Below are 288,358 nucleotides of genomic sequence, written 5' to 3' on the forward strand. Positions count from 1 at the left end.
CACTGCGTTTTCCTTTGCTGTGCAGAAGCTTCCTAGTTTGATGTAATCCCATTTGTCAAGTTTTGTTTCCTGTGCTTTTGGGATTCTATGAAGAAAATCACCTGTACCCATGTCTTGATATGCTTCAACTATATTTTCTTCTAGTAGTTTGAATTTCAGTCCTATTTTTAGGTCTTTGATCCATTTTGAGTTGATTTTGAACAGGATGGTCAAGTTTCCATCTTACCTATGTGATTATCCAGCTTTCTCAAAACCATTTGTCAAAGAGGCTATCTTTTTCCAATATGACTTTGTGAGAAGCAGTTGGCTGTGGATGTATGGGACTATTTCTAGGCTATCTATTCTATTCCAGTTGTCTATGTGTTTGTTTCTATGCTAATATGCTGGTTTTGGTTATTGTGGCTCTGTAGTATGTCTTGAAATCAGGAATTATAATGCCTAGTGCTTTGTTCTTTTGGGTCAGGATTGCTTCGTGTATTCTGGGTCTTCTGTGTTTTCCATATGAATTTTAAGATTGTTTTTCCTAGTTCTGTGAAGAATGTCATTAGTAATATAATCTACAGATTATATTGATTATGTAGAACATTTTCAGAAGTATGAGCATTTTAATAATATTAATTCTTCCAATCTATGAACCTGGGAGGGCTTGCCATTTTTTTTTTTAGGTATATCTTCTTCAGTTTCTTTGTTCAATCAGTGTTTTGTAAATTTGTGTACATCTCTCACATGTTTATTACTTTATGCCTAGGTATTTTTTTTGTGTGTGTGTGTGTGTGGCTATTGTAAATGGGATTGCTTTCATGATTTATTTCTCAGAAAATTAATACTTAGTGTCTAGAAGAGCTGTTGGATATTATATGCCGATTTTTATATACTGCTACTTTGCTGAATTCATTTATCAGTCTAAGTCTTTTAGTGGAGTCTTTGGATTTTTATATGTACAGAATTATATCTTTCTCCTTTCCTATTTTTGTGCCTTATTTACTTCTTTCTCTTGCTTAATTGCTCTGGCTAATTTTCTAGTATTACATTGAATAAGAGCAATGAGAGTGGACAGTCTTGCCTTATTATCTTTCAGTTTTTTCCCTTTTACTATTATATTGGCTACAGTTTTGTCCCATATACCTTTATTATGTTGAGACATGAACCCTGTATACTAATTTATGAAGGACTTTAACCATGAAGGGATGGTGAATTTTTATCAGAGGATTTTTGTGCATCCGTTGAGATGATCATATGATTTTTAGCTTTCATTAAGCTGATGTGGTGTATTATGTTTATTGATTTGCATATGTTGAATCATCCTTACATCTCTAAAATGAAAGCAACTTGATCATTTTGAACATCTCTTTAATGTGATATTGAATTTAATTTGCTAGAATTTGGCTGAGAATTTTCTCATCTAGTGTCACCAGGGATATTGATCTATACTGTTTTGTTCTATTGTTTTTTTTTGTTTTGTTTTGTTTTGTCTGGTTTTGGTAATAATAGGATCATGCTAGCCTATTAGACTGGTTAAGAGGATTTCTTCCCTTTGAATTTTCTTTAAAAATAATTTGAGAAGGATTGGCATTAGTCCTTCTTTCAAACTTTGGTGAAACTTTGGTGAAACTCAATGTGAAGCAGTCTTGTACTTTTCTTTGTTGGGAGACTTTTATTACAAAGTCACTCTTATTACTCAGTATAGGTTCATTTAGATTTTTTTATGTTCTTGGTCATCAATTTTGGTAGGCCCTACATGTCCAGAAATGTGTCCATTTCTTTTAGGGTTTTTGATTGATTAGCATATAGCATTTTTATAATAATCCCTAAGGATCCTTTGTATTCTGCAGTATCAGTTGTAATGTCTCCTTTTCATCTCTAATTATATTTATTTAGATCTGTTCTCTTTTTTTCTTAGTTAATCTAGCTAAAGGATTGTTTACTTGAAATCACCCCACTTGTCTTTTATGTAGGTATTGTTTGCTATCAGCTTCCTTCTTATTACTCTTTTGCTTGTAAGGATTGGTATGTTGTGCTTACATTTTTTATTTTGTTACAAGAAATTTTTAATTTAACTTCTGCTTTCCTTAATGATCCACTGTTCATTCAAGTATTTTGTTCTGTCTTCAGATGCATTTGCATTATTTCAAAAGTGATTTTTTTGTTGACTTCTTCTTTTTTCCCATTGTGATCAGAAAATATACAGGGAGTGATTTCAATTTGTTTGAATTTTTAAAGCTTTGTTTTTGTAGTCTAATATACGGTGTATTCTAGAGTAAGTTCCATCTGCTGATGAACAGAATATGTATTCTATAGCTTCTGGGTGGAATGTTCTATAAAGTTCTGTAGTGAAGTTTAACTCTGTTTCTCTGATATTTTTGTCTAGATGATCTCTCCATTAATGTAAGTGAGGAACTGAAACTTCCCTCTATTATTGAGCATATCTTTCCCTTTAGGTCTAAGAGTGTCTGTTTTATATAACAAGGTGAATAAAGGTTTACAATCATTATATCTTCTTGTTGAATTGATCCTTTAATCATTATACAGTTACGTTCTTTGTGTCCTCTTACAGTTTTTCTTCTTACATTCTATTTTATCAGATGTAAGAACTGCTACTTCTGCTTGGTTTGGATTTATATTTGCTTAGAATATAATTTTCTATCCTTTTACTTTGCAGTCTGTGTCTTTACTGGTAAGATGAGCTTCTTGTAGGCAGCATATTGTTTTGTTGTTGTTGTTGTTTTGTTTTGTTTTTGTTTTATCCATTCAGCCAATCTGTATCCCACCACCACCTCTGTACAGGGAATTGAACCCAAGGGCAATGTACCACTAAGCTATATCTCCAGCCTCCCACCCCCACCATCCCACACTGCTTTTAATTTTTTTGAGACCAGATCTCATTAAGTTTCCCAGACTAGACTCAAACTTGCAATTCTCCATCCTCAGCCTTCCAAGTAGCTGGCTCAGTCTGTATATTTTAATTGGAGAATTTAGCTTGTTTAAAGTTGTTACTGATAGGTAAGGGCTTACTCATACTTTTAATGATACTTAGGGGCTAAGAGTATAGCTTGGTGATAAAGAATTTGGCTAGTACATATAAGGACCCATATTTAATCTCCAATACACACACCCATACATACATCACATTATAAATAGTTAATTTTGTTGACATTTTTCTAGCTAATATTCAATTTTCTTTGAATATTCTTTGTTCTCTCTTGTTTGTGACTTAATGATTTTCTGTAGTGATGATGTTTAACTCTTTTTCTGTTCATTTAAGTATCTATACTTTACCATGCTTGCATGATGGCAGTTACCTTTCACTGTTAGATGTAGGACTCCCTTGAGCATCTTTTATAAGGCTGGTCTGGTGGTCATGAATTCCCTGTTTTTGCTAATCTTGGAAGGACTGTATTTCTCCTTTATTTCTTAAGGACAGCCGTGCTGAATACAGTAACTATGGCTAGCAGTTGTTTTCTTTCAGAACTTGGAGTATATCATTTAATTTCCTCCTAGACTGTGAGGTTTCTTCTGAGTAACAGGATTTCTCTAATAAGACTCCCTTTAATGTAATATCATACATTACTCATGCATATCTTAAAATTCTTTGTCTTATCCTTTTTACAGTTTGACTATAATAAGTCTTGATAAAGATCTTTTCTGCTCATGTCTACTTGGGTCCTGTAAACAGCTTCCTATACATGGATGTCTGTTTCCCAGGATTTGGAAAATTGATGCTATTATTTCACTGGACAGGATTCTCTGCCCCTTAGCCTTGTTCTCATTGCTTTTGGGTATTCCAAAAATGTGTATATTTGTTTAGTCAGGGATATCCCTAAGGTCTTGAATACTCTCATCACTGTTTTTTTTTCTTTCCTTCCTCCTTTCCTCTCCCCCTCCCCACTCTTCCTTCTCCTCCCCTTCTTCTTCCTTCTCTTTCTTTTTTTTTTTTGTGGGTATTTCAAAAGACCAGATATTTGTTATTCCACTTGATTTACACTATTTTGGGGACTTTCAACTCTATTATCATTTGACCTATTGAGCTCTTCATTTTCAATATTTCAGTTCAGTTCTTTTTCAAAATCCTTTTGCTAAATTTCTCATTCATATCCTGACTTGTCTTCTGAATGTCTTTAAACTGTTTGTATTCTTAGAACCTACTAAAATTTTTTTATAATTATTAAGGTCTTTATCAAGAATTTCTTTCACTTTGTTGTCTTTGGAATCTGTGCTACAACATTATTATATTCTTTTGAAGGCATATATTACCTTGTGCATTTGTATTTTGCTCCTGTGTTGAGCTTTGGGCACCTAGTAGAGCAGATATCTCTACCACTTTTATGAGGTGGCCTTCTTAGTAAGTGGCTGAATCCCAAAGCTGTGCCTTGGGGGGTTGGTTGGTTATGCAATGTTGGCTTTGATTCTAGATGTGCACCAAAGTATAGTCTCCCTATAACTTCTATGGCTGTAATAAATGACTTTGGAGCCAGAATATACCATGGCAGAATTGAAGAGACCCACTGTCTCTGTAGTCTCCATGAGAATGGGGACTTTACCAAGTAGTTGTGGTATAGACAGAATGGATATGGAATTCTCACTGTGTGGCTACCTTTATCATAGGAGGCGTAGTCCCCAATTCAAGGATGATTGGCGTTTTCTCAGGCACTATGGATACTAGCCCTGGTACTAGCAAGGGACCCTGGTTCTGGAAGCCCCTGAAGTGGGGAGGGGCCTGAAGAATTTGACTTCTGTACAATCAGAGGGGTAGGCTCAGTTGTGCTACAGGGAGAGGCCATAGGGGAAACCTCTCTCTGTGTTGCTCCCACCTAATAGCAGTGTTGGCTAGGATGAGGTAATGGAGGGGGATAACTGCTTCTTTGGTGACAATTCCTGCCCAGGCTAGAGCTGGGAAATTTTTCTTTGGGGGCCTCCTTTGGCTGTGCACACCCATGGACAGGGATAATGGCTGGGATTTTATCCCTCCAACTCCTTCAGTTTTAGTGCCTGCCCGAGAGCAAGGAGGAGTGAGACATAGCTAGAGCCAAGTAAAGTTGCTTTTGGCCCACTTCTGCAGCGTACCAGGGTCAGGGTGACGGCTAGAGCCATGGAGTTGATCAAGACTCCCACACTATGGCCCATTGTAGAGGGCAGCCGTGAGAACTGTGGTGTTCCCTTCCCACCTTGTCAGTAATAGGAGCTTGAGAGTGGTACAGGGGCAGGGATAGCAGGAATTGGGTGTCTACCTTCAGTCCTAACACTGGCATGAGTCCACGTGTGGGTCTAGTACCTTCTGTTCCCCTCCATATCACAATAACCTGCCTACAGCGCAGGACACCCAGCAAGTTCGGGTCACAATCAATATCCCGGTCTGGTCCAAGTTGGGTTTGTGAAGCAGCTGCCCATCATGCCAATGTAGTGGAATGTCTGTGGAACCATGGAAATGGGAATGTGCAGGAATTTCTGACCCATAGAGCAATACAAATTCAGACAATAGCTCCCTTCTCTAGCTGACTCCTGGCTATAGCACACTGAGGGTTCGTTGCTAGGTGATGTGAGATTCTTTCCCAAAGCAATGCTATTGTGCAGATGATGATTACTTATCTAAATGGACTGAGAGCTTATAAGGATTGTGAAACTTTCCAGAAGCAAGGACTGACAGCACCTGCACTGACAAGAGTTTGCTTGAATTCTTTCATCCTTATTCCTGCAAAGGGGAGACTCCCTCTCCCAACGGTGCAGCCATGGTGCAGACAGCAGGGGATTTTGTTCCTTTTACTAAGCTATTGTCCAAGATCTCTGAGTCTTAAGTTTCAGCCTCTGATTTCCAGTGTTCTCCTATGGTCACTCCCCTCAAAATGTAGCTATAGATCTGCTACTTTGGTTCCTCCTTTTGGAGGAGGTAGTAAGTGTTGGACATTTCTTTTCAGCCACCTTGAATCTCAAAATTAAGCCTTTTTAATAAGGTGATATTTGCATCTTTATTGAGATTATCAGCTATACTTCTGAAGTTCTTATTTTTTTCCCCTTGGTACATTCTTTTCTTTGCTGAGTTTTGTGTTTGATTCATAATTGTGGCTTCCCACTAATGTTGGGTGATTCTTGATTGTATACAGATTTTTGTACTAAAATTTCCATATTAGCCTGTTATATTTATTCTATAATTTTCACATTGGAGAAGTGGGGCAGGCTGTTAGGCCTATTTAAAATATTTATTTAGTTGTAGTTGGACATATACCTTTATTTTTTTATGTGATGCTAAGGATCAAACCAGGGTCCCACCCATGGTATGCGAGCGCGCTACTGCTGAGCCACAACCTCAACTCCTGTTAGGCCTCTTTAAGTGTGAAGGAGATAGTGGGAGAAACTTCTAGGTGGCTGTGCTCATTGCTAATAATTTGAATATAGAGAATCCTTTTCTCCTTTCTCCAATTCAAATACCTCGCTCTCTGTTCCAGTCTGGAAGAAATCATCTCTATTGCTCTGTGTTACCCAATCACAGAGTGGTTGTATGCAGAAGTCAAAATGCCCAGCTAAACCAGGCATGGTGTTGCACTCCTGTAGTACCAGCAGCTTGGGAGGCTGAGGCAGGAGAATCACGAGTTCAAAGCCAGCCTTAGCAAAAGTGAGGCACTAAGCAACTCAGTAAGATCCTATTTCTAAATAAAATACAAAATAGGTCTGTGGATGGGGCTCGGTGGTAGAACGCCCCTGAGTTCAATCCCCAGGTCCCCCCCCCCAAAAAAAATGCCCAGCTATTGACAGTCACTTCAGGATCCCAGGACACATGGATCAAACTTCCTTGTTTGGAGCACCCTTGCAGCTGTCTTTTTCAACAGTACCTTCTTTCATGTATCTTGAACTATGGGTTTGTTCTTAACTCTGCTCCATTTGTCTATCTTTCAAGAATGCATTATAATCACTGGCCCAGGCATTACACTGTTTGTCATGGTCTAGTGTAATCATGGATTGATGAAAACATCTTTTAAGTCATTTTCAAGGCTTTGAGGCAAGAAGAGGGACGTTGTAGCAGGTACTCATTCTGCCATTTTGAAGTAAAAAAATCTAATGTTTCCCAGTGATGCGTAAAATACAGAATTAGCTAGTAGTGGAATTTTTTTTAAAAACATACTGCTTATATATGAGAATCAGGCCAATGTATATTTTTACTCCATCCGTAATGGGTCATAATTCAGCCTACCATGGGCCTTGTTATGTATAAAATCTTGATGATATGCAACTGTACAGCTAGAATGTTTATGTGGCAGTAGATCGTCCCTTCAACATTGATTTCTCTACACCCCTCCTTACCTACCCATTCTGAACAAATGGTATAAATTACCACCACCAAAGGGTCTTGACTCTTATGTTTTGGTGGACTTGCTATGATTCCTCAGGCACTGTTAACTCTGAAATTCAATGGTCTTAGTCTTAAGGAGGAACCTTACAACTCGGCAACGTAGATGTTACCTTCATTTGTCACATGAGGAAACTGGGGCTCAGTGAAGCCAATCAAATTCTGCTAGAGTCAAATGTTGAGCTTGCAGACATCTGCCTGTCTAAAGTCAAATATTATTGATTCAGCATAAGTCAGCATACTTTACTATGGCTCCATCTCAACGTGATGATTCTCTTCTATAATTTCTATTGTATTTTCTCAAATTCTCATGCCCAAAACAAAATCTCACCAGGTTGAACTGTGTTGGTTTTTGCAGTCAAAAGATGGTCAATAATGACTGTCTTTAAAGTCGGCAAAATTAGGTTGAAACAGAATGGAGAAGATTTTACTTTTTAGTAGCCAACATATGCATTCCTCAGAGGTGCCTTGAGCCTGCTAGGAATTCACCTTGACAAGGCAGAGTAAGGCAGGCTGCTCTTTCCAGGAATGGCTACAAAAGTTTCTCATGGAAAAAGAGTTTGTCCCCGAGGTAGAGGGAGGAGGAAGCTTATGGCAGAGTGCAAATTCTGGTAATTCGGGGAAATAATTAGGATTGCTTCAAACATTAGGTTTACTGCTTCCTCAGATCAAGAAAACTATCTGGATTTCAAGGAAGCTTTCACTAGATCTAAGATAGTATTCTTCATGTGTGTCTTGAGCAACAAGAACCATGAATTGGGGACCAAAGCTGTGTTTACACATATGGCAGTGGTATGCATTCATTAAGTGTTCATTGAACTAAGGAATAATCATCCCAATTAAACTGTCAGTATTTTACTGAGTGTCACATAAGATAATCTGCATTTTCTACAGTGCCTTAAGCATGTGCTAAAAATGTGAAAGGCATTCATTAAAAGCTAGATTCTGATTGTCAGTCTCTCAGCTTTCAGACTGGTAAAAATATTCTGCCATGATATGGAAATTAACCTTTGTCCCAGGGAAGATCAGATCATAAACTTGTAAAATGATCACATAAGAGTGCCACTCATTTTGATTGACATACTATGTCATTTAAAGTTGGGGCTAATAAGGGAGTCTTATTCCACCATGTTATTTCTGATTTCCAAGTAGTATATGTATTCTCCTATTTATGTATAGGTCATGTGTATATTTTTCCAATGGTGTGTAAGCTTCTTAAATAGTTTTACTATTTCTTTAGGCACTATACTAGAAGGGAATGACTAATGTTGTAATAATTTGGTAACTAAATTAAGTTTAATTTTAATCCTTCTGGATTAAAAGACGGCTTTATCACAAACTAATTTAAGAAAATCTCTAAAGATCATTCTAAAATTTTAACTACATTATAATAGTGAATGGTGCAAATTAAGAAATCTCTGAATATTAAATACCTCATTATAAGCACATTTTAAAAATGACTTTTGTTTTATATTTAAGATAATTATCTGTATTACCACCATCCCATGGGAGTGTTAAGGTAATTAACAGACATCTACTCAAATTAAGGAACAACATTTTGAGTAAGACAAAAAACACTGAGATTAAATAATTTATTACCATTGCTAAGATGAACACATACTTAATACTCAATTTTATGTGGTACTTTAAAAAAATAGTTTTAATACAGTATCAAAATTTACACAAGTATTTTGCAAAAGACCAGCGTCCCTTGTATTAGCTTCTGCAGATTCAGCTGCAGGCACAAAAACTTGTTTTAAACATTTTCGAGTGTAGGAATACAACAATTTAAGGATAAAAGCACTTCTATGAGACAAGGTATAAATATAGCAACCAATTTAATAAAGTAATACTTAATACATTTTAAAAGAAAGCAGCTTAAACTAACCCGATTGTGATAGAAATAATTCTATAATAAATTATTTTCTGAAACTAAAGAGCTGTTTTTCATCAGTTACCCTTTCTTAAAGTATAATGAAATCCCTCTACATTCTCTCACCATTGAGCATTAATACACTGTGTAATGGGCCCACTTTAAAACAATGAATATTTGCTATGAACCAAATCTGAATAATTTAGAAGATGCCTAAAAATTGTTGCATCCCTACTTTTGTAATCTTGAACTACAGTAAAAATGTAGCATTCTGTCACAGGCCTCTTGCACATTCATACAAGAAACTATCATTGCATTTAGATAAACACAAATACCTATCGTAGCATTTCCAATACACACATTCTAATATTATATGTATACCAAAAATAGGAAATAAACTAAGCAAAGCTAACACACCTCTGTTTCAAACCTCAAGCAATCTGAACAAGAGCTTTTAGCCTTAATAATGAAGGACATGCGTTAGTTTCAGAAAATGCTAGATAGCTGCGGTAGGCAAAGAAAGCTTTTTTCATAAATGCAGTGCAATCTTGTAAAGTTTACATAAAGTTTATTAAATATACAGCATGTCTAGAAACTAAATTGTAGAAATTGACATCTCACAGCTCGAAACACTTAGAAAAATTTATTTTTAGTTGAAATGGATATACTGAATGAATATAGAGGTTGGTCTGTCCCCAGAATGTTTTTATGAGCAACTCATCAAGATTAAAAGGTATTTTTTTATCAATCAAAATAAGTGGTACTATGATAGGTACTCTACAAACTCTTGCTACCCTTCTAGCTGGCTAAGAGAAATGATGTGGTCTTCGCAGCAACTCAAATCAAAACCCCAGAGACCAAATCTACTTGCATCCAAATAAAGGATGCATCAGGAACTTTTCTCAAGGGAAGTATAAGAAGGTGCCCAACTCTCAACTTTGGGTAGCTGGCAAACCTCTCCAATACAGCTTGGTAGAAAGTTCCCACCATTGTATGCTATGAGTCAATTCTTATCAAAACTCTTTCCAACCATGCAGTTTTCCCAATTACGTTCTCAGTTCTGGGGAGTTAAAAATGCTTTTGTTCTAATGAAAATATTGGTACCAAAATGGCGACTCTTTTTTCCCAAAGCTAACTTGTTTGTCATGAACACTAAAGTGAGACACAGAATATCAGCTTGATGGGGGAAGTGTGGTACTGAGGGTTTCAGAGGGGAGATATGTGCAATGTACAATCACTCCATATTATTCCATGAGTCCAGGTTTGTGGAAATCCACTCGTCTCTTCCTTTATCTCTGTCTGGCAGTGGTGATCTCAGGTTTGAAAAAAAGAGGGCTTCTCACATGGGTCCTTTGTACTGGTTTCCTGATAAATGTTGCCTAATTCCAGGACATGAACCTGCAGCATCTCCAAGTTTCCTCCACACAACCTTAAAAAAGAAAGGTAGAGAGTAAGTGTCTTCCTTGTCCTTTCACAGGGATTTGTAGGTCTTAAGGTGGGACTTTGAGGGGGGGGCAAAGATGGATGTGGAGACAAGAGACAACATATTCACACGAATGAGTTCACACACAAGATGTGATGAGCTTCTGAAGCACAAGGACTGTTCTACCTTGCTAGCAACCACAGTCAAAATTAAAGAACATGGTGCCCATTTACTCAAGAGCTTAGCATACAGCCAGAGTTAAGGACCACTTAGGGAACTCTTCAACAGTAACTCCCACCTTCAGAAATTCTCACCTCACTGGAGGTGAACACTGGCATCTGTTTTGTTTTTTAAAGCTCCCCAAGTGATTCTGATGCATAGCCAGAATTAAGAAACCTTTAGCAAGATCATCCTAAAGCATACATGAAATGTCTAATTCACTTAGGAAAATGAAGGAGCTTTTGTTCTTGAACTGGTCTTAGTAAATTTCGGTGGACCTCTCTACAAGCAGGAGCCTTGGTGGTCACAAATCTTAGCTACTAAATAATTCTTTCAGATTTCTAAAAACAAAACATCCAAACAGAGAAGAGATCTTTGAAAGTCATAGTTATAACCTGTTAAAAATTGGGACACGTTAGAGGGATGTTTGCAAAAGTGAGATCAAAAATAAATATAGCCAGACGCGGTGGAGCACGCTTGTAATTCCAGCATCTCGGGAGGCTGAGACCGGGGGGATCGTGAGTTCAAAGCCAGCCTCAGCAATGGTGAGGCACTAAGTGAGATCCTGTCTGAAGTGGCCCTGAGTTCAATGCCCAGTAGCCCCCCCCCCCAAAAAAAAAAAAGTAAAGGAAAAACCAATGCAATTCATCACTATTCTGTCATTATATTAATTGGAGTAATCCTGACCCACATGCATGCACACACAACAGCCAAAACCTTCCTAGAGTTTTTCACTATGAGGATTATGTCAGATTAATTCCACAAAAATTGACAATGTTCTCACAGGAACATAAAACTGGTTTCTTCATTAGTTACTGTTTGTTATTATGCTATTGCTTTATAAGTAGGTGAATGTTCCAGGGAAACACAATATCATTCACTTATTACTAAGAACAAAGGTCTATCTTCATTTCTAGGCCAATGGAACTATTAGTATGTGTTTCAGCAGATAACACTGTTGTCAGCAATGTCCTGTTGTACGCAAGGGGAATTACAGCTATGGTCCTTGAATATTAGGAAAGGAATTATAGCACAATGCGAAGCAAGCCAAAAGATACTATGAGGGGCTAAAAAGGCAAAGTTCAATGTAAGTCTACTTCCCACAATGTGTGGATTGGAACTTTGAGGCCTTACAAGGATCAGAGACACAAAGCATCAGCTGGCCATTCTCAAGTGCAACTCCTCATAAATTGTCCAAATTTGAAGCACAATGGGCCTTCACCCAAACAGGATGTAGAGAAAGGAAACAGTGGCAGAAGTCTGAATTAAACCAATGATCCTAAGGGGGACACAGGAGTAGTGACTGGGTAACTGAAAAAAATAAATTAGTTGGTGTGCATTTGAGAGCACGACTGAAATCCCTGGTCAAGTATTTCATCAGTGAGTTTACAAAAGCTAAACAGACAAATAAAATGAAAACATTACTACAAACATTATCTCTGGGAAGAGAATAACCAAGTAAATGCTTACTAACCCACATCATGGTTCCACTATACAGAAGGCAATGATTTATCTCTAGGAAGAATATCAGAAATAATGGCAAATCCCCTTATCCTAAGTTTTCCCGCAGTCTTACAACTGACCGTATGCAAAACTGGTTTTCATGCTATTATAAAAGCATATAGTTCCTCCAATAGGAGCCCAAGGCCTCATAATCCTTACTAGGTTGAGAAATTATCTACGAAACTTCCCTGTAATCTGCGTTTTTCTCATGGTATATTGGTATAATGGTGACAAATATTTTAAGTTAACACTTCTTATCTTTTAAATCATTTTCAAATATGGGTGCTTAAGAATCATGTAGGGTTAGGATTGTATTTTTTCCCCTCAAGTTCTAGGAATCAAGGAAGGTATCTTTTCTATGTTAAAAGTTCTTTAGTGTAAGTTTTTTATTTTTTTTGTTTGTTTGTTTGAAAGGACCTTACATAGTGAAAAACATCAGCACTGTATGATGCTATTTGAAGCATTTATGGAAATACAGGCAAACAAAAATATCAACACAAAGCTCTTTAAGACCAATGCAGTGGTTGCTTTCTTCTCAGACAAAAGATATTAATTTTCTCATGTCCAGAAATCCTTTATAAGGGAGTACAAGAAACAATCCTGGCACTGAGATATTAGTGCTTTTTGTTCTTTAGGAAATTCCATGATTTCTGAACTTGGGAAAGAACTAGTCCTTAGGGGAGATCTGGGCCTACTCCTGACTTCATTATTCAAGATCTCATGTATGGATCTTGGTTCATTCAAACATAAAATGTGAAAGTTGGAGTTCTTATCTGAATCATCTGTGGATAGAGCTGATTAGATGAAACTCCATCTTTATCCGATTACCCAGGAGCTCCATACTCTTTGGAGATCACAAGAGGATGACTGAGGTTCCTTCTAGTTCTATAATTCCTATTGTCTGAACTTTATTTCTCATTACATAGTCAATATATGAGAAGTAACAGGCACTCTTAGGCATGTAGCTCAATGTTTTATCTAAGGAAAATATTCAAGTTAAAGCTACAGAAGGTGAAAAATGGGTGTTCTAGGAAATTATGGCATCTATAACTAATTATATTTTAAAAACAGACAACAGATATGCAAGAAAAAAATACACACAACTTGGAAAAGGTTGCAAAATAAAAAGCAGCCACAACACCGGCAAGCAGGAGCTAAAAAAAATCTCACCACAGCACATATAAAATGCCCATGGGACCTGTGTTAACATTTACTGGATTCCAGAAACATCTCAAGGAGGTCAATAAAGGTTTGAGAATATCTGATTCTAACAGAAATACCCTTTAGCTTCAGGTCTAAGAAAGTTTGCTATCCTAATGGAGAAAAGAATAAAGATAAAAGTATACTATAAAGCCAATTACAACTAGTTGCTTAATATATGATCAGTGCTTAACCATGATTTCTTGAATTTAACAAATGGCTTCCTCTATCAGATTTCAATTAGCTCTTTAAAGTTTCACAAATGTTTTCTTAAAAATTTAGTCAGCCATTAAAATCCACGTTAATTACAATGGATATACTTTATGAAAAGAGCTTTCTGTGTGCTCCTCTCTTGACGCATGGATCACCTTCCCTATTCTTCTGTCTCGCCTTTCTATACCCTGAGTTCATGGCAACTAGTGAAAGGTAAAGACAATATTTTTCATGACATGAAGAACTAAGAAAACATTACCCAAAAGTTCATTATTTTCAAGAATAGATACAAATAAATCTGAAGGTTATGTCTTATCTATTTTTAAACACTGATCTTTAAAGAATGTCTTAAGTGACAATCCATTTAGGAAACAAATGTTTAGAAAATGTTCATAGATCATTCTGGAATACAGAATTGGCAGATCATTTCTTTTTTTTTTTTTTTTTTTTTTTTTTTTTGCAGTGCTGGGGATTGAACCCAGGGCTGTGCACATGCTAGGCAGAGCTCTATCACTGCGATACATCCCCAGCCCTCTGATTGGAATATTTTATAATAGGATTATTTTTAATAAACCTGCAATAAAACATTGAAGATAAAAACAAAGGCAATTGTATTATAAAAATGAAGACATTTGGTCAACACTTTTAAAGTAGTCATAAAGCAATAACTAAGCTATGATGAGGCTTTCAACACAGAATACACAATAAAGCACATTAAACTTACATTGCACATTTCTCTGACTATAGCTTTTTCTGTCTCACTAAGGTCATGTTCATACTCTTTACCCTGTTGACGATCTATAGTTTCCTGAACATCCAAGACCTGGATTTGTTGAAAAAGAAAAGCAAATTTCACATGGGAAATTGTTAGTTGTGATAAAACCATGAAAGACCTCCATTTTGTGTTTAAAAAAAAAAAAAAAAACCTTTAGTTTTCTGTTTGCATATCAGAGCGGAATACTATGTGGCAAAACCTATCTAGAATAAAATCAACTTGATTTTCAAATGGTCATTAAAAGTAACTCATTTTATCATTAATAGTCAACTGAATTCATTAAAGTCTAAATCAATTTGGTGCATTTAATTCGGTCATTAAGATAACCTAATAATGTGTACTATTTGGAGACAGTCAATACCTCTTAGTCCATTGTGGTTGTGAGTAATGTAATTATATGCCAAACAGTCCAAATGATATGTAGACATGGCATATAGAAAAGACAACTAAAAGAATATACATATAATAACTAGTGCTCTCAGTTCTTGCCTGAACATATTCCTTGTTACCAAAGAGCCATTTCCACTTTCTCTTTTGGGTACTAAGAAAAACACTAGCTTCTTAGGATGAAAATATTTGACATTAGAGTGAAATGTCTGGGGCTGAAGCGTTTTTAAACAACTTTACAGGCCTATCTTTCTACTCCTAAATTGGTTTAAAAACAATGTTCATTTAATAATATCTAAAATTTTCACATGGATATTTTCTATAATCCAAAAGGAGAGAACTTTGAGTGCTTCTGGTCGTTCTTCTCCCTATCAATCGACTTTTAAATCAGAGTTAATGACTTTCCCGAAGGCTCCTGCTAACCTAGCTGGCTCTATTGTCTTCATGGTCCATACTGATGGCCACATCTAAAACTGCCTACTGAGAATTTGCAACAATGAACAGTAGGGACCTTTATGTCAAGTTCATCCATATTGAGACTAATTAGAGAGTTTATGAATTGGATGTATTTACAGGATTAAACTGCCATCTTGTTAATTTAAAAATCCTAGCCATTACTATATAGATACCATTTCCATAAAGTCCTGACACTTGCTTCTTCTTAAATTACATTCTTTACATACCTAAGGGAAATTATTGACTTTGTTCAGTGAATATTCATAGAAAACTTTAAAATCACCTTGAACAAGCAGCTCATTTGCCTACAAATTTGATTTGTAATACACCTCACAAAGATGTACTTCAAATCAGTTAATTTCTACTAAATGAAGTGAAGTCCAATCATGAATTTGAAAGCCAAAGAAATATGGTCTTATTACAAATGGGCTAATTTCTCACGTAACACTCCCCCTACAAAACATGATCGTAATTTATTAAACCCAGAGTTTTCCTTAGAATCCATCAGAAAGGGAGCCATTGTTCTTATAATTCCTTATAATTCCTTTAGAACACAAACTTCATGATATAAATCAAATTTTTAATAGAGACCTTCTTAAGATGCATTTTCAAAAGAATGTCTGCACTGTTAACTGTATTGTTTTTCAATACAGTTAACTCAGAACCAAACATCTCGTATTCAAGGGCCTGTAGTTATACAATAAAGATGTTTCAGTTGCTCAGTATCACCCATCTGCCAACCAAGGACACTTAAATGCTCTGATTAATACATAATATCTTCTTCTCTTGAGTTAAAATTTGACATGAAAATTAGAGAATGAATTCAGAGAAAATTGAGAAGCCCTTCCTTGCCCTCCCTTTCCTTTGAGGCTACACTAACAGCTGCATTGAAAAGTCAGAAGATTTCAACGTGACCCACTATGCTGATCAAATAGATTCAAAGAGCCCTTGCCCTGTAACAAGGCAACAGATTGAGACAGTTGGATTAAGAGGGCGAGGTGCTGCTTTTGGAGTTTGTCTAGGCACTACAATGCTACAAATCTGACGACTCTCTGGCCCATTTTCCTTTTCTGAAATGCTCTTCAGATGGCTAGTGCCCGATTCATGTTAAAGTTCATCCAAATACTGCTACAGAGAGCAAGATGTTCAGTCAGTCAGCCAAAACCCCTCATTCTGGCTGTACTGTCCCTTGAATTCCTCTCAGTTGCTCACTTTGTAAATTATTCTAGCCAAGACAAATAATGCATTGCCAATGGCCACCAGCCTGATTCTCCTACCTTCCCTCATTAAAAATCAGTGTGTGTTTGGAAAAACGCACTCATATAAGCTAATGCAAAATATATGGAGAGCGCTAAGCCTTCTGCTACAATTAAATCACCACAAGAACTGAACATTTCTCATCTGCTTTACACAGGTTGTGAAAAGGGTGCCACACTCCAAAAGAGGGCATCTTCAATCTTAGGATTAATCATTCCAAAATTGAAACAATTTTCAGAATAATTATAAAACATATGTAACAAAACAGAACTAAAGCATTCTACCTACATTAAGGATACCTGTTAGGTAATGAAAATCTTAAAATTTCAAGGATTTGCTTCAATTTATCAGTCCCATAGTATGAAATCAAATGTATCTATAATTCCTATTAGTTTGTGTTAATCAACTTTACTTATTAGAAAATTCATTGTTGGTTAAAGATACATTTTACCCCAAATTTTGTGAAGTCATCACAGAATCTGAAGTAAAAGTCAAAAATAAATTAGCTTAACATAAGACCATACAACTGTTTTTTAATGTTCTTCAAATTCCAGTTAATGCTGTATTAAAGACCTAGTTTCTACACAGAAGAGTAGGCTGCTATTTCTGTACTATAAGTTGAACAATGTACTTCAATGCATAAAGTGAAATAGAGTACCTTCCTCATTTTGACCAACTATTCACTCCCTACTTCTGAAGACATCCATGCTACAAACATTGCACACATACCTATAACAATATTTCACACATATGGATATGCATGCATAGACTTCAACTTCAATGCATATAGGTATGAATCACATTACTCAAAACAAAATGATAAAAATAGAGATCCAACCACAAGTACTCAAACCCACTGTTAGATGAAGATTAAAAAGTCATAGCATAAGGGATCAAAAAAATAAAGTATCTACGGTTAAAGCAAGACTGTGAGGATAACCAGAATACAGCAAACAAGCCACGACACAACTGAGGTTCTGGATAAATGGTTGCACACAGTTCGTTACCTTAAGAGAATGTACCACAGGTTCAGGCTGCTGAGAAGGTGTGGTATGTCCACTGAAGCTAGCTGGAGAGTTGGGTGAACTGTTACTCCCATCAGCCCCTGATGACAACCTAAAAGAACCCTTAGTAGAAAATCAACAACTTTGTTATTAAAACAAAAGTCGTTTATAACTACATAGATGTCATTCAATATGCAATCTCACTGCCAAATGAGAATTAGCATCTTGGGATAGCATAGGAAAAAAATGGCTATCAACCTGCTAATTTGAGTTTACTTGCTGTTTGACCTGCAAGAAAACTAAGACATCCAACAGGTCCAGATGTCAACTCTGATTTATCAAAGAAAGCAATGTCCCCCAAGGAAAGGCCATTAACAAAATTTCAAGAATAACATTTGAATCTTAAAGATTCTCAAGAGCAGGGGAATTCATGAATTACTCCATGGCTAAGTTCAATGTGCTCATTCAGCAGGTTAAGTGCTACCTTCCATGTGTCTCAGTAGATATAGACACATCACATTCTTGGACTGAAGAAACTCTCTTATGAACTGTTCTTTGAGGGACGACCTGTAGCAGAGCATTTTTGAAAAAGACTGGAGCAATTCAGCATTTTCTTCAAGGGATTTCTCTCATTTTTATAGGCTTTTTAAAAAATGTAAACCAAAATAGATACAAATTAAATAGTTTACTCATTCAACTCAAATGGTGAGAAATCAGAAGTGAGCATGATTAATTAGACCTGTGTGAGCCACAGTCATCTATCTGTACATGAACTGGGAATCTCTCCCAGAGGTCAGTCCTTTTAATAAAGATTGCTTGCAGAAAGACTAATGGATTAGTAAAGGAACAGAGAGCAGCAGTTATCTATTCTCAAAATATATATATAGGAGCAGGAATGGAAATTTGGGGATTTTCCAAACGTGTTGTTAAACAAATGTATCCATTTTGCCATGTCTAACAGATTAATCACTGTTCCGTTTGATCTTACCAACCTAGTCCCCTCAATAGGAGTCCCTGAAGGTGTATCATATATGAATTCATGAAGGGAAAGAAAAGGTGATTTGGGATATTAAATTGCAACATCTCTAGGTAAGCTTTTGGGGTACATTTTAGGGATGGGAAATGTGTGCAAAGCAACCAGTACAAGTGTGTGCTGTATGCATCCAATGCTATTTACAGAAAAATGAGCAACCCCCAGTGATTTTTACAATGATCACTATTTGTGCAATTTGGAATATTTTCTCTCCTTGGTGCCGTCATGTCTTCCTATGTCCCTGAAGGATCCCTTTGCCTACTTGCAAGCCTTCTAGGGCCATGTTCATTTCCCTGAGAGTTGGGCAATCTAGTCAGGTCTTCCTCTACCCACACTAGCCAACAAGTAGAGGAAGCAGTGAAATATGACACTTCGGTCACTTCTCCAGCTTCTGCCTTCTATTGCTACTAACTTCAACTGAAAGCAGTTGATGAAACAGGTCAATTATAAAAGGCCAATGGAAAGTGAAATCATAAAATTTGTTTTCCTGTATTGTGTAACTCAGATCAAATAAGACATAATAATTCCTGATACACATCATAGAAGGGAAACTATTTGAAGTTTAAAAATGGTTGAGACATACCCTCCCGCTAGCTCCACCACAAAATTTTAGGACAACTTCTCTGTCAAGAGCAAATAATTCCAAAACTATGGAGTACAAAGGAAGCTCCTCTTCCCTGAATAACCCATGTCCTTGGGCGTTGTGTTTGCTTCCCCCTAGTGGTATGGCCCTTCAGAACTCTTCAGAAAAGACTCCTGGAAATTATACAGAGTTCACTTCACCTCACAGTGCCATTTTTTCCTCTGCTAATCTGGTTTTCTTGTGATGGGTAACCTGATTTTTATCTCTGGGCTATCCTTTTTTCTCCAATTCTTGCTTTCAAACACTCTCTGCCCAGTCTTTTTCAAAGGCTTTCTTCCCAGATTTGGCAAAAAAGGTAGGCATGTCAATTCTAGCATGATCTTGTTTGGGTATGGGCCTCTACCTTTCAAAATCAATGTTCATAGCATCCTAATAGCAAGTTACCGGGCCAGTTAGCTTTGTTTCAAAATAAAGGGAGTGCTGGTTTGATCATATCTGTTCAGAGACAACCAAATGAACATTTTTATTAAAGGGGGTAGGGCTATCAAAAGCTATAGTAGAATCCTTCAAAGATGTGAGGGTTATTTAGTAGGGGAAAACATCTTTCAAAATTTTACCTCAAATTAGCTTTGAGAGTCATGAACTAGTAATCAAGGTTTAAATTTTCTGTTATTCTTGTGATACCAGAAAGTAATAAAACATCTGGTAAAATTTAGTACCAATGGGTACTCAATAGTTTTCTAGGTTATAACATAGTCAAGCCCCTCATTCTATCTTTATTTTGTACTGTAAAATAAAAGGTTAGCTTTCTGTGTGCTTAACAGAGTAAAGCCAATCCTTGGAGAATTACTGAAGTTCAATCAGTATGTACACTCAGAAAAAATAATTTGAAAAAAAAAAATAGCTAAGTATGCTACTAAATGAAATGCCGGTACACTAAATAATGTTAAATATTCTCTGGGAGCTTATTTCAGTGAAATTACTTAGATTGTACATGCCTGGTTCAGGAGACGGGAGACTTAAAAAGTGGAAAATCTTAATCAAATTGGAAATGTGATTCCCAGCTTGAGTTGCTTGTTTTTCAAGCTCCACAGGAATACACACGGTGCATCCCTCTTAGCCGTAGTCAATGGCAAAGGACAAGGTATAATTTCCAGGGCAGATGAGACACGACTGGTGGTGTTCACTCATTCTCACAGCCCCGGATCTTTCGCATTTCTCTTCATAAAAGGTGCAGGGTAACTTTGTTGTTCTTGTTAGGGGTTGCTCAACTTTAGTCTCCAGGTCCAAGAAGAACACTGGTGACAACTCTTTTAGGAGGAGAAAGACTATTCCCATCCTCCCTCCCAGTTTTAGACACACAGCCACCTTCTCCCATGTGTTTGGACTCGTTCTCTATCCCCATGGATAACTTTTCTTCAAACAGCAGAGCCATCTGGTTACGCACAAGCAAATGCAGCCAGCTGACTCATCTTCACTCACCGGGAGAGTGGGCAGGCATCGTCCTATTCCTCGGCACCCTTGCCACCACTGCAAGACCCGCCGGGCTCTGGGCCCCCAGCCTTTCTCCATATTTGAGCTGTTTCTAGTTGGAGGTTGCCTTCTATTCTGGGTGGCCTTATATTTGGAACAATACGGTACAATCACTCAGAAAAATACTGTTTCCCAAGTCTCAAAAAAGCAGATAGAACAAGATGCTTAATGAAATGAACCACAATGACCACAATGGCAAGCTGTAACATGCACCTGCAGCTAGGGAAACACAAACATCGGCAGTCTGAAGTCTGTTGTATTACAGCTCAGACCGATTTCTTCTACGTGTTTGGCAAAAGTATAATTCCATTGTCAAGTTTTCAAAAAGAGTACATGGTAAAGGTAAAATGGCAGAAAAATCTTGAAGCCATTTAAACATTATTGCATGGGTTTTACCTGTGAGAATCAGAATTTCCATACGTCTTCCAGGTATCTAAACTGCAGAACTTCATAGAAGTTACCTTTTTTCCCCTCTTAATAATGGGAAGCTGAATGCCCTTTTGTTCAGAAACTCAAGGTGGGAATAATTTCAATATGCAGAAAAACTGACACTAATCAAAGTTTTGACAAAATTGCTGCACACTGAAGAGGATGTAATCAACTAAGAAGCCTCCACTGCATTAAAGTAATTATTTTACATAGAATTTTTAATAATCATGTAGATTCTCTATTAATCACTTAAGTCCCAAATGTCTATGTTTATTGGAACTAGAGATCACACAACTAAAAAAACAAAAAAAGCAAAAAAGCAACAAACACCGGTTTTCCTAAATTTCAGCTTTTTTTCTCCATGGTCAAATAGTATCATCCTATGAAAATAATCAGAAGCAAAATAAACTTATTTGAACATGGTTTCCTTGCAAAACCAATTTTTCATCAACTATTGACACAGAACACTGTCCCAAAGAACAAGGAAAAAATATTATGGAAAATTCACAGGCTATTCCAAAAATGCTAGTAGCTAAATGTTGAGGTTAATTTGGGGAAACTAAATAATATTTTCATTCATTTTCTTGGAAGTTAGTATGTGCTTCTAAATGGTGCTGGCCTAATTTTCACTTGTTTTGAATTTTTGGATGCTGAACAACAAAAATGAATAATGGTCTTAAATGAAGTTTTTTAAAAAGGGTATTAGTGTCTAGCAATTACTACTCACTCTTTTCTGAATATGAATTCAACCCTAGTTCCTACCAAATAAGTCATGCACATTCTATTCTTCACATAACAGGAATAATTATAAACTTACATTTGGGTAATAATGATGATTTCAACGCTGATATGAATATTGTTTTGATAGATTACACACTTATATATGAAATACTATTTCCATCATCAAAAGAATTATATCCAACAGTTTACAATATAATTCTTACACTGAACTTGTAAATATTTCTGTGATTAATGAGTACTGCAAACTGTATACTTTTACAAATAAGGAGATCTATCATCTGGATTTGGTTCTTTGCATGGCTTACGCATCTTAGATCTTATGTGTTCGATTCAACAACTAAGTAAAACATTCAGGAATTCTATTTTTCATCCTTAGTGTTTAGAAAGGCTAAATCCTAATGCCTGTCCACTGTGAGAGAACTTATTGCCAAACCTATGAAGTCTAAGGTTGCATCTATAACCATTCAGATTCTCTACAGAGAATGCACAATATTTACCCAGACAGTATATAAAATAACAGATACACAGGTAAATCTTATTTATAATATAACTAAAGTATAAAAAGAAACTTATATCTCAAAAAGGAAGGAAATATATATGGACCAGACTTTTGTGAAAGAATAAAATGTTTGATGCAATTCTTTTAAAGGAAAAAGTACTCTTTGGAACCAGGATTATTGATTTCTTATTCATATAAGCAACTTGTTTAAAAAACCTAGGCACAAAGAAAAATGTGTTCTGGGCCAACCATCATCTTTGACCTTCAAATAAACTGTATCTGAATGGCATTTCTATACTAATGAAGGCTTAGCTCTTGGCCAGGATTGGAATCAATCAGTCATGGTGTTTTCTTGAATACAGCTTTGTAAACCTCAGCAGGTCAGTTGTTGGAGTTATTTCTGTAAACTTTGGGGCTCAAAAGTGGGGAAGCTAATTCTGGTCATCAGTTGGAAAAACAATTCCAAATGATCTGAGGGGCTTCTTTGTTTTTCTTGGTCTTGTTTTCAGTGATTTTTCCAAAATTTAAAAGTTACAAAAGAAATACCTGAGTGACCCCCACCAATTTCATAAGTTTGTATATTGGTCAGCTACTTTATATACAGATACATGGCACAACTAACAAATTATTTTAGATACTGGGATGATAACACCCTAAATAATAAGAGAAAGTAATACTTTGACCAAGATTGTGTGGGATATAAATTACAGATTATTTACTATGTGGTAAGTGCCCATGATAGAAATCATGAATTCTAATGCTGTAAACAAGCACTCTTGTTCAAGAAATAAAAGTATCCCTTCACATCACAGAAAATATGAGTACTTCTATGGCTCTTACCAAGTATCTGAAAGACTTTCCATGAAAGTTGAAATTTTGTAAATCTTTAATTATTTTAAGGGCAATAATACATGTATCCTGCAGAGTCAATGAAGACTAAAGCCCAAATTTTAAAAGAGCATCTAAACAAACAGAATATATATTATTTATTATCTTGCTGAGTAAAATTATTGTAATTTGTAATATTACTTTCAACAGAAGTGGCAGAATTGAAACTGTTGTAATTAACTTGTCATTTTGCTATTTTGTTATTATGTTTTGGTTATAGGTATTTTTAGTAAGATTATTTTAATTAGCACTCTGAAAGTTTCCATTCTTTTGTCCTACAGAAGAACACATTAAAAGACTTAGCAAGAATATTCTCCTTTTTCCCCTATTATACAAGCAGTAAAATAAAAGCAAAGTAGGAGTCTGAAGTATTTTAAGATTATTGTTTTCAAAGCAAAAAGATGTATGCACTTTGAGTACAATAGCAAAATAGATCTTCCTCACAGCAAGACAACAGTCTTGAAAATTGCATCATTATTTTAAATTCTAATGAGATCCATATGATTTTCCTTTCAAATAAGAATGATACTAATTGCTAACATGATGCAATGGGCATAGATGTATCTCATCTTGTCTAGTCTATTTCCACTCAGCTATCTCCACCTTATAAGCAAGAATAACCAGTAGAACAGTTTTTAGAAAAGAGCAAAAATTATACAGGAAATGCAGAGATTTGAACCATCCACTTATATCTATTGTTTCATTAGTTAAGTAAATACCCAAATTAAAGGGTTACATAATTTTAAGAATAGCTGTGTACAACTCAGTCCTTTTTCATAAAATACAATGATATTCCAACAATCCTATTGCCAAATGTAAATAATTTTTGAAGTTTAAAAAATTATTCTAATTTTACACATACTCCTTTGCATAATTATAGACAGGAATTATATAATGTGACTCAATAAGAAAAAATAACTTGTAGATAAACAAGCAAATGGTGAAAGAATTAAAAATCAATTTTTTCTCAAAAGTTTCTATACAAGTGTGCCATAGTCTGTTTTATTCCTCTAAAATTCTAAAAACCTCTGTAAGGGGGATATTATGAGATCTTGTGGAAAAAGAAGAGCTTCTGAAATTTGTAATGAAAGAGAAGTGAAAATTAAATCCTAAAAGAAAAGGGAGCTATCCAGGTTGCATCCTTTAATCACCAGGCACCTCAGCAAACTGCAGAAATACACGGGGCGTGGGGGGGGGATGTCTCTAAGAACTAGCCATTGCAAGCCTCAGTAATAAAGAATTGTAAAGCAAAAAGTTATCTATTCCCATTACCTTAAAAAAATCAGAGTCAGTCTGACTTTAACTTTTACCTTGCTGACTTTGAAATAAGAGATGGGGAGATGAATTTTCACATGGACAAATGTGTGGCTTTTGCAAGAGTCAGAGCCTAGGGACTCAGGACATCCCAGGGTCAGATGTTGGATGGTTCTCCAAACTGCTCTGTACTGAAACATGAATTCAATATGGCATCTTTAACCACTATCCATAACATTATCCCTTCAAACTATGACCATTCTATTAGTTTTCATGTATTTATTTAAAGATGTACAAATTTCTTTAAGACATAGTAGTTTCTCTCTTCGTTCTTGCTCTCAGAGTTTTGGGTCCTATATGTAAATGAAGAAAACAACTTGCAAAATAGAAAACTTTTGCTTTTCTCAAATTTATGGGAATACATAAAATGTTATTCCGTGAAGAAATATAATAATGAACATTTTTAAAGCATATTAAAAATTACAAAAGATGTTCACCTGGAATTTAATTTGTGGTCTCTGCAATGAAGAAAATTACCTGAAAATTAAAATTTCCAGAAAAAGTTTATAGTCAAGGAATTTTTTTTTAAAATAAAAAACAAAGTGCTTCCTGAGAAGTTTTGTTTTCTACTGTAGTGTAATGAAAGATAAATTCACTGGGCTGCTTATTGAACGTGTGTGTGTATGTATATATGCATACACATGTATGATGTCTCTGTATCAGATGCTTCATATATATATTATATACACACACACTCCATTGATTAAAATCACAATAATACTATAGTGTCCTATAAAATGCAGGCTTTTCACTTGATATAAATCAGATGTAATGCACCTAAAGCAAATTTTTAGAGCCCAGACTTCTTATTTATTATAGGAAACCAACTATGAAAGCCTGAAGATTGATTGGCTTAAAGTGGTTTCCTGGCTGAGGCTGCTTCTTGGACCCTGCTACTATCAGAGCAAACACCAAGCACCAAGAAGCCGAATTCCGGCTCCCGGAACTGAGCCCGCGGGGGCTGCTTCTTGGAGCTTACACTTATAGGAGCTTACACCGAGCACGGAGCGGCCAAGTTCCAGCTCCCGGAACTTCCCTGGACCGGGGCTAGGAGCCCGCGGAAACTGCGTCTCGGTCCAGGTCCTGCTGAGGGCTGGTCAGGACTCACCCGTTGCTTGGGTTGCCCGGCAAGGGGAACGAAATGCTGCCATTCGCATAGGATACCAACATGGCAGAGATCTGATGTCAGCAGAAAGCGGTGGAGGAGAGATCTTCATCAATACCAGCGGTGACATAAGCAGTTGGTCTCCTGGTAAGGGGGGTGAGGCTCAGTCACCCGAGTCTCCTCAATTTGTCCTCGAGCCAGAGGGAAGGAGCCGGGCCGCCGCCAGCCCCCGGAGCAGGCCCAGCGGCTCGCCAGCGTGGTGACCGCGTGACCCCAATTGGAGAGGGGGCGGAGCGGAGCCGCCACCCACACGCGCCAGGTGGGCAGACCCACGACCCAGTAGTACATGGGCGTGGTAGGAGGGGCAGGGCAGGGCAGAGCAGCCCTTCGCGCTTGCAAGGTAAACAGACCTGTGACAGCCTGGTGGGTCAGGCCCAGTGGCCTGCCAGTGTGGTACTCACGTCACCCCAACTCGAGTAGGGGCAGAGCAGATCCTTCTCCCACGCCCGGATCAGGCCCTGCCGGTGTGGTGGTCACGTGACCCCAATTGGAGTGGGGGCGGAGCGGAACCGCAACCCGTGCCCGCAGGGTGAGCAGACCAGTGATCAACCTGCAGATCAGGCCCAGGGGTCCGCAGGCGTGGTAGGAGGGGCAGGGCAGATCCGCCGCCCGCGCCTTCAAGGTAGGCAGACCTACAACAGACCGGCGGATCAGGCCCAGGAGCCTGCCGGCGTGGTACAAACACCACCCTAATTGGAGTAGTGACAGAGCAGAGTCGCCTCCCTTGCCAGGAACAGACCCAGCGTCCTGCAGGCGGGGTAGTCACGACACCCCAATTGGAGTAGGGGCAGAGCAGAGCCTCCACCCGTGCCCGAAAGGTGGGCAGATCTGCGACCGACCAGCGGGACAGGCCCAGTGGCCTGCTGGTACGACAGACACGTCACCCCATTTGGAGTAGGGGCAGAGTAGAGCAGCCGCCCGCGCCTGCAGGGTAGGCAAACCTGCAACCGACCGGCGGATCAGGCCCGGTGGCCTGCCGGTGTGGTACACTCGTCACCCCAATTGGAGTAGGGGCAGAACAGAGCCGCCACCAGCTCCCAGAACAGGCCCAGTGACCTGCCAGCGTGGTAGCCACGACACCCCAATTGGAATAAGGAGAGAGCAGAGCCGCCGCCCACGCCTGCAGGAAAGATACGCAAGCAGTATGAAAAGACAAGGAAAGAAAGGACCACAAGCAATGCAGGTCAACTCAACTTTAGAAGAGGTAACAGCTGCAGCAGATGGAATGTCAGATAAAGAATTCAGGATATACATGCTTCAGATGATCTGGAGTATCAAGGAAGACATTAAACAGCAAAATCAGACAATGAAAGATCACTTCGACAACGAATTACGCAAACAAATCCAGGAAGCAAAGGATCAACTATACAGGGAGATAGAGGTTATAAAACACAAGCAATCAGAAATCCTAGAAATGCAGGAAGCAATAAACCAACTTAAAAACTCAATGGAGAATACTACCAGCAGAGTAGAACACTTAGAAGATAGAACATCAGACAATGAAGACAAAGTATTTCAACTGGAAAAGAACATAGACAGCTCAGCAAGACTGTTAAGAAACCATGAGCAGAACATCCAAGAAATATGGGATAACATTAAGAGACCAAACTTAAGAGTCATTGGGATACAGGAAGGTACAGAGCTCCAAACCAAAGGAATGAGCAGTCTATTCAATGAAATAATATGAGAAAACTTCCCAGACTTGAAGAATGAGACAGAATCCCAAATCCTAGAAGCCTACAGGACGCCGAATGTGCAAAATCATAAGAGATCCACACCTAGACACATTATAATGAAGATGCCCAACATACAGAATAAGGAGAGAATTTTAAAAGCTACAAGAGAAAGGAAGCAGATTACATTTAGGGGCAAGCCAATCAGGATAACAGCTGATCTTTCAACACAGACTCTGAAAGCTAGAAGATCCTGGAATAACATATTTCAAACACTGAAAGAAAATGGGTTCCAACCAAGAATTGTGTATCCAGCGAAATTAAGCTTCAGGATGGAAGATGAAATTAAAACCTTCCACGATAAACAAAAGTTTAAAGAATTCACAGCTAGAAAACCACCTCTTCTAAACATCCTCGCCAAAGTATTACAGGAAGAGGAAATGGAAAATAACAATGAAAACCAACAGTGGGAGGTAGGACAGTAAAGGGGGGGGGGGGAATAATCAAAGAGGAAAACAAACCATGTTTAGTAACAGAAATAAACAAATATGGCTGGAAGAACAACCCATATCTCAATAATAACCCTAAATGTTAATGGCTTAAACTCACCAATTAAGAGACACAGGCTAGTAGAATGGATCACAAAACAAGACCCAACAATATGCTGCCTACAGGAGACGCATTTGATAGGAAAAGACATACATAGGCTGAAGGTGAAAGGTTGGGAAAAATCATATCACTCATATGGACTTCGGAAACAAGCAGGCGTGTCCATACTCATATCAAATAAAATAGATTTCAAGCCAAAGTTAATCAAAAGAGATAAAGAGGGACACTACATACTGCTTAAGGGAACCATACACCAACAAGACATAACAATCATAAATATTTATGCCCCAAACAATGGTGCAGCTATGTTCGTCAAACAAACTCTTCTCAAGTTCAAGAGTCTAATAGACCACCACACCATAATCATGGGAGACTTCAACACACCTCTCTCGCCACTGGACAGATCTTCCAAACAAAAGTTGAATAAGGAAACTATAGAACTCAATAACACTATTAATAACCTAGACCTAATTGACATATATAGAGTATACCACCCAACATCAAGCAGTTACACTTTTTTCTCAGCAGCACATGGATCCTTCTCAAAAATAGATCATACATTATGTCAAGGGCAACTCTTAGACAATATAAAGGAGTAGAGATAATACCATGCGTCTTATCTGATCATAATGGAATGAAACTGAAAATCAACGATAAAAGAAGGAAGGAAAAAGCATACATCACTTGGAGAATGAACAATAGGTTACTGAATGATCAATGGGTTATAGAAGACATCAAGGAGGAAATTAAAAAATTCTTAGAGATAAATGAAAACACAGACACAACATATCGGAATCTATGGGACACATTGAAAGCAGTTCTAAGAGGAAAATTCATTGCTTGGAGTTCATTCCTTAAAAAAAGAAAAAACCAACAAATAAATGATCTCATACTTCATCTCAAAATCCTTGAAAAAGAAGAGCAAAACAACAGCAAAAGAAGTAGAAGGCAAGAAATAATTAAAATCAGAGCTGAAATTAATGAAATCGAAACAAAAGAAACAATTGAAAAAATTGACAAAACTAAAAGTTGGTTCTTTGAAAAAATAAACAAAATCGACAGACCCTTAGCGATGCTAGCGAAGAGAAGGAGAGAGAACTCAAATTATTAGCATACAGGATGAAAAAGGCAATATCACAACAGACACTTCAGAAATACAGAAGATAATCAAAAACTATTTTGAATCCTTATACTCCAATAAATTAGAAGATAAGAAATTTATCTATGCCTTCACTAAGTCATATGATCTGCCCAGATTGAGTCAGGAGGATATAGAAAACCTAAACAGACCAATATCAATTGAGGAAATAGAAGAAACCATCAAAAGACTACCAACTAAGAAAAGCCCAGGACCGGATGGGTATACAGCAGAATTTTACAAAACCTTTAAAGAAGAACTAATACCAATACTTTTCAAGCTACTTCAGGAAATAGAAAAGGAGGGAGAACTTCCAAATTCATTCTATGAGGCCAACATCACCCTGATACCTAAACCAGACAAAGACACTTCAAAGAAAGAAAACTACAGACCAATATCTCTAATGAACCTAGATGCAAAAATCCTCAATAAAATTCTGGCGAATCGGATACAAAAACATATCAAAAAAATTGTACACCATGATCAAGTAGGATTCATCCCTGGGATGCAAGGCTGGTTCAATATACGGAAATCAATAAATGTTATTCACCACATCAATAGACTTAAAAATAAGAACCATATGATCATCTCGATAGATGCGGAAAAAGCATTCGACAAAGTACAGCATCCCTTTATGTTCAAAACTCTAGAAAAACTAGGGATAACAGGAACATACCTCAATATTGTAAAAGCAATCTATGCTAAGCCTCAGGCTAGCATCATTCTGAATGGAGAAAAACTGAAGGCATTCCCTCTAAAATCTGGAACAAGACAGGGATGCCCTCTCTCACCACTTCTGTTCAACATAGTTCTCGAAACACTGGCCAGAGCAATTAGACAGACGAAAGAAATTAAAGGCATAAAAATAGGAAAAGAAGAACTTAAATTATCACTATTTGCAGATGATATGATTCTATATCTAGCAGACCCAAAAGGCTCTACAAAGAAACTATTAGAGCTAATAAATGAATTCAGCAAAGTGGCAGGATTTAAAATCAACACGCATAAATCAAAGGCATTCCTGTATATCAGCGACAAATCCTCTGAAATGGAAATGAGGACAACCACTCCATTCACAATATCTTCAAAAAAAATAAAATACTTGGGAATCAACCTAACAAAAGAGGTGAAAGACTTATACAATGAAAACTACAGAACCCTAAAGAGAGAAATAGAAGAAGATCTTAGAAGATGGAAAAATATACCCTGTTCCTGGATAGGCAGAACTAACATCATCAAAATGGCGATATTACCAAAAGTTCTCTATAGGTTTAATGCAATGCCAATCAAAATCCCAATGGCATTTCTTGTAGAAATAGAGAAAGCAATCATGAAATTCATATGGAAAAATAAAAGACCCAGAATAGCAAAAACAATGCTAAGCAAGTGTGAATCAGGCGGTATAGCGATACCAGACTTCAAACTATACTACAGAGCAATAGTAACAAAAACAGCATGGTACTGGTACCAAAACAGGCGGGTGGACCAATGGTACAGAATAGAGGACACAGAAACCAATCCACAAAACTACAACTATCTTATATTTGATAAAGGGGCTAAAAGCATGCAATGGAGGAAGGATAGCATCTTCAACAAATGGTGCTGGGAAAACTGGAAATCCATATGCAACAAAATGAAACTGAATCCCTTTCTCTCGCCATGCACAAAAGTGAATTCAAAATGGATCAAGGAGCTTGATATCAAATCAGAGACGCGCCGTCTGATAGAAGAAAAAGTTGGCTATGATCTACAGTCGGTGGGGTCGGGCTCCAAATTCCTCAATAGGACACCCATAGCACAAAAGTTAATAACTAGAATCAACAAATGGGACTTACTCAAACTAAAAAGTTTTTTCTCAGCAAAAGAAACAATAAGAGAGGTAAATAGGGAGCCTACATCCTGGGAACAAATCTTTACTCCTCACACTTCAGATAGAGCCCTAATATCCAGAGTATACAAAGAACTCAAAAAATTAGACAATAAGAGAACAAACAACCCAATCAACAAATGGGCCAAAGACCTGAACAGACACTTCTCAGAGGAGGACATACAGTCAATCAACAAGTACATGAAAAAATGCTCACCATCTCTAGCTGTCAGAGAAATGCAAATCAAAACCACCCTAAGATACCATCTCACTCCAGTAAGATTGGCAGCCATTAGGAAGTCAAACAACAACAAGTGCTGGCGAGGATGTGGGGAAAAGGGTACACTTGTACATTGCTGGTGGGACTGCAGATTGGTGCAGCCAATTTGGAAAGCAGTATGGAGATTTCTTGGAAAGCTGGGAATGGAGCCACCATTTGACCCAGCTATTCCCCTTCTTGGTCTATTCCCTAAAGACCTAAAAAGAGCATGCTACAGGGACACTGCTACATCGATGTTCATAGCAGCACAGTTCACAATAGCAAGAGTGTGGAACCAACCTAGATGCCCTTCAATAGACGAATGGATAAAAAAAATGTGGCATTTATACACAATGGAGTATTACTCTGCATTAAAAAATGACAAAATCATAGAATTTACAGGGAAATGGATGGCATTAGAGCAGATTATGCTAAGTGAAGCTAGCCAATCCCTAAAAAACAAATGCCAAATGTCTTCTTTGATATAAGGAAAGTAACTAAGAACAGAGTAGGGACGAAGAACAGGAGAAGAAGATTAACATTTAACAGGGATGAGAGGTGGGAGGGAAAGGGAGAGAGAAGGGAAATTGCATGGTAATGGAAGGAGACCCTCAGGGTTATACAGTGGAGGGGGTAGAGAAAGAGGAGGGGAGGGGAGAGGAGGGGAGGGGAGGGGGGAGGGGAGAGGATGGGAAAGGCAGCTGAGCACAACAGACACTAGTATGGCAATATGTAAATCAATGGATGTGTAACTGATGTGATTCTGCAATCTGTGTATGGGGTGAAGGTGGGAGTTCATAACCCACTTGAATCAAAGTGTGGAATATGAGATGTCAAGAAATTTGTAATGTTTTGAACAACCCACAATAAAAAATTAAAAAAAAATAAAATAAAATAAAGTGGTTTCCTGGTAGTTAAAGATGTTTAATTTTTTATAAGTCCTGAAACTTGGTCAAACAGTATCTCATACCTCCATCAGAATATGTGCCTAGTTTAGGATGGGAGACAAATTCTGTTTTTCCTTATTATAAGGCAAGGAGAGATGCTTTGCCTAATTGCAGGAGGAAAACAATGTTTCACTGAAGTTGGCCAGCTTTCCTCCTGATACACTATAAAACTGCATTAAATAAAGCTCAGATTAGATAAGAGATTTTAAAGGTCGCCTATGAATAGACTTGCAGATGCTGAGATCCTCAATTTTGTTCTCATAATATTTAGTTGTTTGAAGTCAAAGAAAAGCACATTTCATTTAACTAAAGAACCTATTCAATTCTGACTTAATATTTAAAGTTTTCCAAAATTTGTAGATATTCATTCACTTCATAACTATGAAGCATCTATCAGACAATATATTTCAATAATTTTTTTGTTGAAAGAGAAACAGTTCCAATTACAGCCTATAGAGTCATGTCGCCTCAATTTAAATTCTTTATCTGATACTTATGAGCTGTGTGACTCTGGACAAGCTATGTGACCTCTCTGTACCTCAGTTTCCTCCTCTATACAATATGGGGAATTGATATGTCACCATATGGTCTTAAATCATAAGAAAACAGTGCCTGGCTTGTGTAAGTGCTCTATAAGTACTTGCTGTCATTATCATGATTGTTTTGGCTTTGGTTGTCAACACATTTTATAATGTGTCAATTTACTTTCACATATTTATTATATATAGAAATAGTTCTCAACCAGGGGCAATTTGCTCCCCCAGAGGGTACATTTGATAAAAACGTGTACCAACATTTTTAGTTTTCAAAACTGGGTAGTTTCTACTAGCATTTAGTGCACAGACACCAAGGATGCTACTAAACACCATGCAATGTGTAGCATGGGACTCAAAGAATTGTCAATGATGTTGAGAAAGCCTGATTTAGAGAAAGACAACTATGTTGGAAACCTGCAATGCAAAATCTCTGGAGACAGCTCTGTGTAAGATGCTGCATGTCAGGAGAAGACGCCGGCAAGATTGCTGGGGCTCAGTGGTAGTGCACATGCCCGTGTGTGAGGCACTGGGTTTGATTCTCAGCACTGCATATAAATAAGTAAAATAAAGGTCTATCAACAACTTTAAAAAAAAATTTTGGAGCTCAAAACAACTAAAAAAGAAACTCCCTCAGTTTCAGTCTTGAAGTATTCTGCACACAAAGGCATACATATTCCCATCCCCAAATAGGAAATGACTTCATAACAAATGGAACAGAATTAAAAATGTCCCGAACTGTAACAACACGACAAAGGGGGGGGGGGGGCAGCACAGGGCAGTAGTCCAAAGACCAGAGTTCCAGAGTAAAGAGATACAGCAAGCTGCAGCACCTTGAAAATCAAGACAACATATGGAGAATGAAATTGGCGGAAGGAGCTTTGTGGAAATTAAAATAAAACTTCCTTAGTTATATTATTAATATTATTATTAATAATACTATTCCTCACTTAACTTTAAACAGTCACTGTAGGAAAGAATAAACAATGTTAACAATTAGAAGGGCCCTAACACTCCAAACAGTATCCTTTTGATAAGAGCATTATGCACGAAGAAAGGGGAGCAACCATTCCCTCCTTCCATGACTAAGGTGTTAAGTCTTCTACCTACTAAGGATACAAACATGTAGACAGACTAGAGAGGCCTTTGTCACAATGTTTCCCCATCACTAAGGCCCTACTACATGTTAGGACTATCCTAAGTGTTGACAATAAAAGGATTAAGACAGATCTATTACACCTTAGAGTAACTGAATAAAAAAAAGTTTTATATATAAAATATATATATGAATAATATATAGTATTCAAACGACTCCACAGCAGGAAAACAAGCCAATTTTTAAAACATGGGCAGAAACCCAAATTGACATTTTTCCAAAGAGACACAAATGGTCAAGAGGTAGATGATAAAACCCTCAGCATCACTAATCAGACAAATGCAAATTAAGAGTGTAATGAGATACAATCTCACCCAAGTTAGAATGACTGGTAATAAATAGAAAACATAACAAGTGCTTAGCAAGGGTATAGAGAAAGGGGAAATCTTATATGCTATCATTGATGATTTAAATTAATAGTCATTATGGAAATCAATAGAGGCTCTTCAGAAAAGAAGTAGTTCTACCTAAAAATAGTAGAACTACTGTGCAAACTAGCAATGTCACCTCTAGATATAGGTCCAAAGGAAATTAAACCAGTTATGTCAAAGAGACACCTGCATTCCTATGGTCACGGCAGCACTGTTCACCAGCCAGGATATTCTAACAACCAAAGTGTCCATCAATAGATGAATTCATGAAGAAAATGTTGGAGGCATACATACAAAATAGAAGACTACTCAGGCATAAAAGATGACTACTCAGGATAAAATTCTGTCGTTTGTGACATGGATGAACCTGAAAGGCATTAAGTAAAATAAACTACACATACAGATATTGTGAGATCTCAATCATACATAGAATCAAAGTTGCTATCCTACAAGTTCAGTGTAGAGCAGTGGTTAAAAAAGGTGGCTGGAGGTGGGAGAACTGGGGAGATGTTGGTCATAGGATACAAAATTTGTTAGGAATAAGTTCAAGAGATCTACTGTACAACATGTTAACAATAATTAACAATGTGTTCTTGAAAATGCCAAGAGTGGATTGGATATGAAGTGTTCTCACCACAAAAATGATAACCACGTGAGGGAATACTATGTATAGTCATCCCACCATGTATACGTATTTCAAAATATCATGTACTTGGTTAATATAATTTTATCTGCCAGTATTTTTTTTTAATTTTTAGAAGGTGCTGTTCTCAATAATTTATACTTCAATGATTTTTTGTTTGGAAACCTAGAGATCTCTTTCTAGTCTATGTATTAATGTTCTAGCTCTTGTGCTAGAGGAAGATCCTGGTTGGAATGACTTGGGGGCATGAGGATGGTTAGATTAAGAATAATCACACACTCCTAATGGTAAAGTAATGACTCATCCAAATGAACTAGTATACACAGCCTGGACATGAGCTCTGTGCCCATGTGACTTGCTCTACTCCAGACACAAAGCTGGAGCCACAATAATTGCAGAAAGTCTAGACCTAAAGTATTAATGAAATGGTTTTTCTGAAGTTACCTAAAGTATTTTTGAAAATTACTGACAACTGATTTTGAAGTGCTATGTAGGTCATGCTATAAATGAAATATAATAGGGTCCAGCTAAGTACAGTGATCTCATTAAGAGTCTAATCTCCTATTCCAACTTTGCTCTCTGAATTTGGATTCTAGTCACACTATTCTGAATCCCTCACTTTTTCTTGTCCCATATCAGTGTGATCAAGGATGTCACTTTTTTATTCTGGTTCCATATTTAGTATCTCTTTTCTCCCTTGTCCCACAGTCTAAAAATCTTGTTTCAGTCCCAGCTTTGCTAATGAGCAAGTCACATTCCTGTGAACTTTTCTTCCACTGCCTGACAGATGGGTATAATCACCACATGACCACCCCACCTTAAGGGGAACTGACAAGAGTTCTGTTCATGGGTTAATTTTAAGCCCACTCACATTTTATAGTAATACTTCATATATCTTGGAATACTGATGCTATTAAGTTTCAGAATGGACTAGCAAGATCTATGCATGAAACTATGGTATTTTTTATATCAAGAATAGTTATATATATGCTTTGTGCCTATGTACTTGGTAATTAAGAGATACTTAACTATTAAGTTACTGAAATACACTTTTGGAATGCTAAAATGGCCTGAAATAAGTGACATTTATATTACTTTTGATGGTCCATTTTGACAAATCTACAGTTTAAACATATTATAAATTCTCATTAGCCAGTTATTGGGGCAAAGTTAAGTTTATCCTCAAAATCTTGAATCAATTTCATTTTAGAGAAGCTAACCTGTTAAAATCGTAACTGAAAAAAATCACAAGGAATGAATAGCAGACCAAAAATCAAAGACTATCACTGCAACATCCTAAGTATATGTTCATCAAAATCTCTATGTAATCTCATAGTCAAGTAGAAATTTTTTAAAATCTGATGTGATATTGCTCTCAAATTCATTAAGTGTCGACCATTCTATGTCTCCAGGAGATCCTAGCTAAGAAAATAAATGAGTAAAAGTTACTTTCTAGTTATGTCAAACAATGGCTAAGACTGATGTCTGCAGAGTTGGTTAGGAACTCTGACTCAGAGAAATGAAAATCGTAGAATGAAGACACGGATGCAGGTGCGAGGCCCAGAGCAGGCAAAGCTGAGGTTGCCGTGCCATGAAGACCTCGATCAAGAAAAATATGGTAGGCTATAAGAAGAATCTGAAATTTATTCTTCATGGAGCCGCATATGGAACTGATTTGTGTATTAGACTGATGTGGTGATACTGTGAAGAACGATTTGGTTAAGGCAAGACTAGCTGGGATGAAGTTTCAATTACAAGATTAACAACGAAGTTCAAAGTAACAACAATTATTTATTGTCTACACTGGGCAACAGCAGAAGGAATGGAAAGCATGATGTTGACAGATTAAAAGGGCAGGACACTATGAGTCTTAATATTTGTTTGAATGTAGACAGGTTGAAAAGAATCCAGGATGACTTCTCGCTTTTCAACTAGGTGCCTTCTAAATGGTTGTATCATTAACCAGGCTAGGAAATACCAAGGGAAGTAGCATATCTAACTCCTTCCTCAGAATTTAAAAGTCAAGATCAAAGAGGTGATTAATGATATAAAGCCCTCAACCATTCTTTCTCCCAGGTAACCTCCAAATGGCTTTCTTCTGATATGGGAGATAAAAGATAGTGTGCAAAATATTGAAGTTCTACATGATTTTAACTACATGTAATGATCAACTAGTGAAAATATCTGGCTAAACACTGCAGTGTTCTTGGAAGGAAAAGAAAATAATTCTGAAGTATCTGATATTCCAGGTGAAATTTGCAGACATATAAATATTGTGCCCAAGAAAATAAATAAATGAAAGTCATTACAGAAGGTTAGCAGGATGCCTTTTTTCCCCCAAGAATTACAGAGGTCAAACCTGAGGAACAAAAGCATTAGTTTATTGAAAGGGCGAAGACAGCAAACACCCTCTATCTCTGGAGCCAGACTGAGAATAGACAAAGAATAACAATAAAGGTGTGATTTAAAAAAAAAAAAAAGCCACCGCCCGCGCCTGCAAGGTAGGCAGACCTGCGACAGACCGGTGGATCGGGCCCAGCGGCCTGCCGGCGTGGTACACACGTCACCCCAATTGGAGTAGGAGAACAACAGAGCCTTTGCCCGCGCCCGGAACAGGCCCAGTGACCTGCCGGCGTGGTAGTCACGACACCCCAATTGGAGTAAGGGCAGAGCAGAGCCGCTGCCCGCGCCTGCAAGGTAGGCAGACCTGCGACTGACCTGCAGAACAGGCCCAGGGGTCTGCGGGCGTGGTAGACACCTCACACCAATTGGAGGAGGGGCAGAGCAGAGCCGCCGCCCGCGCCTGCAAGGTACGCAGACCGCAGCCCGACCCTGCAAGGGAGACTTTTCAACTATACAAGAGCAATATAAATATATAGGGGAAAAAAAACATTTCAAAAACACAACAGTTTCACCAAGCAGAAAGAAACGCAAGCAGTATGAAAAGACAAGGAAAGAAAGGACCACAAGCAATGCAGGTCAACTCAACTTTAGAAGAGGTAACAGCTGCAGCAGATGGAATGTCAGATAAAGAATTCAGGATATACATGCTTCAGATGATCTGGAGTATCAAGGAAGACATTAAACAGCAAAATCAGACAATGAAAGATCACTTCGACAACGAATTACGCAAACAAATCCAGGAAGCAAAGGATCAACTATACAGGGAGATAGAGGTTATAAAACACAAGCAATCAGAAATCCTAGAAATGCAGGAAGCAATAAACCAACTTAAAAACTCAATGGAGAATACTACCAGCAGAGTAGAACACTTAGAAGATAGAACATCAGACAATGAAGACAAAGTATTTCAACTGGAAAAGAACATAGACAGCTCAGCAAGACTGTTAAGAAACCATGAGCAGAACATCCAAGAAATATGGGATAACATTAAGAGACCAAACTTAAGAGTCATTGGGATACAGGAAGGTACAGAGCTCCAAACCAAAGGAATGAGCAGTCTATTCAATGAAATAATACAAGAAAACTTCCCAGACTTGAAGAATGAGACAGAATCCCAAATCCTAGAAGCCTACAGCACGCCGAATGTGCAAAATCATAAGAGATCCACACCTAGACACATTATAATGAAGATGCCCAACATACAGAATAAGGAGAGAATTTTAAAAGCTACAAGAGAAAGGAAGCAGATTACATTTAGGGGCAAGCCAATCAGGATAACAGCTGATCTTTCAACACAGACTCTGAAAGCTAGAAGATCCTGGAATAATATATTTCAAACACTGAAAGATAATGGGTTCCAACCAAGAATTGTGTATCCAGTGAAATTAAGCTTCAGGATGGAGGATGAAATTAAAACCTTCCACAATAAACAAAAGTTAAAAGAATTTGCAGCTAGAAAACCATCTCTTCAAACCATCCTCGGCAAAACATTACAGGAAGAGGAAATGGAAAATAACAATGAAAACCAACAGTGGGAGGTAGGACAGTAAAGGGGGGGAAATAATCAAAGAGGAAAACAAACCATGTTTAGTAACATAAATAAACAAATATGGCTGGAAGAACAACCCATATCTCAATAATAACCCTAAATGTTAATGGCTTAAACTCACCAATCAAGAGACACAGGCTAGTAGAATGGATCACAAAACAAGACCCAACAATATGCTGCCTACAGGAGACACATTTGATAGGAAAAGACATACATAGGCTGAAGGTGAAAGGTTGGGAAAAATCATATCACTCATATGGACTTCGGAAACAAGCAGGAGTGTCCATACTCATAGCAAATAAAATAGATTTCAAGCCAAAGTTAATCAAAAGGGATAAAGAGGGACACTACATACTGCTTAAGGGAACCATACACCAACAAGACATAACAATCATAAATATATATGCCCCAAACAATGGTGCAGCTATGTTCAAACAAACTCTTCTCAAGTTCAAGAGTCTAATAGACCACCATACAATAATCATGGGAGACTTCAACACACCTCTCTCCCCACTGGACAGATCTTCCAAACAAAAGTTGAATAAGGAAACTATAGAACTCAATAACACAATTAATAACCTAGACTTAATTGACATATAGAATATACCACCCAACATCAAGCAGTTACACTTTTTTCTCAGCAGCACATGGATCCTTCTCAAAAATAGATCATACATTATGTCACAGGGCAACTCTTAGACAATATAAAGTAGAGATAATACCATGCATCTTATCTGATCATAATGGAATGAAACTGAAAATCAACGATAAAAGGAAGGAAGGAAAAAGCATACATCACTTGGAGAATGAACAATAGGTTACTGAATGATCAATGGGTTATAGAAGACATCAAGGAGGAAATTAAAAAATTCTTAGAGATTAATGAAAACATAGACACAACATATCGGAATCTATGGGACACATTGAAAGCAGTTCTAAGAGGAAAATTCATTGCTTGGAGTTCATTCCTTAAAAAAAGAAAAAACCAACAAATAAATGATCTCATACTTCATCTCAAAATCCTAGAAAAAGAAGAGCAAAAGAACAGCAAAAGAAGTAGAATGCAAGAAATAATTAAAATCAGAGCTGAAATTAATGAAATCGAAACAAAAGAAACGATTGAAAAAATTGACAAAACTAAAAGTTGGTTCTTTGAAAAAATAAACAAAATCGACAGACCCTTAGCGATGCTAGTGAAGAGAAGAAGAGAGAGAACTCAAATTACTAGCATACGGGATGAAAAAGGCAATATCACAACAGACACTTCAGAAATACAGAAGATAATCAAAAACTATTTTGAATCCTTATACTCCAATAAATTAGAAGATAGTGAAGGCATAGATAAATTTCTTAAGTCATATGATCTGCCCAGATTGAGTCAGGAGGATATAGACAACCTAAACAGACCAATATCAATTGAGGAAATAGAAGAAACCATCAAAAGACTACCAACTAAGAAAAGCCCAGGACCGGATGGGTATACAGCAGAGTTTTACAAAACCTTTAAAGAGGAACTAATACCAATACTTTTCAAGCTACTTCAGGAAATTGAATTTGGAAGTTCTCCCTCTTTTTCTTTCTACGAGGCCAACATCACCCTGATTCCTAAACCAGACAAAGACACTTCAAAGTAAGAAAACTACAGACCAATATCTCTAATGAACCTAGATGCAAAAATCCTCAATAAAATTCTGGCGAATCGGATACAAAAACATATCAAAAAAATTGTGCACCATGATCAAGTAGGATTCATCCCTGGGATGCAAGGCTGGTTCAATATACGGAAATCAATAAATGTTATTCACCACATCAATAGACTTAAAAATAAGAACCATATGATCATCTCGATAGATGCGGAAAAAGCATTCGACAAAGTACAGCATCCCTTTATGTTCAAAACTCTAGAAAAACTAGGGATAACAGGAACATACCTCAATATTGTAAAAGCAATCTATGCTAAGCATCAGGATAGGATCATTCTGAATGAATAAAAATTTTAGGCATTCCCTCTAAAACCTTGAACAAGACAGGGATGCCATCTCTCACCACTTCTGTTCAACATAGTTCTCGAAACACTGGCCAGAGCAATTAGACGAAAGAAATTAAAGGCATAAAAATAGGAAAAGAAGAACTTAAATTATCACTATTTGCAGGTGACATGATTCTATACCTAGCAGACCCAAAAGGGTCTACAAAGAAACTATTAGAGCTAATAAATGAATTCAGCAAAGTGGCAGGATATAAAATCAACACGCATAAATCAAAGACATTCCTGTATATCAGCGACAAATCCTCTGAAATGGAAATGAGGACAACTACTCCATTCACAATATCCTCAAAAAAAATAAAATACTTGGGAATCAACCTAACAAAAGAGGTGAAAGACTTATACAATGAAAACTACAGAACCCTAAAGAGAGAAATAGAAGAAGATCTTAGAAGATGGAAAAATATACCCTGTTCATGGGTAGACAGAACTAACATCATCAAAATGGCGATATTACCAAAAGTTCTCTATAGGTTTAATGCAATGCCAATCAAAATCCCAACGGCATTTCTTGTAGAAATAGAGAAAGCAATCATGAAATTCATATGGAAAAATAAAAGACCCAGAATAGCAAAAACAACACTAAGCAGGAAGTGTGAATCAGGCGGTATAGCGATACCAGACTTCAAACTATACTACAGAGCAATAGTAACAAAAACAGCATGGTACTGGTACCAAAAGAGGCGGGTGGACCAATGGTACAGAATAGAGGACACAGAAACCAATCCACAAAACTACAACTATCTTATATTTGATAAAGGGGCTAAAAGCATGCAATGGAGGAAGGATAGCATCTTCAACAAATGGTGCTGGGAAAACTGGAAATCCATATGCAACAAAATGAAACTGAATCCCTTTCTCTCGCCATGCACAAAAGTGAATTCAAAATGGATCAAGGAGCTTGATATCAAATCAGAGATGCGCCGTCTGATAGAAGAAAAAGTTGGCTACGATCTACATACTGTGGGGTCGGGCTCCAAATTCCTCAATAGGACACCCATAGCACAAAAGTTAATAACTAGAATCAACAAATGGGACTTACTCAAACTAAAAAGTTTTTTCTCAGCAAAAGAAACAATAAGAGAGGTAAATAGGGAGCCTACACCCTGGGAACAAATCTTTACTCCTCACACTTCAGATAGTGCCCTAATATCCAGAGTATCCAAAGAACTCAAAAAATTAGACAATAAGAGAACTAACAACCCAATCAACAAATGGGCCAAGGACCTGAACAGACACTTCTCAGAGGAGGACATACAGTCAATCAACAAGTACATGAAAAAATGCTCACCATATCTAGCTGTCAGAGAAATGCAAATCAAAACCACCCTAAGATACCATCTCACTCCAGTAAGATTGGCAGCCATTATGAAGTCAAACAACAACAAGTGCTGGCGAGGATGTGGGGAAAAGGGTACACTTGTACATTGCTGGTGGGACTGCAGATTGGTGCAGCCAATTTGGAAAGCAGTATGGAGATTTCTTGGAAAGCTGGGAATGGAGCCACCATTTGACCCAGCTATTCCCCTTCTCGGTCTATTCCCTAAAGACCTAAAAAGAGCATGCTACAGGGACACTGCTACATCGATGTTCATAGCAGCACAATTCACAATAGCAAGACTGTGGAACCAACCTAGATGCCCTTCAATAGACGAATGGATAAAAAAAAATGTGGCATTTATACACAATGGAGTATTACTCTGCATTAAAAAATGACAAAATCATAGAATCTGCAGGGAAATGGATGGCATTAGAGCAGATTATGCTAAGTGAAGCTAGCCAATCCCTAAAAAACAAATGCCAAATGTCTTTGATATAAGGAGAGTAACTAAGAACAGAGTAGGGACGAAGAGCATGAGAAGAAGATTAACATTAAACAGGGATGAGAGGTGGGAGGGAAAGGGAGAGAGAAGGGAAATTGCATGGAAATGGAAGGAGACCCTCAGGGTTATACAAAAGTACATACAAGAGGAAGTGAGGGGAAAGGGAAAAATAATACAAGGGGGAGAAATGAATGACAGTAGAGGGGGTAGAGAGAGGAGAGGGGAGGGGAGGGGAGGGGAGGGGGGATAGTAGAGGATAGGAAAGGCAGCAGAACACAACAGACACTAGTATGGCAATATGTAAATCAATGGATGTGTAACTGATGTGATTCTGCAATCTGTATATGGGGTCAAAATGGGAGTTCATAACCCACTTGAATCAAAGTGTGAAATATGATATATCAAGAAATATGTAATGTTTTGAACAACCAACAATAAAAAATTTTTAAAAAAAAGAAAAAACTGTTAAACAATAGGTAGGAAAAGTGGACAACTGCATTTGCGTGCATTCAGCTAAGATAATGAGCTTATGTGCTTAATTTTTTTTACTTATAGTAAAGACTTCTGGCATTGATGCTGAGAGGAACATATCTGATTATTTTTAGGCCTTGGACTTATGCCCTCCTGTTCCGTTTCCTTATGAGTGGGACACAGAGAGCAAGGGCATAGAACCGAATTGCCTGTGTGGAGGCAATAGCAAAAAATGCAATGCTAATTAATATTGTATTTGACTTGCAGAGCACAGCCCATTAAGAATAGTGTTAAGCATCTCAGCATGCCATCAGAGCCCCATGGAACACGTGTGCACAGCTACAGTTGCAGAAATTAAACAGCTATTGAAAATAAATGTTTGTTGAGTTGACTAAGAAATGTTACATTTTAAAGTGGAATTTGCTACACTGACTTTGGCAATAAGAAGAACTATTCAAGGAGTCTTCCAGAAGCTGCCACACAAAGTGGAAGGTCAAGAATGAGAGAGGCCTAGCAGAGAGGCAGAGTCAACTTCATACAAGCGCGCTACCATTGGAGGATATGGATCAATAATACAAACAAGGACTGTTGCTATTAGAATGCAGTCCATCTGTGTCGTCTGTTGAAACTTATCTCAGTTAAAGCATTAACAAGAATCCTATGCTTAAAGGTTTGCAAAAATAAAAGCCAACATGAATCTAGGCAGTGTAGCTTCTGCCTAATTGGTAGTAATAAAATTGCCAGCAGGGAGAAATGAAATCTGCCATTAGAAATATCATCATCACAGCACAAAAGCAGCTTCATGGAAGCAAGAACTCTGATTGTCACAAACAGTGCTTACTAGGAAGAAAAACAGTAATTTCAAAAATGTCTGCTTTCTGCCTCTTTACAAAAATAATTTATGATAGAAAATAAGGTTTTCTGATTTATAATATTTATTTACATAGAATAATATTCCATTTAGCTCCATGAAGTAAGTCCCCCATAATTCTGGGAGTCTGAAAGAACTAAGTAAGTTTCTCCATCCAGTGTGCACTGCCACTGGCTCCTCCCTTGTTTCCTACCTTTAAATCTTGGAGTGCCCCCAGGACACAGTCTACAAGCATCTTTTCTCACTCATGCACAAGTTTTCATTTGGTCCCATGGCTTTAAAATAAGTGTGTGGGGCATGTGTATACACACACATAAGAATGTATACTTCATTCTTCCATCTCCAGCTCTGACCTCTCACCCAGGTTCCAGGTATGTATCTCCAACTCCAAATACAGCATCTCCTCAGTGACGTTTTGATACAAAATACAAGTTGATTCCCCTGCATCTCCTAACCTGTTCCTCTCAGTCTCCCCCATCTCTGCTAACAGTCCATCATACTGCTGTTTGGTGGTAACAAATACTGATCTTATTCCTATTTCCTCAACCATGCCTCACTGATTCCTAGCCAAGGCTTCTGTTGTTGTTCCTGTTTTCTAGAATAGTCTTCTGCAAGCCATGCTCCTTCACTCAGATTTCTTCATTTGTCACTTCCTAGAGAGAGGCCCTCGAACTCCATGTTTCATCCCCTCTCACCCTAGTCACTAACTCTATGCCCTGCTTTGTTTCCTTCATAAGTGATCACTATTTCCATGTATTATATATTAATGGTTTTAAAAGTAATGACCCATCTATTAAACTTTAAGCTACATAAGGTCAGAAATTACCTTTCTTATTCAAGACTATATTCCTCATTGCCTAAATCAGTGTCTAAGAGTATCAAAACTATTCAAATCGGGTGGAAAATTGGAATGATGGGCTTCCATGATTTATAGAAATTATATTCTCTATTAAGGTTTTTTTGGTTATAATAAGAAATGCAGTGGAAGCCCAGTAAGCATCTATCACTGAATGAACAGTCCTGTACCAATCCAATCCTAAATGTCAACATTTTTTCATTTCAAATAGCAGGATCTACATGAAATTCTGGGGATAATATACATCCTAGATAGCTTGAATAAAAAATAGTGTCATCTCATCCTTCCACACAAGTTCTAAACATAGCTAATGCCACAAACCAAAGCTGCCTAGCTTACAGAAGAAAAAAATTTATTTTTCTAAAGTCTTTAGGTAAAGAAGGGAAAGGAACAAAAATGGCCAAAATTCTGAGGGAATTACCTAAATAAAGGTAATGCTTAACACAGGCACACCCACAAAATTCTCTCAAAATTAGCATCATGAAGCTTCAGGAAAGGAAAAATTTTTAAAGAAATGAAAAATTACAGTTTGGCAATTAAAATAAAACTTTCAATTACAAGTTAGAATTTTAGCCTAGCAAAGAGGTAAACCAGAAGTAAGTATTCAAAGTTTGGTCAAAAAAATTATAATAGAAAAATACTTCTTAGTTTTGTTTTTAACTCAAAAGAGAAATGACCCAGAGACTGATTAGCTCTATAAGCCACTCTCTGACATTTAGCAAATCACTTCTCCTTAGGGCCAAAAAATAAGCCTATTGCTAGGTGTGGTGGCACACACCTGTAATCCCAGCAGGGTTCTGGAGGCTGAGACAGGAGAAGTACAGGTTCAAAGCCAGCCTCAGAACTTCGAGGCACTAAGCAACTCGGTGAGACCTTGTCTCTAAATAAAATACAAAATAGGTCTGGGGATGTGGCTCAGTGGTTGAGTGCCCCCAGGTTCAATCCCCAGTATCCAAAATCAATAAATAAAAGGCCTATCAATGAGCTTCATGTGCTTGAAGACTACATCTTCCAAATGGTCACATGAAGAAAGTGGCTCATGTGGCATCATAGGAGTTGGTTTACATTGGAGAGGATTCTCTAGGTTAGGAAAAACAGTTGTGCTGAGCTTTCGACATTTATAGTTGAGATCAAAATAGTTATGAGAGCAGGTGAAGTCTGTTGCCCCCCAAATGATATTCACCTAAATGTGTGTTGCTCAGGATCTTGATATTGTCAAACTTCATCAGAGTCGGGCACAAAAATGTGATAAGTCATCTTTCAATTCTAGATAAAAAAAAATACTTCTGGTTGATTTCTCATGGCTATAGATGATGCCATAATTTGTGAAATCAAAAGTACTTTAATTGTAGAGAATGTTCAGTATTATCACATTGATTTTTAAATATGTTAAAAATTTTAAGCATCAATCCTAGTTGGATTTAAGCTTGGGTTCAATATCATAAGTCTTTAGGGCTCACTCCCACCTGCCTATGGTTAACCACCCAGTTAGTCTAATTAAACAAGGATGGATTGATTAGGCAACAGCTCTCAGAATTCTATCATTTTACTGCATCAACACAGGAGCTGTGGGGGGGGGGACCTCATATTAAAATCATAGCATTCACCAAATAAATTGTGTTGTCTCTTGTATCATTCTTTGTTAAGAGTTGGTTTCTATAGCATTATTTAAATTTTCATCTGTAAATAGACTTTATTATACACAAATGCTCTTCTTAGTGTTTGCTCTTTTTTTTTTAAGTCTGTTATCAGTATTGGAATTTGAAAAGTGCTGTGATTAAATCAGTAGTTTAGCAAGAGGCAAGTTATGCTTTCCTAAGAAACTATTAGTGTTAGGATAAAAATAAAATTAGAGGTCAGGATGCTTGCTTGCATTTGACTCGACAGGACGCCGCCTTTGGAAGAAACAGTTGTGGTGCTGTTGGCTAGAAAATTTTTCTGAAATAATTATCATGGTGACTGAGGCTACATTTGAGTTTTTATATTAATTTTGTGTCCTGGATATTCTTGCATGTCTTAGATTGCTAGGAAAATAACATGGAATGTTTGTCTTTAAATTAGATACTGCTATGTGGTAGCTTGGAAAGAACATTAATTTCTAAGTAGCCCTTTAGAGACAAGTGAAATTCTATCTGAATGAGAAACAATTTCTGGCTAAGGAAGAGGTCTGAAATCAATCTCCTATTTTCCTTAAGTGAGGGTGTTTCATGGGAAAATGAGCAATTGGCAGACCATTGATAGGCTCTGAATTTGTAGAATTTATTTCTTTTCATATCCATATATTCTCCTCCCATGATCTTCTTTGCATGTTTCTAATTCCGTGTTCTTGGAAAGGAAAGGAAAATGACATTGTCTGGCCATTTGTGTAGCATCTATTCATTGAGATTTGCAACATACTTTATAAAGAACCCAGGATCGTTTCTGTTTTCTGTGGGTCAGAAAGAGACTTGAACAGGAAAGTGAGAGGAATCTTCATTTCTTGTCTTTGTCACCAGGACTGATGGACATCAGAAGAGCCATGAGGTTGAAGGGAACTTACCAATGTGATATTCACCTTGTACCTCACAGATACGATTGTGATTTGTCAATTAAAAAATAAAGCTAAAAAAGATAAGCCAGATCCATTCACAGCACTAGTACGGTGATTGATGGCAACTTAGCAGTCATGAAACCTCTCTGTAAAGCATTCTGAAAGCAGTGAATGCTATAATCAGGTTTATTAGTCACACTTCCTAGCCAGCACATGAAGCTCATTGATAGGCCTTTTATTTATTGATTTTTTTTTTATCTAGAATTGAAAGATGACTTATCACATTTTTGTGCCCGACTCTGATGAAGTTTGACAATATCAAGATCCTGAGCAACACACATTTAGGTGAATATCATTTGGGGGGCAACAGACTTCACCTGCTCTCATAACTATTTTGATCTCAACTATAAATGTCGAAAGCTCAGCACAACTGTTTTTCCTAACCTAGAGAATCCTCTCCAATGTAAACCAACTCCTATGATGCCACATGAGCCACTTTCTTCATGTGACCATTTGGAAGATGTAGTCTTCAAGAGAATTCTTCAAAGTCCTTTCCAACTGCCAAAGAACCCAAGCTTCCATCAACAAATATATCTCAGCATTTGTAGAACTTACTGACAAAACGTGTGAGTTTTACTAGTTAAGGAATTGTATATTAAAATAGGATTGGGGTTAAAACAGGAGTAAAAAGTGAATGGACATCACCCCAAACAAAATACCTTTTCAAAATACAGAGACAAAGTTGCTAAAACTCCCCTTTATCTGAAACTTTGTCAGGTAGATGCCATCCAAATTCTACCTGAAACTTCTGTTAATTTCTGGCACTCAACACTTGGGAGGTGCAAACAGGATACAAAACCATCATTCCAACAATTTGTGAACAGATTTACCTGGTTATGTTTTATTTCTGAATAAGCATTTTATATTTTCCACTTATGAGATTTCTATAGTTGTAGATATGAAATTCCCTAGCAAATAAAATGTTTAAATAAAAAATTATCTCTTACATTAAAACACACCTGCCTTTGGTGTCAATGATTGTTGATGTATCTTGGCTATTTAAAAGCCTCCTTTATTAGAGCCAGTTTTAATATCAGGACCAGATGGGAGCCATTTTGGACTGAGTTTATTAGTTATCTGTCAAACATTAGAACTCCTGCCTTGCATGCTGTTCTGAAGTAAATGAGAGGCATTTTAGGTCATGAGAAGACAGTACCAAATTCCTCTATTTGTTATACTACATTTGAGTCTGAATTTTATTTCTTTTGTAATCTGCATATCTCTGTACAATCATTTTTAGATTAAAACTTCTAAGAATAATTAGATCAACAAAAAGAGTTCATGATGAGTTTTAAGTAGGGAGGTTAGCCGTTTCCTTATGTTTTATTTTTCTCCTTTTAAAACATGATTCAAACATTGCTTCTATACCACTAGCCTATATGATAGAAATTACAAAAGTCTTCGAGAATAAAAATTCTGAACATCTCAAGTAAGCACTCCTAAAATCCCACATACCTCTGAGTTAATTTTCATGAGGTACTATGAAGTTTAGGGACAGGAAATTCTTCCAGAGGGAAGAACTAGACCAGGTAGACACATGTGAGTCAAAAACAACGGAATGATTTCAAAGGGAGAAATAATTCTGAAAGCTGCCCCTTGACTGGTAATCATCATTCCCACCTCTGTTCCCTAGGATTGGCTCTAGAACCCTGGGGTAAGAAACTACTTTTTCAATGAGTTTGGGGCCTAGAATAGGGGATAGCCCAAGTGATAATGGAACTGTCTCAGCCCCAAGAATATTAGAACACTTGGGATCTCCACTTGTAGGAGCTGTGGGAAAGACCAGGGGGTCAACAGCCAAGGTCAGGGTCAGGGGGGTGAAGCTCAGAAACTCAGAGCTAGGCTTAAGCTAGTGGGTGAAACTTGTAAACCTCAGAGGCAAGCGGCTCACAGGGGCTGAGCCAACAGAGAACACTTACCATCTCTGTGACCCCAGTTTGGGATGATTTGATCTGAGTAAACTGTCTATCATGCAATAATGCCACATCTACAAATGCGGGTGGCCATTACTTATTGATGTAGAGATACTTTTAAGGATTTCTATAATAAACTCTAAATTAACCCCTCAATATTCTCCTACTAAGAATTATTTACCAAGCCACCAAAGAACCTCGAGTAGTAAAACTGTTAAGCTAAAACCCATCATTTATTTAATATGTTCCATTTCTTTATCTTTCTCCCTAAGCAAGCACACTTAAAACATGCTTTATTTAGTTCCATATGCTAACATGGTACCAGGTTGTACGGGCTTAATATTTGTCAATGTAAAAGATGTGGAAGAGTTCACTCTAAACTGTAAGCACTATACTGATCATTACCTCATAGCGTACTTTCCAATTTTTTCTTTCATTCTCTGTGTCAGCAAGAAAATCTAAAGGCCCCATCCACTTGTCTTTGGCTGTTACTATAGAATGAATTCAACAAATCAAATATCCTTTGAAAAGACATTTTCTTTCTTTTCACATTGTTCTTTATGTGGCTGACAAGTATGGCTCACTTTGATTTATACACTGGTTCTCTTCTGCTGTAGTCCACAGTCTAGCAATACTGCAAAAACTAATGCGTGCTATTTCGAATCTTTGTCATCTCTTTTTCATAGTAACTTATTTTGGAATCGAATTCCTGAAAAACATGCTATATTTTTAAATAAAGAATTTATATTGTTTGGGTATAAATTAGAGGTAGTTAACACATAATTCTTATATCTTCTATACTGGCATTTTTTCATCATAATTTTTAAAATTTCCTCTGGAATATCACATCCCCATTTATTATATGCAACCTTGGAATATTTTTAAGCGTGATCTTTTAAAAACATTAGTTTAGTTGCTCAAGAGAAAATATCGTAAGCTCTGGTGATTTCTGTCATTTGTGCCAACTTTTAAAGGGATGCCCCCCAACTAATGCTTAGTAAATAAAAACTAATAAGATTGTTCATATGTGTGGACTGTCTTTGAAATATTGCATTCACAAAATAGATGTAGAGCACATTTCAGGGATCCTCTTAGAACACCATAGTCACCATGGTGGTTCCTGGAGCTCTGCATTCACTGGGAAGACTATTCTGAAATTGGGTAACTTTGCAAGGGTATAAGACATCTTCCCAAGCTTTTATGTATACTTAGGCTCAGGATGTTTAGAATTAGAAGGAACCACACTTATATATGAAGAAAGCAAGGCTTGTACCGAACCAGAGGGGGATCCACTGACATTTATTTCAAAATATATATACTGTTAGGTAAAACTAGCATTTTCATATTCATTGTATGTGATTTTTATTTAAGAAAATCATCAAGGGGATTGCATATTATTCCTCAAAGTACATGTAAGCTAACACCACATGAAGCCACTTGATGTGTGTGTATGAGGTGTTATGTGCCTCAGATATACCTATCACTGTGTGAAACTTAATTAGGAGCTATCTGATGAATTTTTTTTTAACTTTAGAATCCAGTGAGGTCAAATAACCCACAGTGACAAACAGAATATTCAATATGGTAGAAAGTTTTCATTTTAAGAAATTTTAGCATCAATACAAAAGGGACACACCTTTTTATGTATACATTACAAATAAACACTAACTTTCTCTGGAAAAAGAGCTGCAAATTTTCAGAACTGAACAGTACCTCCATATCACCTATATAAGGCTCAAAGAGGTTAGAAGTGTCCTCCTGGTCAACCAGCTAACTAAGAACAGACATAAGCCAGGACCTATTCAGTGTTCTTTCTGGCACATCCACGGTACTTCTTTTGATCATTTGATTACTGATGATTATGTCTCCACTTTCTAATATGACCCAGTTATGTTTTGCTAATTTTTCATACAATGAATGATAACTATTCAGTGTAAATTAACAGTCTCCAATTGCTTTGGAATTTGTATAAACTATCTCATTTTGTTCAAGAATATAGACATTTCCCTATACTACATTGGTTATGTGTGTTATGGTTGTATTTAGGTGAGATGGATATTATCTGTTACATTTATATTTGTCAATTTTGCATAGAAAGAATTTATGAAATTATTTACAAATTATTAAGAGGCACCTACGTTAATTTTTAATGTGTTCTACTTATAAGTGTGATTGCTTTGTTCAGGCTATGGCAAGAAATACACTATAAGTACAAGACTTTTTGTTGAAAAAGGTCTAAATCCCATTGTGGGAAAGGTCAGAACCAGAAGGAGGAAGGCAGCTTGGCTTAGGCAAGTCTTTCCCATCAGTCAGAAATGGAGTGATGTGCAGCAGGAAATGGAGATCAAGGACACTGTGCTATCAGGAATCATGGCCTCACAGTGTCCATGAAGCTTCATAATTTAATTTTTAAATAGCAGTAATTAAATTCCAAAATCAAACACTGCCCAATACTTTCCATGTTCTAAGAACCTGTTACCTTGCCCTACTTAGAAATAGGAAGACTGCTACATCTTTCACTTTTTAATTTTGGCTTTACTTTAAAAAAAAAAAAAGGTAGAAAGTCATTTCTACTAGTACAATGCACTCTTTATTTCTCAAAAATCCGTCTTTAAATTCTGCCCAAATATTTTTGATATTTCTTCTCACTGAAATGATTCTTGTTGATATACCATAAAACCTGATGCTCAACAGAGTCCTATAATTTTTTGTCAAATTCATCCAGGACATGGTTCTAAAAATGCTGTTTTTATGGCTTTGACAAATCAAAAATTTTAAATGTGCCCTACTGAAAGAATTACAATGTGCTAGTGTAGACATGAAAAGACAACATTGTAAATGTGAATTGTTGATAACACAGCCCCTGCTAAATTCAATATATATTCTATAAATTTATGTTAAATAGCCTTAACCATATATTCTCTTTGTACTTCTGGCTCACCTATATTTTCTCATTAGAATAAGGATTTCTTATCATGTAAAACAATATTCTCAAATAAGGATCTTTAAGCATAAGAGATCTCAGAAGAATGTTATAAATCCCTTCACTTTGAAAGCCCTTATGTTGCTTTAGACATTTTTGCCTACAAATTTTACTCTTCAGTAGTTTTTCCAATACACATTAGCTTTTTTCTTAATCCAGTCTCCATTTACATTTTCTAGCATGAATTTCTCCCATAAATTTACTTCCTATACCTATTTATCTCTTCTACTCCAATACACCCATTACCACTTGCATAGCACCCATCTGTCCCCTAAAAGCTCTACTGAACTACACATAGACTTTTTAAAAATTATTTAAATTGTTCACAAGCACTAGTCATTTGATGGATTCCATTCCCCCCGCCGGAAAAAAAAAATATGAGGAGCAACCAATCTTCAATGGGTTTAATTAATTTTTCTTATCAGTAGCATCCAGATTATACCCAGATTGTACGACATAATTAGGGTTGCTATTCATGAGAAAAAATAATTCTGCACAAGTTACTCCTCAGTATGCCAGAATGGTAATTTCCACACAAATAACAGTTGAAGAATACCACCACTTGATTTCAGCATCCCAAAAACATTACTCTCTTTTGAGCAACAGTTACTGATGTTTCCCTTCCAGAGCCATTCCAACCCTGAAAGAATCATTTATGGCTTTATATTTTGCCAATATTTTTTGTGGTAATAAAGTAAGAAAATGTGAAAACGAAAAAGAGGAAAAAAAAAAAAAAACAGTAGATATCTCCTCTGTGGAAAGGGAAAGCACATAAGGAGACTGTGTGTCAGAGAAGAACCTGCCTTCACTGCCCGGCATGCTGGACCGAGACTGTGTTGCCATGGAAGTGAGAAGCTGAATTTCCTTAGCTCTTGTGTACCACTCTCAGCGCTTCTGGCAATGGGTGACAGGTTCTTTCCTTTGTTCAGAAACTGCTCTGGAAACAGCCTTGCCTCCCTCCCAAGGCACTGAAAGACTGCATTGTGAGGCCATGCTGCAACCAAATCATATGAGGAGGAGATTTTTCATTTCCATTCCTAAAATTAGATTCTTCTGTATGTGCTAGCACAACAGAAATAGCGACACTTGCTGAAAGGGGCTGACTCCGTGGAGATCCCAGTTCCCTGCCTTTCAAACAGGTCTGCTGAACCCCAGCACTCAGGCAGGGTTACAACACCAGGCAGCTTCAAGAAACTGGCTCTCAAATGTTCCAAAGAGGTGGTTGGTGTCAGGAAGGGTCTCTGAGGCACAGAGCACACATAGTACTTGCCAAGCAGATGTTGATGCCAGGGCATTTGATCAAAGGGAACAGATTTCCCACTAGGACTTTTAACAAATGTACTTAATTGACTTTGCAGTTGCAGCAAACTGCTTGGTTCATGTCTTGAACCATCTTCATGATGCCAAATCCAAAGTCAATATAGAGTAGGTAAGAATGGTTAAAAAACAATGTCTCAGGGTTATATCTGAAAAGTCACTGCTATCTTTGAAGGGAAGCCCTTTTTTTTTATAATAAAGACATCGGGTAAATAGTGTACACCATCCATTTAAAGACTTTCTAGTTGAATAGATTTCTTCCTTGCAAATGCAGAATATAAATATATTACTACATCAGGATGAATAAATCGATGATTGTTTTAAAAAAAAAAAAAAAAAAGGACCATGGAACGAGCAGAGAAACCTAAGCAGAGTTTTGAATTTGGGCTAAACAATCATTTAAATTTTCAAGTTTCAATTTTAAAAGCTCCACTGTCTGTTCCCTACTCGCCTCCAGCTCACTCTAGACAGATAGGCCTCTGACCACATCTTCTTCTGCATGAAATTTCCATGCAGATTTATATATGAGTGTATAATAAAACTTTGACTCTGGAGTATCTGGGAAATGTTTCAGGGAGAATACAACCCTGTAAAATGCAGTTTTGTTTTCATTTGTAATAGATTTTTTTTTTTTAAGAAAAATAGAACATTTCCCTTAAGACAGGAATAGAAAAATGCCTGACAAACCTTTGATGACTAAACAGGCCCAATGTTAGTCTTTAAGATCAATATTGGGAAAAAGTAAATTTGAAAATAAGATGGAAATAGTTTAGTATAATTAAACTACTGAATCTATCTTAATGCTATGAAATGATCAGAAAGGGTACTGTGCATATACTAGAAAAACCATGGAGTCAGTCTGCTGCCTTGGCCTGAGACCTTCCTTAATTAGCTGTTCACAATGATACCCTTGACCTCCAAGTATGATATGCCTTGACTCAAAAAAGGAGTTATCCTATGTAATATTTAAGGTTCTTCTCAAATCTGAAAATTATTACTATATCCAAAGCTAGTTTGTGTTTATAGGTAAATGTATACACAAAATGGTTGTATTTATTTTGTTTTTACCAAAAAAATGTTTAAAACTACAAACTTTACCCCCACAGTAGGTCTGTTATTAATAAATGCTACTTATGTTTTTGTGGATGACCCTACTTCATTGGATTCAGAAGTTATAACTGCTTTCTATGAAGTATTTCTATCTACTTAAGAGAGTCTTCATTTGGGGTTTATATCAAATTTGCATCATGTGGAACTGACTAGTCTGAACAGTTTTAGCATTATGTGTATAAAGAGATTTTATGCAATCCTCTGAAATATTTTTAAATGTGATCTTAAAATGATGTTCACATTAGTTTACATGCTTAAAGAAGAATACCCTAAGTTCAGGAAATCTTCCATTTTTTTTTTTCCAAATAATAATACTGCATTTTCTAAAAATAAAACTTTTCACTTTAGGATACTGTTGAAATGTGGTGTCCACAAATTGAATATAAAGTACAGTACAGCTTAATGAACCTCATAGGACACAATAGTAGTCCCCATGGTGGTGCCTGGAGCTCTGTGCTCCAGGTCTTTGCCCCTGACCAAAAAGAAGTCACAAGCACTATACTCATCTTGTTTACTCTAGCAATATATATATTTAAAAATAAAATTTTGACTTTCTATTCACTATACACAGTTTTACACAATGAGTAAAATAAGCATTAAAATGTTTCTTCTTCCAGGGCAATGCTTTAGATACTTTAAATAATTAGCCTAAACTCTAAACTATCAACGGACCTGACATAGCCAAAGATATCTGATATACTTGGGATTCTGATTGGGTAAATAGGAATAAGGATGCAACTGGCAAAGACAAATGGACGTATTTTTATAAACTTGGGGGTTAAAAGGAATACCTTTAATCAAGGCACAGTGGAAGCTCTTATAATTGAAAATCAAGTGTTCAAATATTGAGGCTAATTTATGCAGGAATGTCAGCATGTCGAATTGAATTGACCTTGCAAATCAGCTAGAATGCAGTCAGAAGTAGTTCCTACAGGGAAATCTCATCAGACCTTATTTGCAATAGTACCAATAACATCCAACAATAAGGTGCATATGCCTTAATGCTCCCCGGCCCAAGTCAGCCTTCCATAAGGACTCCCTTCACACAGTTCTCACTGCTCTAAGATCCATTTATGGTGTTGCATCCTAGTCTCACTAGCTGTGCTCATGTCAGTTTCTACCTATGGAAGTAGTCGAACCCGTGTTTCTCTCATATTTTAGCTGTAAATGAAAACAACAATCTACAATACAAATTTTTTTTTGAACTGAGAGATCCTTTGTTATTTGCATATGTCCAATAACATTTCAAACAATGGATTTTCTTTGCATTAAAGTACTTTGACAGGTAGCCGTTAAAAAATCTGAAACATTGTTTTCTCATTGTTAACATCTCTGAAATCAGCAAGAATCTGACATGGTTTAATGATATCTTTTTCTTTTTGTAATAATAATACATAAGGATGGTGTATCCCACATCAACAAAGTTTCAGGTTCAATAAAACAATCTTTCCTAGCCATTTCTCAGAGGGGGGAAAAAAAAACTAAAAGTAACCTTCCTTAATAGCAAAATGCATGAAAAAGCGGATCATTGAAAACTACCCTGAGAAGTTAATCTCTCCTAGTCTTAACTATGCAAGTACTATATACTTAAATACATACACACATTAAGTAGAGCTGAGGACTCTGATTTTCCTTCAAGAATTCTAATACTCGCTTTTATGGTTTTTTTAAAAAATCAATCTTCTAATATTTTTTTTACATTTGTTGTGCTTGTTTTTTTAGTAAGATGGCTTTCAGGCTACCACTTCAGTGTTATGTGATACTCAACTCCCACTCAAAGAGAAATATTATATGATTTTTTTTCTATTCTCATCTTTTACATTCTCAGTTGTCTAAGAGATGGTGTGACCATTTATTAAAAAAAAAAAATTAAGTATTTTCAGTCAAGGGTCCTAGTAAAACCACACTCTTAGCCCAATATAAAAGACAAAGAAAAAATGTAAAAAGGAAAGGAGAGAAGAAAAACCTCTACCAGTAATATTGCATGACACAAATAATCCCTTCTGTCATCACACATTCTGTGTCCACATGTAGTGAGAAGGGGGAGAAGTAGGTTCATTAATCTCATGATTTCTAGGCAGTTAGCTGGCCAATGGAAGAGAGGGAAAGGCATTCTTCCATGCAGTACATGATAGCCCAAGTCACCATTAATGAGCAAAAATATTTTATAAACAGATTAAAAACCCCTAAAATGTCTTTCCAAAGAGTCTTTGCATTAATATTTAAATCCCTTTTGGGATACAATCTTTGACTTCATATTTAAACTATTACTTATATTTGAGGTATCATTTTCCATTCATCACTTATAAAATAACCACCAAAATGCAGAAACAATGTTAGTGACTAATTGCTTAGAGAAAAACCATTTCATATAATAGAATACAATTCTATCTTCTTATCTGTCATGGAAATTAACCTAACATCAGTAGATTAGTTCAGCTCAACAAAATATTTTCTGATAGCACACAGAAACAATGTTGTAAGTGAAATATATGACAAGACATTAAAGATCCCAGAAAAAGTTCCACTTTACATTCACCAGGAAGAAATGAAGTTCCAAAGTAAAAACTGTCAATTACTGTCATTGCTTTGTTGCACTAAAAAAGATCACTTAAAGCACAAATAATCTTAGAAAGTACTAATTTGATTAAAATTAAGACTACCTGCAGGTTTATCCCACTTATAAACTAGCAATTTTTTTTAATTTAAATGAGTCCTTTCCCTATATTCACTGAGTACATGCATATGCATAAGAGTAATACTAACAAAGGGACTTTATTTTCTATTTCTCTATTTTCTCTTCCTTTTAAAATTATTTCACTTTATTTTCAAACATCCATATCCTTGAGCATACCACTTACAAATGTGGATAATACGATGGCCCTCATGGAACATAGTCACACTCCACATGAATGGTTATTTACAAAATGACTTCTATCATTTAAAGGAGAACATGTAATTGAGACTTTACATTTTAAATAAAAAGCTACAACTCCAAAGACACTGACTAGCTATGAGCTCTGGAAGTCACCCACCTGGGGCAGCATGCGATTTTCTTCCTCCAGCTGTCTTACTCTTGCCTCCAGCTGCCTAACATAGGACAAGGTTGATTCTAAAATTAAAAAGAAAGAACTCAGATTATCCACACAGGTCTTGTTCAGTGCACTGTCAGGATATTTCTGGTTTGATTTATTTAAATCAGACTAAGTGACTACTTAGTCTGTTATTTAAAAAATTATTCCCCAGGAAAAATACAACAGAAGCCATGGAAACTATAAACAATTTAACAATTGTGTACTGGTAAGAAGTATGAGAAGTTTCTAGGTGGTGAGACTGCCGGATTTGCACACCAACCAGCCCTTAGAACATTAAGCATCTTGAAGAAAGTTACTCCATCGTTTCCTGTTCTATGCATTTTGCATTTTCAATATGTCCCATACACTAGACTTTTCTGTAAAATGTGATCTGTAACCGAAACAAGGTCATAATAAAAATGCCAAATAAATTATTTACTGGGAAAATGAAGGTAAGACCAACATTTGTCCTTCTCAAAAATCTATAGATATTAACTCTAATTTGAAGACAGGCACAACAGGGCTAAATATTTTAATTTAGGCTAAATTTTAACTTTTATATTGGCCACATGTGGAATAAACCCAAATTTTCAGGTACAAACTAGGCAACTGAACTAAAATTGATAGTCTTCAATTCTTCACAAACTCAGATGGATGCTGAAAGTTCAGAATCAGCATCATACTCATTTTCTGTTCCATATTACAACCCCAAAGTTTATGGCTTCTTCTCAAAAAAAAAAAAAAAAAAAAAAAGGATAGCAGATGGAAGAAAGCAGAGCTTCAGTTTTTAGGAAGAATATTGACAGTAACTCTTCATAAAATGAAAATATTCAAGCATGTCATAATAACATAGTTGCAAGTAATTCATTACCCAAGAACAAACCTTTTAGGTATAGGGCAAAGTATGCCACCACAAAAATCCCTGGAAAGCATGTTTCCATAGTTAATACTAAAGTGGCAGAACCTTCTCAGTGATCATGTTCTTTGATCTCTGAATCACAAAAGGCAGGGGGGTAGTGCATTTAAGAGGAAAGTGTTTGGAGCTTGGAGCACCTGATAATCTGAAGTTAGGCTAAATATTCCTGTATTTATGCCATGACCTTAAATTTATCATGGAAACTCCATTTTTTTTTTTTTTGATATGGGAATTGCTTGGATGAATTCAATTCCGTGTGTGTGTGTTTTCAAAGCAATAAGCTAACATTTTATTTTACATAGGAAGTGCCAGCCTTTAATTCACAAATATCACCATTAAGCCCATCTCTGCTATAGACACAGCATGCCTGTTTCACAATGATTTGCAGAAAGCCCCCATCATTAACATTAATATAAGGACACACTGACCTCATAGGGATAGAGAAGATTGGCCTTGAGTAGTCTTTATATAAGAAATGGAAGGTAAGGGAAACTGAAGACATTTGCTAGAAGTTTTTTTTTTTTTTTAAGCTTAATGAAATGTTAAAACTCTGCTTTATGGACTTTTCCAAAGGCAAAAAACAAGTATACAGCATAAATGAATAGCAAAATTATTGATTTCATGAGTCTGCTTTACTCTAGCAAATGAATAAGTGATTTGCAGATCATCAAGATGTGAATGTAGATTGCCTGATTTACACAGTTTTGCAAGCCCAGCTCTCTCCTCTAGAAAAACAACTACTTGCTAAGGACCATCCAAATGAAAAATTGATCAGCAATATTCTATTTAAACCATGAAAAAAAATAGAATTATTTTCTCCTTTGTTCACAATTTATAGCTTATCGTAGTGCCCCTGTACTTCACTATCTCAAAATCTGACATTTAAAAGAAAAGACTCTATATAGCGTGATTTGAATAATACTTTTAAAATGCCACTAAATCGAATTTGTTTTAATTCTGTGACTAACTTCAGTCACTTTAATACATTTCTCTTTTAAATCTTTACAGTTTACACATTTGATGACCTCTCTACTTAAATAAAAGTATTCTGCTCATAAAATAAATAAATGAAGCCAGAGGGCAAAGGCAAATTCTAGAGTTTGGAAAACATCCTCTAATTTCCATTTTTAAAGTTGAATTACAAAAGATCAATTCCAAGTCTTTGCTCCAAAGCATTCACCGAAAATATGGGCTAAGGCAGGAATAGATGAGAAATAGTTTATACCCATAAAATAATGGAAAAATACTAGAAATGAAGGCAAAGGTAAAGAAAGTTTTGAGTTCATCCCCTTAAAACATTACTCTAGGTGCTGTTCTAGAGTTGGAAGAGAATACCAGTTATTGCAAGTCTTAACATGTTTCCAGAATGCAAGTTCTCTTTTAGGATTACAAGCTGTGTGCTAGGTTCCAGAAGATACTATTAATTATTCCAGGCTCTTAGCCTCTTTTGCAATTAGTTAACAACTAAAGAATACTCCAAATGAAAACAGTGTCCTGGAAGGAATAAGAATACCTCATCTGCATGCACAAATCAGAGTACTCATGCTGTTTGTTGTTTCATTCAATAAAAGAGCTGATTATATAATCCTTTAATGGGAGTAGAGTAGGCAAACACTTTTCTGAAATATAATGCCAGGTCAGCATTGGATCCCTAAGTCCCTAATCTCCCAACTGTGGAATGAAAGAAAAATCAGTTAATTTTGTTAATTTATGGAAATTTCAAGGATTATTTGTAGTGCACCATAGATCAGCTGAGACTGACTTATAACCAGTAATATGATAGGAAATGCACAAACTACTTTTTAAAATAAAACAATATAGGATAAAGAAACTCCACACATCACATCACAATTCCTATCCTTGTACTAGTTCAATGTTAGGAGAAAAAAAAAAAATGACAGAATCTTCTTGTGGGATAAAAAAGAAATGGAGTCCCCTGAGCATCAGATCATATTTGACCATATCGGCTACAACCTCTTCTTTCTCCACGATGACAACCATAGAATAAGCTGGTCTCTCACTACATACAAACATGAAAGACGGTAGTACATTGACTGAAGTATCTGACAAAAACTGGCAATCTTTTTATCATAAAGTGATAAACAGAAAACTTCATTACGATGTATTATAATTTGAATTGATCATTATATTTTATACCAGGGACTGATAGTTTCATAAACTGATGTTTCAAAATGCCATTTGAACTTTCAGAATTCTGAGGCTGATGATCCAAAAGAGCATCAAAATAGACAAATATTTCTGCTATAAACTACACAGATGTAAGATGTGTTAAATAAGGACCCTGTCTTCCAGAAGCTATAACCACTTGGGGGAAGTAACGGGGGGGGGGAAATAAAACCAACAAGGTAATATCAAATTGAGTGCTAAATCATAGCACAAGAATAAAGATCAACAGGGGCTACATTTCTTACAAAGGCGAAGCATGAACTTCAATGGATCAATGGAATTATGAAAGGTTGGAGATGCATGAGGGGAGTCACAGGGTAGACCAAGGCCAGAAGCTAAGAGTAATCCTACTGCATACAGTGAAGGAAAGTAATCCTATGACAGAAGAGTAAGGGACTATTAGGGAGGAGAACAAGGATGGGCCAGGTTATGTCCTGTGTCAGGGATCTGGGAAACCTTTAGACAACTAGACATTGGAAAAGCAAAGAACAAATCATCAACATGAAAATTCAATGCATGCTAAAGATGTTCTTTGGGTAAGTCTCAGACTTTCTAAGCAGAAGCCATTTTTTCTCCATGCATCTCACTTTTCTTTGAGCCTATGTGTAAAATGTTCACAGCAGCTCTTGCAACAAGCATCAGAAATTAGCCGAAGAATTCCACTAGCTTCTCTATCTTCTAAATTATTCCAATTTTAGAGGCGGACTGTATCCTAGCCTTTCTATTCCATACTAACCCCCAGTCCCCAAGCTACTTTTGCAGATGAGAGAACTATAGCCCAGAGAGTAGTGAACTTGGATCTTAACCCCAAAGATTTGTCAAATACATTCAAAATATTCCATTCCATTGCTAAGGCACCACAATGATTCCCATCTTAGATCTTCTAATAATGAAATGATGTCAAGCTTCTTACCCTGATAGTTAAACACTAAGTTCTCTTTTTAGATATTCTTAATGGATTTATCTTTATAATCATCTGATATTTTCCTCAAACAATATCTAATTTCATTTCATTTCACCTGAAATGTATTCAGTTGTATAAAGGAGCTCTATTTTTTCCCTCCACTATTGAAAATATTAAACACTCTTTTCTTCCCTTTGGTTTCTAAAGCACCCTTTCTCCTACTAGGGAAATGTCCACCTTTGCAATCTCTCATGAATGACCCTGATTACTATATATAAAGGGTTTACCATTGGTAGTTAAAACCGTCTAAGGTTTGTCAAACTTCCAAGTGGTTTTAATCTGCTTGGATAAGAGAACTCTCATGTTTCCATTTTAGAGCAGAAAATAAATCTGATGATGGTCCATTCTAACAGATACCAACCACAGTGATTTTTATGGTGTGGAAAGGAGAAAAATCATTCCGAAGACTATAATAGTATTATGATTGTACAAGTTTCTGTGGCTAAGAGCTAAGATTTGAATGTCCCTTTCAAGACTCTTGTTAAAATTTAATTATCATAATGTTAATGAGAGGAGACCTTAAAGAGGTGATTAGGCCATGAGGTCTCCCCCACTTATGAGTGGGATTGGTGCCTGACCCCCTCTTGCCCTTCAGCCATAGAATTACATAGCAGAATATTCTTGCTAGATGCCTGCCACTCAACCCTAGCCTCTAAGCCAGTAAATTTACGTTCACCATAAATTCCCCAGCCTTTGGTATTCTACTATAGGAGCACAAAATGGACCAAGTCTCTCTCAATAAGGATCCAACAGCCACAGGATTTTCATTTCATAGGCAATCTTTTCAATAAACCCCAAGCTCAATAGACATGGTTTGAACTAGTTCCAGGTTAATCCCACCAGTCAAAGGCTTTAACACATTCCCAAGGAAATTATTTCAGAACAGTACATTTTAAAAATCATGACTGTTCTGACAAAAGTGTTTCTCTTTCTTCCTCAGTCAAGCTAAGGTCAGCTTCCTACTTACAATTCATATTAGCTCTGAAAGTGTAAGTGATTACATGTCTCACTATAATTTGATGCTTTTCTTATTTAAAAACACCTTCTTGGAATCAGCATTTTCAGATTTGTCTGGATATATAATTCAGAGTGCTTTATTGGAACAGTTAGGATTTTTTTTATGGAACTTTAATTACCCTACAGAATTAAAAATTGGTACCAAGCCTACCTCTACTATTTATTAATTCTACTCCTCTCAGTCCCTTCTCTCTATGCTAACCTGAAGGAGAAATGAAAGTTATTTCATTTCCCTCTTTCCCTATAGTGAAATCTGTTCAGTTTCTCACTGGCCTAGAGTTCTTAGATCTGCCTCTTCCCAGAGCTTGCCCTGACCACGTATACCCTCCTCGTGCCACTCTGCCTGGTCAAACTCTCCCTGTTCTTCTATTTACAGAATTAAAAAACATTTTATAACTAGGATGCCAAAGATGGGGAAATACTGCTTTGCGTAATGATGTGTCTCACATAGTTTAGAGGTGTTCTGAGAAAGCTTAATGAGATGTTGCAAAGATTTTTACCTGTGTACACACTGTTAGGCTGGTCCCTTTAACTCTGAAGGGCAATAATTCTAAAACTGTTAAATTCCACCCACTCTATATGTTCTCAGCTTTCCTCCTTGTCAACAGATCATATGTTGAGTGCCTTTTGATTTCCCTACTTTCTTATAGTGTTGTTTATTTTCAGCATTTGCCTGAGTAAGCTAAATGAAAATACTACAACCCCCACATACTGACTGGTAGTGTTTCCTGAAGGGGTTAATTCATACTTGATTCTTCAATATTAAAAGAAGTCTCCAGCCAATAGTTATCTGCTGTATGCCCGACCAGTACTGGAGACACAGTTGCAAGCAAGAGTGATAAGATCTGGGTGTTCATGGAACCCACATTGCAGTAGGGAAGACAGAAAATAAAAGCAGACAAATAAGATATCTTATGAAGGCAAAAGATGCAATAAAGCCAACTAAACAGTAGTAGGATAGAGCAATTTCAGAAGAGAATCACTGTAGGGAAGAAGGCCCAGGAGGAGCTCCCTTAGGACTGTGACCAGCAAATAAACCCACCAAAGACCTTGGAGAAATGAGTTCTAGACAGAAGGAAGCAAAGCAGTGCTAAGACTCTGGCTGAGAAGATCCACATTCTAGAACCCAGTCAGAAAGGGGAAAGTGACAGCAGCTTGAAACAGAGCTCTGTCTTGTCACCTTCCTCCACTGCTTATGGTTTTAAAACCTTGTGCTTTTCTTGGATGTTCCCAGTTAGACCTAGTTGTAGACTATTTGATTATTGAGCATTCATTTTAACAAAAACTTTATTATGCATGATTCCTTTCTCTCACACTCTGTTTCCCATCCATTGGAAAATTGTGTTGTCTATCTCCAAAATATTCCTCCAAACAGGAATCTAACAGGTGTCCCTGCTTGCATTCTTGCCTCCTCTTCCCCAAGATTTTAAATCACTCACAATTTGTTTCAAACACAAGGTATCCAGGGTTTTCTTTCTAAGTCAGATCTTTGCAAGCCCAGCAATAGTTCTTGGCAGCAGCGTCCTTCATGATCTGATCACCTGAAAACGTCTCTGATTTCAGGTCATTACTTGCCGTGCTCCAGTCACAGGACTTCTTTTGTATTCTCGAAACACTGCAGGAATGCTTCTGCCCCAGCAACCCTGCTTCAATCATTCCCTCTTCTTGACATGCTCTTCCCCAAGTCAGCTGTTTGACCTCCTTATCTTCCACAAATCTTCCCGAAATCTCAACTGATCTCAGGGAGACACAGCCAGTCCTCTGCATTTAACTATTCACCAACTGCCACCACCTGCACCCCCGCACCTCATCTCCCTGACCCTGTTGTACTTTTTTGGCAAAACTCCTATCATGTAAACTAGTTTGTTCTTATTTTTATTGTACAATGTCTGTCTCTACAAAGAATATAAACTCTGCAAGGCAAGGACCTTTTACTACTCTGTTGCATGACGTAGTCCCAGTGCCTGGAATAGTGTCTGGCCCAATAAAATGTTACAAAATGAACAAATCAAGCAGTTACATACACAGTGCCCCAAAAGCAGGTGACTTCATAGTACAAGTCTATACCTTTTGATCATTTCAGGAAAGAAAGTTTGTAATTACATGAAGCTAACACCAATTCTATTGTATTATGTGAAAATCATTCTGTGGCACATTAAATACTGAATGGAAACTTTGGGGAGGATCTCAACTAATGTCAGATTCAACCTTTTTAAGTAATTTCAATAAGAGAATCTGAGATGTGTTCTCATCAGCCCTGAGAGTTAAAATGTTACAATGTAAATATCTGTGTCCCTACCAAAATTCATATTAAAACCCCACCCCCACAGTGATAAAGAGATGGGGGCTGTGGGAGATGATTAGGGCCCTTACAAAAGGGGGTTGAGAAAGACCTTTTGCTGTTTTCCCAAGTGAGGACACATACCAGGTGCCATCTATAAGGAATGAGACCTTAGACTCCAAGTCTGCTGGTGCCTTGATCTTAGTCTTCCCAGCCTGCAGAACTATATGGGTAATTAATATAACAAATTTTTTGCAGTCTTATTTTGTTATAGTATCCTAAAAGAACTAAGACAGAGTAGGGGAAGTTGGGAGACATGGACAGAGAAACAGTTGTAGAAAGAATGCAAAACGTAGACCATGTCTACCACTAAAGTCTTGGAATACAATATAAGTGCCCTAATCTGCTTCAGGCAAATGAAGTTCCTTTTGGTTATAAATAGCCACTGGAAGAAATTTAAACTTCACCTGGAAATTTTCTCCCTAGTCTCTTCCTGAGAAGGTCTACTGAGGGAGCAGGAGCGAGCACAGCTGTGGGACACTGTGCCAGGCAGGTGTCAATTGAGCACCGAGTGAGGGAATCTGAGCTGTCAGAGAACAGTCTGAGGACGGCTGTGGGCAGTGGTCCACATCAAAACAGGGTGCGTTTCATCATGAAGAGAAAAAATCTGTCACTTCAAGGCAAGGAAAAAAAAATTCTGTCTTGCTTCTTTTAATTAGAATGAAGTCTGGAAAGACTGAGCCATTTACCAAGAATAGTTTGACAGAAAAATCATGAGTGCTCTTTGCTCTGCTTCAATGCCATGCAAGTATTATATTTCCTGAAACAGTATTGATTTTCTCCATTTATTATTTTCTATGAAAGAGTAAATGGACATTTAAAACTGACCATCTACATAGAAATCAATTTGAAAATCAGGAAAAAATGTCAGTCTATGACCCAACTTTTATAAACAAACACTATAAAGTTGTTCAAGGTTCTCTTGTCCCAAATGAGTTTTTTTAATGGCATTTTTTGGGTATTTGCTACCACCCACCTGTTGACCTGATCCTTGGTGCTGTGGATTCAGCGCATCCCCTGAACTGTCATGTGTCAGAAACTTAATCCTCAAAGTCACACGTTAATGGAGTTTGAGAGGTGATTGGGTAGAACACTAATAAATGGATCATTCATTTATTAGTGGATTGTCAAGGGAGTGGCTTTAATGTAAAAGAGCTCTCTCTGGCATGATTGCACTATCTCACTATGTGGTCTACCAGGTTATAATGCAGCAAGAAGGCCCTCACCAGAAACTGAGCAGATGCCAGGACCATGTTCTTTGACTATCCAGCCCCCAGAACGATAAGAAATGCATGTGCTGTCTTTATAAGTTGCCCAGTCTCTGGTATTCTGTTACAGCAACAGAAAATGGTCTGGGACACTGAGCATTGACACCTGTCTGTCACAGCTTTGATTTCCTTCTGTGTATAAGATGGAGACCCCATCTGATAAGGCCTTGCCTTATATTTTTTTCCCCCAAGTTTCCCCTATGACCACCACAGTGCTATATGCTAGGTGATGTTCCATAACATTGTTGAATGAATGAATGCCCTCCTTATTCTGTTCCCAACTACCCTGGGAGTTACTGCAAGTTTTGTGTTCCCAGGATAGTTTGAAACAGTTAACTCAAAATGTGGTCAAAGTTCCATCTATAGAACACACAATAGCAAGCAATCTCACTGAAGGGTGTTGTACAGGAATTTTTTTATGCGCTAAAATTGTGTTCACTTTTACTCTTTTTCTCAGAAAGTGTCAATCCCACATAGGAGGTAGCAGGTAAGTAGCAATAAATTGGGCTAAAGAACTAGGGACTACGTGGAAAATATTTCAAACTCTAAAGACCTATTTAGTATGAGTACCATTTTAACAGCTTTTCAGGGATAAAATGTATCTTACTTTCCACTGTTACATTGCTTGTTATTGTTGTCATTTCCCAGAGAAAATAACTGCCTTTTCCTAATGCCAGAGGATAAAAATGAATGTCATTTTAACAAGTGTTACAATTTTCTTTAATGTACGTAGCCCCCTTGTAAGTGCATCCTGTTTGGTATTGTCAATGAATGCATAAGGAAGGGAATATGCAAAAAGCAAAATTTCAAAAGACAGTAAAACCTATAAAAATGTTATTTTCTCTTAGCATAATTAGGTTGCTTTTTTATGTATATTTAGCCGTTTTAAAAGCCTATATCTACCAACTTCTATATTGCCATTTTACTTTTCAGAAAAATAAAAATAAATTTTATCAAACGGCACAAACATCAATAATTTGAACTCCATCAGCTGGGAATTCATAAAAGTTTTCTGGATTTAGCCTATGTATACACTCTGCACTGACTAGCAAACAATAGTTGGCAAAACAAACTCAGTGCAATAATGCAGTAATCGTTATATTTGGAGAGGAAATTTTTGCAAAATTTTAAGCACTATTTGTACATTGAGTGGTTATTTAAAATGAATATGTTAGTTTAGGTAAACAATTGGAAATATTACACATTTTGGCATATATTTTGTAAGTTAGCTGTTAGGGTGTGTTTATAATTGTTGTGCTTTGTAATCTTTGAGTTAACACATTGAGCACTTACTATGATCTAGGCACTCTTTTGTGTGCTAGATACAACTCATGAAAACAAATATGGCTCCTCCTCCTTGAGAAATATTGTACTTGGGAAGGCAGGTAGACAGGCATGTGGGCACGCGCAGACACACACACAGAGAGCTGTTCTAAACATGCCACTCTGCTTCAGCCTACACCTAGATCAGTGAAGACTAGGGCATCTAAGTCCAAATATGAAGGTAAATTACTGGTAATGAACTTTCCAAGCAGCAAGAACATAACTTGTAATGAGTCCAAACTGAGAATGAACCAGAGGCATTCAAAGAACAGAAAGAAGGCTGGAGGGTTTGAAGTTAGTTTCAGGAAGTGAGGAGACAGGAGGAAAAACAGGGAAGGTGGATTTGTTTCCTGGGTGAGGCAATCTGAAGAACTTGGATTTTGCACTGTTTGCAGTAGGGAGCACTTGGGGAAGGGAAGATGTGATACAAGTAACAACATCTCACTTATACTTTTAAAATTGGCATCCTGTTTTCTCTGTAGATGACAGAGAAACAAGAATGGAGGTAGAATATCACTGAGGGAGCCTCTGCAGGAGATGAGCGGAGCCAGATTCAACAAGTCTCCAGCAGGTAGGGCCAACTAAGCATATGGATAGAACAAGATGTGAGGTGTTAAGAAAAAAGTAACAATCAACGGTAACTGCCATTTGGGGCATGAACAGTTTGGGAGAGTGGTAATCATATGATGTCTTAGAGAAGGCGCGGGAGTGGGGTTTGAAATTGAGAGTTCTAGTTTGTTCATACTAGGTTTACTATTTCTACCAAACATCTAGGGCAACAGAGAGAAAGCAATGGCATAGATGAATCTGGAGCTCAGAAAAGTGATCTACAGTTTTGGTTTAAATGTGGAAGTCAACAGCAAAGAGCAAGGGTTGAAAAGAAGGATAAGGATGGAGAAGGGTCTGGAAGGGGCAGAGCCACATGGTAACATTCTTCAATCCCCTTCTCCCAGACCTGAGCCAGTATCCAGCCTTCCTTGTAGACACAAGCACAATTACTGTGCATCTTCTCCTTGGATACTGCTATAGTCAACTTACCATCATTATAATAAAATAGATGAAGCACTTAATTATTGTACTTGATGACTGAAAAGGTTTACTTTGGCTCATAGTTCTAAAGGTTCCTATCCAAGATCAGGTGACCTAATTGCTATGGGTCTCCAAAAGCATTGGGTTTTAATTGTCAAATAAGAACACTGAAGTTGATGACCTTTAACACACTAACATCCATAATTTCTGGTTCACAATTGTGCATTTTATGATTATCCTTACTACTGTCAGAACTATGAAAGGGGGCCAAGATAGGATTTCTAAAGGTATAAGCATATTATTTGGCTACTCTTATTTATTCACTAAGCATTTATGGAATACCTACCAATAAAGAAGCAGAAAACATGTGAGACTACATTGCAGTGTTTCGAGAAAGGGAATAAGGCACACCTATGTGACAGATGCACAACTGTTTGTAGCCATTAAACATGCTCATCTGAAGCAGGTTTATATTTAGAAGTACTATTCTTTAAGAATATCTCCTTACCTCCTTAGAGTCTTTCCCAAACATTGAATCCTTAAAAACATCCTTCACTGAAGAAAATGTCCAGATTAAGGAAAAACAGTTCTCCAATTTTAATCTTATATAATGAAATATTATTTGTTGTCATTCTTATGAACCTATTAGTGAACACTGGCAAAAAAAAAAAAAGAATCAAGAATTATTGAAGAACTACCATGTTGAAGCATCTATGGTATGCTAATTGAACTTGAAATATCAGGCTATTTTTTTCTACAGGCATTAATAAAATTGAAATGACATAAATCTTAAAAGTTGGTTCAATTGAGACCACACAAGTTAACCTGAATGTGTTCACTGTGTTCTTCCTGTTCTTTGATTTGAAAGACTCTTTAAAATAGTGTGGTTAAGAGAGAAAGTTCTAGCCAGGAAAATTTCAGCTGACCTTGAGGTTCATTTGGGCTCTGCTAGCCTCACAAGGATTCCATCATTTCATCTTTGCTAAGCAGTTACTAGGCAACAGCAGAGTAGTCAATTTGGTCAAGCAGGCAAATCAGAAGACACAAATAATGGCTAATAACTTTAATTTATTGTGTATCAAGCACTCTGCTAAAAAGGCACATGCATTTTTCACATGCATTAACGTATTTGATCTTCACTGCAAAACTAAGTAGTAGACATTATTATCTTCATTTTATAGATCAAAGATTGTAGGTTTAGAAATATAATGTGACTCCTCAAAGCCACAAAGCTAGTATGTTGCAATTCTGAAATTCAACCCCAGGTCTGCCCCAGCAAAAACCACCACAGCAGCATTATAAATATTCCTTATTGCATAGACAAAAAATGAAGACCAGATTAAGCTGTTGTTTTCAGCAATTTGATCAACATCCATCATTTACTTGTTTTACTTTCTAAAATACATTTGTTTGTTTATTTATTTATGTGGTGCTAAGGATTGAACCCGTGCCTCACACATGCTAGGTAAGCACTCTACAACTGAACTACAACCCCAGCCCCAATCTACTTGATTTGAACCTTCTTATCATTATGCCTGAACAGTACCCCATCACTCAGTTGATAACATTTCTTGAAGGAACAAAACAATTTTTCCTAAGTGCATCAACTTCAAAGTGCACTTGATGGTACCCTCAGGTGAACAAAATCAGCCAAAGTGAGGAGGACAAGTTTCACAGTCAACAACAACCAAGCCACCTCAAGCCATGTGCCTGGATCTGTAAGTCATTAGTGGGCTTAATAAGTACAGTGCAACCTGTGGAAATTTTCACAAACATCTTACAACCCTAGTCTCAGGAAAGTCCACAGGCTTCGAAGACATGAACACAGGCAAGTGGTAGTTTCCCCTGGCTTGTTAATGTCTAATTTTAGTTTTTCAAAGGAGCTATTTTCTATTTTTTTTAATTGGTTGTTCAAAACATTACAAAGCTCTTGACATATCATATTTTCTAGAATTTCTCCTGGATTCCCTTCTGGATAATTGGGAAGCCCAATGAAATATTCATGGCATTTAAAGTTATAGCTATTCATGCAGTTGACATTATTCTTGGGTGATAACAGAGAACTTGATGTATATTACCTAACAGAAGTAATTACAGGCATTTGGACAGAAGTTGGTTCCCTCACCTAAATCAAATGTCCAATGCACTATGTTTAAAGTGGTCATCCCTGCCTACCAAATCCCATGAACTCTCAAAGTATTTATCAGTTCATGATACCTCAGAAACCGAAGTAAATATAATAAATTTCTGTACCTAAAATAATTTTTATGAAATGGTTTCTTAAGCTACATACCACTGTGTACAGCCTGTAATTACACAATCAAACCAAAAGCGTATTTTAAATCCATCTTGGCCAAACAATAAAGTCTGTTAAATTTTGTTCTGCTTTTGCTAACTTTCAGATTGATTTTATATTACTGTAGAAGTGCTGCATTCTGTGTATAAAATGAAATTCTAAATCAATTGTTTTTATTCGCCTTTACAAAATAAAAGAATGCTTCTTTCACTTTCAAAGAAAATGGAATTGAAAATCTAAGTTTTCACTTGAGTTACCTCTCTTCACTGTGTGGTCATTCTGTTTAGTAAAACTTTATGCCATAAATAAAAATTTACACATCAAAAAGTGTAACAGTATAAGAGTGGATTATGAAATTGTAAAATAGAATCTGAATTCCCTGTCACTTGGGGAAGGAACTTTGTTTTATTCATCTTTGTAAGACCAAGTCTTACACCCTTTTTAAACCCCAAATAGTCAGTAAACTAAGGTGCTAGCCCCCTTAACATGAAAACACAAGTATTTTAATAGTTTAAAATGTCTCTGGAACAAATCCACATATTTCAGCCACCTGATACTTGACAAAGGTACCAAAAATTTATATTGAAGAAAAGATAGCCTTTTAAACAAATGGTGCTAGGAAAACTGGATCTCTGTATGTAGAAGAATGATACTAGATCCCTACCTCTCACTATGCACCAAAGTGAAGAGGACAAGTTTCACAGTCAACAACCACCTCATCTCTATACCTGGGACATTGTATTTGTCACCATTATTTAATTAAAGTGGATCAAAGACTTAGGAATTTGACTAGAAACTTTGCTATTGCTAGAAGAAAACCCAGGGTCAACACTCCATCATATAGGTCTTCCTTCACAAGACCCCTAAAGCTCAAGAGATAAAACCAAGAATCAACAAGTTGATATGGCATCAAGTTAAAAAGCCTCTGCAAAACAGAGAAACAGTTAAGGGCTTGAAGAGAGAGCCTATTGAATTGGAAAAAAAAGTCTTTTCCAGCTGCTCCTTTGACAAGGGTTTAGTATCCAGAATATAACAAGAACTTAAAAACACACCAAAGCAAACAACCCCCCAATAAACTAATCAATAAATGAGCAAAAGAACTAAGCAGACATTTCAAAGAAGAAATGCAAATGGTCAACAGTTATGAAAAAATGTTCAATCTCTCTAGAAATGATGAAAATGCAAATTAAAACTACACTGATTTCACCTCACTCCAGTCAGAATGGCAATTATCAAGATTGCAAATAATAATAAATGCTGGTGAAGATGAAGGCGGAAACACACTCACACATTGTTGCTGGGACTGCAAATTAGTACAACTCTGAAAAGCAATATGAAGATTCCTCAGAAAACTAGGAATGGAACCACCATATGACCCAGCTATCCCACTTCTTGGTATTTATCCCAAAGAACTAAAATCAGCATACAATGGCAATACATCATTTCAATGTTTATAGCAGCACAATTCACAGTAACCAAATTATGGAATCAGTGCAGGTGCCCATCAATAAAAGAATGGATTCAGAAGTTGTGGTATAAATACACAGTGGAGTTTTACTCAATCATGAAGAAGAATGAAATCATGGTATTTTGCAAGTAAATGGATGGAACTTGAGAACATGGTGGCGAGTGAAATAAGCTAGACTCAGAAAATCAAGGGTTGGCTGAATGCTTCTCTCATGAGTGGAAGCTACGGCACAATAAGGGAAAGAAGGTGGGGGTGGGGTCAGAAGTCATAAAGATAGGGAAGATCAGTGGAGTGAAAGCAGGGGACGGATACAGGGGAAGGGAAAGGGGAGGAAATGCAAAATGAATTTAACAAATTATCATGATGTGCATGCATAAGTACACCACAGGGAATGTCACCTTTGTGTATAGATATAAAGCACCAATGAAAAATAAATAAATGAGAGAAAGATCAGTAAAGGAATGAGAATGGGGGACGGGGAAGCAGGAGAAGGAAAATAGGGGAGGAAGAGGACTGCAAGAAGATTCCAGCACATATGATTTTGTCAAAATGGACTTAATTATGTCTAACTATAATGCCCTAATAAAAAATATAAACTAAAATAAAATGTCCTAGGAAAGTTAGAGCTTGAGTGTTAAGAAATATTAGCAATTCACTTTGCAGAATAAATACTATCATGAATAAACTTAAGTATAAATACCAAGAGGGTTACAATAAAAGCACTACCCCTTAGGGCATATTAAGATAAAAAAAAGTCCACCTGGTCCCAAATGGTTTGACACATTCTAATTAAAAATAATTAAATAATGTACTCACTAGGGAAAATTTCATTCTGATAAGATATCTCAGAGCTTGCTGGGTGAAAGGAAGCTGGCGAGGAGGATGTCTGTTGCCTTATTTTTTAAATAAATTATTAGCATTATTCTCTCCTGGCTCAAATGGGAGTACACAGCTATCTATCGGGGGCACCACCATTGCATAAAGGGAATTACAGTTTTGCACCCTGCCCCCAGAATAAACAGAACTATGCAAGATTTTAAGACAACAGAAGAAAGTGTAGGGTTCACTAACAGAATTGCCTATATATACACCCTCTACCCACTCCGTTGGAAACTCAGCTTTGTGTTAACACCAACAGCCCAATTGGTGCTTTAGTTTGAAGGTACTGGCTTATCAGATTTACTGAGAAAGGCTTCTTAAATCATCATGTTAGACCTAGGAATGGAACAAGATGAGTTGTTTTTAATTTGCAGTCTGTCCTTAGGAAGTACACAGGAACATTTAGAATAAAACAATAGGCCCCTGGCCTGTATAAATTCAAATCCATGGAAAATGATGAATATCTCCTACATTTATATATATATATCTTTCCATAAGTGATCATTTTAATGCACTGGCCTAGAGATGAATTCATCTTTTTAGTCTACATAACAATTCACTTGAAATTTATTCTCGTAGCTTCAGTCTTACGCTGGGGTGCCAGAGAAGTCAATCATCGTGAAAACACCAACTTCTCACATCCTGGCACCGCCATGGAGCTAGGAATGTAGTTCCAAATACATATGAAGAAAAAATTAATTACTTGGAAGAGATACACACTAATAATTCTAAAGCAGGAGCTGCTCAATTTTCTGCTAATAAGATCCAATCAGGTTTTATATACAGGTTTAGAAAAATACTTGCTTTGAGATTGACACCATGATTGCCTATTTGATAAATTTGTAGGGAGGGAAAATAATTTTAGGTTTTCAGCCAGGTTTCATATAAGCTTAGAGAAGCTATTGCTTCAGGAAAGAATATCAAAAGAGGGGAGGGAGGATATTCTCCTATTTTCTACTCAGTTGGACCTAAGCAAGCCAATGCAGTGGTCCTACCAAAGTTAAACAATCTCCCCAGAGCTCCAACACAGTCTCCCTTACTCTAGTTAGATTTGGCCCTCAGTCTCTACATTTTCAGAGGCGAGTTCTCTTGTACTGCTGTTGAATCTCAGCACTTGAGGTCTCAGCTCACTGCCCATGACTTTGTGTGGCAGGCAATTCCCTAGCCAACTTCAGGACATCACGCAGAGATCTTCTCTGAACAGCTTGCATCTTCTACCTGACCTCAGCTGCACATATGAACTTTTCTGAAGCAAATCTGAATATAACAGACCAGATGGCCAGTGTGCATAAAGCACAACTTATCTCCTTTCCTCATACATTCAGGATCATTACCACACAGCTATTCCAACTATTTTTTCATATATATTATTCCACTTTTAATAGTATCTGAAAAGAGCATGAAATATTTCTTGCAAAACAATATCTAAAAAGGATTAATAGATTCCTTTTAAAATTTGTTCAGGTATTAAAAAGTTATGATGTCTTTTCCAACATTCTTCTTACTTCAAGAACCAACTCTTTGCAGACAGTCATCTGGAATTTTGTGTAGACTGGTAGTTAAAAGTAAAGTGCAAGAACTAGGCTTCCTTGATTTGAATACTCCCTCTACCACCTACACTGTGGCCTTGAATGAGCTATTCAAAACTCCTGGCTGGGCATAATGGTGCACACCTGTAGTCCCAGGGGCTCAGGAGGTTGTGGCAAGAGGACAGCGAGTTCAAAGTCAGCCTCAACAACTTAGCAAGGCCCTAAGCAACTTAGCAAGAACCTGTCTCAAAATTTAAAAATGGGCTGGGGATGTGGCTCAGTGGTTAAATACTCCTGGGTTCAATCCCTGGTGCCAAAAACCAAGATGAAACAAACAAAAATACCTCCTGTGCCCGTTTCCCCATTTGCAAAAGGGATTAATACTACTACTTACCTATGTAGTTGCTGTGAGGATTAAGTTACTATGTATAAATCACCTAAGATAGTATCCAGCTTATCATAAGCCCTAGCTATTTATCGTTACCTGCATCTATGTGGTTTTGATATTGTGACCATCACTACCATGTTCCTGGCCCTCTCCAGTAGGGTAGATTGCTTGTCCCACTCTACCCTCCCAATCCAGTGCCATGAGGGCTGATAGGAGTTTGCAATCTTCTTTCTACCCAAGGCAGCCCACATGGTCTGCAGCCTAGCTTCCTATTCTAGACCTTCATGTTCTGTCACTCAGCCATCCATACTAAACAGCAGCAAGAACAACTTTCCCCGAGTGTACCCTGACTGCAGTATTGGGCACACAGCAATGACAATCTGAACAAAACAAATGTGAGAACCAAATCAACAAATGGATAAGAAGATTCAAAGGAAAATGCATGTTTTAATTTTTGGAGGCACACTGACTAAATGACTACACACACAAAATTCGTTTAACTAGTGTTTCTAAACTGACTAGCTATACTCTGTTAATATTAACAGGCAAAAAATGAAAGCTATACACAGTTGTTTATTAAACAAATAATTGAACATTCCAGACACTAGATTATAATGGAGAGCAAAGAAATATATAATATATAGATAAGAAACAAAAAAATAAGTGCATGAAATTTTAAGCATTAAGTGTTATAAAAGGATGATTTATGGTCAGGGAAGGCCACTCTGAGGAATAGGCATTTAATTGATAATGAATGAATAAAAGCTAGCCATAGTTAAATCATGAGCATTCTAGACTGAAGGAACCGTTTGTGCAAAGGGCCTGTGGTGGGGATGAGCTTAGCATTATAAAGAAACTGAAAGTCAGGAGCCTAATGAGCAAGGATATGAAATAAGCAGGGACAAGGTGACACAAGGTCTTGTAAGTCATGTATTGGGAGAAGAGCACAATTAGGAAGGAGAGTGTTCACTAACCATTAAGACCTGTATCCATCTCAAACCAGTTGTGTTATTAGGATCATACTATTCCTTCCTTTTCTTAAGTTCTATTAATCTCTATAGAAGGTGATATATTGATAAGCAGATTAAAGAGATCATATTGTCTCTAGCACCTTGAACTGCCAGAGCAAGGTGTTTCAGAAGATGAAGGGCACAGCAGGTATCAGCCTTAATTACAGGAATAAAGAATATGGATTGAATTTTAGACCCTCTGTGGTAAACCGGTGAGTCAAAGAGGGCAAAGCAGGTGAAACAATCACTGATAATCCCCCAACCTCATACCTATAAGACCCTACTTGAGGATATAGGTGGGGTTCACAGAGAAAGCAGGAAGTAGAAATTACATAGCATCAGACAAATGGATTCAGGAATGATTTAGAATCTAAAAAGTAACTTTAATTCCTATTTCTAAACTGAAATGGAATTTGTTTTTGTTTTTATGAAGAGTTTACATCCCAGATTGTTCAAGAACATCAGTCAAAATACTCTGCGTACTCTGCATGGGGACTTTAAAAAAAAAAATGTTTAAAGTCCCTTCTGAACAAAATGCACTTCCAATTAGGAACACAGCTCAATATTTCAGGTAAAATTTCCTCTTAATGAGGAACGAAAAGAGTCTAGGGACAGATGGACTGGGTTGCCTGGCTAAGTACTTAATTTTGCACTTAGCTCTCTGGAAGATGAGGCAGACAACCTTAGTTCATACATTAATATTTATTTTTAAAAAGGCAATAATGTTCCATTTGGGAAGAAGATTTGGGGGAAATGAGGCACTGGCAATGCTAGCTAAGGCTTCTAGACTGCTCCACATTAGTGTAGGTGTGCTCCTTAATACAGAAAGTAAACCTCCAATTAACATGGAAGTTATTTTATGAAAATATCTTTAAAGATAAATTGCTTAAATGGATGGCTAGGAAACCATAGCAACTATATATTTTAATTAAAGTTTGCTGCTTGAAAGAAATCTTAAATAATTGGTGCCTACAAGGTCTTGCAGAATTGGCTTAGCTATGAAAAATCCACACATTTAATAACAGGAAAGGAAAAATCTACCATCTTCCCTTCATGTATGCATCTTATAAAAAGAGATAACCTGAGTTAATTTTCCAATATTTGAAGCTAGAATTGGTCCTATTAATAGGAAGTCCACTTGAACACAATAGAAAAAAAATTATAACTCTGGTTCAGGAACATTTTCCCAGCCCCATATGATAAGACACACAAAAAAGAGAAAAGACCATTTTAAAAACCCTTTGTGACAACTATTATTAATACTTTCAATTTAATGAATGCCAATGATGTCTGTTTACCGTAGAAAAGTGTCATTTTGACATTTTGTGAATAATTGCCTGAAACAGAAATGGGCATCTTCAACCACACATTTATTTAAACATTTATGGGCAGTCAACTAGGTGTCTGTATTGAAATAAAAATCCTCCATATGTTTAGCAGAATATCTCCTATGATAATAATTCTTGACACTTTGTTTTAGCCTCCAAATAGTATTGTCTCTATTCAACTGCTAGGGCAGATGGGGTCCAGCAGAATGACATTTCCAAAGCAAGTATGAAGATTTTATCTACACCAGTAAACCAGTTCAATAGCTTCAACAGAACTGATCACTGAGCCCAGCAACACCATATCCATTTTCCTAAATAACAAAGCTAAAAGTAAAACTGAAGTGGGCTGTTGTACTGATTTTTTTTTTTTATTGCCCTGGCTGGGCGGCAGGGGTGATACTGGGGATTAAACCACATCCCCAACCCCGTTTTGTATTTTAATTAGAGACAAGGTCTCACCAAGTTCCTTAGCCTCAGCAAAATTGAGGCACTAACTTTGAACTTGGGATCTTCCTGCCTCCGCCTCCCCATCCCCGGGATTACAAGCATGTGCCACAGTGCCTAATATACTGATCTTCATATACACTCAACAGGTCCATTGGGTGGATTCTGAACCCCAGGCTAAAACAGAACTACAATCCTGGGGCTTTGTCTGAATATATGAGGACAAAAAGAGGGAAATGGGGGAAAAAAAAAAAAAAAAACCTATGATAGGAAAAAGTTGGTTTGTCCCCACTATCTAAGAATAGGATATAGGAGAACAGGACAAGCCAATGGTGTCCTGTTAGAGATTAATGATTAAAAGCTATCCAAACCCAATTAGACACTAGGGCAGTTCACATGAAAACCAACAACATTTCACGTGAAGTTTATAATCTCACTAGCTATTAACTAATCCAAACAGCTAAGTTCTTTTAACAAATTTGTCTCAGAGGTAATCTTTACCTTACATGTCCCTGCCTCCTCTTCCTCTGGACCCAGGTCTTCCAACACCAAGTGCACCAGTGAGATGGCCCCTCTAGCTGGTCTGCACAGTTCCACCATGCTGGGAAAGTCTAGAATTAACACTACACAGGGCCACTGGCACTGTCTGTTCCTCACAGTCTACAGTTACAGACTGTAACAGCCCACATGCCACATCAGTAAGGGGACTGCTATTACCCACTCTCAGGCACAAAACCCACTGCTTAGCCAGCAGGATTTTGAACATTTTATACGAGAAGGTTTGATTTGCTCATGCTTTTGCTGATCTAAACATTATTCTTTTATCACTTTCCTCTATGAAATTTATTAACTCCACCTCTCTTTCAAGAACTGGTCTTTCTAGTCTATCTTGCAGCCTCCCTGGACTAAGTTAGCCTATTGGACTCAATTAGGGTCAGCCCATCTCTGAATTCATACTATACTTTCCTTTAACTCAATGAAATACCATACAGATATTTCACACTTCATTCTAATTTATTCTGTTGGGGGCCTCCTCAGCTGCATACGTTCCTCAAGGGCAGGAGTTTGGTGGATAGCAAGTACTTGCAAAGTTTATAATGCCTATTTGAGTAAATACTTTCAGTCTTTAAAAAAAAAAAAAAAATCACTCCCATAACTCAATTCAACCACTAAGAAACAATCACTTTCATTTCATGAAATTTCCCCATTCCCAAAAGGCTGCTGGGGAATAAAAAAAAAAAAATCAAGCTGTTCTTTATGCAAAATGCAGTCTGATAAAACAATTAGTATTTTTTCCTACTCTTGATTACAAACTGTTTAAACAGATTGTATTAAGATTTACCTCAGTCAACCCCAAGGGAGGTAGAATGGGTGGGCAGAATTCCAGAAAGTTTATTTGCAAATCAGTTGTTTGGAAAGAGGAAAATGCAATCCCTGTGGTGGAAATGATGCTCCACAGGTTTAGTTTTCCGGAAGCCTGGATAGATGAAGTCAAGAGAGTAGAGGTCGAAGAAAGAGAAGGTCCGGTAAGGATACAGAAGTAGATTTGGGGAGGCTGACGTGAAGCCCAACACCAAAGCTCTGGAAAGGGAAGGTAGAACAATTACAGACGCTATCCACACCCCTTCCTGAAAGTGATGCTCTGAGGATCTGGGAGCAGATCTCCAGAGCTGGGAGACAGAAAACTCCAAACAGAAGTGTAGTCTCCACTGCAGCTTTCAAAAGGAAAAGAAAAAGGAAATGTCCTGTGGCTGCTCAACTGACCGGGCCACTTGTGTATTAGAAGGGCAGATGTACTTGCAGGATGCTCGAATGGCACACATCTAGAAATCCCTGGGTCTTGTCAAGCCACGTTCCTTTGAGTTCTAGATTCTCTCATCAAATCAATAGCTGGACAACAGAAACGTTCCATGGTCAATCAGTTTGAGAACTACTAGGCTAAATAAAATCAGTTTACTAATTGGTACTCAGTTAAGAACAAGCATTGTAAATCTTGGAAGTTGGGGGGAAATATACTATGTAACATTTCCAGAACTGTTTAACACAGAATTTTTGTTTCAAAGGATAACTGGGTGTGGCCACAGGATGGAAAATGCACATCAACTCTTCCTTCTCTTTCTACACGTGAGAAAAGAACTGAGACCTGGGGAAGCAATATCATTCTTTGAAGATTTCAGGGATGAGTAGAGATTAGAAGTCACATTTCTTATGCCAGATCAGTTCTCTCTGTTCTACACTATCACAATCACAGCTCTGTTCACAGGTCAAATTCCATCATACCACAGTGCCTTAGCCCCATCTTCTTTCCTGAGAATTCTGATTTTGGTTTCTTCCACCCATGTCTAAGTGCCCAAGGTCACTCAAGATTGACCTTAACTCTTGTCCCTGATCTATTCTACTTATTAGACACAATCTCGCCTGCCAGCTTATCTGGATGTCTGCATATTACCCGCCCCTAGAATCCCTATCACGGTATGACTGCTCCCCAAACAAAAACATCACCTGCTACCCTCAATGGACCTCCTCAATACTAATGACCTACTTGTAGCAATGCCATCTCCACAGGCCCAGCCAACTAGAATACCTCCCATAGCCTCTGCTAGGCTCAACCAAATTCCCTGCCCTCCCTAAATTCTCCTGTTCCAGCCTAGTTCCTCATGCCACTCACTGAGCTCTTCATTGCCCCAGGCAACATTGCATCCTATAGCAGTGCCCATAGGACAACCTTCTGCCACAGCAAGTATCCATGGCAACCAGATGGGGCTGGAAAACAGAATTAAAGTCCGCAGATGATTCCCTAAAGTTGGCTTAGCCAATAGATGATTTATCAGATAAGTGAACGTTTGGCAAAACCAAGTATATTGTATTCCAAATCCTCTTTGTTGCACTGTGGTCTGCCAGGCAATGACATGGCTTATAATAAGGGCCTGGAAAACATGGAGAGCAGCCCAGGTTTGCCTGGCCTGAAGGAAAAACACTACCTAGGGAATGAGACAAATGAGGGGAGGGTGCAAGTCGGGAGATCAGTTCTCCTTATTCCTCAACTCGTCTAAGTTTACTGAGGGCCTTCGATATGCCAGCCACTATAAGGAATATAAAAAAATAACATGTGAGATTTGCAGGCTAGTCAGGAACATAAAACTGAAGTGTATAAAAAAGATAAATGATTTAAGGACTATCAAGATAAAAGTAGAAAAGAGAATTATTGCAAAGAGGAACATGATTAGTTGCCAACTGGATTGTACAAACAGTAACAGCCAGGAATGTTCAGAACAGTGTGACGATCCCTCATCTATGAACATAATAAAAAACTTTCAAGATGCACAGGGTAATATTGTCATCTGGTTCATCCATCTTTCCATAAAATGGGCATGTTCAGACTTAACTGATATGAGAATTAAATAACATAGTATATATGGAAGCTCTATGAACTGGTTATATATGGAAGCTCTATGAACTGGTTTATCATTTTAATATTTCATGATCAAAACCCAGGTCAACAAGTCAATCTTTTATATATAAGACTCTAGAAATATTACATAAAAATATTTACCTGATATTCAGTTAATATTGTCAATTTTTAATATCAGAAGTGAATTTACTTAGCACATATAGTAAACACTTGGAATCAAATTCATGTTGAAATAAAAGTGCTGTATAGTGTTTTCTTTTTACCAAGTTAGTACATGGTGGACATGTATAAAGCAAATCATGTTTTCCTACTGATACTATACTGTAATTGGGTGTTTCTGACCAAGGATTCAGTATTACAGTAGTCACAAGTATGATCTATAATGTCATAGAAGTAAAGATTAAAAACACATAAGTCTTTATAATCACGTAAAGTAGTAAAGTTATTCTTCAAACCCTATAATATGGACATCATTCATGGTACACGTTGATCATACAAAGGGCCCTAATGCATCATAAATTGTACCTACATCACAGAATACAATGCTATTACATTCTACACTCAAACCTAAATTACTGTAGCAGGTAGAATAGACATCAAACATTTAATTAGCAGTGATTTCTTGCCCTTTTACCACCATCTCCAGGTGTTCAACCATAATCCAAGAAATTCCAATTTAGGCTCCCATTTTATCCTGAAAAATGTCCCTTATAATAAGCAGAAGCTTCTCTTAAATCATTTCATCAACTATTCCCTCAGAGAAAGAGGTTCTGGGTAGATATTTGCTCTTGTTAGTGATAGTAAATCAATTTGTAGGTCATCATTAGCTTAATGCTTCTCATTTTCCATAAAATGGGTATGTTCAAACTTAACTGATGTGAGAATTAAATAACATAGTATGAATGGAAGCATTTGGGAAACATAAGAGCTTCCAAAAAAATGATGTAAACTGTCATTTTTCTCCTAATCCTGGCTTCTTTTAAAGTTGGAAAAGCAGACATCCAACATCAACCACACCAGTGCCACTAAGAAACAAGTGCACTGGTCCTCCTTATCAGCTGCCTCTTATGGATCTGAACTTCTAAATAAAGCAGTACTCCTCAAACTTGAATGTGAATCCAAATCACATTTTGTTTAACTATAGATGTTGGTCCAGTGGTCTGTTGTGTGAGTACACTCTTGGAGCTAGTGTAGGAACAATCCTTCAAGAGACAAGGTATTAGAACATCATGAATGCCTGATCCCTGCTCCACCCTGCCTAGGAAAGAGACGACACGTCACACAGTTTTCCGAGATTTTTGTATCCAAAAAAGGGAAATTATATTGCTACATTTTGGGTAGTACTATATTCTTCTTATCATCATCATCCATCATTTTGGTGGCTGGGATTGAACCCATGGCCTGGACCATGCTAAGCATGTGCTCTATTATGGAGCTCACTCCCAGCCCTTTGGTATGAAGATGAACTGAACTCACGTAAAAGCTCTTAGCACTGTGCTAACACATAGTTAGATTCTCACTCAATGTTAGTTCCTTTCTCTTTGTTGCAAAGCCATTAAAAACAACAGTAACAACGATTAACAGATCATGAGCTTGAGCTTTTAGAAGCAGTTTCAAAATAGCTCTCATCAGAATTGTGAGAAGCCAGCAAAAGCCCAAATCTTTTGCTTAAGCATTGATGTAAACTGTCAAGCAAATGGGGGTGGAATGGGGTAAGATCCTGAGACCCTGGGAGTGGTGTAAGTCATGAAGTGTAGATGGGGTGAGGGTGGTAGAAGCCAAAAGGAAGGCTGTCCCAAACGGTTGACTATAGAATTTGAGACACTGATGTGTGTGTTTCTTTCTCTCTGCTTTATCCTCAGAGACCCAGAATTCTGAGGAATGTTTAAAGGAAGAAAACATGAATCAAAACAATTCTTTCCCTTCTATATCATAAGTCAAAACACTAGCATCTAAGAATAACATATCTCTGGAAAAGTCCAAATGCACTGTCATTAAACTTCAGTGAAATTTAGGTGGAAAAAGTCATTTTCTATTTTCTCCCTAAATTAAAAGTCATTAGCATTGCAAGGATCAATCATTCCTTGAAACTCTGCAAAGACAGAGAAATGGATCAAGCAGTGGAGGCAATAGGGCTTATCAGTCTTTGTTTTCTGTCTGTTCAGGTCTATGAAACTGCACTGGAAAGTCAGATGCAATGACTTCCCTTTCTAAAAAGGGATGCAGTTGTCTATAGAACCTTGTGTCTACTTTACAGCATGGAGGGATTCTGGATGCTGCTTTTACTTAATGGTATGGATTGCTGTAGATCTTGCAGTTATACATGAAGGGAGGAGCCCTATAACAGAAATCTCACTTCTTTGGTCCCCACTGTGGTTCCTTAAGAGGGCATTCTCAAATGCTGAAGTACATCAATTCTTTTATTGTTATTTTCTTGATAGGTCTGGATTGACTTGGTTCTTAACGTATGATCATCATTGTGACCCAATTTTGCAAAGGCCTTACTCTAAGTTACAATAGAGGAAAACCATTTTGTCTCAAAGGAATTCTTCTGAAACTTCTATTAGATTCCAGATAAACACCAAGATTTCCAATTTCACTTCCAATAAGTGCAATTAACAGAAATGAGTAGCAGAATACTGAATTCCAGCAAGAATATGTACTATCCTTCATGGTATCCTAAGCTCATCCTTAGTGAAACTGCTTCTTATACTTGCCCCACCACCACACACACCCGCGGCCTTTTCCTCCCTGCCAGAACAAGTGAGCATCCACTTAGCCATCAGCTGTATCAGTGAACATGGTCATGGCATTTCACCCAAGGCATGTCCCTGTCTCACTGGAGACTACATGTGTAGGTTAAAGTGGCTGGAGACAGACAGAAAATGACTCTAACCCCATCATAAGTTGCATAGAGCCTGGAGCAAGTCATAGCTTTAGGTCTCCAATTCTTCCTATGTCAGATGGAACAAAAAGGGAAAAGTTGATGGTGTGAACAATGCGACTCCGCAGGGTCTGGTACAAATACATAAAGCTCCAGGAATGAAAGGAGAAAGAACCACAACCTTCTCTCTGGGGAAAGTGCACATTGTGTTATAAACACTTAAGAAGCAACCATAAAAGTCTAGGCACCGACCTTTAACCAACTATGCTGTGATGGCTCCCATCTCAAACACCACTGCCAAAACCCCAGAACAGTCTCGAAAGCTTTCAGCTTTTCAGCAAACATCCTTTTCAGCCCTCTGCTGTACAATGGTCAAAGTCAATGATAGTCTTTCATATTGAGATACATTCAAGCTTCTTATTTGTTCAAACTCTTCTGAGAGCCGATTTCTAAATGTGACAGTCCAAAGATAAATAATTACCAAGTATATTCATCCCCAAAGTCCACTAATATGCCCCCGTTCACCCAACTATCCAATTTTATCTTGACAATCACTTTTATTGTTAACCAAATGCCACATGCAATCTTGACACGTCTCACATCAAGATCGCCATCACTTTCTGAGCAATACACTGTGGCATTAAAGAAGCTATGGCTACATCATAAAACATTTAAGAAACCAAGCCTGTGATGCCAAGCAGGGTTACTGAAGCTTTCATAATCATTATGCTGGCAGTGTCACTTAGCATGTTGCAAGCTGAAGTCCATAAAACACATTTATAAAACCACTATGATCTGCGTAGCTGCCTATCGGATTTAAGAGCTGGGTGTGCTATCAAGAAATTTAATTTTAACTATCTCATGAAGGCCTCATATCAAAATGTTTTCTAATTTTCTTCCTTCTGAACAGTCCTTGAACCAGAAATAAAACTGAAGCTTTATTCTACAGTTACCTTCTGATGAAAAAGTTGTCATAAAGCTTCATTTTTTTTCTTTTTTTTTTTTTAACCCATATGCATAAATTTCCCATATGACCAAATAAATTATATTTAACTCTCAGGACAGAACTTCATATCAAGAAAACTATTTTCCATCATTTCTATAGGAAGCACCATCTCGAATCCCAATGGGGGAACATTGGAGGCTGGGGGAGTCACATGTCTCACTACATTCCAAAGAGTTCTGGTTTCTAGAGAAGCAAGCCCCTTGCTTTCCCCAGACCCCTCTCGGCTAAAGGTTCAACCTCCTCCATTCTTCCTTCCCATTCAGCAACCTGGGAAATACAAGTTCAGGATTCAATCCTAAATCTAGGTGACACCAAAGCCAAATAATGTTCTTTGTCCTATAGCATAGAGAGTGAATGAGATAAAATACAAGGTAGACCTGCCAAAGGGCTGGGTTTTATGGATATCCAACAAACACAAATTCTCTTTCCTTTTCCACATATACAAATGCAATCCAAGATGGCACATTCTCTTTGCTCTCAGAAAAGGACAGTATCAAGCAAAAATGGCACCTGACAACAAATATCCAAGGATGTTATTATTAGGACCCATTTTTCAGTTAAAGAAAACTGATACCCAGAGAAAATTTTATTCTTGTGTTTTTCTAGTTCTGCCCTGCTAGAAGGGAGCAGAACCAGGTTTTGAGTCTTCTTTCTGGGTCCACAACTAGGTTCATCTTGCTTCAATTTTAAGTAGATCTTTACAGTTCAATAGTTTCCTAAATAAAAATTGTTTGTTCAAATGAACCTCTGGGTGAATACAGAACCCCTGGATAAATCTATTGATGAGAGTCCACCAATGTTGCCTTCCATTTTAGTCCAAGTTTGGGTTTCGGTAGAAGGAAGGAGGAGCTCTCCCTATAGAAGTACAGACAGCTGAGGGGCTGGGGTTGTGGCTCAGTGGTGAAGCACTTGCCTAGCATGTGTAAGGCACATGGGTTCAACCATCAGCACCACATAAAAATAAAGATATTGTGTCCATATACAACTAAAAAATATTTTTAAAAAAGTACAGATAGCCAAGAGTGGGATGCAGAAGAGTAACATTTTGATGAACAGCAACAAAATATCTTGCTTAACTAAATGTCTGAAAATAGTGAAACCTAGAGGCATCTCATGACTAGTTTGAGGAAATGTCGAGACTCACTCTAAATTTGAAACTACTAGGTCACCAGAGACCCTCCAACAGGTCTAATCATGCTACTAAAATAAAAATAGAATATTACAATGAACCAACTTCAAAATTGGAGTGACTCACTCACGTAAGGCATATCTCCTAAAGGCACATAAGTGTTTGCTGTTGATGATGTCATCATGGCTATGTTCAGAAAGGACTTCCTGTGTTCTTATGCACAGCCAAGCTTCCTTTAACTGGAAATAGCTCCTGTTTAAAGCACTCAAGAAATCAGTCCTAGAGAAGAGTATCTGCATATCTACTTATCCATACATAACAGTTGTATCTAGAAAAGGTTTTCTGTACATATAAATCACCATTTCTATGTGTTAAATTATCCCAAACTGTTTACTTTAGACAAAGATCCTATGCCTTCTGCAGCAAGGCTGAATGCAAGTGGGAACACTGGGCATTGGAAGGAGACCTAAATAACCATTATAGGCTATTCTATCAGCTTTCTTTTACTTTAGATCAATGTTGGAATGGACTTTGGCAACGTGTGCATGATGATCTCTCTAATGAAGCCATAACTGGATTGACCATCTTCATAACATGTGCAAAAGACACTTGGTTTTAAAGTCAGAGACATGCATTCTAATCCTGGTACCACCAATCTCTAGGTTTATTATTTTGGGTGGCTTTTCATCTCCTTGAGCCTTGGTTGTCCTACCATAAAATGAAGATAATTCACAATAATTTGTAGAACTGCTGTAAAAGTAAGAAAATAAAGCAATATAAACATTCAGTGATGTACTGTTATTTTTTTTTAACATGGTTACATCAAGAAGAGCCAGCCCAAAGCACCTTCATGTATGAGGGTCACTCCATGTAAGAAAAGGTCTGTTTATTCAACAAATGTTTATTACTTCAAATTTCTCTGCTACCTTCTCCAAGTTAGAGAATACTATTACACTGTAAATGAGGGGAGTCTGAATAAAGTTCAACTCCAGTGAAAAGTGGGTCTGAGAGCACTGGGACCTGAACCAGCTTGGGTTTTTTAAGTATATGTAATAATTTCTGCATTGTGAAATATTTCATCATGATAAACTCTGTTACCCAACCTTTTTTTTTTTTTTTTTTTTTTTTTTTGCGCTTTGCCCTTAAGAGTAGGCAACCCCTTTAACTGGTAAGACTGTATCATGAAAGAAAATAAAAAATGAGTTCAAAGCATAGTATTTATAATAAACTATTTCTTTACAAAGGCTTTAATTGCATCTATTCAAAGCACAGAAACTAAATATAAAGAACTCCCTAGATTGCTCTGGATTTAGCTGTAGTCTTTGAAAAAATTTTTTAAATGCTTAAATAATTTCATCTTAAAACTCTGCATTAAAAAATGACAAAATCATAGAATTTGCAGGGAAATGGATGGCACTAGAGCAGATTATGCTAAGTGAAGCTAGCCAATCCCTAAAAAGCAAATGCCAAATGTCTCCTTTGATATAAGGAGAGTAACTAAGAACAGAGTAGGGACGAAGAGCATGAGAAGAAGATTAACATTAAACAGAGATGAGAGGTGGGAGGGAAAGGGAGAGAAAAGGGAAATTGCATGGAAATGGAAGGAGACCCTCAGGGTTATACAAAAGAACATACAAGAGGGAATGAGGGGAAAGGGAAAAATAATACAAGGGGGAGAAATGAAGGTCAATAGGGGGGGTAGAGAGAGAAGAAGGGTGGGGAGGGGAGGGGAGGGGGGATAGTAGAGGATAGGAAAGGCAGCAGAACACAACAGACACTAGTATGGCAATATGTAAATCAATGGATGTGTAATTGATGTGATTCTGCAATCTGTATATGGGCTAAAAATGGGAGTTCATAACTCACTTGAAGCAAAGTGTGAAAGATGATATATCAAGAACTATGTAATGTTTTGAACAACCAACAATAAAAAAAAAAATTAAAAAAAAAAAAAAAAAAAGTATAAATTGTTTCAAAAAATTAAGTATATAAATTGTTAAAGTCACAAATTTTGAGTCAACAAAACCACTAACTCTGAATTTTCATTCAGTCCATATGAAATAGAAGATATTTTGTCCAATTGAAGAAAATTTAGCCTAACATCACACCGAAGGGGGAAAAGAGATGTAACCAACTTCAGAGGATAGTGTCCTCAAATCTGGCAGTGTCCTACTAGATCTGCTTGTCCCAGAGGTTAGGCTTTGCTTCTTACTCATTGCTTCAGTTCAATATCCAGCTTGAACTTGGCAGAGTATGTGCTCAATAAACAGCTACTGCCCAAACAAGGGATGAACATACTTACTTGAAATTTTAGTATGCCTGGCAGATCTCCACTTAGAAACATTATGGGCCATTACGGGCCATTACAAGGGATTACGATATGCAATAAACATGTAGTAATAAAACACTTATAAATTCATACTCCTTGTTATCGAAACTTGGAACCCAACATTTTTTCTGAACTAATGCCATCAGGATGTATAGTTGCACATTGTAGTTATTTAACAGGAGCAAAAATGTAAATATCCTGCATACCATTTTCAATCCCACTCAGAAACAATTATTGTTTAAGATTTGATACATGAGAATTCTCAGAGACAATGATATAAAAAAGGAAGAGAAGCCACAACCTTCCTGCTATAGTCATCAATGTAGCCATTGCACTTGGCAGAACACTGGCACCTAGCCAGACATAATGCAATGCTTGTGAAGGCACTGGAACGAAGGAGGGAGGAAGGGGGACAGAGAGACAGACACAGAGACACACACAGGGGGAATTGCTTTGTGGAACCAGTCTATAGTTCTATTAAAAAGAAATGTGTCAATCTACAAACTGTCATTTTTGCTACCTAATGTTATTATGTCATTATTCAGGACACAGGAGGACTTGATTATTAAATCAGCAATGCTAATTACAGAAAGAGAAGTACTCTGTGCTGAATTAAATTCAGTAATTAATCAAAGCCAATGTGCCCCCTTGTAAATATCAATATTGAATTTTAAGCATATAAACCAGCCAATCAATTAAAACTAAAACCATGACTTTAATCAGTGAAAGCAGAGATACAATTTGCTGAATTCTGCAAGTAATAGAACTTAAGTCATTGTTGAAACCTAATCTTGCTGCCTGTGAGGCAGATATTCAAATTACATGATTTCTTGGCAATGTCAGGACCTATGAGCTATGCCCTTATCTTTTAAATAAAGCTGGCAGGAGAGGTTGTATACTTTCGAGTTCTCTCCCAACTTCAAACTCGGAGGGAGTGTATCAGTGTTTAAGAGCACAGGAATTAGCAACTACCCAAGTTTACATTTCAGCTTCACACTAACCATCTGAGTGACCTAGGGCAGGTTATCTAACCCTTCTCTGATTCAGTTTTATGGGGATAGTAGTAACTACCTCATATGCTTGTTGGAAGATCAAATGATTCATACCGTGGAAACACTGAGAATAGTATGTGCTAAACTGTAACTGTTCAATAAACATTTAAAATTACTAATATACAAATGTATTCATCTCCATTCATTAAAATGATCATGCACCAATAGCATTATTTCCTAAATATATTCATGACCACCATTATACTTGGTGAATCTGAAGGATAATACCCTATATATTTTTATTATAAACATTTTGAGAAGACAATACTAAAAATCAGACGTTTAATTTAAAAGATTTAGAAAACATTTCCCAGATTTCCCCATGGATAAAAGTTTAGAACAAACAGCAAATCCTATTGTTTTCGCCTTTGCCTCTCTCATTTTCACTTTCATGATATTATTATTGTTGGTCCAACAGCTCTTCCCATAATTTGAATTTCCTATTCCACCACCAGCATGATGCAAATAAAAATCAGCATTCTTTCACCTCCTGATTAAGTCTACTTGGCCCATGAACTCTCACATAAATGCACAAGTCCTAGAGGAAATTATTGATGCCATTGCACAAGAATCGAATTTTTATGCATATCATATTCCTCAGATTTAAAATTCTATTCGGAGTGTGTCTCCAAGTGCCATTGTTGAGCATGAGTGCATTTCAAAAAAACACTTTTTGTTTGAAATGTCAATTCTGTGAATTCTCCATAAGTCTGTAAAGCCCAAATTATAAGCTCCGCATTCAATTAAAACTAAGGAATCAAAGGTGAACTTTATTGTCAGTGGCACTGATCCTGAAACGGGATGGGATTTCAGATAACATGTCATACTTCCTAATGAGGAGGCACTTACAACAGCCGTGCAAAGAACAATTACAATTGCCAGCTAATTGAAATAACTTATGTAACTGCTGTCATTCGATGACAATCACAAGGACACAGATCCAGTAACCACTCTTTCCTCTTTTTGTTCCAGTTCTTATCTCTTTCACAGCTCCTTCTGGCTTCACTTGATATGATGGGCTTCCTCAGCTCTTAGTGTCAGTTCCCCAAAACACCCTTTGCAGACTGAGCTCCTAAGCAGTATCCATTAAGAGACACTCACGTCAAACAACATATTGCTTGTCCATTAATGATGCCAGAATGGAACAGTCTAAACCATGCTTTGAACTTATCAACTAATTGATCCTTGAATTCAGCAAAGACAGTTCAAAACCTTTATGGATATGGAAATTTTCTTGTCTCAATCAAAAATTAAAGTGCCTGGTAATTTCTCATCTCTACTATGTCAGCAACCATTTAGCTAGGAAAAAATAATGATTTAGTTCTCCTAAAAACAAACTCCTTATTTCTCCAAGTCTTTTTCTACAGCAAATAATACCATCCTTGACATGTCTTTCCCACCTTAGCAAAGTCTAAGACTAACCTGGTATTCAGCCAGGTTTAGGGTTCAAATGGGGTTCTTCTCTACTGGTGACGGTCTTGCAGGTTTTCCTCTATTTCTGCATGCAACAAATACTAATTAAGCACATACTCTGTGCCAGGTATTGTGCCAGAAATTGAAGGTAAAAGAAAGGAAAATAATAGTTGATGCCCCTGGATCACTGCAGTCCAGTATTATGTCTTTTGAACTATTTTTAGTTTAACCACAAAATTATGCACATTCTTTCATTTAATCTTATATAATGATTATTTACTACCTGCCAGGACTAGAGATATAATCTACAGAAGAAAGAAACATAACCCTAGGCCTCATAAGTTCACTCCAAATCTAGTACAGAAAATATAGCCAAGTAAACAAAGTATTGCAATGCAATGATACAGGTTTGTGTAAGTCTCTCTAGGATGAGAGGGAGATTGGAGAGGGGAGCAGGTCCATCAAGAGTCATAGCGTGTAAGAGAAAAAGTACCCCTCTGGAGATCTCAAAACTTGGCTCACTGTTCCCTCAGGAAGCGTGGTATGACACTGAGCCCCCACTTAATTTAGCCTCTCCCCTATTTGGTTTTCAAAACTGAAATGCCCTAACCAAAGCCCGTCTATTTCATTTGTCTTACAGGTCCAGGATAAGCATAGAATCAGAGGAAAGAAAAGAGGATTTACTAAGACCCTGTCTCAATTTTTACACTAGGCTGGCTAAGGAGGAGGAGATAAAAGGAAGGCTACAAAGAGCTTTCTCCATAAGCAAAAATAAACAATGCATGGGCTCACACACACACACACAGTGCATCCGATTTAGATATTTGTGAAAGTGAGCTTTATGTTCAAGTTACAATAAGAGTCTATGATGAAGTCATTTTTGTATTGTGTCTTTGTATTGGAAAGATGGTTTCTGGGAAAATTAAATAAAAAAAAAGAAATTATTTTTTTTTATTGGTTGTTCAAAACATTATAAAGCTCTTGACATATCATATTTCATACATTAGATTCAAGTTGGTTATGAACTCCCAATTTTACCCCAAATACAGATTGCAGAATCACATCGGTTACACATCCACATTTTTACATAATGCCCTATTAGTAACTGTTGTATTCTGCTACCTTTCCTATCCTCTACCATCCCCCCTCCCTCCCCTCCCATCTTCTCTCTCTACCCCATCCACTGTAATTCATCTCTCTCCTTGTTTATTTTCCCATTCCCCTCACAACCTCTTATATGTAATTTTGTATAACAATGAGGGTCTCCCTCCATTACCATGCAATTTCCCTTTTCTCTCCCTTTCCATCCCACCTCATGTATCTGTTTAATGTTAATCTTTTCTTCCTGCTCTTCCTCCCTGCTCTGTTCTTAGTTGCTCTCATTATATCAAAGAAGACATTTGGTATTTGTTTTTTTTTTAGGGATTGGCTAGCTTCACTAAGCATAATCTGCTCTAGTGCCATCCATTTCCCTGAAAATTAATTTCTGATTAGAGCTCTTAGTACTAAGCAACTAGTACAAAATCAAATGTATTTTTCAAAAAGAATTTTCCTCTAGTAATCATGTGGATCTATTTTTCTGTTCTGAAATTCTAGAGTCCACACCCATTTCACTGTCTCATGGGTGAGAGAACCAGGTGTGCTTAAGTATTACGTGTTGATTTCAGTGGCTTTACCAATCTTATTCCTGTCCCCCAAGCTCAACTCCAGTCAGTTTAGCTCCAAGAAGCCCCTCTCTGTTTCTTGCTTCCTCTCACCTAGTGAAACAGGTTATTCTATTTTCCCATGTGAAACGAATCCTTATTGTGATGGGGCAGATTAAAAAAGATGGAGTTTAAAATAAATTAAAGACATTCTTTTTGCATGAAATATCTGCATTGATGCCAAGAAAATTCAGATTTCAAATGATCTATAAAGACTTTCTCTAAAATCGTGATACCTACTGTTATGGTTCGGATATATGGTATCCCCCCAAAGTCTCCTGTGTCAATGCAGGAATGCTCCAAGGTAAAGTGATTAGATCACAGCTCTCACAGTCCAATCAGTTCATCCTAGTTTGAATGGACCAAATGGGTGCTAACTGTAGGCAGGTGAGACTGCCTGGAGGAGGTGGTCACTGAAGGTATGACCTGGAATGGTGCATGGTCTCAGTGACCCTTTCCCCCCCCCTTTCCCTTGGCTTCTTTGCTGCCATGAGGGAAGCACTCCCCCCCACAATGTGCTTCCTCACCTTGGGCTCAGAGCAATGGACTGTCCATCTATGAACGGAATCCTCTAAAACTACAGGCCCCAAATAAACTTTTCCCTCCTCTAAGTTGTTCTCCTTGGGCATTTTGGTCACAGAGAAAAAAAAAAAAAAGCTGACTAAAACATCGTCTTCAATGATCTTTCCCTTCTTTATCTACTTGGTGTTAATTACACCTTGTCTAAAAAAGCCATAATTCATCCCCATGCATCAAAATCATTGGAAGAATGTTTAAGATATACATTCCCACACTCCAGCCTGAAAAAATCCAGATTTGAGAACTGCATCCAAAGAAACATTTTAGCCAGCACCCAGGTGATTCCACCATAGGTGGTAGGAAGGCCATACTCTGAGAAATTGTGCCCTACCACAAATCCATCCTATGATAACAGGACTTTGGACATACATGTGCTTTGGGCATATAAGGACATATATATACACACGATAACATACAGGCACATCTAACACTTTTGGTGACCATCAAGTGACTTGATTTGATTCATAAGTACTTCATGTAACCCTCAGAAATACTATTTTGAGGGAGAAAAAGCTTTTAGGGTAAAGTCCTATTATTTCAGTAAAAGCATCCAAAATTTGAAGGTTGACTACTTTTATAAAATTCAGATTGCAAACTTACAGATTGAGCAGATTACAAAAACATAAGTATTTAATGTTGTTCTTCCTACTCATGGCTGCTTATGAAATAAATTCAGGGTTTCAAAAATCCAGATTACTTAGATACTTGAAACTAAACATTGCAGTTTATTTGTAAGAAAAATTTTAAATGCGACTCAAAACAGAACTTGTGAAGCAAGATTTACCAACTTTGCAGGGAAAACATCCCAAATGTAGTTATACTTAGAAAAAACATCGTCCCCAAGCAGGATATTACAAGAGGTAGACCAGTCCATTCACCCTGACTGCAGTGCCTAACATTGTGGCCTGTTTTTAATCACATCTGGTTGTATTATATGTACTATGGGTGGGTTCTTTAAATTCTCTGGAGGAGAAAGAAGCCATTAATGGAGTTCACACTTAGAGGTATTCCATCCTTGGAAGCCAGGTGGCAGCGTACTTGAGCATACAACAGCATACCTGTTTTCTGCTCTTGTATTTCTCATCCAACTCATACCATTTAATGAGGCTCTGATAAGATACCTCTCCATAAACTAGGCTCAGCCTTGCCCCTAGGTGACCAAAGCTGCCCACATGGTGATGGAAAGGGAGCTAGGATTATTGAGAACATCAAAGTCAAGTCAACAATTCAATATTAAATCACTTTTACTAATAAGATTGCTGCTACATCTGGTCTATTCAACATTAAAAAACAAGTTTTTCTGAATATCAACTTAGAACCTACTTGGAATGATACATGTTATTTACCTTCAAGGAACTTATAATCTAGACAGCAAAGTCAAACTTTGCCAATCCCTTCCCCATAGGAAGACTGTGTCCCTATCTCACTTCCCTAATGTCTGGAGCTGTATCCTGATAACCTGTCCATATGCCAGTTCCTTTGAGTCTGGGAGCCCCGGTCACCTTGGAAGGGCCTGGCCTACCTCTCCACGTACTGTTTCTGAAGGTTGGCTACCCTGAAAGCCAGCCCTAGGATATAGCTTCAATGTCACCTGAATGACTCTCGCCTCCCACCATTCTCCCTCTTGTCCTAGTGAATATGCCAAAGATAAGCATCTTGCTCAGCTGCTCATTCTAATTCTCCCCAGCTTGGTGGAGTTAACTTTTCCATTCCCCATTAGGCCCTTTGAATTGTCACATGTAGGAACCCTAAGAAATGCATCTTCATTATACTTAACACTGAATCACTGCAGACCTTTACCAAAAACTCTCTCTAGACCCACGTCAGACTTAAGAATGCAGTTATGAAAAGAAATGGGGGAGGGGAAGTCAAGTCTAAGCTGTTTCCATGAGGGCAGTTTTAAGTAAATCACAGCTAATATTATCTGGGTGACTTTATCTAGTCTGTTTAAAATGACCTGTTCCTTACCTCACCCAGTTTCTCCATTCTGGACAAATTCACTGACTATGGCCCCTTCTAATCTATATAGCAGGTGCACTCTCCTCTTTTGAGTCAGATTAAGGTAACTGACTATCCTCTGTTCTCGGCACTTTGACATTCAGTGCTGCTCATCCAAAAATCAGTCAAGTAATCTGTTTCCAGTGGTAAAGTAAGGAAACAAAAGACATCTGGGCTCCAGGACAGGGTACAGCCTCGGGATTCCAAGCAGAGATTATGAATTTTAATTCTCTATTAGAGTACAGACACATCCAGGCAAGAACATTAGGAAAGACTAATCAAGGAAGAAATTGGCAGGGGGCATCCATGCAGAGGATCACTGATAGCACTTGAAACTTAGCGCAACCAAGGCTAATAGGCTCCTTACATCCTCTTCTCCCATTAAAGATGCCCCGGAAACAAGCTACCCAGGAATATTGCCGCAGTTATCAGTTACCAAATTGGCAGGCAATATTCTCTAAGTGCACTGGGCCAGGAGCTAAGGATTTCCTGTGCACCCTCTACTCTTCCAGACTGAATGCAGTTATAAGAGGAGCAAGAGCGGAGGTACGGAGATAAATAATGCATGAGAACTTCAGGTGCAGAAAGCTTTATTCAGGCCTGCCACGCTAATGCATGACTAAGCCTGGCATTTGCTACAGTGGATCTGTATTTGCTACCTTGTGTGTCTGAAGTGGTGATGAGAATAGAAAAAAGAAGCTGTACCTATGATCTGATCCTTTGTCTCTCTCCAACTGTCCTGCTCACTCTGTGTTGCTATCCTATCCCCAACCAGACCTCTCCCCTCCAGACTCTTAAAATTTGGTAAGCTAATAAAATCACAGCATTTCAAAACCCATAAAGGCAAACAGAAGTGATATGCATGGTTAAATAGTACCTCTATTAGGAAGACCCCAAATTTCAAATTTTGAGACTCCAAATTTCCTATGGCTGCCTCTGATATCCTCTGATTTTTCAGTTAGCAAGGTCACCACAAACCATTTAAACGATTTCTGGACTCTAGTGGTCCTAGAAGAAATTGAAGAGATTTTAAAACTGGAAGAGGGTTGATACATTTTACAGATTCCTTAAACTCATTAAGTCCTCAGAGAATACATATCATAGATATCAGACGTGTTTATCATAAGGATTTCTGAATTAAAATTCAGCTAAGCTCTGAAATAGAATTCAGGTTCTGAATACTTACTGAACTGTCAATATGTTCCTTTATTGTGGAACAAGATCTCACTTTTTATCCATAATGCAGCCTAACGTGCAGTTGAAATGAGGGCTTTTCTTCAGGCTCCTTTCTGATCCGAAATTCCACAGTGCTTCCAGGGCAATACACTCTGAATCTGTTCATATATCAGATGCTTCACCTCTACAATCACCCCTATACCAAATTCAGAGCATGGGGTATCACTTTATTATTGCATATTTTCTCTGCTGCTGCCATTTTGCAGCCAGTACTGCTCAGTCAGCCTCCAATTGTCTGAAAATACCATACAAGTTGCTATTCAGCCAATATGTCTGCTAACATAGAATCACTGTTATGGTTTGGATATGAGGTGTCCCCCAAAAGGCTCATATGTTAGGCAATGCAAGAATGTTCACAGTGTGATAACTAGATTATGAGAGTTGCAACTTCATGAGTGGATTAGTCTATTTGATGGATTAATAATCTGAATGGACTCTAGGGTGGTAATTATGGACAGGTGGGTGTGGCTCAAGGAAGTCACTAGGGGCATGGCCTTGGAGATTATAGCTTATCACTGAATCCTTGCTATTTCCCAGCTGCCATGAGCTGAGCAGTTTTCATCTACCATGTCCTTCCTCCATGATGTTCTGCTTCACCACAGGTTCAGAACAATGGGATTGACCGACCATAGACTGGACCTCTGAAATGGAGCTCAAAATAGATATTTCCTCCTCTAAGGTTTTTTTTTTTTCCTTCCAAGAGATGAATAAGTTGTTGATAGCAGACCATCATGTCCCAAACATGGAACAGAGGTTGGAAGGTACTATCATTTCATAGCCCTTTTTTATAGTCCTAAATACTGCCAGCGGTTGATGCCAACCTCCAACCATCTATCAAATGCCATCCAGTTTGGCAAAGTGGGCCTAAAGGAAAATGAAGCTCCGGACATGGTTCCACATACCAAAGCGCCCACATCATCTCAAAAAGCAAGCTGAACACTCACCTGGACTTAGTGAGCAAGTTCTATGCCTGCTGTCCTGTGCTAAACTTTACTAAGAAGAGGGCAAACCTTCCCTTCAGAACCTCACAATTTAACACAAAACCTACCAATGAGGAACCAGCTCCCATGCTCCTGTACTTGAAATATATTATCAGTCAATTGACACTTATTGAATAGTTACATCACAAATTCTTCAATTCTTGGCCCTAGTTACTAATTGCATATACATGCTTTGGGAATAGAATACATGTTTCATTTCATACAAGGATCACACAATAGGGAATACAGGCTAGTACAAAGACTACAATAAGAAAGAAATGATACCAACAGAAGGACATGGTTTTCTAAACACCGAGCTAGAGAAAGGGACTGCCTCACCATGGCTCTGAGCAAGTTTCTCCAATTCATCCACAGTCTACTTTGCATACCGACAAGAATCCACGTCAATGAAACAAACTTTCAACAGCTTGCCTCTCATTTCCTCTGATCATTTTAGTGCCACTATGGGAAGCATTTGTAATGTGCTTACAGACACGTTCCCTCACCCCCACCAACAAGTAAGTATTACTTCAGTAAATCCCACTGAGAACATACTCCAGAAAAAGCAGGGCTTGCAAAACATCTCATGCTCATTTTTCAGAATTCAGAATGAAGTGAGTAACCCCTGATATACAATAAAAATGATTAAATGCAAACACTACTGAGGCTGTGTAATAAATATTTTATATATTAATGTTTTCAAAAGTCTTATTTCACTTTTACTGCTCTTCTATATGGCATTATTCTATTTTAGTACACACGATGAAATAATCCTCCATGAAAAAAGCAGGCACTTCTGGCCCATTTTAAATAAACCAATGGATAATTATTGTGCTATTAATTTGCTATGTAAATTGTTTAAATTGCTAACTCTTTTCTCTTTCCATTCATTATGAGAGACAATTCACTCCTTCCCAAGGAAAACGGAAACTTTCCTTCCAACGTTAATTGTTTTCTTCCCTCATGTCCAAAATACACAACCCAGTGGTCCGACTGGGGATTCTTTGACAAAAACGGACCATAACCCCAACAAAACCTTTCAGTATAATGCCTGTTTAATGTTTATTCAATTTAAATGCCACGAAAACTCCCTTCCCTCCTCTAGAAGCTACCACTTTGCTTAAAAAAAAAAAAAAAACACCAATCTAGAGGCCTCTATGAGTCAGCACAAGGTGTTCTATACACAGGTTGGATGCCTCTTCCTGCAGGCTTGGAGTGTATCAGGTGCTTCTCGTTTTCATTTGCAGTTTTTGGGAAAAGAAAAAGAAAGTACCATATTCCAGGGATTTCTCACATAATGAGAAATAACATAATACACATTTTTATGTTAATTCATAACATCCTGGCACAGTTAGGCAAAAAAAAAAAACTTCTGAACTCTTAATGACTCGGATAAACTTTTAACAGAGATGGCTCCCTATGACAGCAAAATAGGGCACACACGCCATTAGATGCATATTTAGAAGCATCTAGAAATGGGGAATACTGAGGAAGAGAACAAAAAGAGGCAATGAAAGCTATACCCAGGAGATCCTGCCAGCAAGCTAAAGTTCCTGATGTCACTTTCACATTGAGAAAATGAAAATTGCTACCTGTAAATTTCACATATTTCAAAACTAACTTCTCATTCATTTTCAGAGCTGCCTGCCTCCCCCTCTTTTTTTGTATGTGTAAGAAAGATGTCAACACTTACAGGCTTAATTGGAAAGTAGTAGGAAAACCTGTCAGCTAGATTAGCAGAATCCTGACAGAAATCCTCAGGGACAAACACTTGGGCAGTGAAACTGGTGGCCTTGCACCCCACCTTCTTCTTGCCACTCACCTTCTGCTTCTCAGGGGTCTTTGCCTGAAGCCACAAGCTTAGTATGGTGTGAGGGGAAAGGTGGATTCCTTCAGGCATGGCTGTTTATTTCCCATACTCCATAGAATTTTCTGACACTAGATAATGATACCAACCTCGTGGGAAGAGGTCACTACAGTCATAACCTTAATTTAGACAGAAATCGTCTGGAATAATAGTGAGTGGCAGAATCGCATATTCAGAGAGAGAGACAGACACACACACCAGTTCTCTTTATCAGAGCAAGAAACTGGCTACTCACACCTATTGCCAGTCCTCTGGGTGGACTCCAGAGGCATTCTTTAAGAGGTGTGGTGTTCCCCCAAAAGCTCACATGTGAGACAATGCAAGGTTTGGCGGAGAAATGACTGGGTTATAGCTTTAACCTAGCCAGTGAATTAATCCCTGATGGAACGCATTGAGTGGTAACTGGAGACAGAGCAGGGTGCCTGGAGGAAGTGGTTCCTGCGGGGCATGGCTATGGGTTATATATTTTGTATCTGGACAGTGGAGTCTCTCTGCATTCTGATCACAATGTAAGCTGCTTCCCTCTGCCACATTCTTCTACCATGATGTTCTTGAGCTCCCAGGAATGGAGCCTGCTGTCTATGGTTTGAGACCTCTGAAACTCTAACTTCCAAATAAACTTTTCCTCCTCTACAATTATTTTGGTCATGTTATTTAATCATAGCAGGGAAGAAAGCTGAATAAAACAGGGGTTAACCTCCTTTCCATTAACCGCCTGTAGGCTGAGTTTTAGCATCAGAAAAATTAAAGGCTATCAGCATATTGCTGATCAGTTGTATTCATGCAGCATACAAAAAAAAAAATTGTTGAAACCAGTATTGTGGAAGAAATGGTTTAGTAAGCAGCAGAAACCCTATTTAGGTCTCACTGTATAAAACAAAAACAAAACAAATTAAAGTTCAGAAACAACAATCTTAACTACAGCAAAAAGTAAATTAAAAACTCAATAAATGTACTGGTTAAATGGACTTCTTTGAAGTTTTGAGACAATTTTTTTTTGAGGAGGGAGCATTTAGGAAGGCATCTGACTCAATCTAGAAAAAAAAGTACAGAAACAACAGCTGGTCAAGTCAATGAAAACAATCCGAGCAAAGAAAACCCTAGCTATCAAGATCTGGATATTAAAAATAATATCTTAAATTTTATATTCATATTGGGTAATACAAACAATTTAGTCACAACTTTATACTGTCATGTATTCAGTCCTCAGCAATGTCAAAAATCACTATCACAATAATTATTACAAACACCACCATCCTATACTGGCTATTTTGAAGAGTTAGCAAGTAGAGGCCTTAGGATCCACCATGTGCTCCCTTGGCAGTTACACTCTTCAAAGCACCAAGACTTGTATGGACTGTCTTAAATGTGAACTTTTCCAGATAGATATTCTCCCCTCCAGCCCCACTGCTCCAAAACATTACCGTCTCTTCATACATAAATTCCCAAGTTTTGATGCTGCTTGGGTAAGTGTTTCATCCATCATGGTCAGTCAATCCCTCTGTGATGGTAGAGCAAGTTACTAAACAAAGATGTGAATCAAACTGTCAGCTCTGTATGGAGTTATCTGACTTCATGGACAAGAAAATAAACTGACTTCATGGACAAGAAAATAAACTAAGTCTAAGATGGCACTCCCACACCAAGAATGTCAGGGAGTAAATAACATTCCTACAGAATGAAAACAAATACCATGACTTAGAAAACTGGTTTTAAAAGCTCATCTCTGGCATACCTTTGGCTTTTCTCTACATGGAGTCTTACAGCCTAGAATAGTCCAACTAGTAAATTTGGTGAGTAGCGAATGGGTCAATAATATGCCATAGATACCTACTCTTCATCGAGGCTCCCATCCAGTACCCAAGCAGTCTGAGCTCCGAGTCTGGTCTTCTTTAGCTGGAACAGTCTAGTCCTCTGCACCTTCTATTATTTGTATATGTGCCATGACAGGTAAAAATCTAATACCTCCGTCTTCCAATTTGACTATCAATTGGATTTATAGGATTATTCACTCCAACAAACTGAGAAAACTGTCACCTATTAGGTTCGCATACTAACCCATTTTCTCAGTTTCTTTTCATAGATGGTATACTCAATGTTAGCCCTCATGAGATGGGACAATGCTCAGGCAGGAACCAAAGTCTATGTGCAGAAATCCTGCCACAATGCTTTTGTGGTTCCTGAGAAAACATATCCAATGGATACATTCAAGGAACTCAGGCCTCAATGTGGATCCCTGGTAACCAATAAGGATCACGTGGAGTATTTTGGTTTTACCTTAGTTAAGAGTCAGGGAGAATTGGATTACAACACTGAAAGCAAACAGACTAATTTCTCAACCTTCATCCTATCTGAAATCCAAGTGAATATTCATATCACTTTTCTCAGGGTATAGAATCAAGAGTTTTGAAACTCCCCGTAAAGGTCACAATGACTGTTTTGGACCAGAGGGAAATAAATGAAAATGTATATCCTCTGTAGAGCTGAAAATTATACTGCAGCTCAAAATGTCTTTGCTTCAATAATAAATATTTTAATTGAGGCATCCGTTTTACTGAGACATGCCTCAAATATGCTTAATTCTATTCTATGTTGAACTAAGCAAATTTGAGGCATTCATAAATATCACCCTCGTCCAGGCCAGCCTTTCATTCACACAGGCCTGCACCAAGCATCCCAGTGGCCTCTCTGCTTCCCCATTTCCTTCAACAATTCCTTCTATTCAGGACTCAACATGAACTTTCTAATACATGAATAAAAAGATGCAATCCTTCTCCATAAAACCCCATGATTTCAGAATGGTCTGCAGTATTTCCTTCTGCTCATCTTCTTGATGGCTGGATGATCACCATCAATGATGTAATCATGAGTTCAACCTAAAGCTGAGCAAGTCTGATTCAAACAGCAAAATTTCACCACAGATACAAGCATCGTAACATAATTCATCCGACTTCATCATAGCAAGAGGCAAAGAGTCAGGCATATTTAATCATCTTGTACACAGGAAATGGCAAAAATCTATTCTCTTTCCCGTTTTCACCCCACAACATGATAGATCTTCCTAGCATCCTTCTGACCAAAACTGGGGAAGGTCAAAAGAGAAGGTGTCATGTTCGTATTGGCAAAAATTTGCACCTCTAGCATTTACATGATACAGTTAATACAGAACCAGAATAGCTAGAAAGACAGGAAGATAATAACACAAATGCAGGACTAATCTTTGATTGATTATAGACAAGAGAGGTTGAAAACTTAACTGTAATTGAAGTATCTGTACAGATGCAAGAATAAGAGCAGGAAATTGTAGAAGGATGTGGCCAAGAGTAGTGCTGAACAGAGCAGCAGACTGGACAATAACTCAGAACCAGATAATAGCAGGAAAAGAGGGTCTGGCTCAGAACCGAGCCCCCCAAACGCCTTAGGATAAGTTTTGACCAATAACCTAGTACCAGAAGCTCTTAAATTTCATCTGTAGATAAAATATAAAATACCAAGTATTTAAATAGAAAGCATCTTACCAAGAGATTATACTTTATTATCGGCACACTTTTGTATGATTAGAAAGTCCTTGTGGGCTTTAACTGTAGCCCTTTAAAAATAACAAAGCCATTAAATTAAGCTTTACTGACTGAAAACTCTTAACAATTCAGACAACAGAGCTATAGTTTACATAGCATGTATAAAGTACACAATAAAGGGGTGAACAGTGTCACTGTCCTGTCATGCTTCCAAAGAAGAGGGTCTTTCAGGAATTAATCCATATGTCTCTCTCTGGTGCCATCCCTCATCCTCTGTTGCCACCTATAACATAACTACTCTGGACTCCGCATTCCAAGCATATCGGAGCATATGTCTTCCTAAGCATGCTCTGTTCTCTGCTCAGCACATCCTTCCACCACTCACATTACCCCTGCCATGGCTCAGATAGCTTCCTTGAGCTCCCATTCATCCCAGCCTGGATTAATGGCATCACCCAGCACCCACGAAATTCTATCAGAACCCTTATACTATGCCAGATGATCCATTCACTTGACAGTTTATCACACCGATATCCCCAGTGTCTGTCATAGTAAAAAGCAGTGATTGATAAACATAGGTAGCACCAATTGTGCATGGAAGAAAATCCATACGCTTAAAAAAAAAAAAAGAGATGAAAGTAGTAACCTAAAACTGAAGTCAGCAGATAATTTGAAATCGTATGTCATGTTGCCTACTGGCTTGTGAATCTGTACACTTTCATTTGACATGTTAATTGCAGTTTAGGCAACTCTGCCAGTCACCTGCAACCATTACTGTGCCCCAGACCCTAATTCCCTCCCAGGGCCATTCTTATGTCACCTTTGTGTACATCGAGATGCTTATTTCCATTTTAGTGAAACTCTTAACACCTAAAGGGTCAGTATACATGGGTAGAAAGCTCTCCATACCCAGACCTTTAGACATAATTAGCTTCCTTTCATTGCAGAGAGTGGGTATGATAGTCCCCCCCCCCAAGTCATCTGAACCATTAATGTAAACACTGAATTACAATATTTCAAGAGTCTTTGACTAGGAAATGGTGTTAATTGTGGTACTTTAGTCTTCAGATCTACACTCTCAGTACAAGCAGATTTACTTTTTAAAAAGTTACTGATTTGACTTTAAACTGGTGGGGAAAAGCAGAAACAGGACCCCAGGATATGAAATTTAATTCTCTATTGGTGTGTTAGAAAATATACCACAGAACTCAGTTCTGAAAATGTCATTTTCATGCCAAATTAAAGGTAAACATAATTATGTCTAATACATCAAAAGTACCTAATTAAACATACTCTTCAAGGCTAAAATATGCAGGCAGACATAACTAATTTTAACTTATTTCATAATAACTTCATTATTTATTTATTGAAAAATGTCAATCAAACTTAAACTAGTTTTTGTTTATTTGAGAGAGCTTAAAAACCCGGAGTGACTGTCATTGTTATTTATCCCTGGTTTTCTGCTTTGGGGAATACATAAGCCTCTGATTTTTTTTTCCCCTTTTAGCATCAAAATAAAGAACAAAAAGAAATTTTAAGTAAGGAGCAGTGGTGAGTGAAGATAAAGCCTGGTGAATGATTATGATCTTGGAACAAATAAAAATGCTGGGATTGTGACCAGGTATACAACTACTCATCATGCTACTATAAAGACCTCTGTCCCCCTTAGTTCATCCATTCATCCCTCTGTGATGAGTAATTTCTGTGTCATTTGTGCTCTACTCAGCAGTGAGGAGTAAACTGCCAATCATTACAAGAAGCATGGGGTTCAGATGTGAGGAGGAGGCCAGGTTCTACAATGGAGCCTCCAAGAAGGGCTGAAAGAAGATAGACTCCCAAAGTGTTCCCAGAGGGTCTCCACTGTGATTCAGAATGCCCCCACGGTAGCTCTCTAGGGCAGAAGGAAAACCCAAAGACAACAGGAACTTAAGAGGCCCAAAGTCTGGCTTCAAATCGGGAAGAAAATTTCACACTCCCAAAAGTAGTTCACATTTATATGCACAGAACGTTGTGTGCTCGGTGCTAGAATGTCCCATTTCTTGAAATCAGGCAAACTGTGAAAAGAATTCAAAAAGGGTAAAGATTAGAAAATAAGAGAAAGAACAGGCTTGGAGCCAAGAAAGAGGAGCCATAAAAAACACTGGGTCTGAAAGGCTGAGCTTGGTATAGATCTGGCAAAGAAAGAATGTGGGATGTTAGGAGACCAGTCATTCAACTCTAACATGGATCCCATAGAGCATGGGACTTCTACTTCAGGGCATAAGAGAATAAGGAGAGGTGGACTCACTCTCCTGCTCTAAACAACTAAGAAGTTGGGTGCAAATCTGGTCCCTGTTCTCAGACATCAGCCAAAAAGCATTGCAAAAGAGTAACCCTTGAAAGCAAGGAAGCCCTCCAAAAAAGCCCATGTTTGCCTGAGTTTCTGTCTGGGAACATTTTCCAGACAGTGGCACAGGGAAGAGAGACAGCCAAGCAGAGCACTGTGTCCCTGATCTGAGGAGTTGGAGACTGAAGCTCACAATCACTAAACTGACTGGACTTTCAGGGGCAGATACTAACTAGAAATAAGATAGTGCCCTGGTGGTAGCAGGGCACCCAGAAATCTGGGTCTCCCCCAGATTGCACAGGTGCAGAGTGAGGCTTCAGGCAGGGCAGAAAGTTGCTTCTATGAGGCTGAGAGATGAACAAAGCTAACTGTGCTGGAAGACACTGGCACTGTAGTGCCCAGAGCAGAATCATCATTGCATGACTTAGCACTTAGTGAAGGCCACAGAAAGGTACACCTTTAGAAAAGACACCACTCCCTAAAGTAAAGGCCATAATCCAGATATAAAGGCGAAATCTAAGATAGAGTCATCCTTAACAGACAATAAAACCAAGTCTGACAGGATCCACTAGCAATTACTTACTGCCAGAAGCAAATTCAATTTCCTTTCAAGGAAGATAACATACTCCAGGTTCCTTACAAAGAATTGTCTTTGATGTCTGATTTACAATAAGAAATTATAAGGCATACAGAAGAAAATGTGATTCGTAATAAAGAAAAATAAGCAGCCAATATAAAGAGACCAAGAGATGACACAGATGTAGAAATGAGTAGAAAACAGTTTTAAATAGTTATTATAAATATGTTCAAGGGCTCAGAGGAAAATATGGACATATGAGTGAACAGATGGAGAAGTCTCAGTAGAGACTGGAAAAATAGAAAAGAACCAATTCTAGACTGAAAGGTAGTATATTTAAAATGAAAATTTCACCAACTGGGTTTAATAGCAAATTGGAGACTATAGCATAGAGGATCAGTGAACCTGAAAACAGCCCCCCAATTGTGTACACACACACACACACACACACACACACACAGAGAGAGAGAGAGAGAGAGAGAGAAATCTCCATGTAATTTAAAGAACAAATTATTTTAAAAAACAAAAAGGCCTCAATGAAGACCTTCTCAATAATATCAGTAGTCTAATGTGTGCCATTGTTAGAAGAGAATGAAACAGAAAACATTTAAAGAAATAGTTGAAATTTTTTCAATTTAATGAAATATATCTACCTACAGATCCAAAAATCTCTGTGAACACAAATAGACAAATACAAAGAAATCCCACAACTAACCACATAACAAACTACTAAAATAAAAAATCCTAAAGACAGCCACAGAAAAACATATGAAACAGAGGGATAATTATTTGAATTCTAGTTGACTTATCAGAAACAATTCCAAACTAAAATAAAACAGCATCTATATTTATACTGCTGTGAAGAGGAAGGGGTGTTGTCAACCTAAAATTCTATATCCAGTGAATGTATCCTCCAAAACTGGGGTGAAAAAAGAAGACATCTGCAAAGGTACAAAAATCTAAGAAAATTTATCTCCAGCAGACCTGTACTACAAAAAAAAAAAAAAAAACTTTCTTCAAACTATAGGAAAATCATACCACCCTAACATACACAAGAAGGGAAGAAGAGCATTGGTAGGTTAATAAAATTAAAAGAAGGTTGCTTTTATATTTAAGAGAGCAGACTATTTAAATCCAAATAATATTACATTGTAGGATATGTATAGCATTAGGAATAAAATATAGAGCACACCATACAAAAGACAAAGGGAATAAAATGTAATTCTACAATAAAAATTGTTTAAAATATGTATGAAACATACAATAATTTCTGAAAAGACTGACAAATTCAATTTGCATACTGTATTTATCAAAGCAATAATTTTACTAATATAGTGTTATAACTAAAATACTTGATTAACCTGACAGGAGATTAATCTAAATGTTAAATTAAATTAAAATGAAACAAAGGCAACAAAGAGAAGGGAAATAAGATGAGGCAAATAAAAAACAAGTTGTAAAAAGTTAGACATCAAGTCAACCATATCAATGAGTATTTCAAACGGAAAGGTACTAAATAAACAAAAAGGCAGATACTGCCAGACTGGATGAAAAAGTAAAAAAATCCAACGTTATGCATAGAGGATAGCATAGGAACTAACATACATGTAAAGCCATATATGAGATCAAAGTAAAAAGATGGAAAATTATATGCTATATAGATAGTTACACCAGCTTCCTTGTGCACACTATTAATAACAAAAAAGAAAGTTGAAGATAAATATAGTTACTATAGATAAAGGACAATTTATAATATCAATTTTCAGAAATATATGCTATAGATATGCATAAAGTGTCAAAATAAGAAAAAGCTGATAGTGCTATATTAGGACTAAAGAAAAAGGCAACTGAACACCCTATCAATAACAGACATAGAACAAGCTGAAAATTGGTGAGGATGAAGAAGATTTGAAGGTCATTAAGTCAACTCCACCTAAAGCACATTTGGAAATCACTATATTCAGAAGCAGAGTTCACAGTCTTTTCAAGTGAAAATAAAATAGTAATCAAGAAAGCAGTAAGTCACAATAAATTACAAAATATTGAAACATTAGAGATTCCAATAAATAATGACAATGGAGATCAATTGGCTAGCAGTAAAAATATTTAGAAATACTGAAGTATTTAAAAATTAAACTTTTAAATAGCCTATTAAAGAAAGAGATCACAAGGGAAATTTAAATAATAGATAATATAAATGTATCGAAACTTATGGGATGCAGGTGAAGTAGTGCTTAGAGGAAAATGTAGAGCTTTAAATACTTAGAAAAGATAAAAGGCTTAAAAAAAAAAAATCAAAGCTTTAAGTTTCCATTTTAAGAAGTTATAGAAAATTAGACCCAAAGTATACAGAATGACAAAAATAACACAAATGAAATAGAAAACAGAAATTCAAGAAGTTAAAGCTTATACATTTTAAAGTAAAAATTGATAAACCCATAGAGATGGTAAGAAGAGAAAGGAGAAGAAAATACAAAACTGGAAATAGCAAAAAGGAAAGATGTTCTAGCATTACAGATCCTACAAACACTGATTCCATAGCAGTAATTTTAACTTAGATGAAAGATTCTTTGAAAAGTAGTTTGCTAATTGTGATTTAAGAACCAGTACAACTCTGACACACACACACACACACACAAAAAAAAAAAAAAAAAAAAAAAAAAAAAAAATCAACCAAAGAACAATTTTAACAATAGGAAATCCAAACACAACAAATAAAAGAAAATTTCATCACCAAGTATATTCCAAATTCAAAGTTGGTTAAATAGTCAAATCTAATGGAATTAACTTCAATGGAATAAAAAAAAACTATTATCACACCAGATAAAAAAAATTTGACCAAAAAAACTAACAATTTTCCATGATAAATATATATACCCCGTTTGTCATTTATGTACAATGAATTGAAATGCATTCTGCTATCATGTATACCTAATTAGAACCAATAAATAAGTCTAATTAGGTATATATGACAGCAGAGTGCATTTTGATTCATTGCACATTTTATTTATACATATAAAATATATATAATAAATTTATATACATATTCATATACACATAAAATATATATAATAAATTTATATACATATTCATATACACATAAAATATATACATATATAATATATACAATATATAAAATATACACATGCTTTATATGTATATATATTTTATATGTATATATTCAGGAAACTGGAGTAGAAGTGAATAGCTTCATAAAGTAGTTTGCTAATCGTGATTTAAGAACCAGTACAACTCTGACACACACACACACACACACACACACACACACAAAAATATCTATACAACACTAACAAGTAACATTGTGAAATCTCCTCTAATATCAGAAAGTTCTCCCATAACTGCCATTCGGCATAGTATTTGAACTCCTAGCATGCACCCAATAAAAATAAATAACATTAGAAAGCAAGAGATGAAATTGTCATTTGCAGATGACATGATTATTTAGAGAAAATCCTAGTATTTTACTAAGCAATTACTAGAAGATAATTTTAAGAAGTCTCCCACCAGGGCTACAGTGTTAGCAACCCATTTCATTACTCAATCGGCTCATGATATTAGAAAAAGCTCAAATGAGCTGAGAAGGACTCTCAGACCCGTATCTGAGATCTGGTGAAAATGGCCTTTTAATTTGATGATATTAAATTATCATCAAAATATAAAGGGTCAATATACAAAAAAAACTATATTTATATGTAGTAGAAGGTTAGAAAATATTTTAGGACCACACTATAAAGTACCATCAAGATTAAATCTTTAGGAATAAATATAATGACATACAAGACTACATTTTGTAAAATATAAAATACTAAGTAAAAAAGCCTAAATAAATGATGCATAAATTAGAAGATTCCATATTATTAAAATATGTAGATGTAACACAATCCAAATCAAAATCCCATCAGGCCTTCTTTGCAGAAATTGATTATTTTAAATATATTTGACCTTAAATTATGTGTGTATATGTATATACATGTGATATGTGTGTACATGTATATATATTACACACATAATTTAAGGTCAAATATATTTGAAAATCATACACACACATTTGTGTGTGAATATATCTTAATCAAATTTGGAGAACTCATGCCATCTGACTTCATGACTCACCCATCAAAAAAAGAAAGTCATACATTTCTTCATATGATAAATAAAATTAACTCAAAATAGATCATAGACCTAAATGTAAAATCAAATGTAAAAGCTCCAATTCAAAATATAGGGGATAACATTTGCAATCATAGATTAGACAAAGTTTTCTTATAAAGGAAAAACTGAGACCAAGACAAAAAAATTATTATATTAATTTTCATCAAAACTAAGTACTCTTGTTTACAGACTCTTAAGAAAATGGTCAAACTACAGATTATGAGAAAATATTCATTATTATCCCCCAAAGAGTGGATTCTAGAATATATAAAGAACTCCAGCAACTCAATAAAAACCAGTCTAAACAAAAGGCAAAAGTGCATGAACACATACTTCACTAAAAATATGTACAAATGGTAAAGATGTACATAGCTTGTTCAATATCATTATTCAGACAAATGTAAACGAAAGCCACAGTGAAATACTCTTTCATACTCAGCAGAATGGCTAAAATTAAAAAGCCTGACAATACCAAATGTTTATAAGGATGTCAAACATCTGGAACTTTGATACCCTGATAGACGTGTAAGATATTACAATCACCTTCAGAAATTATCTGGCAGTTTTTTCTAAAGTTCAACACACACCTACCCTATGGCCTGCAAATCAAATTTGGAGAACTCATGCCATCTGACTGAGGCCCTAACCAAATACACTAAGCTGGATCTTGAGTCTCCCACCAGGGCTACAGTGTTAGCAACCCATTTCATTACTCAATCGGCTCATGATATTAGAAAAAGCTCAAATGAGCTGAGAAGAACTCTCAGACCCGTATCTGAGATCTGGTGAAAATGGCCTTTTAAGCAGGCTCCATTGCAGAAAAAGGTAACACCCCAAACCCAGGCCTTGGCAGCAGCCCTGAGGCCTATGTCTCCAGCAGAAGTTTCAGAGGGGAAACAGCATTCCTCTCCACCAGAGGCTTGCCTCAAATGTGGATGTGAAGGTCACTGGGCTTGCGAATGCCCAGACCCATGGCTTACTCCCAGGCCATGCCCTACCTGTAAGCAGACAGGACATTGGAAGATTGACTGCCTCTGGCTGGTCCTTCCTCAGCGCCTCTACCCAGGGGTATAACCAGTCAGGCAGTCCCCTCTCCTGAACTATTGGGGTTTGCAGAAGACTGAAGAAGCCCAGATTCGAAGACCCCCATCACCCTCGCCGAGCCCAGGGTAACGCTCCAGGCAGCGGGTAAGTCCATAACTGTATTTGTGGACATGGGGGCTACCTATTCTGTCTTGCCTGCACATTCTAGGCTCTGTTTCCTTCCCAGGTCTCAGTTATGGGGATTGATGACAAACCCTTCTCCCAAACCGAACTGTAAAGCTGGCCTGTGCCCTGGAGGGACACCCATTCACTCACTCATTTTTGGTCATTCCATCCTGTCCAGTTCCTCTCCTAGGCAGAGATGTTCTCCAATTACTAGGAGCCACCCTCCAACTATACCCCAAGGCTTCAGGGACAATTCCTACCTCTTTGGTCATGCCTTGACACAGGATTTAACTGTTTGTGATTTGGGGATAGCACTCTCTTACAGTTGGATAGAAGCCTTCCCTACATCCAGGGAAACTGCTGACACCATCGCCTCCATCCTCACTGAGCAGATCATTTCCAGATTTGGACTTCCTGTCTTTATCCAGTCAGACAACGGTCCAACCCTCACTTCTCAGGTTGCTCAACTAGTCTCCAAAGGCCTCAATACTTCATGACTTACTATATAGCTACTTACTATAAACCTTTAATTTCATTCCTAGGTTTCTTCTTGGGAGAAATGAAAACATACTTCCACAAAAAGACTTGAACACTTATAATATTTATAATAGCCCCAGAATGGAAAGTCAAGTGCCCATGAATAATATTATGGTTTATGTTTGTGTGTGTGTGGGTATGTGTGGGGGTATATATATACATATATACATATACATACATACACTGGGGATTGAACCCAGGGACACTTTACACCGAGCTACAGCCCCAGCCTATCTATCTTTGGTCTAAGATACCAAGGCTGCCCTTGAAACCTCAAATTTGGCAATCCTCCTGCCTCAGCCTCCTAATTTTGGTTTGGATCTCCAAACCAAAATCAGGCTCACATGTTATCAGAGCTGTAACCTCATCAGTAAATTAATCCACATGATGGGTTAATAATTTGAATGGGTGGTATCTGTAGGCAGGTAGGGCATGGCTGGAAGAAGTAGGTCATCGGGGGCTTGCCTATGGGAACTATGTTTTGTCTCTGGCCTCCCTTTCCCTGCTTCCTTGCTGCCATTAGGGGAGCATCTTCCCTTTGCCACCCTCTTCCCCGTGGTGTGCTGCTTCTCCTAGACCCAGAGCCATAGTCAGCTGATGATGGACTAAACTTCTAAAACCATGAGCCAAAATAAACTTCTCCTCCTCTAAGTTGTACCAGTCAAGTATTTTGATAGGTGACAAATAATATTTTAAAAATTGTGTTACATTTAGACAACTGAATAGAAAGTCTATTCAAAAACAACAACAAAAAAAAAAAGAATGAAGTGAGGATACATGTAAGACCATGGCTAAATCTCAAAAACATTGTATTTAATAGAAGAATCCAGGCAGATAAGTAAATACTGTATGGTTCTACTGACTTGAAGCTCAAGATCAGACAAACTGAATATATGATAATATAAATAAGAACAGGAGTGGCCTAAGTAGCATAGACACTGATTATAAAGGAGCACAAGGTTACCTTCTTAGGATAACAGAAATGTTCTAAGAGTCCACTGAAGAATAGGTTATATCCATATCATCTGTCAAAACAGATTTTATACTCACAATACCTGCATTTCACTCTATTTAAAACTTAATCTTAAAAAAAAAAAAAACTAAGATTTCTGGTGGCTCCAATATCCCGTGAATATTAATTTCTAACACCAAAAGATAATATAAAGTTTAATTACTTTATCGTGTAACTAGATAATATCACTTTATTAGCATGGAGAACTACCTCCTCACCAAAAGTTTGTGGTGTTGGTGGGGAGGGGGCAGTACAGAAATAGCTTTTCAGTGAGACTGTATGTGCTAACATCATTGCCTCCCACCCATGCCTTGTTTTTCTCTGATAATCTCTCTCTAAAGCTAAACAGCGAAACAAAGGACTCTCAGTGGCTTGAAGACTAATTCCCATCACTGTTGGAAAACTGTTTTGATCTTTAAGTATCTCCCTTCCTTTGACTTAAGAAGTGGCTCCCCCAAAGCTATGAAGCATTTTTAAAGCATCAAGTTAACTGAACTTAAGATGACTTTACATAAGCTCTCCACTACTCTTACAATGGACAAGAAAACTGAGGTCCAGAAAGGGTGATGATACTATCTAAGCTGCATAACTTCAGGGCAAGAAGGCAGGGCTCCTGCCCGCTGGCCCAGGGCAGAAGCAGCTCCAGATGCCATGCCAGCACAACTGCATGAACCAGCAAATTCCATAGAACTTGAAAGTATTGCACAGAGTAAAAAGATTCTAAGAAAGATAGATCTTGTGTTTAGGTGGGGTTGAGGATAACTTGAAAAGTAAGGTACAAAAGATATTAAGATGATTTCTTTTGCTTTCAAATTTTTAGTTTGGGGAACTCTACCATATGATGAAGTAACTTGTGGCTACAGCACCATTTTTCTTCTGAAAAGCCTGCTCGTGGCTTGGGGGATGCAGTGTAAACTCCTAAAGACCTCAAGGAGTCAACACAGGTCATGTATCTAAAGTGAGTCTTCTAGAAGACAAGGACACGGACTACACAGCATCCGCAACCCTGGGAGAAACCATACCTGGGCCCAGGCCTCCCCAAGCATAACAATCCTCACCAGCCACATCAGCAGTTCCACCACCTATGAAAGGTATGGCCAGCCCCTTTTTCCCCATGCCTCCTGCTGGCCATCAGACACAGAGGAGAGAGGAACTTGGAAGACACAGTAAGAAAGCAGATCATGCCACTGCCACATCAGGCCCTTCAGGTTGAGCACCCGACACCCCAAGAACAAAGGGACAAGGTGAACCCCACGCCAGATATCAGTTTGGAGTATTCAGCTGGACCAGACCCGAATTTGACTTTGTTAGATACTTAAAAGTCACCAAAAACCTCTGGGATATGTCCACGATACCATTTAAAGGCCATGAAGAACAATTCAACAAAGCACAATTACAGGATGTGATTAAACTATTTTATGTACCCCGTCCTCTTCAGACTCAAGAACAAAAAAAAAGAAAAGTTGGGGCCAGTAGAGGAAACACTCAAGTGACAGTTCTACAGGGACAGTCACCTGGCTTGTCTCTCTAACCAGCACTGAGGTCCTGAGTTCTAGATCAGCACGCTCAACTTCCCACTGGAATATTTCACTCATATTTTAAAACCTCCCCACACTCATCAAGCTCAGGATTGAGATCGACATCACCTGCCCTCACCTTCCCAAACCTCCTCCTCCCCTGTATTCTCAGATGATTCCCCCAGGGTTGCCTTTAGTAGCTCTAAACTGGATTGCTGCTTTCCCCAAACCTCTTGCCCCAGTTGCTCCTGAGAGTCATTCTTCATGCTGCTAACACTTCCAAGAAGCAAATATGATTTCATGGTAGTCCCCATCTATAATCCTTCAAAAATTTCCTGGTTGGTTGTTAAGATCCAAGGTCCTTTCTGGTACTAGCCCTGCCTGCCACCCCAGCTGCATCCTCCCCATATATTCTCAAATGCTTATCTAATCCCACTCATGTAGAGCTGTTTGGAGCTTCATGGCCTTTCCTGTCACTTTCCATGAATGTTGTCTGTCCATCCATGTCCTTTCTTATGCTTCTCAGCTACTCATCATCCGAAACAGTACAGAAGTCACCAACTCTTGGAAATCTAGGTGATGTGAGTGGTAATTACTACATTATGGAGAAAATACCAAGGGGCAGCTCCTGAGGAGACTGAATCTAGGGAATGGAGTTCCATCTTACTCATGTTAGCACTCCCAACATTGAGCAGAGTGCCCATTACACAGAGGCTGCTTAATAGATGCCAGCTAAGAGAATAAATTAATGCAAAGATCTCTTCCAGAAGATTCTGAAATATAACATGAAGCAATCATCACGCAGCATGCCAAACTTTGGGCACTGCTCTATGACTTTAAACAAATCATGCAAAAATGTTTTTATGCTCATCTCAACCATCAAATGGAAAAGTCAGTTGAATGTTTTTTGTTGACTCTAGATTTTTATGGCACTATGATTCTGCATTTATGCAGAACCAATAAGGAGAGGGGGCAGGAAAGATTTGAGTTGGTCATAAGAGAATCTCTTGAAGTGATATTTGAAGGGTTTTGTTTTCAGAGTTTTCAGAAAACCCATCTGTTCCAAATGGCTTAATTGTGCCTATAAAATGAGGAGTCATGCAAGATGATGACTTCCTAACTACTAGAATATAGACTTTGAAAGTGTAGGTAGAAGTTTCCCATCAAGGAAGACCAAGGCAAAGTTTCTAAAGAACTAACAACTTGGTATGTAGGACCCATTTAAGCTTTATTGTAAAAGAATTAAATATTCATTGAGGACAAAAAGAAGTGTCAAAAGAAGAGGACTCGGTGGCTTCAGAGAATCCCAGCTATTAAGATTGGCTTACAACTCTTGCCTGCTCTCAGAGGACCTGGAGACTGTCCTGTACTCCTTAGCTATGCAATCACTCTAAGACCCCAGTGTCCTCAGTCACCAACTGGAAACTGAAAACAAAGTTACCTGTTGAAACAGATGCTGCTTGGCAAATTGATCCCTTGTGCATTCCAGATACACATCCACCTTCAAGCTAAAATACACTTCACCAAGACTTCAAAACTGCCCTGGGTCACTAATCAGGCATACTCAGGAAACAGCATATCAACAGCCAGTAAGCAAAACCAGAAGCACTCAAGAAGAGAAAAGTTTCTACATTCCTAACCTTATAACCAATCCTGGTCTGTTCCCGGGAATAATATTACACTTACACCCAGAAGTCCCAGTAAAAGGAACAAGAGATTAATGAGTTTCTAAATTTATCTAATAGAAATATAAGGAGGGGAGGTGCCCTATATCTGTTTCACATGGTGTGAAATTCTCTCAAAGCCATCAATCTGACTGAACTGATTAAGTGTGAAATCTTTCTTTCCTGAACCAAATTTAAACAGGACATAGAGAGCATGAGGGAAAGTCATGAGGTTAGCCACAAGATTTTAATGTTCTGACTCTAATTTAGTCTTTTCTTCTAATTGGTACAACTAGACCTACAAAAAGGTTCCAAGACAGAAGACCCACTCAGGTTCATAATGAACTTTCACCTCCTGTTTCTGGCTTCTGGGTGTTAGGTACCTCCCTCTGCAGGATGGTAGATTAAGTGAAAGTTTTTTCTGCTTTACTATACTGGCTATCATTCCTCTTTAAGCATTTTATCTTGATAAATTTTAATAAAATCTATTACTCACCAATGCTATCCTATCTTCTTTAGTTGTGAGTTTCATACTTGAAAAAAAAAAATCAATGCTCAATAATTTTACTATTGGTAAAGTTTTGAATGAAGAGGGGGAGATCAAATAAAAGCAATTTAATATTAAAATATGTCCCTTTAAGTAAAGGGAGGAAGACATACTCCTCTAAGCTCTAAGCAAACATTTAGAAGTGGACATGATCCAGCCCTATCTACTTACTTAACTCCTGACCAGGATTCCAGAACTAGGCAGAAATTAGAGGAAAGTTCATACATCCACCTGGTACAGGTATCTCATCAATGCTATCATTTGCCAAAGACAGTGGGGACCTAGGCAGGGATGGCTGCCACTGGTAGGAATAGACAAATTCTGACATACTGGTGCCCCTGAGCTTACTGACTATATCTGAAGTTTCCCAGCACTTGACTTGGCTTTACTGCCTGGTACTTCCTGCTCAGACACAAAGGAAATCACTGCCTGTGCCTACATCTCATCTATAATCAGGCATAGTCATTCAGCAATGGAGGTCTCCCTGCTAATTGGTCTAAACCTTTGAGAAATGATGATGAATCAGGATGAGGTTTACAGGAAGAGGGGGATAAAAGCTAAAATGAACTATTATCACTAGTCTGTCTCTTTATGAGGCATCTTCTGGCAGCCCTGCCCTACAATTTTACCTGCATACCTGACACCTGCTACATAGCTCAGGTATAGCCAAAGCAAGTAGCCTGTAGGATACAGGGCAGGGAGCAGCCCTGGGTCACTCATAATGCCCCTGTCTCCAGTTAGTGCTCTAGTCTTTCCAGGAGTCTTCAAGGACAGCCAACCTAACAATGAATACCTGCCTTCTCCTTGCCCTTACAGCTTAGCTGTCTGAATCCAATCCTTTGTTTGTCTGAACACACAGGATCTACCAACCTGGCCACCGCACAGTTCAATTATAATTCATTACTCAAATTAGTACCCCTCCTGAAGATCAGCTCCTGACCAAAATCTATAGCATTTCACAAATGACTCACACATGACCCAAACCTGACTCTTCCCTCATAACTGCTATTTAATAAATCCAACAAGTGAGGTGATAGAGTACTCTAGTAATGAATCACATGTTGGAGCTAGATAGACTGAGATTCAATTCCAGCTAGGGATCTTAGACAAATCATTGTATCTCCTTGGACCTAATTCTTTTTTCTGGAAAAATGAAGCTAATAATACATATTAATTCAAGGAGTCATGAAGATTTGACAAGATAACATGATGATTAGCACCATGCATGAAACAGAATAAGCACTTGATAAGTATCAGCCTCTCCCATCAGAGCTGAGACGTATAATGAATTTAATGTTTTTCCCATGGTAGACTGCGGAGAGTATCTTGGAAACATCACTTGGACTCTGCCTTGACAGAGTCTTGAATTCTCAAATAACTTTATCCTTATTGCCGATTTCTACACGCTTCTAAATCCCAACCTTTAATTATATATGTAAGACTGATCTTTTGATCCATGACAACATTCAATGCACATTAAAGTCACAAAAGTAAAAACATGAGGTCATTAAAATTAATTTGAACCCATAAAATAGCTACCAAAATAACTCCTCTAGGTTTAACAGCTCGTGACTTAAATGGAAAAGCAACTATGCTCAGGGGTACACAGTAATTGACATATGATTGTAGATATCTACTTTACATCCTAGGTGTTTAAATGGAAAAGCTAGGATAGTAGCATTCAAAGCCTTTCTTTAGTATCTTACAACCATGTTTTTTTAAATTCTAAATACTAGCAATAGTCTTACTATCTAGCTTAAAAATTTAGCCTTCAAATATATTTAACAAATTAACAGAAGAGTAAACTGATTTTCAGGGTTTTTTTTTTTGCTATCAAAGTATGAAATTATATGAAAAATTCTCCCATAATTCCTGAAATTTTATGAATGTCCATTCACTAACATCAATCATCACACCTTTTTTATCCTACCGCTAACTAAAGGAAGTGCAAATCGGTCCAGATTGACATAAGCACATGTATACAATCCCCCCTTAAGATGTTAGGGACTCCTGCAGTGTAATAAGAACACGTGGAGCAAACTTGACAGGCTATTTCTGCACAAAATGAATCTGACACTCACTTAGCCTGACAATACCACTACTGTAAGAAAATATTTAGCAGACAGAATTCCTAACAGCAATCCAACTGACAGATATGCATACTCCATGTTGAGTATAAAATAGAATTTGCCAGCAAAGTTAATGTGGATGGAAAACATAGTAGTGTTGTTTATGGGAATGGATTATCCGAGACAACCCAAAGGAATAAATGGGTATTAACTCCACCTTGTGCCCAAAGCCAGACTAATAATTGCATATTGTCTCTTTTTAAAACAGAGGCGGCGGTTTTTAGCAAGGGAGAGGTGGTACTAGTGAGGGGAATGAAACAGTATCAATTACATACAGGGATATTTAAGCACATGCTTAAATTATGAGAGCTGAATGGGATCCCAAGAGTTGTAGTCACTGGTGAAAAAAAGCGCCACTCTCTGACAAGCACTCCTGGTGATGGATTTGATGAATCATCAACTCATACCAGCAAAGGCAAATTTACTGTGAAGATAATGAAGCGTAAGCTTCTGGGCCCACATGTATGTGGGCCTCTTCCAAGAACCTGAAAGTGTGTTCACATAGATGTTGTTACAGACTGAAAAAGTGAGGTCCATTACCACTACCCTTAAGATTTCTTCCTTCCATTCTGTTTTCCTCCTTCGTATACACACATATCCTTGCTGAAGGGCAGCATAGGTTCATGAGTGTTTAGGGGACCAGTTATAGAGAAGTTGTGTTGGGAGTACGTTTAATTGAGATTTAGTGGAATGTTTATGTGCTTCCATGCAAGAAAACGATTGCTATAGGTCCTGATAGAGAATTAGCTTCCAGGAATGCTCATAGCATCACTGTCACAATTCCCCCACTGTGTTGTGACCCAAAGGTGCAGGGTCAGAGATTATGAAGTAAATATGATCTTCACTGCCCCAACAGCAGAAGGAATGGGATGTGGAAAGAGAAAAAAATCAGGCTTGAAATAAAAGTTCAAAGCCAGAAACCAGTCTATACAAGTCTTCCAAATCTTACAAGAAGATACTTACAGTGAAAGAAACTTAATGGAGTTTTTCAAATTTGATGGCAATCCTAAAAATTATGCATGACACTACTAGGGAAATTATTTCCAAAGTAGCCATGAAAACTTTTCCCAAACAATCTTGCTAAAGGACAAACTAAATTATCTTTCTCCTCTTTCTGTAGAAAAGACTGAAAAATCATGAGCCAATAAAAAAAGTATATAGCCAAAAAATTTTACATTTTTAATTTTTTTTCCAATGGACAATTGAGGCAATTAATAAGATGGGATATCCCAGCGACTCAGAAGGCTGAGGCAGAAGGATCACAAGTTCAAAGTCAGCCTAGCAACAGTGAGGCACTAAGCAACTCAGTGAGACCCTATCGCTAAATAAAATGCAAAATAGGGCTGGGGATGTGGCTTAGTGGTTGAGTGTCTCCGAGTTCAAACTGTGATACTCCCCCCTAAAAAATATGTTATGTAATTTTCCTGGATATTTTATGATAATGGTGGCATCATTCTTGTTTTATGTTCTAATTTTAAGTATTCCATTTGCACCTGATCTTTTATTTGTAATCTTGTGATTTTCCTTAAAGAGAGTCCTCCAAAATTTTATGCTTCAAGCCCTACAAAACCTCAACCTGCCTTTCCATATTAGATGTGTCTTCAGTGTTCCATAGGATATCACTTCTGATACAAATATGAAAGTCCCAGAGACTAAGAAACTTGACTTTACTCAGTGTTAACCTGAGACGCTCATTTAAATCTTCCAAAAATATAGAATACACTAACTAAAAAAGTAGTGACAGCATAATTTAACCAAGATTTTCTTTCATTTGCATGTGAAGTTTTAGGGGGCATCATTAAACTATTGAAGAGAGGAGGATAGAAAGTCCTAGTGAGATGCCTTAATTACCTGCCTCACCACTGTGTGGCTGGGGATTGAACCCAGGGCCTTAAACATGCTAGGCATGTACTGTACCAGGAAGTTATATCCCCGGTCCTCCTCGACTTACTTTTAAGGAGAAACCGTGGACTGAAGCTTTGGGAGCCTACTAAACTTCACACCAAACGTGATTAGCTCTACAGTCACAAGCCCTTTAGTGTTTCTCTCAAAATTATGTTCAAGGAGAAATCCCAGATATTTCTAAATCCTACCAGTTAGATTTTGGCTAATTATTAGGGCTTTTTTTTTAATCATAAGCATAATTTTAGAGAGAAGTTCAAGATAGTATGAAGTGACACTAAATTCCACACTCCAGTGTTCTTAGTGACATGCAGGTCTATTTGGTTCTCCTCTGCAGTTCACTATGCCAAATAGACAGTTTCATGCTGGAAGCACTCAGTAAACCTTCTCAAAGGCCAATGCTGGATGCCAGCCGGCTGGAGTCATGTTGGCATTCTATGTTAGTTCCATCTGGTCCCAGTCATTACAAAGTCAAGGCTCTGTGCACTATGTTGAATATACCAATCACCTGTTTAGTTTATTCATGCAGATTTTTTGATTCTTCAAAGTGATTTCAGCATGCATCACATGTAAATAAGCAAGGATATTTCAAACACTCATTCCCAAAGGATTTAATCCATCTTTGCACATATCTGAGTTTTTGTTTAAAAAAAAAAAAATCAGAATAACAATATTGGCTGTTCAAGAGATCTGCCCAGGGAGCTGGCTTGAACCTATTCTGCAACCTTTGGCTAGGGGTGGTGAGAACTGGCAAGATAGTGGGGTCTGGAGGGTGTAGGAGGAGGAGTTAATCACTATTTTTAGGGTCTATGAAAATGGTTCCATTTTGGAACAAAGTCTCCTTCTCAGTTGGAAATATCACAGACCAAGTGCATGAATACATTTCATTGTCTGTAATTACATAGTACATCATCCCTACATTGCATTTAAAAATATAAAAAAGATAAGGCTGTTATCGTGCATGCAAACACATGGAAGATTCACAAATAGAAAAACCTCATAGATCTTGTTCTGACAGCTACTCACTTTCTCTTCAAAGCAAACCGTACCACCCCCTTTAACGCTAATGGTTTTTTTTAGCTATTCTTGTAACAACAGTAGAGAAGCCTGAATTCCCCGCTAGTGAAGCTTAAGCATCATCATTTGAACAATTTGCTAATACTCCTTTTGAATTAAAAGGACACAATGAAGGGTCAGGGATGCAAGTAGGTGACAGCAGCAGCCACAGAGGCCAATGGACAGAGAAGCTCAAATACAGATAGGATCCAGAAGCTGCAGAACCCAGGTAAAAGTCTCAGTGAAACTTCAAAGCCAGGATCCCTTAATCTTACAAAGCCCAAGGCTTTCCTCAGTGCATTTCCTATTAATCACTGTTAATCTTAATAAGTAGACGTGTTAATAGAACTGTTCTCCAGAGAAGAGATCACTCTAGTTGGTTGGTTCAGCTAGGCAACCTGGATGCTTCTGGCAAATGGTATGTGAAGGACAGCTTTCCTTTTTCCCAGTTCAATGTGTCCTCCTTCTCCTTTTCCTTTCTTCCTACCTCTTCTAAGACAAAGTGTGAGGAGCATCCGTGAGCAATGCCTAGCATACTGCACCATTAAGTCAGAGTAGGAAGTGGTATGAAGAGAAAGAAAGGAAAGTAAGGGTCAGAGGTGAAACTATACCCGAGGAGACTGTTATTGTGTTATTTTTGTAGAGACAAGTCCTGGAAGTTTCCCTGAAAAATGTGACATTTTGCTAGATACCTGAATGACATAAGGTTCTCAAGCAATAACCTGAAGGTGAGAGACAGAGGGAACAGCACATGTAGGGGTCCTGAGGTAGAAAAGTATTTGGTATAACAGAAAAGCAAGAACACAAGGATGGCCAGAGAGGAATGAGTGAGGTAGAGAGGGCCATGTGGCATGCTCAGAGAGGAAAAAGTAAATAAAAGGTCAGTGTTGCCTTTTAAGAGTGCTGCCTTTTAAGTCCTAGGAGGACTTTTGCTTTCACACTGTTAGAAGGGAAGACAAATGGAAGGGTTGTGAATACAGAGGGAGTTGTGTGGAAGACAGAGTGAGGGTGTAAGCAGGAAGACCAATTAGGAGGCAATTACCGAAGGCCAGAAGAGGACAATGGAGGCTTAGAGCACTTGGTAACATGGGTAGGGAAAGGGGATGAACTCTGGATACATTCTGCAAAGGACAGCTGGCAGGATTTGCTGGGGGTTTGATATACAATTTAAGATTATATATTATATATATATTATATATATAAAATATATGAGAGTCAAGGGAGATTCCTACAATCCTAGTCTTAGAAAGGATGTTGTTGATTTATACTACCAAGACTGGGCTGGGAGGCAGAGGAACAGATTTGGGGAATAGGGACATTAAAGTTTGGTTCAGGCCATGTGAAGTTTGAAACCCTGTTGGATATTCAGGAAGAAATATCAAATAGGTAGTCTGAGATAATATTCCACAGAAAAGTTCGGGTTGGAGGTAAACTTTGAAAATCAAGAGCATGGAGATGATATAAAGTTTGGATAAAGCTGGGCACAGTGGTGCATGTCTGTAATCCCAGTGGCTTGGGAGGCTGAGGCAGGAGGATTGCAAATTCAAAGCCAGCCTCAGCAACAGAGAGGTACTAAGCAACTCAGTGAGACCCTGTCTCCAAATAAAATACAAAATAGCACTGAGGATGTGGCTCAGTAGTTAAGTACCCCTAATGAGTTCAATCCCTGGTAGCCCCCCTCCCTGGAAAAAAAATAAAGATTGGATGAAAATGTGAATATACTGGATGAATATATAAAAACTGGATGAAAATCTTTATAGCATGAGGCTGGATGAACTCACCTACAGAATGAGACAGGAAAGGAAGAGGACCATGACCTGAAATCCATGGCACTCCAGAGCGGTAGTTCATAAGTAAGAAGATGAAAAGAAATCAGCAGAGAAGGCTGAAAATAAATCCTATACAAACTAGAATATCTGTCCCATTGTAAGAGGAGAATGAATCGACTCACAGTTCCCAAGAGCCATTTCTCTACAGGAGAAAGAAGGCGGCTCAAATGTCCACACCATCCCACTCATCTTGTAACAAGTATCTTGCTGATAGCACTGGCTCTTCACTTGGGCTTACAAACAGTCAATGGATAACTAAAAACAGGATACCAACGTGGCATCTCTGCATCCCATTTTTGCATTTGTCTCCTTTGCTCTGAGTCATCCTCTCCTGTACTCATCCTGGATTCCAGGAACAACAGGTCTGTTCAATCAACATCTTGCGAGGAGTAGAAACTACCCACACACCACAGCAGCTTTCTTATCACTGCTGCCAAGAGGGCCCTTCCTATCAATCCTGAGATAATGACCAACCAGACCACACTTTGACCAACACTGCTTACTATGCAGCCTTCTGGACCCCCTTCCTTATGTGTTCTGGGAGCTCATATCAGGGCTGAGAGCTCTGGTCCCCTTGGTCTTGCTGTGTAGCTGTACCGATTCAAGTTCCTTTCTCGATTTCATCCCTGCTCATCTCTTCCAATAACATCTTGGGACAGTGGTAGAATCCAGTCCACTGGCACCCTTAAGCCTTGGCCTTAAAAATTTGGTGACATTTTCTCATTACACACACACACACACACCCCCCTACCTTGTACATGCCCCAGACCAGTTCAATATACAGTGACCACATACACTTAAGAGGATACTTACTCCTGGAAGTATCCCAGTCTGGGTTCCACTGGGACTACCAGCAGAGCAACTGCCTCCACTCACCCACACAGACAGAGAGGGTCAGTAGAATAAAGGAGTCACTCTGGAACTTTGTGGTCTTGTCCAAATTCAATTACATAGAGTATTATCCCAAAGGCAGTAAAATCAAAAATTAAAGTTCCAGTTGTAACTCCACAGCCATTCAAACTTTAAAGAATGGATTTTTTTAATCAAGTTTCAATACTTAAAAAAAAAAAAACACTAACTAGAAAATCTAACCACAATGACAGTTCAAGACAAGGAACACCATGACATACGCTTAGTACCAGGACTACGGTGATTCCAGGTGTGCTGGACTCTATAGGAATTCCATGCGTCTGGTTTATATTCCATTTCTACAGCATGTCACAGTGTTCCAGAAAGGATAAGTTTTACACATTCTAATCAAGTACTTTCACTTGTTATGTGCCAGCCACTTGCAGTATTTCTAGTGCTATTGGGAACTAAGCATTCATTTGGTCTCCTCTGGTCTCTATCAATGCTTTAAGTGGTCTTGAAAAAAAAAAAAATGTTCTCTGAGGCACCTCTTATAGTATTGAGATTATTAAACCTATACTTTCCCCCAAGTAATAGAGAGATCTAGTGGGGACAGAAGTGGACAAACTATGTCCTGGAAGAGATGAGTGGATGAATACTTACATTTTCTACTTGTGAGCTATTGTGCTAGCCTTAGATGGACATTCTCTGCACCAGGGAGCTTGTCTGGGATGGCTCAACCGGAAAGCAGAATTCTGAGAAGAGACAGCAATGCCATCTTAACCTTACTTTAAACATCAAGTCTGATCCTGCTGTGGGCTCTCACAAACACGATTGCCACTTGCTACCAGATACCACAGAGAATTTAATGAAAACTTAGTAATGTGTAGATGGTTTATTGATGGCCACCACTTGGAAGGAGCATCTCCCAGTGAGGTGAGGACAACTCTTGATTGCCTACAGACACTTGATTCACACCGTTTATCTAGCAGTCCCCTAATCTCCCCATCCAGGCCTTTTCATGCAGAAAAACCCTTTGGAGCCAAAGAAATCTGGGCAGAAGCCAATTTGTATAACACTGAGAAAAAAAGAATCATACATTTATTTCTAGCAATTAGTTACAGAAAGGAGTGAAATAAGTCAAACTCAATCATTCTGTTTGCAGTCAATTCCCAGAACATCTGACGTATTCCTGTTCATACTAAGATGACAGGAAAATTCAAAACCAATAACAAATGCTAGATGATCTACCCTCCAATTATCTATACCTCAATCAAGGTTTAGACTGAAGAATCAATTTAACATATGAGGAGTAAGTGCATAGCTACAAGAGACTTGCCCTCTGCACTGACCTCCCAAATTGCCTTCAGTCCTATTCCTGGCAAGTGAAATCTAACCAGAGAAACTGGGCTTAGGCAAGTTGTCCCTTTTTAATTTGAAAACACTCCAAAATCCTATAACATATCATATGGCAGATGTTCACTAAATACTTATTGGATGGAACCAGGGATAAACGAATGGTGGATTTCATTAGCTCTTTCACAGTTAACCATCTGTACATTTGGACACCAAAAAGGTGCTGAGAAGGAAGGGCCAGAACATGCCACGCGCTAAGCCTTTGGGCAGTTGAGAGCTACAGTACTCCAATAGAGGACAGCACAAGGCGGCATATGAAGAACATTTCAAAAACATATTTCCCCTATAACACAATTCATCTCAAGTCACTAGCATTGTTTCTGCATTCTAAGCCAGCTGTAAATTTGCTGCTGCTTCTCATCTCATGACAGAGTTGAGTCTTTAAGGATAGGGTCCATACCAAATGTTTGCATCTCCCACAAGCATCCAAAGCAATACCTTGCACATAGTACAGTTTGCCCAAACGTTGACTAAGAAAACATTTACTAAGATGAAGCACAGATTGTAGGAATACAACCAAAGTGATCCTACTGGGCTCCAGTACATTTTGCATTTCAGATAGGCTTAAAGGAGATAGATCTTAGCATATAAATTTGGTTAACTGATGAGTGAATGCTCAAAATAGCACCAAGGCCATGCCAGAGTCACTTTTGATGCAGCAATTCAGAGGCACTGGTGATATGCATGTAACACCAACACAGGGAAATAAAGAGGATGAAAACACAAGAGCTTATAAACACGTTTCTCAGCCTCTTTCTTTCTGCAAGTTTTAGTCTTGGTTATAACTCAAGAATAGTATTTTGTATAGCACTGTGGTTTTAAAAGTGCTGTCACAGTTTCTTTCACATTCTGCCTGATGAAGAAAGCTTCGTTATCCCCATTTAAGAGATGTGGAGGCTGTCTTCCCAGGAGACTTGGTGAATTTCCTAAGATCACCCAAGGCAAAACTGATCCTGGATGCAAATCTAGGGCCCTGACATCTGATTAGGGCTACATCAACTTTGTCACTAAATCAGACTGTTTTCACTGCTTTAAAATACACACAATTTTTACAAGATGATTTTGTAATATACATACACACATATATGTATGTACATTTATATATAAAACAATTTTTCAAATTATATTAGTTTTGTAAAGGCAAGAGCCATGAGAAATAGCAGGCCTTGTAATCAAAGGGTAAATGCCCCTGGACCAACAGAGACAATTCCAGCTAAGACATTCAGCCAACAAATAGAATCACTATAAATATCTTTTATACATCGATAACCTTTTCTTTATACTGAAGAAATAACCTACACAAGGTTGAAACTTGCCCAAACGTATACCATATGCATATGGATTCCACAGCCAATGAAGTTTACGCCAATTCTAGAGCCATGCACCTTAGCAGCAACGTCTAATGAATGCAATGTGACTACTAACATGGCCCTCCCCTGTTCGTTAGGTTGAACTATGGAGCCACACCATATTGGTGCTCCTGCTGGCTGAGAAGCTACCATGACATTTAGAGTAGCTTTAAGAAGAAAAAAAAGATACTTCTCCCACTGGACAAATGTTTCATGTTCGTGTAAGCCCAGGTTTGAATAAATTAGTTCCCCTACAACTTTACTTCAAGCATGACTTATGACATTATGGGAAGTTGCAGACATGTCCTGGAAAACAAGATGGATCAAAAATATTGCGATTCTTTCAATTCTAGCCAAAATCCCCAGGAAAAACAAGTTTGAGAAACTCTCTCTACACCAGTGGAAGGCCAATGTTTTAAGGATAGCATGAGTTACTTTGCCTATTGCTCGTCTATTCTTTTTGGTCTTACACTATACTGACAAAAAATATATATATATATATATGCCAATTTTCACACTGGAATTCCAATTATCAGTCTTTCTGCTCTTTGACCTTGTGATACCCATCACATCCTACTTCTCATCTTAAATGTTTTCTGGTTGTTAAGTCATCACCTTAACTAAATCCTTCAAATAAGACAATATTTGAGTAGATTTGGCCAAGAAAGTACCAGGGTCTCAGCCAGATTCATAAGGAAACAGGCTCTCCTGGGTTTGGTGGTGATGATCCAACTACCAGACCTGGTCCCCAAGATTGACTAATGCAAAGTTCAGCATTCCATGCCCAAGGAAACCGAGGTGAAATCAAACGTGACCTGTGGGATCAGTGTCTGAAGAGGTCCATTTTGCAGGAAGAGCAAAGCAGCTTCATGGTTTTTAAGTCCATAAGAGCAGGACTTCAGTTAATTACCGTTTCTAGTCCTTGGAAAATAGGTTTTGAAAAGATCTAGAAAAGTAACAGCTCCCAGCCAAACAAAGTTTTGAGTAATCCCAGATTTAAGAAGGTACATTAAGCAGAAATTGAAGCAGATGCTCAGTCTGCAAATGCCAAGAGGATAAGGGAAAGGTTATTGTTCTGTAGATAGCCAGAAACCAGAGAAGGAGCATGGAAGCAAAACTAATTCCACTGCTACCCACCAGTGGGCCAGAAGCTCCCCATATGCTCGTTCTTGTCCCCACTCAGCATTGCAGGGGACTTAATAGACCTGAAACCATAGAGGGAGGCAGAAGGAGATCTGGGAAGCAACGACTGAGGTAACAGATCTGGGTATGTTAGGATCATGTCCGATGGTGGAGTCTTATGGCAGGTGGAAGTGGTGGACCAGGAACAGCATGGTCAATCTGCCCACGTGAATAAAAAGCACTGTCTTCAGTTTTGCACCATCTCCATTCCCCATGATTTCTTGCACCCCAGCTTTTAGTGATATCATAATAAATCCATAGACATTTCCTCATTCTTTTTATTCCTCAGTGCCCTGCTTCTGCAAAATCTTTCTTCCACCAGCTTCTAGATCACTTCATTTCTTCCTCCCTTGCAATGGGGAGCCTCCATTTCCTCCCACAGCCACACTTCTGCACTCTCCCCTCCACCTCCTGAGCTCAGGTGCTGCTGGACTCTGCAGTCCACCTCCTTCTACATCCTCATGCTCCTTCCTCAGAGACTGCCTCTCTCTTTCAATGCCATTTCTGAGACCCAAGTTGACATCTGAAGGACATCTCTCATAGATGTAGGGAGTACAAATCCTAACCTGTTCCCCAAGTTGATCAAAAAGCCCTTCTTCCCAATTTCCCTATTTCTACTGATTCTAATATCTGATCACCATCTTCAATCCCTTCTATATACAGAGGCATGACATCTACAGCATCTTTCACATCTTTTTCACGTCAAGTCAGAGAGCAACTCTCCCGTTCAGATCCTCATGATTTCTCATTTACATCATCACTATAGCTTCTTAATTCATCTCCCTGCCTCCAGTTTCTCTTCTGTCTTACCTATTGCTGAATGCATACCTAATTAAGTTTCTTATGTATATTTAATTATCTCATTCCTCTATTTTGAAAAGTACCACTCCTTACCCAGGCATCTAAAGGCCTCCACGAGATGCCCAAAGCTATCTTCTTCCCATACGTCTTCCTTGTGACTTCCTTCCCTACCCCTATTTCTTCCGGACTACATGACCACATTCACATTTTCCCATCTTATCTTTTCCTCCTATTGGTTTTCTGATCCTCACTGCACCCCCATCCCTACCTGTCCTTATTTTCCTTTCACTGTCCCACCATAATTTGGGTTCACTTCATAACTTAAGGTTCTCATCTAGTACTACCTTCCTCATGAAAGCTGTCCTGGTCTCCTAATTAGAAATGATGTCTTTCTTTTTGGGGACTCCTGTAGTTGTTTGCTTATGTATCCAACACATTCCAAGTTGCATTGTGATTATTTACACCTTGCCACCATTTCCCCACTATTTACATATATGAAACTATATGATTGCTTAAGTCAAGGATAGAGACTCAAATCTGTGCTTTCAAAATGCCCATAGGTTCTGAAACAGCACCTTGAACATAGGTCATCATTAAATGTGTATTAAAAGAGACCTGAGGTCTAATCATACCACAAGTCATGGGTAACCTATCATTCTACATTCATGGATTGAAAGAGTTGTACTATATGGCCTTCAGTTGAGTACACTCCCTGTAAGAAAGCTCACTCTTTCTTGTCAAAATAACATTGACAAGTTGAATCTGTTTGGGATTACTACCAGTTATTTTTAAAAGCTTCAAGCACAAAATGAAAAGTAAATGGCATTCATCCAGCAGCACTTTACAACTGGTGCCCGATTTTGTTTTCTATCTTTTCAGATGGGTCTGCCTGACAGTTCACTCTTTTCACAACTTCTGAAGTCACCCATATTTACTAAATGTAAATGGCAGTCATTCACACAGCTCAGGCATTGGGCCAGGAAGGTTCTATTTATGTAGCTGGGAAAAAAAGAATCAAATCCAGTCAAATAATACCTAAGTCAACTGTGTGGCTCCTAAAATTAGGATTTAAAAAAAAAAAAAAAAAAACCCAACTTCCAAGAAGGTTTTTTTTGGTTGTTGTTGTTGTTGGTTTGTTTTTTGTTTTTTGTTTTGTTTGTTTTTTGTTTTTTGTTTTTTTTTTTTAAGTAAACGCTGAAGACCTAATCCCCTTAAAAAAAAAAAAAAAAAAAATCTGACTTAATACCAGGAATGAATTCTGATGGGTATAATTCACTCCCTCCTTATGCATGAGCTATTTTAGTTAACCACTGTATAATTGAATTTTCTTTAGGCAATTCACAGCTAGGCTGACTGACAGGTTTTTAAACTGATAACACTGATCAATAGGCCACCAAGGACACATTGTGCTCACTTAATAAGTAGTAATAATAAGCAGGTTCCTGATATCTGAAAGATATTCTTATTAATTCTCATACACAGTCATACCAAGGTGCCCTGACTCTGCTTAAAATGATGTGTAGTCAACTCAACCCAGCAGGTTGGTGCTATTTCCCTAAAAATAGCACAACAATAAATGCATAGTTATTCAAAATGCAACATTTAATATTTTTAGTTTCCCAACACTAGCCCTTCATAGGACTCTCTGTATTTTGGCCTGTAATCAAGATATATTTAAATTCTGACCTTTCTGAACTAACTTGAATATATGGTCCTGCCATACAATTTACATTTCAGGATTTTGAACAGTACCCTCTAAGGATCTTGAATTCAGTCTAGGATATGTACATCTTTTCATCTCTCCTATCAATCCAAATATTTCTCTGTATTTTCAAAAACTCCTCTTATCTATTCTTCCTATCTCTAAGAAAGAAATGACCTTTCCTGGTTACTAAGGCTAACCATATATTCTACCTACTCTTGGCTCCTATAGCTCATTTTACTTGGGTTTTCGTTTTGCTTTATCTACATACTCCTTATTCTATGCCTAACATCATGCTAATAATTTAGTTCTAATATTTCTCCTTTTTCATATAACACATTTTCATAGCTACGGTTTTATGTTATTTGATTCATGTTTAGACGGTCCCTCCATTCAACAGTAAGCTCCATGGACACAGGCAGAATTTGCTCACCATTGACCCTATGATGCCTAGCACAGGTAAGTACTTAAAGAATATTTGATGAATGAGCAGAGAATCTATGATGGGATGTACCCCACAGAGAAATAGAACACTAGTCACAGTGAATGGCACAGAATATCTGACAGAAGAAACAGCCGCTTCCTGCCCGCTGTGGCCTTTCCACTTGTTCAGGGTCCCCTCTGCTTTCTAGTGTTTATCTTGGTGTAGGGAAGCAGAAGGTCCTCATGATAGAGCAATCCAGTGTGGCTCAGAAAGGCAGAAGGAAAGTATTGAAGGACCAGAGAAGGGAAGGAAAGCAAGGAGTCACAACAAGAGCAGGGACAGCAAAAGGGACTAGGGCATAACGAAGAAAGGAGCCTGCTCTGTGACAGCAATGAAGGAAAGAGAAAAGACCTGGGCCTGTAGCAACACAGACCAAGGGAGGTTAAGACAAAGAGGAAGGTACACCATGATTAAATGACATTAATAGAGAAGGAAAAAAACAACAGAACATATAGAAAATAAGCAATTGGGAAAGAACCAATGTCAAGACTAAACAGCAATGAAAATGACAAAGCCACCACACCCAGGTGCAAACCCGAAGGAAACCCACAAACATGTTCCCAAGAGTAACCCTCTGTTTTCTACGCCTATGGGCCTAACTTTTTCAGAGAAAATCACTATCTGTTCAACAAGTATTCACTCAGCACCTAACATATTCCAGACACTGGGCAGACATGGGCTCTCTAAGCCTACTACCACCAGAAGCAAGCAGAGCCCTCTCCAGACAGATGTTAGGGAAGGTCTTTTGCAACCAGGCCCTTTAAGTCCCCGAAGTTCACCAACATATTACAGCCTTCCCCACAGGTCCTACAGGATCCCTGCAAGCAGAGAAGGCAAGGAGATAGATGACAGACATCATCAGATGAAGACTGTCAGACCAGAATGTCCAGAAAGAAACACATAAAAGTAGAAGAGTTAAACTAAAATGGGAGAAGATGGTGCAAATAAGGTATTAGAGTAAATCAAATTAGAGCAAATAAAAACAGCAGAGAAGAGAGATTAGATAGTTTGTCAGAGTTTGTCAGAGTCTCAGTATTCCTATTTCAGCAAGAAACCACAACCTCTAAAATCTTTCATATGCACTTGTAATATTCCTTTCTGCTCTGATTTAAGATCATCTCTGGAAATGACAAATGGTAGAGGCAGTGTATATTAACCAAATGCCTCAATTTGGTGGGGAAGGAATTTGTTTTCTTTTCAAGAAGCATACATTAGCAGCTCAAATGCATTATAAACATTCCTTTAAAATACCCACTTCTTGAAACCCAGAAAAGAAATTGTTACCTGCTGCTTCTCAGGAGGCTGGACTCTTGTCCTCAGCCTTCATGTCCTGGCCCACACCCTCCTACTTTCCCCCCCATTCTCCCTCCCACCTGGTTTCTTCCCCGGGTGCAGGCTGCCATATTGAAGTCTCCAAGGAGGGCTTTTCCCTACATCTCTTTCCTGGCCAGGCCTATATCATCTTATACTTCAAGAATGTTCAAACAGAAAGTTCACTTTGTTTTCTAATATCAAACAAAGAATATTTTCACTGGTTGTACTCAGGTTTATGTACATGGAAATAATTATAGAACACGACTATAGTTCTGTGCCAATTGCAGAATGGGGTTCAGAGAAATTTATCAATCTCATACTTAAACATGGAGAGATTTTAAGCTAAAATGTTCTAAGTGAACTTTACAAAAACCAAATAAGCACCAAACTCTTACATAAATTGACGTGTGTTGACAGATGCTTCCTCAGTTCCACTAGGCCCTTTCCTTTGCCTTCACTCTTACAATAACCCCTCAGTACTGGTCTACACTTAAAAAAAAATGCAAAACCTATAAATACACAGATCTCACCTGCAAAGTCCCATCTGCCCTTCATGGCTGCTGGCACAACTGAAGGCATTACTGCTGCAAGATACTCAAAAGCAGAAGCAATGCAAAAAAAAAATGAGGCAATGAAGTCATTTAAATATAGCTATAGCAGGGCCTGGCAATGTTACAGCAAATTAAATTTTAATGAGACACAGAAAATGCTGAACCTTCACAAAGTTTATCAGAGGAAGGGGCATCCAAAGGACATAAATGCCCCAGGGCCCAGGTGTAGACACAGAGGAATAAGTACATGCCAGGACCACTCAAGGTCAAGAGTTTGCCAAGGACACAGGTATCCAAATGTGGGGATGCCCAGTCCTCTGAAAACATGCTAGCTTTTACTTAGAAGGCAAAGCAAATTGATGCAAGCTTCTTTTTGAAGGCTCAGATAAAACTGGTATGTAACAAGGTCATGTTTCTATATCAAAGAAGTGTGTATGCAACTAACCTAAAGAAAGCTGATGGCCAGAGACCTCAGAGATGCCACCATGCATCTTTTGAGGTTGTTTCTTCAGGGAAAGATTGGTATGCAGGCCCTGTATGAGATTTCCCTATGTCTCCCCAGAGTCACTCTAGTCTCCTGCTCTGTGCCCCACAAGGCTGCATCAGACTGGCTCCCCCGACTTCCAGCTTCTCATTGGGCAGAGCCAATAAAAGTCACTGGCAAGAGACAGGAAGAAAAAAAGAAATACAAGTTCACTAGCCAACAGGTTGTGGTCTGTTGGTGCATCCTTCTGCTTAAGGAAAAGCCACATCTGGTGAACCTGTGGGAGAGCCACCGTCTCCCCTTGTCCTGGTATCTCTGATCTACAGGGATTGCAGTCCTGGGCTCTCCCTGCCACTGACTTCCCACTGGGAAGCAACTGCAGGATACTGGGCAAAAGGAAAAGAGCAAGGTCCCTAGAATTTATTCCCATTCAACCCCTAGCAGTGTCAACGAGGGCTGGCCATATACATACTGAAGATCATAGACCTTGCCCTTACCTTTGCTAAGAGTCCCATCTATTCTTGACAGAGTCCTGATCCACAGAGGCACACCTCCGTATGACATTCACAACAATCACAATAGCTAAAAGGATGGGTTACGGCAGACTGACTGACTCTGGCAGTAAATATCCATTTGACCTTGGGCCAGCTTCCTCAACCTGAGGATCCTCAGGGAATCCCATTGATTCTTGGCAATTAAATCATGTATGTGGCACTTGGCTCAGCCCCTGCCACATAAAAGTGACTGATGAAAGTTACCTAAACACTATCATTGTAATTTATAATTACCACACTCTGGTTCTTTATTCATAGACTCCCACTATTGTCTGAGATTTCCATATCTGTGTTGAGCCTCTGCAGAAGCTACTTGTGAAAATAGAACACTTAAGATACCACTGAGATATGTGCCACAGTGGGAGAACTGGGACACCAAGGACCCTGAATGGAAAACAAGACCTCAGGAGACAGAGGCCAGCACAAGAGGACAGAGGGTCAGACACTAAAGATTTGCTTCCCCATTTCCCTGAGGACAAGGCATACTGGTCCAATAAACATGAGTCCGAGTTCACTGCTCTATCCTAGCACCTAAACAAGATGTCATGATTGTCCCCCCCAAAAAAGTAATCATCAAGTCTACACACTCGGGCAAGGGAGCCCCTTTCAGGATCAACCAAGTTCAGAATGCCTCTTTTACCCTAAGTCCATCATCCTTCTTGCCACTAGCAGGACATTTTCCCCTCCAGAGCCAGTGTTGCTGTGGAATATTCAGAAGCGGGAACATTTATCACAATGACATATCCTGACTTCCAAAAATTGAGACATCTAGAAACAGCCATCTGAGTAATGTCACTTATATCCCCTGTCACTTTCCAAAATGATCCAGCAAGAGAGAAAGATAAAGTTGCTGTGACTTTCTGTACAGCAGGTAAAGCATGAGTCTCCCGCTGCCCAGAGAAGCCAGGACTATTTCTATAGCACTCTTTCCTCTCTGAATGGCTTGGAGCTCTGTAACTTCTAGAGTCAGCAAAAGATTGGGACCCGAGTTTCTGCTTGCTTATTTGAATTAATGCATCCCTTTCTCCTGTGATATAGAATTAAAGAGTCATATTTTATAAATATACATTAGAAGGTCAAATACATCTATCTTCTATGTCCCTCACATCCTCTATGATGTCGTTTTATGTTTATGTTTTTTAATTGCCTAAGCTTTTCCATTTCACACTTATATTAAAGCACAGAGAAGACACTTTCATCAGTTGCCATCAAAACAAGAAGCAATTTGAAAATACTCCAACACTTCAACTTTAACAAGGTGACTTCAAGGACCCATTTCTCTGTGGCCTACTATTGTATTAAAGGCCTAATCAGTCTCAATGACCAAAAGCAGGCAAAAGCAGGACAACACTCCTACTACTTCAAGATTGCAAAGGAATTGCCTCTTAATAGTTCAAGTTGTGGGATCTCTCCAGGAAAAACAGAAGAAAAAGTATATCTTCCGAGTTTCTCTAACCCCCAGGAACAGAATAATGACCTGGTCCTCTTCCATGTATTGTACCCACAGATGAGTATTACAATGAATTCTAAATTTCTAATTACTCACTGCTATGGTTTGGATAACGGTCCTTCAGAAGGTCCACGTGTTAAAGGTGGGTCCCAGCCCATGGTGCAAAGTGGTAGAAGCTTTAAGAGGAAGAGCCTAGTGAGAGGTCTTTAGGTCACTGAATCTATACTGAATGGGATTATGGGACCCAACCCTCTTTCATTCTCCCCTTACTCCCTACATCACCATAAGGCAAGGCTTTGCTCTATCCCACACCATTTCCGTGATCACATGGTCACTGCCTGACCACAAGGCCCTAAGCATTGGGGCCAATTGATCATGGACTGAAACCTCGAAAACTGATCCAAAATAAACCCTCTCATTATAAATTGATCATCTCAGGTGATAGAAAGCTAACTAACACTGTCACTGGCTACGAGAAGGTTTTATGTTATTCCTCCCAAGCAACATATTTTGACTACACCCAATATCAAAGAGCCCCACTGCAAATTCAACTAAGCTACCATGACACAGGGAAAGGTACTGTGAAACCCCTTCAAATTATCCTTTTAACATGGATCAACTGCCCTCTTCACTCATTCCCAGGCCAAACTTGATTCCTTAGGCAGGACCTGTAGTATGGTGTAACCATGTTTGAGGATGTGATTTGGAGTACAATATATCTGAATCTTCATACTAACCTTATCGTAAGGGTCAAAAAATGGCATCAATTGGTGAATAAATATCAATTGATAAATGGATGTGAGATTAGAGATGTGTGTCTATCTCTAAATAATGATTATTCAGCCTTAAAAAAGGAATAAAGTACTGATATGTGATATAACATGAATGAGCTTTAAAAACATTATGCTGGGGCTGGGGCTGGGGCTGTGGCTCAGTGGTAGAGTGCTTGCCTAGCATGTGTGAGGCACTGGATTTGATCCTCAGCATTACATAAAAGATAAAGTTATTATGTCACCTACACCTAAAACATTTTTTTAAAAAATTATGCTAAATTATAAATGCAGACACAAATACCACATAATATTGCATGAATCTATTTATATGAAATGTCCAGGATAGGCAAATTCATAGATAGAAACTAGATTAGTGGTTATGGGGATTAAAAGGGGAAAATAGGGAGCAACTGTTAATGAGTATATTATTTCTTTCTAAAGTGATAAATATGTACTAAAATTAGGTAATATTGATTGTTGGACTATACTTAAGATCTCTGAAATATATAACAGGGAAATTTAAGACACATGAATTACATCCCAATATTTTAGGAAAGTTTTCAAATATGAGTGATGGAGATTTTAACAGTATGCAAATTTTGGTAAAAATTAAGCAACTTCATGAAAATCTTACCACAAGACAAACATATATATAATATGTTAAAATAAAGATTAGAAGTTCTGAAATTCCTTAAAAGTGAGATTCTAAAAGCTGCCCAAGAGAATCCTCTAACAAATGATCACATCTTATTTCCAGTAACTGCCACTTTGAAGGATAAAGACCACATGCCCAACAAAAGGGGCCAGACCATGTGCTTTCCAAATCCAAACCCAGGAATAAGCTTTAACTGGGTCTGAAGAATCAAGCTCAGTGACTTCTGATGAATGCCCTTAGCAAAGCAAAACTCACTCCGGAAACGTTGGTTAATGAAATCTTTACCCTGGAAACAAATAGTGCTAATTTATTTCCCAAGTAACTTGTACTTTGCCTCAGTATATGTGTATTAGAGATGTTTTACAAGGCTCTAGACCCTAAGTGATTCAAACTGAAATGCACTTGGCTATCTTCCAGCAATGTGCAGTTTCCTGCAAAGTTATTTTGAAGAGGAAATAAGAACTTGCCAGATAAAACCGACAGAGAGTAATCTGTCAGCAAATACAAGGCATTAGTCAGGCTGGCTTCATAAGCATATCATTTGATGCCATTTCTCTCTGGAGCTTCATCATCCAGGGGTTTCTCTCCCCTGCCCTCCACTTTTAAACAAACAGAATAGTATGGCATGCACATCAAGTATGAGGGCACTTAATTATCTTCTCATCAGAACAGGCTGACTCAACAAACTCTATAGTCATAAAGTGACCTTGACATCTGGCTGAATAAAATGACAATAAAATGTCTACTCGGGAAACTCGAAAAGTAAACTCCCCTCTTCAACACTTTAAATTTCAGTGCACTTTGCAGAGGAAACCCATCTTCTCTTTTCAAGCTTCTTTGCATTTATTTTCATCTACAAAGGAAACTCTTAATTATAAGGATGTATTACACTCTGGGGTAGCAGCAAGCATATAAGCATAATGCTCCATTTCACAGAGAAAACAATTTTTTTAAAAAAAGTAGTCTATAGCAAACCCATCGAAGAGTCAAAGAACTAAGATTTTACCCAACACTTAGCAAATGGGCCAATTGCAAAAAGGAATGTTTTGTATAGACTGAGCCCATGTTTCAAAAATAGTGAAACTCTTCTATAGTGTTCCTATATTAAGAAAGTGATCAATTCTTACATGAGAAAAAATTTCAATGATGATGTGAACAAATTATACAATTTACTTGCTTCAATCTAAGAACTTAGCATCCCTGTGTAAAGACAAACCTTCCAAATAATATTTTTTTCATATTCTAAATGTTTGATTTTAATGATGTTCAACAAATGAAAACATAGGCTATACAGACCATCAGGATTGAGTCACAAATAATTATCTTTATTTTTAACACAAGGATATCCTATATATTACATTTGCTTACTTTTTAATGAAAAAAAGTAAAGGCCAAGTGCCATTTTTACACAAACATGCTCCCTCGAGGTAGTATGACACTGTGGGCAGAGCCAGGCTGGATAGCACACTTCTACAGACCTGGATTCAAAAACCCCAAACTGGTAGAGTGTGTACCTGGGAAAGTCAGAGTTACCCTTTTAAGCCTCACCTTTCATTTCTGTAATAAAAAGAGATAATATCTACCTTTTCAAAGTTGCCTAGACAATACAACAGGAAAATAAATAATTCATGCATATCATAGCACGTGACACTAGAGCAAGCCAGCATTTCCTACCAAACCACCCATAAAGACAAAGACACACACAATATTCTCTCCATTGACAAAAAAATTGCATTTTACTCAACATTCTATTATAACAAGTTTCATGGTTTTGTTTTTATTTTTAATGGTTAGAGGTAGTATATCAAAAAGATGATGAAACTGAGTTTAAATCCCACCTTTCTTGTGTACTGATTAGTGGATCTGGACCAAATCTTTTAACCTCCCAAACTTAGTTCTCTTCATCTTTAAAATAGGTATGACAAAGTAACTCCTTCAATAGGTTATTGTGGGGTTTAAGAGAGACATTCATGTAAACTGCTTAACAAAATGCTTCCCACATTAGCAAGTAGTTATTACTTAATAAGAGCCTCATGAACTTTTCTACTCAATTCCTTTATATATAAATCTGCTGAATCTCCACAATGTTACATGAAAGCAACATCCAGAGAGAAACACCTGCAGATATCTGCTTTCTGGCTCCTGAACCCAGCCCTCCCAGGCAAAGAAACTGGGCCTGCCTGTTTTTTCAATTATAACTGCAACGAGATAACTAATTTTATGTTACCCGTGCTCTCTAAAGAGGATGTCTGGCTTCAGAGGAGGTGCACAAGCCACACCTGAGCAACTGATGCCTCACACTGGGTAAGCTCTGCAGCTAGACATCTCAGTGAGGCCATCAGACTCCAAGGTCCTTCCCCACTGAGAATCTAAATGCAACAGAAATGCTGCAATAAGCACCATTAAGAAATGCCCCCTTTGCATCAAATCGGCATTTTGTGCGGAACCAACTGAAATACATTTTGATGAGCCATGTAAATAAGGAGTTCATGGGAAAGCTGGAAAACACAGAAAATAGACAAAGTCATCATTATTACAGAGGAGGGCCCCTACCTGTTACTTCCCTGAAGGGCGGTGAGTATTTTTTGGTGGCTCAGCATCATTCAGGCTTTCCAAGATTGAGAACAGAAAACAAAATGGAGACAGAAGAGACCTCATGAATTTGTACAAATGTGAGGCAAAAATGCTGAATCTGCAATTTTCAGAGAGAAAAGGACCCATTCAGGAGATTTGGGTTCTCCTCATTCCTCCACTAAGGAAAGTCTGACCCTTATTTTATCCCATCTGCCCGAGTTATCACTCTTTGTCCTGACACTTTGCGGAACGTTTTTAGATTCTAAAATGGAATGTGTAAAATGTGGGTGGAGAATTAACAGAAAAAAAAAAATGAATGCTGATGCTTCATTAGTTGCTCTTCTGACCTTTCCAGTGATCTTCCTCTCTGAGGCATAGATTGCCCCATGTCATCTTTCCTGGCCTCTCAGTTGTCCCAAGTCTCTCCCCACTCCAATTGCTTATGCACATGTCCTTACTTTCTGATACCCATGATTGTGTCATTTCTCTGCTCAAATGGAGAACAGCTCTCCACTGCCCTCCAATACCAGTCCAAACAGCTAAAATAAAGTGTATATTAAGTACCAGGTACTGCACAAGGACCTTCCTTTTGTGATTCTCAATGTTTACAATGACCCTGGAAAGCAGCTATTAGGATCCTATTATTGTTACTATCCCCAATACTAAACCCTAAATTTGTTCTCATCTGTGTTTTCAGCCTTTCTCCAACATCCTTCTGGAACCACCACCCAAATGAACTTACTGTTTTCTATTTAAGCTGTTCCATTCTTACCCTTTAATCTTTGGTTAGCTACTTTCCCTCCATCAGATATGCTCTTCTATATACATTGCATTCCCTTTTAAAAACTGGTCTCAAACATAACTCCTAGGAAGAATTCTTAGTTAAAAGCAAATCTTATTTTCCATCTTTTTCATACCGCCATTATGAGACATTTAATTTTGTGCATCTCTCTCTGCTAGACCACTCACTGTGCAAGAGATTGAGTATTGACATCCATGCCTGTGCTTAAAAGTAGGTGCCCGATACAGTTGTTCCAGGAACAACTTATGCATGAACATTAATCTTGAGAATAGAACCTAATCTCTCTATTCAGTGTTTTATACATTCTGCCTCTCAAGCAGATTCATTTTCTTAGTCTTTTTCCCTAGATTTACCTTTTGTATGAACATGTGTTTTAAAAAAAAAAAAAAAAAAAAAATCAATATCAAAGTAAGCCTTCTATAGTATTATATTAGTTATCATTAGATATGGTTTGAATACTATCTAATCAAGACTCTGGTTGGTTCTACAGTAAGTGGATCTTAACAAGAAATCAGGGGAGAAATCTATATAGAAAATTTCCTATGCCTATTCTATTAACTATTCCACATAAAGATATTATCCACATTTTCATTTAGGCAAGTTTGCAGATTAGGAATAAGTTAGTACTTAGCTTTGCTTTCTTCCCCTATCACACTGCATGCCATTAAAGAAACCATTTCATACAATTTTCTGAAGGTATTTTTAGCTTGTTCATAGGTCTCCATGGGAATTTAATGGAAATTAACAACCCCAAACCTTACATCTGTTTTGATTTGTTTCCGATTTTAGTAAATTCTTTTTCACAACCTGAGATGAACTCATTTATGCTCAGCCTGATGGGTATATGTGAACATCTACTAAGCTGTTTCTATCAGCAGAGATGATAAAAGCAGTTCAACCTTTCATAACGTGGTAATTATTATTCAACGAATAATTAAAACATGGTATCTTCCCTAAAGTCAGCAAATACACAGGACAAGCAAAGAATGTGTAAACACTCTGGTGAAGGAGGATGAATGCATAATTAAGGGGTTAGAAAGATTAGATCAGGTCTAAGCATCTTAAGGAAAGTTTAAGCAGGCTCTGGAGATCATGCACATCTGCAAGGGAAATGAAACCCAAAGAGGAAAGAAGGTAAGTGATCAATAATGAGCAACTCAAACAGCAGCAAGTCTGAGAAAAAAGACTGACAAGATGAACCTAGATAGGAATGAGCATTAAATAGGTGACAATGAAATCCAGGCTGATGTTTTAATCACGAAAATAATTGTAGGCAAGACACTATGAAGTGATCAGAGCAGTTGCTAGGAATGAAGGGTTGAACAAGCTCAGAGAGGAGCTAGGACCTCAGTAAATGGCTTTTGCATTGCCTATCAGGTACATGGCACCATGCTAAGAACTAATGAGCTGACCTGGCCCTCCGGGAATGTAGGGATCATGGAGTCCAGTGAAATGGCAAAAAACAACGTTAATACTGCACCCCAAAAATGCGAGAGAATGACACCGAGGTCACTTTCCCAAGAGAAGCACCCACAGATTATGAGAAGCAGAACCGTCTAGGGGAAGAAGTGACTGGCTTGTGGAGGGCATGCATTAGTATACACATTATTCTCAATCAGAGAAGAGAGCGTTAAACAAAGACTTGTCTACTTGTCTACAAGTCTATGAAACAAACATGCTCATTTTCATGGACTTAGGCTGGCACAAAAATACAAAAATCTTTTTTAAAAGACCAGAACACCACCACATTACAGATAAACTGATTCTTTGAAAAGTAAAAAATGTCACATGAATGCAAGCTAACAGTAATGAAATGCACAAATTAAAAAAAAAAAAAAAAAAAAGAACAAGCTCTAGTAACATCCTGTGTTAACCACATAGACAAATACCCTATTTCAAATACTGATGACTAGCTTCTTAGGATAGAGGGATTTTTTTGTTTTGTTTTGTTTCCCCAAATGTCCACATCACTAAGCTTTTAGAGTAAGTTTTATCCCTAAAGAAGTTTGAAAATAATGTTGGAAAAATAATTTATCCCTTGGTGCATTTCTAATTTGATTATGTATTAGTCAACCGTTCTCCCTTTTTTGACCATAAGTGGAAAGCATACCTTTTACCCACACAGATGGCAAAACAGGGCATAGCAAAATGGGGTCATCTCAAGTAAGCAACAGGAAAAGAATGTGGTGAGAAATGTATCACAAGGTCCTTCCCTCAAGGAAGGATGCTGCAATTAGCGGTTAGTTATGAAGGTCATTCCCAAAGTTACAATAGCTGATGAGTAATACTACAACATCTCAGAGTACAGGTCAGCAAATGACAGTCCACTGCCTGTTTTTGTACTGCCCATAAGAATGATTTTTACCTTCTTCAATGGTTGAGAACTATTTTAAATACCATTTTGTGATATAATATTTAGTTACCATAAATGAATGACTGGAACATGGCCACACCCATTCATTTATATATCATCTATGGTTTCTTGGGCACTGCAATAACAGTGTAGTAGTTATAACAGACCTTGGCCCACCAAAAAAAAAAAAAGCCTAAATATTTACTATTCAACCTGAGCAAAACAGGATTCCACAATATGAATGCTTACAGTGAATCCACTCTGCTATTTTTCAAAGAATGAACCAAGGAAGGTAAATAGTCTCATTATGGAACAGGCTCCAGAGCCACAAAAATGGGGTTCCAGTCTTGGCTCCTGAGCCACCAGCTCTGTAATCTGCCAAGTGACTTAGATCAGCCTTCATTTCCTCACCCGCCCAAGAGAAGATTCCCAATCCAACTAGGTCTCTCTCCCCAGGGCTGGATAGGCTGACATGTACTTGTCATTATGTTCTTAGCTCACATACAAGCCTTCCTTTCACATGCACACTTTTGAGATGCTTATATTTATGTGCCCAAAAGATAGTGGTCACACAGACATGAAAGACAACTAAATCCTGAAGCATAAACCAAACATTTTGCCAATGTCAGTCCTTCTTAATGCCTTTTAAAAAATCACAAATCCTTTTGAGTATAATCATTCATCTATATTCATTCAACAAATATTAATAGAGCTCTCACAATGTGCCAGGCAAATCCCAGAAAATGGGAATAGAGTACTGAACCTCTGACATTCTGCAGAAGAGACAACACACACAGTGCACTATCCCTATGTGCTCATGAATGCAGTAGAAATTGCTAACAAACATAGTGACATTAATAAGTGCTCACTGAAGAAGTGAGGTTAAACTGAGATCTGAATGAGACAGCCATGAAAGGGAAAAAAGCACTCCAGGCTAGGCAACACCTAACGCACAGGTCCTACCGGGGAGAAGGTTCAGGGAACTTAGGAGGAAGAAATAAAGACCATGTTGGGTAGAGAACGGCAGCAGGGCAGAACTCTCTAGGGAAAATGAGGAAAGTGATACTGCTCTAAGTCACCACCAAGATTTAATCAATGGAATAAGCCAATGTAGTTTGCATTACAGAGTGGGGGAAAGTGGCAGTTGGAAGACTAGAAAAAAAAAAAATTAAATGGTTCAGTCAAGAGCCATGATGATGCCTTGGACTAGGGTAGTTAACCATCCAAAAATATGAAAATATTTGGAGATGGAGTTATGAAAATGGGATCGCCAATGGGCTGGGTGTTGAGGGCAAGGGAATGCAAGGAATCAAATACAACTGCCCAGTTTGAGGCATGGGTTATTAGGTGGTGCCATTTTCCAAGATCAGCAATTCCAGGGGGAAAGGAGCTATGAGGAAGGAATCCAAAGTCAGCTGCTAATTGTACATATTACTGATAATGCTGAATAGATATTGAGATGAGCACCTGAGGTCTTATGAGAAGTCATGGCTATAGGTAGAGATTTGGAAATCATCTGTATTAGCTTAGCATTTATAGCTATGGGAACAGATGCATTTACCTAAATATATAGTAAGAAAAGAGATATACCAGGGAGAGTCCTGGAGCCTTCCAATCAGAGGTCAAGCAGAAAAACAAGACCAGGCCCAAGAGATAAAATGGTCATAAAAGGAGAAGAAGAGTGTGACAACATGAATGCCAAGAAATAAAGTATTCTGAGAATGGCTATGATTATCTAATGCTGCGAGTGGTCAAGTAGCAGAATAGTGACCTGTCAACACAGAGTTGTCTCAGTGAATTGTGGGAATTGCAGGAATGAAACAAGAAAATAATGTGAAGTGAGTTAACCAACATCTCTGGTAAAACAAGATTTTTCCCAGGTTGCGGAGAGGAGCATGCATAGGCATGTAGCAACAAATATGGGAGGAGGGAGTTACATAACAAGTCCTCTAAAACTAAACTGCCTAAGGTTTTAGGCACCCCATTATAAAGCCTTGGTCCACAGTGAAAACAGACTGCCGAGGTTAACTTTCTCACTCAATTGACCGATTCTTAGATTGAATCCTAGAATCATGAGTCCACAGGCCATTCTAATTTTTTATTGTCTCTTATCTTGCCCATGAAGATTTTTTTCCCATTAGAAAATCTTTTTTTCCATACAGTAAAATCACTTAGATTCAGAACCCTGGGGCTTCATTATGGCGAGTTAGAATGACTCTAGCCATTTCAGTGATTTCAAGGGATACTTTTAGGCAAGAAGAAGCTGTGTACGGGCCAAGGCTCCCGAGACTGCACATTCAGAGGTTTGAATAAATACCTTATCTCACTATCCAACTTGCTTTTCTTTCCATCCCAGGCTGGAGAGAATATGATTAAGCATAAGCAGTTTTATCAAGAAGCCAGTAAAGATATTTTCATTCTTCTAAATTCTTCCAGGAGAAACACTGGTGTCATGCTAACTGAATGAGCAGCTAGGATATCAAACCACCAGACCCTATCAGAGTCAGAATTTCATTTAGTAGTATTGAAGAAAAAAAATTTTTTTGAAACATCTCTGGTTTGCTCCTATATCTCAACTTTAGTTGGCATGTCGCCCTTTAGTAAGAGAAAGGGACTGGACTGTCTAGAGTAAGTTTACCAATTTTTTTTTAAGTAATGGTAAAGTATCAAAAACTGGATAAGCAAAGCCGATTTGGATCATGCTTCATAGCTCATTTAAGCACCTAAGCAGACCCTTGATAGGAAAAAAAAATAAGGCAAAAGCAGAGTTCGAAACTGCAACAGTGCATTCTTGTTATTTCCTCCAGTGTTCATCTACAAGGTCCTTTCAGTGGTTCAACACCAATGCCAGAGCCAAGGGCTTGATGATAGACAAGGTCACTACATTCATATTCTAAGCAGATGGGAGAAGACAGTGAGCAAGTAAAAACAAAGAAATAAGCAAAATTTTCAATGAGGATTGCTGCTTTAAAATGGATTAAATTAAAATTAAAAATGTGTCATAATGAGACAGCCTTTTTTTTTTAAATCGGGGAGTTGGGGAAAAACTCTCAGAAAACAGAATGTATAAATTGAGAATGACAAGGAGGATCAGCCATGGAACGAGCCAAAAAGGAAAAAGGCTGTTCAATTTCCATTTTTAAAAATCACAATATTAGAAAATATTGAGCTTAAAACTATTGGCAAATAACCTAGGCTCTGCAGTTTAGTAGCAGTATTTCTAATAGCAGAAAAATAAATATGCACTCCAAGGATTGCCTATAAAAAACGAAATGAGTCATTACTTCTTTTATTTCGTTTTCAATGACTAATAAGAGCAGGGAACACAGAAAAACAACCACTTGTACTTTTACTGCCGTGTCCAGGAATTACATCATCTGCCCAAGGTATCTGACCCTAGAGTAAGTCTATGTTCCTAAATTATCACTCATGAGTTACTAATATCATAAGCAGAGAAGGATTCAGTTCAATTAGTCTAAGTAATTGTGCAAATTTCATATAGCCTCAATAAAATGTTCAAAATACAGCAATGAAACTAAACATCAAGTACAAAAAGTTGAATATTGTACATGCTGGGCTTGGTATAGCCAAATACCTTGCTATTTCACAGGCCGATTCTGACAATAAGCCTGTCTAGATTCTTTTTAAACAATTGACCCTTCAATACTTGCTCAAGCAAAATTTCACTGACCTCATTAATATCTTTATCAACTTTACCAATCTTATCTGACAACTATATAAAGAAATATATTTTCACAATGAAATATGAGGTGAAATTCAGATACATCTTGCTTATGTTAACACAAAGTTAGCTCAAGGTGAAAGTTGTATTGATTCCCTAGTGAAAACCTATTTGTTGAGACTAATTCATCTTTGCCTCAGATAACAAAGACGATGTAGGCTCTTTAATTCTAATTTATATATAGTTTGGAAAAACTCATCACATTTCATATTTCATTTTTTTAAAACAATCTAGACCTAGCTATCTGTGACTGTGCTTCAACATGGCTCTTCCATCTTTAAAGATCAAACAACAAAAAAAATTTATGGTCACCTATAGCAGAGATCAGAGGTATATTGTAGTTTTTGGCCTTTTGCTTCTTTCTCTTTTCAACCCTTTCTCTTCTGTTTCCTAAAGCCCAGCTTACCACCAACACCCAAAACAAAATATTGCAGAACTAATATCTGCAATTGCAGATATTAGTTTTGCAAACGGTCCATTCTAAGTGTGTCATTCACCCTTTTGCCATAATTACTAGTGATATTAATAACATCAAAAAATATTAGAAACATTATGCAAGTCTATGTCTTGATCATGTATGATTAGTCTCATTACAACCTAATACTATAAGTAAAAAAATGCTGGATATGACAAATGAAGATTAGCATTAAGGCAGTCAAGAAAGCCAAAATTTCCCAATAAAGACCTAAGTTCTCTGTAAAAAGTAACCAGGACAAAGCAATCAGACTATGGGGAAAATTCTGCTATTGATTTGGTGTCTCATAAAAAGAGACTCCTAAGCAGGAAGACGTTTATAGGATCTTTAAAAGCTTTACAATTATCATAGATACACAACAGAAATAAAGAGAACTGTATATCGGGAAGGGTTTAATGAAAAGTTTCTCATTCAAGCACATCATTTTCCAACGAATACAAAGTTTATATCATAGGTAAAAATGCGTCTTGTTTTTGAAATTTAATGTCTTCAAATATACAGTATAATTGAATAAAGAAAGAACAGAAGGAAAAGGAGGGGACGAGACCATATGTAGATTTAAGTTATTGCATATAAATGTCAATATCACAGTTAAACATTTACTGTACACTATGTGCCAAGTCATGCATTATTTAATTCTGAGAAAGATCTTTTCAGTACTATTATCAGTTACAGATAAGGAATCTGAGGCAGAGAATTAAAGAGACTTGACCATATCACAAAGCTTGTAAACACCAAAGCTGGAAAATACTGGACTAGCTGTCTTCACAGAGGAAGTTCTTAGTTTTTATTCTCCTTACGTACATGACAATAGTGGAATGCATTACAATCATAATTATCCAATATTAGTCTTTTTTATCTAGATATTCTCTGATGTGCCATGGGGAAACTTGAGCCCTCAGCTTTGCTGTGTACCATGTCCTTTAGACAAGCATCCCTTGATCTTTCAACAATTCAATTATTTCTGTGATTCTGAAATCAGACTGATCTACAGGTCACAGTGAAGGCTCATGATTGTAGTAAGTACTGTGTATGGAGCACCAGTGTCCAAATAAAAGAATAACAATTCTTGAAATATAGGTGAGTATACTTCAAAAAAAAGGCAACCAGACCATCAATAACCCTCACGATAAGCCAACAAGGGGGTCTGAAATAGGACCAATTCTATAGTTTGAATCTTAAGTGTCCCCCCAGAGGCCCCTGTGTCCCCAGCCCATGACACTGTTGGGAAGTCTTGGAACCTCTAAGAGGAAGGGTCCTGGTGGGACAAAGTCAAGTCACTGGAGGAATACCTTTGAAGAGGTTATTTGGACTTCAGTCCCTTTCTCTCCCTTTGCACCTAGGCACAAAATGAATGGGCTACTTCAGCCATGTATTCTGTTCTTTTTCTGTGTGATGCCCTCTGCCACGTGCGATACAGCATGAAGGCCCCTGCCAGATGCTTTTACTATGCTCTGGACTTCCCAGCCTCCAGAACTATCACCCCAGTTAGCTTCTTCCCACAGAGAGGTGACTAACATACCTTCAGAGACCTTAAACTCTAACAAGGAAGAGACGTTGGACCGATGTTCAATAACTATTAAAATAAATCAAGAATGTGATAGAGATTTTGGTATACCTGACAATATGGTTATAATTCCAAGATGGCCCTAGAAAAAGACAGCCTGTGGGTTGTAATTTTTTGGAAAGAAGCAATGGGGAAAAGGTATTCTTTTGTACATAATGAGTCAATTGGGAAAGTTTCCAGAGCCAGTCAGAATATCCACATAGTCCAAGTGCACAAAACCAATTCTTGCTTAGAATATTTCCTATAACACAAATACAAGAAAGATATTGCTGCCGTGGTCCACTTTTCACTCCAAGCTATTTTCCCCACAAATAATGAAATCATTTTAATAAAAAATGAATAATAAAACCTTGAATTTTTAAAATCTGAAACGTTTTCTCTTTCCTCTGTTGCCAAGCAACACACTCTTGCTATGATATGATCTGAGACCCTGATTAACATTCTCAGTTGTATAGAAGGGATCTAGAAACAGGGTATCTTGATTACAGAATGCAGTTCTTAAAAATACATACATAAATGAAAGAAAAGAGAATGGAGACATGCAGGACTCATCAAGTCACTGAATTTCTACAGTAGAAACACAAAGCCACAGGTTCTTCAATTTCAGAAACTTCATTTGTGGAGGTAACTAGCCAGGAGAATTCTATGCAGCAACTCAAAGTGCTGCAGGCAGAACAGAGCAACGTCACTCCACATTAGCGATAATTATGCATTTTCAGCTACGAAATGGTTTTCATTAGCTTTTGTCCCCTTCTGGAGTAAAAGGTGCTAAAATTTACCTATTGAAATTATTCAGGATGCATCCCCCAACTTGAGTTCAGTTAGCCCTAGATATCCACTGATTCACATCCAAATTCCACCAACCTTGATTGAAAATGTTCGGGGGGGGGGGGGGGAAGTCACCCATACTGAACATGTATAGATATTTTTGGTCATTGTTTCCTAAGTAATGCAACTATTAATACAGCATTTACATTGGGCATTAGGTACTCTTAGTAATCTGATAATGACTTACAGTCCATGGGAAGATATACATATGTCATATGCAAATTCTGCTCTATTTTACACAGGAATCTTGAGCATTCATGTATTTTGGTAGGAGACTGGGGGTCCTGGAACCAATCTCCAGTAGATACTGAGGGTCGTCTATAATCATAACCACCAAAAAAATGTCAGACATTTGGGAGATATATATTTTGTCAAACTCTTGAATTTTTTATCTTATAAGGAAGAGATGAAATTCATTATATCAAAGTTAGCAACACCAAATGTAATGACATGCATTTAAAATTCATGAATTGGGAAAACACAATTTGAGTTTGTGCTAGATCATGGAGCTTTAGTTGACTAGAGGTTTATTATGAGAAAGTGTGACAAAGTTGCTTCAAAATTTTTTTTTTTTTTAATGACTGAATGTTACTAAGTGCTGGACATTGTGCTGGGTGTTTCACTCCTAGGAACAGTTCTACAGGACTGTTATCCTTCCACTCATCTATTAGTCTGATATTTAATGAGCATCTATTATAATTCTGGCACTTTACTAAGAACTGAGCATTTGGATAATCAAAACACATAATCTCTGGCCCTCATGAAATTTATAAACTAGAGAAGCTCTAAAATTTATGATTCTTCTTTTGTAGATGAAGAAATTAAGGCACATTCAAGTAACTCTTCCACAAAGTTAGTGGTAGGCCTGAAATTTTAACTTAGATCTATTCTATTCCAAAGCCTAGAATCTTAACCACAGTTCATCAGGTGTGCCCTGAATAGGGGAGATAATAATTGTATTGTTTACTGCAACACAGTCATACCTGGAAAAACAGTCAGTCTCGGACACATTTTAAGAGGGGTATTGATTTCCAATTTGTGAAACAGGAAAATGGAATATCTGGAAATATATCAGAATATTCCTATGTTATTTTTAATCACGAGAGAAGATTTAGGTGGAGCTATCGTATCTTTACATAATAAAGATTCTAAGTGTGTGTGGGCAAAGGGACAACAGTAATGGCTAGAATAATATCAAGGCATTTTTACTGTTTGAACCAGAGGCAAATTCTTCTATAGCTTTATGCATTAGGTACCAAGAATATCACACTGTAATTATACATTTGGCCCCCAAAATAGTTTTGATACTAGTAGCTATCCTGCAACATGGCAATTACTGTATCAAAAATGGGAGGAATGATTTCAATGTCAATGGATGGGATTGACACAAAACTTTTAAGGGTAATTTCTTTCTCAGTACTCCATAATGCACCATAGGTATACTATGGCCCATGGGCCAAATTCAATCTGCTACTTATGTTTGTAAATAAAACGAGGTGCATCCATGTCTGTTTTATGTCTGCTTTTGTGTGGAGTACACAACCATTGTGACAGAGACCCACAAAACAAAGCCTAAATATTACCTGGCCACTTACAAAAAAATTGATACTTCTCTATAAAATTATTACTGATTCAACTTTTTAAACACAATTTATACATCCAAGTGAATTCTCTTGCCTTCAAACATTCACCTCATTAGGTGGTTTATATTCATTTCAGTGATGTCACCATTGCTCAAGACTTTCCTGAAATTTGCCTTAGGACTGGCTTTTAGGCCTGAAATGCATGCTTTCTAATAGCCTATCCCTGGAAAACCTTGGCTTTTAATGGTAAGTAGATAGCTATTTAGAAACAAAAAATGGTAAATCAAGATAGGTACAACTATCATTGATTGATATCAGGTGTCTCTGGAGCAATTCAGTGGGCATTCCCATGAAGCATATAAATTGTCTTTGAAAGCGATTTCAAATGAGTTCCATAAATGATTTTGAGTAAAGACAGCATCTTGGAAATAACTGTCGAACCTCCTACTGTCATTATTTCGAAAAAGAAAGCTCGTTAGGATGTCTAAATTCTGGTATATTGGTTAAATTGGCTTCTTTACTTCCCAGTCACATCTCATATTGGAGACTTAGGATACATTTGTTATCAACGGGTGGGAAAATGTGGCTGATATGCCCCTGAATATTATGTGCCAAGAAAACAGATTCACAAAGACATTAACTCTCCCTGGTTCAATTAGCCATGATGGGTTCCCTAATAGCTGGAGGGCCGGTATAGCTCCATCCCTGGCTAGATTCAGAAATTCACTCTTGTAGAAGTCAAGTGTTCCAGCCCAGTGCCTCTCAAAGGGAATACTCCTCTCTGCATGTGTGGACATAAAAATAAGGCAACCTTATATTTGAGTGTTTCCAAGTCTTTTGCCTTAGATAACACATTATGTGTTATTCTATTAATTTTTAAAGTTAGGAATAGTTCTTATGAATAACATCATGATGTATGCCTTAAAAATACATACAAGTTCAATTTAACAAAATTTAAGTTGATAATTACTATTAAATTGATGAATAAAAGCAAAAACCTCCCCTTGGAGTCTACACTGTAAAGCGGAATATGAATACAAGACATAATCTCAATTTTCTAGTTTTAATATCTCACTATTCTTTAAACAAGAAAGCAAGAACATTAAAGAATTTAGAAGTAGAGTGAGAAATCCATAACTTAAATTCATTCTAGATTTTTGTGCTTCTAAATATTTGACATTTTCTTGCCCATCTCCAATTTGACAATTTTAAGCAACTGATCTTTACTGAAAGTTGCAATACCACTTGATTCACTTTTCACAGAAAAGGATCAAATTGATGAGTTACAATCATAACTCATCAATTTTGTGGTGTTTCATTAGATGAACGAGTACGAGCGACATAAACAGGTTTGGGAATTCACAAAGCTCACCTCTGGTAAGCAAACCACTCAACTAGTGGGACAAGTAACAAGCAGATTAGAAAGCACACTTCTAGCAACAAGTGTACCAAGTTCTGTGAACATCAGACAGCATATTTCACAGAGAAAAATGACAATGTGGGTTCATCTGTTAAGCAGGTTCCATGGAAGCTGGCTAAATGCATATCCACCCCAGTATGTGCGTGGTACACAAATTCATGATGTGACCAAAATGCCTTGTCAGTGCATCATTTAAACTGCCAAGAGAAGGCTTACACACAAGCCAATTCAATTCTCAAGCAGCCAAGTCTAAGCCCGCCTTGGACATCTCTGTGTAGCTCATCTCATCTCTTATTCATAAACTAGTGCTCGTTACTGGTATATCAGGAAATGAAGTCAGAAAAGCAAAGAACCACAGAAATCATCAGAGGATTACAAACTTAAACGTGGATGTTTCCACAAAATGGAGATTCATTTGAAAAAAAGGATGTAGCCCAACTTGGTGGGCCCAATGTGGTATCACTAGGGCTGGGCGTAGAGGCAAATTTGTAGGTGTTTGGTGGCTTTTAAGTGGCTTCTCTATTGCCAAATCAAGAGACCCTGAATCCTTGACAACCTGCATCTCTCTTCCCCTCCAGACATATGGAAATTATTCATTACGTGCAATTTTTTTTGTAGTGAAGCAACAGATGAGGATACCAATGAAGATCCACTTTTGATTGCTATTTTGTTGTTAGGTAAGGCCAGACTTACTTAGCTTTTAGGCAATCCATTTGTGGCTTGTCCCATCATTAAGCACACTGACATTTCTGATGTGAGATCTTCCGGAAATGCCATTTAGCTACTGAGAAGAAATAATGAAGTACAAGCTGCCTTCTCAGAAATGTCTGACCTGCTAAACTGCCTGCAATGAAAGGAATATTAAGTGATAAAATTTCTGGAAAAACAAACAACTACTCCATGTGGTTTGGGTTTCTGTCCTAGATATTCTCAAAAGTACATTTGTCTTCCTGCAGAATCATTATGCATTTAAAAGCAGCTCATCTTTATCATAATGACAGCTTACTGAATCACTATAAATAATTACGTTTTATTCTCTGATGTTAGTAGTTTAGAATTTTGTCCTTATTTTATACAATTGTGACTTGAGTTTTTAAAAAGTTCTTATTTTCAGTACATGGAGAATACTTGAGTATAATAGTAGGGTGAAGGAATTTAAGTAGAAACAATCAAAAGGGACTTTAAAAGAGAATATTTGTGCTTATATTGACAAATAGGCTGATATGCGAGAAAGGGATCTTCCAAGAACCATAATGTCACAATTCCTTGAACAGGTCTTGATCTCTGACCACCGCGCTGTTCCCATACATACTGCTCCCTCTGCCCCAATGGCCTTCCTCATCTTCTCAACTTTAGATTTGATCTTGGATGCAATCTTAGTGAGGCTTTCCTGCTGCCCCATACGGCCATCATTCCTTCTTCCTTACTCTAAGATACCACTGCACTGAACTCTTACATCTATTACACCGTCTTGGGACCCCTTCTATTCTGCCCCCCTCCCCGTTATACTTCAAAGGCAAGGACAACATCTAAGTTTTATCTACTTTAAGATCTAGAAATAAGCCTGATCTACAATGATCATTGGACATTTACAAAGTGGATGAAATACAAAAACAAAAATGTTTGCAAGTAGGGGTGGGGTAGGTAAGAGTGTAGATATTATTTGAGGCAAATTAAAATTATGCAGTCGCTCTTTGGTTAATGGCGTCAAACAAGAGCACAGAAGGTAAACAGTCAGGTGAGAGTTAAAGAGTTAACCTTGCAAATTAAGGTGGATAAAGGGGTTCCAGACAGAGTAAATAAAAGCAGAAAATATGTTGAATCACTGGAAAGGTGGATTTGTGTATGACCTACCAGCAGTTTGTTCCTGCAGTAGGATGAAGCAGAGAGTAGTTCAAAAAAATGATAAGAGACTATGGTTATGTTTTGTTGTATATAAATAACTCGAGATGGCTGGTTTTAAAAAGTAAGATCAAGGAGTATGTTTAATATCAGCTTCTTTATTGTTATAATGGTGTCCTAGGTTAGCATCTATAACTTCATAGTTCTGATTGATCACGTGTCCATAATTACATTTCAAGGATTCCTGAGGAAAGATACTAAATTATTATCTTATCTCCCATAACATCTGACTCAAGGCTGACCACACCACCGGCACTCTGTACTCTTGCTTTCCAGAGTGGGACCTCAAAATGTAACATGAAAGCAAGCGTGTGTGTGTGTGTGTGTGTGTGTGTGTGTGTGTGTGAGAGAGAGAGAGAGATACACGCATTTGTACACATATGTACAAAAAGTCATTGTGAAGACAAAAATGTAAACAAAGTTTAACAAAAGTACTCCCATGTTAACCAACCTTTTTAGTATCCTGATACTCACGGTCATTCTAATGACTATAGTCAAAAATGAAGACTACCTTGGAGAACCTAGAGATTCAGTTTAGGAAATGTCTTGGACTAAACAGGTAAGTAATAATCAGCATACCCTGGTAGATGAATAAAAGGATTTTCTCATTGCAATAATTTATTTGTGTCTACCTTCCCTCTGCTTTTGCCTCTGGCACCCTCCAAACCTCATAAAAAGTGAATTTTTAGTTTCAAGAAGTTCTGCCTCCAAAAAATTTAGTATTAAAAATCTAAGAGCAGGACAACTTGCTCAGCCTCTTAACAAGTCAGCGTCATAGGACAAAAGGTGGGGACTGATGTAGATGAAAAAAATTCAAGGGACATGATAACTATCTGCAAAGAGTGGCCTAGGACAGAATCTTGACGGAACAAGCACTAAAGGATAACTTGAAGACAATTTAAATTTCCAGTATGGACCAGGTAAGATGTTAATTTATTCAGAGGTGAAATAATAAAGCAAATGACTGTTGGCTCAAAAATAGATTACAAAGAACATGTAGAATATCATCTTAATTTGATTTAAGAAAAAGTACTTAGAAAGGGATACAAAAAATGTTTTAGAGGCTGTTAATGATGTATGTTAATAATGTGTGGCAGTAAGATGGTGTTTTCATTTGCTTTATTATGTATTTTCTAATTTTCTACAATGGATGTACCTTTTGCTACAATGCAAAATAACTAAAAGCTTATTTTTAATTTGAAAGTATAGGGAACTTTATCTACGTTTTAATACATATGGTTTTACTCTGAAGTGTATACAGATTACAGTTTCCATTTTGTTTTAAACTCCCGCAAATAAAGGATATTTAGCACTGTATCTGTGGTCACAATGTATGTATAGTAGCTTAAATTAAGGGCATTGTGACAAAGGAAAATTTTATGTTAAATTAAGGGCATTGTGACAAAGGAAAATTTTATGTTGTTAAAAGTTTATCCTTATTTTTTCGCTGTTTTTGTTTGGTGTCTCAGCAAGATTTTTCATACAAGATGTTATATCAGACAAGATCCCATATGTCCACATGCCTCAGCAGGAACAACTCAGTCTATAAAACAAATTTAATGATGCTTTTCCATAAATTGACTTCCTATGATCCTTAAAATATGCACGTATTTTTAGAAACCAATAATCAGACAAACCTAATTAAGACAGACATAATTATGGCTAATAAAGAAAGATCATATACAGACTCACATGTTTGCCATAATTTTCATGTACAATGACTATAATAACTATTCAATGCATGCTTTAATCCTTAGATAATTAAGATATACTACATTAGGCTTTTAGAGCAAACATTATTTTGAGCTTTTTGTTTTTACCTTATATAGAAGAACAGTTTTCCCCTTTTGTTTCAGGACTTTATGCCTTTGGAAAGAAAGCACCTTATCAATATTGGCTCTCTTTACATAACATTAACACATGTGGATAAAATAAAGGGAAATAAGAAAGTCAAAATAAGTAGATAATTGACTAACAAAATTTATTTTTAAAGCACCAAGAGGGTATGTTAGGCATTCCACTTAAAAATGGCTAAGCTGGGCATGGTGACCCACACCTGTGATCCCAGCAGCTCAGGAGGCTGAGGCAGGAGGATCATGAGTTCAAAGCCAGCCTCAGCAAAAGTGAGTCACTAAGCAACTCAGTGAGACCCTGTCTCTAAATAAAATACAAAATAGGGCTGGGGATGTGACTCAGTGATTGAGTGCCCCAAATTCAATCCACAGAATGCAAAAAACTAAACAGATTTCTCCTTCAAAACCAATAAAAATGAAACAAAATATTAAAGATGGAGGACACTTACACAGGGACAACTACAAAGCAAACTGAAGCACATCTGAATGACAGAAGCTAATATTACTCCTTATACTTCCTCATAATCAGGGAAACAGGTTTCCCTAAAAGCTTAAGCCAGACTAGGTCTCTAGGGGAAGGCCAACCTAATGACGGCTGTGACCAAATGAAGTAGTGTATGTCTGTGGCAAGGGCAGGAGAAGGAATGGGTGGTGGCCACAGAGGCATAGAACAAGTCTGTCATGGAAGATGGTTAAAACAGAAACCCTTTACTACCTCCTCACTTGAATTGCCTCTGCAGGAGGGAGGCTGCCAGAAACAGCAAGGCTAGTGCATACACAATCAGCCTCTGAACAATGGCATGTTGCTGTGCAGCCATCACCTGTTAAAGGTGGAAAACTAGGAAAAGAAACCCACAAGGCAAAGAAGATACCTATTTGGTTAGAGGCCTTTTGAAGCAAAAGTCAAAACAGAATTTCTTTTTTTAAATTGTCCCAGTTCACATTCTCCTTTCTCCATGAGAAAAAGATAAATATAAAAGAACAATGCAATAAAATGGGAAATTTCAAGTCAATCATTTTTCATGACTGCAGAGAAATTTTGGATAGGAGAGTTCATAAAAGGAGAAAACAAACTTAAAACCAGAATAAAAATAGTCTGGCAGAGTTCAGATAAAATATCGCTAAAAGAAAAAAATAGGAGAAGTAGGTGGAATGAATACAAGTAAACTCAAAAAAAAAAAAAAAAAGGTAGACAAGATCAAGACACCAAAAAGAGGTTGGGTGTGAGAAGAAAATAGACATGTATCCGTATTTCAGAAGAAATTACAGGAAAATTATTCAAAATATAATAGGCTTCATTGGTGTCCAGGAAGGAATGAATCAAAACCTAAATGAAATATTAGATTATATCCACCATAATGGCAACAAATTCTTAAGTTGTATAATAGCAGCTGTCAGCACATTAAACGATCAGCAGTTTCATCTACTGCTGGTGGGAACAACCTTATCTAGGAAGGCTTAAGACCCACTGCTGTGGCTCAACCATACCACTCCAACAGTATGCACACTTATATGCAGAAGTGTATATTATTTATTTATATATATATATATGAAGTTCATGACAGCTTTCCTCACAACTGCCAGAAACCAGAAGAATGTGTTTGTCAGTAATTGAACAGATAAATATTCATGCAATAGAATGTTATACAGCAGGGGTCAGCAAACCTTTCCAGTATAGAGTGCCAGATGGTAAATACTTTAGGCTTTGAGAGCATGGGATGTCCATTACCATGACTCAACTCTGCCATTGAGCACATTTGACTACATAAATGAAGTAGCATGGCTGCATTCTAATTGGACTTTATTTACAAATAATGAAATTTCAACGTCAATTTTCACACGTTTTTAGATCTTTTTCAAACATTTTAAAATGTAAAAGCTAGTCTCAACTTGCAATTCACAAAAACACCCAAACAAGGGACTAGAGGTGGTTGAGGTGGCCTAAACACACAACTCCCTGAACAAGGCTAAAGAGACTTCAAAGATTAAATTTTTTTTTAAATTTGAAAAAGTTCAAAGAGTACATTCTAAAGAATCAAAATCGTATGCTATCAATTGATAGAGAAAAACTGACAAAAATCCAACACCCAATCTTGATTTAAAAAAAAAAAAAGGAATAGAAGGTGGCTTCTTCAAATTGAAGAATACATAAATATAATGTTAACTGTGGGGTTTTTCCTTTAACAGTGAAAAACTGGACCCTTTGCCACCAAGATCCAGAACAAGGCAAGAACGTCCTCTCACCATTCCTGATCAGCATTGCAATGGAAGTTCTAGTTAGCACAGTAAGACAAGAAAAGGAAGTGAAGAGTATACAAATAGGAAAAAACAAACCTGGTCCCCAGTGCTGTCCAGCCTTATTGGAGATACATCTGGTGCCATATTATGGCCCTCTACTTCCCCTACCTGCTATATCCTGCTGCTGACTGCAGACCTTCTCTTCCCCACCCCCAATCCCCACACTGCAATTCACTACCAAAGGTTCCCCTACTAAATCCGAGCCATCTGTGATCAGGTCACATTTATAAGAAGAGACTGTTTTTGATTGTTCTATTTTAAGCTATGAGGTTTTTCTCCTAGGCCCGAATTGAGGCAAGGAAGGAAAAAAAAAAAAAAAAAAAAAAAACACTTCAACAGCAACTTTTTATACCTGAAATAAATACTCTAATATCCAGTCATTAAAAGTACATTAGTCTCTGTTCAAGGGGTTCCTAGAGTGCAGAATAATAAAAATTTTAAGAGGCAGTTCAATCCCTGTTTGGCCTAGATCCTAGAGTCTAGGGATTCAAGCAAAAGTCATCCATTACCCCTCTTCCTCCAACCTCCTAAGAAAAAAGGCAGTTCCTAGAAGAATTCTTTGTTTGAAACACAGGTAATTTTAGCTTTGACTCTTGGCAATACAAAGAACCTGCTCTCAAATTACAGACAAATTTAAGCTTTATAAAACAAGGATATGGATCCCAATTGCTACAATACCACCTTGTCACCCATCCTATTCTGAGCCTGTTTCTACAAGGTGTGAAATAACAGATAAATGTAAGATGTTGGCCTAACGCCCTAAGAGCAGGCAACTGGGTTCCAGGACTAAGTGAGCTTGAAATTGTGAAATTCTGGACACACTCAAAATATATGGAAGTGCTTATTTCTTCATTTAGAAATAATGGCCAAGATGATCCATCTGAAAGCTGTCAGAGATGACATAAAAGCACGGAACCCTAACCAAGACTGTAGTCAGATGAAAGCTCTCCATCTCTCATTTCCTTGAGTCAGTAATCTTACATCCTCTTTGCCCATAATTAATGGCAATTAGCTTATCTGTGAGACTTTTTAGCTTCTTAGTTGCTGAGATTACAGTGAGAAAATAAGCAGCTCAGAGGTGAAGAAGAGGGCTATCAACTGACAAATATAAAACTTGGTGCACTATTATTTTCTCTCTGGAGCAACAAAGAAGGCTAACATTTATCAACTTTCACCTTGAACTTCTGATTTCATAAACAAGGTGAGAAGTGAGTTGTCCCAGATAACAAGACCTTAAGAGGAAACTAGAACCAGGGATATATAGTATGACTGGCTCCAAAGCTCAGTCCTCCCCACTCTACCAGGCTGCTTCAGATAGAATTCCTATAACATAGGAAATGTTGCCTCATTGAGTAGCCCAAGTGTAGGTGCACAAAGGAAGGACTGTCTTGACATTTACCAGTGAGAAATATATTGAAGACTTCTTACTTTTCTGATATACACAAATATATAATCAAGATGCCTGGATTTCAGGTGAGTATTTTTCATATTTATCCTCCAAAATACATATTTGTTTTCTCTTTTTGTGTGAAAGCACAGGGAATGAAGCATTCTCTGTCAAATACAAACCCAAAGAGTCCTCTCTCCCATCATAAATGCTTTCTGAACACTGCTATTCAGCAACAGTAATTCTGGAACAGAATCACTAGAGGACTTCAGTCAGCCAGCCATACCATAAATATTTACCAAGATCTTATTATGCCAGGTGTTGACATAGAAAGACAAAAGATGGTTTTTAATCTTCAGATCTGAAACTGAATTGGGAAGACAGCAAACTATTTTACTGGGATAAATGGTATGGGATGCTACAGGAACAAAAAATGGGAGAGACAGAACACCATTGAAGGTTTCCAGTGTAGAATCTGGCCAAGCATACATGGCAAGTACATGGACTCAAGTGGCCAATATGACCAGAGCAACTCGGGGTGTGATGTGTTAGAGAGAATGGAAAAAACTGGATTTGATGTCTAGGAGCCAAACTGGGTCCAGATATCACAGGCCCTTCTGTGCCATGGAAAAAGGGAGATTATGTTTTATCCAGAGGTACAGAGATGCCACCATTAACTTCTGGGCAGAGAATGAATATGATCTGATGGGTGTTTTAGGAAGATCACTCCAAAATAAAGAACAATTTGAAATGGGGAGGTATTACAGATAATGGGAACATAAAAGATACATGGCTTACTACTAGAAGTCCCAAGAGGGAAGTTATGAAGGTCTGAGCTAAGGGAGTGACAGAGGAGACAGGGGACAGATTAAAGAAGTATTTAAAAAAAAAAAATTGGCCAATTTACCCTCTTAATGTCTAGAACTCTAGGCAAGAAAGAGTCTTGAATAACACCCAGCATTCCACCTGAGGCAACAGCAAGACCTTCAATGGAGGGAAAGAGGGGTAAAAAAAACAAGAAGGTTGGTTACAATGTTAGTTCTAGAAACTTTTCTTTCACCTTACTTACACTGTAGTTGCTTTATTTTGAATGTTCCTAGTAGTATACCACCACTAAATAAGATTATTTACAGAGATCGTGATAACACCCACAGGATATTTTAAAAATAACAATCAAGCAAATGTTCTGGCCCGAATTCCCTAGAATAAGAAAATACAGGGAAAAACGCACATACCAAATTAAAAAAAAAAAAAAAAAAAAAGATCAGTGAATGAACTAACAGAACACATTTCTGCAGTGCAAATACAGGATGTGACCTAAACAAGCATGAGTCGCACTCCAACGGATCATCTCCCCCACCCAAGATTACACACAGCTTCCTGGCACTGGGAGTCCAGGCTGCCTCCCATCCCCCCCCCACCCCCGCTCAAAGGGAACACTCAAGTTTCTCTTGTCAACGTTCATAATGACAAATCTAAGTTCTAATTAGGGTTTATCTAAATTTGGAGGTACTGAGGAAGTACAGTGATTCCCTAACTCAGATTCCCTTGGAGAGAGTCAAATAGGAGACACTGATAAAGAAGCCTGGAGGCAACGTAACAGGGAGTGGAGAAGAGTGTGGGGAACAGAAACTTGTCTGACCCCATCACTGCATTTAAAACACAGTCACATAAATGGGCAAACAAAAGTAACATTTTTCAGGAGAAATGAAATTTTTTTCATATGTTTTTGGCCTTCTGCAACTTCCTTAACAATTTGGGAAATGCAAATAAAACTATACTGAGGATTCATCTCAATCCAGTTATAATGGCAATCATTTAAAAAAAAAAAAACAATAAATGCTGGTAAGTATGTAGGAGAAAAGGTACACTCACATATTGGTGGGACTACAAATTAGTACAAACACTTTGGAAAGCAGTATGTAGATTCCTTAAAAGACTAAGAATGGACCCACCATATGACCCAGCTAACCCACTCCTCAGTATTTATCCAAAACAGTTAAAATCAGCAGATTATAGGAATACCAATGCATAGCAGCATTCACAGCAGTGCAATTCACAATAGCCAAGTTATGGAACCAACCTAGGTGTCCCTTAATAGAGAAAATGGGCCATAAATACACAATGGAGTTTTATTCCACCATAAAGAAGATTGAAATTATGGAATTTGTGGGTAAATGGGTAGAACAAGAAAACTTCAGGCTAAGTGAAGTAAGCCAAACTCGGAAACTCAAGCTTGAATGTTTTCTGTTATATGCAGAATGTTGAGAGAAACAAGGAATTTTAAAAGAGGAGGAATCTCATGAAAATAGAATGGTGGAATAGAGGAAAGGGATCCAGGGAGAAGGAGAAGGAATGGGAAAGGAGAGGACGTACAGAATAAAATTGGGCAAACTATTTTATGTGCATGTATGACTAGATCACAATGAATTCCACTTTTATGTATAACATAAGGCATCAGTTTTTAAAAACTAGAAGACCAATAGAATAGAAGAGAGGGCCAGAGGAAAGAAGGGATAGCATTAGGATTGAAATATAGCAAATTATGTTATGTGCATTTATTAATGTCACAGTGAACCCCACAATTATGTACAATTAATGCACTACACACAGAGCTGCAAATTCCTTGATATGTAGCTCATTAACAGATGGAGTAATTACCCTTCTTGCATCTTGATGGGCTTGTGCACTGCCTCTACCAACAGACTATAGGAAAGTGACAGTGTGAACTCTGAGGCTAGTTCACAAAAGGCCAGGCGGCTTTTGCCTGTTCTGCTGAACACTTGCTCTTGGATCACTGAGCCACCACATAAGAACTATTATTATACTGAGGCCATCACACTGCAGTAGGCACACGAAAGAATCCCATGAAATTCTCGGAATCTGCACAGAGACTGGGGGATGCCCAAGAAGTATCAACCTATCCCAGGCCACGTATACAACATCTAAGATAAGTTCTGGAGACTGGAAGGAATTATCTGGAGTTAAGTCTCTCTAGCTGAGGCCTCAGAAATTGTGGAGTGAATACTACGCTTTGTCCAAATTCCTGGTCCACAGAACCCATGAGGATAATGAAAATGTTGCCGTTTTACAGCACGTAACTGTTGAAATGGTTTGTTACACAGAAATAAAACACAACACCTCCACTGAACAGGCAGCCAGTGCTCTTACTGCTGCTTCTGTGTGGGATGTGGGGGCCAATATCAGAAGACCTTCCAGTTTAATCAAGAAAAACCAAACTAAGATCTTGTAAATGACTTCTCCAATCTTAAAACACCGTAGGCCGAATAAAACAGGATTGTGACCGAATCTGACCCCTGGCCCACCAGTTACAAGTCCTCACATGGCATGTAGATTCTCTAGAGACAGGGATGCACCTTCAACAGTCACTCGTAGAGCTCACGGTTGGTGGGTCAGACACCCTGTGGATGCCACTCTGCACCATGCTAGCTTTTGTTTTGTTTTGTTTTTTTTTTGATATTATGTAAATCTGTTGTATTGAGGACTGAGTTGTTTTAAAAAAAAAAAAAAAAAAAAAAAAACCTCCCCCCAGAATTCCAAGATTTGCTTTAATTCTAAAGTTTGGGGTAGATTTTAAGGTACATTTTTTTAAAAACTAAAAGCAGTAGTGATAATTATCAAAGTTAAGGTCCAATAAATTTGAGTGAAATTGGAGCTCACATGGTAAACCTGGAACCTATTACCTGTACAAGCAGAAACTCAGATGTGGAATAAAAGATGAGCAGAGAATCTAATTCATAATAGTAGCTCAAGAAAAAACAAGTGTATAAAGAAGTGGCCAAATAACGTTTTTCAAGAAGGGATTGATGTGGCTTTCCCTTATTCTATATTTTGGCATTTCCACAAAGAAAAAATAAAAGAAAAAAAAAAAAAATCACAGCTTCACTTAGGTCTTAAACTAATATACATTGTTAAGTCTCAACAGAAATGACAATTTTCTTCAAACTGTCATAAACATTGGATACCTAACAGTACAGCATGTTCATCGTAGCTCATTAAAGATAAAATACCTTTGCCCAATGCTGGGCAAGGTAGTGCAGGCCTGTAATCCCAGTGACTCAGGAACCTGAGGCAGGAGGATCACTAGTTCAAAGCCAACCTCCGCAATGGTGAGGCACTAAGCAACTCAGGGAGACCCCGTGTCTAAATAAAATAGAAAATATAGCTGGGGATGTGGCTCAGTGGCCAAGTGCCCTGAGATCAATTCCTAGTTTTTTTTTTTTAAACCATAAAATAACTTTGCCCAAAATACAGAGTATTAATAAAAAGACCATTCACATTTCCAACTACCCAGTAGCAAGTTTTATATAAAGTTAACAGTTTTTGAAAGGAAAAAAAAAGCAAAACAGATTCCTATTTGTATCTAATTTTTTCTAAGCATCACTCAGGCCTAAATTAATCTTCTTGTAAGTGACTAAGGTTTTATTTGTCTGTTTTAGTTTTCTTTATAAGGAGTACAAACAAGCATTCACATGACATTCAGTAAAATGTTTCTTTTCAAACAGTCTACATTAAACAAATTAGCATTGTATTTGCTTTCTGTGAAATCACCGTACCGCAGCCATCTGTACTAGTGAGCCATGGTATTAAGAATGAATTTTAGCTGCCTTTCAAGATGGTTCAATAGAGAAGGTCACTTTACTGGCTGCTCTGTAGCATGAAACCAAGACAGCAGACCAGCAGCCTCTCAGCAAGGTGGGTGAACAAAATTAGGGTGGGGGCTTTACTGGAATTTAAAACTAGACTTTCAAAGCAGATCAGGGACTCAGGTGGTTGGATATAATAAGGAAGAAATCCCCAGCTCCACAACCACTGCTGCAGCCGGAGACACAGCTAGAGTGGTCCCTCCACAGCAAAGTGGAGGGATAAGGGGAATTAAAGAAACCCATTTTTTTTTTTTTTAAAAAGGAGGTCTGAGGCTTATTGGAGTTCAGAGAGTTTAAGAGATCAAAGATACTGACCAACCAAACTGAAAGGCACAATACCCTTGGGGGGGGGGGGTGGGGAAGCTGCCATCTCTCCTGAATGTGTGGAGGACAGAGGAAGGAACTATTGTGTGGCCACTGCACCAAGGACGGCAGCTGAGGGAGCCGATTCCTGGCAAACCCAAGTTTGGCCCAAAATACAGGCCTGGCAAACCCATACTGCATGATAGAGTATGTGCAAGAGACCAGGAGGAAAAAAAAAAAAAAAAAAATCACATGTGGAGTGAGGTTTATACAAGGGATAACTGGTCACAGAAACCTACCTGGCTCTCCCTTCCAGTCCGGCAGCTTGCAGGACTCCTGGGAGTCATGCCTGACTAGGGATTCAAAAGGGCAAAGGTGGAAGAGATCGATTTTGGAGATCGAACCCAGTACCAGGAAATATGGGGTCCATAGGTGACCTAGAGTGAACCCCAGGGGAGATCCCTGGGGGTGCAGTCTTCCAGCATGGACCAGCAATTACTGGGCCCTAGAGTGCTCCAATTTAAAAATCTCCAGACCAATTGAGCGGACCCTGGAGCCCACCTAAGCCTAAATCCCACCTCCAGGAATTCCACCGATGGGATTACTGCTCTCACTTCAGCAATCTGGAGGGCGGAGCATCATGTTCAGGACAACTCCCACCTAAGGCTGCTGAGAAGCTGAGACTCTTTTGAACTCCAATGAAAACTATTTAACTGCCCAGATTTTTTCCCCCTCCTTTTTCCTGGTTCTCTTAATTGTGACCTTATTAGTTCATGAACATTTATACATAATCATATTTGCTTCAAATGAGAAGCAGTTTTGAAGCCAGTTATTTTTCATGGATCAGTTTTTTGAAGACTAGGATATTAGTATATTTCAATTTTGTATTCTTTATTTTTTTATTTCTCGCACCAGTTTCCCTCACTTTTCTTCCACTAACAGCTAATCTCTATTTCTTTCACTCTACCTTAACTTTTTTACTTCATTTTCTCTCCTCCCTCATGATCATCCTATATCACTTCTATTCTCTTTGTTCATCATTCAAAATTGTAAACCCTTTTGCAAATTTACTGCTTTTATTGTAAGCAATAATCATCATTTCTGTTTATTGTGACAATTAACATTGAAGATATCATAGCAAGAACTATTTGGTTTAATGATATATATTGTTTGATTTTGTAGTTATTTGTCTCCCCCTAGATAGTGAAGCACTGGAAACCTTTAGACACTCTATAGATCTACAGAGTAGAAACTCTACAGGCTCATAACCCTACTGTTAGATGGGTAGACACCCCAACAACATGAAAAAGGGAATAAATCATCCCAATGAACCAAGATGTTCCAATAATAGAATCCATCAACACCACAGTGGAAGAAGTGTCAGAAGTTTAGAATGTACATAGGTAAACTGATCTGTGATATAAAGGATGATATAAGGAATGAAATCAGAGAAGACACAAGAAGTGAAAATAATCACTTCAATCGAGAGACTCTGGAAAAAAAATAAAGTAGAACTCCTCAAAAATGAAGGAATCAATAAGCCAAATTAAAAATTCAGTTGAAAGCATCACCAACAGACTAGAGCACATGGAAGACAGTTTCACACAATGAAGACAAAATGTATAATCATGAAAACAAAGTTGATCATGGAGAAAAGACGTTAAGAGACAATGAACAGAACTTCCAAGAAATGTGGGATAACTTGAAAAGATACAAATCAGATACAAAAACATTAAAAAGAGTGCATCATAATCAACTGGGGTTTATCCCAGGGATGCAAAGTTAGTTCAACATTCAGAAATCAATAAACATATTCATCACTTCAATAGATTTAAAGTCAAGAACCACATGGTTATCTCAACAGATGCAGAAAAAGCACTTGACAAAATACAGCATCCACTCATGCTCAAAACACTACAAAAACCTCAACATTGTAATAGCTATATATGGAAAATTCATGGCCAACATCATTCTAAATGTTCTATTGAAAAATTGAAAGCATTCCCTGTAAAAACCTGGAACAAGACAGGAATGCCCTCTTTCACCAATTCTATTCAACATAGTCCCAGAAACGCTAGCCAAAGTAATTAGATAGAATAAGTAAACTAAAGAAATACCAGTAGAAAAAGAATTCAAATGTTCCTATTTGCCAACAACATGATCCTATATTTAGGGAAAAAAAAACTCCACCCAAAGTTTCTTGAACTCAAACAAATTCAACAAAGTATCAGTAGATAAAATTAATGCCCAGAAATCAATTACATACACCACTGATGAATCCACTGAAAGAGAAATCAGGAAACTCCCATTCACAATAGCCTCAAAATATATTTTTTATATTTTTATAATTTTATATATATGAAACAATCTAACAAAAGATGTGAAAGACCTGTACAATGAAAACTACAGAACACTAAGAAATTGAAGATGACCTTAGAAGATGGAAAGATCTTCCATTTTCTTGGATAGGCAGAATTAATATTGTCAAAATGGCCATACTACCAAAAGCATTATACAGATATAATGCTATTCCTATTAAGGTTCCAATGATGTTCTTCATAGAAATATTAAAAAGCAGTCATGAAACTCATTTGAAAAAAATTAGAAGGTCCAGAATAGCCAAAGCAATCCTCAGTGGGAAAGTGAAGAAGGCATCGCAAATGCATTAAATAGAAGACACAGAAACAAACCCACATAAATAAATTATTTCATACTAGACAAAGGTGTCATAAACATACATTAGAGAAAAGATAGCCTCTTTAACAAATTGTGCTGGAGAACTGGAAATCTAGTAGGTAACAAAACGAAATTAGACCCCTATCTCTCATCCTGCACAACACTCAATTCCAAGTGGATCAAGCATCTAGGAGTTAGATCAGAGAACCTACACCTACTAGAAGAAAAATAGGCCCAAATCTCCACCATGTGAGTTTAGAAATTGAATTCTTCAACAAGACTCCCAAAGCACAAAATCCAGAATTTACAACAAAGGAAACAATCAAGAATATGAAGAGAAAGCCTATAGAAAGGGGGGAAAAAATCTTTGCCACCTACACCTCAAGTACAGCATCAATCTCCAGGATATATAAATAACATGAAAAACTTAACACCAATAAATAAATGGGCAAAGGAACTAAACAGACACTTCACAGAAGAAACACAATCAGTCAACGAATGTGGGGAAAAAAATATTCAGTATCACTAGTAATCAGAGAAATGCAAATCAAAACTACCCCGAGATTGGGCAGGGGTTGTGGCTCAGTGGTAGAGCACTCGCCTCACATGCACAAGGCCCTGGGTTCGATCCTCAGCACCACGTAAAAATAAATAAGTGAAATAAAGGTATTGCGTCCAACTATAACTAAAAAATAAATATTAAAAAAAAACTACCCTGAGATTTCATCTCACTCCAGTCAGAATGGCAATTATCAAGAATACAAGTAACAAACATTGGCAAGGATGTAGGGGAAAAGGTACACTCCTACAAAGCTGGTGAGAATGCAAATTGGTTTAACCACTCTGGAAAGCAGTATGGAGATTCCTCAGAAAACTAGGAATGGAACCACCATTTGACCCAGCTATCCCACACCTTGGCATTCATCCAAAGGACTGAAAATCAGCATACTGTAGTGATGTGGCCACATCAATGTTGTTTAGAGCAGTTCACTTCACAATAACTAAGCTATGGAACCAACCTACGTGCCCTTCAACAGATGGATGGATAAAGAAAATGTGGTACATATACAAAGTTGTCTATTACTCAGCCATAAAGAATGAAATTATGGCATTTGCCAGTAAATGGATGGAACTGGAGACTATCATGTTAGTGAAATAAGTCAAACCCCAAAACCAAAGGCCAATGCTGATCCACAACAGCTTGTGGGGGCGGGGGGGAGTGGAGGTTCACCAGACGATGGGGGAAGTGTGGGGGAAAGGAGAGGAATGGAAATGGGAAAGACAGTAAAAATGAATTAGACATAACTTTCCTATGTTCATATGTGAATATACAACCAGTGTGACTCTACACGTACAACTACAAAAATGGGAGGTTATACTCCATGTATGTAAGATATACATGATAATAGAATGTATTTTGATATAACTAAAAAGAACCAGTAAAAATTTAAAAAAAAAAATTAAAGGCTTGGGTATATTCTCAGACGTTCATATGTGCCAGCATGCTCAGATCTGGTCAGAGGCCTTCAGAGCAGAATGGCAGACTTTGACCCTGCAACCTGAAGATTCCTTCCTTTCCCATCTAGCTGCCCAAGTTAGACTAGACCCCAAGTGTGTTTGCACAAGGAAATCCTTGAGAAAGGTGAACATTGCCCGTTTCTTCCTCTATGGATTATAAGCAGAGGGTTTTGAGGTCTGATATGGGTACCAAGGAAATTCTGGTTTCTTAGATATTATAAGTGGGTGCTAAAGACCATGAAGTGCCAAGAATTGACAAGATGAGGAAAAACATCCTGAGACAAAGAACCAAACCTGCCAGCTCTCCTAATAAGGTTCCCTTTGCCCCCACCTTCCTTTTATCTATCACACTGGATGGTGCTAAATGAGCCTAGAGGAAAAAGAGGCGGCTTTAAAAAAAAATAATAATAAATAAATAAAACCAAACCACTCATTCCGACTATAAAATCCTATGAAACCCTTGAGTTGAGCTGGGCTCAAGACATTGCTTGACCCCCTGGCAAGTGGTTTACCACATGCCCAATAAATTCTCCCAAGATTCTGCTCTTTTCCCCCAAACCAGACAATTTTTTTATTTATCTAGGAGCTGTACTACAGAGAATAAAGAATCCTGTGTTGTAAAATATACACTACTTCAAAATACTGTGCTGCAGAAAAACAATCTTTAGTGATTTACCAATCCAGTGTTGTTTTATGCATATGTTTGTATGTACCCATATGGGTTATCTGGGGAGGAGAGAATTTGCTCTAAAACTTTATTTTATATATAAAATTGGCTAGAAAGAGCAATTTAGCATAGTCTTTATGCCAATAAAATTTAGTATCCAGAATTACTATAAAAAGCCAATTCCCATAAATTTATATTCCTATGAGACCTCTGAATTGAAGGCAGACTAAAACCTTAGTCTATGAATGGTAATCCATAGATGTCACAATAAAGATCACATTTATCTAATTAAGTCATTAAAACAAACTCTGCACAAGTAGCTTCACAGTGATTACAGGTAAAGAAGTAGTTAAAAACAGGAAAAGGCCAAGTGTTGGTGGATTCAAATATAAACTTTAAGTTACCCTTAAGTTTATTATTTTTATAAACACCATTAAATATTACCAGTTAGCAAGTTTGCTTTCCTTTAAAGAATTATATTGTTTCTTCTCCAGCCCCAGAAGGCATTGGAATGAAAAGAACAGATGGTGAATACCAAAGAGGAGAAACAAAGTTTTTAAAGATAACACCAGTTTAAATGTCTACCTCTGAAAAACACAAAAGTTCTACACCTATAAATTAACTTGATTGCACATGTTCACAACATGCTGGTCAGCATAGCTGTGATCTGGCACACACTCAGCTACAGGAGAATCAAGATCCATTGTTATCTGGGATCATTCATTTACTGGTCCAGAAATCTGGCTAGAATATCCACAAAGTCTGCCTCTTTTGGTGTCTCTGGGTTACACTAGAGGGTTCTCAAACTTTGCAAAGTCACCTTTTTTTCCTCTCCCTCCCAAGTAAGGGCTTAAGTTGATATGGAAGAAACCAACTGGTTAAATATAGCAGTGCTCCAAGTGAAAGGTGTCTGTGGTGGCGGTGATGGGGAACCTGAGCACCAACCCACTTCCTTCACACCCCACTAGCCCTAGGGAGTTTCCACAAAGCATCTCAGGGTCAATGGAGCGCAGTTTGAAAAGCACCCGAGACTTCATATAGAACACAAAAAAACTAAAAGGAGGTCAAAACTTTTCTGAACCACTTAGTTCAACCACAAAAATCTAAATAAAGAACATTTTACATGATAAACAGCATTATCATGAACACCCATGAATAGCATTTTATGCCATATGAAATCATGCCCCAAACCACTGTCCAGAATTATCTGCTCCAACCTTAACACAGATCTTAGTACAAACCTGCTAAGCTCTTCACTGTCCCTTAAACAGTTTGTTCATTTTCACCTAAGTGTTTTCCCTCCCAGACATCTTCACTCTCCTACCACACTATACAATCCAACCACTGCTCAGGAATCAACATCCCAACACACCTCTTCGAAGGGGCTCTGACATGGTGGCCTGGGAGCCATGTCCCAGACCCGTGAAGGCCCAAAACACCAACCACTCATCTTGTCCACTTGCTTCATAATTGTACAACCCCTTTGTTCCTTACCTCCCTCCACCCATGGGCACATCACCCTGAACTCCTGGTATGAAGGACCCATGGTTCATGTTCCACTTTTTTGCCTCACTTCACAAGGTATCATCATGCTGCATCCACATGTATCACAATAAATATTTCTTAAATGAGTGTTTATTTTCAGTCTCTCGGCTACATATGGATGGAGCCATGAAAAAATTTATATAAAGTAAAATACTAGCAGACATTGATTTCCTACTACAACCCACACTCATAAGTCTTTGATCAGCTCCTGCTTCCCTTTATTGTCATTTATGTTTGTTTCACCATGTTGTTTATCTCAGGACACACTCTGATTAGACTTTAATTTGTTGTAATAAATCTCTATTATCCCTGACATTATTTAAAACGCATGGCTGCCCGATTAGTCAAGGCAATGATTTATAATGAAATCGATATAGATTTTACCCTTCCTTGCGGTTAGTATCACCCTCCCAATTTCATTGGAGGGCCTTACTCCAAACTAGTTTAAGTGCCAGCTACATAGTAATAAGATTAAAATACTAAAGAGAGAATGTCATTTTTGCCAAAGATTATAGGAAACGATTCTTATAATGTGGATATTATAGTTTGAATATGGTTTTTCCCTACCCAAACTCATACTGCTGCTTATAATGTGATATGTAATGTGATGATGTTGAGAAGTGGTAAGGTCTTTAAAAGGGGTGAATGTCTTTTTTTTTTTTTTTTTTTGCACAAGACTGGATTAGTTCTTCCAGGTGTGGATGAGTTACTGAGAGAACAGGTTATTATAGCAATCCTGGCATGTTCTCTGCATCTCTTGCACTTCCATCTTCTGCCAGAAGTTCGAACAGCATGAGGCCCTCACCAGAAGCCAAGAAGATGCCTCACTCTTGGCCTTGCAAAACCACAAGCCAAAGTAAGCCTATTTTCTTTAAAGTGTTTTATTACAACAGAACAGTAAGATGTCTGCTTAAATGGGACATAACAAAAGGGAAGGGGGGGAGGGTTAAAACCTGGTGCCATCACTTGGTCACTGGTCTTACTCTCTCCCAATATTTAGTTGATGAGACATGTTCTTCCATCTGATGCAGGGACAGATTGGAGAAAACCCACTCTACAGTGGAATAGAAAACAAAATCCTTCACTCTGATCTTCCAGAGCACTTTCCCACTAAGGAAGTTGGAAAAAATATGTAAGAGTCCAGAGAGAATGCACTTTTCACAAGGGCCAGTACATTTATGTCTGCATCTGAGACCTACCCAAGCAGAAGAAACCTAGTGACAACAGACCAGAACCATACAAATCCCAAGTCACCTCCACTATAGCTTCTCTGGTTCTTTGTTCACCCATGGTATTCAGACTCATTAGTGAGGCTTCAAAGGAAACAGGATCTGACAGGATCTGTTTTCTGTTGTAAACTATTATGGTTTGGATGTGCTTCGTCCCACAAAAGCTCACATGTGAGATAATGCAAGAGGGTTTATAGGTGAAATGATTGGGTTATGAATATCTTAACCCAATCAGTGAATTAACTCCCTGGTGGGATTAATGGAGTGGTAACTGAAGGTGGGTAGGTTGTGGCTGGAGGAAGTAGGCGACTGGGGACATATCTTTGGGGTGCATATTTTGTATGTAGTGAGTGGAGTCTCTCTCTCGCTCTCTCTGCTTCCTGATCATCATGTGAGCCACTTCCCTCTGCCATACTCTTCCACCATGAGGTCCTACCTCACACCTCAAGCCTCAAGGAATGGAGCCAACTATCTTTGGACAGAGACCTCAGAAACCATGAGCCCCAAATAAATGCTTTCTCCTCTAAAACTATTCTTGTTAGGTGTTTTAGTCACAGCACCAAAAAAACAAAACCTGATTAAAACACTGATGCTGCTAGATGAATTGTTGCCACCCTGACAAGTTCCCCCACCAGGCACAGAGGTGCAGAGAGAATTTAGAGCACTGGTTTTAGGTCATGGAAGGTACAGTGAACTTCCCACCTAAGCACAGAATTTCTCTTAGAAAATATTCTCACTGCTCCATAGTAGGAGACTAACCTGAGCTGCACAACCTCTGGAAGTCAGATGGGTTAACAAGCAGGGAGAAGAGGCTCTAGTCCAAGTTGATCAGACTCCCATCTGACAAATATACCTTTTTCCTATCATGGAAGGGGAGGGACAAAAAAGCTGGAAAAGGTACATGAGTGGTAGCTCCCAACTTCTTCACCGAAACTCTGCCCAAGACTTCTAAATTTACCAAGACAAAAACCTGTGTGAAACCAGACATTTTATGACAGGTGACATTCTAAAAAAGCTCCAAAGCTTCTTCTACACTAGAAATGCACTTTGTGTTGCCCTGTTGAAAACCTGTAGTGTTTGTTATTATTCAAGATAAAAGTAGATATATATCAGCACAACATTATCAGCCGTTTCTTTGGACAGACTGCCCTTTAGTAAGTATTTTTGTTCTTAAATGTCTTCCTTCATGAAATGATGGCGTTAGTAGATGATTATTTTACTGACCACAACTAACAAATAAGTTGACAATTACAGCTTGATTCTTAAGTATAATTTATCTGAAATCCAAATTCTAAGGCTATTGACTTAGTCTCTATTTCCAGTGTTTTACTTAGCAGATAAACTATTTTGCCCCCAGTTTGATGGATACTAAAGGTCACACAGCAAGAAAGTGGCAAAAACCAATCCCATATTTACACTGCCAGCTGGGATAATGTGCCAGCATACCCTTTGGGAAGTTAGAGTATCACTTTTTTAAATTGATAAATTTGAAGTTATTATTTTTAAGCGTTTTAAAGCAAAATTTAGATCTCATTTTTATTCACAAAATAGAGGTTAGCTAAGGAGGTTTACAAAATTTTTTTTCCTTTGCTTTTGCATCTATAAATAAAGCTTAAATGCCAGATGCCAATTAGGATGGGTATCTACATATCATTTTAACCTATGGGTGAAATTCCACAAATACAAATACAAAAAAAAAAAAAAACCTGTTAACTTTGTGAATATGTATAATAGTACCAGCCTAGCTCTGTTTTTCAATGTGTGCCTGTTGTATGTATGGCTGTATAGACTGGCAAAAATGTTTCCATTCGAAGTAGATTTATGTGCAAGAAATCCTAAAGTGGGCAATTTTGAGACTGCAACAGATAAAAACAAAACACATTAAGGATGAATACTATAGGCATACAGTTTTAGGATAGAAGGATTTAAGAACTGATCTCCATTTATGTGCTAAAGACATACTGTAGAAATTAGCTATTTCTAAGCCTGTTCTTCCAGATTTTGAAAAGCCTGATTTTAAAAGGTTTCTCATAAAAGTCACTCTACTAGGGAAGCTATTCATGGCAAACCACCTGGCTAACGTTTATTCCTAGACCTCAAATTGATCATAATTATAAATGTGCTCTCTTCATAAATGTCCTCATATGTAAAACAAGTGGTTCAATTCAGCCAATTTCCCCCATGACTCTATATAAAAAGAGAAATTCTGATCAGCTTTCCTAACAACCAGTAAGCCTGCCCTGCCAACCAACATAAGACCATTAACAGCATGCACAGCCAAACATCTTTTAAATTCTTTATAGTGTCCCCCCTCCAACTGGTGTCTCTTACTCAATTGCCTTTGTCTGCTATTTTCATTCTTTTTTATGAGTTGACTCTTACCTATTAAATCACATCTAATCCATCATCTATGGGTCTGGCTAATGACTCGCCTTTCAGGGTTTTATCCTGTTTGAGTGGAAGGGTGACTTGGCATTTGCTGTCTAGGGAAATGGGAGAGACTCTGAATTAAGAACAGGGTTAATTTGAATTCTCAAGAGTGGCTAGAACACACCAAGCTGCTGGGAACAAAAACCTGCAACTCAGATAGTCTGACCTTTTAAATGCCATCAAAAGTGGAATGCAACTGTACTTTACTTCTGTTGATAGTAGCATAAATCAGAATAACTAACTTAATTAGTTTTGTTTGCAGTAAGCCGAGTTATTAAAAACAAAACTTCTTGAGAGCAGTTGGTGTTGCCATCTGGCTGATCTCTTTGCTCCTGGTCTCTTTCCCTTCTGTTTCTTGCCATCTAGAAACCAGTACTTCTCCTGACACACAGCATGGTAGCTGTTAACCCAAACTGGGGTGTGAGGACCAGACTAAAGTCAGTCTATTTTCCCAGGAATTATTATCTGGAAGGAGTATTGCCTTGGGGTGGAAGAGACCATGCCAGTCATAAGAATGTTAGACCTCTCCAGGCCAGGAATGAAAGTGTCCCCTCCTTTAGGGATGCATTTTGACAGTTGTCCATCTATCTGTGGACTGTGCCCCCTAGGGATAGGCCAGAAGTTCCCAAGAAATAGACTGAGCTCACCTACTAGATCATCAGGTCTTCAATACTTCTCCAAACCAGAGCCTAGTGACAGCCACCTGTCTCCCACTCTCATCACTGCACGTCTCTAGTTTTCTAGAAAGTCCAACATGAATGGGAGAAAAAAATGGCTTTCTACTCCATTAACATTCCCCTACCACAGTGGCCTCCAAATATGAAGAATTAATGCCCCCTTTATATAACTAATTCTGTACCTGGGGAGTTAGAGGATCCAAAGAAATCAAGCTAACTGGCAACTGGCTTTGGGAAAGTTGTTAAATTTCTTTGAAAGTCAATTTTCTCATTCAGAATATGGGAGAGTTGAGTATTTAGTGTCTTTAATGTTGATTATTTAGAACTCCAAGTTCTGTGATTTGTGTAGTTTTGAACTAAATAGAACTATATGCTCCTATTTTATTTTATGGTATAGGGGCGATGCACCTGTGAGCTACATTCCCAGCCCTTTTGAGACAGGGTCTCATTAAAGTTGCTTAGGGCTTCACTATGTTGCTGAGACTGGCCTTGAACTTGCAATCCTCCTATCTCAGCCTCCTGAGCAGCTGGGATTACAGGCATGCACCACAGTGCCTAGCTAATCTTTTTTCTATTATTTAGCATTGAAACTGATATGTTCTCAGTTGACTACAAAATAAAACTACACACATGTGTATACAGTCATGCACCAATTAATGATAGGGATACATTCTGAGACTTGGTTAGGAGATTGTCATTTGTGTAAACATCAGGGCTTACACAAATTTTGATGATAAAGCCTATGACATACCTAGGCTATATGGTATAGCCTATTGCTGCTATGTTACAACCTGTCCAGCAAGTTACTGTACCAAATTCTCTAGGCAACTGTAACAATGGTAAGCATTTGTCTATCTAAACATAGAAAAGGTTCAATAAAGATATCAGACAACAGGAATTTTACAGTTCCATCAAAATCTTCAGGGACTGCAGTCAAATGTTGTCCATATTGACTAAAACGGTACATACCTACACACACAAAAAAAAAATTATGTTTTTAAGAAAGACACCCTGCAACCAAAGGCAACTCGTGCTTCTTCAAAAATCTTAACTAGCAAGTATAGACATTTAAGAAGCTGTAGATACCACTATAATCCAGATCAGAGATCTCCCTAAAAGCCAGAAGTCTCAATAATTGAGAAAAAGATGAGAATAACTTTCAGTTTCTTTTATAATCAAGACCAGAAGCAAAATACTGTGTTTAATGCAATGATGAATCGACTTGACTAGAAAAGACAACTCAAAGCATCAAGACCTTCCAAAGCCTGGTCATCAGAACTTAACTAAGACATGCTATCCCTCAATCATACCTGCAGGCAAAAACCTTATATGCCCAATTTTAAAATGTAAGGATTCACTTTTCTTTTGCTGAAAATGAAGGTGGAAGAGGTGGAGGAGGGGGCGCTTCAATATCATTAAATTCAATGCATTTAACATTTAATGTTCTATGAAATACACAACATTAAATGCTGCATGTATAGCGTGAGAGCACAAATAGTTGAAACACTATGAGCAATTACCAAAGGCGACCTTTTTATCTGCCTCAGAAAAAGTCTCCAAAATACTTAAGGTTCTGAATAAAAACTAAAATAGCCATTGCTAAGGTTTTATTTACTCAGCAATTGAATGTGCACCTAGCTTCAATTGAAGCCTAGATAGAAGAAAAAAATCCCAAGATTTCTTGTATTCTTCGATAATGATTTGAGTAACAGAAGCTCTTATGATACATATAACTCTGTTATGTGAGCTCTGTAAATGAACAGCCACATGTGAATAACCAGTTATTGCCCTTTTCACAGAGGACAAGCCAGTAATGCCTTTACAAGGCTATCAGTGCAGACTGCTACTCCCTCTCCCATCTTCCCTGCTCTAAACACCTCTTCTGCCTCTCTCTGCTGCTGATGAATCCTCTGCCTCAGAAAGAGCAGCATTTCTTTCTATTGGAAACACTTGAATGGCACTCTAAAGAGAAAGCAATTTATGTCAGGCACAGCAGTAACTTGAACCTCACTCTTTTGCAGATTAGAGACTCTTATAAATTAGAGCCGAGATTTCATGTCTATGTTCTCAAGTATCCCATAGTCTACTCTTGATATCGAGCTCAAATTTCCTAGCTCTCTTGAAAAGTCAGCCCCATTTCAGAACATGAAACTATTCATAGTTTTCTCAGGATCAAATTTGAAATAAATACTTTTTCAAATATGGATAATGCTCCCCATAAATACTATGCATTAAAGTGCTAGTAAGGACAACTAAATTATGTCAAAGTACCCCAGAAGTGAACATTTAAGTTCTTATTACAGAAACACCTTGATTATTTGAAGTATGGCCAAGACTTTGAAAGCAAGGATATACCTTGAAAAGCCAACATACTTTTAGAAGGATGAAACATGAACCACACACTAAAGCTATGCACTTTACACATAGAAGGGCACCTCAAGATCATTTATTCTTTCTTCAAATACATGTCTAAGCGGTGTGGTCATCTATTTTCCCAAGCTATAATGATTCATTAGAAACAGAAGAACTTAGACATAATGAGAAAATGAGTTAGGCCTGCTGAGGACATAAAGGGGCATGGCTGAGAGCATGGAGGGTCTGCTTTTTAAGGAGCTATTTAAATGAGAATATCCATCACAGCCATTTAATGTAGACAATTTTACCACTTAAATCACAAGTGGCTAAAATTGGAGACGTTCTAGAGCCTAAGCTCAAACTTTCAGTCTGGAAAGTTCCCATCAGACCCTGTGAGGTTACACAGTAAGATATAACATGTATTTGCTTTGGCAAAAATTGGCTTTGCACTTTTATTTCTGACCAGTGAAACTTGACCAAGATCCCAACAAAATGCTTCTAAGATAGCATATCCTTACTATGATACATGGATCATCCTACATACTTTGTATTTGTATTGCATTTTTTCATGTGTTTATGAATATGCATTCACATATCTGTATTCATTTGGTATTTGTAAAAAGTTGTTACCTGATGAAATAACTCAAGGTTTTCACTTTCCCATCCTTGGTTCTAAATTATTTCAGTTAAAATGAAATGATAAATGCATCACTAATTCAATGATTATGTTGTTTTCTATTATGTCTGCTGAAGATTTGTAATGAGCCAGAACATTTAATTGATTTCAACTGAGTCTATAGGACAGGATCATAATCACTTGAAAGAGATTCTTCATTTAATTTATAACAACTAGCTTATGTGACTGGGTGCCAGATGCATTTGAACATTTGTTAGAATAAACAGAATCAAGTGAATATCTGGCATTGTTTGGATACAATATTATCGTTATCAAAAAGAATATAACTACATGTACACATACTTAAAACTGATAGACAACCTCCTTAGGAAAAAGATTTAAATGTCCCCCTCCCATATTTAAAGAACGTTTATAGCCTTGGGCTATTATTGCCAGTGGAGTTGAAAATCTTAAATTGTGCTAGATAATATCATTCTAAGGTATTTCCTAGGTTTTCCAATAATTAGTACCTCAAATATTTTGCAATTTTCTTAAACTGCACTTCCAATGTTAAGCTTTCTATCTGACTAAATCAAAATGTAGTCTTCTCTTCTGATCGGTGCATTATGCTTTGCACATACAAATGTGGTACAATAAATCAATGCTGTTTTTCAAAACTTCAATTGATGTCCTATCAAAGTGTCTAGAAGGTTCCCAAGTTACTGTATTCAAACTTAAACAACAAAAACTACTATTTATTTTTGTAAGCCTCTATGTGTCAGATTGTACAATAGAAAATATACACAAAGAACCTCAATTAAAATCTGTTTTGGTAGTCCTTAGTTGTAACTGTTGAAATTTCTCTTCCAAGAAATGTTTGATTTCTATTGTCCAAATGCATTCATAAATGATGTTCTGATTTTTTCTAAGCAAAATAAAAGATGTATGAGTGATTATTCATGTGATACTGCACCACTATTAATTCACAGCCTTGCTGCAGAGAAATCCCAATGAGTTCCTCTACTCACAGGTTATCTTACTTCTCACAGACAAGGCCACTTTGTGTTATCAATGTCTTTAGTTACTCATTAATAGCCTGAACAGAAAATAAGCAGCAGTATTAAAATTCAGATTAAAACTTCTTAAGTGGGAGATTTGCAATGCAGCATTCCCTTGTGGGAAATACTCTTTAGCACTACAGGGTTTGCCTGATCTATACTCACTACTAATGTCCATTGCAAATTCCATCTTGATGTGAAGTTTTCAAAAACCAAAGCAGACTCGAACCACACATGTCAATTTCCCCAAAATTAACATAACAACTCCACCTGCAACCCACACTCCAAAGTAGTACATTTTCACATAGTCTTAGCCTAGAGTTGACAGGGCAAAGATTTTTACCAGCTAAAGTCAGTAAGTCCGTCCATCCTTCTCCATCCTGGAACTCAGCAAAGGAAAAAGGAGACACCAACATTCTTCTGCCAGAAGCTTGGGTGTTTCAGACCTTCACTCACACCAACACATCTTGGCAACAGTCCCTTATATAGGGAGTGTGCACCTGATCTACACATTCAATTCACCTGAGGAACACTTTTTGAAAAGTGCCCAAGGTTGGTACCAAATCAACTCAATTTACATCTCCTTGTGCGAGGCTCAACCACAGGTATTTTTCAGAGCCAACGTGCTGTTAATCTGCAGCCACATTGAAAACCACTGCTGTGAAGCAGTGATTTTTTTTTCTTTTTTTTTGGTTGTAGATTGACGCAATATCTTTATATATTTTTATGTGGTGCTGAGATTCGAACACAGTGCCTCATATGTGGGAGGCAAGCACTATACCACTGAGTTACAGCTTAAGCCCCAACTGGTGACATTTTTTATTTACTCATAGGTAAAACCCTGGGATGCTGCTAAACCTCCTAAAATGCATAAGACATCACCTCACACAAAGAATTTTCTGGTCCAAAAGTCATTGCCACTGCTGAGAAGCCCCAAGATACAAGAAGAATTTGGGGGAGAAATACCCTACTCTTTCCAACTCTAGAGTCACTCACAAAGTAAGGAAAGAAATAATAAGAAGTATTCAGGAGGAAGACTTAGAACCCTGGCATTCCAAACAGCAAGGTCAAATGAGTTCTAAGTGGCCCTTTTCTAACACAAGCAAATAATTTCCTTGTGTGTGCTCCCACTGGCGAGGGTGATATTAAAGAAGAGGATGAAGCTGCTATTCACTGGAATGTGCTCGAAGAAAGCAAGAGGAAACAGACAGAACCAGCAGGATGGTTAACCAATTATCTTATTTTTAGAAAGGAAAAATAAACAACACGATACAGAGTGATGGGGTTATTTATTTATTTATTCCTTCTCATTTGCTGATAATCAGCAATATGTGCCTCTGGTGTTAAAATCAAACAATGTTACTAGTTTTTCTTGATAGTGCCTAATGGGCCAGCTGCCTATAAGGGCCCCTAATCATCAGAAGCTTATTATCTGGAAGGTCAACAATCAACAGATATTGCTAGAACCTATACCATCCAAAACACCCAAGGCCTGAGCAGAAATAGGTATCTGTTAAAAAGCAAAGATCTGGCAAAACTCCTTTGGAGGGGAAAATACTTTCACCTTCTAAGAAACTTCAATTCCACTTTGAATTTCAATGGATTAGGTAAGTGAAATCCCCATTCTCAGTAGTTAAGGCCAGTTGTGTACTTTTATAGCTAGAAGTGGATATTCAATTACATATTTGCTAATCTGGAATACAGCAAGCAACTTTAATGAATGTACAAATGCTTTAATGTCTAGATGCGATAAGTGTTGAATGGAACCCTCTACAAACTGGAGGGGGGAAAAAGTAGTTGAACAATAAGTTCCAAAGAAGAAAATGTATTCATGAGGATTTTTTTTTAACCTTAAAGGTTTTTCTGTGTGTTTTTTTTCTGGTTGCATGTGTTGCTTGTGTTTTCTTAATTAGCTATTAATTAACAAAGTTACAGAGGCTTACTTTTAAAACAGAAAAAAAAAATACGTAAAATTCATCTTTGCATTCTAGTTGGAAATTAAGCCACTGGTTTTAATCAAAGGAAACTCCTGGATACCAAGTTCAACTACTTCATCTACTGTGTTTCTCATTGAAAGACAAGAAGATTTAAAGATGGCCAAGGCCCAGTCAACTAAAACAGCAATCCTTTTCATTGACGTTCCCTCAGTGTGCTTAAGTGTGTGTGTTTGGAGAAAATGCATATCTTACAGGTAGGACAATATTCTGCCAGTATATATTTCATCTCTCTGCCTGCCATAATTAAGGCACTCCTTCCTTTTCCTTTCATCTGCTTTTTGTTCCTACAAAAACATGCAAGTGCTGAACCAAAACACTCATAGTTCATCCCAACCCTAAAGGAGGAGCTCTGGAAATGACTCAGCAAATCTGTAATTTGGGATTAACCTCGCTACTACTTCTTATCTGTCTATGCACCAATGATTCAAACAAATTGTGTGGCAATTTTTAAAATGTGAAAAAGCATGTCTTACCATCCATATCAAAAATTAATTTGTAACGGCAGGATAAATACAAACTACCAATGCACAAGTTTATAGGCTGATGATCCATAAACATCTCATTGTGCCACTTCATTTTCCAATTAATTACTGAAATGAAAATGCAATACAAATGTACTATAAATATACTCTGGTGAGGATATCGACTGTCACCAGAAGATCTGAATGACAAAACTTGAAGTAGTCACAAGAATGGGAAAACTTGAAGTAGGCACCAGATGAGAAAATTTAAGAATGAGAAAACTTGAAGTAGACGCAAGAATTAAAACTGCAGTGTGATTCAATAATGTAGCTATTAAATCAAATTTGTCGCTAAATTAAGTTGTTCAATTCTACAAAACATTTGCCTGACCCACCATGTTTACCAGAATTCAGGCAAAAATAAATCATGATGTAATATGATCGTTCTCTACAAATATACCTTGCTTTGTGTAAGGCATTGTTTAAAGGTTATACCTAAAAATTTTTCTTTTAAGTTAAATCGTGCATCGATTAAACTAGAGAAAAACTCCCAACAGAAACCTTAAAAACATTTAACAAAATTCAAGATCCTTTCATGGTAAAAATCATTTCAATTATAGAAGAAATGTACCTCAATACAATAAAGGTAATATGACAAACCTGTAGGTAATGCTATTCTCATCAGTAAAAACTTGAAAGCTTTTCCTCTAAGATGCTCACTCTCACCACTTCTTTTCAACATAGTATTGGAAATCCCTGCCAGAGAAATTAGGCAAAAGAAATAAAAGCCATCCTAATAGGAAAGGAAGAAGAAAATTGTGTCTATTTGCTGATGGTATCATTTTATGTATAGGAAACCCAAGTATCCACCAAAAAACCTGCAGACCTGATAAGCAAATTCAGTAAAATTGCAGGACACAAAAATCAACGTACAAAAATCAGCAGCACTTCTATAAACTAATAATAAACTCTTGGGAAACATAAAAAAATTAAGCATGCATAAATTTAATCTAGGAGGTAAAAGACTTATATCCTGAAATTTATAAAACACTGATGAAAGCAATCGAAGAAAATTCAAATTCAAATAAGCTGAAAGATGTTCTGTGTTCATGGATTGAAGAATTAATATTGTGAAAATGTCCATGTCCACCCAAAGCAATCTAAAGATACAATGCAATCTTTATTAAAATCCCAATGTCATTTTTCACAAAAATGGCAAAATATATCTATATATCCTTAAGTCCATATGGAACCACAGAAGACCCTGAGTAGCCAAAATAATCTTCTACTAAAGGCTAAAGGCATTGCACTTCTCCAATTCAAAACATATTATAAAGCAGTTGTCATCAAATAGCATGGTACTGGCCAAAAAAAAAACAGATTGATGAATGGAATGGAACAGAAACTCCAGAAATAGACCCAAACACTTAGGGTCAAATAATTTTTGACAAAGTTTTCAAGAACTTACAATGGGGACAGGACAGTCTTTTTAATAAATGGCATTGGGGAAACTAGATATCCACATGCAGAAGAATGAAAGATTTTTGTACCAAATACAAAAATCATCATAAAATCTTCAAAATAGATGAATAACTTAAATATAAGACCTGAAACTATAAAATTATTAAAAGGAAAAATAGGGACAAGTTCTATAACACTGGTCTGGGCAATGATTCTTTGGATCTAACCCTAAAAGCACAGCAACAAAAGTAAACATAGAAAAATGGGATCATATCAAACTAGAAAGCCTCTACACAGCAAAAGAAATAATGGAGAAAGTAGAGACAACACACAGAATGAGAGAAAATATCTCCAAGTCATACTTCTTATAAAAGGTTATTGTGCAAAGCATAAAAAGAATTTATAAAGTTGAATACTCTCTAAAGTGTTCAAACAACTCCACAGCAAGAAAACAACCCAAATTTAAAAATGGGCAAAAGATTGAACAACATTTCTCAAAAGGTCTATAAATGGAATACAGGAATACAAACAAATGTTCAGCATCATTAATTGTTAGAGAAATGCAAATTGAGACTATAATGAGATGTCACCTCACACCTGGTAAGGTGATTTTATCAACAGGTTGCAAGATAAATGTTGGAGAGGATGTTGAGTAAAGGGAACTCATACAATGTTGGTGGGAACATAAATTAGTATAGCTATTATGGAAGATGGTTCAGAAGTTCCTCAAAAAATTAAATATAGAATGATTATATGACCCAGTAATCCTACTTCTGGATATACTTCCAAAGTAACTGAAATAAATATGTAGAAGGAATATCCGTACTACCACATTTATTTCATCATGTAGTCACAATAGCAGGGATTTGGACTTGATCTAAGTGTCCATCCATGGATGAATGGATAAAGGAAATGTGGAATATATAGAAGATAGAATACTAGTCAACCATAAAAAAAGGGAATCCTTCATTTGCAACACCATGATAAAAATGAAGGATATTATATTAATTGAAATAAGTCAGATACAAAAAGACAAATGTCACATGATCTCACTTATCCACAGGATCCACTCAAGTGGAAGTCACAGAAGTATATGGTAGAATACTGGTCATCAGAGGCTGGGATAGTGGGAAAGGAGAAAATGTGGAGTTGTTCATTAAAGGGCACAAAATTTCAGACAGGAGGAATAGATTTTGAGACCTTGATGACCATAGTCAACAACAATGTACATCTCAAAATAACTAAGAAAGTGCATTCCAAATGTCATATAAAAATATCATCAAGGTAATGTATGTTAATTAGCTTAATTTAATCATTCCACATTGTATACATAGATCAAAACATTCCATTGTACCCAACAAGTATATACAATTATAATTTCTCAGTCAAAAATAATAATATTCAAGAATAATAATGGAAGAATTATTTATTAAGTGAACCACCTGCCGCTAGCTATTGGGTTTTTTGTTTTATTTTGTTTTGTTTTAGTTTAAGTTACTTCTACAGCTCATTAAAATGTAATCACAAAATGGAAAAGCCCTTAACTATCTCCCCACTGACCCATTACAGCCCCTGAAGACAAGTGTCATGGCCAATGACCCATCTCATGATAATAACACAACTAAAATATCTTTTTAAATGAGTTTTATCTCTTCTGGAGACCTGCATAGCCAAGCCCCCCCCCCCCCAAAGCCACTGGTGCACAGCTGCTGTGGCTCTTGGCAACAGTGAGTGTAGTAGGTTCAGTTAACTTGGTCCAGACACCAGCCAGCCAGGCCTCCAGGAAGCAGGTGAATTGGTTTCTCCCTGCAGCCTCTTAACACAAACAACCCAGAAAGCAGTAGCTTCCTATCCCTCCCCTCCCTCTTTCTAGTTCCATTTGCACTAAAAAGAACACTGGCTGCATTAGAAGCCAAGCTTCCGGAGTCAATTTTCAGCACTATGAGAAAAGGATTAGGCTGAAAAGGAATCCAACAGGTAAATCCCCAAGTACAATATTGAAAATTTACCCCTTTGTGTCACTGCTAAAACCGGCAGCCTCTTCCACAACTGCTCAGAGCTAGCTGCACATAAACTCTATAGAGCAGCTCCCAAATAGAGGCGGGGGGAAAAAACTCAGTTGTTTTGAATGAAAAGTTCCACATTTATAAAAACCAATCACTTTAAGCTTCAACCCAAGGATAGGTAACACAAAAGAAGTGTAAGGTTTGTGGGGGGAGGTGGGTTATTGTGGTTGTGGATTTTCGAGAGTGTGTGTGTATGTGTGTTGCTTGTTTGGTTTTTGATTTGTTTTCTTTAAGAAATGATTTCTTTCTCTCTTGAGTTCAAAGTAGTTTCAGAACCAAGATGCAGAAAATTAAGCCTCTTCCAAAAGGTTTAAAAGCTCAGGTTTAGTGCTGCCTCAGCAAATGCAGTGGATGTTATGCTTTGGAAATCAAAGGAGTGTCCAAGCACATCTGTACATTTTAAAGAGGTACATTTAAATGACCCATAAAGATTCTTATGTAATGTAGAAGAGCATACTGTCCAGAATATGTTTAGGAGGGTTTGGTTAGAGGGTTGGTGAGTTTTGGGTGAGTAGGAAAGGGAATTATCTGATACATTTTTAGATACAAATAAAAATCACAGATTCATGCTACCACCCCCAACACAATGGGAAAATTTCTCAAGATTAAGGAACATTTATAAGCACTCAAGCAAAGTAGCATCAAGTCTGCATCAAGGGACACCATATTTATTTTTCAACGTGTCTTTTCAACATAAATATTGATTTCTTCCTGAACATAAGATACTAGCTTGGATTCAGGACCTGCTCAGACTTCATTCAACAAGTGAGCCCGAGTAGGAAACCTCATACAATTCAATAAAGGTCAAGAGGGAAGAATCTATTTTTATCTCCAATATTTAGATTTCACCCAGGCAACTCAGGGTCCCAGGGAATTACTGTTCCTGTCCCTCCTCTAATCCCTCACCCCCCAACCTTCTTCAGGCTTACTTGACTGATAACTGTATTAAACAAAAACAAATTGAGGGGAAGAAACACACATCATAATTCCAGAGCCAATGCCTCTTCCTCCTCCCAATCCACCCCTTTCCAGCATGGCTGGAAAGCCCTTGGTCATTCAGAACTCTACTGAGTTGCCCCAGTCAACGCAGTTCCCCAGCACGTACTGACCCACCGTTCATGCCACTGTAGACATTCCGGTGATGGAGTGACGCGTCCTCCTGCGCCTGTCGTCTGAGGGTGCCCTCCCTGCTGCCTCCACCACTGCCTCCGCCTCCGTGTTTGTGATCAGGGCTCCCCCCAAAATGCTGTTTGAGATGCTCGGGGCTGGTGCCCCTGGCTCTGGGTAGGTGCTCCAGACTCCCACCAAGGGCATGTTTCTGAAGATGCTCGGGACTCCCTCCGCTGTGCCTGGCGTGTTCCGGGCTGCCCCCTGGCCTGTGCTTCTGGAAATGTTCTGGACTCCCGCTCAGCACGTGTTTGGGCAGCATTTCAGGACTGCTTCCAGGGTGTGGGTGCCTTTGCTGTTCCGGGCTACCCTTGCACAATGGTTTGTGGTGCTCGGGGCTGGGTCCTTTGAGTGCTTTGGGGTGATCTGGGGTCCCGGAGGCCCTGGGTTTCTGTAGATGTTCAGGGCTGGCGCTTCTGTGCTTGGAGTGCTCCGGGCTGCCCTCACTCCGGGGCTTCTGCAGGTGCTCAGGGCTGCCACCGCTTGCGTGGTGCTTGTGGTGGTCAGGGCTGTCAGTGCTGCCAGTGCTGGAGGTGCTGCTGCCATCGCCCACATCCCGCACATACGGTGCGGTGGAGGCAGTGAGTTGGCACAGGCTGGCCTGGCTGTCAATGGAGCAGCGGCTGCCGGCGCAGCCCGCACCCTTCTCCTCGTCCAGGAGCACGCAGAGTTCCTTGAGCTCCATGTTCTCCTTCACCACCTCCTCCTGCTTCACCTCCAGCTCCTTCAGCTTCTGCAGATATAAGGCCACTTCCTTGTGCATCACCCCAGCAGTGTAGCGGCCTAGTCTCTGCCACTCCCGGGACACCCTCTTGCCTTTCTGCCTGTCATCATCCAGGAAACAGCAGAGGTCCCTCAGTTCCTGGTTGTCCTCCTGGAGTTTCTGGTTGATATCCTGAAAAAAGACAGAGAACCATTCTAGGGAGGTACACATAGGAGACCTCATTAGGCCAGACTTCCCAGGAGCCAGAGAATGTGGAAATGCTAAATTCTCCAGGAAATTGCCAGAGGAGGTAGGAAGGTGAAAAGAAACTGAAGATTTTTAAGTTATCCTTAAAAGTTAAAAAATAATAGGCATTGATCATGTTCCCTGCACAATACTTTACTTGCATTATTTTATCTAATATTCACCTAAACACATAATGGATAATAATTATTATGGTTCTGAAGGGGACCCATAGATGGGAAAATGACTTCTCAAAGCTTAACTCATCCAAAGATCATCTAGACAGTATTTAGAGAACAGCCAGTTAATTAACAGGGAACCAGTCGATAGAAAAACAAGGTTCCCCCTACCCCACCCTCTAGAAAGAAAGATGGCTACTTGCCACCTACTAAACATTTAAAAACTCTGAGGCAGCAGGGCTTTCAACAGAGCAATCGAAGGACTACTTAATTTTTAGCCCACAATATGGAATGAGCAACCCCAATCCCCCCACTAGGGAAAGGCACAATTGCCCTCTAGTGGCATTTCAGTCCTGCACATCCAACCCATTTGCCATACCCAAACAAATATTTCCCAAGCATCTGACACTTGAGCCTCAAGGACCTCTTGATATACAACACCCCTTCCCAAATTACACGTTTCAGCAAATCCCACCTCCACCTATGCTCTTCTTAAGAACCTGTAGTTATCCCTGGCATCTCCTCCCTCACCTTCTACTTCCAAGCCAAACAAGTTTTGGGACTTGATTTCCAAATTTAAGTTCATCTAGTCACTCCCGTGTTTAAAAAAAAAACTTTGAATAGCTTCTCATTTCCTTTAGAATAACAATGTGCAAGATCCTTCAATTCTCACAAGATCCCAAATGCTATGACTTGCTCTACTTCTCTAGCATAGATGGTGATCCATTTGTTCATTCACAAAGATGTAGTAAAGCATCTATTATGTGCCAGAAACCAGCCAAAGTGGTATGGATATATGGATATATCAGTAGAGATAGCAGACACCTTCACATCCCCCAGTTTTCATTCTGGTGGAAAAGAATAGGAAACACACACACACACACACACACACACACAAGCAAAGCACATAATGGGTCATAATGAAAGATTCTGGGGTAAAAACTAAAGCAGATTAAAAATTACTACTTTTCAAGAGAAGGTGTCTCTATAGGAAAGGGAAACATTTAAAGCAAAGACCTCAGTGAAATGAAAGAGCAAACATGTCAGTGAAGCTGATCCCAGGCAGAGACAAGGCAAGTACAAAAGCCCCTGAAAGGACATGACAGCAAAAGCCCAAGTCACAGGGAAGCCACTATGTAAAGCACAGAGATAAGGAAGGTCTGAGTTGTCAGGGACTGAATAGTGGTCAGACTTTGGGTTGTTGAAGAGCTGAGAGTAGAGGAATGACATATGATTCATTTTGTGAAGAACCATCATAGTTCAGTGTAAAAAAGCAGCCAGCTGGGTTGGGGAGGGGAGAGCAGGGAGGGAAACAGGACAAAATGGCCACCAGACCAGCAAGGAGACTACTAGGCTGGTCCAGGTGGGAGATGATGATAGCTTGGATAGGTGGCTTGCAGGGCAGAAGGTGAGCATCACACATTAAGCACCCCCAACCTACCAAAGGGGAAGGCCTTCTCCTTTTTCACTTGCAATGCTTTCTTTCCCCAGCCTTCTACACAGCCATCAGGGTTCATTTTACGTCACTCCCCCATAGAAGACATTCTGAAGAAGGGCCACCCCAATATAAAGAAGGTCTACCTCTATGCTCTATATCACCCCTTAGACTTCGCCTCTGTCATACTTACTACAATACTGCCATGTATGCCTGCTAATTCAAGTCTCCACCCTCACTAGAGTCATGAGAATGGGAACCTCATCTATTCCACTCCCCTGTGCATGCAGAATGCAGTACACCCATTGTAGGTACCCCAAACTAAGAAATTGAAACATGCATTATGCCATTCCTACTTGCTCTCCATTCACACATATAGTGAAAGAAGCATCAGGGTTTGATAGAAATGATATACAGGCAGCTGTGGGACTGCTACCTAAGAGTTACCCTGTTTTTCCAAGCCTGAAATCCTCTGGTCTTGCAATTTCATCATCCAATCCAGAACCTGAGGTTCTCAGAGAGGGGACTTACTTCTTTTAAACTGAGGTTGATTCCCATACTTCCCCTGATATTGACTAGTAAATACACTTGAAAACATCTGCCAACCATATCCTTCACTTCCTGACATTAACAAGGCCTAAGATGAAAGGGAATTTTGAGGCTTGAGGAAGAAGCCTATGCAGCTTCGTTTCTAACTCCAGTTGTAACTCTTGGCGTTACCAACAACTCCATTTCCTTGTTTCCAATGCCGGCCTCTTCCTTTTGCTTTCCATGGCCCCTTTATGACTAGGACCTGATGTTTGCCAACAGTTTCCTAGCTGGCCTTTCTGCCTTAGTCTTGCCTCCCCCACTCCAATCCAAGCACTCCTTGGCCTGCTGAACCAGACTGATCTTCAACTTCAAAAACATTTCCTGAATGTTTTGCTTCTGCTGCTAACCAACCTCCAACACCTTCCCTTTGCCAAGAAGTGAATAAACCCCTGGGCCAAGCCTAAAAGGATTTTTCTGCCTTTCCACCTTTAGCTCCTTCTGTCAACTAGTTTTGAACCCTGAGAATACCATGCATTCCAGCTACAAGTATCACCTTCCTGCCTGTATGAACTTATTTCAAAGGACAGATTTCTCTGAGAAGTCTCCCCCTGCATGGAACACCACCCCATGAATAAATGAATGAAGTAACATCCCTCCTGTTGTTAATGCCTGAAACACACTTTAGCATTCATTGGGCATCAGTTATCTCCTTTCTCATATAGATAACATAGCTTCTAGAAGGCAGAGGAGAAGTCTGATGTCTTTTTGGGGGGGTGGGGGGACATTTGCAACATTTATTATGGTACCTTGAATATAGTGGGTGTTTAATATGTGTTTAATACGTGTTCTTGGATTGATCAACCCTTTAAAAGCCCTAGGCTTGGGACCAAAAAAGTCTACAGCAACCCTAATATTGTATACACCTAAAATGAGCTAATAAAAATAAAGAAATAAATAAAATTTTTTAATGGGGGGAAAAAAAGGCTACAGCTGTAACTACTGAAAAAGGGCTTCTTACAATTGTTTTCAGTGAGCCCTGCCATGTTGGAGTCCACAATAGTAAGAGGATAAATTATCCCTTGATGCAGATGCTTTAGAGAAAATCAGAAGCTGTGGATATTCAGAGAAAATAATACTAAACAAAATTAATCTTTCTAAGCTTCAAAAAATTATTCACCATTTAGTTTAATCCTGGCATTTGATAGAAAGTTCAAGTCATGTTCTTCTTCATCTGAATGAATCTACATCTGAAAACACTTCCTTTTGACTATCCCCACAGCTACTCCTGATTTCTCTAGAACGGGAATGCAAACTGGAATTCCAAAGGCTTCTCAGTTAATGTCCTCTCTAATTAATGTCCTCTCCAAAGAACCTAAAACAGTCCTTTCTCAGTATTCCAGGAGGGTGGCTGGGAGCAGGTATGGGCCCATTCACTTTATTTTATCACAGCTCCTTCCTATTATTAATTTTCTCAGGAATATTATTTAGTTACTAATTTGGGGATATTTCCTTCACCCTCTGATGCCCAGCTAAGCAACCAGCTTGATAATAACCTTATGAGCTGGTTCTTCAAATCTTCCTCATTAAGACTTGGAATTTCGAGTTACAGTAGATGGGGTAGAGAGAGATGATGGGAGGGGAGGGGAGAAGGGATAGGAAGGGAATAGGAAGGGCAGCAGAATACAACAGATACTAGTATGACAGTATGTATAAACGTGATTGTATAACCAATGTGATCCTGCAATCTGTACACATGGGAAAAAATAAAAATTCATACCTCATTTGAATCAAATGTATGATATATGATATGTCAAGATCATTATAATGTTTTGAGCAACTAATTAAAAAAAAGACTTGGAATTTCTTTTTCCAAACCCTAAGTGTTCTTCTGACATCACCATAGTCCAATAGATGTTATCCCAGTGACTAAAGTGGACTTTTAAACCTTGAAGTCCATCTCCTAGAATACCACCCAAACTTTCAATCTTCTGCCTGCAGACTATGAAGAACTGCATCTATGATTAAAGAAATGTTCTAATTTGTTCTTTCTTCTTACTGCAGGATTAGGGGAAGGGTTTGATGTGTTAGGGAGCAAGTAGAGAAATTAATGAAATTCAGACAACAAATCGACAGAGATTCAGTTGCCCTAGAATCATCCCCCCAACGGGATTCTGGGCCAGAGTAACCTGAAGGTTGGTATATGCTCAATAATACAAAGAAATGTTTCTCAGGAATCCAGCACCCTAATCTCCTTTCTCCATCCCTTTTGAGTTCACACATTCTAATCAAAGAATGTCAACTACCCAAGGAAGAAGAAAGTAGACCTATTTCCAACATTTTAATCTGTGTGACTTTGAGAAAGCTAACTAGGCTCACTGAGCTTCTGCATCTGGGTATCACTTACTCTTCACAAAACTTAGTATGGAATCAAAATCCCTATTGAGCAGATGAGAAAAAGACTCAGAGAGGTTAACAGTTTGCCCATGCTGACAAATCATACAGCTGCAGTCCTATGTACTAGCCTTAAAAATATTTAGATATAATGTCAATGTCAGTTCACAGAAAGGGGCACAGCAAAGAAAAGTGTTGTGGCCTTCATTATCCTACCTTTACACCTCTTAATGCAGAGTATCCAACCATAGAGGCCCAAATATAAAATCTCTTTTTCTTATGGTTAAGACAAAATAAATAAGTATACCTACCATTAATTCAGTCAATCATGTTTCTGATTGCTGCAGTGTCTAAGGAAGCTCTGAGGCCAAATGCTGAAGAGAAGGGAGAATATTTATCTCTCAGCAGAGCCTTAACCCCATGGCACCCTCAGGCCACCTCCTGAATTTACCCAGGGCTGACATCAAAAGAGTATACTCTGCCACAGAAAGTAACTACCTCCATCATTTCTGAACTTGATAGAGATAGGCTAGGGAGTCTTTTAATGCCAGGTCATGAATCTAGGCCACAGGGAAACTTTCTTACCTGGTTGCCACTTTTAACTGGCCAAACAGCTGTTTCTCTAAATGAGGCTCCTCCAGTAAAGAACAGGCAGCCCACCACCCAGACCCCTCCCCACTCACACCTAGACCCTCATACACACTCAAGTCCACACAACCTAAAAGAATGTTGAAGAATTTCTTAAGCTATTATATTGATTCTTCATAGCATTAAATATTCAGGAAATTAATTGATTAAGTAATTTAAAACTTTCCCAAGCCACATCATGGTTCAAACCTTGGAAGATTAAATTGGAGAGAATTAATACCACTGTCTAGCTTTGCCTAAGAAACCCAGACCTGGAAATTAATGACTATGCATGTATATGTCCTCTCCTGATGACTCTAACCACCATATTTTGCAGTCAAGTCCAGTATTAAACCTTTCCCTGTGTGATCATAACTTACTGTCACAACATCATAGGAAATGATTCTTATCATTTGCATTTTATTGATGAATAAAATAAAGATCTGACAAATTAATTAGCCAAGCTCACCTTTCTGGCAGATGCAGACTTTAGATTCAAATCCACCTCTGATATTCCTTCTCACTATTTTAGCCTACTTCTATTCCCCAAAGTGCCTGGTTCTTAATAAATACTCCATTAGTAATGAATTAAAATAAAGAAGAGAGCAAGCCTTGGGATTTCTCTAACCATGGAATCTTCCTTATTACACCCTCTCTAGGGACTATATGACAGCGAGTTTGGGTCTCTGGGAAGGGCCATTTTCACCCACACTGACTTTAGCACACAGGTGAGTCTTGGTCACCCGGCCCCTCCCACCCCTCTTTGCCCCAAAATCCCAGGGCATGAGGCAATTAACCGAACAGAGTCCACTGCCTGAGAAGTGGGGTGGAAGTGGAAAGGGACAAGAACAGCTTGTGCCTGCGGGAATCTGCTCCCTGAGGTCTCTACAGTGATTTCGTTTGTGTCTGGCTTCCTATAAACAAAAGCAGAACAATGAGAGGAAGGAATACCAGGAGGCACCAGGCAAGCCTTGAGGAGAGGAAGTTTGCAGTGCCTGCCGGCAGGGCGGTTCCCGGTCACCCTGCCACCAGGTCTGCTACAGCCTTGTGGGCATGCTGCCGGCACACACAGAGATTTCCAAGGAGAAAAGTTAGGTTAGTGGGGCTTGGGGATTCCCCCCTCCTTTTGCTATGGGCAGAAAGATGACGGGATCAAAAAGAAAGCATTACTGCCCGACACTTGGGTACCCTTTCAAAACCTTGACCCCTCCATATTGAGTCCTTTGCTGCCTCCCCCTTCTTTACACGCTGGATAAAATTAAAATCAAATTAGGGGTAAACTGGGGAGGGGAGTAAGGCAACTCCAGGTGACGTTAGCCGAAGTGGAGGTGAGAGCACAAAAGCTAGGAGTCTACTTGAAGGCAGAACTTAAGATCCTCTGCACCCGGTAACACACACGCAGGCTCCAAGGGTGGCGCCCGCGTCTTCTCTCTGGACACCCCCACCCCCCACCCCTTCTCTCGGCAGTGGTGCCCTTTCATCGCCCTCTGCTCAGCAGAGAGCTGGTGGCGCCAGGGCAGCCATATCCCTGACCCCCCAAGTCTTAGATGCCCTGATCTTTCTCCTTTGCTCTCCTTTCCCCCTGGTTGGCTATAACCCGGCTCCCCAAAGCATCGACTTTACAGGGTCCTTTGGAAATTAAAGGTTTTGCGTGCCCATCAGGTCCCCACCCCGCCCCGATTTTCAGCATTCTAGGCGCCTTCTCTACTGGCTTCGAAGGACCCTAGAGAGCCTCGAAGCTGGCGCGCCCCATATGGAGAAAACGAGGCAAGCAAAAGCCTCCAAAGTTTGAAAAACTTTCCTAAGGGCTGAGGATGAGGGTGAGGGGTGCTGACTGGGAGAAAGGGGAGAATCGCCTGTTGAAGGAGCGAGAGAAAGTTTGCCTTCCCCCCTTCCCAGTGCACCCCGCTCCCCGTTTGACCCTGCGCTCACCTTGAGCCCGCGGATTTCTCCGAGATGCAGCTGCAGGCGACGGTTCACCTCACGGATGAGGTTGCTGTGGTCCAGCATCGCGCTCACCTTCTCTGCCTCAGCGCGCCGCAAGCTGCGGATCAGCTCCTCCTTGCTCCACTGCAGCAGCTCTTCGTCTGATACTTTGGACAGATCCTCCACCGCGGCGGCGGGGGATGTACCAGCCGGGGCTGGGGGACAACTTTCTGTCGCCGCCCCTGTGCCTCCAGCAGCCTTCGACATGGTCTGGCGCGGTGGCAGGTGCGAGTGGGTGGAAGAGGCAAAGCGACTCGCGAAGACGCGGGCGAAGCGGGGCCGCCTCCGCCCACACGCCTGTGCGCTCTGGAGAGTCAGCGGCACCGCCCGGGGACCGCTGCGTTGGGGCGGCGGTGGTCGCGCTGGGCGTCCATCCTACCTTGCCATCCCCTTGCGCGCACCCGCAATGCCCCAGGGCTGGGCAGTCAACTGCGGGTTGGTGCTTTGGCCGGTTTCAACTCCGCGCAAGTCCATGGTGAGCGACGTCAGGGAGCCGGCTCCCACGCGGGAAAACCTTGAGTACCGGCGGGGGCATCCAGGGGACTGCGCCCTCGAATGAATCCCCTGCCCTCTCCTCCGCCCTACACACACTCTCTCTCTCTCTCTCTCTCTCTCTCTCTCTCTCTCTCTCTCTCTCTCTCTCTCTCTCTCTCTCATACACACACACACACACACACGCACTTGCCTCCCCCTTTCCCAGCTGCAGACCCTGGGGGTCCTCTTCTTTCCTAGAGGTGCAGGGTGCCCCGGACTGCTCTTAGCACGCCATCGCCGCTGCCCGAAGGCTCGGCGCGGCTGGCCGGCTGTGCTCCTCCTGCTGCCTGCGCTGCGCCTGCCGCTGCTCCAAGGCTGCTCCGGGAAGCCTTGCAAAGAGCTGAGATGGGGAGGGTGGGGGGCCGGTAAGAGGAGGAGCCTAGAGCCGGGGACCTCCGGAGCCCGCAGCAGCTCTCCCGCGGGCCAGACGCTACTGCCGCCCGACTGTCACCCAGGTCCCAGAGAAGCGCTCCTCGCTATCCCACCCGGGAAGGCTGGGGGCGCGCCTCCTGGAGCGCTGGGGTGCGGGTGGGGTTGATATAAAAGAGCAGGTGCGGAGCTGTGGTCGCCTGGGCTTTGAGAGGCTCGCGCGCGCCACCCTGTGACCAAAGGCGCTCCCTCCTCAGCCCCCAGCAGGACAGGCTTGTCACCAGGCAGGGAAACAGCTGCCAATCAAAAGAGAGGTGCTTGGTATTTGAAGGGACTGGGGATCAGGAAAAATGGGGTAGCAGGACCTGAGGAATAACCGACCATGTGCACTTTGGATAATAGGAGAAAAGGTAAGAAAAAAAAAAAAAGGAGGGAGAGGTAAGAAAACCCTAATGCTCTGGAAAGGGGAAAAAGAGGCTTCCAGGTACTGCTCTTTAGGGACCACCCACCCCCAGGCCTTTGTCTTTTCTAAAATCTACTACTTTGTGAAGAGGCTTCAGGGGAAAGTACTGGATCTTTTAAATTTTTACTTGAAAAATATCAAAGCCTTTAGGAGACAATAAAATACCTTTATCCTATGCCTCCTGAAGCCTGGATTTTAAGGTCAGCAGTCACCTGCCCTCAGAGCAAAGCAAGGTCCCCTTAGGCAATCTGAAATGCCAGCCAAGGAGATTTCCATTTTCTTCTGCCGCAGGGTTAAGGAGGATGGCTTTTTAGAAGGAAACTCTGCATCTCTGGGTTCTGTCTTTGGATTACCCAATGGCACAGTGGGGTGAAACCAACTTTGAGATGAAAATACGATTTTTGCCTAAAGAAGTAGATGCAGTTGGCTCTGAGAATGTCATTTCTGGGATGGAGATAGGGTCAGAAAACTGTAGGGGTCTGTCTTTCTCTCCAACCTCTCCTCGCCCCCCTTTCATGCACAGGTGCAGACACACACACACACACACAGTTTCAGTTAACCAGGGTGCAGAGGGAACCATCTCTATCTGGTAACATGAGGATCTAAATCAGAGTTCTTCCACAGGCTGGTTAGCGTCCATCCCTGATAAAGCTGCTACCTGTTAAAGGTGATCAGTTGGGGGCTGAGACCTGAGACCTGGCTTTCTGGAGAACAAGGAAAGGTGATATTTGCTGCCCTCTCACCCTCACATTCCCCTCAGCTTGACTAGACACAGATCTCTTCCTAACTATAGGCTCTTGACCTCTTTTTTCTCAGAGCATTTACTTTAGTGGACTTTTTAATTATAAATCCTCTCTCTGACCCATCTAACTCTTTTCCCAACTTCTTGTTGGTTTTGGTTTTACAACCCCCTAACATCCTTCTCAATGATTTCAAGACAAGCATTGGACGGCACTTTTCATGATAGATCCTGTCTCCCAGGGTCTGTGGAGGGCAGGAACCTAATTGCAACAAGCTCTGATTGGCAATTGCAGGTGGCCTCCTCACATTGACCAACCTCCCACCCCAATGTCCTCTGGTACTTTTCCACTAGCACACCTTAGTGCTTAACAACCCCACCCTTTTGACTCAGTGGAGTTGATTCAGTCTGTCTTTCAGTCATCTTGAATAAAGTCTTCCTTGCCTGTTTAACCATGTCTGATGCAATCTTTCTTTGACACTTCCCTTTCTCTCATGTCCACAGAAGGTTCTCCTCACACAGTTTCTAACACCAGTTTTGGCACAAGAAGGGAGATTCAAGTCAGAAAAATATGAGTCCTGTCTCTGTTAACTTATTAGTTCTTGCCCATGAACAAATCATCCAACCTTGCTGGGCTTCAGGCCGCTAATGAGATGAAATTTGTGAAGTTCTTTATGGAGATAACTCTACAGAAATGCAACCTTATTGTTGCTGATGTTATAGCTGGGCAGTCCTCTGTTTGGAAATGGGAACCATCACTTATATTTATTCCTCCATCCTCCATTTGTTCTTCAGGAGTCCTATTCTAAATTGAAACAGCCAGAGCTATTATGGTTTAGATATGGGGTGATCCCCAAAAGCTCCTGTGAAAGATAAGGCAAGAATGTTCAAAGGTGAAACAATTAGATTCTGAAAGCTTTGACCTAATCAGTGGATTAACAAGTGTCCATTAACTGGGTAGTAACTGTAGGTAGGGTATGGATGGAGGAAGTTGATCACTAGAGTGCCTTCAGGATTTATATTTTACCCTGGGGAGCAGAACTAATTTGCTTTCTCTCTCTCTCTCTCTCTCTCTCTCTCTCTCTCTCTCTCTCTCTCTCTCCTTCCTGACGACCATGTCTTGAGCTGCTTTCCTCTTCCATGCCCTTCCTCCATGATTCTCTGTCTCATCTTGGGTACAGAGCAATGGGGTTGGCCAACCAAGACACCTAAAGAAGGTATGGGTTTTCTCTCATATGCTGATATTTTAAAGATTGTCAGGTCTTTTGATCACAGAGACAAAAAGCTGACTAAAACAAGTGCTTTCTCTGCTAACTCCTTCAAATCACTTAACATCTGAGAAGATATTAGAAGGCAAATAGATGGCTTGAAGGAGAATTTGGACTTGTGTTGGGAGGAAAAGGAAGAAGAAAACCAAAGAAAAACTTCTCCACAAATTTCCAAACACTTTTGAGGTGGAGTATCTTAGTGAAGTTTTAATGTTTCTAATTTTGTCATTGATTAGGGACTATTATTCAATGAATACTACTGCTTTAGGTTACTAAGGCACTATGTGGTATCAGGGTATAGAAATTCAAAGCAATCGCACCTAAAGAAGGTATGGGTTTTCACTCATAAGCTGGTATTTTAAAGATTGGCAGTTGAGGGCTAGCATGGGGTCATTTGGAATGTCATCAAAGGTAGAATCCTTCTCTCTGCTCAGCCATCTTTGGCCTAGTTACCATGAAATGACTGCGAGAGCTCCAGCAAGCCATCTTCATTTGAGACAGGAAGGTGGAAGCACGTGAACAAAGGGCACATTACCCTTTTAAAAGTCCTGGTAATATGACCCATTGAAACGCATTCATATCCATTTATTTCCTGATAACCAGAGCTTGCCAATAATCTATGGCTATTTTTTTTAAGTTGGACAAGTTAATATCACAAGTAAAATCAGAGAAGAAAATAATACTAGGTAGGCAACAACTGTTGCTAATGCCAACCTGGACTCTCCAAGTTAAATGGAGGTATCTGAAAAACAGTCATAAGTGAGCCTAGGACATTATTCCTAATAGTTTTATCACATACAGTGTTTTAAATCAACCCAACTTTATCCCAGCTCACTACTGCCCAGTCCGGGTTTTCATGAGATTTTATGTGACCTTCTTTGCTGGTCCTTTCAACTCCAGCATCACCTTTCTCAGCTCTGCTTTCTTTCCATATGACTGCCCAAGTGAACTATCTGAAAAAGTCTACCTGCCTCATCCCCAAGATAGACTAAATTATCACTCATGATCCTTCACAACCTCCCTATATTTTACCACCACTCTCCACCTGACTTTGTGGCACCTCCCATTCAAAGAGGAGAGTTGACCTTGCTTCCTCCCATGGTATTGTGCTAGGCCATGTGACGTGCTTTAGCAATGGAATGTGGCTGCCTATTGTTATTAGGATATTAGGTGATGTTGGAGTCCTACACAACTTCCTGGCCAGGTCTGGTCATTAGGATATGAATAGATATGAATGAGATTCACTGGGTCATATTACCAGGACTTCTAAAAGAGGAATGTGCCCTTTTTTCATGTATTTCTACCTTCTTCCTGTATCAAATGAAGATGGGTGACTGGAGCTCCAGCAGTCATTTTATAATGGTATGACTATTCTCTGAAGTCTTGAGAGGCATTTGTCTGTCCACTCACCCACCTGTACTTTCACACTTCTATAAGAGAAGAGCTAATATTGGGTAGTTGCTCTTCCTTTGGTCTGGGACCCAGACTCAGCCACATCTTCTGCTAACCTGAGACCTGCAGCCTGGATCAGAGCCATGCCCACAGATTCACAGGTCTGTGTGCAAGAATACATGATTACTGTTTTTTACTTCTTGTTGGGGAGGTTCATTTCGTGGCATTGTTAATGCAGTAGTTAGCAGATACAACCCCTGCCTAAGACCTCCTGCTGTCATCTTAGCACCTCTCCTTAGAGTGAAGCCACATTCTTAGTAGAGTACATGAGATGGGCACAGTCTGGCCCTTTCCTGCTTCTCTAGCTCCACCTCCCACCCCAAGCCTTGTCTCATCTTTCATATTTTTCCAGTTTTCATATTCTCCACTGATGGGATTCTCTCACGTATGGAAAGCCTTCCCTGCCTTTTTCTTGAACAACTCCCATAGGACCTCTCCACTGTCAGTACCTCATTCAGATCCCTAGCACTGGCCCATCCTTATCTCTACTCCCACAATCTCCAGCCCACACCTGTAGCCAAGAACTTAAACAATTAAATTGCAGGTGGTCTCCAACTTAACAATAATTGGATTTGCAATTTTTCAAGTTTGTGACAAAGCAAAAGCAATAGAAATTCAGTGGAAATCGTACTTTGATTTTTCTTTTCTTTTTTTTTTTTTTTTTTTTTTGTACCAGGGATTGAACCCAGAGGGATTTAACCACCAAGCCACAACCTCAGCTCTTTTTTATATTAAATTAGAGACAGGGTCTCACTGAGTTGCTTAGGGCCTCGCTAAATTGCTGAGGCTAGGTTTGAACTCACAATCCTCCTGCCTCAACCTCCCAAGTCGCTGGGATTACAAGCATGTGCCACCACGCCTGGCTGTACTTTGAATTTTGATCTTTTCCTGAGCTAGTGATATGCAGTGGGACACTATGAGAGCCAAAGCATCCAGTCAGCACAGTTACAAAGAGAAACCACTGAAGCACTGCAGGGTACTGTGTGGCTAAATTCTGATATTCAGCACTTTAAAATTGTATCAAATATATTTTTTTACTTACTTGTTTTTAACTTATGGTGGGTTTGTTGAGGTGTAACCCCATCATAAGTTGAGAAGCACCCATATAGAAAATTATATACTGAGGCTCAGACTAATCCTGTCCAACAAAAGAGTTTCATTCCAGCTATGACTTAATAGTTTCTCTCTCAGCTTTCTCTACACCATACAGATTTTTGTGAGGCCCTACAGAACTCCATGGTGCAACTGGGGATACTTTTGAGGACACCACTTTTATTGCAGCCCCTGATGCCTTATTACGACATAATTTTTGGCCCACTTTCCATCATTGAATAGGACTTAAGAGTATAATTTTTTGATTAACCTAGCATCCATCTTATCTTACTTTCATATTTCCCCTCCCCATTTCTTCTTTTTTATTTTTCCTCTATGTATCTTCATATGCTGTCTCTGATTTGATTTGATTTGATTTGAATTTGATATATTTATTTTTATTTCATAAAGGAACGATGGAAAAGGCAAAGGAGAAGGGAGTTCTTCTCTTCTTCAAAGAAACATGATGCTTTTTGTCTCTCTCACTTTGATGTCTGCTATGTTTTGGATATAAAAATTCATATTTTGGAACTTTAATCCCAAAGTGACAGTACTAAAAGATGAGGCCTTGGAAAGTCACTGGGCTGTGAGGGCTCCACTCTCCTGGATGGGTTTAGCCCTTATGAAAGGGCTACAAGGAACAGATTCATCCCTTCCTTCTCTTCTGCCATGTGTTGGACCTTCTTTGCCCCTCTCACCCCTCCACCATGTGAGGATGCAGCAAAAGTGCCATTTATGAAGCAGAGACTGAGCCTTCACCAGACATCAAATTCTAGCCTCTACAACTGTGAGCACAAAATTTCTAATATTTATAAATTTATATATATATATATATGTATATATAAACTTTTGGAGGGCAGGGATCCATCTTAGTCAATAGTGAACCCTCTGCTACATCTGGCACGTAAAGTGCTTGCTGTAGAAGCTCAGTTAATGTTGTTCAAATATATCTGAAGCCCCAAACCTGGGGTGCTATATTCTGATGTGCATGCAGGAAAAGTACAAAAGGAAGTGGCTTCCTGAAGAGGTCTCCATATGGGAAAGCCACCCTCACCCTAATCCTAACCCTGATCACCTGAAGTGTTTTGGAGAAGCCATATCCCCAGGATAGGGGAAAGGAAAAAAAGTGCTAAAAGCATAGACTGCCTAACAAATCTAACCTGCAAGGTGAACTCCCAGCAGAACCGGTCAACTCCTGTGTCTCTCCTTGCAAACCTGCCCCATAGGATCTGGAAGATTCCAGTCCCTTTGTTAAGATGCCCGAAATAGACATGATGAAGAGCCTTCTACATGAAAACACCTCTTCACACATTTGTTCAATAGATTGTTTTTCTAACACAGAAATCAGTTTCCCTGAGAGTATGCAAGTTTGATTAGGAAGTTCGCTCTTAGGCAGGTTAGGAAGTCTGCTCTGGACTACTCCTCAAGACCCTGGACCCTGACAGCATTGGTGTCACCTGGGAATCTGCTTCAAGTGCCCCAATATAATCAAAAGTTATAAATGGGGGGAGGGGGAACAGGACAAATTCAGGATCACTGTATCAGGAAAAAAACTTCCAGGGTGCCACAGCCACACTGTGACTGTACAAGACCTCACATTGCTGAGGCACATGATATTGAATCATCTATGTGGCAAATGTTCCATTTCACAGAAAAGGGATCCAAAGCTCAGGCCAGACTTGCAGTTAATCAACATGAGTAGAGCGGCTTCCAGAAGATTACCTTCACCAGAGGAAGCAGGAATGGTTTGAGATCTAGGAGGGTGGCTGTTGCGCCCCTGACTTTCCACAGCAGTATCCAAGGAGCAGCATATGAGATCTTTAATGGCAAGTTCAATGGGATCCAGGATTTGGGCATTAGCAGCACAGCAAGTAAAAAATGAAAACAATCTCTGATGGGAGCAGAAAGGGAATCCTAATGCTTTAGCCATAAGGGAAAGGAGTCCAAATTGCAAACTAATTTGCCAGGAAGGAAATCATAACTTGTCTCTTCTTTCTCTGGTAGCATCTGCAGAAGTTCCTAGATCAATCACACTCTTTACCACTCAGGGATATTGGCATATGTTGCTTCCCACGTAAGAACACTATGATGCTTGCTGGCCGAATCATCCACCCTCAAACCTCAGCTTGCTAGCACTGCTGAGAGACACCATGGCTGACCAGAGCCTCCTTTGTCTTGAGTTCATCAACTTTTTTTTTTCCTTCATAACATGTATCATTGACAGTTATCCTTCATTTTGCTGTTACTGTTTCCACTTTAAGGTAAGTTCTTCCATGAAGGGGAGGAGCTTTCTGTGTTGTGCTTGACCTTGGAGGTCTTCAGTAACCTGTACCAAATAAATGAATGACATGTGTTTAACATCTGCTGGTGCGCACAGCAAGCCCCCAACCAAGCTGTGCTTTATAACAATTCAAATTCTCTGCAGGAACATTGATTCTATCGGTCAGGAGTAAACCCTTGTAAATGTGTATTTGAAGGCTGCTTCTGATGCAGTCAGTAGAACAGTATGTGAGACCCTTGTGCCTGCCTCCCTCTCATGATTTCTACTTGTTCTTTTGCAGTGAGAGTCATGGCAACAGCCACTTTTACACACTCCACTCGTTTCTGGGTCTTGGGATGTCTAAGAGTATCCTAAGAATCCTACTTGCATTTGTACCATTTGCCTACCCATCAGAGGCCATGAATAAGACTGGAGAGGTAATGTTACCTCCTCAACACAATCAGTTGACACTTCCAAGCAAAAAGGAGAGACATAAGCCACCAAAGTCTTTGGAAGGATATTCAGGACAGTTAAGGGATTCTGAATTCTAGAAAACTTGATCTAAGTTTGTTCGCAATGAAAAGCAATGCACATATCAGGGCTTAAAAAAGAAATATAATTCTCTGAGAAGCTAGACCCCCAAGACTGGCCAAATGATCTCTAAGCAGGCTTGAGTGAGGAGAAACCAGCCTTAAATGCTCTTTTGGCAATAATAGATGAGGAGTGAAACTAGAAATGACAGAAATAGGGAGGGAATAAGAGGTCCCAGCCACGCAGAAATGGTGTCAAAAGAAAGAACAGGAAACGAAAAGAGTTCCTGAGAGGTGAATTTCACTCTAGGCCTTTACTAGTTATCCTATGATCAGTGAACTGGCAGCATCTGCATCGCCCCCCAAAAAACATGTTAGAAATCCAAATTCTCCATCCCCACTCCAGAACTACTAAATCTACTTTTGGACAATATCTGCAGATGACTTATAAGGACATGATTTATAAGTTGGAGAAGCACTATCATAAACTAATGGCAAATAGAGGCTTAATGAACTAGAAGAAATTGCTTAGAATTTAGGGAATTCTTTGACTTAAAGGAAATCCCGCTGTGGACTTAGTCCAGCCTCCATCATATCGAAGAGTAGTGAAAATAAGTAGGAAAATAAGACTCACCCTACTTTTGCTACTTTTATCTCTTCAAGGAGGATGTCAACTCACTGGGGCCAAAAATGTTCATATACCTTCTTCCTGTTCCTCAGAGTACAGCCTTGGGACCTGCAATTGGATTTCTGCTAATCAGTGACAAGCCAAATGAAGATCATTCTGGAAAGTTGACTGAGATCAGCTTCTACCATTTCCTCTTACACATTCCTTGCTTTTAACTTTAGCCAACGCTCCCAGGATGATATGTGAAGATCACAAGTATTAAGAAAAGGGTTCAGGAATCCATTACTAATGTTCATAAATATAATGTGCCATTCCTCCAAGGTGGTATTTTCCAGAGCTGGAAGTGTGGCTGACTATATTGTTTTAATCTGCACTAAATGCCCAAGAGGGAAGGTTACATAAAAGTGCAAGAACTCATGAAACCAATTTGGGTAGAAGTCAAAAACCAAAGCAAAACATTGGTTCTCTGGTTCATTGATTTCCATCTTCTCCCTAGGGTACAAAGAATTCTCAACTGTATCATAAAGATGCTGCTTCTCTTTTGGTGGATGAACACCAACAATAATTCTTATTTTAGGAGCAATATGTCAGGTATTGCAAACATGACCTCTCAGTTAGCCTCTATTGCAGGGATCTTTGTGATATCACACTGCCCTGAGCACATGCCGGTTTGAGTTCTTTTTTTTAGAAAACTGCTGAACAAAGAGATATATGCGTCTGTATCCATAGATATATGTGTATATCATCTTTACAACAAATAGAATAGAAGAAGCCTTGGACAGCAAGAATAGAAAATGAGTTTAAAATATATAATTATATGCCCATTTTCTTGGGGAAAAAAATTGAATCTACACCAACCTGATTTCTAGTGTTTGTTCTTTAAGAAAATTATCCCCCTAAGCACACCATTCTATTTTTCCTAAGAAATGAACTGTTTAGAAAGAGCACTATAATGATCTAAAAATTCTTCTGGGCCCCATTGGTATAGGTGGAAAGCTCCCAGGAGCCTGGACCGTAGCTCAACCAGGGAAGAGAGCCGACCTCTAACCACCAGGCCATGGTCACCGTGTAGCCTCTACAGCTATTTCCACACCTTTAAAATGATAATAAGTATCAGATTTATTTCTGTCATAACAGTCAAAGGAACATGTTTTGAAAAGTATAAATTGTGACACCAAAGTGCAAAAGTTAGAGTATCTCTATTTTGCTATATCTTTCTCCTAACAGAAAAGGCATTGTAAAGATTCACCACTCATCTAGCAGAAGAACTACAGCTTTCAATTGCTTCTGTCCCTCTAGAATTGCACGAATGACCCATATTATGTAACTTGTGAAGAAAACAGGAATTTCAAATCACAGCCAATCTCTAAGTCACATGGTAATGAAGGGGGCCATAAGTTCTCAAGATATATTCCTTGACCCCTTCACACCCACCTCCCCAGTCACTGCCAAACCCTTGAATAATCCAGAGGGAAACTATGTATGAATTAGCAAAAAAAAAAAAAAAAAAAAGTCATCCTTCCTGGGGTGGGGTTTCAAATACCATATTAGTCTGGGTTCTCCTGAACAAAGGCAGTAAGACAGATGGACAGATAGTTGGATGCATGAATAAATGCGCACACACACATATATTTGTTAGAAGGAGTTGACTCATGCAGTCACAGAAGCTAAGACCCAAGAACTGTAGCTGGTAAGCTGGAGACCCAGGAGAGCTAAAGATACAGCTCCAGTCAGAATATGAAGGCCTAATAACCAGGAGAATCAAAGGTGACAGTTGCAGTCCAAGTCCAAGTATGAAGGCAGAGGACCAATGTCCCAGTCAGAAGACACTGAATTCTCCCTCAGTCCACCTTGGTGTTTTTGTCAGGCCCTCAATGGATTGGATGAAACCCACTCACTATGGGGAGAACAATCTGCTCTACTTAGTCAACCATCCAAATGATAATCTCATCCACAACACCCTCACAGAAATACCCTGGATAATGTTTGGACATGTCATGGCCCATTCCAATTAACACACAAAATTAACCATCACACGTGTGTGCATGGTGGGACCACAAGGTGCACTCCACCCCCTATCTGTCCCTCAGCTGGGCACCCTGGTGGAGACTTCAATCTACACAATCATACAGAGATCCTGCCTGCTACTTACATTTGATCTTCTCTAAGAAATGGCCCCTATTCTCTAGAATGGGCACCCTTAGAGTTCTGCCTTTGTGGCCCACTCCACCCATTATACTCTCCCTGAATCCTATCAAAGCTTCTGGACTGATAATGTCTTTGGCTCCATATAATGCCTCAACACAGTGTATTGCACTTCACAAGCTGATAGAATGCAGCTACCTTTAAATTTACAAGCTGATAGAATGCAGTTACCTTTAAATATTATACCTGAAGATTCCCCAGAAAAGCATCTGAGTTAAGTGACATACGTAGGTACGGAACCCTTCCTTTCAGTGGAAAAAGCACAGATCTCCTTGGACTGCTAGGCCTGTACAAAACAGTCAATTCACGCTAAGTATTAAAAAAGAGAACATAGAAAAGGAAAAAAAAAGAAAAACAACAGGAAGAACACAAGAAAAAGAAAAAGAAGAAGAAGAAGTAGTAGTCATCATCCACAAGACAAGAAATGATGTAAACATTAGGGAAAATAAACAGAAATAACAAATGACTAAGCATTCAATGAGTACTGAGTCCCAGAAATGACACTTGTGCAGAACTGTAACATAAGGAATGAATCACTGTTTACCACCCATGGACAGGGTGCTGTCAAGTTCAACACATGTGCAGCAATTAGGAGCAGAACATGCAGAGCCTGCAGAATGGTGATGTAGAGCTGGCATCTGAAAACAAACAAACCCTATTCTTATCATTTCTCCAAAAAGGGAGGGGGTATCCCCAATTCCAATTTACAACATACAAATGTTTCACAAAGAAAAGGCTTGAAGTAAATGGAAGTTCCAAGTGGTAAGAAAAAAAATGGTTCAGATATTGTGGGCTAAGAAATGTAAACAATGCAACTAGGGAAAGCTAGAGAACAGAGTTCTCACTATGGTAACAGGTTTAGAAACCAAACATGACTCTGTAGGAGAAGTGAAAATTTTTATGCTTAAAGAGTAAGCATGAATATGGGGGGTGTGTGATCAAAGTATGTTATATGCATGTATGAATATGCCACAATAAAACCCTTTATTCTGCAAAATTAATTTGAACTTTTTTTATTAAAAATTTTAATTTAAAAAATATACACGTAGGGCTAGAGTTGTGGCTCAGTGGTAGAGCGTTTGAGGCACTGGGTTCAATTCTCAGCACCACGTATAAATAAATGAATAAAATAAAACTAATGAAATAAAATAAAACTAAATGAAAAAAAATAAAACTAAAAAATATATTTTAAAAAATATACATATTTTTTTTCAATGCTTATCTCTAACATCTGAAAACCTGGAAATGAATCCAAGATGCAAGAAGGCAGAGGAGCTTTGAGGTTGATGATTGTAGGTCATTTTTCACACAAAGAGTGGGAAATTCTGGCCTTTTGATTGCCTATGGGATAGGACAGCTTTTCTGTGTATTTGCTGATAAATCATCAGCTAATCTTACAAGAAACTCAGCTTCAACACAGTGATTGGGAAATTCAGTTCTAGGCCAGTCTGTCTAACGGAAATCATGGACTGGACTCCCAAATGCCATTCATATTTGATTCTCCCCTTGAAGAAACTGGACCTCAGTCTCCAAATAATTTGTTTCATTAATCTGGTCATTATTACCAGTCCACATGAGGTTGCCGGCATAACCTAGTCTGATGCCCTTCACAACACATACGTATCCAATGGGTATCTCCAATCTAAACTGTCCAAAACCAAGCTCCAAACTTGTTCTCCCTATACGATTCCCCATCTCAGGAAACAGCAACTCCATTTTCCAGTTGCACAGACCAGACATCATGTAGTCATTCTCGTCCTCTTCTCTAATATCCCTCATCTAGTCCCCTGTAATTCTAGTGGTTCTACCTTCAAAATATGTCCATAATCTTACAGCTTCACACCATGGCTACTATCACCACTAATCCAAACCACCACCATCTTTTACCTGGGTTGTGGTTGGAGCCTCCTTACTGCACATCCTGCTATTTCCCTTTGCCACCTTCAGTCTGTTCTCATATATATTAAACATTGGTTAGATCATGTCACTCCTATATGCAGAATTCTCCAATGCCTCCCACCTCAAAGTGAAAGCCAAAGTCCTTACAGTGATCTAAAAGGTCTTGTATGATCTTTATCCCATACCAGTTACTTTCCTGACCTTATTTCTTTCCCTCTTATTCACTCTGCTTCAGACACACTGATTTAGCTCTTTTTCCTTTAACCCAGTAAATTCAGTTCTACCTTAGGGCCTTTTTATTTGTTGCTCCCTCTTCTCAGGACACTGTTCCAGGTGTCTTACCCCTTCATTTCCTTTAGATTTTAAGATCTCAGCTAAAATATCTCCAGAAGGGATTACTTAAAAAAAAAACCCTCTCTTCAAGATTTTCAAATCTTCCAATGCAGTTGGGAAAATGAGAGAAAAGCAACTGCATCACACACAGTCTCAGGGGCCAAGGTTCTGCCATCTGAAAGACACACAATCTAGAATAGGCAATCCCTTGGAGAAGGAGAAGAGGGCTTGCAGTGGAATGCTAAATACCTGGACTTGGAAATAGGACCTATCAATTGCTTGTATATTTCATTGGCTTCAATTACTCAGTTTTATCTAATTGCAAAAGAGCTAAGAAGTACAGTATTCCTAGTACTGCAGAAGGAAGGAGAACCAGCCCTATAATTCTATACTATCAAATACTACAAGCTGTATCCTTGAAAATTCTTCAGTGCTTGAGCAATTGAAGTCCCTGCCACTCTATGTTATCACCCTAAAATTAATTCTAGATTGACTCTTTTCTTTCATCTACTCAACAATTATTTAAGAAGCAGGATCTCATAATGTTGCCCAGGTAGCTGGGACTACAGGTGCACACCACAGTACCTGGCTAACAGATGTTTTTTGAGTGCTTCCTTTTACGTGCCACACACTGTGCAAGGTGCCAAAGATAACAGCAGATACTCCCCCATGGGGGTTTCACATTCCATGGTTTCAGTAGCTATCCATCAATTGCATCTGACAATATTAAATGGGAAATTCCAAAAATAAGCAATTGATAAATTTTAAATAGTACACTGCTCTGAGTAGTGTGATGGAATCTCATCCATCCATACCATCCCGTCTGGCACATGATCACCCCTCTGTCCAGCTTATCCACACTGCATACATCCCCAGCCAATAGTCACTTAGAAGCCAATGTGGTTATCAGATCAGCTAACCCAAAGCACAAGTTTAGCAATGCTGACATTTTTTATTACTGTGTGCAGTCAGGATTTTTCTATTTTATCATTGGTTATCGTTGTTAATCTTGTCTTGTGTTTCATTTATAAATTAAACCCTATGACACATGTATGTATAAGAACAAACATAGTATATGCAAAAGTTGGTTAATATCTGCTTCAGCATCCACTGGGGGTCTCGGGACGTATCCCCCACAGATAAAGGGGCACTGCTGTTCTGATTCTAGTGGCTGTAATGTATCTCTGGCAGAGTAGTCCACATCAGGGTGGGAGAGGCATGCTGCTGCAACCTGTGGTGCCAATGCTGTCCCCCAGAGTCAAGGGTGTGCAAAACATGCCTCCCACCCACAGAGATGTGCAGAGGAGACAGAACAGTCTCACCTCTCCCAGTGTTGCTATCATGCTACCAAGTTAAGCTTCTCTGAGTGTCATTGCTGCTCTCCCAGAAGCTGGTAGATCCACTGTAGGCATGTGTAACCACATAACTTCATGATGTCCTCTCTTCAAGAAATAGCAACATAAAAGTGTTCATTGGATCACCCCAGAATGATGAATTGAAAACAAATATTGTCCTTCTTTGGACCTCAGGGAGATATAATCAATTTTTTGCAGCAATTAGAAGCAAAATTCTCAATGTGCTCATAACAACAAGGGTAGATCTGAATTTTTTTTTTAAATGTAACATTTAGGGTAATGATGAATGGTGTGAATATACTTTGTATACAACCAGAGATATGAAAAATTGTGCTCCATATGTGCAATATGAATTGTAATGCATTCTACTGTCATATATAACAAATTGGAATAAAAAATAATTAATTTTTAAAATGTAACATTTAGTAGTAAAAAATGTAAGCTAAAATAAAGTGTATGAACAATACATATAAGATAAAAACACATATTTGCTCAAAAATAGAAACCACTGGGGAAGCATACATGCCCAACACACAAGAATGGCTGCTGCTGAGATGAAAAGGGAAAAGGAGGCGGTACCAGAATGAAAAGAAGGAAAATAATAGAAGAGGAGAGTGTCCTTGCATAGACCATGGTATTAATGTGTCATCAACTGAAGAATATTACAAACTTGCCAAATATAAAATTTTACTTTCTAATGTCTTTTTTGCTTTTGTGGAGACACTCAAAATAACATTTGTCAAATGAAGGAATGAAAATGCACCAATCTAAAAATAGTCTTTAAGCAATAAGACAGGCTGACAAGGCTTCCTTCTGTACTATCTGCAGCCTCAGGATCTGCAGGGAATTGGCTGCAGGACCCCCACAGATACTAAAATCAATGGATGCTCAAGTCCCTTATGTAAAATGATTTCGTATTTGCATTCAACCTGTGCAGATCCACCTATACAATTTAAATCATTATATTACTTATAATTAAATCATTATATTACTTATAATACCTCATACAATGTAAATGCTATGTAAGCAATTATTATAGTGTATTGTTTAGGGGATAATGAAAGGAAAACAGTCTATATGTTCAGTATAGACACTATTGTTTTTCTAAATAGTTTTGTCCTGAAAATATTCTTGGCTGATTCTACAGATGTAAAACCTGCAGATGTGGAGAGCCAAATGCACTAGGTTTTAGACTCAGAGCTAAGTCTGAGTCATCCATGATTACATATCATAATATTTGCTTAGGAAATGATAAGCACAAAAAATTGTAACACTGTTTTAGCAAAGATACGAAGGGGCATTTTCAAATGTAAAATGTACACTTAGAAATGTAAAATGTACATCTTCTGAAAAGAAATACTTATTGAGAGCCAAAAAAAATAACACCCTATAACTCAAGATTTCCACTTTTAATAATTTATTACAGAAAATTAATTTGTGTACAATCAGATTTATTGTGTTCATTGGATCAAATGATGTTTCAGATAATATTACTTAAAATAGGAAATTTCAAATAACATAAATATTTCAAATAGCATAAATGTGAATTTACTAAATAAATGTTGTCACACATATGAGAATTAATTTAATTAAGTGCAATTATATTAGAAAATGCTTATCGTATGTTGTTAAGCAAATGTAGCATTTTAAAATGTGCCACATAATCCCAATTTTGAAAAAAGAAGGATATATGCTAAAATATTAATGGTAATTATCTCTGAGCTAATGTACTAATTCAGTTAAAACTTATAATTTCTGATTTATAGTTGACACATGTATTTTAACTCAAAAAGTACTAAAACAAAAATATCAGTGAATAACCCAATATTATATTTTATCTATTATCCTATATTATGTCTCAAGGGCATGAAAAGAAGAGTATTTCTGAGACGGATTTTAAAATAAGTGCTTCCGTATTCACAGAATTCTCAATTGTTTTTTTATGTGTACATTTCAACCATCATTCAGTCACACTTACCATGTCACCTTGAGCCACACTTTACTGTGTCCTCCTCAAGCCATGTTAATAATTAAAGAGACAGTCATTTCGAGATAAGAATGTGGATAAACAAATATTCCCTATAATTTTCTAAACCTTAGCTGAAAATTCATTAAATATCTTATTAAGGTTCTGTTTGTTATCAAAATCAAGGGAATCCATTCTGTCATCCATGTGGGCGTTGCAGAGTTCAGTCAAGTCAGGATAAAAGAGAAATGACAGGACGTGAAAACCCATTTCAAGCAAAGAGTTATATTAAAACCCAGGTCAGCTTTTACTTTAATAATAAAAATAAATGCTATTTATTTACTTTTTTACTCTGAAGTTTAAAACTCTGGAGGACTGAAGAGATAAGCAAGAGCAGGAAAAGGTCAAAATCTAAGCACTGATATGTTTTCTATGGGTAATAGCTGGTTCTAGTATCTTATCATTTTTTAAAAATGGATCTTCTTGGGGGAAAATTCAAAAGCATAATACAAAAAAGTTTCCTGGATCGAGATTTAAATTTCACTGTGAGTAAATGATATCTGAAGAAATCTACTATAATTCTACTGTAATATATGTAACCATAAAAAAACATGTATGATAAAGTACACATCAATTAAAAAGTAAGGCATGGGGCTGGGGTTGTGGCTCAATGGTAGAGTGCTTGTCTAGCACATGTGAGGCACTGGGTTCAATTCGCAGTATCACAAATAAATAAATAAATAAAAATAAAGGTATTGTGTCTATAAAACAAAAAAAAAAAGTAAGACATGTCAGTAGTTAGAGGAAAGGTAGCTTATTCTTCCACCAGTATTGTTAAGACAAAAATTCCAAGGCAAAATGTTTTTAGTTAATATCATTTGGAGAATGATATTTTTAAGTGTTTAATTATAATTTTAATGTGTCATTGATTTCTTGTTAAATATTCATTTGCAAACTCATCTACCATTCATTACTTTGAACTATTGGCTTCTTTGATGTAATTTTTCAATTCCATTGTGCAAACTACTTGAGTTACAAGAAGCAATCTGTAAAATCAGATGTGCTTAAAACTCAAACTAAAGAATAGATTCTGATGTCTTTCTTTTTATTAAATGATAATTACATCTAGACCTATAACTTCCATAGCATCCCTTTCTTTAGATGGGAGACACTAACCTGTCCTTTATATAAGACATTATTATAAGATAAATATTTATGTCTCCCAAAATTCATATGTTGAAGTTCTAATCAATGTGGCTATATTTGGAAATGGGCCCTTTAACAAATTAAGGTTAAAATGAGGTGATAAGGGTGAGGCTATGATCAGTTAATATTTAATATTGTTATGAGATAAGAGAACTCACTAGTCCTCTCTCCACATGTATAAGTAAAAGAGGACCTAGCAAGCATGTAGCAAGATGGCAGCCACAGACAAGCCATGAAGAGAGCCCTCACCAGAAATTGAATAGCTAGGACCTTGATCTTGGACTTCTAGCCTAGAGAGCTTTGAGAAATTAAATTTCCATTATCTAAACCATCCAGTCTATGGTATTTTGTGATGACAACCCAAATGTGTATGTCTGTGTATGTGTGTGTGTGTGTGTGTGTGTAATTTCATCATTTGTATATTTATTTGGCACTTACTTTGTACCAAATGTGGTTGTTATTGATTTATTGCATTCTACCAAAAAATAAGCTTTGTTGACAATCTAGACTTTGAATGCATCTCTATATTGGGGATTGCTGACACATGGCACTCATACTACCCTTCTCCTAAGTACATGATAGAGATTAATAGTTCATCACAACACTCTTTCTTACTGAATGTAGACCAGAACTCATAACCCTTTTTAGCATTCCAAGCAACCATTAGTAATGTATAAAAGTAAACATTTAAGTTGAAAACTGTTCCCCATTCCCATGTTAGACTGAAAGTTTACTGAGTGCTTATATATTATCTTTTTTTAATTTTAATTTGTTTTTTTAAATAATCTTATTGCTTTTCTTAGCCTATAGCCCTTCAACTGGTAGGAGCTCTGAGTATAAACCTTCTATATAAGAGTTTCAGGCCAAGAATCAAGATAAGCTTGTCTTGGCTCTACACAAATGAAACCATTACATATATTTTTAACTTTGATTGAATTCTCATCAAGTATGAATAATGAGCCAAAATAATGATTAGATTAACAATTCATAACAATAGTTCATAATCAATAATCCATAATAATGAATGGTGCATTATTATTAAGCTCAAAGCTAGAAGATTCAAGGACACAAAGGAGTGAAAATCCCAGCCTCTGGCCTCTAATATCTAATTGTGATATCAGATATCACAATATAAGCAGAATGTGACAAGTGGTACTATCACATGAATGGTTTTGACAATAGAAACATAAGATGTTGGGCAGAAGGAAGGGAAGACTTATCTTCAAAGCTAAAAGGAAATTCAGTAGATGAACCAGTGTCTGTTTCCTCCTAAACTCCCCTGTGGTCTTCAGCTGATCTAGTGATTAACTGTCAGGATAGTCATTGTCTATACTCCAAATAGGTGTATTCTCTCTACACTGACCTGCCCCATCATACGCAAAGCAGATAAAGAAGAATGATTTTTCTGAATCCTTGAGCCACTGAGGACATGCCACATGCTGTCTTTCTTTTAGTGACTCAGTTTCCTGGGGTCAAAGTCTTGCCATTCCGACCTAAAATGTTCTTATCCTTAATGGCAACACAGAGCAACAGAAAAGATAAGAGAAAAAAATAAAAAATAAAAGGTTTGAGACTCCAAATCCAACTTTGAGGTTAAAAAAATTTTTTAGAGAAATTGGTTGATTTTATGCCCTCAGATAGGCATGTCTTATGCAATACTTACTTTACTGAATCATATAAGGAGAGTGGAAATTAAACTTTTAACTGAGAAAGAATTTGGCCTTGATGGACTGATAATCATGGATTAGACTTCTTTTTCCCAAAATCTAGCAACTCACACATCTCTCTCCAGTAGACTCCTATCCAACATGCTTAATAACTTATTTCTTATTCTCAAAGTTGGCAATCTTATTTACTTGTGTAATGCAATTTCCCCAGAATAAGTACAGAGCTAACTGAGGAACTTAATGATTAATTTCTTGAGCCAAAAAAGATGTTCATATAATCTTTAACATTCAGATTTGTAACTAGATTATCTGTTTGGCCTAGGAAGATAATAATCACACCTTATACCCAATAACATTAAAAATCAATGTGTAGTAGAAAAGTTAATTAAGATTATGAAATATTAATTACCCTTTTTGATCTTTTCATTTAAAAAACCATTCTCTCTTCATTTTCTTGATATTCAAAGCCAAACTGGAGATGATGCATCTCTGAATTTACAGGGCTATAACCACTGATATTTACATGATAAATCTTCATACCACACACTGAATATTCAATGAGAAACAACACACTGCCCAGTAGTTCCTCCATTATTGATACCCTGAGTGTCTGGAGAGACTGTAAATCTTTGCATATAGATCAAATTAAGTTTGCAATTAAATACAAGGTTAAAAAAAATCCTTCCATTTAAAGCCTTGGGAAGTAGTGAAAATATTGTCACCACAGAGCTGTCTGAAAGGGTCCATTTTACACAAAGCCAAATGCTTTTCCTATGAAGGAAACCGAACTTATCTCAAGAGTAGGTCCCACATCTCTAAAATCCACCTGGCTACATTTGGGAACAGATTCCATGGTCCACATTTTTTGTTTTTTATTTGGTGCACATATATTCTATTCACCTTTATCAACCTAATACAGTTCATGCCTGCTAAAACCAGAGGAAGCAAGAAATTATGAAACCATGGGTATTTAAAATCTAAAATTTTAAAATATATTCACATCCCCAATCCCTTTCTTTTATACAGAGTGAAAGCTACTGTTAGAACCTGTGGAGGAGGTGATCTCCATTTAGCTTTTATTGTGATTTTCAGATTACGTAAAGGTTTTATTTGATATCCTTCATACATGAGATGGCCAGTATGTAGCTAAACAGAGTTGAAATGGGGAAGCTAACCAGTAAGAATACCCCTGCCCTGGATTTTACAATTGTAGTGGATTCCACTTATATTTATAGGAAATCTCTGGGAGTACTATCTGAGAAGGGGAGATGTGAGCATCCTAGAACCAATGAAGGCAGGTAGGTTTATAAAAGAATACAAGAGTGGCCCATTGCCCAGGACCTTGGAAAAGCAATTCCACTCCCCCACTCACCTCCACACCTCAGAGATCCTTACTCCAGTTGGTGACAGTTCACCTCAGGGCAAATGGGAGTGCTGGAGATTTCATATTTGCCGAAGAAGCCTTCAACCACAGAGAGATGGAGCTTTCATAAATAGATACCCAAAAAGGGCAATTCATGGAATCAATGAAAGAGGTTAATTCCTTTGCCTCTCAGTAGGGATAATACTGAACCATGTTTCACACTGTGTGCTAGATTTCCCATCTAACCGGTGGTAACTGGTTTGATTCGTTATCCTTCACTGGCCTCCTTGACTTTCCTATTTGACATCTTAACCTCTTTACTGATATTTACTAGGATCATCTCCCCAAATGAATTACTTACAGTCAAACCTTTGTGTGAGGGTCTATTTCTGGAGAAATCCAAACAAAAGCAGATCCTGTGTGCTTTGGGTGGTTCAAATGGAAAAGCCATCTGTCTGCTATTTATAGGTACCTAGAGAGAGCAGTGGGGCAGTGAACAGGTCATGTAATTGATAGAATTGCAGAAACAACAAAATTGCAGAATTACTACAAGGAAGTTCAGAAATCACATAGGCCAACTTCCTGTGCATAAAAATGACTGTACCTCTAACTACTGGGAAAAGTTAATGCATAAAGTACTAAGGGAACTATAAGATACCTATTGTAATTTGAAAGGCAAAAATTAATGTTAGCTGGAGCCAATAAAGGTAGCCTTCATGGAAGAGATGGCATCTTTGATGAGCCTTGAAGTATAGATAGTCTCTCAACAGCATTTCCAGAGAGGAGATAAGGAACACAAATAGCATAAGCCAAAAAGGGCAATTCATGGAATCAATGAAAGAGGTTAATTATCTATGAGCAGGAGAGGGAGCACAGCACTAAAGCCTTCAGAGAAAACAGGAAGGAGCTCTCAGGCTACCTCTGGACTCATCAATGTGGCCAGGAAACTAGGGACATGTAAATAGATGACAGTCCTCATTTAGGTCATATGACCAGGAAGGAGAACAATGGTTTTCCCCAAAATGAGGGAGCAAGAAGGGAAAGATGGAACTAGTTCTAATATGACCAGTGGGAAAAATCATGGCAGTCAGCCACTTTTAATAACAGGATTATAGGTACACGGAGCACTAAGAACAGACTTTCAAGGCAAAGAGGAGATAACCCAGTCACATAACCCCGAGGCTTCAGTGAAGAGCACAGGACAAGTACCTCCAATTTGCCAAACCCACCCATAAAATCCAAAGCCCAGAACTCTTCTACAAGAACTATGCTGCCACCCAAAGCAAAGGCAAATCCCAATTATTCTCTTTTATTTTATCTTGAGGAGAATTTTCAGGCATATTCTGTATCTTTTATTAAACAGATAAGTTTCCTAGGATTTTATGAATATAATAAAAGAGAAAAATGTATTAATGTGATGGATGAAATTATATTTTAAGACATACATATCATAAAACTAAAGGTGTCCTAAAAATGGGAAACCCATTCCAGGAGGCAGCACTCTTGGCCAGACACCAGCATCTGAATCATATGTGGTATCTGGTGATAGCTGTTCACTGCACAGAATTGAAGACATCACTGACCTTGATGTGACATCCTCAATGGTTTACCACATTCTCTCACAAAGAGATGCATCCTTGCAGAGAAAACAAAACTTTCAAAGTCCTTTGGGAAAAAAGAGAGTTCTTCAGCTGAAGCTGCACCTTCATTCACAAAGAAAAGAAATATTCACCTAGCAGTCATCTTGTAGGACAAATCAGATTCCATGCTGCCTTCAAACACAGACAGGGGATCCCATCTACAGATCACTTGCAGCCTGTGTAATTTTTTTTTTACTTCAAAGTATGTTTTATTTTTTTTTTATTTTTTATTATTAGTTGCTCAAGGCAATACAATGATCTTGACATATTGTACATTTGATTCAAATAGGGTATGAATTCTCATTTTTCCACGTGTACAGATTGCAGGATCACATTGGTTATACATCCATGTGTATACATACAGCAATCCTAGTGTCAGTTGTATTCTGCTGCCCTCCCTATCCCCCCTCCCCTCCCCTGTGTAATTTTTGAATGCCACTACTAACTAGTGACCTTACAGACATTTTCAAGTATAATTGAAAATCCAGTGTAACCTGTGTAGAAACTAAAAGCAAATGTAATATTTGTTCCAAAAATCAGTTTCTCTTCCTCACTTCCATATAGATCTCAAAAAAAAGAAAGAAAGAAAAGAAAAAATGTCCCACTAGTCTCCCTCTGTCTCCTCAGTGTCAAGCCCTGTCTGCTGATGTCTTCTTTGTCAGCCCCTGCACATAGCCACAAAGCCTGGCAGTTCTTGATCCTAGGATTTTCCTAGCCATCCTTTTTTTCTCATGCCCATGAACACATCTTTAACACCTGAGATTAAGGACTAGTGAACTGTGGCTGTCATGCTATGCAAGGGTTCCATCACTAAACTACATCCTCAGCCTGAAACCCTCAATTCTTTTACTATCTGGTCTGTTATAGAAAATACTCACCTATTCTTATTCTCTGCTCAAATTTCTTTCCAGTAATCCCTACTTTAAAATATCCAGTACTCAAAACCCTCTATTGTATTACACAATGGATCTTCTCTCTCTCTTCCCCTATCCCCCCATCTATCACACACACACACACACACAATTTAAAACTTATTAAAAGCTTTTCTGTGCACTTAGAATAAATTCCCAATAGTATGATTTTTCATGATTGGGCATAGCTTATCTCTCCAACCTCTTGACTCCTTTCACTTGTCATACTTCACCCTCACTGGTCCTTCTAATTTTCCTTCAAGTACAAATCCTTCCTATCCCAGGGCCTGTGCAACTGCTGCTCCCTTTTCATGCAATATTCTTTCACATTCATCATTTGGGAAATGAGGGTAGCCGTCCATTATTTGGACAACACCTGTCATCTTTCAAGTCTCTGCTTCAATGTCACCTCCTCAGAGATGAGTCCATTCTTTCTTAAGAAGGTTTATTCCACTCTGTTCTTTCCTGGCTTCTTATTCTTTTACAGAGAAAATTAAGCATTTATTTGTTTATTAGACTGTTGTCTTATTGACATAGGAAGTCATGTATTGTATCCTAACCTTCCTAACCATAGGAAGCCAAGTATTGTGTCCACTTTACTTATCAGTCAACATTTAGCTACTGCTAAAACAGTAACCACTCAAAGCACACATATGAATGAATGATCTTCCATTTATTCTCTCCAAAATATTCATTTGTTGGCCGGACACAACTAGCTCTACTTGATTTTCCAGCCCTAGTTGCATGCCTCACTCCAAGTAAACTGAGATAATCTTCATCTCCCAAGTACAAACCCAACTTCTTCACTTCTCAACCTCCTCAACACCACCACCTCTTCCATTTTTGCTCAGGAAAATCTTTCTCTTCCAGTCTTAATTCAAACAACTAGTCTATGAAACTGTGTCATAATAAAAATAATGCAACCAGTGTAAAATCAAAGCTATATTTCTTAAGAATGCTTCCTAGAACAGTCTGAACAGTCTTTAATATACTTTGATACCCTCATGCCAAAATACAATTCAGTGTAAGCAATTCTATGGGGCCCATGTGATGATGCATTCCATTTAGCCTCTGGTTAGCTTATTTCATGGGCAAATTTTAGAGTATCAATGGATGGATTATATTCAGGTTGTTTGCTATTAATATTTTCACAGCTACAGTTTTGAAAGTAGTTAATATCAATAAGTTTTCATAGGTACACCTATTCTGTTTCAGTTAATTGAGCTTAGAATGACTCACACCCATAAAGTTCAACGTACTTCCTTTCAGTGAGGAGAGTATATTCTAATATCAGTCATGATGAGGCACCCTACCCAGAGTAAAACAACCTGCTGACTAAGAGCATTTTTAGTTGACAATAAGAAAACCTTATCATTTGAAAAAAGCAATATTTCAGTGTCTACAGCCTATTGCTTGAGGGTCTACATCCAAATTACCTGGAGATAGCAACATATTCTAAAAACAGTTAAACAGGGGTGAGGACACAATACACCTCTGTAATGTGTGGACCTATCTCCACCTTTGTTTTATACATAATAAATGAAGTTAATGTAGGCCCAACTCTCCAATATGTCAGCTTAGGAAGTGAATTCCTCAACAAGACTCCTGAAGCACAAGAAGTAAAATCAAAAATCAATAGATGAGATAGTACCAAATTGAAAAGCTTCTTCATAGCAAAGGATACAAGAATGTGAAGAAAGAGTCTACAGAGTGGGAGAAATTCTTTGCCATTAATCTTCAGGATATATAAAGAACTAAAAAACTTAACACCAAAAAAGCAAATAACCCAATCAATAAATCAGCAAAGGAATGGAACAGATACTTTACAGAAGAAGAAATACAAATGGTCAATAAATATATGAAAAAATATTTAACATCTCTAGCAATTAGAGAAATGCAAATCAAATCTACCCTGAAATATCATCTCACTTCAGTCAGAACAGCAACAATCAAGAATACAAGTAAAAATAGATGTTGGTGAGAATGTGGGGGAAAGGGTACACTTACTGGTGGAACTACAAATTGGTGAACCACTCTGGAAAGCAGTATGGAGATTCCTCAGAAAACTAGGAATGGAACCACCGTTTGACCCAGTTATCCCACTCCTCAATTTATAGCCAAAGAACTTAAAATCTGGATACTACACTGACGTGGCCACATCAATGTTTATAGCAGCTCAATTCACAATAGCTAAACTATGGAACCAACCTAGGTGCCCTTCAACAGATGAATGGATAAAGACACTGTGATATATACACACAATGGAATATTACTCAGCCTTACAGAGAATGAAATTATGACATTTGCAGGTAAATGGATAGAACTCGAGAATATGATGCTAAATGAAATGAGCCAACCCTAAAGAACAAAAGGTTAAATGTTTTCTCTGATCTGCAGATGCTAATTCACAATGAGGGGCATGGGGAAGAATAGAGGTATTTTAAACTAGACAGAGAGGAGTCAAGGGAGGGGAGGGGATGTGGGGGTAGGAATGATAGTAGAATGAATAAGACATTATTACCCTATGTGCATATATGATTACATGGTTAGTGTAACTCTACATCATGTACAACAAGACGAGTGAGAAGTTATTCTCCACTTATGTATGATGTGTCAAAATGTATTCTACTGTCACATATATCTAATTTGAACAAATTTTAAAAAGAAAAAATATAAGTAAAGCTTTCTGATAATAAAACTGTGTCTGAATTGTTTACCCATAATGAGTTTATTACTGACAATTACTTTATAATTTTTTATGTTGCTACTAAATCACATCTTTCCATTACTTACTTAAGCAATTACTATTATAAGACCCAAGTGTAGGAATATGTACACACATACACATGCATACCCAAATTTTGTGCTCCCTTATAACTTTACTTTATGTCAAGTGTGAATTTTGTAAGTATAGACTCCATGACCTAATTCAAGCGATTTATAACTGCTAAACCCCAAAAGAGCCAAGATAGTTTCCATATACCTCCGGCTCTTCCAGTTGATATTCATTATCCATCAGAACTCTAAATAAGCTATTTGCATGAGTTCTTTGACATAAAACATTAAACAAACAATATTGAGCTCTTGCTATCTATCAGGCCACTTGTTAAGTATTAAGGATTCTGCAATTAATTTTTTTGTAACTTGATAAAGCTTATAGCGAAGCCATAAGGATATCCAATAAGTAGTAACATGAGTTAAATTAGGCACTCCTCCAACCATTTCCCCTGTATTGTGTCATTTAATCCTTAAAAAAAATAAATCAAAAACACTCTGAGTAAGGAAATGTTATTTACAAAATACAGGCAGAACTGAAGTTTAAGGAGATGTATTAACTTACCCCAAGACACCTCTCTAGAAAATGCCAGAGACAATATGCAAACCCAGATAATGTTTAAAGGCTTTGGGCCTTTGTACTTAACCCTGCCTCTATTTAAGACCACCAATGTCAGCTGTGCAGATTGTGCACTTCTCAACCCACATCAGTGGCAGAGTCAATTGTACCACACCTCACACTGTCTACACAGCAGCCCAAACCCAGACACATCACCATATTTCTCTGAGCTGATTTTTCTACTCCTGTTGAAGTAAAAAGCAAACACAAAAATAGAGGGGAATCAAATGAAAAACAATACTACAAAGATGCAAACTGAGGAAACCAACTCAAAAAGAAATCTAAAAATCTGAATAGACTTTTTAAAAAAGAGAATTAATAATTTTAAGACTGGTCACTAGAGCTCATCCAAACCCAGATGTCTTCATTGGTAAATTCTACAAAACATTCAAAGAATTAACACTAACATATCACATACTCTTGCAAAGAACAGGAGGGAACACTTTCCAACTCATTCCATGGCACAGAATGCAAAAGAAACCAAATTAGAAATAAAATGAACATCTTTTTGTTGTAAAAGATATCATCAAAAAAGTAAAAGAAAAAACAATGCACAGAATATAAACTATGGACAATATAAACTATACAACTGATAGGGGACTAGTATGCATAATATTTTTTAAAAATCTTATAACTCATTTGAATAGATATATAACCAAAGAAGAAATACAAATGGACAAATGGCATATACCAATGGACAAATGGCATATGAAAAGACGTTTAGTATCATTATCTAACAGGAAAATGCAAATAAAAATTCAATGAGACATTATTTTATATCCTGTAGAAATGTCATGATCAAAATGAAAAATAATTACAAGTGTCAGTGAGGATGTGGAGTATCTAGTCCTAAGTGTACCATCATGAGAATGAATGTATAAATCTACACACAAACATACACAAATGTTTATAGCTGAATTATTAATAATAACCTAAAAGTGAAAACAACCCAAATATCTACTAATGGATGAATGGATAAATAAAATGTGATATATCCAGACAATGGAATACTATTCAATAATAAAAAGAAATAAAATATTGATACATGCTACAAGGACAAACCTTGAAAACTTCATGCTAACTGAAAAAAAAATCATAAAGGACCACATATTATATGACTACATTTACAGGAAACACCCAGATTAGGCAAACTCTGAGCCAGAAAGTGTGTGAGTGATTGCCCAGTGCTAAAAGATTTGGGAGAAAAGAGACAGTGATTGTTAAGGGGCATGGATTTCTCTTTGAGCTAACAAATATGTTCAAAAACTGATTGTAGTGATGGCTGCATAACTCTGCATATATATTATAAATGATAGAATTGTACATTGTAAATGTACAATTGGGTGTATTATATAACATTCGAGTTACATGCTTATTTATAAATTTGTGGGGTTCTGTGTGATAACTCAACACATATATACAGTGTACAAAGATCAAATCAGGGTAGTTAATACTTTCATCTTTGTAAACATTTTTAAAATTATTTTGATTAGCACATAATAATTGCACATATTTATCAGGTACAATGGGAGGTTTCAATACATCTATATAATATGCACTGACAGGGTGATTAATGTTTCTGTCTCCTTATCATTTCTGAACTACAATAAATTTCTTACTAAAAATTATGGAAGTGGGAGGGACAGAGAGAAAGGGATCATTTTCATTAAGTATGGAATATTAAATACTTATTAATCTCTCCTGAAATCCTAATATAATGATGATAAAAGATGAAAAAAAGGCATAATCTCACATACACAAATAAAATGAGAGAAGAGATACAGGAAAGGGGAGATGCCAACACAGTTCTGGAAGCTGTAAAGCAGATGCTGAGCACACTGACCTAATTGATGCCTGAAAACTTTGGGCCAAGCCTGTGGGGAAGACAAGATGGAGGCCTATCTGTACTACGGACTCAGAAATTATCAGTTACTTCTAAAGAATGGGATGTACAATGAGGCTGAAAATTGGAGTGTTGGTTGAAAAATCTACATGAGAAGGATTTAAATACCCTTCCTAAATCCATGGAGTTAGGCAATACATCCCACTCCCATCCTACTGATTCAGCCAGGGATGTGTAGTTTCCTTTCTGCCGAAGGTATGGGTCTAACTCTAGGCTCAGGGACCCAAGACACAGATTGTCAACTAAAAACAGTGGAATTAAGTCAAATGCTATATAGTGAAAGACAAAGTTTAGGAAATCCCACAGAAAGTAAAACAAAACAATAAAAGAGATAAAAATTTAAAAAGGACAAGAAAATTGTGTGATCAATTTAGATAGATGATCAAGTCCAGACTGTGTTTACTATTCTGTATTTAAACACCAGGATACAAGGGGTTCCAGGAATAATGCCACAAATTAATAAATGGGATTATAAAACTTATAAAACTTTATAAAATTTCTTTCTGTGCAGCATAGGAAACAATTAAAAATGTGAAAGAAAAACCTATAGAATAGGAGAAAATATTTTCTAGGTACTTTTCTGACAGAGGATTCATATCTAGAATATATCAAAAACTCAAAAAACTTTACATCAAAAATCAAATAACCCAATTAATAAATACAAATTAAACATACCCTTCTCAAAAGAAGAAATATAAATGGCCAAAAAATACATTAAAAAATGTTTGACATCATTAGCAATTAGGGACATGCAAACCAGAACTACACTAAGATTTCATCTCACGCCAGTCAGCACGGCAATCATCAAAAATACAAATAATCATAAACGCTGGAGAGAATGTGGAGAAAAAGGAACACTTTTGCACTGCTGGTGTATGGAGTTCCTCAAAAGACTAGACATTGAACCACCACATGACCCAGCTATACTACTCCTCAGAATTTATTCTGAAGAATTAAAGTCATCACATTACAGTGATACATGCATACCCATGTTTATAACAGCACAATTCACAATTGCTAAACTATGGATCCAGTGTAGCTGTCCATCAATGGATGAATGGATAAAGAAAATGTACATATACACACTAGAGTTTTATTAAGCCATAAAGAAAAATTAAATTATGTCATTTGCAGGAAAATGGATAGAACTAGAGATCATTTTGTTAAGCTAAATAAGTCAAACTCAGAAGGTCAGGGACATATGTTTTCTCTCATATGCAGAAGCTAGAGAGGAAAAAGGAAAAGAAAGGTTGGGGGTGGTGGTAGCAGAAATCTCATGGAAATCAAAGAGAGATCAGCAGAGGAAAGGGACCAAGAGATCGGAGGTGGGGAGAGAGGTGGGGAGTGATACTGGCCAAACTATATATTATATTGTGCACATGTACAAATATGTAACAACGGATGTCATCATTATGTACAATTATTATACACCAATAAAACAATAGGAGAATAAATAAATGCTAAAAAAAAAAGATGAAGGTGGAGATTCCAGGGAAGGTAGGGGTGAAAAACAAGAACCTGGAGGAAAGAACATTATAAAATAAATAATACAAGAAAATCTCAGAACCTAAAGAATGTGCTTGCAAATGTAAAGGACCTATCAGGGTCCCACAAAATGTTCATCGTTATGAAATTTCTTAACACTGGGATTCTAGAAGACAGTCAGTTTCTTCACAACTCTAAGGGAAATTCTATCAAACACAGAATAATATACTTATCAACATCATTAGCCATGTTCGAGAGTAGAGTATAGAACCAAGAAAGAGGAAGTTAAGAAACTGGGAGTCAATACAGGACAGATGCAAAAAAAAAAAAAAAAAAAATTCCCAGGATGACAGTGAAGGGCCTCTCGGTGACAGCTAGACTGCAGGCCCAAGGAAGAACCAGAAATAATGGGAACCCAGGAAAGAGAATTATCAGGGCTGGGAGCAGGGAGGAGGTACAAGAGACCTCTTAAAGAGATGGTCTAAGGAGCTTTCAGCCTCTAGGAGTGTAGGGATGAATGCAGCAACCAAATAGACAGGTAATAGCTCTAGAAGAAGCAACAGATTCTAGAGCGGAAGATTATAAACCCAGGAGTGCAAAATTATAATTGTTGAGTTTTTCTAAGAGACCTGGTAAGTCATTTTCCTTTTCTCCATCCAAGTTTTGAACAAAGTGATAAATAAAGCTAAGAAATTCAGATTAAGGACAAAATAATGTCATCTCCTCCTCTTCCTCCTCCTCTTCTTCCTCCTCCTCTTCTTCTTGACAAAAGTTCATTTGGCTAACTTCCTGTATAAGACTAGAGTTAGAAGATTATTGTCTGGTAGGAAGTGGCCTCCACCAGACTCTGGGTTTGCTGTGCCTTGATCTTGGATTTCTCAACCTCTAGAACTGTGAGAAGTGTAATTTTGTTGTTTTAAAAAAAAAAAAGATTTAACTTGGCTAATATAGTTTATTTAGAGAGCCAAATGGGCTTTGAACCCCAGAATTAGGCAGATTTTCCCACCCACCTAGGGTAGGGCTGGACCTCCCAGTCTAATTGGTACAGCAAAGAGAGTTTGCTCCTGGCTATCAATAGCATCCAGAGGAGTAAAAAGGAAAAAGGCTTATCTACATAGCACAGTTACTAACCCTCACTGGGGGCTTAGATGGTCATTTGCTTTTTTATAACAACAAATGGATTTAGAATTACATTATTTTAGAATTTTACCTAGTATCTAATCACGCTATTTTTGATGCTTGCAGAATCTTACTCTTTCTTTCTTTCTTTCTTTTTCTTTTTTCTTTTTCTTTTGTAAGAAAAAAAAAAATTGCAAAAGGGAAACCCATGTTCCCAACCCTGGATTTCCAGTCTCTCACCATATTACTCACATGCAAATCCTCTCAGAAGCCGGGCTGTTCTGTACTGGCTCCAGGAGATGTGACCTCCCTATGGAGGTCTGGTGGCTAAGTAATTGAGCAGATCAGCTCTCAGGCTCCAGATCAGGCAGGCTGAATATAAACTATGCTCCTTATTTCCTTCCCTTTGTGACATAAAATTTAAACAAATAACCTCTCCTCATGCATGATTTTCCCTCCAAAGCCTACTTTTCTCTGAATTTGGGAGCCCTGGAGCTATGCCTCACCAGGTTTCTCCAGGAAGCCAGGGTCACTTCTCAAAATGCTCCTCCTTTTTATCACCCTCTTTTGCTTGCAATTAGACCTACAGGCAGAAATTCTGCTCATCCACTTTGTAAACAAGGAAGGACACAAAATCTTCTCAGAAAAACCTTGTTTGTATGAAGAGATCTAAGGGAATTTATAGTACAGACAGGGAAGCACCAATTTCCACTCAAAGAAGCAAAGCTAATGACAAAACTAACCTTCTGTCCAGACATCAGGAGAGACGTCAAGTTGGCCCTGGGTAATTTTTTCCACATCCCTTAAATCATGTTTAACCAAATAGCCACTTGATCTAAGTGAGGACCATCTTGTGGTGAGGGAATCAAAGAGATCATGATGATCTTGCTGGACAACATTATGAGTTCCATGCCCTCTTCGAACCCCATTTCATCTGTAACATAGGAGTATTGATCTCAAAGGTCTTTGCCATTTGAAAGTTTTAGGACTTTATGTATAGACTGAGGGTTTTTTTCTGCTATCTGAAATATGATCTGATGTTAAAATAAACATCAAAGAAGCATTAAACAGCTCAAATAAAATTTTTTCAGTACTAATAAAAGTATGAATTTCCCATCTCTTTTTATGATTTCTTTTACTTCACATTCATCACATTCTTTTTCTACATATCCCCTACTTTGCAACAAGACCCCCATTGTATTTTTAAAATCTTCTGTTCTATTTCCCCAGTAGATGGCACCCTGTTACAACTTTCAATTGCTTTCTGCCTTATAAACTCATTTCACAGTCCAGAAAATAATTAGCCAGAAAAATAAATACAGAGTTGAGAATGTGTAACATTTGTTTATTTTTTTAAAAAATAAAGATAAATTGTATAATAAGCATGCTTCTAAAATATTCATTGATTTTTTTTCCAAAATTTAAACAATTAGGTTCAACATATAAGGTATCATAAAGTAATTAGAATGTTTTTATACATACATGTCAGACCGAGTGTGTTAGAATTGAGTACTACACTTCCAACTGGTGAACCTTTGAGATTACAGATGATCCAAATGATGCAGTCACAATTCTATTTTTAAAACACTTAGAAAACCATTTTCTGGGAAATAATCCCAAGAACAGTGTCTGGCCTACATGAGAAAAACAGTCTCAATGTTTCATTTTTGACAATCCCTTCCCAGGAGCATCATCTTCCTCAATAATCTTTGAATTTAAGAAACAGCATTTTCCCCATTGGAAAGATTATTTCCGAATATTCTACACTCAATGAAATTTGGCTGCCCGCTTTTAAGTATCTTGGAAAGGACAGAACTCAACGACAATTTCTGTCCTCTGTCTCTCTGCTGACTGCTTTCACCATGGTGGGTAGAGCATGACCTATAGCATAGGAAAAATCATTCTTGTATGTTGACAAGTAAAGAAGCCAATAGCTTAATGAGAGGGAACAAGACTCTAGCATTGGGCAACAGTCCCTAACACATTTGAATTTACCTTCTAAGAAAAGTAAGAAGGTGAGCACATGCCCCACCCTCTCAAATCATGAAGAACCAGCCTCTGCTTCAAGCTTCACAGTAAGGTAGGAACCATAGTCCAACCATATAGAGTCAGGATTGGTTTTACTCCTCTTAGTGCAGATGTAGAGCTCCTCCTAGGGCAGAAGGAACTACCCAACACCCTAGGAGGAAGAAAGAACCATCCTCCATCTTACCCAAAAGCATTCTTATTCCTCCCCTAGAAGGGAAGCCTTGCTCCAAACTGTTTCTATATGGAATTTATTCATGGTTCTCAAAACATGCCAGCCCACCCTTCAAAGCACTGAGGGGAAACACAGATTTGTTTCCAGTCCAAACAATAGTTTCCACAGCAAATCTGAAGGGCCTCTTTTCGACATCACCTCTTATCTCCTGTGTGGGGTTCCATGACCTCTATACTCCAGTTTCTAAAATCTATCTCAAGTCCTGCTCATTATGGTAACCTTCCTCCTCTACCTGGGTGCGGCTACCTGGCTTTTCCAGGCAAGACAGAGGCCAGCACAGCCCCCAACCCAACTCTTTTAAATTTCCTTCTCTCTCTCGGGGGAATGAATCAACAATTCCTTTCTCACAGCTGGGATCCTGATGGGTAGGGAACATCAGTTACTTTGGGATTATATTCTAAAACCATGGGCTGAACTAACTCTGAAGATCAGTTACCTGGGATTTCTAGTTACTTGAGCAATTAGGTTTCCCCGTGGCTTCACCAGCGGGTGGGTTTTCAGTGACTTTCTTCTTCAGCTCCCTCTGGTGGCGGAAACCTCACCACAGGGCACCACACAAAGATGTCTCTGAAGCAGTTCCAACACAGTTTACTGGCTTCCTGCGGATACTAGGGAATATTTAGTTAAAAGGTTGAAGTTAAATGGCAGGGAAACCAAGCCATCAGACTCCCCGGTTATGTTTCCTTGGACAAATCTTCACGAATTTTGAATGACTTTCATTTTTACATCATATATGTTTTCTCCACAGCCCGAAAATCTTTTTGTCATGAGAAGATGAAAACTAGGATGAGAGTGAAGATCAGTATGTATTCCTATAGCACGATTTAAGCTTTTATTTTTCCTAATATTTATTATTTGCTGTGTGCTAGTCCCTGTTGGAAGTACTTTTCTTATTCACATATTTAATCCTTAAAACAACTCTACAGGGTTGGTGTGATTATTACTCTCATTTTGTAGAAGAAAATGTTGGCATATTTCATTTCATGGGCCACAGCCAGAAATAAAGGCAAACATTCGTCTCTCAGATTCATCTATACAAGTTAGTGAAACAAATGGGCCTGTTAGGTCCGCAACAAGGCAGCAAGCTGCCCAAGCATATCCTTAGGAGCTTAAGAGCTCAAAGGAAGGTGTTTGGCCCCTGAGGAATGCTATCACCAAACTTAAATCAGAAATTTCAAAACTGGGCTTTTAGGAATTTAATCAGTAACACATGGCAAGGACCAACTTCCAAATAGGACAAGAGAGGAGAAAAAAATCTAGGGATACTATATATCATATAATAACATATATCATTGATGGACCAACATTGTTGTTTTCCTAAAGAGTGACCAATTATGACAATTTTCCTGGGATTGAGGGATTTCCCCACATATGGGATTTTCAGGGCTAACAACAGGAAAGTACCAGGAAAACTGGGATGAGCTAATTATTCTATCTTCTAAAGAAACTCAGTTACTTTCTGAACTGACAAAGACCCCAGGGTTCTCCTGCTTCCCCTCAAGGTTCATCAGACTTTTGGTTTCTTTGGCTTCCATCTACCCACAACACTGAAATGGATGGGATGTAGCTATTAAGGTCACCATCTGAGCTTCAGGTTCTAGTGCTAAGGAAAGAAAAATCTTCCTTTATACAATAGTAATAAAGTTATGGAATCTATAGCCATCAAAATCAGAGCTGGAAGGAGTTATAATGCAAACCCATCTGTGGAGGATACATTCAAAGACCTTAAGGAGATGCCTGAACTGCAGAATATTGAACCCTATATAGATTATATTTTTTTCCCATACATTCATACCTATGATAAAGTTTAATTCATAAATTAGGTACAGTAAGAGATTAACAATAACTAATAATGATGTAGAACATTGGTAGCAATACACTGTAATAAAATTACCAGCATCACTATTCCTGTACATTGGGGACATTATTAAGAAAAATAAAGTTACTACTTGAACGCAAGCTCCACAATGCCACCCACAACTGATCTGGTAACCAAGACAGCACCTAGGTGACTTATGGGCAAGTAGTGTACACAGCCTGGATACACTGGACAAAGAGATGATTCACATGCCAGGACAAACAGAGCAGGATGGTTCCATTTCCAGTTTGCCACACTTGAATCCATCATCCATGAACTCTAGGATCTTGGTTCTAAATGTTATATTGATAACCTGCCTTCAACCCTGACAGACACAGGGTTTAAACATTGTGTTTCATCATGAAGTTGTTAGCTAGACTCTGTCTTTACTTGTCCTTTAGGTTTCTGGATTTATCATGAACACTGATAGGAACTCAGCCCTAGCCTTTATCCTACAAAACCTAAGCTACTCCCCACTAACTTGACTGGGCAATATTTGTCTCTCTTCCAGGGAGCCAGGCCTGAGATTTAGGAGGTCTAGAATCTGGCACTAATACTTCAATGCCTTGGGCTTCTGTTTTTCTAGATTAAAATGGGGTAATCCCTGCCCTTGCCCATCTCATTTGGTCACCTCAGAACAACTTCAAAAACCCCAATGACACCCCTTTTTATACAACATTGCCCTTGACCATGTTTAAAAACAGGGCACATGTTTCAAACTTCAACAACAACAACAATAGACATTTCTGGGGCTGGGGTTGTAACTCAGTGGTAGAGCACATACTCAGCACATATGCAGTTCTGGGTTCCATCCCAGCATGGGGGCATGATGGCAAACACACGCACAACACTGACCCAGGCATGCAAAATACAAAGCAATTTAGAAGGACAATAGAATTTGGTTAAACATGTTGAGTTTAACCTAAAAAATGAAAAGTACTGTCTGAAATTGCTTTGCAGACTTGAATCTCATCTCCAGTCTAAAATCTATCAGTGGCACTACATTAGGAAACTGCCAATAAACCCCATTTAGTATGATAAAATGATGATCATTATTACTTTAAGAGAGAAGACGTAAGAAGTGGAGAAATAACTTCTAGAAAATCATTAAGCAGGATTCATAGAAATGATCCCAGAAATTCAAGTTTGCTAGTATCAATCTAGGGTCAATCTTGCCTCTTGCCCCGCATTTTCCCCAGAATCATTTGAGTGCATCCTTTGGTGCCCAGGTGGTCTGGCTTTGTTTTAGTGCTCAGAATCTAAAGTTCAGATATATGCTTCACAATAGGATGGGTCCTTGTCCAAGCAATGAGGCAAATTTTCTGACTAAATATTCTTTATATCCTCTGATACCTCTTTCATTTGCCCTGCCTCCCAGATTTTATTTATATCTCTTTAGAATAAAATTCGTTCAATCTTTTTAAAATAAAGCACATCTGCTTAACCCTGCCCCAAATAAACTTCCACTGCCCTATTTATTTAGTAGCCATGTGATCTACTAATGAGCACTGAACTGCAGAGATTAAACTGAGGAAATCTCTCCCCAGTCATGCTTTATCCATTAAACACGTGTGAATCTGTGATGATCTCGGCGTTCCTTGTGCCTGATGACTAATTGAGTTTGAGACGGTGGCTGTCAAATGCTGGAAAGGCATGATTTATGCTAAGGGTATTTTTGGTCTCTGACATACCCAGTTTCAGAGGGAATAAAAGAAGTCATTACTGTATCAGAACTGTGACAATAAGCAGTTGCTAACAATGGAATTGCCTTCCAGTTACCAGCCAGTCTGTTAACGGAAAGCATTGAGTTTCCATCTTTGCTCTTACCCGCTGCTTCCGGGCAGGTGATCCTGCAGGTTTTCATTTGCATTTATTTCTGTGGCAACATTTATTCCATTCCCAGTTATCCTTCCCCAAGATCTTATTGACGCTACCACTGGGAACCATGGAAATAAGTGATAGCGTTTGTAAAGAACCAGCTGCCAGGCCTGAGCCACTGCTTGGATGATGAATGCTCCAGCCTGGCCCCTCTCTGAGACAACAATTCAGGAACATTCTGGTTGCCCATGAAGGAAATCTATTTCCAACCCACAACCTGATTGCTGCTGATCTCACTTGGAACTGCAAAATGACAGTAGGTGACTAGAAAGTTCAGGCTGATGTGTGTGAACTGGGTTTATAATTTTGCCCTCAAGAGGGGGGAAAAAGGACATAATAGTGGAGTGAGGCAAATTTTTAATTGTTTTAACAAACACAGGGTACAAACTACTTCAATCTGTAAGCCTTAAAAAGAGCAATTCTGGTGACTAGGTATTTCCCTAATTATTTAATCTTAAGATCTCCTCCCACCTTTGTTTTCCTTTTTCTTCTCTGGTATCTACATATGAGAGAAAACATATGACCCCTGACTTTCTAAGTTTGGAGTATTTCGCTTACATAAACAGGGATGCTTTAATCAATCCGTCAGATCTGAAACAGTGATAGGAACCATGATGCAGCCTTCCGACTCTGGCTTTGCTTCCTTGGGTCCTCTCCTTTCCCGGGGAGTTGTTGCTTATAGGTCCAGGAATATTATTACTGTTTTCCTGTTAGTAATCTCCAAGCTCCATCACTGTCCTGCTATTAGCCCTGCCTCAGGTAGCACAGACAGGGCACTCTCACCAGCTCACCCTCCAGCTCCTCAGATCAACTCTGAGAACATACTCACCCCCACTCTCCAACCTAGCAGCTGCACACAGATGCTGACTCCTAAAAGGATTTTCTGATAATACTTTGTTAGAAGGTTTTCAATGGTATACATGGAAATGAAGGAAAAACAGCTCCTAGGCTTCAGATCCACAAGGGCGAAGAATTCAAAGGATAGGTATTGGCATGTCAGGGCAACAGTGAGAAATGGTTTTCATCTCACCTTTCTTTTCTTTCATGTTCTTATCTCTTCTGTCTCCAGCAGGTGTCCAATGTCTTCAATCTGTATGCATAATTCTGCAGCCCCTTTAAGTGGTTTGCCTGTCTCTGAAGGGCCCTCTTCCCCCAAAGAATTCAGCTCAGAATGTCCACCAGCAACAATTATGCAGAGATCAGGTAAGACACAGAAATTCATCTCAAACATCAAGTGAAACTGACTCCAGGGATAGATGGATCCAGGAGTTTAGACAACATCTGCAGAAATCTGTCTCCATTTCTCAGGTTGCTTTTCAGTCTTGGCTCCATTTCAAGGAATAGAATCTGCCGCAGTCTGGCTGGGCACAAAATAACCGAGAGGTCACGAGCCACTTGTAGGTTCAAAACAGGAACTACTTTATTGCCCGAACCCCACGGGAACACCCTAGAACTCCACGGAAACTCCGTGAGAACTCAACAGGAACTCAAAAGTAGCGGGCACCCGAGGTAGCAGGAGCCGCCTTATTGCCGGACAGCAGAGATTTATATACACAACTGAATACACAGCTTCTTTCAATTTTAGCATCATCCAGTTACAGCAATCAGTCATTATCTTAATAATTATACACAGCTTAACTTAATTATCATCATCTTAATGGCTCTCTGGCATTACTTCTCAACCACTCCTTCTGGCAAAATGCCAGGCGCCATCCTGACTTGGTTGTGGCTCTCAACAAGAATCTCCCTCTGTAATGGCAAAGAAGGCCACTAGCAGCTCTACATTTACTCATCCTTATAGCTACTGGTTCCAGTGAGAAGAGAGAATCCATTTTTCTAGCATCATAATTTGTAACAGCAATCTATGAAACCAGCCTAGGTGTCCATCAACAGATGAATGGATAAAGAAAATGTGATATATACACAACGGAGTTTTATTCAGCCATAAAGAAAAAGTAAATAATGTCATTTGCAGGAAAATGGATGAAATTTGAAAACATTATGCTAGGTAAAATAAGTCAAACTTAGAAGGCTAATGGTTACATGTTTTCTCTCACATGAAAAAGTTAGGGAAAAGGAAAAGAAAGATGGGGGAAATTTTCATGAAAGTCAAAGGGTAATCAATAGAGTAGAGGAAAGAGTCTAGGGAGAAAGGAGGAGAAGGAAAGGGGAAATACTGTGGATTGATGTTGGCCACATTACATGGTTACATTGTATGTATGTACAAATATATAACAACAAATCCCACCATTATGTACAAATATAATGCACCAATAAAACATGTGGAAAACAAACACTAAATAATAAAAAATCCCAGGATGGGTTCTGATGGGCCTACTTTAATCATGTATCATCCTGAACCAGTCCAGGCGGATTATGTACCTTAACTAGGCTTGGGTCCTATATACCCTAAAACACTTGGGATAGGCTCCGTACTAGAAATAGGGGATCTATTACCAGAGGCAATCCGGGCAAACACAACTGAAGATATTTTAACAGTCCACTATGTTGATTAAAATGGCTATGTTAATTACAATAGCTCAGCCTAGATAACAAGGTCCATGGACTGGAGAAATTTCCAGTACTCATAGCAAGATAATAGGAATTGGGGCCTTTTAGAAGCATTTAAATCATATTTCCTACTCTGCCTATTTATTGTATCTCCCTCAAAATGTAATTATAATTCTAATGTATGGAGTATTCTACTGGAATGGACCCTGCCCAAGCATCATTCTCTAAAACAATGGTATTCACCTATTTTAAGTATCAGGACTTTTCTTCAAAAAAAATTGCATATATAAAAATAGATAAAAGGTGAGCTGCTCCATTTACAGCTGAGAGTTGGAGGCTATGAAGAGTAGGAGTCAGACACAAAAATGAGAGTTTAGCCTCTCCCCCACTTGGCGGCCTCAAGGAAGTTCATCCATGGAACACCTGGACCTCCAAGGGAAGACAATTTGAAACCAACAGATCCAAATGCTCTGGGAACCAGGCTCTTAATTATACATGTTAGTTAAACCTACCTAATTCAGTTTTCTTACTATAACCAAATGTGAAGGAGCTCATTCAAATTAATAATAGGTGTTCTAAGATACTACATTGAAACAACACTAACCCAAGAAGAAAACTACCCACATCCCAATCTGAAATCCAATCAATATTTTGATTTATTCACATGAGCCATATCTAGCCATTGTCCCTATAAATATTTAATTTTTAAATACTCATAATAGTAGTTACAATTTTATATTGTACACTTTACATTAATATTATGCTATGTTTATTTCCCCCCCTTATTATCTCTCTTCCTCTACCACTAAGTAACCACTATTGGCATCCTGTTTTATATCATTCTATGCTTTTATGCTCATACAAATTTATTTTGACATATATATAAATCTATATGGAGCAGTGGTTTTTTTGGTTTATAAATATGAAATTATTTTACAGTAGATATTTTTCTACATCTTACCTTTACCACTGAAGAATTATTTGTAGAAATCCCTCCTGCTAAACTACTATAGAACAACTACATTTTTTAATATAGCTGCATTATAATCCATGGTATAGACATACCAAAATTAATTTAACTATTTCCTAACAATAGATTAATTGCACATTATTTTTTATTTTTTAATTTTTTTTCTGTTTTGTTTTACTCTTATAAACAATACGGCAGCAAATATTTTTGCACAAATATCCTTAGCTATTAGTTATTTTAGTCCCAGTTAAGAGATGGCTAAATCAAAGAATATGCATGTTTTAAATTTTGATATTACTGGATTAATTTTTTCAAAAGTGTTATGATTCACATTTTCAGAAGCAATCATTAAGAGTTTTCCCTACATGTCCACTATTATAGAATATTCTCATTCTTTGTAAATTTACATTCACATAATGCTTTAGAGTATCTTTATGATGGACACAAATGGTTTTCCATTGTTACGTTTATTGGCATTTCCTTCATGGTTAGTAAAGTTGCACGTTCTTTCCTTGCAATGACAATTTTGAATTCTTTTTCTGTGAATTGCCAATTTAGTCTTGGCCTGTTCTTCTACTGAACTGTCTTTTTAATGAGAATTTTCTTAGGAACACTTTTATATTATAAATAATTTTTTCCTGTAGGGAATTATCTGTCTCAAAAATTTATTTAAACATCAAAAAGGATGGCTGAAAACCAACAGTATAAAATGAGGCATAGGGAGTTTATATTACTTATTAAATAATTAAAAACTCAAATATAGATACAGGATTAGGGTATGGACTAAATGCTTGTGTCTTCTAGAATTCATACCCTGAGACCCCAGCCCAGTGTGATAGTGTGGGAGGCAGGGCTTTTGGGAGATCATTAGGTCATGGTGGGTCCCTTGTGAATGGGCTTAGTGCGCTTATAAAAAGATCCCAGAGAACCCCAAGCTAATTCTGCCATGTGAGGACACAGGGAAAACCCTGCTGACTGTAACCCTGAAGAAGGCCCTCACCAGAACATGACCAGGAGGGCACCCTGATCTTATACTTCCCAGATCCAGAACTTGGAGAAATAAGTTTCTTTTTTTTAGTTAGACACCCAGCCTGAGGTGGCTCTTTGTTTTGACAATCTGAATTGATTCCAACAACTAGTGTAATATTTAGATGCCACTACAGTGGACTTAACTATCAGCTTTTCAAATAGGACAGGTTCTAATAAATCCTTAGCCAAAAGCACCCCAGCTGATGGTTAGGTCATTGTCTCAGCACCAGATCATGGAGAACAGTATTCACTCTGTGACTCTGGCTCAGGCACATTCATCTTGCTCTCAGAAACCAGAGAAATGTATAAGAAAGAGCTCAGAGAATCTGTGACCCAATGGTCCAGCAATCTCTAAATTTATTCAGAGGCAATTGGGTGATGGCTGGGGTGTGGCAAAAAAGAACATTTAACAAAATGTGTCCATCACACATAAAGCACATGCTCTAGCACGGTATCCTTCTTCCCAGGGGAAATTCAAGGTATTTTCCAGACATGCAGCAGAAATATGCTCTCTGGAAGCTCAGAAATTTTTCTCTATTTTTTAATTCTGATGACAAAGAATCAACTATCATTCAGTTCGATGACTTTCTATTTGCCAGACCCAGCCTACATCTTTAACTTTTCATTTAATTTGTTCTCCTAATAGTATTGTAAGGTATCACTCCAACTCAGTTAAGAAACTGAGATTCAAAAGGGTTAAGTTGCCTTCCCAAAGTCACACAGCTGGGTATATAAATGGAAAAGCTAAATTCTAACCCAGGCCATCCTAGTCTGTTAAACCAAACCTCTTGTCTCCACCCCATGATAAACTCAGCACTAGAATAGAATACTCATTGAAAACAGAAGGACACAAAATTACCTACATCTAATATAATCCTACCTATTTTAAAAAATAAATACATGAGTAAAAATTGAAAGGGATATACTATAGAATTAATAGATCTATATTGGTGAGATTATAATAGCAATGATAATAATAGCTAAAATCTAAGTATTTCCTATATGTCAGGCACTTTGCTAAGAACATTACATGAACTGTCTGATTAAATCCTCCTGACAACCACTCAGGGTATATACAATTATTTTTCTCCATTTTACAAAGGAGGAAATGGTAAGTGACTTGCCCAAAGTGACATGGCTCATGAGCTCTGAACTCAAACTCAATATCAATCTCCAAAGACTTTGCCTTAACACTACATTCTAGTGTTTTTCATGAACATATGGTTATGCACTTGTACTTTAATCAAACAAAAAAATTAAAGATTAAAATTAAATGATCCAGAAACTGAATTTTCTCCAACATGTGGTTACCCAGCAAGATATGGGAGCCTCTTGGGTTTGGCCCATCCTTGGTCATAAAGTTTAACCTGTTCTATAAGGTCTCACATTCTTACCAAGGCCATGTGCCTATGAAGACATACCCTACACTCTCCTTACCTAGCCATCAGAAGCTCCCTCCTCCATGGTAGGTCAGCTATGCCTACCTGGTGATGTACTTCAGAACCAGGTCTAAAGCAAGGGATCTGGTCTGCCTTAGGAGCTTCCTAAAAGGATGAAGGGGAAAGAGGCACTCTTGGAGCCTCTTTAGCTTTACTTTTAGCTGATTTATATATAATAAAGTTTCCTCATAAGAGATCCTTTAAAGAAATTCCTTTTGAATGTGAAGGGGGTGGCAACAGAATGGAAGAGGAGAAGGAGAATGTGAAGATGCATACCTCTGTCTGGTACCTCCTGTGTCCTTGTACTTCTCTATCATGAGTTAGCGATCACCCACCTCACCCTCTCTGCCATGCAAAGGCTGGATGTGACATTGTCGAGCAACCCAACACCACCACCAAACCAATATTTCATGAATGGACTACCTGAGTGATTTTTTAAATCCTGATTTCTAGGCACCACCTCAGACCTATTAAATCAGAATTGGTGGTGAGTAGAACCTGAGGATCTGCTTTTTAACAAAGGCCCCAGGTGATTATTAGATTCTCTGAAGATTGAGATGCACTGCCTGGATCTTGGGAGCTAAGAAGGGACTTCTTGTTTATTCTACCAGAATATGTTACTCAAGGTTTAAAAAAAAGAGAGCATAATCAATCAAATTCACCCCACTTAGATGAAAAAGTATGTTCAGAATTTCAGGATGAAGTGGAAGAAAATGAAAAGGTATTGAAGAAATTCTCTGAAAGGCAGTCATACTTCCCTCATGGGATGCACCTTCCTGATTTCTTTGGATCCCCTCTCCACTTGGTCACAATCTAACTCCCTGCCCATTTTCTCTTGTTAATCTCCCTTGTGTTCTGGCTGCTGGTTCTAAAAGTTTAAAGGTTCCCAAAACCATTTGGAAAATGATTCTGTGAATAATCATCTGTGAAAAATTCAGATTTCTGGGCCCCATGCACAGTTTCCTGTCCAGCAGGTCAGAACAAAGCCTGAGAATTTGCATTTTCCTCAATTCCTGGCTGGAAATATTATCTTGAACAGCACTACCCTCATTCCATTCTTCTAAATTCCTTCTTTCAGATGCCTCATCTATATTTGGGGGATAACACTTGCCTCCTAGGGTTCTTGTGAGGATTAAATGAATTAATCCTTATAAAGTTCTCAGAGCCATTTCTGGCATTTATTAAGTCCTTTATGAATGTGGACTACAAAAGCCATAATCCCATAGAAGGGTCTTCAACAAGGATGCACTCTACTGGGATATCCTCAATGCTTCCTTAATACGACTCACATGACCCTTCAAAGCTGATTCTTTTCTCCTCACCACAGAAGGTGTCCTTGTGCTCATCACCACATCCTTCCAAGCTACACTAAAAAAAAAAAACTCGAATTTTTTGAGTAACCTTTATGTGCTAAGAACGCTAAACATTTCACTCTTTTTGTTACTCTCTCAATTCTTAAGACAGGATCTTTTTCCCACTTTTTGCAGGCAAGAATAATGAGCCTGCAAGAGTATCTAAGTATCTTAATATGTTGCTTTGTGTCCCACAACTTGTAAGTGGCAAAACTGGGATTTGAACCTCTTAAGCTGTCTGATTACAAAGCCCAGGCTCTTCACCACCCAAGACATAGCAAATAGATTTTATATTCCAATCATCTTATCTGATCACAGCTCCCTGAAGCGCAGGATTATGAGATATATATTATCCTAGATCAGGGGGAAGGATCACTAGAATTGATCAGAAATGTCTAGCTGCCATTCAAGCTAGTGTCAGAATATGGAACAGATACTTGCTGCCCTTGAGTTTTGCAATAGCAACACAGATGATGGTAAACTTCTCCTAATTTTATCAATTATAAGGTAGATTCTCCCATGGTTGCTAATGACTTCAGATCTATGATCCAGCTTCCCCACCCATCATAACTTAATTTACATGGTATTTCAGTGCACACAAGTGAAGACAAGTGGCTACGTGAACTGAGACACAACTATAGACAATCCAATATCACTTTGTTTTAGAGTTCCAGGAGGACTACAGTGCTTTAAAATTGTCTCTGACATCACTGATAGATATTTTAAGAAGTTTCTGGACAGTACACATTGATTTAAAAAGGAAAGGTATTCTGTCTTTGGTAAAATGTGAAAAACCAAAGCTTCCATCTTCTAGAGCTAACTCCTGATTGTGTGAAGACATTATCCAATTGTTTTATGCCAATGGTTCTCTAACTTCAATGCACATTGACATCAGGATATTTGTTCATAAAGGAGATTCTCAGGTCCCTTCCTGAAAGATATTAATTCAATAAGTCAGAGAATATCAGTTGCATGGTTTTGCAATAGGAAGAAAGTTTTTTGCTGTAGTTTGAACGGATTTTGAATGTTTCCCAAAGTCCTATGTGTTGAAGTTTTGGTCATCAGTCTATGGTACTACTGGGAGGTGGATGTGCCTTTAGGAGGTAGGGCCTAGTGAAAGGAAGTGATGTTATTGGGGGTGTGTCCTTGAAGAGGATATTGGGACCCCAGCCCTTTCCTGTCCCTCTCTTTACCTCCTGGTTGCCATGAGGTGAATAGGCTCCTCTGCTACACACTGTTATCATGATGTCCTGTGCAGCCACAGACCCAAAGCAACTAGGCCAAGCAACAGTGGACTGAAACCTCTGAAACTGCAAGCCAAAATAAACCTTAAATCTCCTTTTAAATTGATTATTTCAGGTATTTGTCAACAACAGCAGAAAGCTAACTTAGGCACATTTCTACTCAAAAAATTTCTCAGATGTCACGTTATTAACCTCAATAAACCCAATCAGAGAGATTCACCAAAGAAGTATATTTATTGGGGAATAGCAGAGCATTGCAATGGGAATACTCATGCCATAGGAAATCTTCAAGAAAGTTGAGGCAAAGGGGAGCTTTTTAACAAAAATGAGGAGGATTCCATCAGATATTTTGAAATTAATCCTTGTCCACATTGATCAACAATAAGAGTGGTGTCAGTCTGAGGTTAACTAGACATTTGCTGGCAGATTTCTTGAAGAAGTTTATTTTCTGTAAGGTTAGGGTAGCCTGTTTTCCTGGCTGTGAGCTTGTTCTTCTGGAAGCCTTTTATGATAATAGTCACTATCAGGCAGTCAACCCCAGGAACCCTTCCTTCATAACCTTCCTGCCTGCTTACTGCTGGTTAGGACAGACACAAGCAACTCCATGCTGATGCTGACAACTTCCACTTTACCTTCACAACTTGGTAGTGATTAAGAGACAGAGAAAACAAAATCCACCCCTTCCAAAAAAAAAACTACAATTAATTTCGTAACAATTATAGATAAATATGAGTCTTATTTACCATAATAATATCGATAATTCTATAAACCTTTCCTGTACAACATCATTCACCTAACAGGGAGAAGAGTCACACCCATGGAGCCCTTACTGGGACAGCAGTGCGCTCCGGTCCTGCTGTACACACAAATGTTCATTTACAAGCAAGAGCCCAGTTCTTTCTTCTATCATCTGCACACAAATAGAAACTCAAATTAGATTAAATTCTCTTTTTACTGTGATTTGATATCCTATATCTGCTTTCCAGTTTTTGTGCTTTAGTCAATGATCACGAATCAGCAAAGGTATAGAGCAAAGCATTATGTTATATACCATGATGATCTCATAAGGTGAGTTGGATTGGATACAGAGAGTCTCATCATTAAAGAGGTAGTCACTAGGACACTGTGAGCTGGTGCCTATTTCATTTTCTAAATTCAAAACTTCTCAACTTTAGAAGCTAAGAAATAGAAAGACAGGCTCTCCCTTCTTTAATAAAGAGTTACTGGGTTCTAACAAATGTGGATAAGTAAGATTATCGTTCCCATTACTTTTTGCTTTAAACATTCAAATTAGCTTCGGTTCCCTGGAAATTCCTGAGTAGATAGTGGGAAATGCTGGTCTAGAATTCAGAATTCACAGAGAAAATCTATAAAGCACATGTGAGCAATTTAAAAAAAAAAAGAAGTACATAAAAGCCAAAGGAAAACACACCACAAGTTTCAATAAACAAGAAGTATTAGCTCAGACTCTCGGGTAGCCTGTCACCAAAGGACTGGCTCCAAGTTACCACAGATTAATTTGCTACTTTCATAAATAGAAACAATGAAGACTTGGACTGTAGGAAAGGCCCACCAGACATACCACACCAGGACAAAAGGTCTCAGAAAGCTAGCTCCATCAACTCAGTGCTGATCACTAGGATGCACCAGGCTTTAAAACCATCAGACTCACAGATGATGGAGTTGTATGTAGTTCATTAAGAAATGTTTGAAGGGAGATGAGAAAGAAGAAAATGAGAGCTGCTACCTTGGAAATTTTTTTAATGCTATTTGTCTTCATAACACCAAGGAGAAGCACAAGGAGATCCAGAAGATACATTTAGTGTGTAATGACCTTTCACCTCTGTTGACCTCTGACCTGGATGCTTCAATCACACAGACACAGGAGCTCCACAAAGCAATGTTTCAGGAGGCAGTTTTCCTTTGTAGTGTCGTGGGAGGGGAAGGGGTTGAAAATAGAATCTCTCCAGCAAGACAAATTGCCCCTGTGCTTCAGATGATAAAGGGTTAACAGAACTTCAGGGCTGGTTTGGCTTAGCTGTTTAATTGCTGCAGGCCAAGGAAATGGTGGAGGGAGAGGGGGTTGCTACCAGGGACCTCATTTGTCAAAGACCTGTCAGAAAGCAAATCTACTTAATGGGTTTATACCTTATACTGAAACCAGGAATTGGGTCTATTCCCTAAATTCAAACTAGGAACCTACTGACCTGTCCCTCAGCAGAATTCTAGTTGTTGGCTCTCACAGTCCTCTCATCTGCTTATACATTAGGTAAGCACAGCATATATAAGGCATGTGTGGTGCATTACGAAACTTGAGCATGAATCAGAATCACCTAGAAAGCTTATTAAAGCATAGATTGCTGGCTCCACTGTATGGTTCTGTTTTGCTAGGTCTGGGGGGCAGGAATGTGCATTTCCAACAATTCCTTGGTGGTACTGAGACTGGTGGTCTGAGGACCACTTTGTGAGAACTACTGTCCTAATATGTGCCTTACACCGTCTTCTCTCTGCCTTCATAATTACACTAATGCACATACACACACACACGCACACACATAATAAATGTTACACACCATCTGTTATAAAACACTAAATATTATCGACAGTTAATTTGAGTACTTACTGTGCACCACCATTATTAACCCCTGAGGCAGGCTTATTGCCCCCAGTTAAGGGCTGATCCAACTCAAATCTGACTCCTAAATCCATGCTCTTAAATATTTTACCCTTTGCTTGAGTTAAAATCAACCAACCTACCAGTATTTTTTTAATCAATGCCTTTTCTCTGTTCTACTCAAGAATATTGAGCTAGCTCCAATGGAAGAGTGTAATCTTTTTTTCCTTATGTGTCACTTAGAGCCAAAAAAAGAAGAAGAAGAAGAAGGGTGGTGGGGATACACAAGATCATTGTAAAATCAACCAGCCCACAAATACGTTGAGTTCTTCCTGGATGTCTGAGGACCACAAGTCAAGCCAGCTACCAGATCCAGTGACCCTGAAGTATCAGGGAATAATGAAAGATTCATCTGAATGTCAAACATGAGAGCCACAAGATTATTTTTGTCTTGATCAACAGAAGTAGGTGCTAAAGGTCACAGGACGATGATTATGGGCCGATCTTCTCAAGCTTTAGCAGCATCAGCATCACCCAGAGGCTTGTAAAACACCTTCAGGTGCCTGCCAGTTTCTGATTGAGCAGGTCTGGTGTGAAGACCAAGGCTTTGCATCCCTAGCAATTTCTCAAGTGATGCCAACAATGACAGTCCAGGGACCAAGATTTAAGAACCCCTGCTTTAGAACAAGTTTTCCCAGATCAAGGTAGCCTCTCTGATCCAGTTTGATTCTTTGATTCAACAGACATTGCTTGAACGCCTGCTATGTGGAAATCATCTTTCAAGCTCCCACATCAAGCAATAACCCAGTAAGACATAATGGATGCCCTCACAGAACTTGCTGTCTAGGAGGGCCAGCAGACAAAAATTCATAAATACATAATATGACAAATGATCCGAAGAAAATCAAAAGAATGAAAGTGGACAAATGGAGTGATACCATTTTAGATCATGTGTTTACCTCTCTGAACAGACAACAGCCTCAGAGCAGATACCTAAATAAGGTAATAGAGCAAGCCTGGGGTCGATGTCTGGGTGGAGAGTTACCAGTGGAACAAGCAAGTACAAAGGCCCTGAGGCAGAAAAATACTTGTTATATAAAGAATAGCAACAAGATTGATGGCAGAAGGAGAGTGCTAGAAGATGAGTTTCAGACTTAAGAGTAATCTGCATTTTTAAGAAGCTCCCCAGGAGATTCCAATATACATCCCAGTACAGAATGACTTCTTAGATGCACTTATTTCTAAAGTTCATCAACTTCTCTCAATTCTTATTAACACTATACAGGATCTGTGAGTAGACACCCATATGGGACATGCAACAAGAAATGCATCCTTGTAGGGTAAGGTGTATGGACATGTCCAGGGACTGGCTTTGTGTGGTTTTATTTAAAGAAATCGTTTTTCTTTCTTAAATTAGATCCTGAGCCCAAGCTTCTATGTTGAGTGTGGAATGGATGAGAAGGACTCACTGCAAAGAGGAAGGGGAGATAAAGGGCAAAGGAAAGACAGACTGAAGATGCGTGGCCATACATGGGGATTCAAAGAAGGACTGGATTTATGTAGGTACAACAATAAGTTCAGTGTCATACATGTATACGTGAATCAAATGGAATTGTGGGGAGTGCTGTGTTAGGGAATGGGGGAGATGGCAAGATGGCGGGGAGGTGGAGTGGGAATCATGGCTGTAGGCAAACAGGTGACAAATGCAGCCCTAAAATCAAATAAATTCCCTGGAAGACCAGGGCTAAACCCTGGTACCAAGAAGGATAGAGGGCAGAAGGAGAAGTACTGAACCCACAACACAGTACCAGACAGGCAGCATTCCACCAGCATAGTGCCACAAATGACTGTGACAAAACTGCAGCAAACACAAAATGAGCAAAGGTCAGTTCATCTGTCCTTCAAACCTACGGGTATGTAAACCTATGGCTTTATAAAAGGGAACTCCCGTAATGGAGAACACTTGATCTTATAAATAAGTCAGTCTCGATTATTTTATATCAAAACAATATCTTAGCTTTTAACGAGCACAACTGCCAATACCCCGAGTCGCACATTATGAATCACTATTTGCTCCTTCCTACACTTTCTAATTTCCTGCTAAGGAGACAGGGCTGAATGGGGTCATTAATCTGAATTAGAAATACTGTGACCTGTTCTGCACTTTACTTGCTAACACTATGTGAAAGAGCTGGGTCTGTGGGGGGTTGGCGCTCTGTACTGTTCTGAAGAAGAGGCAGAGTTGGGGGAGATGCTGAGCTCATTTTATTTTTAAGCCCTTTTTAATTTTGAATGCTGTTTGGCATCTCAAATTGAGCTTTGAAATCATTGCTATCATTTCAATGCTTTTACTGGTGTTGCTGTCAAATGACAAGCTTAGCTAAGCCTTTTTCCAGAACTCTAAAAGGCTTAAAACCTATGAAGACTAAAATAATGGAACCCTCCCCACACCCATTAGAAAAGGGGGTTATTAGTCAGCTTCACATCAATGTAATGAAATACCTGAGATAATTAACTTATATAGAAAAGAGATTTTATTTTTGCTCACAGTTTTGGAGGCCCATTGCTTTCTGCCTCTGGAGGTCTTGCTGCATGGCAATGGCAGGGAGCAAATGAAAGAACAAACTGCTTACCGTGTGGCCAGGAAGCAAAAGAGAAAAAGGCTGAAGTCCCACAATCCCCCTTGAAGGCATGACTCCAATAACATAAAGGCCTTCCACTAGGCTCCACCTCCTGAAGTTCCACCACCTCCCAAAACAGCGCCCCTGGGGGCCAAGCCTTTAACACATGGGCTTTGGGGGGATGTGTATTTTTCTGGTACAATTGACATAACTCGATGATGAATGTTTCGTTAGTGAGTCCATGGAGAGAAGCATCTGAATTAAGTAGAAGCATCAGCAAAGCATTAATTCCGGGAGTCTCTCTTTTACTACTGGGGGCTTAGATTAGAGGAAATACAACAAATGGCACTTGGAGAAACATAACTGCAAACCTATCACTTCATAGGTGCCAGATGTTTACAACTTACTCTGTAGAGTAGGAAAATAAGCCGAAATTTCAAATTTATTGATTCCCCTCCTTGTTTAAGAAGTTGTTAAAAAAAAAAATTGATGGGATTGCTAAGACTGATGGGGGTGGGGATTATCTCCAGAGGTACATCAGCCTTTTTCTCCTTGTTCCCTTGAAATAGTCACAGATTAGAGCAGGCTCCAGTGTACAAATTTCACACAGCTACCTTTGGCCTAAAGACCTGCCCCACCCCACTCTGACCTCTGATTGATCGTGGTCCTTACCACTAACAATGCTACTGGTAGAAACTGACTAGAAATAAAGGCAGACTCCAAAAGGGTTGGCTACATTGCCAGCAGGCAGGTCTGTTCAGAACGGATGCAGGGGAAGCCCCAGCCTTCTAAAGTCACCATGGAGGAGAACAGCTGGCATTCCCTTTGGGAATTCTGGAAGTCTTTCCCAGACTTAGAATGCAGAGCTGAACGGATGCTGGGTCAGAGCTAAAGGTCATTTGTCTTTCCTATCTCCCGGGCTTTGCCACACTATTTCAGGGCCCTCAAATCTAGGAGGATGGACCCTTGGATTTTCTTTATGACTCCTGCATGGAAATGTCTTGCTTTCTAACTGATCTTCTGCCTCCCTGCATCCTCTTCTGTGGTCCTGGGTTGTGTGGCCCTGAAACAGCTCCATCTGCAGCTTTACCCAGACCCTTCGGAGCTGGTCAGCATTTCCTGCCTCATCTCCTGAGTGACCCAGAAGTGACTGTAGCCAACTTGCTTGGGAGCCTTGGGCTTTGGGGGTTTTGTGCTGCTCTAGGGCTATGGAAAATTCAAGTAATTTTCTGCAGTCACAAGCCTCAGGGTCCCCAGTCGGTGTAATTATAAGTCAATCACTTCCTTCTGACTCTGGTTCCCCTTCCCTTTGGGCTGGTAAAATCATTACCATGGCTTCTTTTCCCTCCCCAGTCAAACTGTTGTACAGGCCATTTGCCTTGCTTCTCATGAATCTTCTCAACTGAATATTATTTGGGGCAGGGGGAGTTCACTTATTTAACTCAGAACTGCAAAAGGCATATCTGCCATTGATTTTCTTGCCTCCGACAGCCCACACCCGCCTTCTGTTTTTCTAACTGTAAGGGCAGGAACAGATGATCCCCGGGAGAAACCTTCCCAAGGCACAGCCCCACATGCAGCCCTCAGCCCCCACAAGCCTGGCTTGCAGACACCCTGGATCCAACACGGCCAGAGGAAGCAACCCTGTGTCTTACTGGGAGGCACTGTGGGCAGCACATGGAGAGAGGGCACTTTATGTGCCTGGGGAAATGTGAAGAACCCTTTCCAAACAGGGCCCATCCTTCCCTGCTATGCTAACTGGAAAAATGAAAATGGCTTCCCAAGTCAGGTGGAGGGCCACAAACAGGATGGTCAGTTATGGCAGGAAGTTCTGTTGACCCAGAATCAAGGGGACTACTACGTTCTCCCAAAACATGCTCTAATCTCCCTTCCTCTCCCTGCTGCAAGTGTGGCCCCTGCCCCTTGACCTGCAGAAAGTGTGCCCACCTCAGCAAAAGCCCAGGCTGCAAGCTCCGGTCACACGAGCTCCATCAGGGAATGCCCCTCCATCCCCAATACTTTAAAATTCTGTGTGTGTGCTTCTGAGGTTCCAGGATTGTAGGTCCCCTTATCTCAGGGCACTGATTTCATATTTAACTTGGAGCCAGATTCACTGTCCGGCTGTACTTCAGAAGCCTTCTGCATTTTTAATTATGTCATTTAGCTGCTGTCAGCATTTCCACAACCATTTCTCATGCTCCTTCCTTCAGCATTTTACAATGTAGCAGCAATTCCCTGAAGAGGATGTCAATATAGCAGCATAATGTCCTGGGAGAACGTGGTCAGAGTCATTGGGGCCTGAGTTCAAATCCCAAGTCAGCAATTTACTAGCTGCGTGTCGGGAAGCTATCCAACCTCCCTAAATTCTGGTGTCTGCATGAACAAAATAAGGATGCTAACAGCAACTCCCTCACGTCACAGTTGTGAGGATTAAATAAGAAAATAAGTAGAAATGCTTTTCCTGAATCTATAGCAGCACTATCCTACAGATGCATAAGGTGAACCACACATAATTTTAAATTTTCTAGTAGCTGTTTTTTAAAAAATAAGCAAGGAAATTAATCTTATTGTATATAACCTAATACATCAAAATATTATCATTTCAACATGACATCAATATGAAAAATAAAAATAAGATATTTTAAGTTCCTTCTATCATACTACAATTTTTGAAACCTTATGTATTTTATAGCCACAGCACCTTTCAATGGAGTCTAGGTATGGGCCAAATGCTCAATAGCCACATGTGGCTAAAATAAGAGGCAGTGCAGGTATAAAACAGAGAAGGTATTAAGTAAAGACAAGCTCCTTTCACTAAGATGCTGTTTTTCCATTCTTGGAGTTTAGAGATATTTGGAAATAAAACTCCAAGATCACTTTTAGCCCCAGGTCTAAAAGACTGTTTCTGAGAATTTCTTCAATGGCCCCTTTCTGCAGGAATGCAGTCAACCACTGGGTTCCCAGCCCCCTGTACACAGGTAGAGTTCCTGGGATATTCTACCATCCTGCTCTGAGCCAAATGGGCAGATACTGCAATGATCCTGGTTTCTTGCAACCCTCCAACCAGTGTTGAAGGGTTCCACAGTGGTCCAGTCTAATTTCTCTCAAATGATCAAGCAAGCACCTGTGTGAGTCCCTCAGCTTCTTCGAGAATGCCCTTAGGGATGGGAAGCTCACCATGCCCTCTGTATGGCCACCACACTTTCAGATGACATTGGTCCTAAGGAAAACTCCTTAACATGAGATTCATCTTTTCTCTCTCCACCTTCTACTCACTAGTCCTAATATTAACCTCTGGTAAGATACAGAACAAGTCAAAGCCATCTTCTGTGTGACAGTCCTGCCAGTGTTGGAAGCTGGCTCTGAAGTACCTTGAATTCTCTTTGTATTCAGGATAAATAGCCCCATTTCTTCTACCATCTGTTGGGGTGCTCATCCTATGTCAGCTTCTCTTTCTTCCCAGGCTAATGTGCAAGGAGGGTCCAGAGTGCACTTCCCCACCCACACACCAGCATCTGCAGGCCCTCCCAGCTTCTTCACAGCTTTCAACATAGAAGGTCAAGGGCTCAGGGGGGAATGACCTTAACCCCCTAGAGAAAGCAGCCAAGGAAGCTTCCCTTCATGTGATATAGAAATTCCTACCTGGCCAGGCTGCAGATTCAGATCCTCCCCTTTAGAGTCTCCAGGTGTTTCTCTGCCGTGGTTAACTTCACACCAAACTCCCTTTAAGACCTGGTAGAAAGTTGTGGGGGGCATGGTGCTTGGGGAAGTTGGGCCAGGCCAAACACTTCTCCAGAGATATGCAAGGAAAGGAGCAGCTGCAAGGGAAGATTAAGCTCAGCTTTGCTCCCATAGATCAATAAATCAGTCAATCCTTATTGAGCTCCTCTGCCCACACATGCTCATTAGCCAGCATGGACCCAGAAGGAGCGGGGGCTGGAATTTGAGGGGGTGGGGAGGCCTCTGGCCAAAATATTTCACCTCACAAAGGTCAGTGGTTTCCCTGTAGGGTCATTAGCTAATTCACGCTAAGGTGTTAATGACTTATGAGCTTTTATTCTTTCTAAAGAGACTGTATCCGAGGAGGAGCTCTGGGAACCCATTTTGGGGCCTGGGTACAGACCACCTAACAAGGTAAAGGCTGGAGAAGTAGATACTAAATACAATTTTCTCTATTTCAACACTTTCCCTATGGCTCGATAAGGCTGAATATTAATTAGCCCTGGGACAAAAGGTAAGAGCAGGGATTCTGGCAACAGCACTGCCTTTCAGTTCCATGGTCTGCTCCTCAACAAACACAACCCACAGCTACCTCTGGAGATCCACAAGACAGAGTTGGGAGGATAAAGCAGTTAATAACAGTTCTTGGTTTAAAAAAAATAAATACTGTGGTGGCTGCTTTTGTTCAGAGCGAATTCATTGAATTAACAAGCCTAGGCCTGACAAGAAAACCGGAAGGGGTGGTCCATCTTCCTCAGCCTTCTCCTGTAACGGATCTTGTCACCCAGGCTTCATTGGATGGCCTTTTATGATACCATCATTTGTAAAATTGCCTATGTGCTTTTGATATTCATTCTTGCTCATTTAGATAATCTCCCTAAGTTACCTCTTAATTACCAAGTCTCACAAATTAAAATCACATCTCTGAAATGTCAAAGGCAGCCGACCCAGCCCAGTGTTTTGGGATGTTGATTCAGAATTTTATAAATTCTGCCTTGTCTTTGCTCAGACTTTGGCCGCTGCTGCAGAGCCCACGGTGTGTCTTGATGTCAGAGCCTTGCCTGCTTCCCACCATTCCTTCTCTGATTCAGTCCTTCTGCAAACATTCATTGGGCTCCTCTCTGCGTTGCTGATAGGGCATGACCACAAAGAGTCCCTTTTCTCATGATCATTGCATTCAAGACAGGCAAATTTTAAAAAATCCCAATATAATGAAGTGTATGTAATAAAACAAATAAAAGGATAAGATGAGGACTGCTAGAGAAGGAAGAGCCCCTCAGGTGGGAAAAGGCTCAGAAGGAGGAATCTGGGCACTGAAAGATACTATGGTGGTGAGAGCACAATGAATCCAGGGTGAAGGGCAGGGGCTAGAATTGACGAGGGAATCTGGAGCCTGATCATGCAGATACTGATGGGATTTGTTGTTACGTAGTCATAAGTGCACACAACACACAACTCACAATATGACAATATAATTTGGCCAATATCACTCCCCAGCACTTCCCCCGCCCTCATTTTCACCTTCTCGAGAAGCATTCAAAGTTTTTCATCATGGCAGCAACACAATCTGATATGTCTTTTGAGAGATTCCCTTTGCCATCAAGGAGAGAAGGGCCTGGATTTGGAAGGAGATAGAATGTAAATTCAGACATTTGCTTTAGTCTGAATGAGAAATGTGGTGGTCTGGACCAGTGGAGAGAATTAGACTCCAGGGGCATTTATGAACTAGAGGAGATTAACAGGATTTGGTCATGGAGTGGATGTGTGCAGGGAAGGAAAGATCACCATGGAGTAATCTGAGCTGTATACGAAGGTGCACAAAGCAGGCGGTAGTAGAGAATCAAGTGTCCTGTTTCAGACACAGTGGTTCTGTGATTTCTGTGAGATGTGATGTGTCCAACAGGTGTGGATGGTGGGTGAGCCTGGAACTCACCAACCCGACCAAGGAGAAATTTGGAAGTTAGAGCATATAGACCTTTAATTTCTGGGTTGGAGCACACCCCTCCTTCCTGCTAAGCATTCCAGATCTTCTCCTATTGACCTGGTCTCATGCTATTATAGTTGTTGAGCAGTCACTATGGCTGGCTCTCACAGCTTTCCAGGTCTAACCAGGGAATCCCAGAAAACAACGGGCTACCCAAGGATAAGAGATCACAGCAGCAGCCAATGCCATTTTGTAAGCGACTCAATTTTAAGGAAATTGCACATTGTTCATACTGTTCTGAAAGGAGTTGTTTTTCTCCCAAGGTTCACTGTAACTATTATATGCACCACCTGGCTAAATGGCCATCTCAGTAAGTATTCAGCACACATTTGTTCTGTTTTTGAAAAGTGGACGTAAAGGATTGTTCCTGTTTCTTATTGTCCTCTAGGTTAATTTTTTTTTTTCTTTTTTCTTTTTTGTACTGGGGATTGAACTCAGGGGCACTCGACCACTGAGCCACATCCCAGCACTATTTTGTATTTTATTTAGAGGCAGGGTCTCACTGAGTTGCTTAGTGAGACTTCACCATTGCTGAGGCTGGCTTTGAACTCCTAGTCCTCCTGCCTTAGCCTCCAGAACCGCTGGGATTATAGGCATGTGCCATTGCACCCAGCAATCCTGGCTTTTTAAAATAAACAGCTCTTAGACATTGTGTATGCCTATAACTAGGATATTAAATGAAAGGAAATATAAAATTTGATAAACACAGGAAAGGGCAAGAAATGGGACGCAGGCATCTTTTACCTCAAGGATACATCCTGGAGGGTGCACACTTCTCTAATGATTCTTGTCACTGAGGGGTTCCATGAAACATTCTTCATGACAGCTAGTCTTTTCCAGCTTTTATATTTCTCCTATTTTAGCAACCAAAGGAAAGTTGGATTGATTTCCCTTTCTTATGTGCAGAGTATTAACTCCTAAGCAAGGTTAACAAAATTTAGATTTTATACTTTCTTAAATATTTTCAGAGGTAGAAATTTATGAAGGAGATTATTATGAACCTGTACTTAAAAATCACAGAGTGCATGTACTCTGGAAACATTTTGCATGCTGTTGTATTGTTTTTCATATGAAATGACAAAAATTATTTGGTAACTCCTTATATGCTCTCATCCTAAGCAGAATCAAACAAAGCCAGCCTAGCAACATTTTCTCTGTTTTAAACTGCAGCAGGAGCTTAAATTTGCATGCTAAAGTAAATGAAACAATTTGATTATATTTGCTGAAACAGCCCATTACTGTGTATCATTTGAGAAGACCACAAAATTCAGCCCATATAATCAAAATGGATTGCCTCCTTCTAACCCAAGAGCATTAAGAGAAAACTATAAAAACATTGGGTAAGGTGATGAATTGAGTTCCCATAAATGAAACTGTTTAATTTTCTTACCAATTATCTTGCTATTACTTGAATACACTTTAAATACCACGGAAGTCTTATATCTTTGCATCCTGTCTATAAATATGTTGGAGTTTCCCTTAGAAAGATTTGTCCCTGCAATTATTTCTTTGCATCTAATCTTCTCAGATAATTAGATTTTCTTTGAGCTTCTGACGCAAAAGGAAGCATCATTGAATGTGGTAAGTTGCTTACTCTATGGAGAAAGTTCCTAGCATGTGACAATTTAAATTTTATTTAAAAGTTTATAACATATTCATTTCTTGTTAACATACAAAGAAGAGGTCAAAGAAGAGTTTCCTCATCTTTCTCTGTGGAGTACCTGTGCTCTGTAGCCTGCAAACAAAAATTAGAAATGTTCTTTAACTCCATGAAAAGCACATGGAGTCTAAAAGTCTAAAAGAGGTCCAGGAATAGAGGGTGGATAGAAAGCTTACAAGTCCTAATAAGGAAACACTTGATGAAATGGTGTCATATCTCTGTACAGATGCTCCTGTTCATTTTGCTTATCTATAAGTCCCTTCTGCTGTCTTGGTTTCTGTCTGAAATGTTAGGAAATTATAGTCCAAAAATGCAGGTGACTCAACATGATTCTGGGTTTTTGGTTCCAGTGCAACGGAGGAGGAATTTTTTTCTCCATGGTTGATTCAATTGGGGGAGGATTTAGTTTATGACCATTCATAAATAAAACCAATAAAGATATTTCAAGAACTTTTCTCACAAGTGCTTTTTGACACAAAAAGTATTAATAAGGATATGAAGTCAATATTGAGCCAAAAATAAAATGATGGAAAAAAGTGTTATGAAAAAAAAATTGAAAACCTGTAGAAACAAAATGAAAAACCAAAGCAGCATCATTAAAGAAATAACAAAGTGGAAGGTTAGGATCCAAGAAAGTATTGCTGATAATCAGAACACAGGTGTAGGATGAAATCTTGAGATAACTCAGGTACACTAAGTTTGAAAAAGTTAAAGCAACAAGAACAAAAAAGATCATTGATATAAAAGATACAGGATAACTTATGTCCCTGAAATAGCCTAAAATATGAAATAGTTAATGTATTTAAATATATAATATGGCATTTTATCTGAATTAAAGGATTTTTTTAAAATGTATAGTTGGAAGGAACATGTGTTATGTGAAAACTTAATATAGAACTTTACACAAAGACAGATGATCGTCACACTCCTGAATTTCAGAGATAAAATAATTTTTAGCCTCTGGACAGAAAAAGCAAATAACCTACAAAAGTCTTTCTTAGACTTTTCCAAAGCATCAGTTGATGCTGTTAGACAATGGAACAATTATTTTGAGGTGAAAATAGCATGACCCAAAAATATTATTCCAAGAACTGTGGAAGGATTAGGGGAACATGTTACCCAGGAGCCTGTCTGGAAAAAAAATAGACAATAGAAACCTGTCAATTCATTTTCAATCAAAATGAAAATTCAGAAATAGAATATACAGGATCTGAAGAAAAAGCATCATGCAGACTAAAGGTAATAAAATATGGAATATTTCATAATAAATACATCATTTGTATTAAGAATATATATTTGCAATCAGCATGATGTTATCAGGCATTATTACTCTACTTATACATATGACAGTTGCTGAAATTTGACTGTATGTAGAAACTTTTATTATATATGTGTCTGTATGGTTAACATATATATACATATATATATTTTAACAAAGGGCATGTATTATTTTGGTTACAATAATCTAATTTTTTAAAATGCTCTATTGCTAGTGAAATTGTTGGCCATGGGACTCTCTTACAGGCATCTATCAGTGTTAAATAAATATTTATTTGTTCCAAAAAAAAAAGAGATAAGGTACAATTGTGTGTGTGTGTATGTGTATGTGTGTGTGTGTGTGTTACACATTGGGGATTGAACCCAGGGCCCTCACACATTGCTGAGTATGCACTCTACCACTGAGCTACACTCAAATCACCCAGAATATATGATTTTTTAACAGACCAGTAATGAGCATTTAATCCACAAAAGTATTGGCCATTAAACAAATGAACATTGTAGTTAAAGAATAAAATGTAATGTTATAAAACCAAACGATGTAAAAATATTAATATAATTTACAAATGTTGGAGGTGAAAGAGAAATGATAGATGTGTGTTAGCGCTCTGGTCCTATTTCTTTCAAAGCAACAAGTAAATTTAAAATGCTGAAAATTAAAACACATAATTTCAAATATCTTCATCCTGACATCAGTATTTTCCATATTTACTTAAACTTAGAAAGCCCTCTTATGGAATGGTATTTCTTGAGGTGAGGAAATATTTATTTGAAGTTTAATAGCTCCTCTAGTTTTACTTCAATAAGTTCAAAGCTAATATTTTATTTCAAAATAACATTTATAATTTTAGAAATGTAATAATAAACTACATCAAAAAATTTTTTAAAATATTAGAAACAAATATGCTCATATATTAGCAATGGTTCATTTTAGCTAATAGAATGAGGTTATTATAATTTCAGCTTTGTTCTTTTCTGTAATATTTTTAATATTTAAAAAATAAATAAATAATAAAAGCAAGAGTTAGAGCTGGAACCAGGGATCTCTAATAAAAAATATTTCTTAGACTTTTCTGATTCTAGGTCCTTCTTTCAGAAATTTTGTCTCAATGCAATTCACAATAGCCAAGTTATGGAACCAACAGATGAATAGATAAAGAAAATGTGGTACATATACACAGTGGAGTTTTATTCAGCCATAAAGAAGAAATTGTTATTTGCAGGAAAATGGATGGAACCTGAGGGTTTTATGTTAAGCGCAATAAGCCAGACTCAGAAAATCATGGTTTCTATGTTTTATGTCATACATGGAAGCTAGAGGGGGGAAAAGGAAAATAAAGGAGGAGATCTCATGAAAATAAAAGGGAGACCAGTAGAATAGAGGAGGTGGTTGGGGAAGAGAGGAAGAGAGAGAAAGGGGAAATATTGGAGAATAGAATTGACCAAATTATGTTATGTGCATATATGAATATATCACGATGAATCCAACTACTATGCTTAATCACAGTGCACCAATATTTTTTTGAATTTTTTTAAAAAAATATTTTTTGTCTTGAGCAGCTGAGAGATGTGTGTAGCTATTTTTATACGACTACATTGTGCTTATAATATGTAGGCATGTTTGTATAAGTGTTTTTGTGCTGGAAAAGGAAATAGGTAGCCACTTCCATTTTTTGTCCTATGTCTGCTCCTCCGACTCTCCCCATTTCTGTCCCTGACTCTCTCCTGTGCTTCTCTAGTTCAGTGGATTGGAGGAAGACTGAACCATGTCATGTGTCATGAAGACGTCTACTTCCTCCTCCCTGGATTTAGGAGTCTCAGTTTGATAAACTTTTCCTTTGCAGGCCTTGTCACCTCATCTACAATAATCTGAGTCACCCTGAGAAGAACTTTCAGTTGGGATTGAGGATCATGTAAGAGAACTGGCCCTAGGACTGTGGGTAGCTGGCTCATGGCTGGACCCAGAGCAACCTTGGCAGATGTGGGCCAGCAGGACAAACCATGCTGTTACTTTTATTCAATCATCAAACTCTCCTATTCTTTGTCACAGATTTTGGTGGGGAGATTTGGAGGAAATAGTACAGGAGCAAAAGAACACGTTCCATAAATTTCACTAGAATGGGAAGAAAGAGGACTTGGGAGGCAAAGATGCCAAGTAAAGACGCCAAGCTGTGTGATGCTCTTTCAGTAAAACATCTGCATGGCTCAGTGCTTCACACCTTCGCCTTGTTTGGCTCTATTGCCCTGAGAGTTAAAGAGGCTTCTCCCCACAGTTCCCATTTCTCAGGGTTCAGCCTATTCAGGGACTTCTTCAAGGTCACTAGGTTACAGAGTGGTAGAGGAAGGCTTCTAAGCTACTATTCTTACCCTAATGATGATGCTCTTTTTGATATCCCAGTCTTTCAAATATAAAGTTATCCCAACTCTAAATTCACTCAACAATGAAGCAGAGAACCTGAACAAACATAGTAAAAAGCTTTAAAAAAATAACATAAAAAATTCACAGTCTTGTATAAGGTAGTGAAACCTCTTTCTCCTGTCTTGGTCTGTGCCTTTTCCTTTGTGGACAGCATTCCATCTAAATGCCACAGGGTTCTCTGCATGCAGCATGCAAGGCTCAGCTAGAGCTCTGTAGAGAGAAAGTGAAACAGCACAGTGGGAGAGGGTGTGTGTCTCACATAAACTCGCTCATGAGGGCTTCATTCCCAAACCCTTTCATGTCTGGATGCAGACATCTTTATTGATCTGCTCGTAGCTGAGTGGGGGCTAACTAGTAGGTGTCATGCCATCACCTTCATATCTCGACAAAGGAATAAAGTGTGTAGGAAATATTGATGTGTTTTATATTCTTAGTCCTTGGGACACTGCAGTTCTGTCAGTCTTCCCAAGTATCCCTTTCCCTCAGCACTCCGATTTCCTCATTCACCTGCACTAATGGAATCTATGGTAGCGCTAGGCAGAATTATCATTGTGAGAAGAGCTCACATTTCTTGAGTACTTGCAAGTTCTGGGCTAAGTGTTTTGCTGGCATTATTTCACTTAACCGAATTACTATCCTAATGTTGATGAAGATTGAACTGAGGATCAGAAAGATTAAGGAACTTACTCCTGATTGCATGGCTCTTATGTGAGGAAAACAAGAGTCAAGTCGTGGTCCAACTGATTCCAGAGCCAGATTCTCAACCACTGGAGCAGCATTCTACACATTTCACCTGGTTATCCTTACAATTGGGGAGCATGAATCACCCGCTGAATGCCTAAGGAGCATGCCTCTTCCTTGAGAAGAGGTATGGAAGAGCTTTATGGGCAGCCTGGCACTGTGGCTAAAAGTATGGGTCTTGGAGTCAAGAAACCCTAAGTTAAAAATCCCAACAACTGTATGTTCAAGGAGGCTTCTCTGGCAAAACAAGGTGTTTTAGTCAGCATTGTGCCACTGTGACCAAAAGACCTGACAAAAACAACTTATAGGAGGAAAAGTTTATTTGGGCTTACAGTTTCAGAGGTTCAGTTCACAGCCAGCTCCACAGCTCTGGGTCCAAGGTGAGGCAGAAAAGTATGGTAGGGAAAAGGCAGCTCTGGACACAACCAAGAAACACAGAAAGAGCTCCACTCACCAAAGACAAAATGTAAACCCCCAAAGGTACACACACAGTGACCTACTTCCTCCAGCCACATCCTACCTGCCTACAGTTACTTGCCAGTTAATCTGCCTAAGTTACCTACCTACTGCCTACAGTTACTGCTCAGCAGATCAATCCATGGATTAGGTTACACCTTTTGTAACCTAATCATTTCACTTCTGAAAATTCTAGCATTGTCTCACACATGAGCCTTTGGGAGACACCTCATATCTAACCCATAAGACAAGAGTAATGACAGCACCAACATCATAGGGTTTCTAATGATTAAATGACAGATTACCAAAAAACATGCTTAGCTCTTCAACTGTTATACTGCAAAGACTTGGGAATTTTACTGTTATTTATATTAACTCAAAACAGAAGAAACTACACCTTTCTGTCAACCTTCACTGGAAACTTTTTGAGAGTATCGCCAACAAAAGTTTCCAAATTTTAAAATTATGGGCTAAAGTGGATTCATCACTTTTCAGAGTTCCCATCTTTCTACTAACACATTTTAATATCTACTCGAAAATGAGACTGCGAGGAAGGCTGGCTGGTGAGATCTATAATTTTCATATTTCTTCTCAATGTACCCAGTAGGCACATGGACCAACTAATATTGACAAGGCACATAATATTTGCAAAGTATTTTGAGACACAAAAGTAAATATGCTTTGAAGCTCCTTCCCTCAAAGAGATATCAAGCCTTGTGATATAACAATAGGATGCTAGGTAACAACAATAGCAACAGAAGGACAATCCATACAGGAGAGCTTGCAAAGCAACATTTGAGAAATTGTACTTGTTAGGAGTATAAATGTCATTTTTAGCTCAAAGTTAGGTCTTGTGAGCCAGTAAAGGTTAAAAGAAAAAAACTAAAAGAGGAATTTAAGAAAAGGGCAAAGACAGCAAGAAAGGAAACAAGGATGTCTGATGCTGCAGAGCCAAGGAAGGGAGGAGAGAGAAAGGTGGAGAGATAGCGGTGTGCACGTGGGTGGCCACTGCAGGGCGTGTATGAAGACACAAAGGAAGAGGCGTAAACACCAAAGTCCTCAGACCCCTTCTGCAGACACAGCAAAAGAGTAGGAGAAGCCAAAGCCCTATCATAAAGGGAAACTTTTAAAATCACTTTATCTGGGGGAATTTCAGCTGCATTATCTCTTGGAGGAGTTTTAGGGTGATAACAGCTCACCACTGTAAATCCACTTTGAATTTGGAACCCTTTAAAGGAAGATATGAGTCACATAGTCAAAATACAATTATCAGCTCATAAGACTGGCTAGAAAATGGGGTGAGATCTAGGGCCAAATTTGTAATTAATCCCCCCCACACAGAAAAATTTATTGGCCCAATTAGGAGCAAAATAATTCAACTATAGGCTCCCCCCCACCCCACCCCCACCCTGACCTTCCCATTCAGCTTACTGCTCAATGTAGGGAAGGAAACCATATACATGCCTCATGCAAAATGTTCTGAAAGAAAGAGCCAGGTCTCAGTGCTCCCAACCTCCTCCCAACCTCACCAGTCAGATATGGAGCCAGGAGAGGATAGATGTTTCCCTCCTTACAGTGACCCCTCCAGGAGTAAAGAGTATATTTTTCCTGGCAGAAATGCAAGGAGGTGCACAAATGACTTTCTCAGTCTATCTTTGTCTCAAAGTTTTTTAATTACAGTAAATAGCAACTGAAAGAAACACTTTATCTTCTGTATTTGATTGCCTATTTTCCCTAGGAATTTACTATTGAGTTTTTATTTGTATCTATTAACTAGTTTGTTTTTAAATACACTTCTGTGTTTTGAGGGTTTTAAATCCATTTTGACCATTTGGAATAAGCATCGATCAATTAGCTTTCTATGGAAACCAAAGTAAGAATTTCAAGTACCTTTTTTTTTTTAAATGATTTAGATTTTTCAGGTTTAAACACATTTGAAATTAAGGATATGATTTTTCTACTTTATAAAAGAGATTGGGAAATAAATTGATATGTTTGAGTACTGACAATATTTGAAGATTAGGATCTAAACTTGAATCAAGTTCAAATATCTGTCCCAAAGAGCTAAAAGAAATGAAATCTATCACTGGGAATAAGCATATTAATTGTCTTGTTTCTATTTAGATTTTGCAACAGAAGACCTAAATAATGTAGTATCAAAAGTATGTGCATTTCTCTTCCTTCCTTCTCTCAACCTGTTTTAAAACTTCATTTTCTTAATTATTTTAGCTAAGCATTGATCTGATTAAAGCAAACAGTATCAAGATGACTGACCAATAGTCCCAAATAGCCCAATGTGCATTTACATTCCAAAGATGCACTTATTCACTTGATGTGGGTCACTGGACTTGACAAAGCTCCTTCCCAGTACAGATCATAGTGACTCTTTTAGGAACAAACCTTATACGAACAGTAACTCCTTTTCAGTGTTCCATTGTTCAGGTTGATGCCAGGGACAACCAAGCAAGAAAGTATGATGATGTCACTTCAGGCAGAGGGAGAACAACTGGAGGCCCAAGTGAGTCAATCATCTAGAACTGAGGTGGACTGAGAACTTTTGTGATCTGGCACAAGTGAGCTGCCTGGGAAATTCAAACATTTCAGGTGCCTAGGGGATAGACAACAAAGTGACCCTTGCCCAACTGCCTTGGAGCTAAGCGTATCCTGGATCAGCCAACTCAACATCAGTACTGATCTTTCAACACCATGATGACAAGACAGAACTGTCCAAGCTTTGCACACACACAGCAGGAGACAACCAATTTCAGATTTCATATTTTTCTTCAAACATCCCTTTTCTACTACTGCCCATTTCTCTCTGATGTTACTGACACCATCACTCCAAACCAAACCTCTCTAGCCACGATGCTTCCACATCATCTCTCCAGCAGACACACATTTGTCCCACTAAAAGCTCTTGTTTCTTTCTTGTATTGCCACATTCCTTTCACATTGAAGCCTATCAAATTATCCCTCACATGATCTATTCTACAATCCACTCTGAGCTCCAAAGGAGAGGTTCACATTTAGATGATTTTTATTTAAACAAAGATCATGGGGACACTAAATTGGTCTGTTCATCTTCCTGATCCCTTGTGGGCACAGGTGTTCTTATTTCTGAGTGTTTAAGTTACTAGTGACTCCCCAATTAATGATACCCGTGAATTTAAGAGCACAGGTAGCCTTGAAGAAAATGGATTCCACTTTCCCTAAGAGTAACATCCAGGAGTCATAATACAGCCAATCCTTGAAAAGAATCAGCTATATCTTAAGACAGAGGCCTAAGAAACTAGAACAGTGGGAAGTATATTGGTACTTAGAGTGCTGGCATGCAAGGTGAATTGACATTGCCTCCTGGTTGTGGTAGGTTGCCCCACTACTCATTCTTTATCTCCTTTGCAAGTCTTCCTAGGTTAAAACCTAGGAGCAATGGTTCCCAGGACCAACAGCATTAATTTCTCTAGGAATTTGTTGGAACTACAAATTCCTGGGTCTCACTCCAGACCCATTGAGCCAGGAGCTCTGGGACTGGGCCCAGCAGTGTGTTTTAAGGAGTCCTCTCGGTGGCCTGGATGCTCACTAAAGTTTGAGAAGTACCGCTTTAGAGCACCACCCAAATATCCCCATTGATTCCTCAAGCTGTGGTTGATGACACCAAATAACAATTTTCTTCCCTCCCCTGCCCTAGGTACTGTCTACTCTTCGGGGGACCCTGGAATCCACAGGTGAGAAATACTATGACTTATATTCAGGGCACATAACTCTGGTAACAAATTTTTTTATTCTCCCCTTAGAGGTTTTTATATACAAAAGAATAAGCCTATCTATAATACCAAGCCCTGCTCAGACCACAGCTTTTGGAGATTAAAACACATCAACAACAAAAAGCTTAGATTAGGTTAAGTCTACTTATAAATTCTTTTTAAAATTAAATAACCATTATTTGATTTCTACTTGAATCTCAGGTGAAATAATGACCCTTGACCTTGATTTTACCATGTCTGCCAGCATGATGCAAATAAGTTAATTGCACAAATTTTGGAAACTCGTTTATTGTTTCAAATACTGCTTGAGTACTTAAGACTCTAATCAGTAAAGATTGTTTTACTTACATCATTTCCTTCCCTCTACATTTCCCTATCTTGCTTTTAACTGGCCTCATCTCAGCCAGTGAATAATCTCATATCCAGGCATACTTACAAACATTAAAAGACATTCTAGGCACCAACTTAGTGAGCAAATGCTAGTTGGAAAAGGCAATAAGAATGGAACTCAGAAAGAATGGTGGGGAATCAATTTAGGAAAGGAAGGAAGGACAAGGCATCAAAATCAAAGAATGTACTAAGCCTCCCACACACTAAGTCCAGCTCTGGGTGGCCCATAAACTCAGTGTGTGGAACTAGCATCATTGGTAAATTGAGCTGAAGATGAGTCCAACTGCTTTCAATCCATTCCCAAGCAACTTTCTCCCTTGTCCAGAGAAGCATGAGCTGGTTGAGATTGCTGTGAGCTAAACAGGTTTCCTTTCCTCCACTTTTTATTTTCTAGGTCACTCCTATCTTGTTTCCAATATATTTCTGAGAATTGCTTTGGCCATTTTAGACAGGCATATTGTTCCAGTAGGTTCTGTTCAAATTTTATTGAAAGACAAAGAGCCAATCTGAAAAGTAGAATTTGAATTGATCTGAAGAACTAGCATTTAAAATTGTGATATTCTGGTCTGGGTGACAACTAAGATAATTATTTTCTCTGACACACACACACACACGAATGGCTTTTATACTTGTAGTGAAGATTATATTCACACAGTCAATCATACCCTGTCTCTTGCTCCATCCCCAATCATCCTAAATGTTGAGAGGAGGTTCTATTACTCTTCACCTACCTAGAATGTTCATTTTTGGTCTCCAATTCTGCATTACTGGGCAGATGATCCCAAATAAATGTATCTGATAAAAGAGGGGAAAAAATAGAGAAAACCACTAAAAGAGTACCTAGTAGATACAAAGTCAAATGTGTCTTCATGTCCTTTTTTTTTACTTAAAGAAAACATGTTCAAAAACAAAAGTGATTATTCTGTTGGATGACCCTGGAAACTGGCATGTTCATAGAGGGATGCATTATATAATATATGGTTAGAAGCAAATCAATATTTAATTTCTATTTCACAACAACCAAATGTTCATATAGGTTATTTGATTTTTCTTTGCCATTTTATTGGTTAAATGAAATTAAATTATTCCACATTTATTAAATGCTTACAACAGTGCCTATTATATAGTAGATATCTGTAACTCATGGTTTGCAAAATTTCTCAAGAACTTGCTATATGCAGTCATGTTATTATGTTTCCTGGGTAAAAAGATAAATAAGCAGGGATGGGAATTTTTCCTTCTCAGAACTCTGACTCAGATTATGAAATTATTTGCATATCAAGAGTCTCCAGCCTCTTCCTTCCTCTCTCTCTCACCATTCTCACCACTGCTAATGAGACAAGAAATCTAAAACCTTGAGCAATGCACCTATAAATTCATCTTTAAAGATCTACTCAACAGTATGTCCTCCCCTGGGCCCACTGCAGGAAAATATGCACCATTTGAAACCTAAACCATCTATCTGCTGCCATATAAAAATATATGAATCAAATGCAGTTGGCCCACAGCAAATTCCTGGGCTCACTGGCCCGTCCTCTATAGTAACTCCAAACACTGTTATCATGATGGTTTGCTAACCAGGGTAGAGTCACCAAAAGCGATTGCCCCCATAGCTCTTTCAGCAAGGAGGAGCTTTGAGATTAAATCAATCCCCTCAGATGTGTCCCTGATAGTCTCTTACCCCTTTTCCTCAAAGGAATCCTAGTGGTCTTTGTGCTGCCCCTGCACTTAGAAACCTCTGTGAGACCTTTTATCACATTCTTCTAAAATTATTTGTTGCATACTTACCTGACCTTCTTGAGAGCAAGCACTTCTTCATCTTTGAATCTTTAGCAACTCATATAATAATGCACTGGCACATGAAAGGGGTAAATAAATGGTTTTCAGGTGAATTCTCTTTGTTCAGAATGAGTCAATAAACAAATATCACTTAGCCAGCACCCAGCAAATTGTGTTATCATTGAAAGTGTCTTTTCAACTTTCTGTATACCCACTGAAAAACACTTAAAGGTATTGGTCCAAGTTTATTATTGTATGCAAAACCTAGAAAATATTTTGTTCTGTTATTGTGTCAAAGTAAAACCATACAATTTTAGAGCAGGTATAACCTTGAAGGTCTAGTACAGATCCTCTCATTTCACAGGTGAGTAATCTCAAGTCCCAAGAAGTTAAGTCAAGGTCAGATAGCTAATGAATGGAAAGGGTGGAATCCTAGTCTCTTGGATCTTTACCTAGTGCTTGATTTACCAGTCACCAATCCAATTCAGTTTGTTGGGATATCTTGAGAGCCTCATGAAGGGACTTGGAGAAGACATTGGAATATTACCTGGATTCAGACAGAGGGAAACCACCTCTACCAGCTGATCTATTTCTTTTACCTCCCCAGAGACAAGAACGCTAGCCAAAAAAACTATCCTAGTATAAGTAGTAAGTAATAAAGGGTGGTGGGAATTGTCGAAATATACATAATATGCAGCTAAATGGATATCAGGAGGCCCTTTAGGACAGTTCAGGATTTATAATCTGGGGTCAAGAAGGGTTTCCCTTGATCAGATCTTCTGCAGGGGGCTAGCTACAGAATAGGATCTTTAGAGGTACCATGGCTTGGAACTATGTCTCTGATGGACCTGGAATGTGTGTAGCCCATGACTTTAGAAAAAAAGGAACAAAGGCAATATTTCCTGAGGTTTTTACTAGGAAAGTGCTTCACCCATTAACTTACTCTAAATGCCAAGGAGCTAAGCTCAGCCTCTACAAAGACAAAGGAGACAGAATCCCTACTCTCAGGTGCTCAGTATTTGTGATATCTCCAAGAACTCTTTAGAGGGCCCAGTATACACATCCTCTGCAAACAGTGTTTCAGAAACACAAGTATCTCTGTCACTCAGGATTTGGCACTCAGTGATGGGCATGATATTACCCTGAAACCCAACTTTCAGTCTCATGATGAACATCATTTAGGCATCTGCATATCTCTTCTGTTCTCAAAACCAAAGGCAACTGGGTCCAAATGTTGTGAAGCTTTGTGGATTGAGCCTGTGCAAAATTCCAGCTTCAGAGAGGAGAATATGAGCAATGAAAGATTTTGGCAAGAGAAAGGAAGATTAATTCCCATATCAAACATCCCCTTTCAGATAGAAAGGCTGTGACAGATTCTCACTTAACTCGTCAGATCGCAATGTGTGATTTGGGAGATACTCACAAATCAGTACTATATGCACAGCAGCTGCAGGTAGAGATTGAAGAAAATTTCACAGTAAGCAATTCATATTACTATTAAGTTTGCCTTTATGTACTTCTAGACATAATATGCATTGGAAATAATAAAAATTCTTTTATTACTAAAATTCTTATATTATTAAACTACAACCAGATAAAATTTCAGTATTGGAATTGTGAACAGTTTAATATTTATAAACATAGTCAAACTTTAAAATGAATTTTAAATGTCAGCCTTATTGAGAAATTGTCATATTTGTCAATTATAATTTGTATTTTACCTCTTATCCTTAATAATTCTTGGCTGCTTTAGGAGAAATATGACATTTAGTATGTATAGGATAAATAGTATAAGCTTTAATTTTTATGTTTATTTTTGACAATATTAAATTATATAGTTTTCACACAAATTTATTTTTATTTTTTATCCTATACCTCATTTCTATAAAGAGCACTCAAATTATGGAAACTTTTGAGTAGACAACATAATTAATGGTTTTGCTAAAATAAAGAGGAAAAAAAGTATCTTATAGAATAAATTACTTGGTAATTGATGAACTATGCATACCTTTTACTACTTGTGCAAACATCACTGGCTCATCAACAGAATACCAAGGCAAGCACCATAATAACCACATTAAATCATGTTTAATATTTTGCCAACTTTCTGTTATATAAGAACCAAGGCTTCACCCACATTATTTTTGTTGTATCATTATGAAAGTATATCTGTCAAAGTAGAAAGTGAGAACACATCTCACAGTTGGTGAGCTCAATTTAGAGTCTTTAGAGTGTGGACATATGGTTTGTGGGCCTCCGTTTGTCCTCTCATCCCAGGTGCTGAAAAGTTACAGGCCACCAGTGAGTGAGTCACCACGTTAACAAAAAATGACTGAAGCCCCAAAGGGAGGCAACAAGAAAAGTCAGAAGTAAGCTTCTTCTCTTTTCTTGAAAGCAGGATTCTTTTTTTTTTTTTTCCTCTTACACTCTCAGTCTCAAGCAAAATCATACAGGCATCTAGGTTGTGATGACCTGGAGTGTTATTGTCCTTGGAGTCAGTATTGGCAAGGTCTGATTCATTCAGCCTTGTCCAGTATTCTTGGAAGGATTGATCTATAGGGATGGATGCAGTTTGCATCTGTGTTTAAGTACAAAGAATGGGAGGAAAAGAAGGGGACAGTGCTTTTCATATTTAGAGGTCCTGCCAACGGCTTCCATGTTCTGACTATAATAGGGATTTGAATGGGATCAGTCTAGCAAGTTCCTGCCTAGCTGTGACTGTATGGCCTCTGTGGGTCTGATTCATTCCAGTACGTTAATAATGGTCAAAGCAAGGTGATGGCAAAATATGATGATTCTGCTTTTGGTTTTCATTTCAGAGACTTTAGAGAGAAATGCCTTAATCTTTCATATATTAATGTGGTTTTTTTTTTCATTTACCTTTTGTGACTCTTTTGATATATCTTTTCTACTTCTCCAATTAATCTTTTAAAACACACTTACTCTTAGATTTTACTTTATTTTCCACAAATAGATATCATTAAAGTCTGGTAAATTTCCTTTCCTTGTGGATTTTTACACAGGTATTTTGAAGTTGGTTGAAATTTTCTCTCCATCAGGATAACCTGCATAAGTTTTCACAGCTTATCACCTTTCCCATTATAGAATGGGGTCTTACATAATCAAACATCCATTAATTTTAAGAAAATGTAGACAAATAACAAAAGGTGAAGAAAGCAACAGCATGGACAAAAGGGAAACTCTATTTAAATAGTGCAGGTGGCATCCCTGCATTGGTTCCAACCCTGTCTCCTGAGTGCATGCCTGAGTGGACCCCAGTTGGGAAGCATAAATCCTCTATGTCCTATGAACTAAATATTATTTCAGTATTTAAAAACATAACCTTTTCCAAACATTACTCCTAAACACAGGCCAGCCATGTCCAAAACTCAACTGAAAAGGCAGGGTTCTCTCTCAAAGTTAGAAGAAAACTACCTGTACCAGGTGTTTTGAAGGCAGCGTGTTGGTCTCCAAAGTATTTCCCTCCTCAGAAATTTCCCAAAGGTAATTTTGACTAGTTATGTTTTCAACTCATCCACCAACCTTAGAAGTAAATAATTATATATGCTATGAATTTTAGATTTGTGTTCAGTCCCATTTCAAAATAAAAAAATAAAAAGGGCTGGGGATGTAACTAAGTGATTGAAGTTTCCCATTATTGAAAAATACCTCTCTGTGGCCTTCATATTCCATGTGAAGAAATCACCAGATGGTTACTGCCATATTGATATAGTAGAACGGTTTATAAGACAGAACTAGCTATTGCATTTCTCCAAGTTTAGTGTCCAACTCACCTGATTTGGAATTAGTCAGGAGATGTATTTAAAAGACAAATTCATGGGCCTCACCACACTCCTAATTCAGCATTTCTGGGAATGATCTCCAGAGCCTGTATTATCTCATGCTTCTCAGTGATTCCTGGGCACTCCAAAATTAAAGAACAATATGTAGGTGGCTCTCAATAGTGCCTGTACATTAGAATCACCTGGAGAGATTTTGTGACACAACAATACCTTGCCAACCCCAGACTGATAAACCTGAGACTCTGGGAATGGGTGAGGCCATGATGTATGTGTGAAGCTCCTGAGATAATCCTAATGGGCATTAGGGATGAGAACCAGTTTCAGACCCTTCTTTCTCCCACTTTGGCTCACCTGTAATTCTGCTGTTTCAGCTACATTCAGCAAACAGTAGACACTAGGGAAGAAAGAAAGAAGAAGGAAAACAAATGTCATGGATACAAATGTCAGTGTCCGTGGGAAAGCAAATCTCTGGGCAAACCACCTCACAGCATGGGCTTTCAAAAGCAGTCAGCATCAAAGTAACTGGCTCTCTCCAGACCACTCAGGGAGTGACATTTGATGAAGGTCCCAGATAGAGGCTCTTTGCTACCTTAGCTTTGTTACCTATTAATAATTTAAGTTGAATCCATGTCACTGTTCCCTGAACTGACCCATGGTACATTTCCTTAGAATTAGAAGAGGGTAAATTAATCTCTTGTTTTAAAGAACAAAATAACTGTTCCCCTTAAATAAATAATATCTATTTTGCATAAGCTATCTATATAAAACTATATCTATCATCTGTTATAAACCTCCAAATAACTACCTTCTGTATGCAGAAAAAGTACTTTTATCCCCACACCTACCTGCATTTCTATTATGAAATTTATTAATGTCCTGTTTTATATTTTATAATCACAGCAGAACACTCTTAATATTTCTGTTAAAGAGAAATGGTATGTATTTGATTCATGTTTATTCTTACTATTAAACCCCTACATAGCCCTGGAAAATGGTAAAAAGGCAATAAATATTTCTTGGGTAATTAAACAAAATGAAAATTAAAATAACAATATTTCAATATCCAAATTGTAAAACCCAAGAGCAAACAGTTTGCTAATTACAAACTGATATGCTCTTTTCTTGAAGATCACATCTCTGTGCTCATCTCATAGCGGCATTAACTACTATTAATCACTACTAGTGTTGTGATTGTCAACCCAAATTTTAAACTAATGAAAATTATATATCAGGAATCAATGATGGCTTAAGAAATCAATATTTTAATTTTAAATGAAAATGTTCTTTCTTTTAAAGTGGAGAGGCAGGTAGATGACAGACCCTTTAGAAAGAAATCAGGAAGGTTCCCCCCACCCCTTGGGAAGTGTGATGGGTAGGGGCTGGAAGATGGAATTGGTAATGATCCATTTCTGAATTTGCATGCTGGGTACTCACTTTATGAAAATTGGTTGAGCAATTTATGTTAAACAAAGTAAAAGTTTACTTTTAAAAAAGAGTGATACTCTTGGCACCATTTAACTAGTGGTGCACTGATTCAAACAAGCTTCTAATAGGAAGAGTGTAGGGGACCATTTCCACACAAGTGGGATTTTAACAGTAATGTTGCACATCCACTCAGAATCCAGGTACATGTGGGGTATTTAATTGATTTGGTATTTCATGAATTTACATCTCACATTCTTCTGGGTTTCTGCCTTTTACAATCTAGTGTCTCTTGATGCAATACACACTGAGGCCTCTGTTACTCACACTCACCCACCCACCAAACACTCCTCAAGGTTTGTACCATATACATCTATTTGATTTTGTGTTCTCTTCTCTCAGCTCAGGGTAAGCCCATAGTAAGTATTTAGTACATGTTAAGGTTCCAAGACCTTTCAGGGCTTGCACAACATCTCTATCTGTAGGGACACTTGGTCCTCTGTTCCAAGCTAGCCAAAAAGAGGCACTTCAACAACATCACTGCTCCTGAATCCTAAACCTTCTTTAGCCTCTATCACACTGTCCTCTAGAAGAATTGCTACCCATGATTCAGAAATAGTTCTTTCAGCTTTTTCCAAATGGTAAAGTACTTTCAGAATGGACAGATAAGAGTTCTTCTGGGGACATGAAATAATATTCCTAATCCAGTAGGTCTGGGAGCCACCTTCCATCAATTCCATTTCTCACTTGGCTGCTGCACAACCTTCATTATTCTTTATGGCTGAGTAATATAATATTCCATTGTGTATATATACCCAGGTCACCCTTTAGTGCACTGCCTCGCCTTCTCAGGTCTAACTTTAAGAAATTCTTCCAACACTGTCTTTTTTTGGAGATATTTGTACGCTTGAGGAGAGAGGAAACAGCCTCCTCACCAAGTTTGAAACTCCTTCTAGAAACTGTTCAGCAGTTTCAAATACAGACACTTATTTGACAAAAATCAAACTCCTTGGCCCCATCTGGCGGTGTCCTGCATTTAATAAATTCACAGATAGCATTTAAGTCCCTCCCAGGAACTGTATATACTCTGTCCCCAGGCAACTATGGGACATAGACACCAAATCTCTGTCAATGATGAAGCAAGGTCCCATCCTCATGAGGCTACATCTTACACCGTGGCTATTTGCATGACCTGCCTGAAATTGACGGAATAAGAAATCAAAATCAAACACATTTTATAAGTATAACCGAGAAGAGAAAAAAAAATAGGCATAGATACAGGGGAAAAGGAAGAGGTTAGTGGATATGAGTTGAAATGGTCATCTTCTGCCGCAAGCTGGAGTTGGAGCTCGCTGTAAAAGAACTTGCTACAAATTTTTATTTCCATGAGCATGTGCTTCTAAAATTCTCATTAGCATGCTGACATTACAACATCCCATGTTTACAATCTTTCCAATTTTCCCACCCTCAGCCAAGGAGACAGTGACCCCACAGGATCATCAGAACTAGATATCAGGTTAAATTTCCATGGTCTTTAACTCTAGGGTAAACAGTCAGTCACCTCACTGGAACTGCTGAGTCTGACATGTATCACCTTCTGGGCTGTAGAAGCAGATCCTTCTGAGCTACCATATCTCCAACTACCTTCTGGTTTATCTGACCAGCATTACCTGTTTCCTATGGGTATCATCTTCTCGTACAACCAAGCACCGCAAATCTCTCAGAAAGTCTCCTTGATCCAGCGTGCCCGAAAAGTCCAGGAACTCCTTACTTCTGAACTACCAGAAGAGAAAAAGCTACCAGGACTGAAATCCAGATGATGAGACTTTCTAACTTTCAGCTCTAGCAGAGAGTATTGATTATACTGCATGTGCACTCAGTCCAAGAAACTTCTAGATCCTAATGTCAAGAAGGGAAACAGGTATTAGATCTTACAAAGAGTCGCTCCTCCTACTTTGAATGTCAAAGTCAAATGCTAGAAATATAGGAAATAAAATGTTTTGTATGCTTCAGGGGATTGTAAGAGATCAGAAGTTGCTGTTTTTCCTGCTATTTTCCATATTCATCTTTCTTCCAAACACAGCCTGGCTTCACTGGACCTTATTTGGTTCGACGCTGCTCCAGGATTCTTTCTGTTCACTTGATTTAATATGCTTCTATATCACTTCACCTTACTTGGTTGAGCACATGATAAAACACTTAGAAAACCATAAAATGGAAATTATCAAAAACTGTTTCAAGGAAACATATTTATGTTTGTCATACTGAAAAAATTAAAGAAAGAAAAGAGAGAGGACTGAAGCGTAGATTTTAAAATATTACAAAGTCCTTCTATGGTTGGTAAGGTCATACAACTTGCAAATATTAGAGTCCAGTTCAAAATTGTTGTTTTCTTAACTAAATAATGATTAGTCATAAGGGAGATGATAATCCTCAAGCCTATAAATCTACTACAAACTTAATGAATATTGCCTGACCTGAAAATGATGATAGTAGAAAATTTTTTTCTATGTATTGGCAAATTTCTACTGAGGTTTATTCTAAGCCTTGAGGGGGTACTTAAGTTCAGGGAAATGAAAATGTGGATTTTTTTTTTCCATTCACATAAATCACAGAGAGGTTGGGACAAAAATCATTATGTTGGCTTTTATAAGTCATTGAGTCTATGAACATGAGAGTGCTTTACTTCTGAATAATCAGGATTATTTTAAGGCTAATCTATTTTGATTTCAAGATTGCAAAATTAGCAAAAATTATCTTTTTCCCAAAATGCATCAATCTTTGCCCAGTTGTCCTCTTTGTTATGGGAATAAATGGGATATATAAAATGTGTGAATTATCATGAGCTTCAGTTAAAAAAAAAATTTAAACACTGACCTAAACTATACTAGCCATTTCCATAATATAGCTCCACTATTTTACCTTTAACCTTTGAATTTATGTGGCTTGTTAGAATAGGTTTCCACAAATAGGTTTAATTTTACCAAGCAATACCAATTGGTAATAATAGTTGCTTGGAGCACAGTGTTAAGAAAAATTCTAATATTGTACCCCTTTGAGTGGAAAGGATGGCAGTATGAGCTTATTATCCCTATCAGGGGCTTAAATCTAGCCCATTTTAAACTCTGGATAATTTTATATTTAATAAAATAAAACATACTCTTTTAAGTTGAAATTCCATTTTATAAAAGCTGCATGGACAATTGAGAAATTACCCAAATTTTGTATTGGAATATGCCCATCTTCCTTCTGTGACAGTTTGGGTAACCCATCACAGAAGGAAGATGGGCATATTCCAATACAAACATCAACTTGTCAATCCCAGTCCTGAAGGTAAAAGTCAGGGGAATCAGATGATATGGTAACCTAAGTCCTCTAGCTTAATACCCTTCTTTAAATCAAGTTGATTTCTCTAAAGACCAAAAATATTTCCTATTTAAAAATAATTTCTTTTTATGTAATTGAATTAACAGGACATCCCAGTAATGTACCCATGTGAGATGTGTATAAGTTTAACATGATCAAGACGATATCCCAAATCAATAGGAAAGGGAAGGATGGCTCTAAGACAACTCATGAACTGTTTGATTTTATTAAAAAAATTTTTTTCAGTTCTATTCTTGGCTCATACATATACAAAAGTAAATTCTAGGTGGATTTAAATTTAATATCATTTTCCAAACCTACCAAAAAACAGAGGTGATGTCTAATTAAGGAAAGGGATATATAAAATATAAAAATTAAGGAAAGGATTACTTAAGTTTAAAAGCAATGGAGATAATGACAAGAATATGGCTATCAAAAGTTTTAAAGCTTATGAATATTTAAAAAATAAAAATTAAAAAAAAAACCTAAGCAGAAACTGGGTAGGTGGGGAACAAAAGATTTTTTTAAAAAAGAAAGAAAACATGTAAGTGACTTGCTCTAGTAAACTATGTTTTGGTTACAAGGAGAGGGGTGCTATTCAAATGGGTTCCCCATGAGAAGCTTACCAGGAACCTGACTAAGACAAAGAACAGGAAGAACAGTTGGACCTCACGGTCATAGGAAAATGCTTGGGTAGCTACTTTCTTCATCACCATTCTTCTTTGGACACATGGTCCTTTTTCTCTGCACTCACTTCCTCTGTTATCTCTTCCAAAGGAAACTACCTTTCCTCCTCGGAACTTTGGTTTGTGTGTGGTTTTCAGGGCCTTCATGCCAAATCTGGCTTCAGACCCAGCACCATCCAAGTAACTCAGTTTTTTAGTTCCTTAGTCCCAAGCTTCTGTGAAGAAGACCTAACAGACTTAACTTAGGTCACGCATCTCCTATGGCTCAATGGGGAGGAAGGTATCCATGACATAGAAGCGGCAAGGTCTGCCTGATTTTCAGCAGGCCTAGATGCAAAACAAGGCCAAAGGTAGTGACAGTACTAGTACATATCCAACAGAATATCATGGAGTTAACATGTAGCTTCATCACAGGAAGTTGAGCAAGAAAAACCCTCTACAGAGTGTTAGGATCAAAGTTATCTCCAATATGTAAAGGAGGGAAAGTGTGGATTTACTAGCTGCACCAGACAACAATGACTTTTTGTTATTTTGACTGGTTACACTCATTTGTACTTTCCAAAGTTTCCACCACCAATATGCATAACTCAGATAATCAGGAAAAATAAAAAAGTAAAAGACCAAAAAGAAAAAAGTTAAAAGAATGAGAAGCTGAGTGGCCAGTATGCAATTTAGGTTGAATTGTCAGGTCCCTTTTTGTGGTATGTCCTGACTCTCAATACCATGACGTCCCTCCATGCTGATTGCTATATGCATTGAGAGTGACTGTATACCAGGCACAGTTTTAGGTGCTAATTATCCCAGTGACTCAAAATGAAATGTGACTTGGAGGTAAGGTAAGGTGATTGGCTTTCTTATGCAGTAGTAAGCTGATTCCAAGTTATTCCAAAGACTTCTCACACGATGGCAGCACCACCAAAAATGAAGCAAAGCTCCAAATGTGACCACTGGTGACTTCAATGTGAAAGTTCCAGTCTGTTTGCTTTTAAAGACAAGTTTCAGGGCTGGGGTTGTGGCTCAGTGGTGGAGTTCTTGCCTGGCACATGTGAGGCACTGGGTTCGATTCTCAGCACCACACAAAACCAAACAAATGAGATAAGGGTATTGTGTTCATCTACCAATAACAATACTAATAATAAAAGACAAGTTTCATCTGTCTTCGGTTCCATTTCCTAGAAATAAAGCCTCTCAGATGCTCCCTGTGGGTCTTGTGGAGATGTATGGGGGAGGGGGATTGAAATGATGCCTCCTCAAAATTATTTGGGACTTTACATTATGACACAGACTCACATTCCACACGGTATTTATTTGTGGAGAATATGTAAGCTTGCAAGTTGAAGCATAGGTATTTGGTGATTTCAAAGATACACAAGAAAATATTTTCAGATGTTATTAAATAAAAATCCTAAGGATATGTGCAAATAACACATGCAAACAAATATATCTTGGTTGTCTTATTCTGTTTTGGTTTTGTGAGGGTTTTTTCCCTTTCAGAGTCCAGAAGAGAAATCACATGATAAGTAATCTTGGCTTATGAGGAGGTTCTAGAAAAAAAAAATCTAATTCTAATCCTCTTGGAGTGAAAATGGTACTAAATACTGTCTATATCTATCATATTGTAAGTTTCTAATCTGTTGTGCATGAGATTCTATAGCCAGGCTAGCTCAGCATCCATCAATAAGCTATTGTGAAACACCAGATTCTATTCGGCCTTTCTCTAAATAACTCTGCATCCAATTCTTCATCCTCCACAAAACTTTGCTCTTCATGTTCAATTACAAGAAATATTTCCCCCAAAAGCTCCATAGGGTAGCTTTCTAGTAGAAACTGTTCTGCCCTGCTTCCACAAGCCTTCAAGTGTAGCAGACCCTGGAGAGCAGGACACCAGGTTAAAACAGTTCAATCCAAGTGACTGCAAGATCCACACAGCCCTGGCTTTTTGTCAGCTCTTAAATAAAAATATTAGATGTGTGTCTATTGTTTTCGAGCTGTCCTTGGTCTCTTGTTTGGCTGGCTGGGGTTAAAGGGTATGTAGATTAGTAAGTCAGCTGTTTGGCAATTGTCACATCCAGTTACTTGGTAACCCTTAGAACAGCATTCTCATGAGGTAGAGTCTTTGTTGCTAAGCAATAAATTCAGGTAAAATAATCTTTCCCTGGTTCTCACTGGTCCAGTTTTAGAACACAGGGATAGGTAGGGGTGTCTCCTCCCACAGCCCACCCATACTGCTTTTGATTTGCTACCCAGGGCACAGAATTGAGTGCTGATAACTTGAACAGACTTGTTTGTTGGGACTTATCAAGTGCTGATGCAGACTGGGGACAAGCAAATGGCTGGGATACATTATTTACCAGGATGTGCTTCTGATTTCCTTAATGTACCTTCTGGATTTCATTTTTGGAACTGGACAATGTAACAGAGCAACTCAAAGAAGACCACAAACAATGACAGGAATTTGAAGGAAAAGAAGAAAAAATGTGTGTCTAGTGATATTTTCCCTACACTAACTATCAATTTTATTATTATTGTCATTACATTTTGAAATACCTATGTACCGTTAATATTTGCATAAGTGCTTTTGAAGTAAATCACTGGATCGGAGGGATTTCGGCAGGAAAAATCTCACTTCAGTCCCTTCAGAACATGTCTGAGGGGCTGGCTGCAAACCAGATCATCAAACAGTTCACAGCTGCATTTCTACCTCAAATATGTTAAGGACATCAGGAAATGATATTGCAGATGATAATCTGAGGTCAATCTCAGTCTCTATTTTTACTATTTCACCTGGCCATGTTTCAGCAGAAGAGAAATTAGAAGGTGTGGCTGTGGTTCTTTAAAAATCCTACCAGTCCTATTGAGCATTCTCCGCATTTGTGTTGGAAAAGTTACCACCATTCCTCAGAGGCACTGTTTAGATTCCGCCTGAGATCGTGGGGGGCCTACCACCATGACATCTTCCGTGGGGGAGCCTCAGATACACTCCAGAGATAACATATAGACATCTTCTTTCCAAAAAAGTATATTCATGTTCAAAGGGGTTCACAAAACAAGGCATTTCAAAGGCAATTTCCACTTAAAAATGTAAAAAAAAAAAAAAAAAAAAAAGATTCATAGTGAACCAAAGTATATTCATAGTGTACAAAAAATTATGGGATGCAATGTGCTTTAAGGCCAGTACAGAAGCCATTTTCTTGGTAACCTTCACAGGAATTACAAGGCGTCTGCCAGACTGCCACTGCTCCTCCACCCTGGGTGATAACTAGGGACAATAAGAATCTGAAACAGTTTCACCACTGAGTAGCTAGATATCCTTAGCCAAGAGACTTAACCTCTCTTGGTCTCAATTTCCCCCATCTTTCAAATGGACATTATTATAAGGTTATTTCAAAAGCAAAGTTTTGAGAATTACATGAAAGAATCCACCTAACCACCTGTGTGCATAATAATGGTTAACTTTGGTTGGTCACCTCTCCTTCAGAGCCCTCGTTGAATTGAACTTTTACCAAATGTCTGTTGAGGGCACACTGTGGGCAAGGCTTAAAATTTTGTTTGAAGTAAGGAAGATAAAACATTGAAACAGAGACTACTTTGGGTATTCATTACTCAATGTAATTATGATTTTTCTAGAGAAACAGGCCTAGAAAGAGTACAGAGGGCCGATACAGCAAAACGCACACCATGTGTGTGACAAATACCTCTGCCTGGGCAGTAGCTCCTACACCTATGTGTTTGCCCGGGAAACATGGATTCCAGTTGTTGAATTAGGGAAGGATAGGGCAGCAAAAAGAAAGAGGTCAGGTTCAGAGGGTTTGCTATAGTTTTTGTTGTTATTTATGTATCTTTTTCCTTTTTAAATCTAAAATGCTCAGTCTTTGATGAACTCACTATCTGGGAAGATGGAGAAATAATTTTACCATCACTGGTACATGGATACGAAATCACTGAAAAAAAAAAAAGAAGCAACCAGCCCAAAACTATGATGAACAAACTGCACAACAAAATATTAACTTGGACAAAATTCCATGCAGGCTTCCTAGGGTCTTTTCCCACATCTTAATTCACAGAGTTTCCCTTGAAATGCCAATTAAGATAAACCAGCACTTTTATGTAAAAAGAAAAGATCTGAGTTCTTTAATAAACAGAGGAAGAGAGGCAAGCAGGATGCTCTGCATTGAAGGGTCTAATAAGCCAAGCGCTGCCAGGGCTTCACATGAAACCGGCCCTGCAGCTCACCCCAGAGTCTTCCACTGGGCATATTTTATCACAGACCCAGATTAAAGACCAAGGGCCACAAGGGAAACCACGGAACTGAATGGACGAAAGGAACACCCAGCACAACTTTTATGAGGCAAGTGAGGAGAAATACTAGTCTGACTCCTGAGGTTAGTGACAGTTCAACTTAATGGTCTCTGTTTATGTACAGAGTAAATGATTTGGGTCATTTTAAAGCCATGAAGTAGATTAAATAATCACCATACTTCTTAGGTACAATTACACTAGTTGATAGCGCCAAGTAGAACTCCAGGGAAAATACCCTGTCTCCTGAAGAGCATGCTGCAATGGTTTTGTATCTAAACTTCACCCTTTGTTGGATTAATAAGGAATTGTAACAAAAGTTCATACAACTAAAAGTGGACTTTAACACTCTTTTCACACCTCATGTCTGCACTATACTCTTCTCCTATTTCCTTGTATTTGGGGGTGACCCTCTATTAGCAATAGCTCATAAAGAAGTCATTTTGGCATTTTAGGAAGAAAGCCCCTCTGGATAGAGTCCAGGAGCCACTATCACTTTAAAACAAATTGCTCTCTGTGACAGATAATACATTAAGACTCCTGTGCATTTGAACTTACATTCTAAAGAGGACTCTATCTCCCAGACTCCAATGCCAGAAACTTAAACTAAGACATGTTCACTATTTCATAATTTCCTGTCTCTGAGTATTATGAGACCCAATATTTTGACAGTGTTCTATATTTATACTCCACACACACACAAAGGCACAATTGCATATTTTGTCACCACACAAAATAATCCTAGGTAAATCTCTCTTTTTCCCCACCTCTTATACATGTCATTTGGCCAGGAGGCATGAATATTGCCACCTTATTCCATGTTTTGAGCAAGTTGTGTTTTAATCAAACTTTCTTTTTTTCTTTTTTCTTTTTCTTCCTGGAGTTAGTAATGATCAATTAGATATCTCCTTGCCCTGCACAATTAGAGAGCATCTCCCTCTCGGTATATACTTCCTACTTCCTGACCCCTGAGCTCTTCATAACTGGAAACAATTCTTATTTTACATCAAGTCAGAATATATTGGAAACATTCAAATAGGCAGTTAAAGGTCTCCCCAAATAAGCTCTGTTTTTAGAGCACACTTATCATTAGTATGGTACAGATCTGATTGATCAATATTATTATTATTATTTTCTTATCTAGACAAAACTCTGGTGAGGATTTTTTGTTTGTTTGTTTGGTTTGGTTTTTTCTTTTTCTGTCTCACAAAAACCAAGTGTTCTCCAGCAATGAGGCAACGGAAAAAATCAATACTTGCCATGTACCATGTAACCAATAGAATAAGGGGAATGATTTATGTATGGATGGATGCAGCCTGAATCAGCTGGGGCCTTGTACAGAGAGTGAGAAAAGAGAGGGGAAGAGACAGAGAAAGAGAGAGAGAACAGGGGGAGGTAAGGGGAGGCTCAACTGCAGTGATTATTTCTACAGTGTGGCCAGATTTTTTTTTTCCTTCCTGCAGCAATAATCCCCCTCTCTGGCTCTGCAGGACATAGGCAAAGCCTGCAATTTGTGGAATATATGATGGCTCAGCTTTCCCCTCCTTTTCCCCAGTCATGAGGCCATGTTCCTATTAAGGTCCACTGAGAAGAGGAGAAAGATGCAGGGCCCACAGCCCTTCGGCCTCCAGTCATCTCCACCCTACGAAAGGCTGGTGATGGGTTGACAAGCACTAGTTGACAGAGCCTCAAATTACCAACAGGATTCAAAAAATAAAAATAAAAATAAAAGCACCCCAGCACTGCTTCCTAAGAAGACCAGCGGGAAAGGCTTACAGACAAAAACTACTCTATGCCTCAAGAGTTTCAGCTGGAAAAAATAGTTTGGTTAACTGGAAATCCAAGGCGCTGCAGCATCTAAAGGTATTTAATCCTGAAGGTAACTTTTTTAGGGTAGCTGCTACTCTTGTTCAAAGCTTAAATGTGAACTGTAGTTATGTGCTTATGGTGGGAAGGTGCAAATAGAAATCACCAAACCCAGCTACTTCACAGCTGGATAGCTGGTCCTATTGTATATGGAATTCTGGTAGTGGTGGCTTTAGGCTGAGTTAATCATTTGCTTTAGAATGACATAGTAAATGTATTTTTAAATGTGAAAATAGTTTGTAAAATTCCTACTCCTGGCTTCAAACTCAGGATGAACCTTATAAGACTTTGTGAAAGGCAAATTTGACATTCATTTGGAATATTTTTGATTTTGAGATGTATGTAAACAGATCTAAATTTATCTTTGTAGGTTATCTTCTCTATACATTTTGCTTGAAAATATAGGAAGCTTGACGATATTATATTTCCACCAGTCTATTGAAGAAGACTGAATTATGTCCTTTTATGAGGCACATTGATACTTTATATATTTTTTTATGTTTTTATATCCTCTAACTCAGACACAGTGTTAACATCACAGTTAGGCATTCCCCTAAAATATTCTATACTTTGTGTATGATTCATTATACCACACAAAACAGTGAAAGATATTTTAAATACTAGCTATGTCAGAATAATGCCGTGTCATTAATGTTTCTTAATTCGGATCTGGTAGTGTTAATACCCATAAACTATTAAAATAGTCTCTCCACCTTTAGTTGAAAGTGTCTATTCAACTTAGTAGTATCATAAATTCTCTTGATAAGTGTCCTATAATTTTTTAAATATATGCATTTACCTTACACAAATTATCTTAACACTGTTGACAAAATGCAATAGTGTTTTTCAAATATATATATTAACCCTGTAAAAATTACCACAAATTCTCTTAACAAAATTCCATGTTTTTTTTAAATATGGATATTCAAAGTATACTAGATAGAAATTTTAACATTTTTCTACATATATATTTATTGTCTATTTTTTTCTTTCATTTATCCCCAAATTGTCTTTGTATTTGTGACATTAAGATTTATAGTTCACATTATAGTTAGGTTTGCATACATAGGAGAAAGGATTAGAAATAAAGTGTGGATAGTTAGAAACACATAAAGAACTGTTTTCAGTAGTCCTCATCTTTTAATATGAGTGCATATTTTAATACTATTTTTATACATGTTATTGAAGAGCACTTAAAGTGAAGCATTATTAGTTATAAATCAGTACATACTTTTATGTCTTCACTTAAATACCTAGTCACTGAAAGATTGAATCTACCCTGTTCCTTATGAAATTATTTGGGGACGATTTCTGTGTAAACTGAATGAATATGTATGATTTTTTTTCCCTCTAAACAAAAATGAGAACAATAAAAATTTAGTCCACAAGTAAACACACACAGTAAAATACCTCTCAGTAACTGTAATACAGACTGATTAGCCAAGCCAGCACAGATCTTGCATACTGGTTTTGAATGGGGGACCAAGGAAATAGTGCTGCATATCTCTGTGTAAGGAAAGATTAACATTGTTTTTCATGCCCTGATCTTGACCATCATTCTCCCTCCCACTCTTCTATTGCCCCAAACAGGTAAAACAACAGGAACTATTACCGTCTTTACAGTTGGTTCCCCTGCTTCGGCTGCGCTGTCCGGGTGAGGATTAATAAAGAGAGAAAAATCTGGAGATAGTCCAAGTAGAGGGAGGACCGTGAAGCTCAACGCTGCAAGTGCCTCGGCCACAGGACGGTCTTCAGCCACCCTGCAAGTGGATTTGTGCTCCCCAGAAATCTAAAGCCTGTGGGAACCAAGTAGCGGTCACCAGCAAGGTACTGCTCAACTATAAGGTAAGCAGCATGAGAACCTTATTGCAGTTTTATTTTTAAAGATGTGTTGCTGCCACTTAAGAAAAACTGTTCTCTTTTAGCAGAGAAAAAGATTAAAAGCCTGCCAAAGGCCACAGAGAGTGTTTAATGAGTCTAGCCAAGTCAATTATATTATTTGAGATGAGCCTCACAACCACAGGTACCTGGGGTGGTAGCAAACAGAATTCTGGTCTGAGAGAGAGAGAGAGAGACAGAGAGAGAGAGAGAGAAGCCCAAGAACTGGGTTCCATTGTTACTTCACAGAGTTTCCAACGTACGTCCTTTTGTTTAAAAAGTTTATTTTTATTAAACATAACTTTTTGAGTTCTAACAGAAGCTGATAATCCTTCACCCCAACATGAGATTAATTCCCTATAAACATCTGGAGTTAAGATTCATAAATGAAACTCTTGTTGGCATCTTACACTGTGACAGAAAATAAAATTCTTATTATGAACAAGTATCTCCAGTGAATACCAGCTCTGGTTTATTCTCCTTTATCAGTGGTTAAAATTTCACTGATGAAATACCCATTAAAGAGAAAATCAATATATGAGCTTAACCGCCTGCTTTGTTTTAATGCCTCAAATTATTTTAAAAACTGATTAACATGAATAACTATTTAGGAAGTACAACAAATGAAGGTCTTATATTGCTATTCTTGCAGCCACCAAAAAAAAGAAAAAAAAAAAAGATAAATGGATACGTAGTTCTTATTTAGTTTTATTAGTCCACTTAATAAAAACAAATGAAAGAACTGATTCAACTGATTCAAACATGTTTTAAGGACTAATTTCATCTTTACATTATGAATAAAAATAAAACCATTCTAATGTTAAAAATAAAAAATTATTACTTCTGAATAAGTGGTATACTGCTTATATCTAAGAGATAACTCTTACACACTCTCCATGAAAGAAATGTTTCTTGATCATTTCCTTCTTTCCTCCAATTAATCTTTAGCAGCCAGAGCATCTTGAATTGGTCTAGTTTATTCTGAACATAATTGGGTGTCAAATTTCTATTTCAAACCTAAACTAGCTCTCTTTAAAAACAAATAGAAGTTGAATTCTATTTAACAGGAAGGCTAAATAGGGACAACAAAATGTGACGATGCATTTCTGTTCATTGACATACTGATAAAATATTATTACCTGGACCTCATAGACCTTGCCAAGGCACAAAAGCACAGGCAACAGTCTACAGAAAATATTTAAAAGATGGATGCTCAGACCTACACTTCAGCTGCTTCACTGGGTCAAAAGAGGTTCCTCGGCCCTCGTCCTGGCTCTTTGCATTTACATCTTTATATGTTATGAGGAGACATAGATCCTTTTGGCTCTCACAAAGCTGTCCAATTCAAGCCACAACCTAGAATGGTTTGACTGTATGGGCTGCCTCATTTATTCAAGCAGAATTTTTCTCTAAGGATCTAAATGAGAACACATCCTCCCTTCTGACCCCCAGGGAATAATCCAAAAGATGGGAGGTTCCTAATAAAACAATTAATTGTGATAAATTTCTGATTTTTGCTCCTTCGTCCAGGGCTATTTCCATGGCAACATCCTCTCATCCTATTGTTGGGTTCTTCTTCATTCACACAGCAGGTTAAGCCCAGGGCAGCCAGGGCAGGCTGATGGTCAGCCTTTATTTTCTCTGGCCCTTCAACAAAGGTTAGTTGGGGTCACCAGAAGCCAAAGGGTAATTACTTTTCTTCCTCAGGGTTAAAGGTACACAGATTGCTATTGGGACAACTGTATGGATGACCTTCAGCTTTTAATGTTCAATCTTCTTTTCTTTCATCAGAACGAATAAGTATGATACAGCAATCATAATGCAACCCCCATGCTAAGATTTAGAGCAGAGAGCCAAGCATCTTTTTGTAAAGCTAATAGACATTAGCATAATATACCCTTGAAATCAATTTGGAAAACCCAATGCATTAAAAAGATTTCCTATCCCTTAAATAGACAGGAGGGGGGGGGGAACAATGGCAGAAAACTGCAGCTGTGTATGGGTTTTTCCTATTGAATTAATCTGATATGCATAATTTCTCAGGCTTCAATCATTTTCCTGAGGGTTTGTTCTTTAATGATGAGAAGAAAATGGAAGCTTTCCCAACTCCATCAGGGCTCTATGTGTTCCCCTTTAAAATACCAATTGTAGCCTGGTCCCCCTAAATCACACTGAATTGAATTTGCACTACGTACGACTCTCTTAAAGAAAGTCAGTCTCCAAGATAATTGGGAGTGAGGGTGTCTTCTGAAATTTGATTCTTAAAACACTTTACCCACCCAGTTCTCTATTTCAATCTGGAAAGTTGAAATAAATGATTGCTTTGGACTCCAAAAATGGTGCTGGGCATCAGTGAGAATGCATGTGTCATTTTTCTACCATCAGGTAAAAAGACTTTCAGCTCCCTGGAAGTGATGGGTTTGTAGATGGCTCATCTCAAAAGAGACACAGAAAGGGGTCTGGTCCCTTCTCAGGGAGGGGCCTAGGACCCTCTGAAATGGACCACTTGACCCACAGCCTTAGCCAGAGGGAATCATCCCTCTGGGTCTCTTCATCTTTTTCCAAGAATTTGCTTCCATAAAAGGAACCCAGGGGACTGAAAACAGATCCCCCCTCCTGATAGACAAAGGTGGAGACACTGTTTCTACCCATTGTCTCAGATTCACCAGTTCATGATCTAAGAGCAACCAGACACTCGATTTCCTTCCAGGCCTCTGTCTCCCACATCAGCCTTGACCTAGCTGTCTCTCCAACGCCATCTTTGCACTCTTCATATTAAGTCATCCTACTGCTGAGGAGTCACTGGGAACCCTCCAGAGCCACCTCCTGAGGCTGACACTCTAGGTCACTTCATCACCACTCTCCCATGTGGCTCAAACTCATGTCCCAGCCTCTCTGTTTTGGCCATTCTGTCTTAGTAAAGAAGCCTGTAGCCTCCTGTGTGTGGCATCCCCAAGATTAGACCTTTTCCCTAAGTGGCAATTCTCTTTTTTCAATTCCTGCTTCTTGAAAAGGTTGGTTCACAATTTAGTTCCTTCAGGAAATCCTTCATGATTTGTCCTGTTATATCTAAATATATACATGTGATAAGAATATATGGCATGTGCCTATAACACATATTATATACACAACTATCCATTGAAGCTGTAGAAAATGCATCTAAATATCTGAATCCTATTAAGTAACAACTTTAAAAAAACAGAGCTTCAGATTATTCCCATTACAAAATCAGGGGCCTCTTACAACAATAGTTTTACATTAGAATTTGTTACATAGTTGCCCTTGATATTCATTATGGCAAGTTCTATTTTTTTTTCAGCTTTATTTTTTATTAGTCTGCCTTAAATTTCACAAAGCCTTCATAGCTGTCATTCTTGAAAGCAAAATATTTTGGCATCATCATATCACAAGTCCCCAAAATTATCTCCTTCATGTTCTTAATGACTATCAGAGAATATGTATTGTTATTAGTTCATAACAGACAAGGCTGTCAACTCTTAAAATTGCCTCTAAAGTGGTCGCCTGGAGCTTCAAGGAGTGTTAGAGTGATGAATTCAAACATGGTAAACTTTAGAAAGCTATCTTCTCTTTTCTGCATAATCTCTCCCTTTTCTAGTCTCCACTCCACCATCCCCACGTGCCCACCTCTGTAGAGTCCCACCTCACATCAGGATTTGAATGTCAGTAGGCCATGCCTACCACAGATCCGTTAAGAAAGATGCCTGGCTGAAGGTGAAGTATTTAGCGATAAGCAATGCATCTCTAAGGACAGCATCTCAGGTATTTTGGCAAGGAAGATATGTTAGCAGTATCACCTGCCTGGACTTGGCCAGATCATCCATTGCGTGCTTTCTGAGCCAGCAACAGATTGGAAGAAAAGAACCTGGGATACGTTAGGTCAAAGCATCTGACCAGGAGTACGCAGCACGCATTCACTCATCTCAAAACGGACACAAGCATTTCTCCTCCTTAGAGGGAAATTCAGACAAACACCATTAGTTGTTTCTTACTAGCTCTTTCATTTGCTCTTGAAATTCAGTCATTGGTTTCATGTCTATAATAGGCTTCTCTCTTACTTTGAAGAAAAGAAATGTTACAATGAGAAGAACATAGAGAGAGAGAGAGATACAAATATATAGATAGATACATATTTCAACGTAGAAGTATTTTTACAATCAAAATCAATTCTTCCTTGTGTGCCAGAAATAGGTGTGACTTGTCACTCCTTCTGATTGGCAGCTACACATGTGGGATATAAGGCTGTCTCTGAAGGAACCTGCAGCAGAAACTTGACTCCAACAGTTGTTGAGTAGTTGAGAAGTTACAGGAAGTGATAGGGAAGTGGCATGGTCCAGAATACTATGCTCCTGTGCCAAATGAGTGACAGGTGTCAATGCCTGGCATCTCAGAGTAAGATGATGTCCCGAACCATGGAGCACTTCTGGGACTGACAGTGAGTAGGAACTTGGGAAGAAGACTGGAGCAGAGAAAAGCTCAAATTTTAGCACATGGTATTAAATACAGATATTTCCTCCTCAGCCCAGAGTCACTCGTTCAGTAGGTCCCCAAATCTTTCTCCAACAAACTGCTCTGTGATTATGATGTTTCCCAGCTCTAGACCACACTTGGAGTAGCTCTATGGTCATTTTCCTATCTCTGGATTTGACTCATCCTGTGGTTAAAGGGAACCAGCACCTTTGCATTGGCCAAAAAGTTTCTCTCCTATTCAAAAATGCTTTGGATTTTGTGATTTCTTGACACCAATCTCTCCCTATGTTCTGATGTTTTGCTTCACTTTGACATAGACAGTTTATATGAATCATGTGAGTCCTTAAGAATAGGATCTTTTCATTTTTATTCAGCTGCAAGGCCACTCTGGTTTCATGCAACTGAGGCAAGAAAATTTTCTTGCCCTTCACCAATTTTTATCCAGAGAACCCATTTCCACAAATTTTAAATCCCTACTTCTCTGCCAATCATTGGGTGATTCTGTCTCTTCTCTAATGTTGAATGAGCTAGGATATTGCCAAGACATATAAGATGACATAATCCCTTTCACAGGAAGCTTATACTGTTCAGCAGTTTCTTAGTAGGGCCAGACAGACAGACTAGGTTCAGGTCCCAACTTCACCTTTTACTGGCTATGACTCTGGACAAATAATTTAGCCTCTCTTATCCTCAGTTTCCCTTCCTACAAAGTAGGAATAATAATAATAATAATAATAATAATAATAATAACAAATAATAATAGTATATACATACATGCATGTATACCTCACAGAGGTATATGCATATGTGAAGTTTAGGTATATAATGCATATAAAGAATATAGTAAAGTGCCTGAAACAAAGTAAGACCTGGATAAATTGTAACTATAAACCCTCATTGTGAACAATTAGCACAGACTTTAAAATTCCAGCCCATTGCTGGGTATGGTGGCACATGCCTGTAATTCCAGCAACTCAACTCAGGAGGCTGAGGCAGAAGGATTGCAAGTTCAAAACCAGCCTTAGCAACTTAGTGAGGCCCTATTGCAACTTAGCAAGATCATGTCTCAAAATAAAAAAAAAAAAAAATGAAAAGGCTGGGATGTAGCTCAGTGGTTCACTACCCCTGGGTTCAATCTGCAGTAACAAAATTAAATTAAATTTGGGCTGGGGATGTGGCTCAAGTGGTAGCACGCTTGCCTGGCATGTGCAGGGTGCAGGGCGCTGGGTTCGATCCTCAGCACCACATAAAAATAAAATAAAGATGTTGTGTCCACCGAAAACTAAAAAATAAAAATTCAAAAATCCCCCCCTCTCTCTCTCAAAAAATCAAATTAAATTCCAGCTTTGTAGCTTTCTTGTTAGGTAGTTTTGGAGAACCTAATATCTCTTTGAGCTTCATTTTCTTCAGTTTTAAATGGAGATAATTCGTCCATCCTGTGCAATGATTATGAGGCTTAAAACTAAA

General features: G+C 38.3%; 1 protein-coding gene across 6 annotated transcripts; it reads right to left on the reverse strand.

Annotated features, from left to right (window-relative positions):
- Positions 1–8,911: 8,911 nt before the first annotated feature.
- Positions 8,912–196,383, reverse strand: Ccdc85a (coiled-coil domain containing 85A). 6 transcript variants are annotated; one of them, XM_058572973.1, is made up of 7 exons: positions 195,285–196,383; positions 187,190–188,138; positions 57,996–58,072; positions 20,745–20,879; positions 17,650–17,769; positions 14,492–14,590; positions 8,912–10,638 (listed from the first exon to the last, which is right to left on the reverse strand). In XM_058572973.1, exons 1-7 carry the CDS (start codon positions 195,543–195,545, stop codon positions 10,549–10,551), a joined length of 1,731 nt encoding a protein of 576 aa, XP_058428956.1. In that variant the 5' UTR covers positions 195,546–196,383; the 3' UTR covers positions 8,912–10,548. The 6 variants fall into 6 exon arrangements, with proteins under 6 accessions (XP_058428956.1, XP_058428968.1, XP_058428964.1 ...); XM_058572985.1 differs by lacking the exon at positions 20,745–20,879 and having other exon boundaries at positions 195,285–196,381; XM_058572981.1 differs by lacking the exon at positions 14,492–14,590 and having other exon boundaries at positions 195,285–196,381.
- Between the last annotated feature and the right edge of the window lie 91,975 nt (positions 196,384–288,358).

Source organism: Marmota monax, unplaced genomic scaffold (genome assembly GCF_021218885.2).
Source record: "Marmota monax isolate L192 unplaced genomic scaffold, Marmota_monax_Labrador192_F-V1.1 WCK01_AAM20220418_F8-fsc00015, whole genome shotgun sequence".
In the NCBI taxonomy this organism is placed as follows: domain Eukaryota; kingdom Metazoa; phylum Chordata; class Mammalia; order Rodentia; family Sciuridae; genus Marmota; species Marmota monax.

Coding starts and splice junctions, on each gene's coding strand:
- Ccdc85a (XM_058572973.1), bottom strand. CDS start 195,545: ATGTCGAAGGCTGCTGGAGGCACAGGGGCGGCGACAGAAAGTTGTCCC. Junction 188,139..195,284: donor GAGAAATCCGCGGGCTCAAG/GTGAGCGCAGGG, acceptor GTCTTTTTTCAG/GATATCAACCAGAAACTCCA. Junction 58,073..187,189: donor TGTCTACAGTGGCATGAACG/GTGGGTCAGTAC, acceptor TTTTAATTTTAG/AATCAACCTTGTCCTATGTT.